The 288358-nt window shown below is 39.9% G+C and overlaps 1 protein-coding gene across 1 annotated transcript; it reads right to left on the reverse strand.

Annotated features, from left to right (window-relative positions):
• Positions 1–5388: 5388 nt before the first annotated feature.
• On the reverse strand, positions 5389–220884 carry HERC1 (HECT and RLD domain containing E3 ubiquitin protein ligase family member 1). Its single transcript, XM_082852538.1, has 78 exons — positions 220773–220884; positions 178051–179006; positions 171764–171859; positions 159756–159950; positions 158627–158938; positions 156077–156173; positions 155353–155496; positions 154140–154267; positions 152771–152915; positions 150805–150976; positions 149161–149295; positions 148676–148841; positions 143113–143238; positions 141901–142122; positions 138599–138751; positions 138341–138473; positions 136796–136987; positions 134183–134404; positions 131521–131694; positions 119759–119873; positions 119551–119671; positions 117580–117751; positions 114732–115044; positions 114164–114284; positions 108826–108877; positions 101329–101597; positions 99429–99644; positions 98663–98783; positions 98189–98426; positions 97840–98024; positions 95511–95666; positions 93524–93630; positions 92874–92984; positions 89960–90136; positions 85085–85324; positions 84618–84701; positions 82295–82815; positions 79466–80241; positions 77452–77650; positions 75164–75324; positions 68231–68347; positions 65667–65898; positions 64306–64430; positions 63016–63236; positions 61782–62050; positions 60965–61017; positions 60074–60274; positions 59187–59361; positions 57126–57396; positions 56773–56986; positions 55392–55597; positions 54491–54618; positions 53430–53557; positions 52395–52595; positions 50082–50212; positions 49050–49249; positions 48540–48645; positions 46797–46943; positions 39021–39122; positions 37852–38025; positions 36117–36410; positions 27594–27659; positions 27300–27425; positions 26296–26434; positions 25071–25252; positions 24111–24266; positions 23287–23409; positions 22097–22199; positions 20361–20530; positions 18852–18990; positions 16692–16861; positions 15439–15608; positions 14990–15155; positions 13738–13814; positions 12708–12960; positions 12106–12258; positions 9203–9508; positions 5389–6017 (listed from the first exon to the last, which is right to left on the reverse strand). The coding sequence occupies exons 2-78, from the start codon at positions 178978–178980 to the stop codon at positions 5832–5834; spliced, it is 14577 nt and encodes a 4858-aa protein (XP_082708664.1). The 5' UTR covers positions 178981–179006; positions 220773–220884; the 3' UTR covers positions 5389–5831.
• Positions 220885–288358: the final 67474 nt, after the last annotated feature.

Below are 288358 nucleotides of genomic sequence, written 5' to 3' on the forward strand. Positions count from 1 at the left end.
CCTGGAGTTCAACTTCAGGGCTTTAGTCACTGGTGCCCCACCTTTAGCCACCAAAGGAAGGGCTCTCAGCCATCCTGCAGCCTCCCGGTTCTAGGTGCACGGGGAAAACTTTGGGTAAGTGGGGAAAGGAGGGAGAATGGTGGAGTAATGGGTGATACTCACACCCTGGCTCCTCCCATCACCAGCTGAGTGAGATCAAGGCCCTTTAACCACCTGAGGCCAGGTGTTTCTTCTTTGTGAAAGGGGCTCCTGATGCCTACTCACTGGGCTGCACGCCACAGGCCTGCAAGGCCTGCACTTGTCCAGCTTTAAGACTGAAGAAAGAGCCCAGAGTCAGCAGCAGAGACATCAATGGTTTAATGGATGGAGGAATCTTACATGTCTGAAGCAAGGCCTTGGAGTGACGCCCCACTGTGCGCAGCTGATGGTGGGCAGGACGTGGTGGCAGTCTTCGCTTGGTGGGGGGGGAGGGGAGATTACCGGTTATAGGGGAATTGATGTCAGGTGAGCTCATTAGTTACGAGGGAAACCAATGGAATGGCACGCCCCTCACCACCCCTTTGATAAGAACAGCCTCAGCTGGGGCCTGGGACAAGAACAAAGGAAGATCAGTCACGTCACGTGTGTAAGGTTTAGGTGAAACAGGCACTGGTCAGGCAGGGGATGTAAAGAGAGCAAGAGAACAGCCATCTTGAGAGGCCTGACCACACACATGGGTTCCTTAATTCGTTGCTCCAATATTGGGGAAACAGCAAGGAAAAAAAGACATTCTCATGGAGCTTATGTTTTACTGGGGGAAGAGACAGTAAGTAATTGGTGTATAAGGAGATAAGTACTGGGGAAGAGGGAAAATACAGGGTGAGAGGATATTTGGGAATTGCTGGAAAGGAAAAAGCAACTTAAAAGAGGTCGACCAATGTAAGCCCCATTGAGAAGGAGGCATTTGAGAAAGGAAGTGGGGGAGAGAACGGTGCAGAGTCTGGAGGAAAATATTCCAGACAAGAGGCAACAGCCTCCAGCGCAAAGGCCCCAGACAAGGAGCATGGCTGGTGTGTTATGGCTGGAACAGAGTGAGTGAGGAGGAAAGGTAAGCAGGAGAGGTGATGAGAAAAATAAGGGAGAAGAGGGGCCTCACCCAGGCCTCAGAGGTTATTATGAGGATGAAACGAGAGCTGGAGATCCCCCACTCAGGCCACCTCCAGCAGGTGCCAGGGCCCCAAGAAGATGACGGTGAAGGCCCAGAGGGGCTGAAATTTCTCTAGGCAGAGCCTGTGGGCAGGCAAACAACACCCTACCTCGCCCAAACCCCTCCAGGGACTGCCGAAGGCCTCAGTTGCTGCCCCTGGGCCCCTGGTTAGACCATCCCTTAGCCCAGAAACCGGTAACCGCAGTGACCCTGGACCGGCATAATCCTTCCTCATCCTTGTGTGGGGAAAGCCAGCCCTGCCAGGCCACCAGCTGCAGTGGAACGCGAGGGCCTACTACTAGCCTGTGAGACCCAGGTGTCCTCTGGGTGATTTTCTAGTTTACCCACCCTTGCTCTGAACTCTGGAGAGAGGCTTTGCAGGAAATTAATTTTTCAGCCACTACTGCAAACAATGTTGAAAGAAAGCTCAGGCTTCCAGGGACTTAAATGTTTGTTTAAAACAGAGCCACTTAAACCCCATGGCTTTGCTTTCATCATCTCTGATAAGCCCCAATTCCCAGAGGTCTTGTTTGCCCTAAGTTGGTGGTTTAGTCTGGGGGAAAAACAGGACCTGGTTTCTAGCTCTCCTCTGACCAAGGGCAGGTCAGCCCTCTTCAAACCTCGGCTTTCTTACCTGTATATTGGGATAGCTAGAGAATCTTGTTTGCAAAGTTCTCTTAAGGGTTATGAGACTGTGTTTGTAAAGCAAACAAAGGTTACTGTATATTCAGCTGGAAAGCAGGTAACCTACATTCCCCTGAGGTTCCTTTCCCCCCAGAAGCTCTTTTATAAATGAGGGTTAAGTTCCCCTTGATGCCTAGTAAACCCTCACGTACCAAGACTAGTGATCACAGAACGAAAGCTGTGCTGACAGTTGTGTCCAGCATGGTTTCTAGGGCTCCGGTTAGGCCCTGCCCCCTGCACAGGACCTTTGGGTCCCTGAGCCCAGGCCCATCTGAGGTACTCCTGGAAGGCAGACACTACTCTCCACGCTGCCTTCTAACAGTCCCTGTGCATTCACATCACCAGGCACTGAGCAAAGGCACTGGACAGAACACAGTGCCCTGGCTTAGTCTAAAAACTGCTTTCAAGGTCTTCTCTCAGATTTGCATAGAACAAGGGGCACTGCATGCTTAATTAATCCACCAATTCATTCATCTCACAAACATTTACTGGGTATTGGGCATGGGCTGGGCCAGGCCCTACCTCAAGGGAGTCACTCTAGTCAGAAGACATGCAGCTGGGGTTGAGGGGGGTTTTGAGCGCTCTCCCAGCTCTGCCAGCCATAACTCCTGACAAGTTATGACTTCTCGGAGCCTCCATTTCTCTGTTTGTAAAATAGGACCAGTACACTCTCTGTGACACTGTGCTGAGATTCTGTCTAATTGTGTACTGCCTGGAAGGCAGAGGGTAGGGAAAGGCGTCCTCACGTCCACAGGGGGCTAGAAAAGCCAAGTGCCCAGCAGAACCCACAAGAAGCAACACGTGATGGAGGACACGGCCTTTGAGCCGAGACTGGAAGACTGACCCCAGCTCCCATGAGGTTGGTACCAGCAGCAGGCACAGCTCAGGAAGACAGTCAGGAAGCCCAATGCATGTCCAGAGAAGGGCGAGCTGGGGGAGATGGGAGCCTGACCCATAGCCACTGGGAAATGGCTTGGGGATTATCTGTGCCCTCACAGCCTCCATTAGAACACACCAGAGTTTGCCCCGCTCCTGAACGCTAACTCTTTTCACTCTCAGTCGTGGCCAAGGCAGCCAAAGTGAAAGCTAGTGGGAGGCTGCAGAACCTCAGCACTGGGGCAGGACAGTGCCCCCTAGTGGGGGGCTGGCCCCAGTCACCACATCATACTGGCTAGTCGGCTGACCCTCAACGCCAGCAGAGGCTGGGGCCGCGTGCTCTGAGGTCAGGGGCTCCAGATTGCTCCCTAGGAAGCAGAGCCTGCTGGGGGGTACATTGTGCCCTGAGGCTTGTCTTACAGGGACACACTGGCCTGTTTTGGCACAGGCTGAATGTTTGCAGGGGGCTGACTGAGCCCCCTCAACTCCACCACTGGCGTGCTGACAGGAAGCCAGGACTCGCAGCTCTCGTCTGTAAGTACCTGGGATCCAGCACTTTCCCTCTCCTGACCTCAAATTCTTGGTCTGTAAAGGGAGAGATCATCTGATGCCTTAGTTCTACTATTCCTCCAGCTCTGGGATTCAATGCCCAAGACTTGCTTTTTGCTAAAAACCGAGCTTACCACATACAGGTTTCATCTCACTGGCAGTGCTGGGCAAAGGCCCAGAAAAAAGCTGCACCTTGAAAGGGCCTTTAAGGAAATCTAAAGGCTAGGGGGCCAAAGTTCTCTTGAGACTTTTTAAGGGTGATAAAAACTGCAAGGATTTGTTAACTGAATGAGTCTAGCAAAAAAAAAAAAAAGGCCTAAGCCTCTATGGGGGTTGAAAGTGAACTATGGGGGAAAAAAATAGGGGCACTAGGCTCATTTCAGCTCCTCACATCAGGGACTCACACCTCCTCCTCTCTCCCAGAGCTTCCAAAGTTCAGAGGACGAAGAAAAATGACAGGTTTCCAGCAAAGAAATGGCATCTGTTATAAAAGCAAGGTGTCTGTGCAGGTCTTCCTCGCAGAGTTAGGCCTCCTGAGGAGCCGCCCCTTAGGCCTGACAGGTGGGGCCTGAGCATCAGCCTGCTGCGGGTGCCCTTTCCCCTGAGTCCAGAGGGAACTGCGGCAGCAGAGCCCAGAGCCTCATGAAGGTCAAGGCCTTCTTGTGATTTAAAACAGTCTGAGACTGCAGACGTAGCCTTCAGCTCGGCACACCCTCAGCCCAGCCCACCAAGGAAGAGGGAAGAGGTACTTGTCACCGGGAGCCAGCCCAGAAGGCCCGAAGAGACCCCTTTTGGCGTTGTCCAGGATCTCAGCAGCACGCAGAGGCCGTTCTTCGCTGAGAGAAGTTCCCTCCTGGCCCAGAGGCCCGGACAGTGCCTTCCCACCCCCCAAGTGAGTGCTTCAAGCACAAAGACCTTCACCGCTGCTTCTGACTGAGCTCTCAGATCAAGTATTAAAGGCTCAGAACCCCCTGGGGGTCCCCAGAAGCTGTGGTCTCCTTCTGAGACACAATGCCAATTGAAGCCTCTTTTCCATAAAAATGAAATGTCTTCATTCTAAATATTATTAGATACACTCACTGGGAAATATCCATGCACCACATCATTTTAGCCAACAAAACCACATCTTCCTTCCAATTTCTCTTCACAAACACACACCTTTTACCTTCCTGGTGGAAAACAAGCGCCTATAAGGCTCTCTGGCACCTCATTTGAGCAGGCTGTCAGCCCTGACCTTGTCCATGAAGTACACTGGAAGTAGCGTGCGGCATGAACTTGTAGTGGATGAAAGAGAGGAGCCACCCAAAGGCTGTGCCCTCTCCCTGTTCCCACTCGCAGAGCCTTCACAGCTGCTCTCCAGATAGCCCTTTCTCCCAGGACCACATGCTCATTCTGACATGCCTGAGCAAATGAACACATCGCCCAGGGCCTTCAAAAGGCCTGGGTTTAAGCACCAAGGATGTAACCCCTTCCCCAGTCCCCTGCACAATTCCCCACCATCATTCAAGGACATAAAAGCCACGCATTAGTTCTCAAATTCATTCACACATTCACATGGTCACTCATTCATGTACGCTAAGTGCCCACTTGGCTGCCCTTCCAGGGTAGATGACACGTTATTGCCAACTGCCCCGCTCTTTAATTCCATCACTGGATCCGCTGGCTCCTCAAAGGGCGGTGGCGGTGGGCAGTCACAACTATATCACTTTAGTTAGTTTCCTCCTGGCCTAGTAGAGCTGCATCCCGTACCAGGCATCCTGGGGCTGTTCAAGAAAGGCTCCTATTAGCGCGTTACACGTTAAGCCAGCTACGGAGAAGGAGGAAGCATAGTGCTAAAGGATGGACACAGGGACCCTGTAGTGAGGGAACACAGTGAGAGACCAAGGATGACAGAACCAATAAACACAGGAGCTTTCACCTCAGGGGGCTGCTATACCCACGTGGCCCTCTGCTCTGTCATTTCCAAGCAAAGCCCAGTGTGAAGGAATGTTTCTGATGAGTCAAAAAGCTGTCGGAGTGCAACTAGTCTGAAAGCTCATTCTCTCTTCATCAAAGCTCCAATAACAAAAGCAGCCCATGCACTGATTCCTGAATTGGCTTTATTTCTCTGCATAAGGAACCCTGCACAGGCAATTCAAATTAAAACAAAATAAATATATGAATATTCATGTAAAACTGTCCTTTCTAATGAACAATTATACACAATGTACAATTTCATGTTCACTGGGTGGGTTTACAAAAATGTACCATTCCCAACTAAAAATGCACCGAAATGGTTCCATGCAAACTTATCAAAAGTGACCACAAATATGGAGGGAAAAACCTGACTTAGAGCACTTTGTCTTTTTTTTGTACAATCACAGAAAAATAAAAACATCTAATTTCTTTGTTACATTTAGAGTAACTAAATGTGGCCACTGTTTATAATGTTGGTTTATGTTCCTAAAACATCTATTAGTTACCATAAAAGTGTATCAGCATTAAGTTGGAAGTGAGCATTATCGAGAAGAAGGAGGGGCGACGGCACCCTGGGTGGTCAGTAGTCAGTGTCGGAGCCCTCAGCGTTGTCCACGTTTCGCGAGAGCATGTAGTTGTCCATGTCGATTGAGCGGCAGTTGTTGATGGCGTAGCGCAGGCGCTCAGCCATGACCAGCTGGCTGGAGTAGGGCGGCAGTCTCAGCTGGAAGAAGCAGGTCTGTGAGGTAGGCAGACTGTCGTAAGGCTGTGGAGAGAGAGACCCAGAGCCATGACTGCAGCACTGGGGTATCATGGGGGGAGCAGGGCTGCTCATCACCACCACCCCCAAAGTCAGGAAAGCACTTCTCCCTGCCTTCAGGGGGGCTCCACGGACATGACTGACTGCACGGCCACCTGGAGAGCAAGCAGAGACTTGGCAGTGGTAGGAAGAGTGCAGGCTCTGGTGTCCTGTGGCCATCTAGCTTTTGGCGAAGATGCTTCTTTCCTCTCCTCACTCCTCCAAAGCCCTCATGTGTGAAATGAGAATGAGCCCTGACTGGCAGGGTTACCTGGTAGAACACACTTCGCACAGCGCCTGCCACAGCGTAGGAGTGCAACAGAGGTTGTTCCCTTTCACCAAGAGGGTGCAAACTTGAAGCTGCTACAGGGATTCCCCCAACAGAGCCAGTGAAATGGAAGGAACAACTGTAAGGGAGTCACCACACTCCTCCTCCCCTCACCGTCCTCCTAGTGAGCATTCTGCCATCCTTCACCTGCCATGGCCACCAGCACACCGCTCAGATGAGGAAGGAGCAGTTAATGAAATCCCAGCCCAGCCCTTTAACCGATGGTGATGCAGTCGTTTAAAATGATAATTATGAAGATTAGCAGCAAAACAGAAAAGTGCTGGAGATAGACTGTTAGGTGGAAAAAGCAGAATACAAAATTCTAAATGCGTCATGCAAAAATGTATATGCCTGATGAATTACACAAAGGTGAAAGTGAAAATGGCTACCGGTAGGAGGGACAGGATTCCTGTCCCTCCCCGCAAACACTGTCCTGCCTTGCAAACACAACTATTTCCCAAACTATCTGTAATGATAATGATTTACATTGTTTTTATAATTTTTTAAAAAATGAGTTTTTAAAAAAGAACCTGCCCTCTCTTTCTCGTTGAACTCCTTGAAACCAGCCCTCCTCCTCCTCGGAACTCGCCATCAGGTGAGTGCATTTCCGAGAGGTGGGAGATGGAGGGCCCAGAAGCTTAGCTGTGCCAGAGCCAGTGATGAATGCAGAAGACCCTCAACCCACAAAGACATTAAAGGGGAATGTCAACAGGTGGCTCTGATTTGGAAACGAGAAATGGTTGAAAAGTCACAAAGCAGAGACCCATAGTGGTCAGTTTTCTGAGGCTAAAACCCCTGAGGCAGGGGATTAATAGTGGATTAACTCCTGGGATGGCAGCGTAGCCCAGGACAGATACGAGGCAAGGCTTTTTGCCAGAGCTGAAGAGAAGCAAACCATTTCCTCCTCCCCATCTTTCTCTGAAGCAACAAAACAGATTTACAACTTATGGTTTCTGGCAAGTCCCATCGAAAATTTACAGAAAGGCTCTTTTCATAGCCTTTCCTGTGCATGGCCTCTCCAGCAAGCCCAGGAGTGGAGCCCAGGCAGGCAGCCTCGGGAGGCAGCAGGGGAGGGATGGCTTTGACTACGGCAACTTTGAAGGGGTAGTTACAGGAAAAACACCAGAAGGGCAGAGACTGAAACCTGATGAAACTGGTAGGATGGGCCCTTGAGTGAGGAGGTCCTACCTTCCTTACTGTTTCCGGAATAAACACCATGGGCCCTGCTCAGGGGACTGCCCAGCTCACGGCGGGTGGAGGAGGAGAAAGAGGGAACACAGACACGTCTAACTTAACGTTAGGTTCGAGGAGTGTACCAAGTGTCCAGGAGATGGATATAAGAAGATCTAAGTCTGCCTGGAGGAATAGTCAGGAGGCATAGGAAAGCATCCAGGAGGGCTTTCTGGAGGAGATGACATTGGTATTGGGCTTAAACGGTGCTTGCCAGGCATAGATGGAAAGGGATGGGAGGAGAACTTACTAAAGCAGTGGGAATAGCCTGCACAAAGGCAGAGACATTTAAAAACAGTGTGACCTTGGGAGTTCCCTGGTGTCTTAGTGATTAAGATCCCAGGCTTTCACTGCCGTGGCCTGGGTTCAATCCCTGGTTGGGGAACTCAGATCCTGCAAGCCATGTGGTGTGGCCAAAAAAAACTCCCAAAACAAACAAACAAAAAACCCCCAAATAAAAAACAGTGTGGTCTGTCAGGAGAAAGGCAAGCAGCCCACGATGGCCAGAACATAATAAGCATCAAGAGGTGATATCAGAAAGCGGGGCAGAGGCCGGACTGTGGAGGTGTTGAAGACTGCTAAGGTGGCTGGCGTTTATCCTGGAGTCAACACAAGGGGCCGCTGAACGGTGTGAAAGGAAAAGAGTGACGTGGTTAGAGAGGTGCTTGAGAAAGATGACTCTGGCAGCAGTGTGCATTTAAGCCTCTAAGCCCTTTTATTCCTAAGCCATCTGTCAAAACAGCAGCTGGGCTGGAGCTCTGCAGCAGGGACCTTTCATCAGGCTGCAGGGAAGCTGCACTGCCTGCTCCGTGATGCACGCCACGCACGAAGCCACAGAGCACGTTACTGCTGCTCCCTGTGTCTTCACGTTCCTTCTGGAGCATGTGCACCAGTTAATGGTTAGTATCTTCATGAAAACAAATAAACAAGACCGTGTCCCAGTGCAGAAGTCACACAACGAAAAGGCATAGGAAATATGAGGCAGAGGCAACATGATGACACTTCTGCCAAGCTTAGCTTGCATTCAGGAAGTTACTGGAAGATTCAGTGAAGGTTGTTGGTTGTAGTGTGCTTTCTACATCCATTTAGGACTTTTTAAAAAAAAATTAATTTATTTATCTTTAATTTTATTTATTTATTTATGGCTGTGTTGGGTCTTCGTTTCTGTGCAAGGCCTCTCTCTAGTTGTGGCAAGCGGGGGCCACTCTTCATCACGGTGCACGGGCCTCTCACTATCGCGGCCTCTCTTGTTGCGGAGCACAGGCTCCAGACGCGCAGGCTCAGTAATTGTGGCTCACGGGCCTAGTTGCTCCGCGGCATGTGGGATCTTCCCAGACCAGGGCTCGAACCCGTGTCCCCTGCATTGGCAGGCAGATTCTCAACCACTGCGCCACCAGGGAAGCCCCATTTAGGACTTTTTAAAATTGAAGTTATGTGATGTTTCTAAACAAGTTTTTGTGCTTGATTTTTTAAAAAAGTCTGGAAATTCCAAGCATTAATCCTGAATTGGCAGGCCTACTTGAAGCCGAACATGCAAGCATCAAGGAAGCAATAAAGGCACACATTACCAAGGAAGAAAAAACATCTTACTTACTCTATCAACCTTCATGATCTGAAATCTCTGAGAAATATCAGCAGTGTTGGCTGGTAGTCGAGATCTTCCAGACACAAACCTCATGAAAAGCACCCGCTCCTCGTTGGAGAACTCCTCCAGCGTGTGCCAGAACCACTGCACCAGCTGATGTTGCTCATCCACCTCCCGGTACCGCACCACTTTCTTCAAGACTTCTACAGAGATCTCGGGCATCCCGCACACCATCTGCTCCAGCTGCTTTGCTGTGAGGAGGGACAGCAGCGGCACAGGGACGATCCAGGACATCCCTTCTCGGACCGCGGCCACCTGCTCCCAGGAGAGGTTGTTCATTCAATGTGTGCGCATAGACTGGGCACCCACAGTGGACCCAACTGGGCCGGGCACCTCGTGCGTGCTCATCTTCTCCCAGGCCCTCTACTTGTCCCTCAGAACTGGCATGACTGCACACGGCCCAACCTCCTTGCCTCTGACCCTATGTTAGAACTTCTCCCTGCCTGTAGGACTCATACACTCCTTCCTGTCCCAGTTCAAGTCAATCCAGGAGCCCACCTTCCCTGCCCCACAAAATCCCAGCCCACTGGGGCCTTCCCTAATGCCAACCACACTCCTAATCACACACGGCCATGGGCTGTTAAACTGTGCTATGTGGGATACTCTGTCTTCTCGTCAGGGTAAGAAGCTCTTGGAGGATGGGTCTAGAGCTTCTACTGTTTTTGTAATTTATATTTTCTTTTGAAAACAGTTATATCCTTTTTGTAAAAATCATTTGTGCTGATTGTAAAAGAAAAAAAAAAAGTACAAAGAAGAAAGTAAAACTGAGACATCCTTTTGTAGGAAGGCCGCAAAAAGGACAGAAAAATTGATCAGGAGATGGGTTCTGTACCCCAGCTCCACCACTTCTTTTACTTTAATTTTCTGATCTGAAAAATAAGGTAAGTAATTGCTGCTCCCATGATTATGACAGGTATTTTAAATGAGTCTGTGTGACTGGGCAGTTAGCCCCTGTTAGCACAGTGCAGAGAACAGGTCAGTCAAGGGAATGCCGCAGGGGTGCTGCCAGAGGCTGCCACACAGTCTGTTTGGCAAAACCCCTCCAAGGCTGTGCAGTAGTGCGTACTCTACACACAGACCCATCACTGTTCCAGGTTTCTTTCATAAATAACTTCTCCACTCTTGGCCAATTCAAAACCATCTACCACAAACAAGACCAAACCAGAGAACCTGAACAGGAGCCACACCTCGAGGAAGGCCCTGGAGTTATGATTGTACCAGGTTGTCATGCCCAGGGCTAAGGAACGGAGTGGCAGTGAGGGCAGTCTCTACTGATAGTAAAGGGAACACCCCAGCCAAAGTCTGCCAAAAAACAAGCTGTTTGCCTGGAAGGATAAAAACCAAAAGCTGTCTGGAAAAAAAAAGGCTGAGGTACAGGGATGGCTGCTTGGGTCGGGGACAACTGGGGACAGCTGGGGGAAGAATACAGGGTTCTAAGAGACAAGGAGGAAGTGAAAAGAGGAAGATGGCCTTGTTACCCAGAAAGCAACAAAGCCAGGGCAGAGCACAGCTGATGGACAGCAGGTCAATCTGACCTTCATAGGAAAGGCCAGCACAAGAGCCTGGACACCACAGTTAAACCTGGTTTGCGATCCTGGCTTTGCCTTGGGCACATCACTTCACTTCTCTGGACTCCATGCATTCATTTGTGAAATGGTGATAGTAATTTCTCTCTCTCAGAGTAACTATGTGAAAAGCCACACATGCGGGTGCCTGGTACCACATCTGGCATGCAGAAAGTGATCAGGAAATTTTGGGTCAGTTATTCAGTCTGTAAGGAGTAAACATATTCAAGAACTAGAGACAAACCCTAAGCCCTGGCTGTGTAAACAACATTGCTGACAGGATCCACCCTTACTAAGCTAAAGGGTATAGTTTTCTGACTGGACTTGGCCCAAAGTCAGAGTCAAAGAAGGAACCAGGAGTGAAGGGTGTAGAATATATACACTTCAAACTACTACACAGCCTCAGAGCCTGCATCTAGCTCCTGAGAAGAACCCAACATATTCTGCAAATAAGGTATTACTGAAGTGGCTATGAAGGATTGTATAACCAAAACCACCACTTCTGGACACAATATTCATTTCTGTGGTCACTCACCATACTCCCATCATTTATTAAATGCTTACTACATATCAGCATAGAACAAGACTATATAAGTTATATATATGAAATACATTTTTCATTCAATGTCTCACACACTAATTGAAGAAAAAAGACCCAAACTCTGCAGCCTAATTCTTAGACCACAACACAGAAGTATGTGATATCTTGAGGAATTTCTAGGTAACAAGAAAGATATGTACAGACCTGGAGGCAAGTCTGTCCAGAGAGGAGATGCATTCTCAGCTGGGGCTTGAAGGACTGCAGCAGGAGGGGGAAAGAGGCACTCACGTGGGATTGCAAGGCCAGTGTTTATGGGTTCATTCACATGGACCCCGACTGACCAAGCTGGAGTGGGACACTGGGTTGGGGGGCAGTAAGAAATGAAGACAAACAGGACAGAGGAAGAGTGAGAGTGAGAAGGCAGGCTCTGAAGGCCTGGGGGAGGGCTTGGCCTCAATCTACCAGTGACCAATTCAGGGCTCACCTAAGGCCTTGAGTGAGGAGACAGCAGGCCCTGAGATTACGCCTGAAAAGTCTCTGAAAAGGGACTGAAATACATTGGGTTGGCCAAAAAGTCTTCCATAACATCTTATGGAAAAACCCGAACGAACTTTTTGGCCAACCCAATAGATGCTGATTAATCAACACAGTGAATTCATATGCCAAAATTCAGTAAAAACCAGACAGCTCCTGCTTGGAGACAAATGCAAACATTCATATGCACCTCCCAAAATGTTTCATCTCACCTGTCGGTCCATTTCATGAAGTCGATATTCAATGGCCCTCTCCACATACTCCTTCCTATTAGAAAACGTGAGTGGGATACTATTTCCACCAGGGATTATAGGAACCATTTTGCCATCAGCGCTCTGGCCAACAAAAGAATCAAGAGGAATCATCTGAGAATAGAAGAAAAAAGAATTTTTACTCCATGGTAGAAATGACCACAAAAAGTATGTTACACACAAATACAGAAAAACATTAACAATATCAAAAATTTTAAGGATGAAAACAAGGCAACTGAGATAACTGATCAGGCTACTTGATCAGCAGAGAGTGCTGACTCATCTGGTTGTAATTAAAAATGAGGTTGAATCTCTCTGCCTCCAAATCAGGTTTGATGAACTCTGGTCAACCCAGGCCTCCCTCTCCACCTGGGTTCTCTCTGTCTGGGTGCGGGAGCTGACTCTCTCAGCAGTTATTTAAACTGCTGGGTTGAGCTGCTAAGCGCAGCAATGGCATATGGCATGGGTAAGCCAGACAGCAAATGGAAGACCATACCTGAGCTTTACACAGAAAAATTCTAGTCAACACCAACAGAAACATGAACCAGCCAGGACTTATTTACCTCATGGAAACTCTCCTCGGTAATCCCACTGTCTTCAATGTGAAGAATGCTGTTGAGAGTCTGCACGTAGAGCAGATCCACCTCCTCCAGGTCTTCCAGGGTGAGTGGGACGCAGCACAGCTGCTTCCACACCAGAGGGGCTAAGTGGAGGTCCAGAGGCTTCTTTGTGCGAATGGCAACCCCCATTAAAATTCCCAAGAACTTAAACTGCATTAAGTGTTCATCGAGGCAGGCAGAAGGGTTAAAAAGGAACCTGCAGAATTAAAGGAACTATTTCAAACAAGGCTGTCCTCATTTTTATTAGAAATAAGTTATCAAACGGCTATAGCATTAGTCTAGACCTGTGCTGTCTGATATGGCAGTCATTAGCCGCATGTGGCTATTTAAATTAATTCAATAAAATCTAAAATTCAGCTCCTATAACCACATTTCAGGCGCTCAGTAGCCACATATGGCCTATCGCTATTGTTCTGGACAGCACAGGGACCATATTTTGAATTATTTTTAGAAGAACCATAAGAAGATAAGTGAATGATCTATTAGTCCTTAAGCTACCTGCTCAAGGGTGCCCTATTTCCTAAAATCATTTCATTTATCATTTACAAGTCCATGAAGCAGGATCCAAAATTCAAACTTCGACAAATAAAGGAATAATACATAATTGCAAATACTAACTGCTGTGATTGGACAGCATATCAAAGGTTTTCAATGAATTTTAATTCGTTGAGGGAAGGCCATGTAGGCCTTCAGAAACACAAAAGAAGTCTGGTTTCAATATCAAGTCTGCACTTCCTCTAACCCTCTATATTATCATTGAGTTGATCTCATAATAAATCACAAGTCATGATGTAAGTGTCTTTCCTATGTGTGAAAAGAGAACAGTAGCAGTTCCTACTCCTTAGATCTATCATGAGGATTCAATGGGATAATCCATGTAAAACACTTAGTACAGTGCCTGGCATACAGTAAGCACTCAATAAATTTGAGTTATTATTATAGACATTCAATAACACTTGCTGACTGCCCTTACCTGTCTCTATTGTAACCCACTTCTGCGGTAGCATTGGGAGAGGGTATAAGAAGGTCAACAATACCAGTTTCAAGTTCCTGTAGAAGAAAGAAGAACAATTTCTTAGAAATGACAATCAAATGCATCAAGAAAATGAAACAATTAACATTAAAAATCATACTGAAAAGAGAATATTGAGGAATTTACAATGCTATATGACAACCAGCCATCTCTATAATTATTTTTTGGTTGTAATTTAAAATGAATTTAGGAGACTCCCCCATGTGCAGAACTAAGATGAAAAAGTCAATCCAGGGCACGGGTTGGGGTATCTGTGAGCAGAGTACAGTGATATTCAAATAAACTTAGTAAATGATAGCCAAGTATTATTTTAGTTACAGGATTTATCAGAAAAATCCTGATACTAGGCAAAGCTGGAAGGGTCAGAGCTGATCTGGAAGCAAAGCTGCCACTGTAGATCTTAAAATATTAACTGGTTCAAACTCTTTTTAATTAATTAATTAATTTTTGGCCACCATGGGCCTTCGTTGCTGTGCACGGGCTTCTTATTGTGTGGCTTCTCTTGTTGCGGAGCACGGGCTCTAGGCGTGCAGGCTTCAGTAGTTGCAGCACGTGGGCTCAGTAGTTGCGGCACGCAGGCCCTAGAGAACACAGGCTTCAGCAGCTGCGGCACGTGGGCTCAGTAGTTGTGGCTCGCGGGCCCTAGAGTGCAGGCCGAGTAGTTGTGGTGCACGGGCTTAGCTGCTCCGTGGCATGTGGGATCTTCCCAGACCAGGGCTCGAACCCATGTCCCCTGCATTGGCAGGCAGATTCTTAACCAGTGTGCCACCAGGGAAGCCCTGGTTCAAAATCTTAAGCCTTGTTTTTCTAATTTCTGCCAGTAGCCTGGCAGTTCTACTTTGTTCTAAAAGCACCAAAATAAATGGGAGCACATGGGTGGTCCTGGATTTGTCTGTTACATAAGTGTAAATATGTGTCATTGTTTCCTCTGCCAGTGTTACACAGCACAACAGATGGTGAGTCATTGGTAGATGGCGAAGCACTGGCACTTACTCAGTAAGGTATCTTCACAAAGCATTTCACAAACCTTTGCGGTAATTCGCCTATACATCATTAACAGCATAACTTTGCGTAAGGATTACAAAGGCATCCTTGCTTACATTTATAAAAACATGCCAGAGTAATCACTGGAAACAGTAAAACAGCCACCACCTGAGTGGACAACTCAGCAGGGGACACTGCATGAATATACCTGGCACATCTCTGTGATCGTGTCATCGAACACTCCTCCAGCATCATCAGCCCCTTCTCCAACCAGCTTAACTTTCCAGGCTCGGGATGGCAGACGGAGGTCTGATGCATTCAGTTTAACTACTTGTCTTGCTATTTGAACAAAGATGGGCTTACACTTCCTTCCTCTTTAAAATAAAGGGAAAACATAATGAAATACAATGCTCTCAAATCACCACAAAAGTCACTTGAAGATATTTTCCCACCAGTGAATGAACAGGCCAGCTTAACAACAGCCAAACACTGTGCTAGGCCCACTGTAACCACACTGGGTACTGATGTAAAATACTATTACTATCCTACTTTACAAATGAGGAAGCTAAGGCTTCCTCACAGAGATCAGTTAGTAGTAAGTCCATCTCACAAAATGCTAGTTAATGAAACATATACACATATACGTAATATGCTAACCTGGTTGATATCCTCTTTACAGTAATTTGAGGTCCATAGTTTTTGCCCTGAACCATGGTTTTTCCTATAGAGCGCACCATTGGGAGGGTGTAGACTCTTGGGGCTAACAAAGGTCGGAGCTGTCCCTGCACGATGCCCCATGTTCCAGCATTATAATGAGACGTACTATTCTGTAACAGAAAGTAAGCTTAGCAGAAATGGTACAATCTAAGGCTTAAAAGAAATAACACATCTCACTTTTACAAATGCACTTCAAAAGCATAAATCTGGGTATCAGCCATTATTAGCAACTTTTTCAAAATATTTTTTTCTGGTAAAGTATGATTATTATTTTTAAAAACTTAGAAGATACAGAAAAGGACACACACACAAGCACACAAATAAAATCATCCATAATCCTATCACATGGAGATGGCCCCATTAACGCTTTCATCTATTTCCTTCCAGTTTCCTTCCTTTTCACATTTTCGAGATCATACTATTTATTCAATTTTCCACTGCTTTTCTCACCTCACTTTACACCATAAACATTTCTCTCACTAATTACAACAGGTTGCTAACACTCTTGTTTAGTGCTGCACAGTATTCTGTTGCCTGATTGATTATCTATTTCTAACAACGATTTCTCAAACCTCTCATATGCCATGACTGGTTACCCAAAGGATTTTTGACTAACAGTTTTACAAACTAACACACATTTTGGCAGGCATGCCTACACATTAAACAAACAAACAAACATAGCCAGCTTGCTTTCTTCCTAAATTATCAGACTGTTCTACAAAGACAATCAAATCGGCCAAATTTACTTTCTCTCCCCCACCTATCCCTCCACAGGGTATGCTCATTTGTAAGCTCACCTGTAAGGAGAGCAAGAAGTCTCCAAAATTTCTCAGACTCACTTACATAAGCACCTTGACTGTGGTGCTAACACCTTTGTGTGCTTAAGTTTTAAAATCATATTCTGGAGTTCGTAGAAAATACATGCTTAGCCTTTAGCCATTCATACTTCCTTGAACTTTGGACACACCGAAACACAGAAGGAAGACCACTGTGTGTTCAACAGCATGATAACCTATATCTGGACTGTCCTTAATCCAGCAATAAAAGGGGAACAGAACTGGTGCCTTTTCTACATCCCTTGGGTGCTGAGAGTAAAAAGCATTAGCTACGCAAGAATTTTCTGAAGGCTGAGAAAGAGGCCCTGGGACCTGGTAAGCACATCACAGGCACTGCTTTCCAAGCCACCGTTTTACCTGATTGTTGGGGCTGAGGTTCAGCAGCCTCCAGGATGAGTACATGAGGTCAGAGAAGTGGTAAAGCAGCCGGAGCCTGGCCCTCGCGGTGTGAATGCTCACCTCCCTCAGCGCCCCATACTGGGGGGGCACTGCATCGGGCAGGCCCAGCTGCAGAGGCACCGACACACCTGCCCAGAACACAAATGCACACTTGTAAAGGAAAATGTATTGTTTTCATCATGTTTAGTGTTTTGAAAAATTTCAAACACACATGGAAATTGCAAGTATATAATGAACACCCATTCCCACCACTTAAATACTAAAATTAATATTTTGCTATATATGCTTTATCACTTATTTATCAACTCCTCTATTCACCATCCGTTCATCTTAATCTTTTGATGCACCAGTGTTGGTTGGTAAAACACCTTTTTAATTTATCATTATGGAAACTTGCTTTTTTTTTTCTCCTTTAATTTAGTTACCCATTTAACTATGGGACTTAAAACAGTTCCTGCACAAAAAAACTCCAAACAATAAAACCCAAATTCATTCTTTCATATTCAACAACTGTCATCTTCATAATAACACAAGGTGTGGGCCAGGACCAGGTAGGCAGTTCTGGAAAATGGAAATGGGCAACTCAGCAGAGCCACCTCCCACACTTACTAGGGATCTGACAGAAAGTGACCATGACAGAATGAAAGATAGGAGTAGATGATTCAGGAAGGCTTTATACTGCAAGGATAAGAGCTCTGCAGAGCAAAAACTACAAGGACTGTATCCATGGTTATCATCTTATAGAAACACACAAAAGACTAAGAATAAGATACTCAGCTTATTTGAGTTTCCTGCAAATAAAGATTTGTACAGCTCAATTCTCAGAGGTATTTTCCTACTATTAGTTAAAGTTAACATTCATTGAGTACTTTTATGTGCCTGGCACTGTTCTAAGAGCTTCACAGAATTGATTCATTTACTCCTACAGTTCTTTACAATAGGTGCTATTATTACCCTTGCTTTGCAGACAAGGAAACTGAGCCTCAGGGTCACTCAGCTCCTAAGTGGAGGAGCCAGGATTGAACCTGAGCAATGTGGTTCCTCAGTCTGAACCTTTAGCCACCATGCTGTATGGTCTCTGTCCTGAAGTGGAAGGGAAATCCCACTGGAAGCTAAAGAGGCCCCTGAGTACCTGAAATTGTCAGTGGGCCGGCAGCACTGCTCATTCTGGGCTCTGTTAACCAGAAACCATCTCTTGCTTGTTTGGAATCTACTTGGCAGTCCTACCTTGCTCTCTCAGGGTATGTAAGAGAAAACAATCTCTATGGGGAGTCTTTCCCAAGGACCTGTGGCTAAAAGTAGAGGGCTTCACAAAAAGGGATGAGAATACGGAGCTCTCAGGCACAAGGTCACTTCAGGGAAGTTCTAGTGCCTCAGATACCAGAGGATGGTTTTAGAAAGGACTTGAGGGCCTGGGAAAGAAATAGACCAAATATGAAGAAATGCATAAGGGTAAGTATCATACTTAAGGCAATGGTTACATTTGTGGGGAACAAAAGATGGATCCGATCAGGGAGAGTACACAGTAGGGTGTTAGGTACACAAATATGCATTTTATTTCCTTTATATCTTTTTGTAGACCTATGAGGATTCCATAATAAATTAAAAGCAAAACATGCAAAAGGTAGAAACAGCCCATCAGTCCTGCTATATACACTGGAGTAAAATGGCAACAATTTTTTTTTGTTTTTCTGCTGTGCCAATGTATACACAACATCATGTTTCAAAAGGCTGACTAGGGTGAAGAATTTGACAAGTGGTCTCCGGGCTTTTCATCTTTATTCCTTAACAGCATGGCTTAGAAAGCTACAGTTCATCACTACTATATATAAAAAATACTTTATTGCTATTCCAAAATTATAAATTTTGCTTGCCTAAGTGATACATTTTCTTCTTTTGGGGAGCAGAGAGGGACTGCTATGTAATGAAGTCTGCAGGAGAATCGCCTGCTCTGAAAGTATTTGCAGTACTGTAGTACAAAGAGTGCTTTGGTTGTGTGGGGGAAGGTTTGATGGTTTCAGAATGGTGCCTGGATGCAGTGTGAAGCTGGCAAGCAAACAGTGCAGCTGGGGACTGCTGAAAGAGAGGCTGCAGGAGCATGGATATTTCATCCCTCACCTGGTGCTCTTGGTGGGACAGGTGGCGCTGTCCACGCAGCACTGTGGCAGCGACCGGCCGAGATCTGCCGAACGTTCTTCCCTTGCAGAACTGTTACCAGGGTTGGTTCTCGAACGTGGTTGGTGTGGCCTAAGCCAAGCTGGAAATAAATTACAAATACACAGAGATTCAATTAGAAAGAGGAAGAGAGGAAGTCAAGATGATAAAATTTGTCTTGGATGGCAGCAGATACAAATAAGTTACTATCTGTACCAAGCAATGGCATCAAAATAATGAAATTAATTCTGATTTTCTCTATCAGGGTGATCCTCATAGCTTATACTGTCTCCTAAAAACTAAGCTGTAACAAGGCCAGACGAGTAGCAGACGAGTCTTAATGACTGAAAACATCTTTGAACTCCACTTCTAGAGAGGAAATAAATTCTTGGCAAGTTAAAAAAAAAAAACAACAGAATGATCTATAGAGCTTTTACTTAGAACACACTGATTTCTTGACTTTTAACATGGACTGCCTGTGTAACAGTAAATAAACAATTATAAAAACATACATAGAAGCAGATTCTCAACTCCGGATCTCTGTTCTTGGGGTCCGACTGGGACACCCAGTGTTTCAGTGGCTGAGCACCTCAACATCATCAGGCAGGATCATGTCAAGGCCCTGCCAGGGACCTTCCAAAGGTGTCTCAACATCAACTCTCTTCTCATTAAGATAATGTGCAACCACACTGTTGAGCAGCTTCCCCATCTGTTAATATAGCGATGAGGACACCACAGAGCTACTGTGAATAATACTGGACCTTCAACTTGAGGGTCGTTGGCTCTAGGGGCAGCTAGACGTAGAGAGGATTTACAGAGGAAGGAGATGTCGTTCGCATGTGGAGCTGAAAGCCACTGTAGTAGCAGGTATCTCAGACCTGCCCCACCAAAGTGTGTCCCTTCTCCACATACAGGATAGGCTGAACACATCAACCTCTTGAGTCTTTTCTCAACCTCTTACAGGCTCAGTTTACTACTCTACGTAATGGGAGTGACAAGACTTCCTGAACAAACACAAACATACTTTGTATACTGTCATATTATAAAATATAGAAGTATTGTTTCATCCTTTCCATTTTCCAGATAACTGATGCTCCTAGTACCTAACCTCTTTTATTACTGTAGTGAAAATGATGATTAATCGTGATAGTAGCAAATACTGAATACTTATAAAGTACTGTTTACTAGTGCTAGGCACTTCTCAGTGTGTGTAGACACATATATATTCAGCTAATCCCCTTAACCACTTTACTGTACTGCCAGATTTTTTTTAAACCATGATATAACACTTACTAGACCATCATCAAGAGACAGAGAGGCACAACTGGACTCCAGATAATCAGCCCCATAGCAAAGTGACATGCTTGAGGTCTTGCGTAGATATTCCGAGTTTCTAGCTTATCCCTTTGCCAAATGAAGAATGTTGTCAGATTTCTAGAACATGACAGAGCAGCAAGCGAGATAAATATGTACCTGCCCCTCTGAATTGCTCCCCCAGGCATACACATCTCCAGTTGATGCCAAAGCAAGTGTGTGTTCAGCTCCAACGGCCACATCTTCGATGACCACTCCAGCCAGGACAGGGATTTGCTGTGGTCGATTGTGATTGCGAGCACGCCCTTCTGGCAAGCCTATCAAGCGATCTGAAAAAACAGCAAGAGGACATTTATGGACGGCACACCACAGTCCTTTTACATTTCCTGATGAGTCATTTAATGTCTATGGTGGTATGGCAATGACATACGTAACTCACTGGGGCAAAAGCTGCTTTGCCAGTAAGGTATACCGGATTCTGAGCGAATAAAGTTTAAAACTGTTGCTTTGAAAAATGTCACAATCTCCTTTTTCATAAAAATAAATAAAATTTAATTTAAAATGTGTAGCTTATTTCAAACCAAGAGGCACCTCTAGCATCCTCATACTTGAGAGGACTGGCACGTAATTCACAGAGGCCCTAAAGTTCTTGCATTCTAAGAAAAGACATCATGCAACCTGTCCTGTCCTCAAATTTCCAGCCAACTTCTCCCCTTCTCTTTGCTGCCAAACTTCTACGAAGTGCAGGCCAGTCCCTGTTGCTTCACATGCTGTAGGCCTGTTTGGCTTGGCCACCTTCTGCAGCCTAACTTGCATTCTCACCACTGCACTGAAACTGTACTCTCAAAAGCCATGAATAGCTCCTAACTGCCTACACTGCAGCAGCCTCTTCTCCAGCTCTAGCCCATGGAGCTCCACTTTACCTTCTGATAATGTGGCCACAGCTCCTTCTGCCCCTCAGAGACTCTGCACTGTCCTGGCTCCCCAACTACCTCTCTCTCCACTCCCTTCAAAGCCAGCTCTCCCATGTTCACCTGCCCTTTACTCACATTCCCTAGAGTTTTACCCTCCACTTTTTTCATGCCATATTCTCTCCCTGGGTTTCTTAGAGCTTATTAATATGGCTTTAACTACACCATTAGGAATTATGCAAACCTACATCTCCATAAACAATCTCCCTGGAGTTCCAGATCCAAATCCCCAGTAACTTGCTAGACTTCTCCATACATGTAGTCTAGAGTATATGGCCCCAGTTCAATATGACTAAAACTAAGCTCCTTATCTCTTTCACCAGAACCAACTTCCCTGGCCTCAGCAGCGTCCACGTTCTTCCAAGACTAGAAACTTCAATCACAGCTCACTTCTTCCCCCCCTTCCTCACACATTCTTCGGTCACTACAACTTGAAAAGAAGTTCCGTTTACAAAGCTGAATATATTGTCAGGGAATCCCACTGTGGATGCTTAGATTTTGAACTTACTCAAGATTTGAATCCCAAATGCCTGTGAATTCCTAAGACCTGGATCCCCAGTCCCTGCAAGGGCTGGGAAGTGAGGCAGGATCCAGAGGAGCTCTGGTGGTCAAGGCAGTGTTTGTGGTAGCATGGCAGAGGCAGCAGAGAGGAGGAAGGGAAGGGCTTTGCCAGGAACTCTTCTGGCTAGAATGAGGGCTCTGGCACGAGGGGCCATCAATGGGGAGGAGAGTTTGTCCTTACAACAAATAGCATGAAAGTGGAGCAGAAAAGTAGCTAGTGAATGAAGGTTGTGTGGCCAATCATCACCCAGAATGAAAAATGACTCAGTTTAAGCACTTTCTATACAGCTGGAAGGCAAATGTTTCTGTAATACATGTGTGCACAAAATAAGCAATATAATTAATGCCTGGAAAATGCCCTACCTTGACCAAAGGTATACACATGACCATCTTTGGTCAATGCAACAGAAAACTGAGTTCCACATGCAACCTTTTTTATTCCAATTCCACAAAGGACATCAACTTTCTGCAAAATAAAAGCGTAAGGCACATAATTTAAAAAGGAAAATAAAAACACTCAAATTTGCCTACTGGCATGTATAAACTCAAGGATTATCTTCCAATAAAAATACTAATAGTCACTTACTTGTTTTCAGCCATATCCACACTCCTAAATGTTATTTTCTCATACTGTTCTGCAAACTACCTGAATCTGGGTGAATATTATAGGGGGTAGAGGACGTTTAACTAAAATCCCCAGGACCCCATGTGAAGTGGAAACATTCCTCTGGGCAACAGAAACCAAAGAGAATCCTATGGCTGTTTAAAGAACACCGTAAGACCATGTAAAGCCGTGGGCTGCTCCCAGTTAGATTTTTTCTGCTTTCAGAGGTGACAATAACTGCTTTATATGTTCTCCAGAGAGGATTTCCTTCCTTTTTGTATCCCTAGCTGAATATTCACCAGTCTAGCTATCAAGATGTCACAGACTATATACGATAGTGAATCTGGAGTTGAATATAGATTGAATACTTGTAAATCATGCTGCTTGTTAAACGTGTTAGAAAAATCCGCATAAAAAGGATTGCACAGGAGATCTTCTGAAGAGCCAAGAAACCTTCTATAATGTGAATAAAGCCTCTAAATCATTTGTTTATGGACTTGGATTTCCTATTACTTTTTAAATGCACATATATAATTCAGTGGTAATAATAAGCTGAAATGGCAGTCACAAGCAGAGAGTTACAAAACATTGTTCATGGTTCCCTCCATAAGACACCCTGGAGATACGTTTATACTTATTTCTTCTCTACATGGGAGGTAGTCCTACACTACTCAGCCCATGACAAAGACAGATGCTTGTCCTTGCAGCATTTTTATATCCAGTTTAGTAATTAATGCTTATGAATTACTTATTTTAATTAATTTATTTTAAATTACTTATTTAAAATAAGATCTGGAATGCTGGAAATTTAAGAATAAGCAAAAGAAGCTTCTAAATTTCATTATGAATTACCAAAAATGTTAAAGGTAAATTACTTCCAGCTAAAAAGAGGTACTGACATAGAAGAAAACCATGTTGTCTGAATCTCTAGATTAAAGCCAATACTGACCTGAGGTGAAGATTTTGCAGTGGAATTTCCTAAGCCTAGTTTTCCGTAGTCCCCATCTCCAAAAGCCCACACCATGGAGCCATCTGCTGACACTGCCAAAGTATGGTTTAAGCCACAAGCCACCTGGAGAAATAACAGGGTGGTAAGGCAAATCACAATACCTAAAACACCCATTTCTGGGACACTCTGTCTTGACTTCAGTGAAAAACCTGGCTGTGTTTCCAAAAATTTTTATTGGTTTCAGGGCCTTACATATGTTAACCAAAATGTGTCATGAAGAAAAAAATTCCTAATGTCCACAAACAAAAAACAACCTTTTTCAAAGTAAAATCCTTCAAATATCTGTGGCTAACTCTGAATCAGAGCGCACAAAAGATAGGAAAAAGTACATATGATTAAAAAATACTCATTCACACCAGAGACAGTCTAACGAATGATAAAAGATAAAAATAGTAAAAGATAAAATATTTTATCTCATCTTCTTGTTAAGAGAGAGTCTCAAAATGTACAGGTCAGGAACAATTATTACTTAAGAGCAGCAGCCACCAATGATGCTGCAGTTCAGCCATCTACTTCCAGGATACTGAAGAGGAGTTACTATATTGCTTAAAGCTTTCATATCAAGTGGTATTATGAAGAGGATTTTAAAATATTCACATCCTGAATTAAGACTTCCATTTGTTTATCAATTAGGCCAAACAAAATGTACATCAGGTTAAGTACGAGTGGTGATTCTAGTTTTCCTGAAAGGACAATGTCTAAGTGCACATAGGGGAAACAAGAAACTATGATCATATAGAACGTATTATTGATTTATTCCATGCCTGTCCAATCTGATACCCCTCCAGTGCAGTTACTCTCTCTGGAAGTTTTTTGTTCGAAGTGTTTCCAAGACCCAGACGACCGTAGTCACCATTCCCAAAGGTAAACAGTTTGCCATCTGATGTTACCACTGCTGAATGTTTGAAGCCACAAGACATCTACGAATAGAACAAACAAGAACAAAAATTTTAACAAGAGGGCATACTAAGAAAGAAATCAGTCCTTTTTGGTTATTAATACAGTAATAATCTTTAAGTAAACTTCACTGAAAACTTAGGATCTTCAAGACCAGTATGTCCTATCCACCCAAGTGGCCCTCCTGCTCCCAAGTCTGATCTACCTCAAAATCCTCAGGAAGACCAAGCTAAACAGCATACCTTGGCAGTGTTGCTACTCTTCAGCTTCGCAGGGATGACCTAGACTATATGAGTTAATGAATAGGGAAATTCTTTGTAAACTTTAAGGTGCTATGTAACTTTACAATATTATTTTAGATCACAAACTGATTTTCCAGAAAATGTATATGAACTCAACCTTTGTAACGATAATGATAGGTTGAAAGCAAAGCTTTCCATTTAACACTATATCAAGAACTGTGGGGCAGGAGTTAAACCCCACTTCTTCCAAGGACCTGAAGCACCCTGGCCTGGGTCAACCAGCTGGCTCAGGAAAAAGGAGTCCATTCTAACACCAAAGTCCATTCAAACTCCTGAGACACTCAAGAATGACTCTGAACCACCAAAAACACTGGATCTTTTATGATGGGGTAATAAATTTTTACTACTGTTTTTCATTACCTAAACTTGAGAACTCAACACCTGGTATGTTTACATTCAAAGATAAACTTATCCAGGCGCAACTATGTCCTGCATGCCACAACTAAGACCCAGCGCAGCCAAATAAATAAATAAATAAACATTAAAAAAAAAAAAAAAGATAAACTTATCCATATTCTGTCTGACCTGCACCACTTCTTCTCCCTGTAAGGCCTCAATCTGCCTGGGCCGCCGCTGCCTGTCGCTGTTCCCATGGCCGAGTTTGCCATAATCACCATCTCCCCAGCTAAAGACCTCACCACTTTCAGTCAGGGCCATTGAGTGTCCATCAGAACCACAGGAAGTCACCAGCTGGGTCACCACAAAGCCTGGAACAGAGCAGAAACCCAACAAGAGTTGCTGAATGTTAGAAGTCCCCTCTTTACTTGAAGCTGCTACAGAGTAATCTCACAGAATCAAAAAATACCACAACAGCACTTCAGAAATATAAACAATGTCTTTAATTTTAAATCAGATTTGCAGCCATAACCTAGAAAATTGGGAGCAGTCACATAAAATGATGATGACAACGAAGAGGAGAAGGGTGATAGGAGCAGTTATAGTCACTAAAGATTATGTTCTAGCCACTCCTATAAATGCTTTACATGGATCGCTCATTTTCTATTTTCACACAGATCCTATGAGGCAGATATTATCATCACCACTTTTACAACTGGGGAAACTGAGTCACAAAGAGGTTTAGTAGCTTGTGGAAAGTACCCGAGGCAGGATCTAACAGAACCGAACAGGAACCAAGCCCTCCCATCCCTAGTGTTGTGCACTTCACACACAGATCTGAAGGAAGAGAACTTAGAGCTACTCAAGAATTTGTTCTGAACTCATGTTACTTGTATGCTTTTACTTAAAAAACTCAATTTGCTCTCTTTGTAGGCTTCAGAGTCAGTAAAAGTTAACTTTAGGAACAAACCAGGGGTCCGTGCAGTGGTTTTTCCGGAGGTTTTCTTTCTCCAAGTCACAGAGCACTCTGATGGGGATGCCCTTTAAAGTCTTTAGTGCATACACACATTTCCGTATAAATTGATTTTTAACGTTAATGAAGTACATGCATGATTACTACTGCTATTAATAGTTGCCTAATTACAGTTTTGCAATTTTAAAGAATTTGTTTACAATCTTCAGTGTGTATTAACACAGCAATTCTAGCATGGCTATGATAAGTAACTTGCAAAATAATACAGCTCAAAATATGGAAAATTAAGGTTGTACATGCCTAAACAAGAATCTAAATATAAGTGAAAACCCTACATGACTTTGTCTAGCAAAGGTCTGAGATAAGTTCTAACATAATAAGCAAACATTCCTACAGATAGGCCATAGTTTCCGATCAGCTTTTAACTGAGGATAATTTTACCTTGTAAGGCTGAAATAACTGTCAGCACATGAAGGTCATCTGAATTTCCTTGTCCTAATCTGCCATAACTTCCTTCCCCACAAGCCAACACTGTGCCATTGGCCTGTATGACAAAGGTACAATTCTGACCACATATAACCTAGTATAAAAACACATAATTAAATATATTATCTTTTATTATATAGCTTTATCATGCAAACATTTAAAATGATTCCATGTATACTTAGGATACCTTTATCGGTTCTTTTATCCTTTCATTAAAGGGGAAGGGTTGACATAACAATGGGTTTCCTATAAGCCCTTGATTATTATAAAACCTCTTACTTAACCAAGAGATGTATGAGGCTCATCTGATGATTTAAGATACTTTAGAAACATGTTATCTACAGGGCTTTCAGCCAACTGTGCAGAGTTTAAATAATAACATTAACAACAAAATAGATAAAAGAAGTAAAAGGAGAGGCTGATGGGAAAATAGTAAAGACTGGCTGGAGGCCACAAGAAGCAGAAATTGCAGGGGATATACACATGAAAGAATAGTGTATCCTGGGGCTTACCGAGGTAGAGAAGAATGGAAGAGAAAGCAGTGGCCTCAAGAAGGGTTTAGAAATATAGTAATTATTAGACGAGGGGAGGAGTGTCAATGAAATGTGGTTAAAGATCCCAGTAAGTTTATGGCCCCCAAAGAGAGAATTAATAATTACCAATATCTTAACTTCTATAAATATATGCTGGGCAGGCATAATGCATCATGATGTTAATTCATGATACGTGAAAACAAGAAAAATTTAGAAACTTATTAACAAAACCTAAGTCTGATAAAAACTCTAAAAAACTTTTATTTAGAAGCTATATACAAGCTATATATCATGACTTTCTGTGGTGATTCCTCACAAAAGACTATGCAATGGACAAACTTTATCCTACAGTAAGTTACTGACAGCAAGGGAATCAGAATTGTCAGTTCCCAAGTTTCTTCTACATTTCTTTACCCTGTTAGTTACCTGTTGGGCCTGTGAGAATGAGGGAGCTGCTGCAGGTACCATTACATTTCTTCCAGCTTCTGCCAGCTGTCCATGCCTGCCAGCACCCCACAGGTAGACATCACATTTACCTCCCAGGTGCCAGTCCTAGAAAACCACAATCAAGTCAAAATTTGATTCATTAATTCATTCAAACAAGCATGTACTAGGTACTAAGTGTGTACCAGCCTCTATGGGGGACACCAGGACACGAACACACAAGCATTTGGAACCAGAAGATTTACTAAGAACCACCATACAGTTATCTTTACTGACCTCAGGTCTGGAAGTTGCCCAAGACATAATTTGTTCATCCATGCCATTAATCCATTTACTGTTATCCTGAAAGACAGCAAACACCAGGATCAATTTTGCTTAATCAATATTTATGTTTTATTGGTTTTTTTTAGGAGGCCTTAAAAATGATCACTTATTTTTAAATAGAAAAGGAGAAGCCCAAGATCACATGGTCAGTTACAAGCAGCGTGAAGACCAGAATGCAGCCCTCCCTTCTCCCAGGCCATGTTTTGAGAAAATCTTTTTGAGAATGATTTATCTGTTCTTAACTAACAACTGAGTCTTAAAGAATTTGGTAATATTATGAGAATTGAAGAGCAGTTTCACAATCATGCCAAACTTGATTTTTAATATTTCCCTTTACTATAAACACTTGCATTATCAACTATCACGAACACATTGGAGATTCAAAGCTAACCACTTCTGAGCACCCATAGGTACAAGGTCATCTGCAGGAGCCACCACCCCCGTGAACTCGTTGTATGGCTGTGGGCAGGTCACCTTTCTAGGTTGCAGCTTCCTCATCTACAAATGACATATTTGAGGCAAATGGGCTCAGAAGGATACTTCCTAATTAAAATATTCTATATTTAGATAATTTCCTTCAATTCATATGTCTCTTTTATACTGTATCTTTATTTATATATTCAAATGTTTGTTTATATAAATCTTAACTAGGTAAAGTGCTGGCCTGCACTATCTACCCCGGCATTTTATCTCCATCACAGTTTCTGTATCTAGACGCTTTCAAATACAATCAGAAAGAAATGACAACTAAAATGTTCTCTTAAACATTACTGAAGTGCCAAATAATTTAGAATCTATAATTGGAATAAATCTAAAAAGATGACCAGGAAAAGATGCTAAAAAATATTTATAAATATATATATACTGGGGGACCTTCAAGATGGCAGAGGAGTAAGATGTGGAGATCACCTTCCTCCCCACAAATACATCAAAAATACATCTACATGTGGAACAACTCCTACAGAACACCTACTGAATGCTGGCAGAAGACCTCAAACTTCCCAAAAGGCAAGAAACTCCCCACATACCTGGGTAGGGCAAAAGAAAAAAGAAAAAACAGAGACAGAAGAATAGGGATGGGAGCTGCAGCTTGGGGAGCTGTGAAGGAGGAAAAGTTTCCACACACTAGGAAGCCCCTTCACTAGCGGAGATGGGGGTGGGCGACGGGGTGGGGTGGGCGAGGGGGAAACTTCAGAGTCACGGAGGACAGAGCAGCAACAGGGGTGCAGAGGTCAAAGCGGAGAGATTCCCGCACAGAGGATCGGTGCTGACCAGCACTTACCAGCCCGAGAGGCTTCTCTGCTCACCCGCTGGGGCGAGCGGGGACTGGGAGCTGAGGCTCGGGCTTCAGGCTTCGGAGGTCAGAACCCAGGGAGAGGACTGGGGTTGGCTGCGTGAACACAGCTTGAAGGGGGCTAGTGTGCCACAGCTACCCGGGAGGGAGTCCGGGAAAAAGTCTGGAGCCGCTGAAGAGGCAAGAGACCATTGTTGCGGGGTGTGCGAGGAGAGGGGATTCCTTCCCTGTCTGCCCACAGAAGCACCACCTAAACGAGCTCCAGATGATTGGTGCGAGCCGTGGCTATCAGCTCAGACCCCAGAGACGGGCATGAAATGCTAACGCTGCTGCTGCAGCCACCAAGAAACCTGTGTGCAAGCACAGGTCACACCTCCCATGCCGGGAACCTGGGCAGCCCGCCACTGCCAGGGTCCTGTGATCCAGGGACAACTTCCCTGGGAGAACACACGGCGTACCTCAGGCTGTTGCAATATTATGCTGGCCTCTGCTGCCGCAGGCTCGCCCCACATTCCAATTATAACTGTACCCCTCCCTCCCCCCAGCCTGCATGAGGAAGAGCGGGCTAATCAGCTGCTGCTTTAAGCCCCTCCTGTCTGGGTGGGAACAGATGCCCTCAGGCAACCTACATGCAGAGGCCGGGCCAAAATCAAAGCTGAACCCCGGGAGCTGTGCGAACAAAGAGGAGAAAGGGAAATTTCTCCCAGCAGCCTCAGGAGCAGCGGATTAAATCTCCACAGTCAACTTGATGTACCCTGCATCTGGGGAATACCTGAATAGACAACGAATCATCCCAAAATTTAGGTGGTGCACTTTGGGAGCAACTGTAGACTTGGGGTTTGCTGTCTGCGACTGACTGGATTCTGATTTTTATGTTTATCTTAGTACAGTTTTCAGTGGTGGATTTGTTTATTGGTTTGGTTGCTCTCTTCTTTTTTAAATTATTTTTATTTTAATAATTAAAAAAAATTAGTATTACTATTATTTTTTCTTTTTCTCCCTTTGCTTTTGAGCCGTGTGGCTGACAGGGTCTTAGTGCTCTGGCCTGGTGTCAGGCCTGAGTCTCTCTGGTGGGAAAGCTGAGTTCAGGACACTGGACCACCAGAGACCTCCCGGCCCTGTGTAATATCAATCAGTGAGAGCTCTCCCAGAGATCTCCAGCTCAACGCTAAGACCCAGCTCCACCTAACAGCCAGGAAGTACCAGTGCTGGACTCCCCATGCCAAACAACTAGCAAGACAGGAACACAAGCCCACCCATTAGCAGAGACACTGCCTAAAATCATACTGAGTTCACAGACACACCAAAACACACTACTGGACGTGGCTCTGCCCAACAGAAAGACAAGATCCAGCCCCACCCACCAGAACACAGGCACCAGGTCCATCCACCAGGAAGCCTACACAAGCCACTGAACCAACCTCACCCACTGGGGGCAGACACCAAAAACAACGGGAAATACGACCCTGCAGCCTGCAAAAACGAGACTCCAAACACAGTAAGTTACACAAAAAGAGAAGACAGAGAAATATGCAGCAGATGAAGGAGCAAGGTAAAAACCCACCAGACCTAACAAATGAGGAGGAAATAGGCAGTCTACCAGAAAAAGAATTCAGAGTAATGATAGTAAAATGATCCAAAATCTTGGAAACAGAATGGAGAAAATACAAGAAACGTTTAACAAGGAAGCCTAGAAGAACTAAACAGCAAACAAACAATGATGAACAACACAGAAAATGAAATTAAAAATTCTCTAGAAGGAATCAATAGCAGAATAACTGAGGCAGAAGAACGGATAAGTGACCTGGAAGATAAAAGAGTGGAAATAACTACCGCAGAGCAGAGTAAAGAAAAAAGAATGAAAAGAATTGAGGACAGCCTCAGAGACCTCTGGGACAACATTAAACACACCAACATTTGAATTATAGGGGTCCCAAAAGAAGAAGAGAAAAAGAAAGGGTCTGAGAAAATATTTGAACAGATTATAGTTGAAAATTTCCCCAGCATGAGAAAGGAAATAGTCAATCAAATCCAGGAAGTGCAGTGAGTCCCATATAGGATAAATCCAAGGAGAAACATGCCAAGACACAAATTAATCAAACCAACAAAAATGAAATTCAAAGAAAAAATAAAAATAGTAAAAGCCGCAAGGGAAAACCAACAATTAACATACAAGGGAATCCCCATAAGGTTAACAGCTGATCTTTCAGCAGAAACTCTGCAAGCCAGAAAGGAGTGGCAAGACATATTTAAAGTGATGAAAGGGAAAAACCTACAACCAAGATTCCTCTACCCAGCAAGGAGCTCATTCAGATTCAACAGAAAAATTAAAACCGTTACAGACAAGCAAAGGCTAAGAGAATTCAGCACCACCAAACCAGCTCTACAGCAAATGCTAAAGGAATGTCACTAGGCAGGAAACACAAGAGAAGGAGAAGACTTACAATAACAAACCCAAAACAATTAAGAAAATGGTAATAGGAACATACATATTGATAACTACCTTAAATGTAAATGGATTAAATGCTCCAAGCAAAAGACATACACTGACTGAATGGATACAAAACAAGACCCATATAAATACTGTCTACAAGAGACCCACTTCAGACCTAGGGACACATACAGACTGAAAGGGAGGGGATGGAAAAAGAGATTCCATGCAAATGGAAATCAAATGAAAGCTGGAGTAGCAATTCTCATATCAGACAAAATAGACTTCAAAATAAAAACTAGTACAAGAGACAAAGAAGGACACTACATAAGGATCAAAGGATCAATCCAAGAAGAAGGTATAACAATTGTAAATATTTATGCACCCAATATAGGAGCAGCTCAATACACAAGGCGAAAGGTAACAGCCATAAAAGGGGAAATCGAGTGTAACACAATAATAGTAGAGGACTTTAACATCCCATTTCACCAATGGACAGATCATCCAAAATGAATATAAATAAGGAAACAGAAGCTTTAAATGACACATTAAACAAGATGGACTTAATTGATACTTATAGGGCATTCCATCCAAAAACAACAGAATACTGTTCTTCTAAAGTGCTCATGGAACATTCTCCAGGGTAGATCATATCTGGGGTCACAAATCAAGCCTTGGTAAATTGAAGGAAAAATGAAATCATATCAAATGTCTTTTCCAGCCACAACACTACAAGACTAGATATCAATTACAGGAAAAAAACTGTAAAAAAATACAAACACATGGAGGCTAAACAATACGCTGCTAAATAACCAAGAGATAACTGAAGCAATCAAAGAGGAAATCAAAAAATACCTAGAAACAAATGACAATGAAAACACGATGGCCCAACACCTATGGGATGCAGCAAAAGCAGTTCTAAGAGGAAATTTATAGCACTACAATCCTACCTCAAGAAACAAGAAAAATCTCAAATAAAGAACCTAACCTACGTACAGCTGATTCACTTTGTTATGAAGCAGAAACTAACACACCATTGTAAAGCAATTATACTCCAATAAAGATGTTAAAAACAAAAAACACCCAAAAAACCCTAATCTTACACCTAAAGCAATTAGAGAAAGAGGGACAAAAAACCCGCCAAAGTTAGCAGAAGGAAAGAAATCATAAAGATCAGATCAGAAATGAAGGAAACGATAGCAAAGATCAATAAAACTAAAAGCTGGTTCTTTGAGAAGATAAGCAAAATTGACAAAACATTAGCCAGACTCATCAAGAAAAAAGGGAGAAGACTCAAATCAATAGAATTAGAAATGAAAAAGGAGAAGTAACAACTTCTGCAAAAATACAAAGGACCATGAGAGATTACTACAAGCAACTACATGCCAATAAAATGGACAACCTGGAAGAAATGGACAAATTCCTGGAAAAGCACAACCTTCCAAGACTGAACCAGGAAGAAACAGAAAATACAAACAGACCAATCACAAGCACTGAAATTGAAACTGTGATTAAAAATCTTCCAACAAACTAAAGTCCAGGACCAGATGGCTTCACAGGCAAATTCTATCAAACACTTAGAGAAGAGCTAACACCTATCCTTCTCAAACTCTTCCAAAATACAGCAGAGGGAGGAACACTCCCAAACTCATTCTACAAGGTCACCATCACCCTGATATCAAAAAAAGTCAAAGATGCCACAAAAAAAATAAAACTACAGGCCAATATCACTGATGAACATACATGCAAAAATCCTCAACAAACTACTAGAAAACAGAATCCAACAGCACATTAATCATACACCATGATCAAGTGGGGTGTATCCAGGAATGCACGGATTCTTCAATATTTGCAAATCAATCAATGTGATACACCATACTAACAAACTGAAGGATAAAAACCATATGATAATCTCAACAGATGCTGAAACATCTTTTGACAAAATTCAACACCCATTTATGATAAAAACTCTCCAGAAAGTAGGCACAGAGGGAACCTACCTCAACATAATAAAGGCCATATATGACAAACCCACAGCCAACATTGTTCTCAATAGTGAAAAACTGAAACCTTTCCTCTAAGACCAGGAACAAGACAAGGTTGCCCACTCTCACCACTATTATTCAACATAGTTTTGGAAGTTTTAGCCACAGCAATCAAAGAAGAAAAAGAAATAAAAGGAATTCAAATTGGAAAAGAAGTAAAACTGTCACTGTTTGAAGATGACATGATACTATACACAGAGGATCCTAAAGATGAGATCAGGAAACTACTAGAGCTAGTCAATGAATTTGGTAAGGTAGCAGGATACAGAAGTACTGCAAAGATATCTCTTGCATTCCTATACACTAATGATGAAAAATCTGAAAGAGAAATTAAGGAAACACTCCCATTTTACCACTGCAACAAAAAGAAAAAAATACCTAGGAATAAACCTACCTAAGGAGAAAAAAAGACCTGTAGGCAGAAAACTATAAGACACTGATGAAAGAAATTAAAGATGATACAAACAGATGGAGAGATATACCATGTTCCTGGATTGGAAGAATCAACATTGTGAAAATGACTCTACTACCCAAAGCAATCTACAGATTCACTGCAATCCCTATCAAACTACCACTGGCATTTTTCACAGAACTAGGACAAAAAATTTCACAATTTGTATGGAAACACAAAAGACCCCAAATAGCCATAGCAATCTTGAGAAAGAAAAAGGGAGCTAAAGGAATCAGGCTCCCTGACTTCAGACTATACTACAAAGCTACAGTAATCAAGACAGTATGGTACTGGCACAAAAACAGACATATAGATCAATGGAACAGGATAGAAAGCCGAGAGACAAACCCAGGCACATATGGTCACCTTGTCTTTGATAAAGGAGGCATGAATATACAACAGAGAAAAGACAGCCTCTTCAAATAAGTGGTGCTGGGAAAACTGGATAGCTACAGGTAAAAGAATGAAATTAGAACACTCCCTAACACCATACACAAAAATAAACCCAAAATGGATTAAAGACCTAAATGTAAGGCCAGACACTATAAAACTCTTAAGAGGAAAACACAGGCAGAACACTCCATGACATAAATCACAGCAAGATCCTTTCTGGCCCACCTCCTAGAGAAATGGAAATAAAAACAAAAATAAACAAATGGGGCCTAATGAAACTTAAAAGCTTTTGCACAGCCAAGGAAACCATAAACTAACCAAAAGACAACCCTCAGAATGGGAGAAAATATTTGCAAATGAAGCAACTGACAAAGGATTAATCCCCAAAATACACAAGCAGCTCATGCAACTCAATATCAAAAAAATCAATCAACACAATCCAAAAATGGGTAGAAGACCTAAATAGACATTTCTCCAAAGAAGATATACAGATTGCCAACAAACACCTGAAAGGATGCTCAACATCACTAATCATTAGAGAAATGCATATCAAAACTACAATGAGGTATCACCTCACACTGGTCAGAATGGCCATCATCAAAAATCTACATACAATAAATGCTGGAGAGGGTGTGGAGAAAAGGGAACACTCTTGTACTGTTGATGGGAATGTAAATTAATACAGCCACTGTGGAGAACAGTATGGAGGTTCCTTAAAAACTAAAAATAGAACTACCATATGACCCAGCAATCCCACTACTGCACATATACCCTGAGAAAACCATAATCCAAAAGGAGTCATGTACCACAATGTTCATTGCAGCTCTATTTACAACAGCCAGGACATGGAAGCAACCTAAGTGTCCACTGACAGATGAATGGATAAAGAAGATGTGGCACATATATACAATGGAATATTACTCAGTCATAAAAAGAAACGAAACTGAGTTATTTGTAGTGAGGTGGATAGACCTAGAGTCTGTCATACAGAGTGAAATAAGTCAGCAAGAGAAAAACAAATACCGCATGCTAACACATATATATGGAATCTAAAAAAAAAAGTTCTGACAAACCTAGGGGCAGGATAGGAATAAAGATGCAGACGTAGAGAATGGACTTCAGGACGTGGGGAGCGGGAAGGGTAAGCTGGGACGAAGTAAGAGAGTAGCACTGAGATATATACACTACCAAATGTAAAATAGATAGCTAGTGGGAAGCAGGTGCATTGCACAGGGAAATAAGCTCGGTGCTTTGTGACCACCTAGGGGGATGGGATAATGAGGGTGGGAGGGATATGCAAGAGGCAGTTGATATGGGGATATATGTATACATACAGCTGATTTACTTTGTTATACAGCAGAAACTAACACAACATTGTAAAGCAATTATACTCCAATAAAGATGTTTAAAAAATAAAATAAAACAAAATGAAGGTACCTTTTACAATGTTATTGTAAATAGAAGAAATACAGATAAGCTCTAACAGGGGAAAAATAATAAATATATATATATATATACACATATATATATACACACACACATATATATATATATGTGTATATATATATATGCACACACACTAACAAGGTACCTATGGACAAGAAAATGAGAAAATGTGACTATGTCATTGAAAACCAGCACATTTATAAGAGCTCCACAATTCTCATAATCAATCCCTGTCACCAAAGAAGACTTCCATCAGATTGAAAGTGAGTATCTGAACGCAAAATATTTTAAGTTTATATAAGGGTGTGCTTCTTGCTCTATTCAAGCTAGCAAGTACTTATTGAGGGTCTGCTACTTATGAAACATCCATAATACAATCTCAGTTACACATAACAGTAGCTCATACTACACTTACCATTAGGAGTACAAGTTCATCCTCTGGAACAGGCTCTAGATCGGGAACAGTAAAAGATTCTGGAAACTGTGCTCCATTGGTCAGGGCTTCAGCAGCTTTTATGGTGGTTGAGAAACATTCTAACCAGGCCCACTCATTTGGATTCCACGATGCAGGGTCAGGGAGGCAGTTCTGGTGGTGTGGTGGCACTGGAGGATTACACAGCAGCTGATCCAGATGAAGTCCCACAGCAAGGGAAGCCAGACATTGCATATAGGGGCTGTGAACAAGCTGGTCACCACAAACCACATGAGGCTAAGAGAAAATGCAAGGATATTATGCTGAAGAGCCTCTGCCAAATAATATAAATTAGCCTCCTGCATTCTGAAAGCCTGTAGTCATATTTTAACTTTACTGTTTTTTTTAAGCTTTTTACTTTGAAATAATTTTAGATACATAGAGAGTTGCAGAGATAGTACAGAGAATTCCTATAAACCCTTCACCCAACCTTCTGTAATGTTCACATCTTATATAACCATGGTGCGATAATCAAAGCTAAGAAAGTAACACTGGTTACAATAATAACTAAACCACAGAACTTTATAGGGTTTCCCACTAATGCTCCTTTTCTTTTATTTTCTTTTTAAAAGATATTTATTTATTTATTGGCTGTGTTGGGACTTAGTTGCAGCGCGTGGGCTCTAGAGGGCCCAGCTTAGTTGCCCCTCAGCATGTGGGATCTTAGTTCCCCAAACGGGGATCGAACACGCGTCCCCTGCACTGGAAGGTGAATTCTTAACCACTGGACCACCAGGGAAGTCCCTAATGCTCCTCTTCTGCTCCAAGATTCAACGCAGGACACCACACTGCATTTAGCATATTTTCATTACAGTTTTTCTTGAATTAAAAAAAAAAAGGCAGATAACTGAACCATGGAGACCTGCTCCCTCTCACATTTCCTCCTTTACCAAAAGAACCCTGGTAGCCATCAAAGACAACCTTCTTCCCTGGCCCTCCCTAGATGTACTAGAGCGACTCTGTGAGAGACTGAGCGATTCAGAAAAGAAAACCTGGGCAAACCTCAGTGAAATTAACTGGGTGTGGTTAACAGCTGATAAGATTAACGTAGCATGGCAAAAAAAAAAAAGGAAAAAGGAAAAACCCCAGATGAGCTCTGCCTAGGAGCAGCATACTGTGACTACTGAGGGCTGGAGGACAAGCTATACAGGATCATGGCCTGGGCAACAAGTCCAAATTCCATAATTTCCCATTCTAGTATTTAATGACCTCACTTAATTCAACCTTACCTCTTCTACTAAACTTTCCACAAGGATTCGCCTGATAAAGTGGACAGGATGTTCACTCTGACACCCATATCCATTCCCCCTCCCAACTGCGGGATGGCAAAGCCACACAAAAATAGATATATGGGTCAGAAAAGGGAAGATGATATACTCTGAGGTACAGGGATTTAAAGAAGTTTTAGAATGAATAAATAATCTGACATGAATAACAGAAACACTATACAAATTTGAGGGTTATTTAAAAATTTTACTCCCACTAAAATAAAGTAAAAGCAGGCTTAGGATTACTAAACAACTGTTTTAGACATGAATTATCTTCATCTGATTCTGCCCAAACAGCCCCACTTATTTTACTCAGACCTCATACTCTTAAGGGATAAATTCAAAGCTATAATTCCAATTCCAAAGCACCAGTCATCTGTAGATCTGCAAGAATGAGTGTAATCAGTTACCTTTTCATAGGCATACTGCTCCTGAAGCATCACGGGGAGCCGCTCCAGAAATGCTCTCATGCAGGGAGCCATGTTTAATCCCAGAACACCCTGCTGTTTCAGTGCTGTCCTACAGGTTGCTAAAACATGATTGGCAGCAGCCCATTCTGCTGTACAATTCACGACCAAAACATCCTGATGAAAAATAAACCATGCCACATGATATTTGTTTAAATAAAAGAGAGACATTCCATCACCATTCATATATGAGAAATTCCTTCTAGTAATACATTAAACACTTTTGCTTTTTGGACATTTTATGCTATACTTTTAATGCCTATGAACTTCAAAACATCTTAAATTTTGTCTAAGGTAAAAACAAGTGAGTAACTGTAAAATGTGTGAACTACCATGGATTAGCTGATTCTTCTTAAAGAGAATTATTTGCTATCTCATAGGACTTGTAGGACAAGGTATCTAGTGTATTTTAAGAGTCTGACATGACCACAAGGATACTAGAGGAAGTAGTACTCTGCTGAGGGACACACATCTACAAGAGAAGCAGCACTGCTCTGTGGCTCTATGGTTTATTCTATGCAGGCTACTACTGCCTATGGTCTGATTCTATATTTTACTTCTAGTAGGACTGTTCAAGCAGGTTTTCAGCTCTATTTTAATATTACCACATATTAACCACATAAATGTAAACCAAAGCAGCACATTGACACTATTCATTAAGGGTATGAAAAGCAATACTGTAAGAGATACTGTCATATCATAGAATTATTTCACAGTAGAGGGCTAGTATTTTTTAGTAGAACATTAAATTTGAAAGCCAAGATATATTCTGTATAGTTGAGTTAAAGGTCTTTGAGGTAGTCCTTCTTTTCAGGGAAAATTCTTTAGATAATTTAGTGCTGTCTCAAAAATCATGGCAGAAAGTAATAAATTCTCTTTATAATTTCCAGTGGAAAGTCATTCAATAATTAAGCATTTTTCCCAAAGTATAGGGTACAGGAGAGTACCAGGTTCTAGTTTTCCTTCTGCCACTAAACAGCTGCATTATCTTGGGCAAGTAATAATCCCTCTGGATATCATTTTTTGCCTCGATAAAGTGGGATGCTTGGACTACGATTTTTAAGATACCTTACAGGCTAACAACTTACAACTTGATATGATTGTAAAATTACCTTTGATCTATTTGAGCAAGCAGCTACCCCAACATCTGGAATCCATACTGTGGTCTGAATAGCTCCAGAGCCAATCACAACAGTTTGCAAGACAGAGCCATCCTAAAATGAGATGTATTTATCAATATACACTACTTATCTAGTTAGCCATTATTTACATTTTAAATTTATACTTCATGTTCACAAAAACTTATTGTAAAACCTACACTTTAGGTACATTTGGCAATGCCCAACTGCATACTACTATCCAATTTTCTAGAGCCTTTTCTAAATGATTTTAAAAATACATCATTAAGAAAAAATAAGGGCAGGGGAGCCTTCAAGATGTCAGAGGAGTAAGACGTGGAGATCACCTTCCTCCCCATAAATACATCTACATGTGGAACAACTCCTACAGAACACCTACTGAACACTGGCAGAAGACCTCAGACTTCCCCAAAGGCAAGAAACTCCCCGCGTACCTGGGTAGGGCAAAAGAAAAAAGGAAAAACAGAGACAAAAGAAGGAAAAACAGAGACAAAAGAATACGGACAGGACCTGCACCTCTGGGAGGGAGCTGTGAAGGAGGAAAAGTTTCCACACACTAGGAAGGCCCTTCACTGGCAGAGATGGGGTGGGTGAGGGGGAAGCTTTGGAGCTGCGGAGGAGAGCGCAGCAACAGGGGTGCAGAGGTCAAAGCGGAGAGATTCCGGCACAGAGGATCGGGGCCGACCAGCACTCACCAGCCTGAAAGGCTCATCTGCTCACCTGCCAGAGCAGGTGGGGGGCTGGGAGCTGAGGCTCGGGCTTCGGAGGTCAGACCCCAGGGAGAGGACTGGGGTTGGCTGCATGAACACAGCCTGAAGGGGGCTAGTGCGTCACAGCTACCCGGGAGAGAGTCCAGGGAAAAGTCTGGATCTGTCTAAGAGGCAAGAGGCCATTGTTTCGGGTGCGCAAGGAGAGGGGATTCAGAGCACTGCCTAGACGAGGAGATGGGCATGAGCTGCAGCTATCAGCGCGGACACCAGGCACAGGCGTGAGATGCTAAGGCTGCTGCTGCAGCCACCAAGAAGCCTGTGTGCAAGCACAGGTCACTATCCACACCTCCCCTCCCAGGAGCCTGTGCAGCCTCCCACTGCCAGGGTCCCGTGATACAGGAACAACTTCCCCAGGAGAACACACGTTGTGCCTCAGGCTGTTGCAATGTCATGCTGGCCTCTGCCGCCGCAGGCTCGCCCCACATCCGTACCCCTCCATTCCCCCGGCCTGAGTGAGCCAGAGCCCCCTAATCAGCTGCTCCTTTAACCCCATTCTGTCTGGGTGGGGAACAGATGCCCTCAGGCAACCTACATGCAGAGGCCCGGCCAAATCCAAAGCTGAACCCCAGGAGCTGTGAGAACAAAGAAGAGAAAAGGAAATCTCTCCCAGCAGCCTCAGGAGCAGTGGATTAAATCTCCATAATCAACTTGATGTACCCTGCATCTGTGGAATACCTGAATAGACAAGAAATCATCCCAAAATTGAGGCGGTGCACTTTGGGAGCAACTGTAGACTTGGGATTTGCTTTCTGCATCTAATTTGTTTCTGGCTTTATGTTTATCTTAGTTTAGTATTTAGAACTTATTATCATTGGTAGATTTGTTTACTGATTTCGTTGCTCTCTTCCTTATATATATATATAATTTTTTTTTCTTTTTCTTTTTGTGAGTGTGTATGTGTATGCTTCTTAGGGTACTTTTGTCTGTATAGCTTTGCTTTTGCCATTTGTCCTAGGGTTCTGACTGTCCGTTTTTGTTTTTTTTTTTTAGTATAGTTTTTAGCAATTGTTATCATTGGTAGATTTGTTTTTTGGTTTGCTACCTCTCTTCTTTCTATTTCTTTATTACTTTTTAATAATTTTTTTCTATTTTAATAACTTTACTTTATTTAATTCATTTATTTTTTCTTTCTTTCTTTCTTTCTTTTTTTCTCCCTTTTCTTCTCAGCCATGTGGCTGACAGGGTCTTGGTGCTCCGGCCTGGTGTCAAGCCTGAGCCTCTCAGGTGGGACAGCCGAGTTCAGGACATTGGACCACCGGAGACGTCCCAGCCCCATGTAATATCAAATGGTGAAACCTCTCCCAGAGATCTCCATCTCAACGCTAAGACCCAGCTCCACTCAAGGACCAGCACGCTCCAGTGCTGGACACCCCATGTCAAACAACTAGCAAGACAGGAACACCAGCTCACCCATTAGCAGAGACGCTGCCTAAAATCATACTAACTTCACAGACACCTGAAAACACACCACTGGACATGGTCCTGCCAACCAGAAAGACAAGATCCAGCCCCACCCACCAGGCACCAGTCCCTTCCACCAGGAAGCCTACACAACCCACTGAACCAACGTTAGCCACTGGGGGCAGACACCAAAAAACAACGGGAAATACGAACCTGCAGCCTGCAAAAAGGAGACCCCAAACACAGTAAGTTAAGCAAAATGAGAAGACAGCAAATAGACAGCAGATGAAGGAGCAAGGTAAAACCCCATCAGACCAAACACATGCAGAGAAAATAGGCAGTCTATCTGAAAAAGAATTCAGAGTAATGATAGTAAAGATGATGCAAAATCTTGGAAACAGAATGAAGAAAATACAAGAAATGTTTAACAAGAAACTAGAAGAACTAAAGAGCAAACAAACAATGATGAACAACACAAAAAATGAAATTAAAAATTCTCTAGAAGTAATCAACAGCAGAAAAACTGAGGCAGAAGAACGGATAAGTGACCTGGAAGATAAAGAGTGGAAATAACTACGGCAGAGCAGAATACAGAAAAAAGAAAGAAAAGAATTGAGGACAGCCTCAAAGACCTCTGGGACAACATTAAACGCACCAACATTCGAATTCTAGGGGTCCCAGAAGAAGAGGAAAAAAAAGGAACTGAAAAAATATTTGAAGAGATTATAGTTGAAAACTTCCCTAATATGGGAAAGGAAATAATCAAGACCAGGAAGTGCAGAGAGTCCCATACAGGAAAAATCCAAGGAGAAACACGCCAAGACACATATTAATCAAACTGTCAAAAATTAAATACAAAGAAAACATATTAAAAGCAGCAAGGGAAAAGCAACAACGAACATACAAGGGAATCCCCATAAGGTTAACAGCTGATCTTTCAGCAGAAACTCTGCAAGCCAGAAGGGAGTGGCAGGACAAATTTAAAGTGAGGAAAGGGAAACACCGACAGCCAAGATTACTCTACCCAGCAAGGATCTCATTCAGATTTGATGGAGAAATTAAAACCTTTACAGACAAGCAAAAGCTGAGAGGGTTCAGCACCACCAAACCAGCTTTACAACAACTACTAAAGGAACTTCTCTAGGCAGGAAACACAAGAGAAGGAAAACATCTACAATAACAAACCCAAAACAATTAAGAAATTGGTAATAGGAACGTACATATCAATAATGACCTTAAATGTAAATGGATTAAATGCTCCAACCAAAAGACGTAGACTGGCTGAATGGATACAAAAACAAGACCGTATATATGCTGTCTACAAGAGACCCACTTCAGACCTAGGGACACATACAGACTGAAAGGGAGGGGATGGAAAAAGATATTCCATGCAAATGGAAATCAAATGAAAGCTGGAGTAGCAATTCTCATATCAGACAAAATAGACTTTATAAGACTATTACAAGAGACAAAGAAGAGACAAGAGACAAGAGACAAGAGACTATATAATGATCAAGGGATCAATCCAAGAGACAAGAGACTACATAATGATCAAGGGATCAATCCAAGAAGAAGATATAACAATTGTAAATATTTATGCACTCAACATAGGAGCACCTCAATACATAAGGCAAATGCTAACAGCCATAAAAGGGAAAATCGACAGTAACACAATAACAGTAGGGGACTTTAATACCCCACTTTCACCAATGGACAGATCAACCAAAATGAAAATAAATGAGGAAACACAAGCTTTAAATGATAGATTAAACAAGAAGGACTTAATTGATATTTATAGGACATTCCATCCAAAAACAGCAGTTTACACTTTCTTCTCAATTGCTCATGGAACACTCTCCAGGAGAGATCATATCGTGGGTCACAAATCAAGCCTTGGGAAATTTAAGAAAATTGAAACCGTATCAAGTATCATTTCCGACCACAATGCTATGAGACTAGATATCAATCACAGGAAAAAATCTGTAAAAAATACAAACACATGGAGGATAAACAATACACTACTAAATAACCAAGAGATCACTCAAGAAATCAAAGAGGAAATCAAAAAATACCTAGAAACAAATGACAATGGAGACATGATGACCCAAAACCTATGGGATGCAGCAAAAGCAGTTCTAAGAGGGAAGTTTATAGCAATACAATTCTACCTCACGAAACAAGAAAAATCTCAAATAAACAACCTAACCTTACACCTAAAGCAATTAGAGATAGAAGAACAAAAATACCCCGTAGTTAGTGGAAGGAAAGAAATCATAAAGATCAGATCAGAAATAAGTGAAAAAGAAATGAAGGAAATGATAGCAAAGATCAATAAAACTAAAAGCTGGTTCTTTGAGAAGATAAACAAAATTGACAAAACATTAGTCAGACTCATCAAGAAAAAAAGGGAGAAGACTCAAATCAATAGAATTAGAAATGAAAAAGGAGAAGTAACAACTTCTGCAAAAATACAAAGGACCATGAGAGATTATTACAAGCAACTACATGCCAATAAAATGGGCAATCTGGAAGAAATGGACAAATTCTTGGAAAAGCACAACCTTCCAAGACTGAACCAGCAACAGAAAATATAAACAGACCAATCACAAGCACTGAAATTGAAACTGTGATTAAAAATCTTCCAACAAACGAAAGTCCAGGATCAGATGGCTTCACAGGCGAATTCTACCCAACACTTAGAGAAGAGCTAACACCTATCCTTCTCAAACTCTTCCAAAATACAGCAGAGAGAGGAACACTCCCAAACTCATTCTACAAGGCCACCATCACCCTGATACCAAAAAAAGACAAAGATACCACAAAAAAAGAAAACTACAGGCCAATATCACTGATGAACAAACATGCAAAAATCCTCAACAAACTACTAGCAAACAGAATCCAACAGCACATTAAAAGGATCATACACCATGGTCAAGGGGGGTTCATCCCAGGAATGCAAGGATTCTTCAATATACACAAATCAATCAATGTGATACACCATACTAACAAACTGAAGGATGAAAACCATATGATCATCTCAATAGATGCAGAAAAAGCTTTTGACAAAATTCAACACCCATTTATGATAAAAGCTCTCCAGAAAGTAGGCACAGAGGAAACTTACCTCAACATAATAAAGGCTATATGTGACAAACGCACAGCCAACATCATTCTCAATGGTGAAAACTGAAACTATTTCCACTAAGATCAGGAACAAGAAAAGTTGCCCACCCTCACCACTATTATTCAACATAGTTTTGGAAGTTTTAGCCACAGCAATCGGAGAAGAAAAAGAAATAAAAGGAATGCAAATCAGAAAAGAAGAAGTAAAATTGTCACTGTTTGAAGATGACATGATACTATACATAGAGAATCCTAAAGATGCTACCAGAAAACTACTAAAACTAATCAGTGAATTTCGTAAAGTTAGCAGGATACAGAAGTAATGCACAGAAATCTCTTGCATTCCTATAGACTGATGATGAAAAATCTGAAAGAGAAATTAAGGAAACACTCCCATTTTACCACTGCAACAAAAAGAAAAAAATACCTAGGAATAAACCTACCTAAGGAGAAAAAAGCCCTGTATGCAGAAAACTATAAGACACTGATGAAAGAAATTAAAGATGATACAAACAGATGGAGAGATATACCATGTTCTTGGACTGGAAGAATCAACATTGTGAAAATGACTCTACTACCCAAAGCAATCTACAGATTCACTGCAATCCCTATCAAACCATCAATGGCATTTCTCACAGAACTAAAACAAAAAATTTCACAATTTGTATGGAAACACAAAAGACCCCAAATAGCCAAAACAATCTTGAGAAAGAAAAACAGAGCTGGAGGAATTAGGCTCCCTGATTTCAGACTATACTACAAAGCTACAGTAATCAAGACAGTATGGTACTGGCACAAAAACAGAAATATAGATCAATGGAACAGGATAGAAAGCCCAGAGATAAACCCAGGCACATATGGTCACCTTATTTTTCATAAAGGAGGCAAGAATATACAACGGAGAAAAGACAGCCTCTTCAATAAGTGGTGCTGGGAAAACTGGACAGCTACAGGTAAAAGAATGAAATTAGAACACTCTCTAACACCATACACAAAAATAAACCCAAAATGGATTAAAGACCTGAATGTAAGGCCAGACACTATAAAACTCTTAAGAGGAAAACACAGGCAGAACACTCCATGACATAAATCACAGCAAGATCCTTTTTGACCCAAAAACAAAAACAAACAAATGGGACCTAATGAAACTTAAAAGCTTTTGCACAGCCAAGGAAACCATAAACAAGACCAAAAGACAACCTTAGAATGGGAGAAAATATTTGCAAATGAAGCAACTGACAAAGGATTAATCTCCAAAATATACAAGCAGCTCATGCAGCTCAATATCAAAAAAATCAATCAACCCAATCCAAAAGTGGGCAGAAGACCTAAATAGACATTTCTCCAAAGAAGATATACAGATTGCCAACAAACACCTGAAAGGATGCTCAACATCACTAATCATTAGAGAAATGCAAATCAAAACTACAGCTAGGTACCACCTCACACCAGTCAGAATGGTCATCATCAAAAAATCTAGAAACAATAAATGCTGGAGAGAGTGTGGAGAAAAGGGAACACTCTTGCACTGTTGGTGGGAATGTAAATTGATAGAGCCACTATGGAGAACAGTATGGAGGTTCCTTAAAAAACTAAAAATAGAACTACCATCCGACCCAGCAATCTCACTAATGGCATATACCCTGAGAAAACCATAATGCAAAAAGAGTCATGTACCACTATGTTCATTGAAGCACTATTTACAATAGGCAGGATGTGGAAGCAACCTAAGTGTCCATCAACAGATGAATGGATAAAGAAGATGTGGCACATATATACAATGGAATATTACTCATTATTAAAAAGAAATGAAATTGAGTTATTTGTAGTGAGTTGGATGGGCCTAGAGACTGTCATAGAGAATGAAGTAAGTCAGAGAGAGAAAAAAAATACCATATGCTAACATATATATATATGGAACCAAAAAAAAAAAGGTCATGAAGAACCTAGGGGCAAGATGGGAATAAAGACGCAGACCTACTAGAGAATGGACTTCAGGATACGGGGTGGGGGAAGGGTAAGCTGGGACAAAGTGAGAAAGTGGTAGTGTATATATGGGCATATATACACCACCAAATGTAAGACAGCTAGCTAGTGGGAATCAGTCGCATAGCACAGGGAGCTCAGCTCGGTGCTTTGTGACCAGCTAGAAGGGTGGGATAGGGAGGGTGGGAGGGAGATGCAAGAGGGAGGAGATACGGGGATACATTTATATGTATAGCTGATTCACTTTGTTATAGAGCAGAAACTAACACACCATTGTAAAGCAATTATACTCCAATAAAGATATTAAAAAAAGAAAAAAATTAAAGGGCAGAGAACTCTGAAAGGGGTTTCTTCAATATTCAAGATATTATTACACAAAATATTCCTAGGATTGGTTGGGTTAACTTTTATCACATATAAGTTAATATAAAAACATTTCTTAAGATAAAAATAACATCTATACTCTTACCCTTAAAGACCAAATGTTCATGAGGCCACCTAAACCACCAGACACCAGGGCCAACCCATCAGAACTAAAGGCAACGGTCCGGACAGGGGTGATGTGTCCTCGCAATTGATAAACACACTTGGCTCCGACTGATTTCCTATATCCATCCTGCAATTCATTTTTATTTTTAACAAATATTGAAAAATAAAACAATTTATAGATTCAAGATTTACAATTCATTCTTGGAAATTTTATATTTCAGTATAAAATTGGGGAGGAGGGAAGGACAACTCTCTCATAAGGACTAGCCTGACAAAGAAAATAATAAGATATCAATCTGGTTCTCCTTTGCTGATGCTGTTTCATCTTTTTTGATACACTTCTAAGCTAGTTCTCTACTCTTCAAACTGGAAGAAATGACTACATTTAAGTTCCAATTATCCCTCAGAGACAGGAAAATTCTACCTTTTAATGAGTGTTTTAATTTTTAAATTTCACTTCATGTAATTTTCACTTTTAGCCTCTAACATTTGTGAATTGCACATGCTGGTGCTATACAAACAAGCTCCTCTTTCTGTTGGCTTATGGGTCTGTCTGTCCCATGGTATCTAATCTCATGTTTGCTCTGCAGGTTTTAGGAATGAAACAGGTAGGCCTGTCCAAAGGGCTACTCTTTAGCACAGAGAGCAAATCAGATTTATCTCTAGTGCTCCTACCTCTGCTTCTGTGATATTTTCCTTCCATTAGTGAGCTATCTACTCCTCCCTCCTCACCCCTTTCTCCCTGCCTTTAAGCTCCCTCTTCCTTTTAGTTATGAGACAGCATAATACCAGATATACTCATTTACCCAAAAATGACATAATGTATTTGTATAATGAACAAAAGAGAAAGCAACAGAGGTTGCAAACTGGCAACTCAGGGATACAATTCAACCGGCCAACCAGGGTTTTAAAGAATTTCAAGTCAGATGCCAATGTTTAATATTGGGAGATTTTACTTAAAACACTGAATTTTTGGTTTCCAACAAAAAAAATATTTGACAATCTGGTAGCAATAGGCTCTCATTTCTGGAGGGTGGCAATCTCCTCTGTGGCAACTATGCCCTTTATATGAAGCATGTGCACTCCTGTGTGTGTGTGTGTGTTTGTGTGTGTGTTTGTGTGTGTGTGTGTGTTTTACCTTCTCCACAGCTTTGTGAATGAATTTATGTTCCTTACCAAATGGCTCTGTGAGCATCTACCATAATTTTTTTTTTGGCCATGCCACGCGTCTTGTGGGATCTTAGTTCCTCAACCAGGGATTGAAGCCAGGGCCACAGCAGTGAAAGCACTGAGTCCTAACCACTGGACTGCCAGGGAATTCCCTGTCTACTGTAAATTTTTAACCTCTGTTTAAGGTAAAGGAATGGTTCTTCATAGGTGGAATTCTGGTATCAGTAGGAGATACTTTGAATAGGAGTGCTCCCGTGGTGTTCCTGCTTCACTGTACCAAAAACTTTAGCTTAGGACTCACCTATTGGTAGTGTTGATTATATACCATAAACGATCACCGCTCCATATTTATTGAACATCTCACCTTAACAAGCAATTATGGTATCTCTGACTTATAAAAAATTAGGCTAATTCAGAGAGCACACAAAGTATGACAATTATTCACATTTCCCTAATGGCTCTTGACATTTGAGATACCGAGTAGGAGTATTACTTGATAACATATACTATCTGTGGTTTCAAATAAAGTCTTGAAAAACACCAGAATATTTACCTGGCAATTTGATTCCTGGTCCCACCATCCTTCTGAACTAGTCACACTGGTCTGTGTGGTATCTTGTGGAATACGCCAAACACATACTAAGCCACTCTGACAGCCACTTAAAAAATTTGATCACATAAAACCAAAACATGTCAATATGCAGAAGTAAAAATATTCTCAAAGAGCAATCAATTAAGACATGATAGAACTACTACAGTATATTTTAAAAATTTATTTGTAGTAGTTATGCTATAATCTTTCACAAGAAATACAAGTAGGGTCTATATTCTAACAATATCACACACGGTTAAGGAGATGGCATATCTTTGGATTACATATCCCAAGCTTCACATTGGAAAACTTCTTTATTTCCCTAAGGTGATCTTATGGTATTACACATTATAAGAACAGTAACTGGCAGTAAACTGTTTAAGATTATTGAGAAGACACACTTAATGCAAGTAACAGTCTATACTAATATAAAAATTAAGACACACACAGACACACAAATTTACAACATACCTGGCCATTAGTAAATGCAACTTGGATCCTTTCCCTGGAAGGCCGCACCAAGCAATGCCATTTACAATAGATGGATGGCAGAGTGAATGTAGACAGCGCCAGCATCCTGCAACAGGCCCCCAGAGTTTCACATTTTCTTCTTTGGCACATGTCATAAGAATATGACCTGTTGGGTCCCACTTCATACTAATAAGAGTATCCTTAAAATGGTAGAGGTAGAAAAAAAATCATAGTAATGCTTCCTTCACAAATACTTTAAACTTAATAATTTATGACCTATACTTCTAACACTCAATTATTTTGAAATCAACATTTTATGCAAATTAGATACTGGCATATTATTTCCAATCACTAGACCAACTCACCCTTTAATATAGTCTGCACTATATATATTTGCTGCAGTCAAAGCACAATAAATGTTAGCTGGATGAATGAATTATGAAATTCTGATTCAGAAGGGATATGTTATCTTTCATCACCATTTTTAAAGTTATTTTTATGGACTACTGATCATTAAAATATGAAAAACAAGAGACTTTTAAGAAAAAGCATCTCTTACACCAAAAACAGCTAATACTATGAGAATCTGGGACATGTCTTGTGTTTATATGGTTGTCTTCATTGGGTTCTTCTGACTTCGTTTTTTTTGTCCTCCTTCACACCTTCCAGCTCCTGGCTTCATGCATTTATGTTACTTGCCTAGATGGCCCCATAAGCATCTGAACTGACAACCTCTGTTTAAGGCAAAGGAATCATTCTTCATAGATGGAATTTCTAGCATTAGTGGGAGGTACTCTGACAGGGGGTGTTCCAAGGGTAATCCTATTTCACTGTTTTGGTTTTACCCCTTTCTTAGTTCAATGGCTTTCTTACACAGACTTTTCCATTTATATACGTGGTCCAAAGACTTTGTATAACAATAGAATATTAAATCATAAGTGACTGATATAAAAAAGTTCTTTGAGAAACTAGTATCAAGCAATACTACAGTATAAAACAAGAAAAAGCAACCATCAGGTAAACATGCTTTACCTTATGTGCGTCAATTAGAACAATGCCTCCTTTCTCAAGCGGTTCCTTTGTTCCCAATAACAATTTTCCATCAAAATATCCCACTGCAAATGGTCTGTCTTCACTGAACCAAGCAATGCAAGTTACAGACACTAACATGATAGAACAAAATAAAAATTTTAAAAAGAAAATAAGAGAGACTTATTTGTCATTGTCTCCCTTAAAAGACAGAGACTTTGCAACAAATATATACCTCTACAACCACTGCAAGTAAGTTTACAAACATCTCTTTAACACATTTAGACAAAATGTAAGCTTACAGCTGGGATTCCATGTAACCCACTTTAAAAGTGTTATTTGTAAATGACGAGGAGTACCTCATTTTTTAATCTTTCATTCTTTTTTTTTTTTTTTTGCGGTACGCGGGCCTCTCTCACTGTTGTGGCCTCTCCCGTTGCGGAGCACAGGCTCCGGACGCGCAGGCTCAGCAGCCATGGCTCACGGGCCCAGCCGCTCCGCGGCATGTGGGATCTTCCCGGACCGGGGCACGAACCCCTGTCCCCTGCATCGGCAGGCGGACTCTCAACCACTGCGCCACCAGGGAAGCCCAAATCTTTCATTCTTTTGAAGTGGTTACTGAAAAACAGAGATAGGGCTTCCCTGGTGGCGCAGTGGTTGAGAGTCCGCCTGCCGATGCAGGGGACAGGGGTTCGTGCCCCGGTCCGGGAAGATCCCACATGCCGCGGAGCGGCTGGGCCCGTGAGCCATGGCTGCTGAGCCTGCGCGTCCGGAGCCTGTGCTCCGCAACGGGAGAGGCCACAACAGTGAGAGAGGCCCGCGTACCGCAAAAAAAAAAAAAAAAGGAAAACAGAGACAAAAACTGAATTCCCTTGCTGATTTTAAGTCACTGTATAAGGTTCTTTCCTTTTGGACCAGAATCTACCATGAAACTGAGAAGTGAAATAATCCAACTCTTAGAAAAAAAAATTTCCTGTCCCTTCTTTTGCTTAATATTGCCTATTCAGTGTGTTTCAATATTCTAACAAACATGTTATATTCTAACAAGCTATATTCATACTTGTTTAAGTATATGTAACACTGGAAGGCTACAAAAGAAGTAAAAAACAGTATCTGTGGAGTAGAATGGGGACATGGGAGCTGAGCAGATGTGAGAAAGACTTTTTACTGTATGCCTTTTTATTTATTTATTTTTTTGCTGCACCATGCGGCGTGTGGGATCTTAGTTCCCTGACCAGGGATCAAACCCGTGCCCCCTGCAGTGGAAGCGTGGAGTCCTAACCACTGAACCGCCAGGGAATTCCCTACTGTATACCTTTTTAAACTTAAAATTTTTTAAGTTGAACCCTATGATGGTATTATCTATTTAAAAAAGAACTGGGTAAGAAAATGGCAGCCACCAGGAGGGCTCAGGTCAGTGCGTACTCCCCAGAACTGCTGCTGCCCGTGTCTTTGTCCCCACAATGAGCCACAGCCACCCCCCGCCTCTGCAGGAGACCCTACAATACTATCAGACCAGGGCTATGGATCTTGAAGAAAGCAAATGAATATTGACTTGTAGTGATGGAGATGACATGTTTCTGGAGGATCCCCAGTATTCGCAGAAGACAGAAACTGAGAGTAATGACATTAGCATTACTCTGTGAATAAAAAGGAGCCGTGGGCTATCAGGGGAGGAAAGGGATTGCTAACTGGGCAGTGCACCCTTCACGCTGAGAGAGAAGAGAAGAGAGGGCGAGCTTTCCTCTCAGACATCTGAGAAGCAAGCGTGCTGTCCTCCAGGCCTCGAAACTGCATGGCTGTGGCTGGGATCTTCGAGATATCCTACTCCCCGAAAACATATAATAAAAACTATCTAGTAAGATGACTAGCCATCCAAAAGGAAGATAGTGAGAAAATAAGTAAAAGTAGGCTTCCTGCTATGACTTCTTAAATCAGGAACTTCCCTCCCCTTCTCCTCTTCCCCCCATTTCCTTAATTTTACTCATTTGTTAACAATTTCACCTCCATCAATGATTATTATCTTTTTTCCTCTTGGACATTCTTAACTTTCTAGAGAGACCTAGAGCCCACTAGAAGTGTTCAGACACTTGCACAAAGGATAAATGACTAATTTAGATCTTATTTTGGCAGTGATGTGTGGTAGGGGTTGACAAAGAAATATCTTTCAACTTAGTAACTAACTAAAATGAAATACCAACTGAACGATTTAGAAAACAAAACCAAAAGTAATATTTACTCAGCATATGCCAAAAAAGTAAATCTATTTGACTGGGGGGAATACTTTCTCAACCAGACACAATTCCAGTCACTTACCATCCTTTCGATAGCAATGCTCCAATTCTCGACGGTGCATGGTGGATACATCAACAACTTCAATCAGTCCTAGAGATCCATCCATCCGTCCCACCAACAATAATTCTGGAGATTCTCCTGACCAGGCTAAGGATGGACCCTCTTCTGGCCAAGCCAGGGCAGATACCCAGTGAGGCTGAATATCTACTAACCCTTTTCCTCCTAAAGAGGGAGAAAATGTTAACTAGTTGTCACTTAATGCTTAAAAACAATAACAAGAACAAAAATACGTACTATTTAATTTAATACACTCAAAGCAGTCCCCAATTTCATAATAGCCTACTAATGAATAAGACTGCAAGGCAAGATCCTTCATTTATATACTACATATGATTATCAAATTCATAGCTTTTCTGTAACTATTAATATGACAAAAATGATCGCTTTATAGGAGAAAGAATAAAGGAAAATAATCAACATACAAATGTCAAATACTTAAGTCCTTTCCTAATAATTACTGAAAACCAAATTAATATACAAAATCTACCTATAGTTAAGGCTAGCTGTTCCTTCAAATGTACGAAATAGAACAGCTATTACCCAAACATGCAAAAGCAAACAAAAGTGCTGGTAAGCCCAAGATTACAATAATAATTTTTACTTTCCAGAGAGGTTATTAAAAATTAACAAGAGTTTATCCCTGTGAAACAGATAAAATTAATAGAAATATTTCAGGTGATTCAAAAGAATACATAGCTAAAAATGCAGTGATTGCTACTTCTCCTCAAATCCCACCCTGAATGCTGAGTGGTACATAGAAAGAATTTTTAGTTTACAACTACCAGGTTAATTGAAACTCCTAGAAGGAAAAGTCAGGAAATGAACACTTTCTCTTTAATTTAAACCATACTATACATAGATTTTCACAGTTGATGAACAGATTGTGAGATTCAAGGTGAAGGGAAGCCAATATTTGGACTTAGAAGGCTAAGAGAAAGGCTTTTTTTAAAAAAAAAAGTAGCTTCAGTAGTTTATTAGTATTTATGTGACTCTTACCATTAACTTGCCAGATATTCACCATCTTTTCCAAAGCCCCAGCTAGATATTTGCCACTGATACTCCAGGAAACAGGTGAGAAACTTGGATCACTAGGTGATCCCAGGCTTTCCTCAGCATCACCTTCCCTAGAATATAACAGATTATGTATGGAATTCTAATCCCCATCATCACAAAGTAAACTAAATCCTAAACCTTAAAATAAGCGTTTTATATAGACTATAGTACATAAAGACAGATCAAAAGCTTTTACATTTCAAAAGTCTGGCTAGCAGTATTTGACAATCACATAATTGCTAGTGTTTGTCATAATGTGAAAAATGTAGAATTACAAAAGAGTAATACTTAGACAACTGATCATTTAATGTAGTACATAATTTGTCAACAAAAGTATTCTGATTCCATATGGGTTATACATATGGTTATTACTCAGAGCACACTGACTCTTGTTTGCCTAATAGCTAGGGAAGTTTTATAGCTAGCTATAAAAATATAAAAGATGCTACACTGTGCTACAGAAAAAATATCATTACCCTAATTCCTAAATAATCCTTGAAGAATGATGGAAAATTAGCCTACTGTTTTATAGAATTGAACATTTATAATGCTGGCATAGTAGACCTTGATTTAATTTTGAGTAAGCTGACAGATATTGACAGTATTTTTATTTTCTAAATTCCTATCTTGCAAATTAAAAAAAAAAACACTGGAGACTGTTCTAAGAGAAAAAGTTGTAAAAAATTTTAGTGACAATTTGAGTACACTAACACAACCAAGATGAAGCGTGTTTAGGATTGTCTTTTTTTTTTTTTTTTTTGCGGTACGCGGGCCTCTCACTGTTGTGGCCTCTCCCGTTGCGGAGCACAGGCTCCGGACGCGCAGGCTCAGCGGCCATGGCTCACGGGCCCAGCCGCTCTGCGGCATGTGGGATCTTCCCGGACCGAGGCACGAACCCCTGTCCCCTGCATCGGCAGGCGGACTCTCAACCACTGCACCACCAGGGAAGCCCAGGATTGTCTTATTTTTAAATGTTACCCAAGAGAGCTAATGTCAGTACTCACAATCTGTTGAACACACAGGTCTGTTGCAGTGAATACTGCTTCTTGGTGACATTCCACACCCGGATGGTGCCATCATTGCCACTTGTAGCCAAGAGTCCTTTTTTATTACACCAAACACAAGTCATTACCTAGAAAAGATTAAAAGTCCAGCAATATTTGAGCAAGTTTTAATTTAAATGATTCTATAATTTGAAAGAGTTCTATCAAATTAAAAAAAAAATCTACCATGAAATTGTAAAAGAAAAGTATCCATGTTATAAAACAACATGCATAGTCTTCATTCTTTTCTAACCGGCTTGTAAATATACACCTATTTGAAGTATAGCTTTAAAGTACTGTGCCCAAACTCATTCGAGTTACCTTAGACCTGTTCACAATCTTTACTAAACATGATTATTTAATTAAAAAACATATATTTAATTCAATATAATGGAAATATTCAGCATGTTCTATAAAACTAATTACACAGACTAAGAAATGATTAAATTGGTAAAATAGGGGTCAGTCTTCATTTCCTAAACTGCCCTTGTCACTGCTCAGGAGCCCAGTGGGCTCCTAAAAACTAAACTAAAACAGGGAGACCAATTGCTTCTTTTCCTGCATGTATAAACCCTCATCTTTTGTGAGGCTATACCTTTGGTTTTCTTCTCATCTCCCATCTGATTTTCCCATTTGTATAATATCATATCATATAGTATACAACACACACATGTAGAGAAAGGAGAGTTGGTAACTACCAGACAAATAACTGATAATTTAGCTTGTGTGTGTGTGAGTATGTAAGAGAGACAGAAAGAGAGAGACACACACCCATGATCTGAACTTTAAGCTCTTGGAGAAGAGGAGAAACTATTTTATCTTACATAAGGTGATCGACACACTTGGGGGTCAAAATACATACTCTGTTTTGATGAGCCTCCAACTTGATAAAGGAGCATTTTCTGAGATCTCCTCCCATATCAGCGAGTGTCTGTGGAGTAGTTTGGTTGTCGCGGTCATGTGCAGCAAGAGTGCGCACAAGCTGTTGAGCAGCCCATTGCCTATGCTGTGAGGATAGCCTGGAGGAGAGGCAGCAGGCTGCCAAGGCGTTAGCCAGCTCCAGAGGGCCTACAGCAGAAGGATCATAGGAAGGATGGGCATACAATTGGGCAGTTAAACCTGCTTAAACAAAACAATGAAATGATGCCCAGGTGAGAGCTGGTGGTGGTGAACAAACAAAAATGGGTTAAACTATCTTTTAAGAATTAGCACTTTTTCAAGCAATCATTTCACTAAGATATGCATACAAGGTATAAAGCATTTATCTCACATCAAATTCTATATTAAATCTGATTCACTGCAAATGTACATTTATATACACTAATCAATAGTCTTTGCTCTAAGGATACACCGACTGAGAATGCAGCAGAAATCATTTTAAAGCCAGGGCAGAGGAAGCATGCCCTGAAGAATAAGACTTTGGCTTTTGCTTTTCAAAAGTGATCTTAGGGACTTCCCTGGTGGCGCAGTGGTTAAGAATCTGCCTGCCAATGCAGGGGATATGGGTTCGAGCCCTGGTCCGGGAAGATCCCACATGCCATGGAGCAACTAAGTCCATGCGCCACAACTACTGAGCTTGCACTCTAGAGCCCGTGAGCCACAACTACTGAGCCCGCGAGCCACAACTACTGAAGGCCGTGCACCTAGAGCCCGTGCTCTGCAACAAGAGAAGCCACCACAATGAGAAGCCCGTGCACCGCAACGAAGAGTAGCCCCCGCGTGCAGCAACTAGAGAAAGTCTGCACAGCAACAAAGACCCGGTCCAGCCAAAAATAAATAAATGAAAAATAAATAAATTTTAAAAAAAAGTGATCTTAATAGCCAGTCAAGGGAATGCACTGATAGATCCAAAAGCCCATCTCTCTTGGCCAAATGGTCCTGATGAAGAGAAGGGTAAGTATTGTGTTTAAGTAGTCCCTTCAAATTGTATCATCTTAAGAAAAAGAAAAAAATAGCACTACTTTATATAAATTATATTCAGGAAGCCTACCAGGATTATTATCTATGGTGACCCAAACCATAATCTAATAAAATAATCTAATCAAACCAAGACTTATTTGGTACATTTTCTAATATTTGTTTCCAGGCACAATGAAAAAGTATCCATGCACTTTTCTTATGATCTAACTTAATAAGTATACATGATGTTATGTAATTCATCACATACAACAATGCAAAAACATATTTTTAAAAACATATCAAATTGATTAAAAGACTGTATATTTAAATCGTATGAAACTTACCTTTCTTTTCAACTTCAGATTTATCATAATTAGGTCTCAGTTTGGCCCCTTTGTCTGCTAGTAATGCCACAAGGGCCTGAGTTACAACAAAATTTGGGGAGGTTACAAGCTTATTCTCTTCAGCAATTCCTCGGAGAAAGCTAGGTAGAAACTTTCGCTGAATTGGATCATCGACCGTGGTAAGATTTACCCCTGTTGCAGCAGAAATCAAGTTCTGAAGAGGCAATCAGAACAAACAGGTTTAATTTTTACATATAATTTTGGAACAAAAAGAAGATTTTATCTCAAAAGGTTCTTTAAGAATTGGCTGGAAATAAGCAATGCAATAAGAAAAGCACTGAAAACTATCCTACCTGTGTACACAACTGCACCAGGAGTTTTGCAGCACTAGGAGTGTTTGATGCTAGACATCCCACTGCTGTGCTCAGATAGGCCAGGCAAGAAATGGGCTTGTTGGCCTTGCTGTGCCCACCTCGTGAGCGTTCTGAAGTGCTTGCCATGGCGGAAGGGCTGGTGGAGAGGCCAGCTCTCCCTGCTGCAGCCAAGCACATTAATCGAACCAACGTTCGGATATCTGTAAGTCCCAGAGATTCAAGACCAGCAGCCAGGCTACAACTGGAACCACTGCCAGGAAAGGAAAACACTTTAGATGCATAAAGAAAATAAATTTAAGGGACCATCTGGAGCCCCACATATCATCCACAGCACCAACAACCAAAATAAAAGGCAAGCTGCACTATCACTAGTCATACAAGTCCTTAGAGATGTCCAAAACTATTATGTAAGCTGGAAACAGCTCTGAAACTTTTTTATTTTAATAAATATTGACATACTTAAGTATACCTGAATTACCAAAGTATAACTTACAGAAATGTTTACAAATCATGAATTTTCACAAACTGAACAAACCTATGTAACCACCTTCCAGATCAAGAAACAGAACATTACCAATACCCCAGAAGGTATGGGTTGTCTGTCTTTCTCTTACTGGTTTATAAGAATTCTTTACATATTTTGTTGGTTATATGCATTGCTAAGATCATCTCCCATTCAGTGTTTTTTTTTTTTCCTTTAACTTTTTTGCTTTTTTACTTCCTAAATGACTTGCTAAACAGAAGTTCTTTTTTAATGTAGTCCAATTTATCAATTGTTTTCCTTAAAGTGAATGTCTTTTGTGACTTGCTTAAGAAATCTCTGGTTGTTCCAATATCAAGAATAAAATCTTCCTCTGTCATCTTATAGAAACTTTATTGATTTACGTTTCACATTTAGACCTAAGAGCCACTTGGAAATACTTGCTTTATATAGTTTGAGGTTGGGGCCAAGACTCATTTTTTTTCCTTAAGTGAATAAACCATCTGACCTAGCCCAAGTTACGGAAAAGACCATCCTTTCCTCACTGCTCTGTAATGTAAGCACTGTCATAAAACAAATGTTTATCTACACGTGTGAGTCAGTTTCTGAACTTCATTTTCCACAGTCCGAACTGTCTAGTCTTAAGCCAACCCCATACAGTCTCATCTAAGTATTTTTTTAAATATCCATTTTTTTAAATTTGTTTATTTATTTTTGGCTGTGTTGGGTCTTTGTTGTGGCGCTCAGGCTTTCTCTAGTTGCGGCGAGCGGGGGCTACTCTTCGTTGTGGTGCACGGGCTTCTCATTGCGGTGGTTTCTTGTGTTGCGGAGCATGGGCTCTAGGTGCGCAGGCTTCAGTAGCTGTGGCTCGCGGGCTCTAGAGCGCAGGCTCAGTAGTTGTGGCGCACGGGCTTAGTTGCTCCGCGGCATGTGGGATCTTCCCGGACCAGGGCTCGAACCCATGTCCCCTGCATTGGCAGGCGGATTCTTAACCACTGTGCCACCAGGGAAATCCTCATCTAAACTTTGAGTTCTTCTTTCAGGGTCCTTCTTTCTTCATGATTTACCGTTAAATACCCCTACTTAATCATTTCCTAAATGGATGTCTTTTAGGTATTCTTGGCACTCTTCCCTTTTTTAACATTATGCTCCACAGTATGAGCATAACAAGAGTCTCCATGATGGAATATACAGGCTGACTTAGCTACACAGTTGGTAAACTCTGCAAAAAACTCACTCGACCTTTTAGTTTTACCCTACACCAAATGGATCAACAGCCTTGGTTTCCCATTTCAGATAATAAAATAAAATTTTCAGTTTACTCAGTTACTATAACGGCAATATTTTCTACCTAAAAAGAGCTACGCATTAACTGACTGACTGACTGACTGACTGAATTAATGAATGAATGAATAATAATGATGACTATGTCTAATTTCTTTCATTCAACAGTAGCTATTCAAGTTTCTAAAACTTCTATCCTCCCAAACAATACCAGACTCCTGTCTAATACATACTAGAAGCTAACTTAACATCTTTTGACACAAAATAACACTTACCTGACTGAGAGAAGAGACAGAGCTCTCATGACCATGGTTCTGGCCAGAAGAACCTGAGCAGCAGCAGTCACTCTCCTTAAAGCCACCACCCGGTCATGAGGGTTTGCTAAGGCAGCTGCCTGTTCACCTAATGTTATTCTCCCGGAGGAACTCTTTTCTACAGAGCCATGGCAACCTGAAAAAAATACCATTTTGCTTAGTTTATAAGAAGGTAAGAAAAAAAATAGCCGGACTACTGAAAAAATTTTCCATTCTACCTAGGTTCTAGGCTACCAGGAAATAAAGCAAATCAATGTGTTTTGCTCATCTGGAACTTTGTTATACAGAAAATTGCTTGGGAGAAGTGGACACTTCTAAGTCAATAATCTATTATAGGAAAAATATGATTCTTAAATTTTTTTGGTTTTATTTATTTTTGCTCATGTATCACTTCTACTGATATTAACAAATACAGTAAAGATATAGTTTTTAAAATATGCTTTGAGTACACATAAAGGGCTGAGTCACCAGTACTGCGCCAATTCTTTATTTAGTATTCCATACAGCAAAATGTTACCATACCCTCGCACCGAAATTAAAAAATACTGCAAAATGGTTTTTATTCATTCCCAGGTTTCTCTTAACACAAAGTTTAAAACAAACAAAAAACCCCCTACATTTTATAAATTTTCATCACTTCAATATTTTATAAAAAGAAAATATCAGAAACTTAATATTATACTAGACCTTCAAAACATTAGAATAACTGGCCAAAGATACTTGATGGGATAGGAAATGTTGAACCCTTATTATTATTAACCTTTACCTTATTATTATTATTTACTTTTCTAAGAAGCAAATTAATACAGACTCTATAAAATCCATGCCAATCAGCATTTCAAGTTTACCTATTTGCATCAGAGTCTCTTCCATACTGTTGGTCGCTGTTACCATTGCTACTGATGCTCCCAACGGATCACTGTCAGGGAACTGGACTGGTTCTGGTACAATGCGGCGGTCGTTTAAACCAAGTGGTCCAGCGAGTAATTCAAACTCTTCTTCACCCGTTAGCTTTTCCTCTTCATCAACATCCAACATGTCCCAGTCTTCTGGAATTTAAATAAAGAAGTGTATGGTATGTGAATATAAACATGAAATAACTCTGCTGGCAATGGTTATTGTGAGATATGTCTAAAATGCAGATGGACTGAAAGCCGAGCGCCTACAAAATGAACCACAGCACCATCTCCTGGTGACCCAACCAAACTGCACTCCTGGGTTAGAGTGAGACTAAGGGAAAGGGAGGCAGAGCAGTCAAATCCATTTAAACCAAAAGCACATGTTACAATTGGTAATGGAGGTTTCAACTAATAAAAAATATCATTATGGGGCCAACAAAATGTTCTTGACCCTGTCCGTAATCATTAGGAAATGAGTTACTTCAAACAAGTGAATGCTCCAGATAAACTGATGCTCACTTCAACTTTTTATCTTTTACTTTCCTCAATTAGGATGGAAATTCAAAATGTACTACATACTTTCCCTACTTTGAAAAAATATGTATGCCACCCGAAATTAACATTCTGTGGCAAAGCTAGTATTAGGACCCAGGTCTTTTTCCTTTGACTTTTAAAGCTAGGGCTGTTGCTACCAAACTATCTTGAACTTTTGGGGGGAAGTTTAAGTTAACATGTACATAAATACAAACAAACACATGAAGGTAAGTTTTAGTAACAGATGTTAAGCAGAAGGTACATACAAAAATACATGTGAAATAAAGAAGCTCTCACAACAACTACCTTCATACACACTGTCCTGCTTGCCAATTAGATCTGGAGCTTGTCCCTTGTACCTGCACCAAACACGAAGAACATTGTGTTTTTATATAAAACAGTTAGTGCCCCAAAGTGCAAATTATGTCATTAGGACATTTTAAAAAGTCATTAATAAAGCAACACAAAATTTAAAAAGTGTGTTTCATGTTATGGGCTAATGTAATAAAAACTATTGGTATTAAGTGTTTACAAAATCAATGACTATTTTACCAAAATACTGGGGAGGTTTCTAGGTTACCTACATAAGGCTTTTAATCAAAACCTATTCCAGAACGTCTTAAAGACTTTAATAGTTGACAATAAGGGCAAAAACCCTACTCAATAGCAAACAGTTGCTATTCAAGGGTATAAAGAAGTAATATTTTCATGGAAGCTCATTTAATCTAAACAGTCTATATTTTTCAGCAAGAAAAAAGACCTTAAGATGTCAAAACTATGGTGAGAAACACCAAAGAAAAAAATTGAACATAAGCCTCCTGAAGGTTAAAGCAAGGGTCCCACTCACAACTTGACAACAAATTAAAGGTTAACACAGTCAAGCTCTGGTGAAGAACCTGAGGCCATACCACTGTTCCCAGACTACAGGCTCCCACCTCTGGCAGGAACTTGAATTCTTCCACCTCCCTCATCCTTGTCCCCAATTCAGCAATCACAGGTCTTTATAAAGGAAAGGTTAAAGGTTACTCCTCACATAAAAAAAGCTACAATTCCCATGTCTTAATGAGAGATACTTTATATACTTCGATCAGAGGGTATGGTTATCTATCCAATTTCAAGGTACCTTTCAGAACTTGTTGCCTTGGATTTGGTCTTCAGGGCTAAGTACTTTTCCCTGCAGCTGCCACATAGCAGGTAGTATGGATTTCCACTCCCACATTCACCACCGAACCAGCCATCCACATAGGAGCCGTTGCTGCGATAGCCCTGGCGGTTTGCACTGCGCCCACAGCCTGGGTGATTTCTCTTCATGTGCTGATTGAAGCTGACAACACTGCACTCACACAGTTCACATACCACCACTTCTTCCCTGTCTTCAGACTCACAAACATGCTGCACAAAATAATTTCATATCAAATTATTAGTCAAGTTAACATAAAATTAAGAAGAGGTAAAAAACATCATTTATTATATTAAATTAACAACTTTGTTTACATATGCTGGAATATTTGCAAGATGTTCATCAAGGCTATATAACGAAGCTCTTTCAAATTAAAATCCAGATCACACAGTCTGAAGGTGTTCTTTGCCCCTTCCTCACACTAGTAAGTGACAATAAAAGTAACTGACTATCCTACTGAGAAAAAAGTTATTAATAAAAATGACAATCTGCCCCATCTCAAATGATTTAAAATCCCTCCAATGAAAACTACTTTCATCTGACCATAACATGCATATCTATTTTCTGAATTTCTAAGAAGTCATTTGGATTCATTTATCTTATTAACATAATATGGTATATGCTCTTTCCTATAGAACTTATACCTGTGAACTTCTCAGTTTCCCTGCTACAAAAAGTGTAATGCTAAACAATGTAAACATACAAACCCATCATGTACCCTGCCCTTGGATGGAGGCATTTACAAGATCTAGGTGGCACTGGTTCCTAGAATGAGGCATTACAGTGATTAAATAGAACCTATAAAGAAGAAGAGCATGCATTCAGATAGCAAGGTAAGCACAGTAGCCATGTTAAACACCCAGCAGAGCTGACTGGGACCTGATGCCTATTTTGTAATCTATCTTTGATATCAGAAATCAAATTATCACAGCACGGCTCTATTCATCTAGTCTGGGGAGAGAAGCAATAAAATCGCACAGAGAAAGCAACAAGAGAGACTTTTTCTTACTAGTTTGTAGGTATCAAAGTAACCTCAAGTGTTAAAGCCCCAAACTTTAGGATGAGATGTCAGACTTTTCCGAGTGTTACAACTCTAGGAAATGCTGTTATTAGTAAGCTGTATGAACAGGAGGGCAGGAAAATAAGTCAGAGCAGCCCCCGCTGCAGTCACACACACCCAGGTAGGCCAATCCAGTACCTCTGGGATCCACATTCCCAGAATATCGTTGTCACTGGTCAGGTCTTGTCCAAACATAGCTTCCATCGCTTCATCATCAAGATCAATTTCCAATTCCTCATCTAAATTAAAGTCATACAATGCCCCTGGGTCTTGCTGCAAAGATATTCCTTCTCTCCGACTTTGATTCCTATGGGCCTGCACAGAGCGGTATAACCCCGCTCAGAACAAAACAAGAAAGGCATTTTATTTGCATGTATAAAATAATTCTGAATATTTTGCCAGTTCTTAACTGCCATACAATGCAGGTGAGAGCCTACCTCAGCTGACTTACTGGATTCCAAACCACAGACATAAAACTTTACCTAACATATATATATATACATATATTCCTCTTCTGTGAAATGGGGATAATAGTATTCATCCCTTGCAGAGCTGCTGACAGGTTTAAATAAGATAATCTATGTAAAATATTTCATAATGTTTGTTATATAGAAGAACACTCAATAAATATGGGCTGTTATTATCCTTTTAGTTTTTTTTTTTTTGTCAGTCGCTTTCATTAAATATTAAATACACATCCTATATGTTCTAAGACAGTCTCAGTTTTTGTTTCCATAAATTACTGAATCATTATTTACGTTTTAATAGTTCAAAGATTAAACTCTGTTTTGACAAATGACATATTCTAGATTTTAGTTTGGAAAATATATTCCCTATAATTTAAATTTCACATGCCCAGAACATAATCTTAAAAATATTTACTAAGAAAAAAAAAATATTTACTAAGGTAATGAAAAAAATATATCTTTGCTTATCTGGGCCTTACCTAGTAGTGAAGCCCTAAAATTCACAAAGTACATCAGAAAAGCCAGTGCCTACTTTGGCACAGTGCTCTTTCTAGCTCCTTCTCATCAGTGATGCCTTAAACATGCATCTTCACTTCTTAAATTATAAGTATTTTGAGGGCAGAGAGAGCATTTATGAAATTTCTCAATATTTACAAGTGACCAGTATAGCCTTCTTCACCCAGAGGGAACTTAAAAATAAATCTATGATTTAAATTATGTAATCTGTGATTAAATTATGTAAATCTGTGATTTAAATTATGTAAAATTATATAAATGCATAGAAAGTAATATGCAAATAGTTGCTCTTTTAATGTGGAGGTACTGAATACTTAGTATCATTAGTTTACATCTTCTTTAATGTTGCTTTTACATTTACTTTAAAATATAAACAAACTATGTAATACTTTCACCAAGAGAAGGATGTGAAACATACACTTACCTGCTCTTGCTAGCAATGTTCGAGCAGCTAAATCAAACTTGTGCCTTCTTGTAACTGCTGAGCGACCCCTAGCGGGTGGTCCACTTCCAGAAGCTGCATTCTCTACATGATCCAGATTATCAGGGCTAAAAGAGCAAGTTTGAAAGCAACACACATTTTTAAAAATCATCATGAACAGAAAACACAGGTGCAAGCTTGCTTGTAGTACTTTTTCCTCCAAATACTATCGAGAACAAAATATGTTTGTTTGTTTGTTTGTTTTGCGGTACGCGGGCCTCTCACTGCTGTGGCTTCTCCCGTTGCAGAGAACAGGCTCCGGACGCGCAGGCCCAGCGACCATGGCTCACGGGCCCAGCCGCTCCGCGGCATGTGGGATCTTCCCGGACCGGGGCACAATCCCATGTCCCCTGCATCAGCAGGCGGACTCTCAACCACTGCGCCACCAGGGAGGCCCCAAAATATGTTTTGAAACATATCTTTTGTGTCTGGCTTATAAATATGTCATATTGCCCTGAGCAATAATTTTATCTGGTTTTGAAATATACCAACAATGAAATTACGCTTAATGCAAGTTTAAATTCAAATGAGGTCAATGGCCTTAACTAAATCCTAAATGATTAAATACTTAAAAATTGAAACGATTGGGAATCCTTGCCTTGGAAAAACATATTTCAAAATAAGTTATGAAAATATTCATTAAGCTTGTCAGAAAAAGTCTGCATATTAATATAAGACAAGAGCCCCCCATATAACTTCATGAGCTAAAATGAAACGAAGATTTAAAGTCATAAGAAGTGCTGAAGGGGGAGGATTTTAGAAAGAATTACAGAATATTTTATTACATTTCTTTTTAGGCTAGGCATTATCAGAGAATTCATTTCACAACTTTAAAAGGGGGGGGTATTGTACTGGATATTAAAAACTAAAGAAGAAATGAAAATATAACCCGTATTAAGAGACAGAAAAGATTTAAAAGTCCATTTCTATTGAATGTACTACTTTAAGTCAATTTATATTAAAATGAACATTCTAGTTTATATCTCTTAGTAAGATAAAATTATTTTAACAGCATGTTTACTTTATTTCAGAATAAACTTATTTTAGTTTCTTCTTTTCAGCAATTTTATATTAAAATTATTTCCTTATTTTCATAAAAACATCATTCAAGTCAAAACCTGTCATGTCATTCTGTTAAGGGTGCTTCACAGAAACATAAGCTTGTAACTGAAATGTCCACCTTTTCATCTCTCTCTAGTTATCAACCTTATATACCATTAGAAGCATCTATGAAGGGACATAATGGGGTTCTTGAGGTACCATTTATAACACATGGAATAGAAATATGGAAATTGGAATTTCACCTTTCACTAAAGCCTTCCTCCATTTCAGCAGCATCAGCTGATGGTATGTCTCCTGGTGACTGCAAATAGCAGGGATCATTTGACTTCCCACCACTGCCTACAACTGTGGCTCCATGCCTTGAGTCGGCTGTGCTGCCTGACTGGGGCTCCTCCTCATCCTCATGCCCAGGGTGCTCTATCATCCACATGGCAAGGACAGTGATGTTCTGGGCATCAGCCTCTCCTCGAGCACCTGAACAGGGGGGAAAAAAGGTCTAATACTGACTTTGGGCAAAATAATTAGTTATCAGTTTAAGACTGTCTGCTATGTTGCCACTGTAACTGAATCTTGCGTTAAAAATCTTACAAACCTTTATAGCCTCTTAAAAAACATACTGCCTTTAATAAAGATGGTGCTTCTCATAACTGCATATAATGATACATAAAAAGTTACAGTAAGAAAAATAAAAGGAATACAAATTGGAAAAGAAGAAGTAAAACGGTCACTGTTTGCAGATGACATCATACTATACATAGAAAATCCTAAAGATGCCACCAGAAAACTACTAGAACTAATCAATGAATTTGGTAAGGTTGCAAGATACAAAATTAATGGACAGAAATCTCTTGCATTCCTATACACTAACAATGAAAGATCAGAAAGAGAAATGAAGGAAACACTCCCATTTACCATTGCAACAAAAAGAATAAAATACCTAGGAATAAACCTACATAAGGAGGCAAAAGACCTGGACTCAGAAAACTATAAAACACTGATGAAAGAAATCAAAGATGACACAAACAGATGGAGAGATATACCGTGTTCCTGGATTGGAAGAATCAATATTGTGAAAATGACTATTCTACCCAAAGCAATCTACAGGTTCAATGCAATCCCTATCAAATTACCAAATGGCATTTTTCACAGAACTAGAACAAAAAATTTCACAATTTGTATGGAAACACAAAAGACCCCGAACAGCCAAAGCAATCTTGAGAAAGAAAACAGAGCTGGAGGAATCAGGCTCCCCAACTACAAAGCTACAGTAATCAAGACAGCAAGGTACTTGCACAAAAACAGAAATATAGATCGAAGGTACAGGATAGAAAGCCCAGAGATAAACCCATGCACCTGTGGTCACCTAATCTATGATAAAGGAGGCAAGAATAAACAATGGAGAAAAGACAGCCTCTTCAGTAAATGGTGCTGGGAAAACTGGACAACTACCTGTGAAAGAATGATATTACAACACTCCCTAACATCACATACAAAAATAAATTCAAAATGGATTAAAGACCTAAATGTAGGACTGGACATGATAAAACTCTTAGAGGAAAACATAGGAAAAACACTCTTTGACATAAATCATATCAAGATCTTTTATGACTCACCTCCTAGAGTAATGAAAATGAAAACAAAAATAAGCAAATGGGACCTAATGAACCTTAAAAGCTTTTGCACAGCAAAGGAAACCATAAACAAGACGAAAAGACAACCCACACATTGGGAGAAAATATTTGCAAATAAAGCAACGGACAAAGGATTCATCTCCAAAGTATACAAACAGCTCATGCAGCTCAGTATCAAAAAAACAAACAACCCAATCAAAAAGTGGGCGGAAGACCTAAGTAGACATTTCACCAGAGAAGACATACAGATGGCCAAGAGGCACATGAAAAGATGCTCAACATCACTAATCATTAGAGAAATGCAAATCAAAACTTCAGTGAGGTATCACCTCACACCAGTCAGAATGGTCATCATCAAAAAGTCTACAAACAATAAATGCTGGATAGGGTGTGGAGAAAAGGGAACCCTCCTGCACTGTTGGTGGGAATGTAAATTGATACAGCCACTATGGAGAACAGTACGGAGGTTCCTTAAAAAACTAAAAATAGAATTACCATATGACCCAGCAATCTCACTACTGGGCATATACCCTGAGAAAACTGTAATTCAAAAAGACACATGTATCCCAATATTCACTGCAGCACTATTTACAATAGCCAGGACATGGAAGCAACCTAAATGTCCATTGACAGAGAAATGGATAAGAAGATGTGGTGCATATATATAAAGAAATATTACTCAGCCATAAAAAGAAATGAAACTGGGTCATTTGTAGAGATGTGGATGGACCTAGAGTCTGTCATACAGAGTGAAGTGAAGTAAGTCAGAAAGAGAAAAACAAATATCAAATATTAATGCATATACGTGGAATCTAGAAAAATGGTACAGATGAACCTGTTTGCAGGGCAGGAATAGAAACACAGACGTAGAGAATGGACATGTGGACACAGGGGGGAAGAGGAGGGTGAGATGAGTTGGGAGATTAGGTTTGACATAAATACACTACCATGTATAAAACAGATAGCTAGTGGGAACCTGCTGTAGAGCACAGGGAGCTCAGCTCGGTGCTCCGTGATGACCTAGATGGGTGGGATGGGGAGAGCGGGGAGGTCCAGCAGGGAGGGGACATATGTATACATATAGCTGATTCACTTCACTCTACAGCAGAAACTAACACAACATTGTAAAGCAATTATACTCCAATTAAAAAAACATTAAAAAAAAATTATACTACCTGTGGCTTCCATGGCTTTTGCAATCTGCCGGAGAGAGAACCCCATTTCCAACAAGGGTACTGCAATTGCTGGAGGAGGAGGAGAAGTTGAAAGTCTACTGCTTGGGTCTGACAAGGCTGAGACAAAAGAAAGAGAAGTCCTAAATATCACTATATGCCATGAATAAAAAGTATTCTTATAGTAACCATAATTCCCAATTTTCTTAATAGTGTCCAAATATAATGAAATGTTACTCTACTAAGAATTCTCTAGTAACTAAATATGATTAAATCTGATATAGCTTTTAAAGGTTTTTCTTAAAGATAAACTAGCTATTATGAAACAAACCTGCTGAAAAAAATGTTTAATGTTTTCTTTTTTAAAAATAGTTTCCTACTGACAAAAAATTTCAAGCTTTACAAAAATTTGTAAGAATAGTACAAAGAATTCTTTTACCCTTGAACCACTGGAGAGTAAGTAGCAGACATAATGCTCCATCTTCCCTGAATACATTAATATATTACTCTTACAAATAACAACATTCTCCTGTATAACCACAAGGCAACTATCAAAGTCAGGAAATTAACAATTATCATCTAATCCAGATTCCATTCTAGTTGCAAGGAAAGTCCTGATAATGTTCTTTACAGCAAAGGATCCAATCCAGGATCATCTTTACATTTAATTTTCATGTCTCTTCAGTCTCCTTCACTTTGATACTTTGAAGATTCCAGGCCAGTTATAGGGTAGAAAGTCCCTCAATCTGATGTCTGCTGTTTCCTCATGATTAGACTCAGGTTGTGCATTTTGGCAGGAGAAGCACAAAACTGATGTTGCCCTCTTCTTACTGCATTCTATTAGATGGTTCATGATTTCATGTTGTCCCATTATGATGGGTCTGACAAGGTTAACTTGATGATGTTAACTTTGATCACTTGGGTGAAGCTGGTATCTGCCAGGTTTCTCCACTGTAAAGGTACTCTTTTTTTAATTTTCTTTGTAATTAATAAGTATTTGTGGGAAAACACTATGAGAATAAGTAAATATCTCATTCTTCATCAGTTTCACTCTGCATCCATTTATGCTTACTGGCTGAATTAATTATCATTACAATGGTTGACAAAATGATGGGGTTTTTTAAGTCCATCATTGCTTTCAGATTCATCAGTTGGTATTCCGCTCTAAAGCAAAGCTTCTCCTTTCTCCATCAGTATAGGGTTATGGATTCTCATTGCATTCATGAGTTATTATCTGTTATTGTAATTATTATTTATTTTTATGCCCCAAATCTCCCAGATTTGGCCAGTGGATGCCCCTTCACTCTGATTTCTATATCCTTCCAGCCTGTGCCCATCATTCTCTGAGTACTTTGTCACCTTATGGCACAAGCTATTCTAGGCTCATCTCACACTGAGACCTGAAATCAGCCATTTCTCTCTCAGAAGATCAAGGTTCCTTCTAGTAGAGAGTGGTATTTAAAAGATAGGATCTTGGCACTAGGTGTGTGTACTGCTACTGAAGCATCACTGTCCCAAGGCCCTCTCAGTGGACAGCTGCCAGTGGAGGCCCTCTTCACTCTATATGGTTCTGACACCTAGTGCCAGGCCATGTGGACACTTCTTTGCCCCACTTGGACTCCAAAACCTTATACCAGGCCACTCCCCACACACATGAGGTGTTTATTTTCACCCCAATCTGGCTCTGACAACCCATACTGGACTACCATGCCACGCACCTCCCATACTCTGCTGGCATGAATGCCTCCCTAGCTTGGCCCCACTTAATGGCTTTCAAATTGAATTAGTAAGGAAGAAGGGGAGGAGGGAAAGAGGGAAGGATGGAGGGAGGGAAGACTATACCTCTCATTTTTGCTTAAAAAAATGTCATTACTGCTACAGTGGTGATAGCCCTGATATATCTGATGGACTTCTTGCCACGGTAGAGTAACAGAGACTAGATTTACCCTCACCTTAAACAACTAAAAAAACAGACAAAAATTATCACAGAACAGTCTGCAGATATTGGACAATAGGTAGTGTAGGACGGTGATCCCTGAGAGAAGAGAATCAAATGAGGCAAGGTGTACAACTGCCTTAGCTTACTGCCTGGAAAGAATTTCCCAAACTGCAGGTCAAGGAGGGTAAATTCAAGCCAAACTCAATGGTCTCTCTGAATGGCGGAGACAGAGTAGAGAGTTCAAAAGTGGCTAGAATTCACAGGGCAGAATCCAGAAAGGGGAGATCTGTATGGAAAGAGGACAGCTACATAGATAGAGAACTCCAGAAATGCGCAGAGGGTCCTCTGCCCCTCAAGTCCTCAGCTGATGCTAATACAGCAACTATCCAAAGCTAGGGAAAGAATCACCAAGAAGTAGCAGGCAGAACAATCCTTAGAGCTCACATAGGGCTGGGAAGTTTGTGTTACAACAAGCCAGAATGAAAAAACTTTGTAATGCATAAGGTATTAGATAGAATACTAAACAAACTAAAGGCTGTCCTGGTCCCACCTAACAAAGCTTAAAAGGAAGCCTTGAAAGAATCAAATTGTTTTCAAGTTACTTAACTGAATTCTAGAACAAAGTTTAAGTATAATACAATTAACGAAATACAAAATATCCAGCACCCAACTAGGTAAAATTCACAATGTCTGGTACCCAATGAAAAATTACCAAACGTGCAAAGAAACAAGAAAACACAATTCAAGATGAGGACAAAAATTAATAGAAACAGATCTAGAAATAATTGATAAATTAAGTACCACAGACATTAAAACAGATACTATAAATACACTTGGTTCTCGTTAATTGTGGATTCCCTATCTGCCAATTAATCTACTCCTTTAAGTTAATTTGTAACTCCAAAATCAATACTCATGGCACTTTCACAGTCATTCACATGCACAGGGTGACCAAAAAATTCAGTCTTCTGATGCATTTGTTCCCAGCTGAGGTCAAACAAGGTGATGCTCTGTATTCTTGTTTCAGCTCTCAGACTATAACAAGTGTCCTTTCATGCTATTTAGTGTTACTTCTTTTGCATTTTTTGCGCTTTTTGTTGGTGATTTCATTGTTTAAAATGGCCCCCAAGTATAGTGCTGAAATGCTGTCTAGTGTTCCTAAGTGCAAGAAGGCTAAAATGTGCCTTACGGAGAAAATATGAGTGTTAAGCTTCACGCAGGCATGAGTTAATAGTGTTGCTGGCCATGAGTTCAATGCTAATGAATCAACAACACATATTAAATATGATGTCTTTAAATTGAAACACACATAAAATAAGGTTATATATTGATCAGTTGACAAAGTGTGACCAGAAGCTCACAGAAACCTAGCCCTGTATTTTCCCTAGGGAACAATGGTTCAGTTTTCACTAATTCTGTGTTCACAGAATATAACTGTTTTAATAATGAGAACTGTTATTCCATGTATTCTTTAAGGCAGAGGAAAGACTGAGTATGTTAAAAAAGACATGGGAGATTTAAAAAAAAAAGACATATACGGAACTTTTAGAAAACTACAATATCTGAAGGGAAACATACACTGGATGGGATTAAGAGCAGATTAGACACTGCAGAAGAAAATATTAGTGACCAGAAGGCACAACAATAAAAATTATCCAAAATCAAACACAGGAAAAAGAATTTAAAACAAAAACAGAGCAGAGCATCAGTGATTGTGATCTGTGGGATAACTGCAAGTGGCTTAACATACATGTAACTGGAGACACTGAAATGGAGGAGTAGTGGAACAGAAAAAAATCTGAAAAAAATAATGAATGAAAAATTTCCAAATTTAATGGACAACTTTAAACCCACATATCCAAAAAGCTCAATAAACCCCAAGCACAAGAAACATGAAAAAAACTACACCAGGGCAGATCACAATCAAATTGCTTAAGCCCAGTGATAAAAAGAAAAATCTTAAAAGCAGCCAGAGAAAAAGGCATATTACATCAACATTAGAAAGGCAGAAGACTTATCACTGGAAACAATGCAAATCAGAAGACAGTAGAGCAACACCTTAAAGTACTGAAGAAAAAGAAACAACAACTGTCAATGTAGAATTCTATTCCCAGTGAAAATATTTTTTCAAAAAATTAAGGTGAAATAGACTCCTTCGGACATATAAGAGCCAAAAGAATTCATCACTAGCAGATCACTACAAGAAATGTTAAAGGAAGTCTTTAAAGCAGAAGGAAATGATACCAGATGCAAATATTGATATACATAAAAGAATAAAGAATCTCAGAACTAGAAAATATGTGAGTAAATAAAAAATACATACTTTAGTTTTTTAAAATATCTTTAAAAGATAATTGGCTATATACAGCAAAAATAATAATGTATTATGGGGCTTTATAAGATTCATAGAAGTTAAATTTATAATAACAAAAGTACAAAGGCTGCGAAAGGGGAAATGAAAGCATACTATTGTTAGATTCTTTTATTATACATGAAGTGGTATAACATTACTTGAAAGTAGACTGTGATAATTAAGAATGCATACTATAAACCTGAAAGTAATCTCTAAAAACACAACAGCAAGTATAGCTAATAAGCCAACAAAGGAGATAAAATGGAATTTTAAAAATACTCATTTAATTCAAAGGAGATAGAAAAAGAGAAAAAAGGAAACAAAGAACTGATGAGATGAAAAAAAAGATGGTAGATTTAAACCCAGCTAATAACAATAATCACAGTAAAGGTAAATGGTCTAAACATCCCAATTAAAAGGTAGAGAACGTAAGGCTGAATTTTGAAAGCTGGACCCAACTATAGGCTACCTTTAAGAAATCTACTTTAAATACAAAGACCCAAATAAGTTAAAGGTAAAATGATGGGAGAAGATAGATGATTATAAAACAAATAAAAAATTCAGAAGTGGCTACATTTATACCAGATAAAGCAGATTTAAGGGCAAACAGTATTAACACAGATAAAGAGAGTCATTTCATAACAATAAAGAGGTCAATTCATTAAGAAGATATAAGAATTCTAAATGTTTATGGACCTAAAAACAGAGCTTTAAAGTACATGAAACAAAAACTAATAAATGAAAGGGGAAATAGACAAATCCACAATTATAGTTAGAGATTTCAACACCACTCCCACAGTAATTGATAGAATAGGTAAATGAAAAATAAGTAAGGATAAAGAAGACTTGGACAACACAATCAATCAACTTGACCTAATCAACAATTTCTAGAACATACCACTCAACAGTAGCACATACACATTTTTTCCAAGTGTAAATGGAATAGTTATAAAAACAGACCATAGGGCTTCCCTGGTGGCGCAGTGGTTGAGTCCGCCTGCCGATGCAGGGGACACAGGTTCGTGCCCCGGTCCGGGAGGATCCCACAGGCCGCGGAGCGGCTAGGCCCGTGAGCCATGGCCGCTGAGCCTGCGTGTCCGGAGCCTGTGCTCCGCAACAGGAGAGGCCACAAGAATGAGAGGCCCGCGTACCGCAAAAAAAAAAAAAAAAAAAAACAGACCATATTCTGCGCCATAAAACAAGTTTCAGAAATAGAGTCACAGATGTAGAAAACAAACTTATGGTTACTGGGGGGGAAAAGGGGAAAAGGGATAAAGTGAGAGATTGGGATTGACATATAAACACTACTATATGTAAAACAGATAACTAATAAGAAGCTACTGTATAGCACAGGGAACTCTACTCAATACTCTTGAATGACCTATATGGGAAAAGAATCTAACGAAGAGTGGATATATGTATATGTATAACTGGTTCGCTTTGCTGTACATGTGAAACAAACACAACGTTGTAAATCAACTATACTCCAATAAACATTTTTTTTAAATGAATAAGCTTAAAATAGTGAATTGAACATAAGCATTTAGTTCTACTAATTCCTGAAAACCCATTAAAATGGCAGTAAAGGAAATATTTTAAATGCAGAAATCCATAAGGACTGAGAGAACAGGAAAACTGCAATAAAATTTTAGAAGTTAGAAAGCCAATGGGCAAACATAAATTGCCTCAGTGGTCCTGAGAAAACTGAATCCTCCAAGAGCAATGAGGAAAGTCAAACAACAGAACTTATTCCTCAGAATCTCAAAATGTTCAGAAATGGGGGGTAGCAGATTCTGGAAACAAAAGTGAGGCAAAAAAACAGGACTGATTGAGAGTCTAAGAAGCAATTAGAAAACGGTACAACCACTATGCGAAACTATAGGCAGTTTCTAATAAAGTTAAATATCTACCACCAAAAAATAAATAAATAAAAATAAAATAATTCAAATTATACAAGATATGTTCTTTGATGAAAATGAAATTAAATTAGAAATCAACAATAGAAAGATACCTGGAAAATCCCCTAGTATTAGGAAGCGAAATAACATACTTCCAAATAACCCATATGTCAAAGAAGTTATCAGGGGCTTCCCTGGTGGCGCAGTGGTTGAGAGTCCGCCTGCTGATGCAGGGGACACGGGTTCGTGCCCCGGTCCGGGAAGATCCCACATGCCGCGGAGCGGCTGGGCCCGTGAGCCATGGCCACCGAGCCTGCGCTCCGCAACGGGAGAGGCCACAACAGTGAGAGGCCCACATACCGCCAAAAAAAAAAAAAGAAGATATCAATGGTAAACTAGAAAGTACTTTAAACTGAATGAAAATGAAAACATAGCATTTCAAAATGTTTGGATTGCAGCAACATCAGTGCTTAGAGGGAAATTAACAGCATTAAAAATGCCTATATTCGAAAAGAAGAAAGGTCTAATATGACTGATGTACAGTACATTATTTCTCTCTTAAATAGCCATAATTCAATCTACAGCTTCAAAAGAGAGAAGACAGCTCAGTTTGATGGGGCAGATCCCCCTTAATTAAAATCACTCTTCTACCTTCAGTGAAGACAAAACACAATGCCCACATAATAAAGTCTCACACATATGGAATGTCAAGGTCTGGGTGTCATAGCGCATGATAGCACACGCACCTGTGCGGTTAGCTGGCCTTGCTGACTGGGAATCAGGAGAAGTTAAGCTTTGCCTCCTTCCTACTTCATCAGAAGGAGAGGTTGGTAACGATGATATTGGAGGAGTCTGTGCACGACGTGTGGGAAGTACAGTGGTAGTTGGGTAACTAGAGAACATTTGCCTTTAAGAAAACAACAATGGTTAGCACAGAAATCCAATTAGAAAATAATGTATACATCACAATCTTCTTACAGAAGAATATGAGACCTGGAAAACTATACAAGTTAGCTATAGTTTAATTGGGGAGAGGGAAGAGAGACTCCACAGTTTTAAAAATCATTACCTCATAGGATGCTTTTACTATAAAAGTAATACCTTTTCATGTGTTCAGCAAAATGAAAGCAACATAGCAGGTGGGGGGAATACAGCAATCAACAAAATAGATTTTTAAAAGATCTCTGCCTTCATGCAGCTTTCCTTCTACTATAATACCAAGGTGACAGGGGTATTTTGGTAGGCATATAGTAGTTAGAGAATAAAGAAGACTTTTAAAGATAGATAAATTATAAGTTACTTCAGATACATACATTCGCTATAGCCATGAAATTATTCACATGGATTCAAAGTGAGAGTCTATAGGTAAGTTACGGAAAGAAAAGATAAGTGCCCAGCCACCCAACACAAATGAAAAACAGCGTATGAATGATATGTCAGCTGTGTAGAGGGGTAAAGGTACAGGAGAAGCAGCCCCTCTCACGCTGACAAGGCAGACACTGGCTAAAAAATAAGTCCAGGAAGATCCTCACTGAGCGACTGCTCTTTAGATTTGTCCAACAGAACTAGTAACTTTTTAAGCATCAAAAGAGCACTGTCAACCCAGTCAAGCAACTGTGATATGATGGTATCCACATAGGGGGCCGTTGTTCCCTGATTTTTCTTGTATTAAATGATGTTGAGCCAGGCAGAGACAACTGCAGCTCTACTACAGTCCTAGCCAATAGCAGGGAAATGCAGACTAAGAGGAAAGAAGGAGTCACAGGCCTGGTGAATGTCTCTGGGAGCAAGGGAGCATTATTTTACCATTGAATTCCATGCCTATGGAGTGTGAAAGGCAACAAAGAGTCACAGTGTTACTGATTCTCTGTGGATGCCTTGAATTCTGTAATTGCCAGAAGGATTAAAAACCATATTAGAATATCCTATCACTCTTCTCTTCCTCCTTTCTTGAACAGAAGCACTTCCTGGAACTGTGTTACTTAAGTGAGAGAGCTAAGAGGCAGATGTGTGGGGACCGGCCACTGGTAGCTACTTGGATTAGCGCTCCTTCTGTCTAAGACCAGAGCAATAATTCTTAATGTGTGAGCTGAAACTCACTGCATCAGAATCTCTGGAGAAACTTAATTCAAATGCAAACTAGGTGCCACACCAGACCTACTGAATGCGACTTGCTAGGGAATACAGCCCCAGACATGTGAAAAGCTTCCCAGGTGGCTCTTGTGCACACCAAAATTTTAGACTCATTACAATAATAGCCACTCTCTCTCCTATCCTCTAAGATGTGTTTACACACTGGAAACAATAATGACCTATCAATTAAGGGAAGGGGGGAAAGAAATAAGAAAAAGGGAGACTATTCTGCTTCCCTTCATTTCACTTAAGCCCTCGTTAAGAGAGCTCACAAAAGTCTCTCCCTAAAGATTTTCACTCAAAGGTTTTTATTTTATGTATACATCTGGTAAACTGAAGCAAAAAGAAACTTAAGCATTCTTTGGAATTTATGAGTCTACTAAAATAGGGCTGGATGAAGAAGATCATAAGACATGCTCTTTCATTTGAAAAGTAGACTTGTTTGACCTTATAGAAAGAATAAAAGTATAGTTAAAGAATTATGCTTAAAAGGAAAACACCAAGAAGAGAAAATCGTTTTTCTGGAGGTAAGCTCTTTCTTGAGGCTCTAATATTCAAAATATAAGTATTTACCTTTGGAGGAAAAAAAATATTCAAAAGCCTAGCCAAAAAAAAAAAAAAGATCATTATAAGAAGGTAGAGTACTACAGTACCTGATTGTCAGTGGTACTGCTGATTAGATCTGGGACCACCACTAACTGGCTGAGAGACTTTGGGCAAGTCATCAAACTTCTGAGGGACACTTGCAACTTCAGTAAAATGAGTTTGACTATATGATCTCTTGGGTTCCCTCTAGCTCTAGAATGCCTTGACTTAGTTGGACACATTCTTCACAAGAGAACAACTGTGTGTTTAGAACCATAGGCATCAATATGGCAGACATTAAAGTCAACTTCCCTACCTGAGAAGACTAAGTGGCATCACTCCTGGGGACTCAGATGCAGGCACCGTTTCTGTGTCAGTGACTGGAGTGGTGGCAGTTGTGGTGTCCTCCAGTGAGCTGCTCATAAAGGATGTTGTACTCGAGGCTGATGGGCTAGTGGTAACTGGCGTCTGTGCCTGTTGGGCTTGGTCACTTTCTTCAGCTTGTTGATCAATCTCTATAAACCAAGATTAAGGTTAAGAAAGTAGTAAGGATTTGTTTTTTCAAAAGTGACGAGGGAATGGGAAACTTTTAATTTGGAAAGCTTCTAAATATATTTCATAAGTATCAATTTCTGCAAAAGATTTACAGAAAAAAATGTTCTTATATATATACATCCTGTATTCACTATTGTACTCGTTATAGACTCTGCAGACAATAATGTAACAAGCCCTTGTAATTACTCATTTCTTATTTTAGAGAAGTGCTCTTAAAAACAAACAAGTTTCACTTTTGTTTGTTAAGATTTAACCAGAGGTTCTCTAAAGATCATTAAAACTGTGTTTCCTTAGCACTTTGATTTTGATGCCTATCTTTAGTCTTTAAACAAGCAAAGATGAAGATATGTAAATACAAGAATAATAAAAACCTAAACAGAAACTCCATGTTCTAAAAATGACAGTTCTTCACAAAATAAACTACTCCCAAGAGTTTAAAAAAAAAAAAAAAAGTTAAAATGTCTAAGGGCTTACAAATATTTGTAATTTTTCTTATCTGGTAAGGGAGCCTACAAATAAACATAATCAAGATGGCAGTTGTTACAAATAGAGAGCTAATTCTATTTGGCTTGCTAAATGACGAAGTACTTTTCATAATCATGATCTTAGCACTCCTATTTATATGCACCACACACCTCTCTCTTCCTACTTACTATCTAAGCTAAAAAAGCAAGAAGGGGAGTAAGGGAAAAGGGAAAAGAAGAGGAAGAGGAAGGGAAGGAAGAAAAAAAGAATGGAAGCACCATGAAGGCAGGTGACTTTGTTTTGTTCACTGTTGACTCCCCAAAATCTAGAATAGTACCTGGCACACTGTAAGCACTCAGTAAACGTTTACTGAATGAACCTCATTTTTATCTCAGAATTCATATTATCCCCAAAGGTGAGGATAAAAGATAAAACAAGGTTTTTTACACACAATATATAGTCTATGAAAGTAGTACTTTAAAAAGTCCTTTAAAATGTCTCTGAGAAGTTATCAGAATAATATATATATTGAATCAGATCAGTAAATACATGAGTACCTTCTGTGGCATGAGTTAAATTTCAGTTTTATGAAATGTAATAATTATTAAGTTCTAATACTTGCATAGGTTTAAAATAGAAAATTATAGGTACAGGCACACCTCGGAGATATTGCGGGTTTGGTTCCAGATCACTGCAATAAAGCAAATACGGCAATAAAGTGACTTTTTGGTTTCCCAGTACATCTAAAAGTTATGTTTACACTATACTGTAGTCTGTTAAGTATGCAACAGCATTATGTCTTAAAAAAACCCCAAAAAACCAATGTACATATCTTAATTGAAAAATACTTCATTGCTAAAGAACGCTAACCATCATCTAAGCCTTCAGCAAGTCACAGTAGCAACATCAAAGATCACTGATCACAGATCACCATAAGAAACATAATAATGATGAAAAAGTTTGAAATATTGTGGAATTACCAAAATGTGACAGAGACACAAAGCAAGCAAATGCTGTTGGAAAAATGGCACTGAAAGACGTGCCTAACCCAGGGTTGCCACAAACCTTCAATTTGTAAAAAATGCAGTATCTGCGAAGCGCAATAAAATGAGGTATGCCTGTAGACAGATGATTATTAATATAAAGAAACAGAAAGGAACTGTTTTCCTTGCAAAGGAAATGTGAAAATTGCTTTGGCCAAAAAAAAACCAAAACAAAACTTATAAGTTTTTAATAGAATATATCACTTCTGACAATTATGAATAATTTCAATAGCACGGAGCACAAGTTTAAAAAATCAGATAACTTACCTTGTTTAATTTTGCCCCCAAACTGGTCTTCCAAAAGGCCATGGACCACTAACTTATAGATCATGGCTTGAGCTCGTTCCAGATCTGCTAATCCCAGGGCTCTCTTTATGGGTGACCGCATAACTGCTCGTTTCACCATGTGGCGCATCAAGAACTGAAGGGCTGCACGCATCTCCACATCTTCATGAACAACTGGAGAGCTCGCACAGTCTGAGTTGTGGCCATTTTCAGCCAGAACTTTTGGTATCAGCAACAGTTCCGCATATTTACTACAGCCAAGAAGAGCACTAAGTGATTTCATAGCACCGAGGTAGAGATAGGACAGCTGGACTGCTCTGATTTCTGACTGGGCTATGTCATGGTTTTTGGATATGTGTTCGTGATTTTTTCTTTTTCCTTCTGTTATTTGATGTTGGGATTCCACACCTGGCACTGTTGAATCTAAAGAAAATGAAGCTATTTCGTTTTCTGATTTGGAGCTTGTGGTACCCTGACTTTTAACATCATCAGATGTTAAGCCTGTTCGTGTATCTAAAGCAGATTCACTCTCAATTTTCTGCTCAACATCCCCTTTCTCCTCAGACTCATGTCGGTGTTTCTTTTCATGTCGCTTGGTGCTCTGTTTGCCCATGTCTTCGTGAATGCCAGTCAGATATGTGAGGTCCAGCAACACAGAAGCCGTCAGGCCTCGAAATCGTGCCACGTCAAAAGGAAGCGGTTCACAGGGTTCCAGATTATACAATGGAGTATCACTAGGCGACCAAAAAGTTGGGAAGCTTTAATAAAGATCAGAATGACACAGGAAGAAGCAAGTGAGGGATAGACAAGAGGAAGGTACAGAAAATAATGTAGACAAAATACGATGTATCATGTACACAGTACAGAGAATAATCTGCACAAACTAGAGAACTCATTACAAACAGAAAAATGAATCTATTATGAGAAAATGGGGAGATGTGATGTTAAACGCAAAAGCAATGAGATGTTCATGTGCTTTCAAACAAGAATATTCATTATTATATAATATAAGCCAGGAACTGGCAAAATTTCTGTAAAGAGCCGAACAGTAAATATTTTAGGACTTGGAAGCCACATAATCTCTGTTGCAACCTTTCAACCCTGCCATCATAGTGTGAGCACAGCCACTGATAAACCTGAATGAATGTGTGTGGCTATGTAACTTTATTTACAAAAAAAGGAGCCGGGCCAGGTGTAGTATGCCGCTCCCTGATGTAAGCTATTTGGAAAGTTTGCATAATAAATCTACTTTATTATATGGGCAACGGCCATTTATAACCTGTTCCAGATAAGACTTTGTTTCATTCAAAAAAATTACTTTGTAGTCTTCAATAAATGCTTCTAATTTAATTTACGCAAAAACATGATCACGTATTTCCTGATATTCATCAAGAATTTCCATAAGTTTAAACATGTTATAATTAAACAAATTGGAACAGAAAGCTTTAGCAAGTATACAAAGTTTGGTGGCATACATTTGTTCTATTAACCGAAATCTTGGTTCTAGCTTAACTTTTCAAATCTTGTTTTCCCTTTGTGTCATTTTTCTTGTTGGTTTTAATTTAATTACTTTGCTATATCGTATTAGGCATCATAAATCCTTTCCGAAACAAGGCAAAGAATAAAAGAAAAGGCAGATACTTTCACAAGTAAAATTTTCATTGCTTTCTTAGCTTGAAGTCCATGAACTCCTGAAATTGTGTGTAAACTTCATGTATGGTTATTTTTCAGCTGAGAGGGTCCATAGCTATCATTAGATTCTAAGACAGTACCACCTCCAAAAAATACTGAAGAACCACTGTTTTGTTTTTTTGGTGTGTTTTTTTTTGCAGTACGCGGGCCTCTCACTGTTGTGGCCTATCCGGTTGCGGAGCACAGGCTCCGGACGCGCAGGCTCAGCGGCCATGGCTCACGGGCCTAGCCGCTCTGCAGCATGTGGGATCTTCCCGGACCGGGGCATGAACCCGTGTCCCCTGCATCGGCAGGCGGACTCTCAACCACTGCGCCACCAGGGAAGCCCGAACCACTGTTTTTGATACTGTCCCATGTCATATTAACAATGGAATCACTTTAAGCAGTATAATGAACAGTTACATAGTATCATCAATAAATCCATGTTTTCAAATGATATAATTCTGTACAGTCATTAGATGAGTGAGTCCCCTTATCGACTGAGATACTTGACATACTTCCTTTTAAACATACGAAGTTTCTATTTCACACAAATCCTATCTGATTGCAAACACATCTAAATGCTTTTAAGCACACAGTTTGTGCCAAATAAATGTAATTTTCATACCCATCCAACATGTTGCACACTAAGGGTATAGAAATATATGCTTAAAAAAAGGCAAGAATACTTAAAAATCACAGATAATCCAAAACCTAATTTTAGTCACTCAAAGGTTCCCATTGTACATTCAAAGCCCTCCTACATAAAATGTAACTGACAGATTTGCTGACTGGCTTTTTTCTGTCCCAATGTGTAATGGAAATGATTAAAAAGGAGGAAGCCAAATGAAAAATAGAAAGAAGGATCCCAGTTACACCTAAACTAGTGAGCTTACCATTTCTTCACAAAACAAAATAAAAACTATATATTTTACAAGCCACTAGTATTCCAAGGAACACAAGTCTGGGAAATATTCCTTTATGAAATCACAGTACTCATACCCAGATGTATGAAAAAAATTATTTTAAAAAGTTAATTGGCAGCTCACCTAAAATACATAATTACTCACTGTCCATAGGCAATGGCCCATTTCACCAATAAATACTCATTTGCTGAAAGTGTAACTCAACAAATCATACCTGATGGTAATTTCTGCTTCATCCCATTGGACTTTGGCAGACGTGCTGCCCTCCTTGACCACTCCCAGCAGTGTGGCATGGCGCCCAGTTTGCTTGTGAACACACCGACCTCCAACTCTAAGACCAGCATCAACTCCTCCTATCACTGCCAGCACGGGCCACACCTCTATGCAAAGGGTCCTCAGCTGCAGCTCTGACAGGTCAGCAAGGCCATGTCTATTGTGTTTACCTTTCTCTTCCTCTTTGCTCTCCTTCTCCTCTCTCATTTCATTTTCCTCTCGGCTTTGAACCGAGCGGCTTTTCTTTAGCTTCTGACCTGAATCTTTAATACATATCTTAATTTTGTGTAGCCTTTCCATCATTTTTTTGTTAATGCAGTAAGTCCAACGGTCTGTTCGATGAAGGATACGAATAAGCTGAATAGTGGCCTCTGCCAGCACTGCTGCTACTGGACTACAAATGGGGTCTCCTGGAAGTAAGTCTCGTGGTGTGCCACGCATCTGCATATCACAAATTTTCACCTATAAAAGAGGGTAGCAAATGTGTGATTATTAATAGTTCTCCTAAACTATTAATTCTGTAAATTATAATACTATAAATTCTAGCACATGAATCCCATGTGGAACTAGTATTTGGTCTCCTGATACATGTGTATTATACTATTGGCCCCCAATAAGGAGTGAACAAATATTACAGTTCTACTGAAGTTAGTAGCAGTATGGTCTTGTGAAATAAGCTACCCTGTCATTTAAACTGCGTGCAGTCTGTGAGCAGGAGTGCTGTTGTGGCCACCCAAAAGATAGATATAGACCAAGGTGTATGTGACTGACTCCATTTAGCACCAACCCCCACCCCCCGGAAAAGTCTTGAGGATCTATCCACTCTAGTCCTCAAGACACCAGAATAATAACGAGTCCTGGGACCATCTCATATTGTTCCAGGGGCACAAAGATAAAATCACAAGGCTAGAAAATTGGTATATTCCCAATCTGGACACGCATTTCAAATAAGACATAGAGGCTGAAAGAAGAGCAAGACTTGGGTTAAAATCTTAATTCTGTGTGTAATTTTTGGAAATCATTTAATTTCACTAACCTCAGCTTTTTCAACTGAAAAAAAAATCGGCACTAATAACAGTATCTATCTCTTACTATATTAAAGATTAAATTAGACTATGCACATAAAGTGCTTATCAGTACAGTGCCAGACACCCAGTAAATGTTCAAAAAATGTCAACTATTATTAGTATTGTTTTTTATCAGATTCTGAAGTCAGAAAAGGCTTCTGGGTAGAATAAAGTGATTGATACAAAGCCTATGGTTAAATTAATTCCTTCAAGGTTCACAAATGTTAGGGAGCAATAGGCCATCATTCTAACCAGAACGTACCAGTACCTATTCTGGGCTGCAAGAATATCATCAGGGAAAGGGATAAAAGCAGGTAGTGGGTTGCCTCTTTATTTCATTTCCAGTTCAGTTTTGTTGACGACCTGGTTCAAGAAGCAGTTCCCCTCTCTCATGAATGGCTAGCTTGAAATTATACCTCCTTGAAAATTTTAAAAATATATTAAAAGCCCAGAATAAATGGTAACTTTCATGGTTAGAGTTTACCAAATCTAGCACTTCCATTACAGACACATTATATATGAGATGGTTTGAAAACTTTCTACTAAAAATTAACTAGAAATTCCGGAGACCAGACCTAGGCTACTTTTACTTGACGTTATATCCTCAAGTAAAAGGATGGGGTAGAAAACAAATCAACCCACAGGGAGACCACAAAGAAGTTTCTCTCTAACTGGGTTTTACACGAGGAGAAAAAAAAGTTTTTAATGAGAGGGTTATCTCTTTAATATTGTCCTCCTGAAGGTTTAAGGTTCAAATTTACACCATCTACAAGGTCTGAGAACCCTCTCAGCTGAATGAATGAAAGGCAGCTTCCCCATCATAACTGAAACCTCCATTATTCACCTAATGGTATCTGATTACAATGAAGATTATTTTTAGATTTCTCTCTCATATGCACAACTGCCAATAAACCAGATTATCCCTAAACTATTTCCTATAATTCCTATAATTGCACATATGTTTGAAAGTTGACTCACTATATTCAAATTACCAGAATATCAAATAGTGCCTTAATAAAGAGCAAAGGCAACTTCTAAAAGTAATCTAACCTTCATCTGAAAGAGTAAATTATCTGAGCAAGTACTTTTAATGGCAGAAATAGCTTATTATTTCTGTGAACTCTGATGTTAACAAATATTAATAAAAAATAACAAATATCCTTTATGCTTAATTATAAAGGTTTGAGGTTTCATTACCTTTTCCCCTGGGTTGCTACTATAGAACATTACGCATGGGTACAACTCTGCTGCATCCACATCTTCAAAAGCTAATTTGGGTTCCTATAGTGTGGCAGAGGTGATGGGAAAAAAAGGAAACAAAATTTTTTTTAATTGATAATATCCAATACACATTAAGATTCAAAGCTCTTATGAGACAGAGTAAGTTACTAGAGCCAAATCTCAATTAACCTTGCTAACCTTGCTAAGGAAATTCCACATATAATAAATGACCTTAATTTGTTCCTCTGTTCCAACAATCTTCCTGGGATTTTATATTCTTTTTTTTTTTTGGTGCTGATAAATATTATAAGAACAGAAAGGTATTAGAGAAAAAGCAGAGAAGAGAAAATAATCTATAAACTGAATAGTCAGTACCTGAATAACCGAGCTGAGGATAAATAAAAACAGGAAAACATGCAATACTTCTGAATGAGTTTCAGTACCTCTCCATTTTTCCCAAAGGAAATGGTCCTGGCTTCCATGTCTAACACACAGGTAATGAAATCTCCTTGAGTAAAGCTGGACAATGTCAGAGTCTGTTCTCCATTGTGATAGAGGTTACCACTGTAGGCCCGATAGAGCCACATATCCGAGGTAGTACGGTGGTTAAAGTCATGTACTGGCCAGCGAGAAACTCCAACACAGGTGCCTTCATTACCTCTGTTTTCCTTCACAATGTAAAACTAAAATGAAAGTGGTAATGTTCACTAATATTCAAAAAACTTGTTTATATACTATTAACTGTATAAAGCCATACTGGGGAATATGTTTGTAAATAATATTTATGCATTTATGAAAATATAAATAAACATATTTTCAGCTTAAGTGAAAATAACATACAAATGAAATTATTTCATGATTTTGTAAAGATTTTAAGACATTTCATGATTTTGTAAAGATTTTAAGACAGATTTAATCTTTATCTTGTAGAACATTTAGAATAACCTTTGAGTATTTATTTAAAATAAACAATTTTAACTTACATCTCAATTATGAAGCTGAGGAAGTACATCCAGTCCAGAAAATTATTAATGGAAAGCTTCAATTCTTTATACAAATTTTCTAACTACTCTCTTGTGTATACTTCTGTGCGGAAAAGAGTTAATACAGCAGGCCTGAGACTGCTGCCTTTAAAAAGGCATGCTTGTAACACTGGCCCTTGGCTAGTATCTGGGAATTCGACTTGTATACAGTTTCCTACACCGTTAGAAAACTTTCCCAAAATGATTCGGGTGGCTCACCACGACAAGAATGTTTGAACAAACAATGTGGTTTACACTGAACACGAACTTTCCTTTTGGGAGCTGGGGTTTTGGTACATGCCAGGCAGAGGATACCGTCATGATCAGTCTCCAGTAAAAATCTTGGGAACTAAGTCTCTAAGGGGGTTCCCTAAAACATCACACACATGTTGCTGCATTTTCTTGCTGGGACAAGACTGCAGTCCATGTGACCCTTCATGGGAGGGAGAGAACATAGGGAAGCCTCCACGTGGATTCCTCCAGATGTCACCTGTGTCTTTTCTCCTTATTATCCAGTTATGTATCCTTACTACCTTGTTATAATAAACCCCAGTCATCATGAGTACAATGATAATACTGAGTCCTATGAGTCCTTCTATCAAATCTTTGAACATGGGGGTCACCTTCAGGACCTCTGACAAAATGGTAGCAACGTGAGCTCCACTAGAACAACTCTAAGTCATTAAAATATAATTATATATTTGGGAAAAAGAGAGAGAGATAGAACTGGGGAAAGACAAAACTCTAGTGGCTATGGGGTTACACGTGTTATGAAGCAGCAGGTGAGTGGCTATCTGTTGTGAGAGGTAAAAGTTACCTATGGAATTCAAAACTAATAGATCCAACCCCAGGAGTGTTGGCTCACTGGGTCCCCTGGCTGCTTTTGGTCCTGTAAGCTAAAGTGAGGGGGAAAGAGCAGCCAGAAGAAAATTTGTGCTGTTCTCTCCTCTAGGTGGGAGGAGAAAGAGAGCCCAAGCATTCTCACACATGGGCTTTGGACGGGCCAAAGCATAAGCATTAGCTTGCAGCTGCTCTCTTGTCCAGGTGGGAGGGGGAAAAGTTCAAAAATTCCTGAAGATGAGTTTTGGGTAGACCAAAAGTATTAGAAGTATGTGTTGCTCTTTCCTCCAAGTGAGAGGAGAAAAGGTTATTTAAATCAGTTCCCAGGGCTGGAATAAAACTTTAAATAGATGAAAGAGAGGGAAAAATGGAGAAATGGAGAAAGGGACAGAGAGAAAAGAAGAAAAGAAAAGACAAGACTCCAGCGATTTTCTTTAGCCTAGATGCTGTCACTGCTGTACCAGTGCCCTGGCCCAACCAATTAACCCTAAAAATGCTAAATTTACTGCTAGGGGTCTGAATAAACTTGAGATCTGAGGGAAAAGGGAAAAGTAAATTTTATACAACAGCTTCACTTTGTGGCTACTGCATCTAGATGTATGATAAAAAATGATGTAAAACGTTATATGCTTGTAACTTCATAAATACTAAGAGATCATCCTGATAAGTAAAAGCTGCGAAGGAAAAGTCAGTGGGATACAACGTCCTCGCTTTTTGCCCCAGGTGAGTAGATCGGAACTTAAATTCTTTGAGTACTGGAAACAAAACAAGCCTCCATAACTGATGATTTTTTGTTATGATTTTTGCCTATTAGAACTGCTAGAAAAAAAGGGAGACAAAATAAAGGAGTGGCACTCTCCACATAGAAATATACTTTGAGAGTTTTAAAAAGCAGTTGTTAGTTGCCAATTAGTTCTTATAAAATCAGATGTCTGACCCTTACAGGCTGATGATTTTCTAGCCTGAAATGCATATTTTTGAGTGGGTAAATTTGTACTCTAAGATTGAGAAGGCAAAAAGAGCTTAGGAAAGCCTTGCTCGTCACTTAGACTTAAAATGCAGCTGTCTGATCCTACAGCATTTAGGCTTTATTGCTGCCCCCAAAAGTTGCCAATTTTATAGAATCCTCAATTCACAACTTCCAACTGACTGGACCTGCCTCTAAGTTAAAACCTCATACTGTCTGCTATGGGCTGTTTCAACCCAACATGAGCTGTGTTCAACTAAAATCAGGCACCAGCCTAATGAACAAAACCAGACGGGGGGCTGGTGAAGATTTAGTTGGTACAGCCATAAACTGAAAACTACATGGATTCTAGCTGTACTGTCCAGGTCTCTTATACACGCCCCTGGGAAAGGGCCTGTTCTTTTGATAGCCATCTAATTTGAGCTGCTGATTGGCTTTTTATTTCTGACTTAGAAACTGATTACATTCCTAACTTTGATTCTTACCGAAAGCTGAAAGTTGGAGGAGGGCATACCCAAGGGTGCATGACCTCTATGTCCACTCTTATAACAGACTGGACTCTTGACCTCTTCTTGGGGAGGTCTCACTGCTGCTGACTTATTATGTTCAACTTTTTGGACTAGTCGTAGTTTGCAACAACAGACTGATAGCTTGATTCAATATCTGATACACACGCCTAGTAAGACAGTTTATTAAATGAAGCTCTCCCCAGAAAAAGACTCATCTTTCCTAGGCTGCTCAATGGATAAATGATTAGGATAAAAGGCGTAGAAGGTTTTGTAAACCTATTCTGGAAAACAATTTTTTTAATTGGGATTTTGTCCTGACCAATTGCTAACCTTTCTGGTTAAGTTGTATCAATATAAAAACATTTTTGTTAAAAAAAAAAAAAAGTTTTCGTGTGGAAATTCTTTTGTCCCTTCTGGACAAAAGGTCTAGATGGAGATAAAAAATGACTGAGAAGACCTGAAGTTATAATAAGTAAATGGGAAACACTGATTTTAGAATAACGGTGGGGGCGGGGAGGGGGAAAAAAAAAAAAAAAAAACAACCCAGGCCGTGGGAAAGTGTGGAAGACGACGGAGGGCATAAATGATCATTGTTTTTTCGGAACTGCTCCTCCTCCCGGGGTGGAAAAAAGCCATGCTGTCAAGAAAGCTGTTTTTTGTGTTTTTTTTTTTTAATAGATCTTTATTGGAGTATAATTACTTCACAATACTGTGTTAGTTTCTGTTGCACAACAAAGTGAAATCAGCCACATGCATAGAGCACTTTAAATTCAAACTAACTTCTGAGCCTTATACCTGACAGGCTATAAGAAGTAGGGGGTGACCCCAGGTCATGGAATTTCCACAGAACACCTCCAGATGTCATCCAAACTCTTAAGGCAGATAAAATGTCACAGACAAACAAAACCATTTAACAAACTGTCCTTCAGAGGCAGTCCCTCTGAAACCAAGCACTCAATTAAATTACTTAGACTGCAGTGGGAACAGAAGGTGGGAGGCCCCCTGATGGGAGATCACATTGGGGTCCTGTTAACTTGTTCTGCCTGACTACTGTATATCCTGATTAGGGATATCTTAACAATTATAAACTCATTTCCAGGGATACCACGTATGACCTCTGGAATTGTACTTTTTGTGTATGCACTCTATTCTGATCCCTGGACTGCCCAGAGTTGTGCTGTGCTAAATTTAAAGACAAAGTCACTTGACTTTTTAAGATAGACCTTTACAATTAATGAGATTTGTTTTAACTGGCTAAGTCTAAGACCCCTGAAGTCAGTACTGGAGGTCAGTCTCACCCTGCTGTCTGGGGTCCTACCAGATAATAATATTACTTTTATTGTAAAAACACTGTGGCCAGGAGCCAGCCAAGGAGGTGGACTGTGCAAAAAAGAACACAGTAGAGATTGCTATCCTTAGAAATGTCTGCTTGCAATGTTGGTCCTTGGCTGGCACCTGGGAACTTGTCTGGTAAATAGTTCCCTACACTGATAAAAAATCTCCCTGATATTGGTGGCTTATTGTGCTTAGACTGTATGACAATATGGTTTAGGCTAAAAACCCGCTTTCTTTCTGGGAATCTGAAAAAGGCCAGGCAGAGAGTATGTGACCAGCACTCAATAAAAATGTTGGGCACTCAGTCTCTAATACGCTCTCCCAGGAAGAAACATCACACATATGTTACTGCATTTTCATTGCTGGGTGTGCACTGTGTGACCCCTCATGGAAGGGATGATTATGATTTTTCAACCTTACACTTAAAAAAATTTTTGAGGTAATTTTACAAATACAGGAGAGTTACAAAAATAATACAGGGATATCCTTCACTGAGTTTCCATTTATGTTAAAATCTTACATAGTAATAGAACATTTACATAAGATGATTTTTTTAATAGTTTTTCCATACTTTTTTATAATAACCTAGGAGGAAAGTACTAAAAAAATAAAATTCTTTTAAAAACTACTTGGAATTCTACGTACCTTCCACTGATAGCACCCAGAAGTTACTCCAGTTGACGCCAATCCATATCCTTTTCCTCCACTGCCATGAGTTAAGATCTGTCCATTCTCCACTATGCAACACTGAGCTTTCTCTGGGTCAAAGGATACTTCTTGTATAGGAAGATTCTCATCTTCTTCCTCCAACTCTCCCTGCTTCTACCAGAAAGGAAACTGGGTCAGTATTTTGAACTAACTCAGATTCAGTTCCTGAGATCTCCTTGGGTTGATTCCACAAATATTTATTATCTACTATGTACTAGTTACTGTGCAGACAATGGAACACAATCATACATACAGCATGGTCCCTGCCCATGAAGAGCTTACAGCTCAGTCAGGGGACAGAGAGACAAATAAATAACACCGGTATTGTAGAGAGAGAATAAAAGAAGTTACATGACAGGTATAGCAGAAACATATAAGTGTAAGTTTCTAAGCAGGCTTGAGAAGGATAAGGTAAGCATTCAAAAGAGGATGACTTCTGAGCTGAATCCTGAACGGTGAGAAGGCATTAAGCAGCCGATCAAAGTAGAGAAAGAAATTTAAGACAGTATGTACAGCATGTGCCAAGTCATGGAGGTGAAACAGAGTTCACTGATTTAAAGAATTGCAAGCAGTATGGAATATCGGGAGGATGAGACTGAAAGAGAACAAGGAACTAGAAAGAGAAGAAGGAACAAAATCATGGAAGGCCTTCAATGCCATTCTAAGTTTAATCTTTACTCTAGACAATAGGGAGTGCCTACAAAGAATGATTTATATAGAGGAACTACTATCAGATCTATGTTTTATAAACATTGTTTTACCAGGAGCATACAGGATGAAAGCAGAGAGAACAATCAGGAGTTTACTGCAAGAGTTCAGGTAAAAAATACTGACAACTTAAATTCATTCATTTGCTCAATGGGTATTTAATAAGCATCTACTATGTAACAGGCACTATACCAGGTCCTATACACTCGGCAGTATACTAAACAGATAACGTCTCTGCTCTCATAGAACTTATATTTTACAAGGTGGAGATAGAAAATAAACAAGGAAATAGCAGGTAATAAGTGCTATGCTGAAATCAAAAAAGGTGATGTGATAAAGACTGTGTGGCAACTGACTCTAGAATGAGGATCAGGAAAGTACAATGAAGAAGTGATAATTAAGTTGAGACATGAATAATAAGTTGACTTCTGAGAAACATATCTGAGGGAAGTATTCTAGGCAAAGAGAATAGCTGGCACAAAGCCCAAAGGAAGGAACAAGCTTAGTGTGTTCAAGAAACAGGAAGAAGGCAAGTTGTTCACAGTGTAGTGAGCAAAGAGGAGAGAACAAGGAGTTCTAGAATTTATCCCAAGAATGATTAAAAACCACTGGTGGGTTTTTTAAGCAGAGGACGAACATGCTCTGATTTACAATGTTAAAAGATCACACTGGCTCCTGTGTAGAGAATGGACTATAGGGAGTTAACAATGGAAGCAGAAAGACCAGTTAGGAGAATATTGCATAATCCAGGCCAGAGATGGTAGTGGCTTCGAGTAGGGTGATGGCAGAGGAATGAGGAGGTGTAAAATTCAAGTTAAGTCTTAACAGAGAAGTCAACAGGACTTGGAGATTGTACAAAGAAAATGTGGGTGTGTGTGATAGAAAGAGAGGAATCAAGGATGACTCTTTGGTTTTTTGGTTGAGTCGCTTACTAGGAAAGATGGGAAAGCCTGGGGAAGGAACAAGATGTAACAGAACTAAGGATGCTACTAAGTATGAGAGACCTATTACACTATTATTCAAGTTGTAAGGCAAGTAGAAGACGGGTATATGTCTGGAATTCAGGAAAAATGTCAAAAAAGGAATTAAAAATCAATGGCATACGGATCTGAATAAGGTTTTGCTGGCTATAGGAAATGGAATGGAGGTGACAGTTGAAGGAAAAAAGGGGTCTTGGGACCAAGCCTTGGGATACTCCAGCAGTCAGATTAAATAGAAGAGGAAGTATAAATAGAAGAGGATGAGAAGAGGCCATTGTACTGGGACAGAAGGAAAGCCAGAAAAAGTGTGGAATCATGAAAACTGATAGAAAGATTAAGGTAGCTAGATGGATGGATTCAAGAACTATTTAGGAGGTAAAAATCAATGAGTTCTAGGGACCACATGGGTGGGGACATTAGGAGAATTCCCAGGAATTCAGGTTTGAAAAGCTAGTTGAATGTTAGTGCCACCAATAAAAGTGGGATAGGAAGAAAAGGAGAAAGGTTTGAAGGAGAGATACGTGGGCTATCATTCAAGTTTGGAAGGCAGTGCATGTAGTGAAAATGGTCGTGGGTATGACTGAGACTGCTGGAAAAGCTAAAGACAGAACTCTGAGGAACAATGGAATTTGGGATGGAGGCAAGGAGAAAGTCACACCAAAGAAGAGATGCCTCCAGAGGGAATCAAGGATTGGCAGAGGGGATCTAGGAGAAAGTAGTGTTTTGAAAACAACAGAAGGCTAGAGTTTCCAGAGGTCAAGTAAGCTGTGGATAAAAAGCCATACACTGTATTACCAATAACACCTACCTCTGTCATTTAATTTCAGTGCTTTGATGGAAGATAAACAATTGGGCTGAAGAGATAATGAAGTAAGGAAGTAAGTAAGGAAGTGACTTAAACATACACAAGATTACTCTTCCCAGAAGCTTAGCAATGAAGGATGAGAGAATATAGGGAAGGCTTCATGGATAAAAAAGAAATTTAGAAGGGTGGGAATAAGAGATGTTTATAAACTGAGGGGAAAGAACCAGTGGAAAAGGAGACACAGTACAAAGAAGAGACTGAATAACTGATAGAACAAAGTCAAAGGAGAAAGGATCCAGAGACAGGTGACAAGATATTCACGTCTGTCTAAAAATACCTTTTTGGAAGAATCAAGTACCTGTAATTTTATTTCTTCTTCTTTTTCCTTTATCTGAATAGCATGTTTGGCCTGAGCAATGGGTGTCTCCCACATACAATCCGACAGGAGGGAAAACAGATGTTCAACAACCTATTTATTGAAGGAAAAAGAATGATAAAATTTGTAAAGGATCATTTTAACTATTTTTAGAAAAGATAAATCATGTAACTATAATATTAAGTCACATGTGAGATTTAATTATACCAATGTCTGACAGCTACTTTGGGTGGATCCAAGTTAAATATCATTTTTTAGAAAGACCATTACCCACTACAAAGTGGGTTCGACTGTCCTCATGTTGCCCCACTATATGGACCTCTGATGAGGCCATGCAGCCTCACATCTTTCTCTCTCTAGATGCCCACACCTAGGAAGAAATTCCACAAATTTTCCTTTCTTTCTGATCTTGAAAGTATTCACTATACCACTACTCCTCACATCCCACAACTCACTTAATTTCTCTTTCTCCTTGCTTAGAGATGAAAAAATTAAAAAAGCAATCTCAGAAGTGGAAGTCATGCTATTGAATAAATGACACATTTACAACTGAAGAGACCATGAGTTTAGATTTTCGGTGCATCACGTTGCACATGTAAAGAACATCTTCTAATAACTTTAAAAATAGAAACCTGGGCCATTTGATCATCTTCTACACCAGATTCACAAGCTGGTAGCACAGCCTCAAGGACATGAAGTGCAAGGAGCCTCGTTCTTAAGTTACCAACTAGAGGAATTCCTGGAGGGGGAAAAAGACATTTTCTTATTATAAATGTGACTTAAATTCAAAGTTTAAATAAACCTCTTGAAAAAAATCTCTGAGGCTGCTAAGTATTTAGGATGGAACAGACTTCACTTCAGCATATTATCACAAGAATTCTGGATTCATCCCATATCCATTAATGTATATGAATATCCACGTTTGTGTTTCAGTTTTTATGTATGTAAGGGAACAGCACTATAATAACTACCTGTGCCAAGTACTGTGCTATGCATTTCATACACAATAATAACTCTGTTGATCCTCACAAATCCTACATTATATCCCTATTTTACTGATGAGGAAACTGAGGCTCAGAGAAGTTAAGTAACTTGACCAAAGCCACACAGCTCAGTAGAGACAGAAGTAGGATTGTAAATGACAGGTCTGTTAATCTCTAAAGCTCAGGCTTATCATGGCCTTTAATTGCTTCTGACTCCATCTATGCCCTGACGGACTCACAGGATTAATGGGGAGTAAGCAGTTTGTACTTTTCTAAAGTAAGCAAAGGTAGAGACAGGATACTGATGCTCTTTTTTCTATCCATTACTACAACACAACCAGTAGAAATAAATGAATATCTGATTTTTCTTCATGCTCTAAGAACTTAATCAATATTATAGAAGGCTTACCTTATTAAAGGAGAAAAAAAGCTATTGTAAGTTATACTAGTTAAGAAAAACTATTGGGAAAATGAGTATAAACTTACTATATATAAAGCTAAGATGTGTATTTACAGAAGAACCCTGGTTTGAACAACTGATCTGAAAACAGTAGTTACCTGTAAATGGCAGATCTTTTAAGAAAATAAGAGAAAGGTAAGAGCTCTTTTGAATAAACTGCTGTTTTATTTGCAGCACAGCTGATCAGTTTTGGAAATTCTTTAAATACTTTTAACAACAAATGAATTTCTTGCCAGAATTTGCTACCACAAAATGACTGGGATAATTCTGCTGTAAGAACACTAACATTTAGTATGACTCCATTTTACTGTATTTTTGCAGTTAATAACTGCAGCTGTTATGTTAATAATAAGTTGTCTGTATTCTTTTTTTGTTTATGCCAATCTTAAAACAAAGATACAGGATCTGAATTTTTAAAAAATTGAATACACATTAAAAAAAGTAAAAAGAAACACCAATAAACTATATTGAGAGTGTACACATATAAAACAGCATGTACCATAGAAGACTATATTATGTTTCAGCACATTTAAGAAAGACTAGGGATGATGAGAAAGTTCTGGAAATGGAGAGTAGCAATGGTTGAGCAACACTGTGAATGTACTTACTGTCACTGAATTGTACACTTAAGTGGTTAAAATGGTAAATTTTATTTTATGTATATTTATCACAATAAAAAAAAACAGATTAGGAAAGGACTGATAGTAATCTATGCAAGCAGACCAGACTTTTAGGCTAAGAACCAGGAATTAAGCTTATTATAAAGAACTCTCAGAGATAGCATACAATCAGAAGTTACAAATCAAGGCAACAGAAATCATATCATGATAAGAAAGAACAGACAAACTCCAATCTGCATTTTGATAATCCAAGAAGTAAACTCAAAATCTGTGTCAAATTATCTTATTAAACAGGATGTTCTCTGCTTATCTTTATTACTGTAATCTGAACTAGAGCCAAGTTCTCTGCATTAAATCCACGATCTTCTCCAGTGCTACCTTCTATTATTAACTCCTCCCAATTTTTACTCCTGAGATTACTTTTCTTTCAATCAAATAAGTACTCATAAAACAAGAAAAAAAAGGCTTAAAATCAAGGTCAAGTATCCAATGTTGTTATCTGAATAAAACACACGTGATGTACAAAATACTGTAAAATAAGACAAAGGTCACATACCTGAAGAACATTTCTGAGATGCTATATTTAAAAGCACCTCTGTCCACTTTGGGGAAGCCATTTTTGACTGAATTGCTTTTGAAGATACAACTCTGCGGAGAAAAACTAGAAAATCCCCCAGATGCAGTTCGGCTGCGCGTTGTTTCCTAAGAGCAACTAAAGAGTGAACAGACAAGTTTACATTACAACCAAAAGCCAACAGGAAACAGTCTTATATCAAATAACTTACATTTAGAATGCAGTAAGCACACACCTAATTCAAAACCTAGGTTGTCAGTTAGCCTGGCTAACTGACAGGTTGTCCCTAGCCTGGCTAAGACCCACTCAAAGCCAGTACTCTACCTCTTCTTTACTTCTTTAGTCTTTGCTAATATACAAACATTTATTATATTAGTTTGAAGAATATAAAATTATTAGCCTGCCCTAGGTAACTATCTCTCACTCCAACCTGTTCCTACACATTCCTTCAAAATCCAGTTCAAAGCTACCTCTTCCATGAAACTTTCTCTCTTCGTAGAGATCCCTGGGAAAATCTCTTTTAGGAGGCCTCCATCCTACCCCACTCTCACTCCCAGCAAGTATTTCTGTAACAAGACACTAAATTAATTAAATTAATTAAAGCCTGGAGACCTTAAATATAAAGCTGGTTAATACAACTTGATGATACAGTTTGTGTTTCAGTCAGTACTACGTTTGAAATGAAGAGTATACCTTACTTTCAGTTAAGTATTTTAAAGAGTATGTGGAGTTATTAATACCTGGTCCACCTGCCTCTGAATGACTGGCCACTGCTTACTAGAATCAGTCTCACTCCCAGCCATCCCCATAAATAGAATGGGTGCAACCTGAGGGGAATGGATGTGGACTCAGTCTGCTGTTACACCTACTGAGATTCATCACAGTTTCTTTTTTTTACTGGATATGGAAGGATCCAGTTTTCTTGGGGAGCTATAGGCTGAGAAGTAACTCTACTGGGTCTTCCCTGCCATCCATATGTGCAGTACTCAACAGAGTGGTAAGAAACTATTACCCGAACAACCCTGTATCCCCAAACTGGATCTCAGGAAAAAGGGAGGTGGCATTAAAAGCCTGTTTTTATTTTATCATACCCTGTGAGTCTGCCCATGCTCTTTGTATAAGCTACATACTTGCTATATAAAGAAGAAGTAACTTGCCAGAGGTTCAGCCTCTGAAACCAAAAGCTAGACCTAAATCAGACTCATACATCCTCCTAGATTCTGCCCTAAGAGATTTAGCTATTTCTTCTGAGCTTATTGTATTACACTGTAATTATCTGTTTAAACATCTACCTTCCTCATTTCCCTAGAAGGTCCTTGAAGGCAGAGATAATGTTTTGTCATTTTTGTATCCCTAGCATATTCCTTTATCCACCCACCTAGCTATACAGTATTAATATTATTTAAATACTACTTTATTTATTTAAATATTTATTATAATATTCCAATATTAACATTTAACATTTATTGAGCTCTTACTATGTGCTAGACACTGCTCTAAGTCCTTTACAGAGCTTATTATGGTAATAAGACACTGAATAACTGACCAGTTTCAGACCTTTATTCGCTTAATATATAACAGACATGTATAGTAGTTCTTCTGTTCAGGGTTTACGTTCTACTGAAATACAATGTTCACTATAGTTTTTTTTTTTGGCTGCGCCATGCAGCTTGCAAGATCTTAGTTTCCCAACCAGGGCTTGAACCCGCACCCTCAGCAGCAAAAGCACAGAGTCCTACCCACTGGACCACGAGGGAATTCCCACAATGTTCATTATAGTTTTTAAAAGCTGTAAGGAGATGACCATATTACAGCAAGCAAAAATTATTACGGCTAAGTATAATGAAGAATTTTTTAGTGACTAGAGACCAGAACAGCCTAGCAAGAAGTTCAGCTTCCCTAATTCTAACCCAATTCCCATATATTAAAAAACCCTTGGTCCTAGGGGAACACTTAAAACAAGAATGCAACCCAAGAGATGGGCTTTCATGATCAAATGCTACAAGAACATAATCTGGGGAAATCAGTCACCTAGAACCTCTAAGTTCTAGAGCCACAACAGCCAAGGAGAGGCTGAACTTAGACACTGAGTGGTACAGTTGCTTCATCAGGGTTAACCAACTCTAAGGAGAGGAAGTTCAGTCAGAGGTACCTCTAAACCATACATATTTGGAGAAAAAAGGGGTTTCTAAATGAATAAAAATCCTCTCATGCCTCACAACAGAAAGAACTCTACATTCTAATGATATTCACACAATGTGGATTCAATAAATGCTTGTAAATAATGACAGAGAAAAAAGATTTATGATACCTCTGAAGTCTCTCTTCTCAGTTTCTCCACTGGCGTCAATTTTCTTCTCTTCTTCATCCTCTTCTCCTTCTCCAAAAGAGGCCATAAGTAGTACACCAGCCTGGGACAACAAATTCTTCAACTGACTACAGAGTAGATCCAACAAAGACTGAACTACCTTGGGGCTCAGTTTATCAGCATAGGTCCTGGAAAAACATATACGTGAAATAACATGAAATAACAGGAAAAAAATAAATGGTAATTACACAGAAGGGCAAATGTGCTTAAACACATAAAGGAGATAACGGTGAAATGGAAATGTGAAAGACCAGGCCCCACACAGTTCTACCAAGACATCTACAATGCTCACCCTGTAGTGATGGCTAGAATCTGGAGCAATCTTGTACTAGCCACTTTTAAAGCTGTGCTTAGCTGGGAAACACCCGTTTTTGGCAACAACTGAAGAGGCTGTCCTAGCATGGTGTCTGTGCCACATAACTGTGACAATACATTTAGCAGACCAGTGGAAATCGCCAAAGAAACATCTACTGGTTGATAGTGGACACTCAGGGCGAAAACTGTAACCAAAAGGAGACGCTGCTGGGCTTCTAAAAAGAAGAAAGAAAGAAAGGCAGTTGAGAATCTTCTTTGAAGTTAACAAAGCATTTACTAAAATAAATCATATTCTAAAATATAAATAGTAGTATGGAACACTATTACACTTTCAAGTATTTATTCTTTACCTATAGGCTGACCTAATGTTAAACACAGAACATTAGCCACCTAGCATAACCTCAGGCCAAAATGTTACCTGCACCTTATATTTGCATGTGCAGTTACTCACCAATGTGATGCTTGTTGGCTTGCAGGGCTCTCTCCAGAGTAGCAGACAATTGTTGATAAATCTTATGCACAGCCATCTGGATTTCAATCTGAATATTTCTCTTAGCTGCTCTGATCCCATCCTAAATTACACACAAAGATTTACCTTTTCCATTAACAACAACAATACTTCCTACCCAAATGAAAGTAAAAGCATTTTATTCCTAGCCCATGCTAGAGCCCTATGGTGGTTTTTAATTATTTACTATATTACAGTATATAAAAGTTTTATAACCAATTTATTTTTCAATGCTTGAAAATTCTTGATTCTATATAATCTCTCTCCTTTCCCACAAAGCATTTTTCCTCTCTAAACATGGAAGACATAAAGACAACACTTCAAAAAAAACAGTTCAAGCAATCAGAGAAACTTGGTAAAATGATCAAGTCTAAAATGTAAATTCTTGAAACCCATCCTCCCAAACACTAATCCTTATCCCAACTTAGATCTACCTCTATGCAATTTGGCTAAGGGTTAATAAAACTGAGCCAGCAAAGAATCTAAAAGTACAATAGTACCATGGCTTACCTAATGGCTTATCTAACCCCAGCTATACTCAGGAAACTAAACCAATGAGTTATCTTTAAGTCACTTAGGTCTTTATATTTTTAAACCTCAATTCTAAACACCAAAAAGTTTAGCATTATTAAACTGGTGTTGTAAAAATACAGTTAAAATCTGAATATACTAAAAGGTGTCATCCTCCCATGACAGTTCTGTCATCTACCTGATAGTGATGCAATCGGCCACTCTCTCCTTTGGCTCCTGCGTGTCCAACAGTGCCTAAACCGAAACACCCTGCTAGAAACTGCAGCCTCACGGATGTGAGCAGAGTGGATGACTGGAAACCTGAGCTTGATCTGCTTCCTGTCAGAGAGATGTTACCTTTTTCTTCCATTCCAGACAATAGTACAAGGATCTGATGAAGTGCCTCTAAACGAAGCTTGAGAAAAAATAAACATATTTTAGAATTCTTCACTGAACCGAGACACAAATAACTCTGTACGTCACAGACAATATATTTCTTAGCACACAGAAAATTCTGATATTTCTTAGGAATCTATTCTAGTAAGATAAACATTTCTTTTACTGTTATGACTTTAAAAATTAAAATATCTCTAAGATCTCTATAAGCATACTTCAGTATAAAAGAGGCTACACAGTACAAGGGGAAAAGTAGTAAATTTGGATGTAGGAGATCTAGTTTCAAGGCCAGAGTATTCCAACGACTATGTAGCCTTGGTAAACTCAATTTCCTGAGTCTCAGTTTCTTCATGTACAAAATGAGGCTAATAGTACTTTAATCTACTCACAGAGCTGTTGTGATGCTCATGAGGAGATATACATGATTTCAAAAGCATCAAGTAGTATGGATACTGCTTCCTTTACTTATAACATTATATGGAATGAATACTCTTTAGTTCAAGAAGTAGAAGTATTTCCAAAAGGTTTCTCTGTGGTTCTCTTGAACTTCTGGCTCTATCTTCCCTAGGAGGACACATATCCACCACAGCAGTCCGTTGGCCTACCCTCCTTTTTCTTAAAACAAATAAACTTTTTATTTTGAAATAATTTTATATCTATAGAAGAATTGTAAAGATGGTACAGATAGTTCCTGTATACCTTTCCCCAAGCTTCTCCTAATGTTAGTATCTTACAAAACTATGGTACATTTATGAAAACAGATTAACATTGGTACAACACTACTGACTAAACCACAGAATTTATTCGGATTTCACCAGAGTTCCCATAATGTCCCTTTTACGGTCCAGGATCCAAATCAGGGTATCACGTTGCATTTAGTTGTCTTGTCTCCTTTAGTCTGTGACAGTTTCTGTCTTTGTTTTTCATGACCTTGACATCTATGAAGGGCTGTTTGTGTATTTTATAGAATGTCCCTCAATTTGGGTTTGCCTCATGTTTTCTCATGTTTGGCCTACAGGTATGGATTTAGGGATGAATACTACAAAGTCCCCCTCTCATCACATTATTATCAGGGTACATGATATCACCAGAACTTACTATTGGTGATATTAATCTTGATCACTTGGTTAAGGTGATGTCTGCCGGGTTTCTGCAATGTAAAATTACTGTATTTTTTTCCCCTTTTCGTACTCTGTGAGCTCTAAGTCACTAAGTCCAGCTTACTCTCAAGAGGAGGAAAATTAAGCTCCACCTCTTGGAGGGAAGAGTATCAAAGAATTTGAGGACATGTTAAAACCACAATCATTAATAAATATTTTGAGGGGGATATTTGGAGGCAATGCTCACTAATTTTAGCATTTATCATTATTAGCATGGTGTTCTAATCTAGCCCTTTTTAAACGGAGACAAATGGGTCAAAAATGGGGACTCTAAGAGCAGATCTGTATAGTCACCAACCAATCTCACTCTAGTTTCTAGGAGACAAGGAAAGACTTAGTGATAGAGTATCTTGTGCACTACTGTTCACTTCAAACAAACTATCAGGCTGCTTTGGTTAAGATAGCAACATCAAAAAGCTCAAGTGAAGGAAAAGGGGAGGCAAGGAAGAGAAGAAAAGGAAAAGTTTTTCCTACAATTGTACCTTCAGTGGTTCAGTTTAAGTTTCCACAGTCCCTCACAAGGAGTAAATATCAAAGACTTACTTCTGCCCTTAACTGTTGCTGTTCCATTGCAATGATGGAGGCTTGGGGACTTGTAGACATACTTTCCTCTGGCTCTTTAAAACCTGGGGCATTCCCCACATCTCCACTCACAAAGCTTACAACATTTTCAATCAAAGTATGAACTCCCAAAGACTTGGTAAGATCAAAATCAGACTCAAAGGAGTTAGAGGAGTTGCACAACCAGTCTCTGTTATGTTTCAGGCGCGCCCAAGAGTCGCTCAGGGTTTCCAATTGACTATGCATAGGACCTACATACAAACAGAACAAAAACGCATCAGTGATGACCAAGATGAGCATACATTCTGAAACTAGATGAGGGCTGAGTGTTGCTATCATACCAACTGGTGAGAAATGGATACTAGTGTTTGAATACATGCATGCATTAAGTGAATCTGAGCAAAATGCTTTGGTAAAAAACAACAAACAAACAAAAACTACAGCAATGTAAGAAAACAAAGGGAAAGCCCTGTTTAATGTACCAGTGTCTCTGTAAGCGCTTTAGTAACACGTTGCCACAAGAAAAAGAAAGGCAGAAGCTGCTCTCAAAATGCTTAGCTTAAAATGCTCTGCAGTATTAAACCAGACCATCATTTATGACCAAAATGGAACTCGGCACTTAGGACACTGCTGGTAAGACCTACTAGTAATAGGACTTCATCTGATTTAACATTATCATTGCAAAGATTGAGTCAAGACTGTGCAAAATGTGTACATATCTGCAATGAAATATTACCAAAAAATGAATATAGAAGGGCAAGTAAACTTACACAAAAAAGGAGACATAAATATCACCCTTGGTTTCATTAATAAAAGGAACATTTTCACTGTGTGATATGCACATTTATTTCAGGTTGTGAAACTCCTATATAAAGGAAGCAAAGTTTCACAGACAAGAATATATAAGATTTACTATAAAATGATATCTACATAAAATTACCAAGTGGTGTTAACAATAGTGACTAAATATAATACCATTAGTTTTGCCAGTGGGCATTTTCTAGGCTAAAATCTTTACATTAGACAGCAAAAATGTTAATATGTTTGATCACAAGAACTGTCCAAGGTATGTGCCAATAATGGCTTTAAATAAATATATAAATGTCTAATTCTTACACGTTTTGTATTTTTTGATTTAATTGATCTCAGGTACATGAGTTAGATTAATCATACTCCTTGGCTCATGATATACTCTCATCACTGGTCCATGCATGGCCTGCTTTTGTATTTATATTTACTTATAATAAATGTGAACACAAGAACTAGAGAACTGGCAGAATACTATCTATCTGTTCTTCCCCCCAACGCATCTCTCCCCTGTGTCCTCCAACCTAAGGATTTCATTATCACTCCTTTGCTTTTATTGTTGTTAAATATTGTTTTATCTTATATGTATTCCCAAGACAAATAATGTTTAGTGTTAGTTGTTTGTGACTTTATAAAAAAGTATCATTTTATGTAGTCTTTTTGGACATTACTTTGCATTCAGTATAATATTGCTAATACTCATTCACATGATTCCATGTAACCATGGTTCATTTGTTTGAGTGCTGTATAATATCTCATTCTGTGAGTATACCAAATTTTTCTATTAGGAGTGAATCTTGAGGTACCTAATAAAATATGCATTACAAAGATTATATTTGTTACATACTAGATGGAAAAGATTTGGGAAGAGGACTACTTAAACACTAATGCCCAAAGAGAAAATGAACTAATACAATATTGACTGTATAACTTATTTTTGAATTATTACACTGTCAGGAAAACCCCAGGACTTCAAAATGTGACACAGAAATCCACAATAGGCAGTTAATATTATAAAGTAGCTATGAAATAATTTATATGCATTCTACTAAAATAATTTAGAATGGCTAATATATGGTTTATCTGCATTCTATATTTTAGCAAGAATTCTTAAGATTAAAAAATGTTGGGTTTTCAGTTCTACTGAACATAAAAAATAACCAATCTGAAAATTTCCCCAAACTGTATAGCTGAATATTTTCCCATGTAAAACAGAAAAGGTAAAAATCCAAAGAAAAATGTCATGGATGCATAATGTATTAAATTAAAATGATATTTAAAGAATACAGGAGGGGCTAATGTGGAAAAAAAGAAAAAAAAAGAAATAATCATTTTCCACTTCCTTAAGCATCCCAAATGCAGACTCTGGATTTAACCTTACCTTACAAATGATATTTTTTGGTCTCTTAGCATTGAGCTTGTTGGTTCAATAATAAAATTTAAGAATAAAAATTTCTTCCATCTTCCAATACTTATAAACTACTTTTCAAAATGAAAATACAATGTGCAGAGAGTTAATGCTAGAACCACAGAAGTAAAAGTGACCTTAAAGATTACCTAGTCCCATTCCTCACTTGAGGAAACAGAGGCTTAAAGAAAATGATCTTTTCTAAATTAATAACACTAATCCCTTAAGTTTATGGGAGGTGGTCTTACATATTCCTGTTCTTAATCAACTCACAAATCACTGATCCATGGGAATTTCAACTGCCTGCCTACGCAAAGGCTCAATATGTGAAGAAACTGCAAGTAGCGAATTGCCTTAATATACTTCAAAATATTCTATGGAATAGGTGGTCAATCCCCAAATTAAATCCTCTCTGCAATTTAAAGCAGGGGTCAGCAAACTTTATCTATAAAGAGCCAGACAGTAAATAATTTCAGGTTTTGTGGGTCATTCACTATTCATTTAACTACTCAACTCTGCTGTTGTAGTGTGAAAGCAGCCATAGGTAATACATGAGTGTGGCTGGGTTCCAACAAAACTTTACTTTCAACCAAAGGTGGTAATCCAGATTTGGCCCTCTAGTCAGTTTGTTGACCCCTAATTTAAAACATGTAATTTATGGGCTTCCCTGGTGGCGCAGTGGTTGAGAGTCCGCCTGCCGATGCAGGGGACGCGGGTTCGTGCCCCGGTCCGGGAAGATCCCACATGCCGCAGAGCGGCTGGGCCCGTGAGCCATGGCCGCTGAGCCTGCGCGTCTGGAGCCTGTGCTCTGCAACGGGAGAGGCCACAACAGTGAGAGGCCCGCGTACCACAAAATAAACAAATAAATAAATAAAACATGTAATTTATTAAGTATATAAGCCAAACAAAACTCTGTATGAATAAAATATAAGGAAGAATAAGACACTATCTGAAAGCAATAGGATAAATAAATAAATTAAATAATTATAACCAAAATGTTTAGGTTGGTATCAAAAATACTTTGAAACACAAAATCTCACAATATGGAAATGAGAGATGAAAAACCTCTAATTCTTAAAAAAAAAATTATAACAACATAATAACTGATTTGTTCTGTGTTTTTTATCTGAATATAGGAAATATTGTGTCTGAAAAGCATATCAAAAGCCTCTACAGAGTAATTGTGACTGAGCCCAATTCTTACTTAATATTAATTCAGAGTCTCCTACTATAAAAAGAAAATATAAAGTCCAACAAGAAATTTGAGATTGTTTACTTGTCCTTACAACTTTGGTTCTTAAATGGAATTTTCAAAATGAACATGGCAGAGCTGCAATACATACTTTATAAACCATAAAATATGTAGGCAAGCTAAAAGGGGAAAAAAATTAAACATGCCATCATGTACTTGCTTGAAGCTCTTCTTTTTTCTGGGGCTCAACTGGCCAAAAAGGAGTAAATACACTACCACAACAAGAATCAGAAGACAAAAGGAGAAATTTGATACAGGAGACAACATTCACATTTGTTCTTCTTTATATAATCTAATTCGAAATGCACAGATAAAACAGCATTTCACCCATACAAGTTATACCATGAAACACACATGTTGATAAATGTTTCCAATATTATTTAGCAATAAAACCCTAACACTATATTTAAAGACCTGGGGCAGGGTAGTGAAATCAAACCATGATGCTCCTTCTTAAAATTTTGCTTTGGTATCCCCACCATTTTTCACTATATCAGTTTCAGCTTAAATACAAAAACTAAAGTTAAGTATCTGCGAAAACATATTGTCTTTCAGTGAAGAACGAGCTCAGTTCTGCACAACTACAGCAAATCTTTTAAGTATTTATCAAAGTACCCAAATACTAACATGTTTAACAGCTTTTGTCAAGAATTTTGACAGGCTATTATGAGAATTAAATAAGTTAATATGTTTGAAGTGATTAGACCAATACCTGGCATATAGTAAGCAGTTTTTAAGTGTTTAATGAATATAAATTTCATATTACTTCTGAGGTGCTAAGCAGAAATATGTACCACCTGTCACCTCTTTTTAAAGTAACTGATGACATTTTTGGATTTACAATTTAGCTCTGATTCTCTAAAGAGCCGAACAAGTTGGCTGAGCTCAATTTATTTGCTCACTTTGCTCTACTCCTTCCTACCATACTCACTTTCTTGGACCAAGAGCTCGGACCAACTGTGACACATTAACTGGAGTGAGGGGAAAAGAAGCAATCATGGTTCAACAGCATGAATTCCAGTATCCCCAATGTCAAATACTGAAATTATAGGCACTAGATCCTCTCAAGGAGGAGTCTTTGGAGGCATATTAAGAGCAGCTGAAATGTGTATACAACCATTAATTGTCACTGATACATCCATTTAGTTTCAGTAAGCGAGATGTAATTAAACATTGTTATCTCTAATTTCTCTTACTAAACTTTTAATAACTCAGGACCACTAGACTAATAAATGATAAAGAAAAGTGAGCGGAAAAAAGTTTACATTTCCTCTTCAAAATATTGGAAAGGGGTAAATAAGCACATAGAAGAATTCTCACTTGGCTGGACATCTGCTTGTCCTGCATAGCTCAAGTCAGAATCAGAACACCTGAATGGCTCCAAAAAGTTCTCAGACTTGGTAGGTTCATCTGACCAACTGAAGATAGGCATGTTATGGCTTATGACATCTGGTCCATATTGACAATAAATAGGGAAAAAATAGGGTGGTTTATTTTAATCATCATTTAAGGGCAAAACAAAACAAAAAATTCCACTGTGGTCAGACGGTAGTCTCTAAATATACATGATTTTTAAAAATTTCTTTCAAAATATAATGTTCCAAATGTATTTTCAATGTTAATTTCTTTTAAAGAAAGAAATTCATTATAATTAAATGCATGATATTAAGTATACATTTTCATTGTTTAATCCACAAACACTAGGATTCATGAGATTGAAAATTATTTTTGCTGCTCTTCCTAGAACAGTACTACTTTCTAGTCACCTATTCCTAGGAACAAAGCTATCAGCAAAATTTTTGCCTGAGAACATTAAGATACAATGATTACTAGAATAAACTGGTACCACATTAGGTGATACCATGATAATTTGCATAACTAGTTTGCCTCCCTATTATAACTTCCTAAATGGGTAATTTAAACAAACAAACTTTTCCCATGAGGTCCTGTTTGTTTGCCTTTCTGTTTCCAACAAAATAAAGTTAGATTCCAAGAAGTTAATAGGTCTTGATACTATGACCTTTTGAAGAAGTTGGTTTACCCATAAACAAATTTGGATTAATGGCTTAATTCAGTTGTATCTACTTAGCTCTAAAACTACAGGAAAATGACACGTACTTATAGGGCAATTGTTTAAAATTGTGAACAGGTAGCAACTCTAGAATAGTTATTTTAAAGTGTCATATTAATTCCTCCTAAGTAATTTACACTTGACTTCTAGGTTATTCTTAATTCAAAGCTAAAAATACCACTTTTTGTTTTATTCCGAAGATTACTTTGTCACATGCTGACACAGTTATCATAGACTGAATCTCAAATTTATATTTCCATAAGCATGATAAAGATCTTAGAGAAAAGAGTAATTTTAGTCAACAGACTATCACTTATAAACATAATTAGTATAGTAGGAAGCTCTTAAAACGACAGGCTGGATCCCTTATGCTACTCAGTAAGTTTGGAGCCATCTTTTTATTAATATAACATAGAAATTATAGCAACAATCTTTGCCTGAGCTAACCAACATTAGGAAGGGAAAAGCGTTCCAAAAATTTAATTCCTAACTCAAGTGGTTAAGGAAAAGGATACTCTGGCTAATTATGGCACATGAATTGCCAATTTTCAAAGAATTAGAAAATGATAAAATACATATTGCATGTTATACTAAACATCGTTTAATTTCTTTGATATCACAAATACCCTGTATTTTTTGGAACCTTGATATGTTATAATACTAAAAGACTTTTCAATAAACAAAGCACCAGCTCTAGTCCCTATAATTCCTAATAGTTCCAAAAAAAAATCATTCTTAGTATTCTAAGTACCAACATTTCTTCTAAGTTATAAATACCAACATTTCTTCTAAGTTATAAACACAAAAATGAAAAAACTGTGGGTGCATTTCTTCCTCTCATTCCTCAACCTTCCCTTACTTCTCACTTTTTTTCCTGTAGAGAACCTAACATCCTGCCAAGGAAGTTATCAAGAGAAGGGTTCAATTCTGAAATATAAAAGACAATATAATGGGAAAAAACAGTTCTCCTACAGGCTTTTAGAAAACTTCCACTAGTGGCAACTTTTAACATTTCAAGTTTTCACAATCACAGAAAAAATGGGTTAATAAAAGTGCCAATTTGGGGGCTCCCCTGGTGGTGCAGTGGTTGAGAGTCCACCTGCCGATGCAGGGGACATGGGTTCGTGCCCCGGTCCGGGAGGATCCCACATGCCGCGGAGTGGCTGGGCCCGTGAGCCATGGCCGCTGGGCCTGAGTGTCCAGAGCCTGTGCTCCGCAACGGGAGAGGCCACAACAGTGAGTGAGCCGCGTACCGCAAAAAAAAAAAAAAAAAAAAAAAAAAGTGCCAATTAATCAAGAATAATACTTGGAGAGTTTTTAGTTACCTTGGATTTGTATTATCTAAAACTGCTGTTCTTTCCATCTATTTGTACATATAAACAAGAGTTAACTATATTATTCATTAAGATACAGCTTTTAGCAAATGAGCTTAACTCTTGATGAACTCTAAAATCGCTCCTCATGGGAAAATTTTATTTTTAGAAATCATCTGTTCATCTCTTATATGCTTTGCATCTTGAGAGGCGAAGAGGAAAAAAACTAGAAACTTTCAGTTTGAAAGTGTGTATGTGTGTATTAAAGGTGAATGGGGTAAAGAGTTCTCCTTGTAACACCATTTAAACTATAGCAACTATACCATTGAGCTAAAGCATGGCAAATTATGTCCATAACCCCCCACAATGTAAAGCACTGCTTCCAGAGTTCCATGGGACTTTTAAAAAGTCAAAACATAACAAATGAGAAAGAGAACTGATTATTAACTCCTAGACATTCCCAGATCTTTTTTTAAGGGTGTATATTTTCAAGAAAATGATCTTCCTTTTAACTTTTCTGAGAAAATGTTTCTAACTTTTTTGCAATAATGTTTCAATGACAATCAGATCTAAACATATCAGATATAAAAAGAGCTACTTCACCAGATATTTAATATTTAATACTTACCTCTCTTTCTATGAGATGATGCCAAGTCCAAATCAACATTTCGTCTTCCACTCTGTTAAGTTAAAAATAAATAATAAAATTTAATTGTGAAAATTATTTAAGATTAAGATTTAATAGAGTACTAAATAAAATAAAAAGTAATCTGCATAATTATAGCAATGTGCTACTTATTCACCAGTCAAGTCAGGCTAAGAACAAAAAGTCTCTAAAAACCCACTGAAAACAGTTCAGGCACATGACTCTGAGATACTAAAACACAAAGTCAATATGCACATTAATTAACAGTGTAAAGTAGCAGAACTTTTTCTTTGTTGTCACCTTTTTCTTCTTTGAAATCTTTGTCTTTTATCTTTCTAACACAGTATGATCTCTTATTAATACCCTCTAGATGCCTAAAGCCCCTGTAGCAAAGTCCCATTTTCCAAAATCACTAGTTGTTCTATCCTCACTTTCCATTCTTTTCAAAACTATTAGCCTTGGCTAGGTGTATAGAAGAAGAGAATCTGATGAACCCACACTAACAGGAGAATAACACAGTCCTAAGCTTTCTGGTAGTATTTTAAAAGACTTCAAAATGTTTTTAAAACCTCTTAAAATAAAGAAATCTCAAATGGTTAAACTGCAGTCAGCTTAATAAACAGTGAAGGCTTTCAGGAAGAAAGGAAGTATATTTGTGTGTGTGTGTGTGTGTGTGTGTGTGTGTGTGTGGTGGGGAGGCACTGGTGACAACTATCTACTCTATGTACAGATAGCCATATACAAACCCATGACTTAGATTTATGCACAGATTTGACATTATGGTCTCAGCAATTTCAATTGCACTTTATCACACAATAAAAAAGTTGGTGGCAAAGTAGAAAGGCTGCAGAAGTGACTGTTACAGACCCATTTAGGAAATGTCATTTAGAAAATTTTTTCCTGGTAATACATATAGACATATGTACCCACATTGTGGATAAATACATTCTGTTTTACATATACACACACACACACACCAGAAATAAGTATGTTCCCAGGCCATTTGATGCTGGAGAAAACACCAAACAGTTGTCACAACAGTTCCTGAAGACAATGCCATCTCATGCAATATAACATTTTTATTACACAGTACCTTTGCCATGAGGGCTCAAGGAAGAAATTTATCTCAGGTCTCAGAACCAGAAATATCTGAGTTTTTCTTGAAAACCTGGTTTTTATCTTTTACACATTGTGAATCATGCAACTCGTGTTTTTCCTATTTGCTGGCCGATCTCTGGCAGAACATCACAGGATAGGTGTAGAGGTGTACAAATCTTACTCAGGGCTTTATTTTCCTCTCTCAGTTCCTTTTAGCCCTAATTCATTCTTTTATACTTTTATAAATAGTATTTATTTTTGTATGCTAAATCAAATCCTTTGTGAAAGAGGGCGGTAGGGAAATGAGGGAGGTAGATTAGGAGAGCATAGTAAGAAATGCTGGTAAGTATGACATGTGTCAATCAAACAGTTAACTGTGTAACTGTTGACTTAGGTTTCTGTGGTCACTAAGACAGAGTAGATAATATATCACATAATACGCTTTACGAAAGAAGGTTAAAACTCAGATTTAGCATCAAGCTGGTTAACTTCAGTTATTTTAAGAAAGCATTTCATTCACTGACAATTCAGGATAAACAAGTACTACCAGATATCAAAGACATCAATGATAATCCTAAATAACCTCAGACAGAAGGGTAACATAATTCAGCTGGAAAACCCCCCACTGCCCCCACGGCTTGCTCCTCTTCGTCTACAGGAGGCTCAGCCTGAAGGCTCAGCCCAAGTCTCCTCACCCACAACAGAATCTGCTCTCTCTAGTTCTTGACTTTTCCACCTTTTATGACACAATCTTTCTAAATATTCCATAAGAAAAGTTGATTAAGGGTCCATCTTTCCCAAAAATGTGTTTCTTAATCTTTTTAAAATTCTGTAGAACCTAGACGTGGCAATTATATCTAGGTTCAACTCACCTCCATTTACCTGTCTTCCCATTATGTTTTGAAAACATAACTTTCAACATGTTTTAAATTGTATTACTAAACTTGTTGTTCACAACAACCCCGATGAGGCAAGCATAACAGGTAGTGGTATTCCCCATTTCAAAGATAAAAATGCTGGAGCTCAGAAAGGTTAAGTGTCTTGCCCCAGGTCAAAATCAATAGAGTCTATTGTGACTAAGTCAGATTTCATTGTTTGCTTCCAAAAAGTACGCCACTTTAACTACATTTATCCTCATCTTTTAACTTTCATTTCAGTTGAAATGAATTATCAATCATTTACAATATGCAAAGCACAATGTAGGAGACATGAGGGACATTAAAAAAAACTCTAGACCTTCTAAGAGGTCTACTGGAAAGAAATACTAATAATACATAAGTAAGTCCAAAATGAGACAAACCATTAGTGGTTTATTATAGATACTAACAAACTGCCATGTAAATAACAGACAGAGTCACTGTGAGTAATCTTAGGAAAGTTTTCTGGAAGAGATGACATTTTAACCAGGCCTTAAGAGAGAGGCAGGACTTCATCAACAAAACCCAGGAGAAGGACATTTAAGGCAAACGATGCTTGAGCAGAGGCTCAAAAGGTATGTTTGGAGTCTGGCAGATGGACTACTATGCTATGGCAAAAATGCAGATTACCGCAGGGGAAAACTGGCTTCAAAAGCAGGCAAGCAACATTTTCCAGAATCTTTGATTTCTGGGTAGGCAGTGCAGAGTCACTGAGTTTTTTTTTAATAGGAAGGTAGCATGACCAGCAGGTGTTCTGTTGTTGTTCTTGTTGTGTTTGTGTGTGTGTGTTTTTTTTTTTAAATTTATTTATTTGTTTTTATTTTTGGCTGTGTTGGGTCTTCGTTGCTGCGCGCAGGCTTTCACTAGTTGCAGCGAGCAGGGACTACTCTTCATTGCGGTGCGCAGGCTTCTCACTGCGGTGGCTTCTCTTGTTGCACAGCATGGGCTCTAGGCTCACCGGCTTCAGTAGTTATGACACACAGGCTCAGTAGTTGTGGCTCACGGGCTTAGTTGCTCCGTGGCATGTGGGATCTTCCTGGACCAGGGCTCAAACCCATGTCCCCTGCATTGGCAGGCGGATTCTTAACCAGTGCACCACCAGGGAAGTCCGTTGTGTACGTTTTTAAGAGCTCTACCTCTGGGAGCAGTATCAAAGGAGAAGAACTGGAAAAAGTAGGGAGATCAGTTTGAAAACTACCAGTTCACGCAAAAGTAACAAGGGCCTATATTGAAGAGTGGAAAGAACAAATAGGCACAGAAATTTTACCAAAATAGATTAGACAGACATTCATTCGCTCAAAAAATATTTAATGACTGCCTACTGTGTGCCAGGCACTATAGGTACTTGGGATACAGCAGTGAATAAAACAGCAAAAACTTCTATCCTCAGGGAGCTTATATTCTAGTGTAGACTAAGAGAAACTGATAAATATAGCAAATAATGTTAGGTGCCAGGGGGTGAGGGGGACAGAGCAAGGCAAAGCAGACAGAGAGTGAATATCTGGAAAGGCGAGCAAACTGCAATTTCAAATAGAGTGGTGAGGGTAGGTGTCACTGAAAAAGTAACATCAGAACGAAGACTTGAAGCAAGGGGATTTGCCTACAGACAACAGTATTCCAGTCAGAAGAAACAGCCATGTAAAGGCCCTATGGGGAAGTTGTGTGGTATGTTCATGGAAAAGCCAAGAGGTGTCAGTGTGGCAGAAGGAGAGTCATCAAGAAAGAGAGTAGCAGCAGAGGAGATCAGAGAGGAGTGAGGCCAGGATATGTAGAGTCTTATAGGCCCCTGCAGGGACCTAGGCTTCTACTCTAAGAAATAGTAAAGTCATTGGAGGTTTTGAGGAGAGAAGTGACATGATCTGTTATAAAACTGTCACAGGGCTAGGAGACTAGATAATGAGACTGATCAACTTGGAAACATAAATGGACAGAGAGGAATCTCAGTAGACGGCAAGACTGGGAACGTGAACTGGGAGCACAGAAATAATAACGGGAATGAAGAATAAATGGAGGAAGAACAAACAAAAACATACAATGAAACTTGCTTGAAGACACTGTTCAACTTTCCTCAGAGGAGGAATCCTTCACGCTTAGAAGTTTCTTTTAAACAATAGCTTCATGTTTATGTAGCACTCTATACTTCTCAAAAATATTTTCACACCCAGTTTCTCAATTCATAAGAGAAGAATTTCAGAGCTAAAAATGAATCTCAATCCAAAAACCCAGAGTTTCCGTTTGAGCTATCATGTGACATGACCAAGGTCTCAAAGCTATTCATCAGCAGGATCGGGTTCAGAAGCCAAGTCTAACACATTACCACCTACACAACAGGCACTACTATCCTCATATCATACAATGGGACACTAAGGCCCAGAGAAGTCAAGTAGTACATACAGATTCTCATATAAGGCAGAGGATCAGCCAAAATGAAAATCCAGCTATCAACTCTAAGTCCAAAACTATTCAAATAGAAGCTATCTATTAGACAGCTTTCATTCTATAATTTATTTTACCCGTCACACTATAGCACATATTACTTTCTACTCCTTATATAAATCAGCATTGCACTTCTTTGATTTTTACCTTAAATGCCTGCAGTTCAGGTCCTGAGGCTTTTTTGATAGAGAACTGAGAGCTACTGAAAGATTTTAAGTAGAGGAGATATAAACAGATTCGTATTTCAGGTATATTATTCTAGTGAAATGTTGAAGATGGGCATAAGACAAGAGATGGGGCAACCAGTTTGGAGAGTTTTGTACCAGGCCAGGCAAAAGAGAAGGAAAGTTTGAGACAGAGCAGTGGCAAGAGGGATGGGCAGGACATAGTACAAAGATATTAACAGTAAAATTTTCAAGGTTTGACTAATTGGACTGTGGGGAGTGAGGAGGTTGCAGGGACCAGGAATTAAGAAAAAGTAGAGTCAAGGATGAACCCAGGTTTCCAGCCTGGGTAGTTAATAGTAACACTTACTAAGATAGGGAATGTGAGAGAAGAGGCTTAGGAGAAAAATGAGTTTATTTTTGAATAGGTTAAGATTGTGGTCACCTGAGATGTTCAGGTAGAACGTCCATCAAGGAGTCAAATACGTGAATTTGGAGTTTAGGAACAAGTCAGAGCTAAAGAGAGATATCTGAGTCACTAACATAGAGATGATAAATACCTATGCAATATAGTTATCTCATTTCTCTTAAAAGTTCTTTTAAAAAGGTTTTGGTATGTCTAAAACAAACGTATATTACTTACTCTAACCAAAGTCTTACGTTGCTATACAAAATTCCTTCTTTACTAAATCTAGGTATACCTACCAGTGCGTAACCCTCTTCATCTGATTCAGGCTGAGACAAATCAGATTCACTCCTCGATTTGATCAGTCTATAATTTGGACTTGCGTGGATTAGCCGGCTCTCTGCAGTAAGACTTTCACTCCTGTCTCACATGCACAAAGAAAAGTTTTTCGATTTGGGACTGTTAGTGAACATAAAATTGAATGGAACTAGCAGCACAGAGATAAAACACACACACAGTGAGGAGTAATTATGTCTGTCAATGGAAAACCCTGGCTCTCAGTCAGGTCTAAGCACAAAGTCCTTCTCAATTACATCAGAATAACTTCCATGCCACTAAATTACAGAATTATGCCAATCAACTACTGTTGTTTATATGTGTGAAAAATTGTGCCTCCTCATTTCATCAGAAATTTATACGCCAGGCTGAATTAGTATCACTCTTTACATTAAATTCATCCTTGTCAATTTGTATTTCCTCCTCCATGTCTGTGTTAATTTCAGAATACAATAAGTGAGAATAAACCATTTCAATGCATAAAGAAACAAGGAGAGGAGAGAAATGTTTTAAGTTTCTAGTCAGTCCCACCTGGTCATAAGTCCACCCCCTTCAGAGGCACTTGTGGAAGGCTGCTGCAACTGTCCTTCTTCCCTTCGCTTCTGAAGCTCATCAATCACAGGACTTACTCCTAATATTAACAGGGCACATCGATGGATCACGGAGTTGCAGGCAGCAGTGTACACATCCTGACCCTCAGGAAGGTCTGTGCTGACCCTTCGCTCTTGCTGAGACTGAGGAGGTGGATCATCAGCTCGAGCCCCAGACCCTGCCCCACTGTTCATTCTATCTCGATCTCGGCTACGAGCTACTTCACGGGCTGAGAGGAAACACTGAAAGATTTCTGTAACATGTAACACAAAAACAAGGTCTTAACACATGGGGAGAGAAGAGCAAAGAAAATAACAATAAAAACAGTCAAAAAGTTTGGACCAAAAACTTATTGAAAGAGGGAAAATCATTTTTTAGACATTAAATACTAAGTAACTAAGTTAAATTTTATCAAAAATACACGTATAACATTAAACTTTTTATAAAAATTACAATAGGAAATACTTATGCCTTTACAGAATTTAGATTTGGTTGATTCTATTTCTACTCTTATGAGTTTGATCAGTGGTTTGCAAAGTGTGGTTCTAGAAGAGCAGCATCAACATCATCTGGCACTTGTTAGAAATGAAAAATACTGGGCCCATCCCAGGCTTTCTAATCAGAAGCTCTGGGCATGGAGCCAGCAATGTACAGTTTAGCAAGCCCTCCAGCTGATTTTGAAGGTCATTAAAGTCTGAGAATCACTGGGTTAGATAAAAATAACTGCCTATTTCTGAAATGTTCACAACCTTGGTTTGAAATTGTCAGGTTACAAAAGAAACAGACAAAAGTTAAGTTGCATTAGTTATAATGAAGAGCCCCCTTTCCCCTTCCGAAGTCCATATAATTCCTAATACCTACACTTTGTTGTATTTTAAACATATTACATAAGCACAACCATTAAAGGTCTTTGCTGAAACAGAATCTGGTTATAATAATATGGCCAAGACGGCCCCCAGAGTCAAATAGTATCACCAGGAATGTCCATCTTATGCCAGCTCTTCCCAATTCACAAGTGTAAAAAGTGGGTTTAACAAGGTTCTGATGCAGTGATAGGTATTTCACAATAGGAAAAGAATGTTTTACTCAAATTTAAGTGAAGATGGTATTTTTAATGGGGAACCCAGGCAAGAAAGTTAGTAAAATACTAGATTTGTCTGTTAATATGGAAGTACAAACTTTAAAAATGCATTTGTATATTTCAAAGTATTATTATGACAACATATTCATTATGCTGTTGAAAGTCCCTTATTTCTAAGAAAATCAAAGCAACGAACTAACAGTCTAGAGCTAGAAATCAGTTAAAGTAACTAAGAGAATGGTTACTGGAATTTGAGGCAGACCTGGTTCTAATTCTAGCTGCTACGAACAGTGGCCCTAGGCACATAATTTTGCCTCCTTAAACCTCAGTTTGTCCATCTTTAGAACAGGGTAATACTAGAAATCATCTAAGACGGAGAGGATTATGAGTTAATCTATGTGAAGCATTTGACCCAGTGCCCAGCATATAACTGATGCTCAAAAACGGCAGCTAGTTTAAAAATTATTACTCCCTGGGTAACTATTACGCTTTCTTTTAATATAATTGAGGGTTATCTTTTGTTACTGTGCTTTCCCCTTTGGTCTTTGCTTTTAGGAATTTCTAAACTAAGTCTTAAGTTCATCTGTAAATGTTCCCTCAGCCTAGGTTTTAAAATATAATTATTCTCTGGGAATTTCCTGGCGGTCCCGTGGTTAGGACTCAGTGCTCTCACTTCCAGGGCCCAGGTTCAATCAATCCCTGGTTGGGGAGCTAAGATCCTGCAAGCCATGCAGCACAGCAAAAAAAAAAAAAAAAAAAAAAAAAAAAATATATATATATATATACACACACACACACGTTTTATATATATATATATATATTTTAATATATATATAAAATTATTCTCCACCTCCTCATCTCCAATCCCCTCTTCTCCATCTGAACCTTATATTTCTCCTCTTGTTTTAATGGGTTTTGGCCTTGTTTTGAGTCACCTCAGAATCATTTTTAGAAGTATGCACAACACAGATAAATTGATAATAAAGTAAGTGTCAAATTGACTGAAATATATATACAATCTCAATACCAAATGCATAGATGGCCAAAACGTTTTAGGCTACAAAAGTAAATATACACTTTAACTTGAAACAGCCAGATCACTCAAAAGATAACAAAGCTTCCATATTTCTCTTTAAACATCTAAATGATTACATTGTAAAACTATCTGTAGCCTTGTAATAAAAAAGTATGAAAAATGTCATTCACCAGCCAATAATATTCTCATGTATATTCTTGCTCTCTACTGAAATCAGCAGTGCAGTCAGTGGGGGAAGTTTATAATTTAAAAAGTTCTACATATGGAAAATAATTGGGCTCTCCTAATAGGCTTAGAAAGGGGCTCTCTTCCTCACCACCCAGAGGCCAGCCAGGTGAATGGACAAGTTGGTACCCTCCAGAGAACATGCTTTGAATGTCCCTATCCAACGACTCATGGGCATCACTTCATAAATGAGACTCAGTGGAACAGGTACTGTTTCCAAAAGCCTGCTTCCAGAGCTTTTCAGCCCAAAACATGCAATCCAACAGCTTCAGAACAGAACTAGCAGTTGTAAGAACTGAAATGTAGCTAATCAGATCATCAGGAGAATATCACACCTCTTTAGAAAAACTGTAAGGAAATGTTTTTGCCTCTCTCTTCTACAGTCAGTTTCCCTACCAAAAAGAATGCCACAGTGTGTATCTGTAAAGCAAGACGGATATACTCACTGCCAGCTGTCATCACTTCGTGTTCCCGTTCTTCCTCCTCATCCCCCGGCTCTGGATGCCCCTCTTCCCTATCTCGCTCAGCCTGTTCTTCCATTTCAGCTTCTTCATCAATGGTCCGGGTAAATGAATGCTCCTGAGGATCAACATCTGCAGAGTCTTGGTTTTCCGAGATCTTAAAGAAATGATCAGAGCTACACTGAATATATATATTTTTTAATTTTGAAAAATATCATTAAAACCTTGACTTTTTTATCATGGAAAATAATGCTAATAGCAGTAATAACACATGAATTTTACCACAAAAACAAAAGATATACTGGATAAATCTGAAAAGATTAGAAAGAATGTATGTACACATAATATACAGAAACATCTAACTATGCTCTCTTCCTCAATATTTTGATTAAAATGTCATGCTGTAAATTGACTCATACATATTGCTGTTCTGCTGTAAACTGCTAAGTTAAAATGAGTTGAGTACGACACCAAGCATAAAAGGTAAAGAACATGAAATGTGATTCCATTGAGTCTCCCTCAAGCTGTGTATGTTATTGTTACTCTGTATAAATGTTTAATAATGCTAATTTAAAACAAAACAGCATTTTTTAACCTTTTTTTGGTGAAAAACTTTAAGTTCTACTCTCTTAGCAAATCTCGATTATACAAACAGTATTGTTTTTAATTATTTTCTTTACTTTGTCCCTGAGGAAACCAAAAATTAGAAATCTGGTAAGGACAATGTTAATTTTATTTCCCATGGTGGTTATGCTACCTCGCAGTCATCTAAAGAAAAGAGTCCTTACAACAGTGGTGAAGAGAGTCACAAACATCCCACATATTCCAGTATAAAGCACAAGTGAAATTTTTTAATGATATCCTCAGATGTACAATAAAAGTTATTTTGTGATTCATGATTGGATGGGGATACTGAGCAGTCAGTCAGACTCACAAAATACATAAGTCATGTATCTCCACAATATTTAAGTTTCAAATATGAGACTCAACAAAATGGCTAATTAGTATATTTCATGGGCTTTCAAGGTCACTAACAAATAGTTGGATCACAAATATTAAATCAGTGCATGCCAAAAGAATACTATAATACAAATGTAGAGATAAAGTTTGGTTTTTAAAATCTAAGATCTAAATAATGGAGTGCAAAGCATCTAACATATGACATTTCAAAGTAAGCACTATTGAAGGTGAGGTATCAGGCTATACTCATAATTATAGGATCGTGCTATCAGGATTACCAAGCACTTTAGAAATCATCTCATTTTTGTTGCAAGAACTACTTCTGGAACATCCTTAATTAAAGTTTTCAATCTTTACCTCCAGCGGTGGGCAACTCTAATCATTAGAAGGCTTTTTTCCTTACATTCAGCTAACAATGATTCTCCATTCAGTTGTTACCCTTTGGTCCTACCTGTGCCCTCTGGAACAACAGGGAACACATTTATTTCCTCTCCTACATGGAAGTCCTTTAAATATCTTTAAGGCACCTATCATACGACTCCCCTTTGCTTTCATTCTCTAAGATAAACATTTCTGACACTTTACAGTGCTTGTATAAGATGATTTTCAGACCTTTAACCAATCTAAGTTTGCTAATATCCCTCATAAGTTATGGCACCCCAAATCAAACAGGATAATTCAAACATGATCTGATGAGCGTAAAACAAAGGAATAATATTTCATATGATTTGGACAATTCAATTTGTTGTTATTACCTATATGGCCTAAGAATATATAAACTTCCTTAGCAGCCATATCACACTTGATAAGTGGGTGGTTAAATAAACCCCCAATCTTCTACTCATCCAATTATTTTCCCTAGAAAAAGAACTACTCAATATTTATTGAACATCTGCAATAATTAAGCCACATTTTTTTCCCCTCACATACACAAATATGGAGCTATCGCTCACAGCTTGCAGAAAAACATAGAAATTAACTGATTTCCAACTTTACCCATCTGTCTCTTGATGATGACCTGGTCTGAATAAGTTCAAGGTTCTTGCAAGCAAGTAAACGACTTCGAACTTTGTACACACAACGGTACACTTCTGATAAGCTTTTACCAGGTTGATATCTAAATAAAGAACCAAAATAGAAAAGTTACTTAACTTCCGACATCATGAGAGCAAATATTTGTCTGAGGATAGTTTAAGTTACTTGCCGGCTTTCTCCACATGCTTGACTGAGTAAATTTGTGTGTTTCAGAAGAGCTGCAAGAACAAATCTAGACACAGTGTCCAAGAGTGACTCATTACTTAAAGTTGCACTGTCCCAATCTGAAAATAAAAATGATACACTGACATTTCACAGAAAACAGTTCAGAGGTAATTTTAATAGCTTTAGTAATCTAACACCTGAATTTTATCGTTTTCCTAAGCAGTTATTTAACACACGCACCTACTAGATCCCACATACTGCGCTAGGAACACAGCAGTGAACAAAACTAAGTCCCAGATCTCACAGAGCTTATATTCTAGTTGTCGTGGGGGAGGGGCATGAGGTAACAATAAATAAAAACATTAATATGACAGATAAATGCTATGGAGAAAAATAAAGCAGGGTGAGGAGAACAGGGAATACTGTACTGTGTGGGTTTACTATTTTTTTATAAGCTGGTTTGGGAAGGTCCCCAATAAGGCTACAATCAAGCAGAGAGATCTAGATGAGGTAGGGGAAGAAGCCACACAAACAGTGTCCTTTCAAAAAAACTATGTAGAGGCCCTGCCTGAGTTCAAGGAGGACAGAGCAGCTAGAGCAAAATGTGCATGCACGAGAGTGGTAGGAGACATTAGAAAGCTGTCTGGGGTCCAGATCACATAGGGCCTTGCAGGCCATTGCAAGTCCTCTAGGTTTAACACTGAGGGAAATGGGAAGGACCATTAGAAACTGTGAACAGAGGTACGGGATGATGTGATCTGTGTTTTAAAAGGCTCACTCTAACTGCTGAGTGCAGAATTTACTATAGGAACAGCAACAGCAGAAGTAATTATTACATAGTAGTAGCAGTGGGGTTAGTAAGAAGTGGTTAGACTCCAGATGTATTCTGAAGGTAGAGTTGAAGAAATTTGTTGATGGATCAGATGTGCACATGAGAGCAGACAAGGATGACTATAATGTATTTAGAATGCAGTTGGCTTTTACTGAGAGAAGATCACAAGGACAGCCCTTTGGGAGGATAGGTATCTGTAATCAGGAGTCTGGTTCTGAATACTATGTATTAGACACCCTAGTGGAGATACTGAGTAAACTAGTCAAGTATGTATATATGTGGTATTTGAAGCCATCAGATACTGTGAATACATGTATATTTAGGTAGGTAAGAGATGAAACAACATTTGGACAGAGATGAGTATGTGAAATTGAAAACCCAAATCACAGCATTAGATGATGGAAACTAGTCAGCTGCTTTCTTTAATTCCATGTTAGCACACCAGTTCTATAATTTAAAAATGAAATACATTCAGTAGATTCCAAATGGGGATGGGAGGTTTACTGTCTACTCCCAGAATGTCTGCTAGACTCTGTTAATTTGACAGATTTACCATGCTACTTAAAAACAAAACCAAGAACGGAGCCCGCGTTTCCGCAGAGCTGGAACTCCCGCAACTCGGGGTCTCTTCCCTCCGCCATCACGGAACGGCCCCAGAGCCCGAGGGGAGGGCGGCCTCACTGAGGCTGCCGGCTCTGGAGGGGCCCCGGCGGCCGAAGCCGTGACAGTCGTGGGGATGGCAGGCCGGGAAGATGGCGGAAGAGTAAGCCGCGGAGATCACCTTCCTCCCCACAGATACACCAGAAATACATCTACACGTGGAACAACTCCTACAGAACACCTACTGAACGCTGGCAGAAGACCTCAGACCTCCCAAAAGGCAAGAAACCCCCCACGTACCTGGGTAGGGCAAAAGAAAAAAGAATAAACAGAGACAAAAGGATAGGGACGGGACCTGCACCAGCGGGAGGGAGCTGTGAAGGAGGAAAGGTTTCCACACACTAGGAAGCCCCTTCGCGGGCAGAGACTGCGGGTGGCGGAGGCGGAAGCTTCGGAGCCGTGGAGGAGAGCACAGCAACAGGGGTGTGGGGGGCAAAGTGGAGAGATTCCCACAGAGAGGATCGCTGCCGACCGGCACTCACCAGCCCGACAGGCTTGTCTGCCCACCCGCCGGGGCGGGCAGCGCTGGGAGCTGAGGCTTGGGCTTCGGTCGGAGCGCAGGGAGAGGACTGGGGTTGGCGGCGTGAACGCAGCCTGCAGGGGGTTAGTGCGGCACGGCTGGCCGGGAGGGAGTCTGGGGAAAAGTCTGGACCTCCCGAAGAGGCAAGAGACTTTTTCTTCCCTCTTTGTTTCCTGGTGCGCGAGGAGAAGGGATTAAGAACGCTGCTTAAAGGAGCTCCAGAGACGGGCGCAAGCCGCGGCTAAAAGCGCGGACCACAGAGACAGGCATGAGACGCTAAGGCTGCTGCTGCCGCCACCAAGAAGCCTGTGTGCGAGCACAGGTCACTATCCACAGCCCCCTTCCGGGAAGCGTTTGCAACCCGCCACTGCCAGGGTCCCGGGATCCAGGGACAACTCCCCTGGGAGAACACACGGCGCGCCTCAGGCTGGTGCAACGTCACGCTGGCCTCTGCCGCCGCAGGCTCGCCCCGCACTCCGTGCCCCTCCCTCCCCCCGGCCTGAGTGGGCCAGAGCCCCCGAATCAGCTGCTCCTTTAACCCCGTCCTGTCTGAGCGAAGAACAGACGCCCTCCGGTGACGTACACACAGAGGCGGGGCCAAATCCAAAGCCGAACCCTCGGAGCTGTGAGAACAAAGAAGAGAAAGGGAAATCTCTCCCAGCAGCCTCAGAAGCAGCGGATTAAAGCTCCACAATCAATTTGATGTACCCTACATCTGTGAAATACATGAATAGACAACGAATCATCCCAAATTAAGGAGGCGGACTTTGAGAGCAAGATTTAGGATTTTTCCCCCTTTTCCTTTTTTTGTGAGTGTGTATGTGTGTGCTTCTGTGTGAGATTTTGTCTGTATAGCTTTGCTTCCACCATTTGTCTGAGGGTTCTGTCCGTCCGTTTTTCTAATATTTTTTCTTAATAATTACTTTTTATTTTAATAACTTTATTTTATTTTACTTTATCTTCAAACTTTCTTTCCTTCCTTCCCTTCTTTAGACAACGAATCGTCACAAATTGAGGAGGTGGACTTTGAGAGCAAGATTTAGGATTTTTTCCCCCTTTTCCTCTTTTTGTGAGTGTGTATGTATGTGTATGCTTCTATGTGAGATTTTGTCTGTATAGCTTTGCTTCCACCATTTGTCCAAGGGCGCTATCTGTCCATTTATTTTTCTCTTAATAATTTTTTTTTATTTTAATAACTTTACTATATTTTATCTTATTTTAACTTTATCTTCTTTCTTCCTTTTTTCCTTCCTTCTCTCCTTCCTTCCTTCCTTCCTCCCTCCCTTCTTTCTTTTTCTTTCTTTCTTTCTACTTCTACTAATTCTTTCTACTTTTTCTCCCTTTTATTCTGAGCCATGTGGATGAAAGGCTCTTGGTGCTGCAGCCAGGAGTCAGTGCTGTGCCTCTGAGGTGGGAGAGCCAATTTCAAGACACTGGTCAACAAGAGACCTCCCAGGTCCACATAATATCAAATGGCGAAAATCTCCCAGAGATCTCCATCTCAAAACCAGCACCCAGCTTCACTCAACAACCAGCAAGCTACAGTGCTGAACATCCTATGCCAAACAACTAGCAAGACAGGAACACAACCCCACCCATTAGCAGAGAGGCTGCCTAAAATCATAATAAGTCCAGAGACAACCCAAAACACACCACCAGAGGTGGACCTGCCCACCAGAAAGACAAGATCCAGCTTCATCCACCAGAACACAGGCACTAGTCCCCTCCACCAGGAAGCCTACACAACCCACTGAACCAACCTTAGCCACTGGGGACAGACACAAAAAACAACGGGAACTACAAACCTGCAGCCTGCAAAAAGGAGACCCCAAACACAGTAAGATAAGCAAAATGAGAGGACAGAAAAACATACAGCAGATGAAAGAGCAAGATAAAAACCCACCAGACCTAACAAATGAAGAGGAAATAGGCAGTCTACCTGAAAAAGAATTCAGAATAATAACAGTAAAGATGATCCAAAATCTTGGAAACAGAATAGACAAAATGCAAGAAACATTTAACAAGGACCTAGAAGAACTAAAGATGAAACAAACAACAATGAACAACACAATAAATGAAATGAAAAATACTCTAGATGGGATCAATAGCAGAATAACTGAGGCAGAAGAACGGATAAGTGACCTGGAAGATAAAATAGTGGAAATAACTACTGCAGAGCAGAATAAAGAAAAAAGAATGAAAAGAACTGAGGACAGTCTCAGAGACCTCTGAGACAACATTAAATGCACCAACATTCGAATTATAGGGGTTCCAGAAGAAGAAGAGAAAAAGAAAGGGACAGAAAATATTTGAAGACATTATAGTTGAAAACTTCCCTAATATGGGAAAGGAAATAGTTAATCAAGTCCAGGAAGCACAGAGAGTCCCATACAGGATAAATCCAAGGAGAAATACACCAAGACACATATGAATCAAACTGTCAAAAATTAAACACAAAGAAAACATATTAAAAGCAGCAAGGGAAAAATAACACACAAAGGAATCCCCATCAGGTTAACAGCTGATCTTTCAGCAGAAACTCTGCAAGCCAGAAGGGAGTGGCATGACATATTTAAACTGATGAAGGAGAAAAACCCGCAACCAAGATTACTCTACCCAGCAAGGATCTCATTCAGATTTGATGGAAAAATTAAAACCTTTACAGACAAGCAAAAGCTGAGAGGGTTCAGCACCACCAAACCAGCTCTACAACAACTGCTAAAGGAACTTCTCTAGACAAGAAACACAAGAGAAGGAAAAGACCTACAATAACGAACCCAAAACAATTAAGAAAATGGGAATAGGAACATACATATCGATAATTACCTTAAATGTAAATGGACTAAATGCTCCCACCAAAAGACACGGATTGGCGGAATGGATACAAAAACAAGACCCATATATTTGCTGTCTACAAGAGACCCACTTCAGACCTAGAGACACATACAGACTGAAAGTAAGGGGATGGAAAAAGATATTTCATGCAAATGGAAACCAAAAGAAAGCTGGAGTAGCAATTCTCATATCAGACAACATAGACTTTAAAATAAAGACTATTAGAAGAGACAAAGAAGGACACTACATAATGATCAAGGGATCGATCCAAAAAGAAGATATAACAATTGTAAATATTTATGCACCCAACATAGGAGCACCTCAATACATAAGGAAAATACTAACAGCCATAAAAGGGGAAATCGACAGTAACACATTCATAGTAGGAGACTTTAACACCCCACTTTCACCAATGGACAGATCATCCAAAATGAAAATAAATAAGGAAACACAAGCTTTAAATGATACATTAAACGAGATGGACTTAATTGATATTTATAGGACATTCCATCCAAAAACAACAGAATACACATTTTTCTCTAGTGCTCATGGAACATTCTCCAGGATAGATCATATCTTGGGTCACAAATCAAGTCTTGGTAAATTTAAGAAAATTGAAACCATACCAAGTATCTTTTCTGACCACAACGCTATGAGACTAGATATCAATTACAGGAAAAGATATGTAAAAAATACAAACACATGGAGGCTAAACAATACACTACTTATTAACGAAGTGATCACTGAAGAAAACAAAGAGGAAATAAAAAAATACCTAGAAACAAATGACAATGGAGACACGACAACCCAAAATCTATGGGATACAGCAAAAGCAGTTCTAAGAGGGAAGTTTATAGCAATACAATCCTACCTTAAGAAACAGGAAACATCTCGAATAAACAACCTAACATTGCACCTAAAGCAATTAGAGAAAGAACAAACCCCCCCCCAAAGTTAGCAGGAGGAAAGAAATCATAAAAATCAGATCAGAAATAAATGAAAAAGAAATGAAGGAAACGATAGCAAAGATCAATAAAACTAAAAGCTGGTTCTTTGAGAAGATAAGCAAAATGGATAAACCATTAGCCAGACTCATCAAGAAAAAAAGGGAGAAGACTCAAATCAATAGAATTAGAAATGAAAAAGGAGAAGTAACAACTGACACTGCAGAAATACAAAAGATCATGAGAGATTACTACAAGCAACACTATGCCAATAAAATGGACAACCTGGAAGAAATGGACAAATTCTTAGAAATGCACAACCTGCCAAGACTGAATCAGGAAGAAATAGAAGATATGAACAGACCAATCACAAGCACTGAAATTGAAACTGTGATTAAAAATCTTCCAACAAACAAAAGCCCAGGACCAGATGGCTTCACAGGTGAATTCTATCAAACATTTAGAGAAGAGCTAACAGCTATCCTTCTGAAACTCTTCCAAAATATAGCAGAGAGAGGAACACTCCCAAACTCATTCTACGAGGCCACCATCACTCTGATACCAAAACCAGACAAGGATGTCACAAAGAAAGAAAACTACAGGCCAATATCACTGATGAACATAGTTGCAAAGATCCTCAACAAAATACTAGCAAACAGAATCCAACAGCACATTAAAAGGATCATACACCATGATCAAGTGGGGTTTATTCCAGGAATGCAAGAATTCTTCAATATATGCAAATCAATCAATGTGATACACCATATTAACAAACTGAAGGAGAAAAACCATATGATCTCAATAGATGCAGAGAAAGCTTTCAAAAAAATTCAACACCATTTATGATAAAAACCCTGCAGAAAGTAGGCATAGAGGGAACTTTCCTCAACATAATAAAGGCCATATATGACAAACCCACAGCCAACATCGTCCTCAATGGTGGAAAACTGAATTTCCACTAAGATCAGGAACAAGACAAGGTTGCCCACTCTCACCACTCTTATTCAACATAGTTTTGGAAGTTTTAGCCACAGCAATCAGAGAAGAAAAGGAAATAAAAGGAATCCAAATCAGAAAAGAAGAAGTAAAGATGTCACTGTTTGCAGATGACATGATACTATACATAGAGAATCCTAAAGATGCTACCAGAAAACTACTAGAGCTAATCAATGAATTGGTAAAGTAGCAGGATACAAAATTAATGTACAGAAATCTCTGGCATTCCTATACACTAATGATGAAAAATCTGAAAGTGAAATCAAGAAAACACTCCCATTTACCATTGTAACAAAAAGAATAAAATATCTAGGAATAAACCTACCTAAGGAGACAAAAGACCCGTATGCAGAAAAGTATAAGACACTGATGAAAGAAATTAAAGATGATACAAACAGATGGAGAGATATACCATGTTCTTGGATTGGAAGAATCAACATTGTGAAAATGACTCTACTACCCAAAGCAATCTACAGATTCAGTGCAATCCCTATCAAACTACCACTGGCATTCTTCACAGAACTAGAACAAAAAAATTCACTATTTGTATGGAAACACAAAAGACCCCGAATAGCCAAAGCAATCTTGAGAACGAAAAACGGAGCTGGAGGAATCAGGCTCCCTGACTTCAGACTATACTACAAAGCTACAGTAATCAAGACAATATGGTACTGGCATAAAAACAGAAAGATAGATCAATGGAAAAGGATAGAAAGCCCAGAGATAAACCCACGCACATATGGTCACCTTATCTTTGATAAAGGAGGCAGGAATGTACAGTGGAGAAAGGACAGCCTCTTCAATAAGTGGTGCTGGGAAAACTGGACAAGTACCTGTAAAAGTATGAGATTAGATCACTCCCTAACACTATACACAAAAATAAGCTCAAAATGGATTAAAGACCTAAATGTAAGGCCAGAAACTCTCATACTCTTAGAGGAAAACATAGGCAGGACACTCTATGACATAAATCACAGCAAGATCCTTTTTGACCCACCTCCTAGAGAAATGGAAATAAAAACAAAAATAAACAAATGGGACCTAATGAAACTTCAAAGCTTTTGCACAGCAAAGGAAACCATAAACAAGTCCAAAAGACAACCCTCAGAATGGGAGAAAATTTTTGCAAATGAAGCAACTGACAAAGGATTAATCTCCAGAATTTATAAGCAGCTCATGCATCTTAATAACAAAAAAACAAACAACCCAATCCAAAAATGGGCAGAAGACCTAAACAGACATTTCTCCAAAGAAGATATACAGACTGCCAACAAACACATGAAAGAATGCTCAACATCACTAATCATTAGAGAAATGCAAATCAAAACTACAATGAGATATCATCTCACACCAGTCAAAATGGCCATCATCAAAAAATCTAGAAACAACAAATGCTGGAGAGGGTGTGGAGAAAAGGGAACACTCTTGCACTGTTGGTGGGAATGTAAATTGATACAGCCACTGTGGAGAACAGTATGGAGGTTCCTTTAAAAACTACCAATAGAACTACCATATGACCCAGCAATCCCACTACTGGGCACATACCCTGAGAAAACCATAATTCAGAAAGAGTCATGTACCAAAATGTCCATTGCAGCTCTATTTACAATAGCCCGGAGATGGAAACAACCTAAGTGTCTATCATCAGATGAATGGATAAAGATGTGGCACATATATACAATGGAATATTACTCAGCCATAAAAAGAAACGAAATTGAGCTATTTGTAATGAGGTGGACAGACCTAGAGTTTGTCATAGAGAGTGAAGTAAGTCTGAAAGAGAGGGACAAATACCGTATGCTAACACATATATATGGAATTTAAGAAAAAAAATGTCATAAAGAACCTAGGGGTAAGACAGGAATAAAGACACAGACCTACTAGAGAATGGACTTGAGGATATGGGGAGGCGGAAGGGTAAGCTGTGACAAAGCGAGAGAGAGGCATGGACATATATACACTACCAAACGTAAGGTAGATAGCTAGTGGGAAGCAGCCGCACAGCACCAGGAGATCAGCTAGGTGCTTTGTGATCGCCTGGAGTGATGGGATAGGGAGGGTGGGAGGGAGGGAGACGCAAGAGGGAAGAGATATGGGAACATATGTATATATGTAACTGATTCATTTTGTTGTAAAGCAGAAACTAACAGACCATTGTAAAGCAATTATACTCCAATAAAGATGTTAAAACAACAACAACAAACCCAAACAAACAAAAAACATTCTTGGAAAATATTAAGCACCAAGTTAACTTTATCTGTTCTTAATTCCTTTTTAAAACTCCTATCTTAAGACAAAAATTTTACAGCTTGGTTTTCCAGTCATTTCTGGATGCTTAGGTAAAAATTAAGTTCAGACTTAACTATTTTACAGGTGAAAAAGTGAATATAAGCATGTAAGATTTTAAGAAAATCTTACAGCCAACAGAGAATCTTAAAATGATAGTCTGTATTACACACAAAATTTTCCACACTAGGTTCTTGAGAGATTATCTGTTCCAAGGGATTGCTTGCTATTCTGAAAACTGCTATGACTTAAAATCAAATGACCCCATTTCAAGAAGGCTAATATTCAATTTAAAAGCAAACTGAAGTAACATCCTTTGCAGTATGTCAAATTTATCGGGGATTATCCTCCTGTGCAATGTTTATAATAATAGGTTCTTTTAAAACACCTTTGCTAAAGTTATAGTCATTGCATACCAAGCACTACAAAATGTTTCCACTACTCAGGTATAAAGTCTAGGCTATAGTGTACAAGCAATTGAACAAATGGAGCCAAAAGAGTTTTTATTCACTTTATGTTTATATCCAGTTTTTTCAAGTGCTCACTGAAAAGTAACAAGTGATAATGGTGCCGCAGTGGTTAAGAATTCACCTGCCAGTACAGGGGACACAGGTTCGTGCTCTGGTCCAGAAGATCCCACATGCCACGGAGCAACTAGGCCCGTGCGCCACAACTACTGAGCCTGCACTCTAGAGCCCGCGAGCCACAACTACTGAGCCCACGTGCCACAACTACTGAAGCCCGCGTGCCTAGAGCCCGTGCTCTGCAACCAGAGAAGCCACAGCAATGAGAAGCCCGCACAATGAAAAGTAGCCCCCGCTCACCGCAACTAGAGAAAGCCCACGCGCAGCAACAAAGACCCAAGGCAGCCAAAAGTAAATAATAATAAATTTATTTAAAAAAAAAACCTAACCGCACATTCCAAGAAAATGATGCAAATAAGAGGATATCAGAAAATACAACTTAGAAAGTAAGCTTTTTTTCTCCTCCACTATCATACTTTTCTACCACTGGTGAAGTCAACACGATAGAATGAATAAATGAATGACAAATTGGATGAGATTAAACTTTCAAAGGTATCATCTCACTGGTGTTTTAAAGATCTGAATGACATGTATCTCATTTTTATTATATGAAGTAAAGGTGAAAATGTATTTACTTTTATCACAGAAGGAAGAAAATCCAAAGACACAGGGGAGCAGGGACTAAAGAAAGAGCAATGTGGGAAAGCTTTCAGGGGTATGTGATTCTGAACAATCCAAGTCATTGTTAAAAGTGGATGAGAGCTAAAAAGAAATCAGGTACAACCTTTGAAAACTTGTACATAAAATTAATTTTATTGATCAAGTAATACTAGAAACTGAAATACCACTACACACTTGCATAGCACTTTACTGCTGTACTTAATAATATACCTCATTTCAAACTGGTATCTTCACTAGCACTCTAAAATGGGCAAGTGTTTTATACAGGAGGAAAATGACCCAAGCCCAGAACTCAGACTTCCACATACACATAATTTCAGTTCTTCACCAGGGCTCACAAAGGGAAGAGATTCATTAAACAGACTCTTATACTAGATCCATTTATGCTGCATGGAATCCTTCAGTAAAATGCTGCCTCTGGATTTATTTTTCACACTAATCTCAATTTTCCCACAGTGGATTTTCTTCAAGTGGGACATATGTATATAAAAGAATACACGAGGTTTCATACCAAGCACTTCAAAATGTTCCACTAACAGGAATAAGAAACTGTTTTTAAAATGTTAATTGTAGGGCTTCCCTGGTGGCGCAGTGGTTGAGAGTCCGCCTGCCGATGCAGGGGATGCGGGTTCGTGCCCCGGTCTGGGAAGATCCCACGTGCCGCGGAGCGGCTGGGTCCGTAAGCCATGGCCGCTGAGCCTGCGCGTCCGGAGCCTGTGCTCCGCAACGGGAGAGGCCACAGCAGTGAGAGGCCCGCGTACCGCAAAAAAGAAAAAAAAAAAAAAATGTTAATTGTAGAGACTTCCCTTGTGGTGCAGTGGTTGAGAATCCACCTGACAATGAAGGCGACACGGGTTCGAACCCTGGTCCGGGAAGATCCCACATGCTCTGGAGCAACTGGGCCCGTGTGACACCACTGCTGAGCCTGTGCTCTAGAGCCTGTGAGCCACAGCTACTGAGCCAGCATGCCACAACTGCTGAAGCCCACGCTCCGTGACAAGAGAAGCCACCGTGGTGAGAGGCCCCCGCTCACCGCACTAGAGAAAGCCCGCACTCAGCAGCAAAGACACAACACAGCCAAAAATAAAAATAAATAAAACAAATAAATTTATTTTTTTTAAATGTTAGAGTTTTTTTTTTTTTTTGTGGTACGCGGGCCTCTAACTGCTGTGGCCTCTCCCGTTGCGGAGCACAGGCTCCAGACGCACAGGCTCAGCGGCCATGGCTCACGGGCCCAGCCGCTCCGCGGGATGTGGGATCCTCCCGGACCGGGGCACGAACCTGTGTCCCCTGCATCGGCAGGCGGACTCCCAACCACTGCGCCACCAGGGAAGCCCTAAAAAAATGTTAATTGTAAAATCCCTTTTTCTATAAAAAAATAATAGGGTAATCCCTGTGATTTTCTATTTACATATATTATACTATACTTATATTAGTCGGTATTATGAGCTATCTACATATTTAGCCCCTTTATCCTCTTCATCTTACCTTTACTAATAGCATAATCCTGCATGCTGATCCAAAGGCTTCGAGCCGGCTCTTTTGAACAACCCAATGCCAAGTCTACGTAGATAGCAATTTCAGGCCGCAATTTGTAATCAAAAGGCTTCTGTTCTTCATTTCCGGAAAGAGCTACTTCTAATAGGCAACTCATACATTTATCTAAAAAAAAAAAAAATTACACAAGTTATCGATTTCAAGCTTTGTAAATTTTGGTGCTACAAATAAAAGCTTACCATATTTACTTAATGCATATGAAATGATACATTTCAAACCATTTTAAGTAGATGCTACAAAGGTAAAGTCCTTTAATGCTTCTCAATTGGGCATAGTATCACCCCTTTCTTTATGTGACTAAATGTAACATTCCAGGGAGGAGTTCTGGCATTTTGGTAGGCAGGGCCCTACATGTGCAGCACAGTCTTGTGTAAAAAGAACTTTCTTGCTCAAAGCGGATTGATATCCTTGTTGAGAAACATGGGACCACTGGGAAAGAGACTAGCCAAGATTTTTCTTTTCTTTTTGTAGACTTAAGGGAAAATAATCACTTCAGTATGATTTAAGGGAGATCAAAGATATTGATACTTGAACAATTTCTCAACTGATATTTACATTTGTTCAGGTGGTTCCTAACTTTCCAATGGGACATCTGGCATTAAGAATTCATTTTCCATTTAAAAAACAAAACACTTCTCTAAATGACAGGTTCCTGGGCTAATACCCAAAGTCAATTTAACCCACAATATAACTAAATTATCATTTATTTACAATTTTACAGACAAGAGCCTCTTCCTAATATATGCAAGTATTTTTTTTAGAAGCTACTGCTTATCTTTGTTTTTTATTATTATCATTTATTTTTGGCTGTGTTGGGTCTTCATTGCTGCACACGGGCTTTCTCTAGTTGCGGTGAGTGGGGGCTACTCTTCGTTGCGGTGCACCGGCTTCTCGTTGTGGTGGCTTGTTGCAGAGCATGGGCTCTAGGCGCATGGGCTTCAGGAGTTGTAGCATGCAGGCTCAGTAGTTGTGGCTTATGGGCTCTAGAACACAGGCTCAGTAGTTGTAGCACACGGGCTTAGTTGCTCCGTGGCATGTGGGATCTTCCTGGACCAGGGCTCAAACCCGTGTCCCCTGCATTGGCAGGCAGATTCTTAACCACTGTGGGAAGTCCAATATACGCAAGTATTTAAACATAAAATGTAACATTTTAATAGTTTCATAATTTTATAATTTAAAAAGTGAAAACTAACATTAAAACTGAAATTGATTATATTCACACCAAAGGCCAGTTGAGTGAAGTACACATAACAGAAATATGAGGAAGGTAGAGATAAAGATACTTTTGTCCTCAGGAGGACATTTGGGACTATCACAGAGCTAAACACTGATAGCACTGGAACTACCTTTATGATGTTAAATACCCCTTGAAAAAAAACATGATTTTACTTTTTTTGATACAAACATTCCTAAGTACCAGTCTAGCATTCATCAGCCATGGCCGGAATCACTTTCTGGTTCATAAATGAAACAATGAATATACACTCCTATTTGGAAAAGGAAGAAAATCTTCAACATCTCTCACTCCCACCCTCCAACCCTCCAACCCCAAAGCAGAAATCTCCATGATTTTTGTCATGGTTTCTACTTTTGTTTCTCCTCTGGAGATTCTCTTAGATCGAGATTTCTCTTAGATTTTGCTTCTTGGACACTCTCTGAGTCTCTTTCTCTTATCAGAGAAATAATAAATTTAAAATCTAGGGACTTCCCTGGTGGTCCAGTGGGTAAGACTCTGAGCTCCCAATGCCAGGGGCCCGGGTTTGATCCCTGGTCAGGGAACTAGATCCCACATGCCGCAACTAAGAAGTCCGCATGCTACAACGAAGATCCCATGTGCTGCAACTAAGACCTGGCACAGCCAAAATAAATAAATATTTCTTAAAAATAAATAAATAAAATCTAATAAGACCATATGGGCTATCTAATCTAACTCATTATTTTAAGGATTGAAATTAGAGGTTCAGAGAGATTAAAGGACCAATCCTAGATAAAACAACTACATCATCTATTCAGGAACTGGAGAAATCCTCATGTTCAGACAGTCTGAGAGCGAGCCTACCATCAAAGTAGACAAATGGAAGATGAGGCAGGAAAGGAAACCCCAAAGGTACCATAAATGGGGAGGAAAAAAATAAGGAATCACACAAGGTAACATCAGCTTGAAAGGAGGACAGGCTGGGAGGAGAAGGGATTGGCCCTCACAACTGAGAGGTGTTTATGACCTGAGCCCTCATAAGTCATGGTCAGTAACCTTCTATGAAGCAGTTTCATAACCTCCAAGCCTCAGAACACAAGTAATTAAGCATTTTCCCATTTTTATGAGTTAGATGACTTGCTCAAAATGAGTGATAAATAAAAACAGAGTAGAACCAGACCTACATTTCCCTAGTTCAGGGGCTCTTTTCACTATACGATGCTGCAGGACTTAACTGTTTTTCTGAGGGCTCCAAGTTACAGTCTTGGATCCCCTACCCTGCACATGTTGCATTTGTTTTCTATCAGTTCTCTATTCAGCAAACCCAGAATAAGAGAAATCTCCAAAGGAGGTACAAACAGAAGCACGTATTCTAAATGCTGCAGAGAAGCACATTACCTAACTGAGGGGTATCCATTTCTACACCATCACTAAAAAGTGGTGTTTTCATCCAATATGCAGTGTCCTGTTCCTCTGGAGACACAGGCGAACCCTGAAGCATGCCACCAAGACACTGCCCAATAAGAAGAGCAATTGTTCTTTCCAGATCAACAAGCCACACCCAGGACTGGGCTGGCTGAGGTAATGGCACACCAGCAGGATCAATCAGTTCTGGCCCTCCTGAAAACAAAATCATTAGTAATTTATCTGGTGTTGAAGATTCTCAAGCTTTTTCATTTATATTGCACTGCACCAAGACACTGAAGCAAAATAATTTTATAATGAAAACATAGATTATAACACTTTCTGTATATATTCTCTTTAGTAGGCTAATTTAAAATACATTCAGATAAGTTTGCCATCAAATAAAAATCTGCTTTGTAAAGTTACTGATTTTGAGATAAACAGTGAAACAGTACATGGCAGAATTATCTCCCGTTGATTCTATTCCTACTTTTCACTATCCAGATCAAATTTCAACCTTAAGAGTGAGTAACTGAGGTAGCTCATCCCTCCAAAATCAAAACATGAGTTGATCTAGTAAAATGACACTTAGTATTGTTCAATGCTTTTAAGGCCTGAATTCAGATCTGTCCTATACTAAGATCCAGATCCATGCTTTCTTATTGTACATTTGTTTTTAAAAGTTCTTCACTTAAAAAAAAAAAAAAACTACAGCTAGCCATGAAGATAAGAAGAGATATCAATGAAATCATAAAAGAAAAACACAAGAAATCATCCAATTCAAAAACTGGGTATTTGAAAACACTAATAAAATGGACAAACCTGTAATAAAATTAATCCAGAAAATAAAGATGGCATAAATTTTAAAATTAAAAATACAAAAAGAGGATATAACCACAGATACACTAGAGATTTTTAAAAACTATGTGTGAACATTATGATCTTTGTGTCAATAAATTTGAAAACCAACAAAATGACATTTTCTGAAAAAATATCAATTTCTGAAATGGATTTGAGAAGAAACAAAAAGCTGTAAGAGAACAATAACCACTAAAAAAAGAAAATTAATAGCCAAAAACCTTTCTATAAAAAAAACACTAGGGCCAGATAGTTTTTTTTTTTTTTGCGGTACGCGGGCCTCTCACTGTTGTGGCCTTTCCCGTTGCGGAGCACAGGCTCCGGACGCGCAGGCTCAGCGGCCATGGCTCACGGGCCCAGCCGCTCCGCGGCATGTGGGATCTTCCCGGACCGAGGCATGAACCCGTGTCCCCTGCATCGGCAGGCGGACTCTCAACCACTGCGCCACCAGGGAAGCCCAGGCCAGATAGTTTTTATAAACTCTTATAAACCTTCAAGAAGAGATAACTCCTAAATTACACACATTATTTCAGAGAAAAGGGAAAAAAAGGAAGATTCCAAACTGATGTTATGAGGTTAGTATAATTGTGGTCGTAAAAGTGACACAAGAATAGCATGATAAAGGAAAATCATGGGAAAAAATCAGTTATGAACACAGATGCAAAAATCCAAAATAAAATGACACCTTCCTCGCCTAATACAAATAGAGTAAGTCTTAGCAAATTCTGAGATGCTTTAGAAAAACAAGAGTAAACCTGGAATGGCTCCATATAAAGCCTAATCAATATCCTGATACAGCTGTAACCTTAACACTTGACTTCATCTAAATCCAGTTGTCACAGAACAATGGGATATAAGATGGGCCCTCAAAGTATTCTGTCCAATCCCAATCTCTCCAGGAGAAGGAACCAAGGCTTCAAATAAGTGATTTGCCCAAGATCATACAGCCAATAGAGCCAATACTAAAATCTAAATCTTTTTATGCCTTAGACCAGGATTCTTTCCATAAAACATGTGACCTCATTTAAACTTGAAAGGTTTTTAAGATTTCAGTAATGAAACTCCTTTGATAGCCTTAGGATAGACAGACTTCAATGGAAAAATACATTGATGCTTTCTAGACATGATATTTTAAGATATATTCAATGGAATAAAAATCATCAACATTTTATAAATTAAGAGTGAATTCACATATTACATCTAAAATCAAAATGCTATTTCCTATAAAGTACCTAAAAAGAAAAACACAGAAAGATAGGTTTCCAATTTCCATCTTTTACATTCAGTTATCTACATATCCAACCAAAATACAAAATATTTTACTGTCGAATAGAGATTTAAAACTAAAAACGTTTGCATTTAAGAAATAAAACAAATCAGTTCATTGATTGTAAAACGTGTCATTATGCTGTTGACTGATTTATGAAACAACGCCTCCTATCACCCACTGTAAGATGTATCCAAATTAAGCCATGTCAAAATTTGAAGAAAAGCATGTCTTGGAATCAATGAAATATATTTCAAGCCTGATGATCGGATAAAGACTTTATTCATGACACTTATATATAAGGAACTTTCTTAAATTTTCCCATCTCAGTTGCCCACTTCACACTATAAGCTCTTAGACAGTAACAACTTTATCTTCTGAGTACATTAAACAACCAAGTGTCAGATACGATTTACCTGATGCAAGCAAGAGAAACAACTTTTCTCAAGAGCATTATTTGCTCCTTTATTATCTTTACTTACCATGAAGAGGCCACTGTAACTCTTGGTCTTCTAAAAGAGTGGCCGCTGGCAGGAGTCTATTAAGGCAATCAAGAGGTGGCAACAAGTCGAGGAGGTAACTCAATAAAGGCCGAGCCACCGACACTGGGAGTAACAGTAGGGAGTTAACAATCTGGCAGAGCATACTGCCTGCAGCTGAGACGTATATCACATCTATGAAGGGTAAGAAATTTAACAGGCATCAATTGTTTCAAACAAACTTAAAAAGAAAAACCTAATAAATACTATTTTTGCCTAGAACTCTTTGTTGAATTATTATATAACTCTCTGGTAGCTAGGGTTGGGTTAGTATTTACTCACTTTCAGAAAGTGTCACCAACAGACACTTTATGGGAAAGCACAAATATCCTTGTGCCAACAAATTCAAAGGATTATAGCTGCTTCCCTTAAAATGCATTACGAATTTCTCATTCACAAATTTATTCTCATTTTCAGATTTACTCAAGAAATATTTATTGAACACATACAACATATCAGGCACTATTATAGGTGAAAGGTGTACAGCTGTGAACAAAGAACTAAAAATTCCTGCCCTCATGGTGCTTACATTCTACTGTAGGAAGTCTTTTATGTTTTTTAAACCAAATTTACTTTTTTTAAATTAAAATCACCTCAAAACATCTGGTTTTTTTAATTATCTGTATTGGTTTTTAATCAATTCTGTGTCAATATTTTATTGTATTTGGGGGCAAGAAGACTATTCAGAGATGAGCTCAATTTGAACAAATTAAATTTTAAACGCCTGTGGAACAACAAAATGCAACTGTCTAGTAAGCAATGGTTTTAGTTTCTCAGTTTATTTATTTCTTTGTTCAGTGAGGAAACTTCAAAAATAAGTTGCTTTTGGACAGACTTACCAAATTTTACCTATCTTTGGAATAATCAAGAAAAGGCACCTAGTAGGTAACTAGAGAAAAGCTCTTGTGTAAAAAAGGAGTTCTCAGCTAGATGCATATATGGCAGTCAACATACACATGGCGGTTAAAGACAACAGGACCAGATAAGATCATTCTCAGAGAAAAGAGGGTTGAGGGCAAAATTCAGAAGATCCTAAACATTAAAGGGCATGCCCCAAAAAGAGGAGCTTACAGGAACAGACTGAAAAAGAGTGGGCAAAGAGAGATGTGTAAATACAGGATTGTGGCTACACACAAGACCAGAGAAAAGAAAGCATTTCAAGACAGAGATGGTAAATGCTAAAGAAAAGTAAAGAAATAGATGAAAATCTCACTTTATGCCATTTAATATTAACCTTTTTGAGTATATATCATCTAATTCCTTTAAATTAGACCTCTGTCACACCAATTAGTGTCTTTTAAGATTAATTAGATCAATCACTGTTGCCATCACCCCAAAACCAAGATCAAAGGGATCTTCGATAACAAAGGAGATTCAACGTCATTCCTATTCCACTCAGAGGTTTCCGGCCCTCTTAAAGCTTTGGAAAGGCCAAGAACTCTTGCTTTACAACCACTGATTAAATATGAAACCCAGTACCAAACACACCTCTTAATTTTTCTCCAACGCTGCCATTCCAAGGACTTTCTTTGAGCAAATTTGCAGAACGTGAATAAATATCTGTGGCATGAGGCAACAAGAGCTGAAGATGTTTATGAAGCAATGCCACACTGCTTGAGTTCTGAGGAAAAAAGTTCCTAAATTACTACTTTGGAAGATTCAAGGTAGAAAAATATCAAGGCTTACCCAAATATCTGAGTTTCAAGGTCCCTGAGAAAAGACCATAAAAGGCAAAGAATCACATACCTCACTAATGTTATTGATATGGCAAAATGCCAGCAGCTGTTTCTGCAGTGAACATAGTAGTTCATGAAGATGAGCAGGCTGACTGTTCTCTGAAGACGATGTTCCAAGTAGAAATTTATCACTATTCTTTTCTAGCTCCCCAAATGCTTGATCCTAAAATGATACATAAATTAAGATTATATTTGAAGTGTTTAAAAGTGAAATTAATGTCCTACCATAAATGATTCTGATTTAAGAAGCCACTGTCTCCTTTCTCCCATTATTAATCTTTAAATCTTTGCTATGCTGTCATTAGCTATAAGGTGGTAAGACTTATCAAGCAATCTCAATTTGTTTTTCCATTAAAAAGTTTCACCACAAAAACTTTTGTGGTTTCACCACAAAAACTTTGAAAATGCGGAAAACAAGAAAAAGGAAAACAATACCCAAAGACAACACATTTCAACATTTTAATACTATTGCTTTCCTGACCTCCTATGTAAAGGTTTTGTTTTCACATATTTGAATTTCTAAGAACACAATTCTTAGAAATTAAATTTATTTCTGATTATAAAAGAAGTAAGTGGCCTAAAGAAACATGACAACTAAATACAATGTATGATCCTGGATTTGGGGGGCAGGGGGAGGGTGCCATAAAGGACATTACTGGGATAACTGTAGAAATTTGAGTATGGACTCTGTATTATACAATGGTTCTGTGTCAACGTTAAATTTCCTGAATTCAATAATTGTTCTGTTGTTATGTAAGAGAATGTCCTTATTCTTAAGAAATATAAGTGCTTAGGAACAGCCAGTATGACATCTGCAGTTTACTCTCAAATGATGGATGGAAGAAAGGAAACAAGGAAAGGCAAATTTGGCTGAAGCGTACAGGAGAGTTCTTTGAAAGTTTCCTGTAATTCTTGTGGGAGTTTTAAGTTATTTCAAGTTAAAAATATTTTTTTAAAACAGAAATAGTGTAACATATTTAGAAAATACCAAAACTGTATTTTAAAAAACTTTAGGGCTTCCCTGGTGGCGCAGTGGTTGAGAGTCCGCCTGCCAATGCAGGGGACACGGGTTCGTGCCCCAGTCCGGGAGGATCCCACATGCCACAGAGCGGCTGAGCCCGTGGGCCATGGCCGCTGGGCCTGTGCGTCCAAAGCCTGTGCTCCGCGGCAGGAGAGGCCACAACCGTGAGAGGCCCGCGTACCGTAAAAAAAAAAAAAACAAAAAACTTTAAATCACCATTTAGTCAACCACCGTATCTAATATTTTTTGTGTATTTCTTTCCTGATTTTTTTTGTGCCTTTTCCTTTTTTTCATAATACTGCATATTCTATTTTTAGTCTTCTCTTTTCTAACAGATCCACAGATATTTTACATGTTTTCATAAGCCATGTGTACATAAAATTTGAGACATAATATTCCACTGAGTATATATATCATAATGTACTTAAACCATTCCCCAACTTTTAGATATTTCAGTTGTTTCCAACTTTTCTTTTTTATAATAATGATGTGATGAACATCTTTATGCATAAAATATGGTCTTTGTTTATAAATATGCAAGAGAGAGTCACAGAACATTTTAAGGCCTTTCCTATATAAGCACCTTTATAAGCAGCCAAATTAGCACTGCTAGAGACTGAATGAATGTTTGTGTCCCTTCAAAATTCTTATGTTGAACCCAATGTGGTTGTATTTGAAGGTGGGGCCTCTGGGAGGTGATGAGGTCATGAGGGCAGAACTCTCGTGAATGGGATTAGTGACCTTACAAAAGAGACAACAGAGAGTTCCCTTGTGTGAGGACACAGCAAGACGACGGCTGTCTATGAATCAAGAAGCAGGCACCACCAAATCTGCTGCCTCCTTGATCTTGGACTTTCCGTCTCCATAACTGTGAGAAATAAATCTGTGTTGTAGATAAGCCGGCCCACTCTGTGGTATTCTATTACAGCAACCCAAACAGACTAAGACCAGCACCATTATTTTAAAATCTTAGAACATGACAAATTTGGTTAAATTACGTCAGAAAGAAACAAAAATTTATGATTTTCAGCCTAAAAGCAGTTAGTATTTTATTTCCATTTCCATATAATATACACATCTACCTCAGCCCTACTGGCATAAAAAAGGCACTACTTTAATACAACTTAGGGAAAAAATTTCAGTTAATACCAAATGGATACACTGTAACATTGTTCCCATTCCATTTGCAGCCAAACATCAGCTCAAATTTACATCCGTAAATCTGAAAGAAAATAATTCTATAGGAACAACTGTCACTGACTTAGTCAACAACCTTTTAAGTTGGGCAGAACAGAACACTAAGACTTGTACAGAAGAAAAAGAATATACAGACCTGACCCTGAAGAGCAGGAGAGACAATATGAAATGATACACAAACTATTCAAAGTTAAGTCACATAATACACTTTGACTCTAAAAACTGATGAGAGGTATGCAGTTATAATTACATGGTTAGAAAAGGTTATTTGAGCAAGGCTTCCAAGAACAGTCAAGTGTTAAAGAAGTCATAGATTGGTAGACAAGAAGAGAGAGGAGGAAACAGGTGTGCCACGCATGAGTTCAGATGAGTGTGGTGTGTAAGCCAAATGATGAAGGGTCTCAAAAAGCTCTGATTTAATAAAATGAGGTTATTTAATACAACAAGGTTATTCTAGCAGTAGGATGCTGAGAGGAGACCAGCAACAGTGACAACAGCTATAACACTGCTATTACCATTAGGTCATGATGGCATGGATTAGAACCCATAAAAATGGAAAGAAAAAAAGTGACGGATCTAAGAAACACCAGGAAGGAAGAACTAAGGGCATCCTAATACAGAGAAGGCTATACTGTCCATTGTCTTCTCTCCTATTGACCAGCTATTTTTAATAATTTAATAAAATAATAATTTTAATTAATTGACCAGCATATTTTTAAATAATTTAAACCACATTGTTTAATTATAAGATTACATTTCCTCATTCTTCTTCTCTTGCAAAATGTTGTTGAATATTTTTACCTGTTTATTCTTGTACATTAATATCAGAAAAAAATTGGTAAAATTCCAAAACAAATCTCTTTGGAACTCTCAACTACAAGTCATTTGGCACCCACAATATTTCAGAAGATCTTACATATCTCTCCCCTTTCAGGGAGTGGAGTTTAGTTTTACTTATTTCATAAGCGTTTAAATGTCAAAATACCTTGACCTGAAGTGATCCCTACCCCCTCCAAAAACAAAACAAAACAAAACAAAACCAACCCAAGTTTTATTTATTTATTCTTTTTAACGACAAAAAAAGAGCAACTTACCGTATAAAATCCTAAATTTCTTAAGAGAGTCTTCATCAAAATTTCAGCCAGATGGGTGTCTGGATGGCAGCTCTGAGTGCCATAAGGTTGATCCGACAGGTTTCCATAGCCAGTACATACAGAAGAGAGGTCAGCAGCATCGGAGGGTGAGCTATAGCCAAGTAAGGAGGCTACATGGGTATGATCTTGCAAACTTGTTAGAATAATATCCAGTTGCATTCTCTAAAGAAAAATATTTCCATCGATGAAATAGGAACAAATAATAATTAGCTTAAAATGCACTAGAAAAGTAAAAAAAGGATCCCGTGGTGGGGCGGGCGGAATATATACTAATGATGCTAACTAATTCACTTAATATCCTAATGAACAATAATCTTTTAGGAAGTCTATAATTTTTTAAAAAGCTATCCCACTAATACCTTTTGAGAAATTGCAACTTACAGTGTTTTATTACATCCTTTACTACCTGAAACTCTTAAGCTAAAATGGCACACTCTACATAATGATTTTAGCACTATAAGTAAGAGGAGTAGGCAATGTCAACAGATAAATTACACTATACATTCTTCTACAGAACTACCAATGAAACTATTTATTCTAATGTTTAAAATAAATCACTTGAAATCTAAACTAATACCAAATACTCATTGGAAAGCATCTGTGGCTATTATACTGCCAGATTTTTCCCTCAAATCTGTAACTCGACACTTGATTGTTCTACTTGGTTGAACAAAATGTACTTATTTTAACGTACATAAGATGATAAAAATGGAAAGAAGCAGCATACTCATATCATCAAGTACTTTTTCACAACAGTCATCTTCTTTTACTTTTTATGTAAGCTATTTCAAAGTTCTGGGCATGGAACCAACAGCAGCACATGCCCTTGATTTCAACTCAGAATACTACAAATAAACTAAAAGATCTCTGGTTTGATAGTGTGAGCAACACTTGAAAAATTAGACATAATTTTAATAATTAGCCCCAAATCATTTAATAAGTTATCACTTGCTTCACTTTCATTAAAAATCTGGGAACTCTTCCAGCAAAAAACATTAAATACTAGGATTTACCAGACTCATCAAGTTAAGTATTATTCCCTGAACACATGGCAATCGATTAGCTTTATTTCCCTCTCAGTCTATCTTTTTTTTTTTTTTTTTTTTTTGGTAATATAGTACTGGTTTACTTAGATACCATGCAAAGGCTCACCTGTCCTTTAGATAAGCTTTCCCATCTATCAGGTCCTTGGGGTAAAAGAGAATGAAGTAATTCCATACGTTCTCGTAATGGAGGTAACAGCATGGTTGCTCCCACTGACAGAGTTTCAATTACCACCTAATATAAAAAAGAAAAGCAGATTTATTTGGCCTGGTTCTTATCTTTTTAATAGAAAAACATAAAAATAAATCCACTGACTATTAAGAGCAAAGAAGTCTAAAGAAGGTGGATCATGGAAGTCTAAAGAAGGAGGTATATGAATAAAAGAAAGCATGCCAAGTCCTTCTTTAGATGTCTTTAAGAAGACTCAGAAGGACTTCCCTGGTGATCCGGTTGTAAAGAATCTGCCTTACAATGCAGGGGACGTGGTTCGATCCCTGGTCAGGGAACTAAGATCCCCCATGCTGCAGGGCAACTAAGCCCACGTGCCACAACTACTGAGCTCATGTGCCTCAACTAGAGAGCCTGTGTGCTGCAAACTACAGAGCCTACATGTTCTGGAACCTGCACGCCACAACTACAGAGCCCATGTGCCCTGAAGCCTGCACACCACAACTAGAGAGAAGCCTGTGTGCTGCAACGAGGAGCCCATGTGCCGCAGTGAAAGATCCCGCATACCTCAACGAAGATTCTGTGTGCTGCAACTAAGACCTGACACAGACAAAAATAAAATAAATAAATAATAAATCCTTTAAAAAAATTCATGCATAAAATTTTTTTTTAAAAAAGAAGACTTAGAATATATATCTTGGGGATTTCCCTGGCAGTCCAGTGGTTAAGACTTTGCCTTCCAATGCAGGGGGTGCGGGTTTGATCCCTGGTCGGGGATCTAAGATCCTACATGCCTCACGGCCAAAAAACCAAAACATAAAACAGAAGCAATACTGTAACAAATTCAATAAAGACTTAAAAAAAAAAAAGAATACATATTTTGGATTTGCCACTAAGTAACTAGTCATTATGCAATAAATATTTAGTGTTGAGTCTATAGTGCTGAGCCTGGTAAAGCTGTTTACAAAGTGCTGGGGATGTAGAAATGAACAAGACAGATAAAAGCCCTGCTTTCATAAGCATACAGTCTAGTAGGAAAAAGAGATTCTGAGTAAGTAATTCTACGTGTGAAAGGAGTCACGCGGACAAAGTAAAAAGAAATGCAAACTTGAGTGAGCAGCCATACATAAAGGCAATTAACATGGTCTATGGGTTCATCATGGAGGTCTCCCTGAGGATTGGGCCTTTAGGTTAAAAACTGAAAAATGAGCAGGCCTTGGCCAAACAAAGGTCCAGGTATCAGAAACAGCATAAAAAGTAGCTGTATTATCGTAGGCCCCGTAACTTCTCTGGGTCATAGCTTCCTTACCACTAAAATAAGGATGCTGAATTAGAAAAAAAGAAACACTCAATGATTAAGAAAAGAGCTCTTATAAGTTAAAAATATGACATAAAAACCTCAACAGGGGGGTTAGAATATAAAAATTAAATTTCATAAGGTAGAGGGGAGAAAAGATGGAAAACAGGAAAGAAAACATAAGAAAATTAAGAGGACTGGGGACTTTCATGATGGCGCAGTGCTTAAGAATCCGCCTGCCAATGCAGGGGACATGGGTTCAAGCCCTGGTCCGGGAAGATCCCACATGCCGCGGAGCAACTAAGCCCATGCGCCACAACTACTGAAGTCCACACTCTAGAGCCTGAGAGCCACAGCTACTGAAGCCTGCGTGCCTAGAGCCCAGTGCTTCGCAACAAGAGAACCCACCGTAATGTGAAGCCCACGCACCGCAAAGAAGAGCAGCCCCCGCTCACCGCAACTAGAGAAAGCCCACACGCAGCAACGAAGACCCAACGCAGCCAAAAATAAATAAATTAATTTTTTAAAAATTAGACATTAAAAAAAATCAGACACAGAGGACTGGTCCAGGAGATCTATTATCCCAATAATGAGTTCCAGAGACAGAGAGAAAACACAGAAAATAAGGAGAAAATAACAATACACTTCAAGCTAATTTCTTAACACTGAAGGCTATGAGTTTCCAAATTAAGAGTCTACCCCAATATACACGAAAATGGATAAAATCAGACCCACATCAGTTCATATCGTTTTAAAATATGAAAACAGAGAGGACAAGTAGAACTTGCTACAGAATCCAGAGAGAAAAAGATTTCCATAAAAGGATCAAAAATTTGAATAGTGTTGATTTTCTGAGTAACAACCTGAAAGCTAGAAGATGACTTCACAATTCTTATGAGAAAATATTTACAATTTAGAATACTATGCCTCAACTATTCATGAAGATATTCAATTCTCAAACTATTTAAGTGTGAGTATATTTTCAAAGAGTATATTTTCTACCTACCCTCTCTCAGAAGTTACTGATGTATGCAGAAATCCAGCAGACACCACCTTAACCAAGTGATCAAGGTCAAAATCTCCAGTAATAAGACACATCAGTATCATGAACCACATGATATGATGTACTGAGGGTACATCATTTCTGTGGTATTCTTGCCAAAGACACATAACCTCAGTCCAATCATGAAAAATAACAGAGATATTCAATAAAATAACTGACCAGTATCCATAAAGTGTCCAATTAAATGTAATATGGGATCCTGAATAGGATCCTGCAAAAGAACAAGGACATTAGCAAAAAACTGATAAAATTTCTAATAAGGTGTTTAGTTTAATTAATAGTATTAAACCAATGTTGATTTCTTGGTTTTGATAATTGTACTGTAATTATACAAGACATCAGCATTAGGGGAAGCTGGTTGAGACATATGTGAAAACTCTATTACTTATGCAACTTTTCCTTAAGTCTACAACTGCTTCAAAATAAAGTGTCAAAAAAGGAAGAAACACACAAAAAAAACAGCAGCAGCACTGATTGCTGCAAACAGATACATTACCGGAAGTTTCAGGGATAAAGAAAGAGGAACAGAAAGAGCCCTGTACACATCCTGAGAGAATCCACCTCCAAAGGATTCTCCTAAGGAGTAGCTACAAAGAACACTCAAGGAATGAATAAACAATTATAAAAATAGTTTTTTTTAAAGTTTACTTCCGTTATTTTAGTCCAATACTTTTCAACCTTTCAAAAATATTATACTACCGGGGCTTCCCTTGTGGCGCAGTGGTTGAGAGTCTGCCTGCCAATGCAGGGGATCTGGGAGGATCTCACATGCCGTGGAGCGGCTGGGCCCGTGAGTCGTGGCCGCTGAGCCTGCGTGTCCGGAGCCTGTGCTCCGCAACGGGAGAGGCCACAACAGTGAGAGGCCCGCGTACCACAAAAAAAAAAAAAAAAAAAATATTGTACTACCTTGTTCCTGGTAAAATGTAATCCTCAAAGTTCCCATTCACCACCAGGTTAATATTCCTTCTACCTACATCCCAGGGATATGTCCCTCTAGTTGGAAAATCACTGTATCTTTTTTGCTTTTTTTTTTAATTGACACATCATAAAATTTACCTTTTGAAAGCAGAAAATTCAGTGGGTTTTAGCATATTCACAGAGTTGTGCAACCATCACCACTAACTAATTTTAGGACATTTTCATCACCCCGAAAAGAAACCTGTGCCCATTAGCAGTCATTTCCCATCTCTCCCTCCCCCAAAACCCCTGACAGCCAATTAATCTACTTTGTGTCTCTATGGATTTACCTACTCTGCACATTTCATATATATGGAATCATACAGTATGTGACCTTTTGTGTCTGGCTTCTTTCACTTAGCATAATGTTTACAAGGTTCATTCATGTTGTAGCTTGTACAGCAGTACTTCATCCCTCTTATGGCTGAATAATATTACATTGTATGGACATACCACATTTTGTTCATCCCTTCACCAGCTGACAGACATTTGTTTGTTTCCACTTTTTGGCTACAATGAATAATACTGTTATGAACATTCATGTATAAGTTTTTGTGTGGACATATGTTTTATATTCTCTTGGATATAGACCTAGGTGTGGAACTGCTGCAGTATGTGGTAACTCTATGTTTAACTATGTACAGAACTACCTGTTTTCCAAAGTGGCTGTACCATTTTACATTCCCATTAGCAATGCATGAGGGTTCCAATTTCTCTACATCTTCACCAATGCTTGCTATTACCAGTCTTTTTGATTATAGCCATTTAGTGGGCGTGAAGCAGTATCTCACTGTGATTTTAATTTGCATTTCCTTTATGCCCAATGATGAACATTTTTTCATGTGCTTAGTGGCCTTATGTCTATCTTCTTTGGAGATATGTCTACTCAGATTCTTCACTCATTTTCTGATTGGGTTATTTGTCTTTTTTATTGTTGAACTGTAAGGATCCTTTATACATTCCATAAACTAGAATCTTATGAGACATATGATTTACAAATATTTCTCCCATTCTGTGAGTTGTATTTTCATTTTCTTGATAATGTCCTTTGAAGCAAAAATGTTTTTAATTTTTTTTTTTTTTAAACAAAGACTACTAGCAGCATTGGGAAGTGCTCTTTCAAAGCTGCTAAGTAGGCACAAACTTCTTATTTCGGATCAATGTCATGTCTTCAACTTAAGTGTACTCTTCTTTGGTCTTGTTGGTTGTTTCAAGGTTTGTTCCTTGCCTGATCTGAACTTGAGCAGCAGTTTCAAGTGCAAATACAGTCTGTTCTGTTACTCTTCATACCCAACAGCTCAGCGCCCCCTCTCCAGCACCACCATAAAAATGTTTTTAATTTTGATGGAGTCTAATTTATCTTTTTTCTTTGGTTGCTTGTGCTTTGGGTATCATATCTAAGAAACCACTGCTTAATCCAAAGTCATAAAAATGACAGACGAGCAAAAATTTAATATATACAAATAACAAAAGATTATTCAGCCTTAAAAAGGAAGGAAATTCTGACATATGCTACTTACCATGGATAAACGTTGACAACATTATGCTAAGTGAAATAAGCCAGTGACAAAAAGACAGTGTATGATTCCACTTGTACGACATACTTAGAGTATCAAAATCATAGAGAAAGAAAGAATGGTTGTTGCTAGAGGCTGAAGGGAGGAGAGAATAGGGAGTTATTATTTAATGGGTACAGAATTTCAATTTTGTATGATGAAAAGAGTTATGGAGATAAATGGTGGTAATGGTTGTACAATAGTATAAATGTATTTAATACCACTGAACTACACATTTAAAAATGGTTAAGATGGCAACTTTTATGTTATGTGAATTTTACCACAATAAAAATAAAATAAAATTGGGTCTTTGTGCTCAGAAATTCATCTTCTGGTAGAAAAGACAGACACAGTTGTAAGTAGACAATTACAAAACAATGTGATGTGATGAGAACATACATGAGAGAAACCAAACCTGGCAGGAGAGCAGGGAATGAAAGGTTTCTCAGAGGCGACATCTGACCTTTGTCTTAAAGGACAAGTTCACCAAAAAATTTACTCCCACCAAGAAAACAGGAGTAACGGAAAGAACATCCAATTGAAGTTTTCCAATACATAGCTGAATTTGTGAGCTACAACCTCAGGGAGAGATGTGGCTGAGCTACAGATTTACAAGTCCTATACTCTTACCTCTTGGATTTCATCTGGGACAGTTGAGTCCATCAGTCTGAAGAGTAAATTTCGAAGCGGACCTCCCTGTCTCCCAAGAATGCTGGTAGCTACCCCTCCCGCAAGCGCAAGAGCAAGGTGATTTGAAAGCAGCTTCAGGCACAGCTTGAGGAAATTGTGGTGTTCCCTGAAACCAAATAAACTGCTATGAACTTCTGGAATATAAAAGAGCACATGCTATCTAGTTTGGATAACATTTTTTTCTCTTTAAAATTTTTCTCAAATTATGACTAACAGTAAGTTTAAAAACACGATTCATGACATTATGGATAAATTTTTCTAAAGGTTATTATCAGTAAGTACCTAGGTTTAGCTCTCTTTTTAGATTATAAAGAAGTTTCATATAATTGAGGGATAAAGTGAATAACTCAAAATTCAAAATGAGTAATTAACAGATGTGTGTGCACATGTGCGCACACACACAAATACACATATATATAACATACCTTGATGAAGGGAAAGGTAGCGGGGGAATCTCACTGTTTATTTTATCACAGTATCTCTCAAGAAATGAACGAAGGTGCGAGAAGGTACTCTCTTCAAGATCTACACAATAAGGTCGGTGCCAGGCGACAACTTGTCTAGAAGGAAGCACATGAAAATCATGAAAAATCCTTAACATGAAATTTTCACACATGATCAAAAGCAAAAATTAAACCATTATTAAAGTTGAAAGATGTTAACAAGATATACAGAAGACCTTTCTGATTATAAAGGTGATAAAACCCTTCATTTAAAAAATGCAACTGAGGAAAACCAAGAATTTGCTATCTCTAGAATTCTTCAAGAAGAAAATACATAACCACTACTTATTTTGCAAGGTCTGGCTATTCATTCACCTGAAGTCAGAGGGCTGAGCCACATGATCTACTATAGACCCTTCTGGTTCTTAGGGCCTATAAGATGTATAGTTCATATTAAGAAAAATAGCCTGACTCTGTAAAGTGATATACTGAAATCTACTAAAAGAAAACCTCTTGAAAACTCTTGTGAAAAGTTTCAAGATCTTGGGAACCAATTTTCTACATATAAGGTGAGAAGTTGCAGATTTAATACTAACAGCAAATTATTTATATTCAATTTATTATATTTTCGGTTTTGTTTTGGAGGGTAATTACCTATAAATGTTTTAAATTGGTTAGAATGATATAATAAACCCCATCTGAATCAAAGGTCTAGAATACAAATATAATACCTTCTAAGTTATTAATTAGCCCATATACATCTGAAAATAGCTGAAATAACCTCAAATTTCTTAAAATTCAATCTTCAAATATTGGCTAAAAATTACCTACCTGATTATCTAAATAAGATATGGTTATCACATTAGGAAAAAGCTAACTTTCTGCAAAAAGTAACTTCATTTAAAAGTATGGCCACTGCTTCTTTTCAAAAAAACAACCAGATAAAGGGCATGGAAGCTAATTAACTGTTAAAAAGCAATAAAGCCTAGCTCTGATTTTGATTATTTTAATTTAACTTCCTCTTGATACGTGGCCACAATATTTAAGACCAGTATCTGGAGACAGAGTAGGAATTCAAAATGTTTAAAAGACACTTAAATTAAGACAGTGTCTTAATATACGGTATAACTTCTTGCTTATGAAACATATCTAACCTCAACATTCAAATTGAAAGAAATCTAGATGGCATGTCTATGACACTAAAAAAATCAATACTAGGAATAGTCAGAGGGTATTTTATGAACAAAGTACAATTATTTCTGCTTTTATTAGTGTTTCTGCTGTTAATAAAACACAAGAAAATTTTTTAAATAAATTTATTTGTTTTATTTTTGGCTGCTTTGGGTCTTCGTTGCTGCACGCAGGCTTTCTCTAGTTGCAGCGCACGGGCTTCTCTTGTTGCGGAGCACGGGCTCTAGGCACGCGGGCTTCAGTAGCTGTGGCACGTGGGCTCTAGAGCTCAGGCTCAGTAGTTGTGGCGCACGGGCTTAGTTGCTCCGCGGCATGTGGGATCTTCCCAGACCAGGGCTCGAACCCGTGTCCCCTGCATTGGCAGGCGGATTCTTAACCACTGCGCCACCAGGGAAGCCCTAAAACACAAGAAATTTTAAACATGAGCACATTTACCTGTCCCTAGGAAGAGCAGTCCATGCCAGACTATGTGATGTTCCAGCGGAGATCTGTTGAATAGCTATGCCATCTAAGCCACTCACTTTCTTTGGTTTAGTAATAGGACCTGTGGAATTTCCTTGCCCACACTGCCCCATTGAGTTATTGCCCCAGGCATAAACTTCATTATCTAAAAACAAAACATAAAGAACAAAAGAAAAGCCAAATTTCAATGTAAAATATTTATGGAAGGTAATATTTAATACTATTTCTTTATTTTTTTTTTGTAGGTGATACCTGTTTCATTTATTTAAAACCTACAATATGCATTTCAAACACACCATGTTTTCAGATCCATTAATTTAAAACAGAATTATCAAATTGTCACAATGTGCCAGGCCTTTAGTTAGAGTCAGAGATATGAAGTGGAACAGGGCATGGTCCATATTCACCAGGAGCTCACAGCTTAGTGTGGAGACAGCCAAGTGCACTAATAATCAGAGTACAGTATGTCCCAGGCTGTTCCAATCAGGCTGGATCCAGGAAAGCTTTCTGTAGGCCATGAGCCCTGAACTGAACTAGTTTTCTTATTCATTCATTTATTCATCCATCCATCTGCTCATCCATCCAACCAATCATTCATTCACTTATTTTTAACTGCAGTAAAATACGCATAACATAAAACACATTTTAATCATTTTTAAGTGCACAATTCAGAGACATTAAATCCATTCACAGTGCTGTGCAAGCATCACTACTATCCATCTCCAGAAACTTCTCATCATCCCAAGCAGAAACCCTGTACCCATTAAGCAGTTATCTCCCCATCCCCGCTTCCTCCCAGTGCCTGTTAACCTCTACTCTGCTCTGTCTCTATGAACTTGCCTACTCTAGATACCTCATATAAGTGGAATCACATGATATTTGTTCTTTCATTTCACTCAGTGCAATGTCTTCAAGATTCATGCACGTTGTAGCACAGATCAGTATTTCATTCCTTTATAAGGCTGAATAATATTCCACTCTATGGATATACCCCCATTTTATTTATCCATTCGTCTTTTGGTGGAAACTTGAGTTGTTTCCACCCTCTGGTGAATAACACTGCTATGAACATTGGTGTACAATTATCTGTTTGAGCCTCTGTTTTCGGTTCTTTTCGGTATATACCCAGAGTGGAATTGCCAGATCATATGGTAATTCTATTTGAACTGAACTTGGAAGGCTGAGAATGACTGAGCAGGAGGAAGCAAACAAACTCTGTGGATGAATGACAAGGGAGGTCATGCTTCTGTGAGGTGACCCACCCATCACATAATCTCTCACTCCCCCTCCTCTCAAGGACCGTGCTGTGTGTCCTACCATGACGACAACCACCAAATTTGATTCCTGGTTTACCCAGAAGAGCAACACTATGGTATCCTTTATGATATGCACTCCTTTCCCATCGCCTTCCCCAGTTCCACCCAGCCCAGAACAACCTAGGTCTTTCCATGGGTTGGTAAGTACTCCTCTGCCTACCTCACTGTGTTGTTTTGAAAGAACTTGAAAAGGAATAGATACATGTATATGTATAACTGAATCACTTTGCTGTATACCTGAAACTAACACAACATTGCAAATCAACCACAGTCCAATATAAATTAAAAATTTTAAAAATCATAGCCAACTTGGTATGTTAAAAATAGGGAGAGGGCTTCCCTGGTGAGGCAGTGGTTGAGAGTCCGCCTGCCGATGCAGGGGACATGGGTCTGTGCCCCGGCCCGGGAAGATCCCACATGCCACGGAGCGGCTAGGCCCGTGAGCCATGGCCGCTGAGCCTGCACGTCCAGAGCCTGTGCTCCACAATGGGAGAGGCCACAACAGTGAGAGGCCCGCATAAGGCAAAAAAAAGCAAAGAAAAATGGGGAGAAAAAAAGGATGGTATGAACTTGAAAGTGCCTTTAAAACCTAATACTATTTCTTTAAAAACAAATGATCTTACCATGAGAAAGAGCCAAACAATGACTGTCTCCAATAGAAATATCAACTACTCTTGTGGCAGCCAGTTCTTCAATAAGCTTGGGTCTCAGTGCAGTAGCTTCTGAAGAACCACAACCTAGACAAGCACCACAGCCCCAAGCATAGACCTGAAACAAAGAGAAATACACTACACATAATATTCTGAGATGGTAGGTTAACAACTTACGTTGTTTAGAAAATAAATATAATCTATTAAATAAGAGTGTGGTTTGATACTAAATAATAACTTTTTGTTGTTACAGAAACTTTCAGTTCAAAGTTGAAATCTTTGAATCTATCTTATATAATCATTCAAAGTTGAATCTATCTTATATAATCATTCAAAGCAGAAGTTATTACCCCTCTCATAAAAAAGCAGCATGTGATTTTCAAGGAAGGTTTGTGATTTGCCAGTGGCTATACATCAAATAAGTGAGCATCTTTTGGCTTCAATTCATGGATTCCTACCACAAAACTCACAGTGAGAAAGATGTAAAAGAGAAGTTTTAAATTTTAAGACAGCAACCAGCATTGTAACAAATGACTAACGTAATTAAATACAAAATGATAAATAGTTTTGCGTTAGATCTTTTACGTCAAGGCATTCCGGTCTTTCAAAAATAATTAAATAATATGGTAATTTCAGCTTTGCTACTCATCTGCCATGTGAATGTCAGAAACATTTTTATACCACTGCCTGGCACATAATAGATTCCTACATGTGAAACAATGAGTGATCAGCTCACTTTTTCACTGTCATCGCTGATGGATTTAAGGAGCAAAATTATAGTCTATCACCATACCTGGACCCTCTCCATCACCAACAAACAAACAGAGGGAAGTCAAAATATGCATGTAGAAAATCACAAGTTTATAAAGGGATTATACAATTCTAAGTATCCTAAGACTGAGTAACCCTCTTTCAGAAACACCTAACTACCTAACCCTCTCAGATTATTTTCCATCTGGAAATGTTCTCCTTGCCCTCTCTTTTGATCACCTTCTTGCCTTCTTAGTTCATATCACTGGTTCCAGCAAGATCTATTCTCACTTTCCCCCACTATTCATGATTTTTAAAGGTTTAAACAGTGTTTAGTGCTAAAAGTTTTTTTAAAACCATCTTAATACAAAGAACATGGGGTTAACAGTAAGTTTATCTGGCTCACACACAGTCAGAAAACCTGGCTCCTTCTCAGATACTCAACTTCTTCAAACAGGAGAAAATATTTCATTTCAGTAGATTAACTTTAAAATGTATTTTTTAACTTCAAAATTTAAATACAATTATCACTTTTTAGTCATCTGGTCCTCTGAAATACTCTAAACCTTTTATGCTCATCCCTTAGTCCTACCTGCCCTGTTGATGTCAAAGCAAGTGAAGACTGACTTCCAGCACAAACTTTCCTAATGAACATTCCTTGTAAAGCTTCAATAACTTTAGGCTTATACACTCTGTTGGTATCACCATGGCCAAGTTTGCCTATAAAAACAAACATATTCAAGTTAAACGATATACTTGTTTCAAAGAAATGCTATTCTTTTCTTAGTAACTATGTTGATAAATATCATTAATATTTCCATCACTAACCTGACAGATTGTCCACATTTTAGAAAGCTCTAAGTTTCTAATAGCAGAGGATGTTAACAAATGAATCGTTTTATTACAAGAAACCAATAAACAATAGTTTTCTGAATTTTTATTTCAAGCAATTAAAACCACTTTAAGAGAGATATGGAAAATTAATTTGCTGTCTTTCTCCCCTTTAATGGTCATACTTCTAACTTCAAATTTGCTGATATAATAAACACGTCCTTATACAAGAATGTGTATGCATATAATGACTTTAAATTTTTTTTTAAAGACTCAATAATTCACCAAATAGAGAACTTGGCAAATCACCAAAGAAGAAAAACAAATGGCCAACAACCTCACTAAGGACGAAATACAGATTAAACCATTTTCACTAGTGAAACTATTTTTTTAATTATCTTAATTTTAATAGCCAGTATTGTTGAGGGATATGGGGAAATGAGCATTCTCGCATCACTGGTAGGAGTGACTGAAGTAGAAAAAGATTTAGTCATTCACTGTATTGTTTTAAATACTGAAAAAAATTGGAAACCATCTAGATATTCAACAATAATAAATTTCTTTGTAAGTTTTGCTACAATCATATGAAAGAATACTTTGTGCCACTGAAAAGAAAAATGTAGAGCCATGTTTCTTGACATAGAAAGATATTCATAAGATACTGTTAGATAAAAACAAGTTGTAAGACAGTAACTATGGTATATATAGGTCTGTTTGGTTTTTTAAAACATCTATGTAGAAATATATGTACATATTTATATAAATGCATATATATTTACCTCCCAAAATTTTAACAATGCTTAGAGCAAATTTTTCTTAAATTTTTTAAGAAAAATTTATTTAAATTTTTAAAATTTCTGCTCACCTATATACATTTGAGTTTTTCTACAACAGCCTTGTATAAGTGAAAAATAAATTTTTTTAAAAGTCAAGGAAAAAAGGCCAAAGCTATCAATAAATAATTTTTTACATACCATTGTCTCCTCCTCCAAAAGACCATACAGTTCTCCCATCTTTAGATAAAGCAATAGTATGTGAACTGCCACAAGAAACCTCTCCTACATTGCTAATGTCTTTTACTAACGTTGGAATGTTACGGCTATTACTGTCACCGTGACCTTGGATAAAACACACAAAACAACAAAGAAATAATGTTAGCTCTTTTCTTTAGGCCATTACTTCACAGGTAGAATAAACATTACAAGTTATTAACAGAATTGAGGAATTTTTTAAGTGCAATTAAATATGAAAAACAGAATCATTTCTAGTATCTTCTCATCTAATCTTCTAGGCTGCTCCCAACATGAGATACCCAGTCCCTTCACTGAATCAGTAGAACATTCTATTATGCTCCTCTCACAGCACTTATCTAATGCTGTCTAGTATCGTTAACGCTGACTTGTTTTCACTACCTCCTAGATAACATACTTCAGGATCACTTTAGGATGATATCTTTCTTATCCCTGAAATCCTATAGTGCCTGCTCAAAGTAGTAAATACTTGCTAGATTTAATTACATCTTAAATTTTAGCACCAGAATCTAGGTACTCTCTATATAAAATTATCTTCCTCTGAGCTTAAAACTAACAAAAATAAATGACAGTCTTTGGTCTATTAAATGTAGTCTCACCACTTCTCAGTAACCATCATCATTTCTATTTTTCTGTGATACTAACTTCAATTTTTAAAAAATCTTACCTAATCTTCCAAAGTCTCCTTCACCCCAAGTGTATAATTCACCATCCTCTGTGACAGCAGCACTATGTCTGTATCCAGCTGACACACAAACAACTACCTGTATTGCACACAAAGTGAATTTGATGAACACAAGATACTAAAACATAGAGTTCACATTTGATCCTATACAGAGAGACTTCAGAGATACTGATATTCACAACTCATCCAGAAGTGCCATATACAGTTATGGAGGTTTTGCCCAGGACAAGGCTGCCTGCATAAAGGATCAAGAAAGTGCTGAAATACAGCCTAAGCTCTGTTGGCCAAGCCACAAACTCTGACTTCTACCCAGAGAGGACAACTTTTCTTAATTCACACAGAGACTGTAAAGGCTAGCAGCACTCTCTCGCCCACTCCTCCCTGCCCCAAATACATCAATCTAATCACCTGCAACGATACTATATCACCAATCAACTCTTTACTCAAAGAGCTGGATGGGGCTGAACACTCATGGAACAATGAAAAATTTTTAAATATAACATTAACACAAAACCTCCAGTCCTGGCTAATCAAGAAAAATTCATTACATAATAGGGTTAACTCTCAAAAACACACTGACTACTACCAATGAAGAAAGATCTAAGATATAAGCTTATATCAATTAAACTCCTAATAGTATCTCTTTACCCTCAAATAGCTACACAGTTTATGGGCAGAATCAGGGAAATAAGGGTATATGGCAGCGTAATTTGGAAATCATTTATACCTTTTAACACTGATCAAAATCACTAACTGCTGAAAAAAGATAACAGAAAAAATATCCATACTAATAACTCCACATTTTTTAATCTCCAAAAATTAGAACTCACTTTAGAAAATTCAAACTTTAGATTCAATTAAAAATACTGAATAGGGCTTCCCTGGTGGCGTGGTGGTTGAGAGTCCGCCTGCCAATGCAGGGGACACGGGTTCATGCCCCTGTCCGGGAAGATCCCACATGCCGCGGAGCGGCTGGGCCCGTGAGCCATGGCCGCTGAGCCTGCGCATCCGGAGCCTGTGGTCCGCAACGGGAGAGGCCACAACAGTGAGGCCCACGTACAGAAAAATAAATAAGTAAATAAAATAATAAATAAAAAATACTGAGCACCTACTACATTTTAAATAATATGCTAAGAACCTCTGAAATTTTTATCTGTAAATTATTAATTTACTTTTTGGGAATTTTTCCTTCATGATATTCATACTAAGTTATTTTTAACTGGCAATGTTTCCATTATAAAATGAAACACTAAAAGAATATAAATAAGGAATTCACTGGAGGTTCAGTGGTTAGGAATCAGCGCTTTCATAGCAGTGGCTGAAGTTCACTGGGCCACCGCTATGGTCGTGCAAGCTGTGCGGTGCGGCCAAAAACAACAACAAAAATATACACACACACACACACACACACACACACGTATGTGTGTATATATATATATACACACACACACACACGTATGTGTGTGTGTATATATATTTATATATATATGTAAAGAAAATTTTAAACAATGGGAATTAAGAAAAAAGGTGCTAGAAAAACTAAAAAAATACAACTTTAAAGAGTATTTATCTGAAGTTCCTTAGAGTCCCATATTCAACATCTTATCAAGGACCCCCTGATGTTAAGTGGAATGTTCCAAGGCTCACTGCTTTGAGGCTGATGTCTAAGTTAAACATTGAAAGTTATAATAAAGTAAAATTCATTTGAGAGTCAACTTTGTCAGACAAACTCCCATGAAAGAAGTGTCCCACTTTGAATTCTAGTATAAAATAAAATTTTAAATTTAAAGACTTTTATATAAGAAAACATTCATAGAAAGAAAGGAATCTTAAAATGGAGGAACCCACAAAACTGCACATAATTTTAAGTTAGGAAAATGGCTTCATTTCTTTAAGAAAAGGTAAAATAGAAATAAAAAGAGGAGATCTAGCTTCAGTTTCTAATGGTACCATTTATTTGTGTGTGACCTTGGCCAAGTTACTTAACCACTTTAAATGTCTTATTTAAGTTTTTGTTAAAATGCCACCTACTCCAAGAGAACCCTCTGACCTCATTATCTAATATCACACCCAGCCAAAGTTAGTATCTATTACATTACTCAATTTTTTTACTATTATTTGAAATTATTTTATGTGTTTGCTTACTTATCATCTCTAGCCCACAGATTAAAGCTCCATGAGAGTAAGAATCTTGTCTGTTTTGTTCACTGCCATATGTCTAATGCCTAAAACACTGCCTGGCATTTGGAAGGTACTAAATAAATATTTGTTAAATGCATGATTCTCAGTTTCCTATCTGTGAAATGAAAATAATAACTACTTTAACAAGGCTGTTATAATAATTAAAATTAAATAATGAATGTGAAAGTGTGTTGTAAACCATCAAGCAGATATACAAAAGATAAGCCAAAAGGGTTGGGAGGGTGGGCTACTTCAGAAAGAATAAATCAAAATCTGAAAGATATTGTCAATTATAGCAATCATAGTACCAGTGCATCTAATTATTTTTAAATCCAAAAAGAAGGCACATACCTTTCCCTGCAGAGGGCCCTGAATAAGCTTGGGATATTTCTGTGTTGAACTATTTCCATGTCCCAGTTTCCCATAATCACCATCTCCCCAGCTGAAGACTTCTCCTTCTGTAGTGAAAGCTAAAGTATGACCATCAGATCCTTTAGAAGATGAGACCTTTTTAATGGACCTGTGAGGCTCAAATGTTAACTTTTTTAAAGTAGACTGATTATTAGAATCTCCAAGGCCCAGTCTCCCATAGCTGCCTTTACCACAAGCTCTGACAGAGCCATCCATAGAAATGACAAAAGTGCAGTATTGTCCAGCTTCAATCTATAAGCAAACAAACAGAATCACAGATATAAAATGCTTCTGTGAAAATCAAAGTATAATATTTAAGTTGATTTTACCAAAGAGGCTCAAAGGATATCTTTTAAAACAGAATATGAATATCCATAGAGATTAAGAAGTAAACAGAAAACTAAGAAAACTGTTCATGGCCTATTCATGTTGACTTTACTGTTGAACTCAAATTAATGTATATTTTATCTTTTCAGGTTATCTATCCAGTCATGGTTCAATGAAATAACAAAGAAAAATGTTTAGCCTACTCTTATATAATTGGTGAAGGGCAGGAAGGAAAATTTTCCTGTAATTCCTTAGGGTCCATTATAACAAGAACCATGTAATATATATTCTAAATTCATTTGAGAAAAACATGTTTTAATGAAAATAATAAAACAGAAAGTTCCATTTTGCCTAAAAGTTAGCTACAAATGTAAAAAAAGTGATCATAATAAGAAAATGAAATGCAAATATGGCAAAGGGAAAATTTTAATTTTTACTTAGTCTTATTTACCATTTGTGTTGAATATAAGGGTAAGTCTGCTGCCATTCATAATTCTTTTTAAAACTCCAGATGCAAATTTAACTTTTTAAAACTTGGAAACACTATTAGGGAAATGAGGGACTTAAAATATTTTTTTCTATGAAAATGAAAAAACTGATGCAGTATAGTATAGAAACAATATAGATAAGAAACAAGCAAGAACATTCACTCATTAAAACAAAAAACAAAAAAACCCACTCTTAACATTATTTAAAGCAAACCCTGTCATGTACCAATTTGTAAGGTATGCAGAGAACTCACAGTCTGCGCATCAGAGAAACTAGGAGCCAGTTTGGGTTGTAATATTTTCTCCTGTGTGCCTTCTACCAACTGATGGCTGCTATTGCTCCCCCAAACATAAACCTCACAGGTTTCTGAAACAATAGGAGCATCACCAGTCTGAATGCTATCTGGGCTAGCACACGTTCTTGAGTAATCAGAAGCCATTCTGCAAACCTATTAAAATAAGAAACATGCAATAAATAGTCAAGACATTCTTAGTACAGATATTTTTATAAATATTATCTGAAATTATTGTTGACTTTCCTTCTTTGAAAACTATCTCAACTGCTCAAATAACCTAAGAGCAACACATCCAATCTTAAACACAGATGGCTAGACTATTTACTCCTGCAGAATAAATCACTAAAAGATACCAACAAAGGTGGCAAAAATGGGGAGGGGGAGACACACAATCAAGCCTTTATTAACTAAATATTTTATTAACGCATATAATACCATTATAGAAGAACTAAGTAGGAAAAAACCTACCTTTGATAATCCCATCACCTTAATACAATATATGCTATCTTTTTTTATATATGCCTTCCAGAGTTTTGCATATACACGCTCTTTAACATAGTTATCACAGTGGATACATAAGTGACGATACAGAAGGGCCATGAAGAATTTTCTCTATGTCTACTTAATCTTCGTAATTGAACCAATAATATTCCATCTAATGTAAAAATCACAATTTGCTTAAGCATTTTCCTTTAAGAGGACACTGAGATTCTTTCTACTTATTTGTTATATGAGCCATTTTTAAGAATATAGTTGTGGCTACTTCATTGTTTTGTTTTGTTTTTGAAGGAAAATAATCAATGCTATTTGGCTGCAATGAAGTGTGTTCCCGGCTGGCTTCGTCGGGGGGGGGGGTTCCATTGATTCGCCCTGGGCACTGGTTCACTCCCTGCCGCCTAGGCGGCCTCCTCCTCCTCCTCCTCCTGTTGCTAGATTTTTAATTACTTCACTTGTTAGAGAACCTCGGACATGGGACTACTATATGCAAAAAGTGACAACAATCTTCTGATTCCTGAAACATACTATACCAAATTGCTTTCAAAACTGGTGTTACAATATTATTTCATCACCAGCAATGTATAAAATGAGGGCGGTCTTAAAAAACGATAAAGGTCCAGAGCAATTCAACACTCACACACATATCTATACGTATCTGTATATGTATATAGATATAGATATATAAAAAATCATGGCTTATTTACCATTTGTGTTGAATATGATGGTAAAGTCTATTGCCATTCATAATGCTTTATAAAAATCCAGGTTTCTCCTCTCCTCCTCCCCTCTCCTCAAAACCCTGCCAAAAGCACAGGACCCAGGGTTGCCATCACAGTTGCCCTAACCAATGAATAGGGCTATGTGAGAGTACCAGTCCCACTGCACCCATACCAATAAATATTATGCTCTAAATTTTTTTTGAAAAGTAAAGTGGGAAAAAAGAGGATGTATTCTTTTAACTTCACACTTCCTTATTATCAACAGAACTGAAGTTTTTCCATCTATTTGCTTGTAACTAACTTCTGCCCATTTATTTATTAGGGTTTAATGGATTTTTTTACTGACTTTGTATGAATCCCATACAATAAAGATATTATCTCTGACTACAGCTGTTGTCAATTTGTTGTCTGCCTTTTAGGGGTTGGTTTTGTTTTTGTTTTTCTCTGAATCAAGTAAAACAATAAAAGAAGAATCTTCAAAAGTCAATATATTATATTGCCAGACCATGAAATGGGAAGGGATAGAGTAATTTCAGTCAGAATCTTTAAATAGTACCCAAAACCATAGAATATATGTGTCAGACGAATAATTTTCAGTGAACATGATGAGAGTTTTGAGGACATACAAAATATGCATAAGTAAAGGCTGCCAGTCCCTAATAAGAGATCTGAAATTCTGCTGCTGACAAAAGGAGGATGATGGGCCCAAGTAGGTTAGAATTTTTTATCTAAAGATCTATTACAGTAGTCCCCCTTTATTCGTGGTTTCACTTTCTGTGGTTTCAGTTACTGGCAGTGAATCATCATCTGAAAATATTAAATGGAAAATTCCAGAAATAAACAATTCATAAGTTTTAAACTGCATACTGTTCTGAGTATCATCCCTTTGTCCAGCATAGCCACACTATATAAGCTAGCCACCCGGCAGTCACTTAGTAGCCATCTGGTTATCAGCTCATCTGCCACAGTATCTCAGTGCTTGTGTTCAAGTAACCCTTATGTTACTTAAAAACGGCCCCTAAGTGCAAGAGTTGTGATGCTGGCAATCTGGATATTCTCCTACTGTACATAATTTATAAATTAAGCTTTATCATAGGTATGTATGTATAGAAATAACATGGTTTATATAGGGTTTGGTACTATTCATGGTTTCAGGCATCTACTGGGGGTCTTGGAATATATTCCCCATATTTAAGAAGGGACTACTGCTCTATAATAAGACTTAAAAAAATAATAGCCCTCCTTCCCTGACCCCCACAAAAAAGAGAGAAGAGAGGAGAAGGGGAGGGGAAGGGAAGGGAAGGGGAGAGGAGGGGAGGAGAGGAGAGGGGGAAGCAAAGGTGGGGGAGGAGAGGGGGTAAAAAAAATCTGTTCACAAGACTTAGAAATGTGTTTTTTTAAAAACAACTGGAGGAGGGGCTTCCCTGATGGCGCAGTGGTTAAGAATCCGCCTGCCAATGCAGGGGACACGGGTTCAAGCCCTGGTCCAGGAAGATCCCACATGCTGCGGAGCAACTAAGCCCACATGCCACAACTACTGAGCCTGTGCTCTAGAGCCCACATGCCACAACTACTGAAGGCCGCGCACCTATAGCCTGTGCTCAGCAACAAGAGAAGCCATCATAATGAGAAGCACGCGCACCACAATGAAGAGTAGCCCACGCTTGCCACAACTAAAGAAAACCTATGCGCAGCAACAGAGACCCAATGCGGCCAAAAAAACCAAACAAAAAAACAAACAAACAACAAAAAAAAGCAACTGGGGGGGGCACGTAGAATTCTGGAAAAGATGACAATAGCAGCAGCAATGTAGTTTTCTAAACATGGAATCATTACACAAAACAAATAGAAAGCTAAACTCCAAATTTGTACTTAATATTCACAATAAAACTAGACAAACATAGCTCCGGTAACTCCAAAATATAAGCAGGTGCAGACAAACCACTACCAAATACAGAATCTGCATGGGAATAATATCTGTGCAGGAGGAAGCCAAAGACTGTCTGACAGACCTCAGAATAAGAAAACCCCAAAACAACCAATCAGGTACTCACCAGAAAGAACAGTGAGCCAATCTAAGAACAGCAGCTGCAACTGGGAAGAGTTTGCCCTCTCTGATAGCACGTAAGTACAAAGGTCCCATGATGAGAAGTTTGAAAAAAGCTAGAGCAGTCTAGCTCTTGTGAATTCTTGAAACTGAAAAGCCAGTACTCCCTTCCAGGACAGAGCCCTCATACTGAGCAGAAACTACTGGGAGTGGAATAAAAGTTGAGCAGATCTTCTGCCCATTTTTGGATTGGGTTGTTTGTTTTTTTGTTATTAAGCTGCATGAGCTGCTTATAAATTTTGGAGATTAATCCTTTGTCAGTTACTTCATTTGCAAATATTTTCTCCCATTCTGAGGGTTGTCTTTTGGTCTTCTTTATGGTTTCCTTTGCTGCGCAAAAGCTTTTAAGTTTCATTAGGTCCCATTTGTTTACTTTTGTTTTTATTTCCATTTCTCTAGGAGGTGGGTCAAAAAGGACCTTGCTGTGATTTATGTCATAGAGTGTTCTGCCTATGTTTTCCTCTAAGAGTTGGATAGAAGACCTAAATAGACATTTCTCCAAAGAAGATATACAGACTGCCAACAAACACATGAAAGAATGCTCAACATCACTAATCATTAGAGAGATGCAAATCAAAACTACAATGAGATATCATCTCACACCAGTCAGAATGGCCATCATCAAAAAATCTAGAAACAATAAATGCTGGAGAGGGTGTGGAGAAAAGGGAACCCTCTTACACTGTTGGTGGGAATGTAAATTGATACAGCCACTGTGGAGAACAGTATGGAGGTTCCTTAAAAAGCTACAAATAGAACTACCATATGACCCAGCAATCCCACTACTGGGCATATACCCTGAGAAAACCAAAATTCAAAAAGACTCATGTACCAAAATGTTCGTTGCAGCTCTATTTACAATAGCCCAGAGATGGAAACAACCTAAGTGTCCATCATCGGATGAATGGATAAAGAAGATGTGGCACATATATACAATGGAATATTACTCAGCCATAAAAAGAGACGAAATTGAGCTATTTGTAATGAGGTGGATAGACCTAGAGTCTGTCATACAGAGTGAAGTAAGTCAGAAGGAGAGAGACAAATACCGTATGCTGACACATATATATGGAATTTAAGAAAAATAATGTCATGAAAAACCTAGGGGTGAAACAGGAATAAAGACACAGACTTACTAGAGAGTGGACTTGGGACTATGGGGAGGGGGAAGGGTAAACGGTGACAAAGCGATAAAGAGGCATGGACATATATACACTACCAAACGTGGGGTAGATGGCTGGTGGGAAGCAGCCGCATAGCACAGGGAGATCAGCTTGGTGCTTTGTGACCGCCTGGAGGGGTGGGATAGGGAGGGTGGGAGGGAGGGAGACGCAAGCGGGAAGAGATATGGGAATATATGTATATGTATAACTGATTCATTTTGTTGTGAAGCTGAAACTAACATACCATTGTGAAGCAATTATACTCCAATAAAGATGTTAAAAAAAAAAAAAAAAGTTGAGCAGAATGAGGACAACGGAAAGGAAAGACAAAAAGTTAAGATAAAAGGTGGGGAGGGGAATACACTTGAAACCACCATGTTTTGTCTAACGTTACACAAAAACAATAGAGAAAGGGAGTCTATGGATTTAGAAAAGCCATCTAGAATGCCATCCCGTTCTAAAAATTCAGGAAAACAAATTTTTCATAAAAATAAGCAACAGAAAAGTATGAAGGTCAAATTCCATATGAAGTTGTTATAAGGGGAAAAAAAGGAAAAGAGACAGAATAACATCCGTACAATAAAAAAATAACAGATGAGAAATGCCCACAAAACAGATCAAACTGTAACCTATTTCAAAGCAAGGTAAAGGGATTAAGAAAATGAAACATGACTTGAAAGAAAAACACAAAACTGAAAGAGAAGCATTCAAAAATGAGGTGACAGACTCAAAAAAAGAATTAGAAATAAGAGAAAAAATCATTTCAGAAATGAGGGGTAAACTATAAGAAACCCAAGGGTAAATAAATACAGAAGATAATACCTTATGAGCAACAAAAGGGAAAAAGCTGTTCAGAAATAAAAAAAGAAATGAAAATTATATAAAAAGTATTCAAAAAAAAAGAAGTATTCAAAAAAAGTGACAATTACTAAGTTAATTGCTAAAACTCCAACATACATCCGAGACTGAACCAGGAAGAAACAGAAAATATAGAGACAAATCACAAGCACTGAAATTGAGACTGTGATTAAAAATCTTCCAACAAATAAAAGCCCAGGACCAGATGGCTTCACAGGTGAATGCTATCAAACATTTAGAGAAGAGCTAACACTTACCCTTCCCAAACTCTTCCAAAATACAGCAGAGGGAGGACCACTCCCAAACTCATTCTATGAGGCCACCATCACCCTGATACCAAAACCAGACAAAGATGTCACAAAGAAAGAAAACTACAGGCCAACATCACTGATGAACATAGATGCAAAAATCCTCAACAAAATACTAGCAAACAGAATCCAACAGCACATTAAAAGGATCATACACCATGATCAAGTGGGGTTTATTCCAGGAATGCAAGGATTCTTCAATATACCCAAATCAATCAATGTGATAAACCATATTAACAAATTGAAGGAGAAAAACCATATGATCATCTCAATAGATGCAGAGAAAGCTTTTGACAAAATTCAACACCGATTTATGATAAAAACTCTCCAGAAAGTGGGCATAGCGGGAACCTACCTCAACATAATAAAGGCCATATATGACAAACCCACAGCAAACATCATTCTCAATGGTGAAAAACTGAAAGCATTTCCTCTAAGATCAGGAACGAGACAAGGATGTCCACTCTCACCACTATTATTCAACACAGTTTTGCAAGTCCTAGCCACAGCAATCAGAGAAGAAAAAGAAATAAAAGGAATACAAATTGGAAAAGAAGAAGGAAAACTGTGACTGTTTGCAGACGACATGAAACTATACATAGAGAATCCTAAAGATGCTACCTGAAAAATATTAGAGGTAATCAATGAATTTGGTAAAGTAGCAGGATACAAAAGTAATGCAGAGAAATCTCTTGTATTCCTATACACTAATGATGAAAACTCTGAAAGTGAAATTAAGGAAACACTCCCATTTACCACTGCAACAAAAAGAATAAAATACCTAGGAATAAACCTACCTAAGGAGACAAAAAACCTGTATGCAGACAGAAGACCTATAAGACACTGATGAAAGAAATTAAAGATGATAGATGGAGAGATATACCATGTTCTTGGATTGGAAGAATCAACATTGTGAAAATGACTATACTACCCAAAGCAATCTACAGATTCAATGCAATGCCTATCAAGCTACCAATGACATTTTTCACAGAATTAGAACAAAAAATTTCACAATTTGTATGGAAACACAAAAGACCCCAAATAGCCAAAGCAATCTTGAGAAAGAAAAACGGAGCTGGAGGAATCAGGCTCCCGGACTTCAGACTATACTAGAAAGCTACAGTAATCAAGACAGTATGGTACTAGCACAAAAACAGAAAGATAGATCAATGGAACAGGATAGAAAGCCCAGAGATAAATCCATGCACATATGGGCACCTTATCTTTGATAAGGAAGGCAAGAATATACAATGGAGAAAAGACAGCCTCTTCAGTAAGTGGTGCTGGGAAAACTGGAAAGCTACATGTAAAAGAATGAAATTAGAAAATAAAAATAAACTCAAAATGGATTAAAGACCTAAATGTAAGGTCAGACACTACAAAACTCTTAGAGGAAAACATAGGCAGAACACTCTATGACATATATCACAGCAAGATCTTTTTTGACCCACCTCCTACAGAAATGGAAATAAAAACAAAACTAAACAAATGGGACCTAATGAAACTTAATAGCTTTTGCACAGCAAAGGAAACCACAAACAAGATGAAAAGACAACCCTCAGAATGGGAGAAAATATTTGCAAATGAAGCAACTGACAAAGGATTAATCTCCAAAACTTACAAGCAGCTCATGCAGCTCAATATCAAAAAAACAAACAACCCAATCCAAAAATGGGCAGAAGACCTAAATAGACATTTCTCCAAAGAAGATATACAGATTGCCAACAAACACATGAAAGGATGCTCAACATCACTAATCATTAGAGAAATGCAAATCAAAACTACAGTGAGGTATCACCTCGCACCACTCAGAATGGCCATCCTGAAAAAGTCTACAAACAATAAATGCTAGAGAGGGTGTGGAGAAAAGGGAACCCTCTTGCACTGTTGGTGGGAATGTAAATTGATACAGCCACTATGGAGAACAGTATGGAGATTCCTTAAAAAACTAAAAATAGGGCTTCCCTGGTGGCGCAGTGGTTGAGAGTCCGCCTGCCGATGTAGGGGACATGGGTTCGTGCCCCGGTCTGGCAAGATTCCACATGCCGCGGAGCGGCTGGACCCGTGAGCCATGGCCGCTGAGCCTGTGCGTCCGGAGCCTGTGCTCCACAACAGGAGAGGCCACAACAGTGAGAGGCCCGTGTACAGCCAAAAAAAAAAAAAAAAAAAAAAAACTAAAAATAGAACTACCATACGACCCAGCAATCCCACTACTGGGCATATACCGTGAGAAAACCATAATTCAAAACGAGTCATGTACCACAATGTTCATTGCAGCACTCTTCACAATAGCCGGGACATGGAAGCAACCTAAGTGTCCATTGACAGATGAATGAATGAAGAAGATGTGGCACATATATACAATGGAATATTACTCAGCCATAAAAAGAAATGAAATTGAGTTATCTGTAGTAGGGTGGATGGACCTAGAGTCTGTCATACAGAGTGAAGTAAGTCAGAAAGAGAAAAATAAATCCCATATGCTTACATATATGGAATCTAAAAATAAAAAATGGTTCTGAAGAACAGAGGGGCAGGACAGGAATAAAGATGCAGACGTAGAGAATGGACTTGAGGACACAGGGAGGGGGAAGGGTACGCTGGGACGAAGTGAGAGAGTAGCATGGACTTATATACACTACCAAATGTAAAATAGATAGCTAATGGGAAGCAGCCGCATAGCACAGGGAGATCAGCTCAGTGCTTTGTGACCACCTAGAGAGGTGGGATAGGGAAGGTGGGAGGGAGATGAAAGAGGGAGGAGATATGGGGATATGTGTATACGTATAGCTGATTCACTTTGTTATAAAGCAGAAACTAACACACCATTGTAAAGCAATTATACTCCATAAAGATGTTAAAAAAAAAATCCAACATAAAAACAATAGTGGTCCTAGATGAGAACCAAATAAAAAGAGTAAAAATGATACTAAAAACAATAATTTAGGGAAACTTCCCTGAAATAAAAAAAGATTTGAAACTACATATTAAAATCCTCACATCTCTGAGAACATCGACCCAGAATACACAACATCAAGATGTATTCTAGTAAAATTACTGCCAGAAGAAAATGAATGAATATACTTAAGAAGTAAAGAAAATGTGAGCCAAAGATTTTATCTTCTCAAAACTGACTTTCAAGTATAAAGTGCACAGCAATTAAAATGTAAGAACTAAGAGAATCTTTTTCGTGAGTATTTATTGAAGATTCTACTAGAGAATAAGCTTCAGACAAACAAAAAGAATAGAGAGCCACTGACAGAAACTGGCAGTGAGCATTAAATATGTAGTTACTTGTACAACTCATACTTAACGAGGGTTAAAAGGCAGAGAGTAAATTATGTTCTGAGTATGCAGATATAATACAACTACAAAAAATGGGGAAAGCATATGTAAAAAGTTAATATTTTTAGTAATCATACAGTGGTAGTGTTTGTCTTATTTTAGGATTGCTGTGTGTGTGTGTGTGTGCGTGCGTGTATGTACTGTGTGATTAAAATGAATAATTACGGGATATTCTAATTCTATATCCCTGTATCCTTCAGAATCAGCATTCTTAGTTGGAAGAAAGGATATATAAATGTAATATAGAAAAGCAGAAATTCTATAGCCCTGATTTTGAAAGTATCAGAATCAACTCATGAGGTATATTAGCTTTAAATACGCATGCATGTGTGAACACACACACATTTCCTAGCTCTGGCTACTGTAAGACCCCAGAAAAATAATACCGACTTAGTAGTGATGAGCACCCTGATTGTGGTCCTGAAATAATATTTTCCACTTTAAAAAAAACAGTGTTTATGGAGAAAGAGCTAGCTGGTTGCAGATCCAGATCAAGAAATGTATGAGTCCAGAAACAATTTGATGGGTCAGATAGCAAGGAAGCGATCAAAGATTATTAGGCCTATGTCAAAAGAACTTGGGAACCACACTGAAAGAGACTACTACCCTGAAAGACTGTTGGCCAAAGATAAAACAATATGAGCTTCACTACAGATAATAATTCAACAAAGTAAAATTTGAATCGGTTTAAATCTACAAGTTCATAACAATACTTTTCAAGTGAAACCAATTGGTCAAGTTTGGAGCATGACAGGAGATCAGTCCATTAAACTGGAAACTAGTAAATAAAAATCGGTGTTAAAAATTTTTTTAAAAATCAAGTGGAGAGAATCAAACACTCATTCTGCTTTTCCTGTCTGAACTGTGGCAGGGTAACCAAACTGTCAATAAGGGAATCATCTCTTTATGAAAACATTCCAATTAATAAATGAAAGAGGAATGATATAATTAGAATATCACCATTTTGCAACCAAGCACCAATGAATTAATAGATCTGATCATTAAGAATCAAGGGCTGCTAATACTACAAAAAGACAGACAACCAGATAGAAGATCACAACACCATGTTTAGCCTTGCCAAAGGGATCAAACCTGAAACTGATCAAGCCTCTAGATTCACCTGTCAGTATGCAGGAAATACATAGGAACTGCATTATGAGTAATCAATCAGCAAACTCCAGATGGTAGGGAATTATACAGCCTTAAAAGTCCAAGTTCCTGAACAAATACACTAAAGGAAAAGAAAAACAATGGAGGGGGAACCTATAGATTAAGAGATTTAAAAGATATATATAGGACTTCCCTGGTGGCGCAGTGGTTAAGAATCTGCCAGTCAATGCAGGGGACGTGGGTTCAAGGCCTGGTCCGGGCAGATCCCACATACTGCAGAGTAACTAAGCCCGTGATCCGCAACTACTGAGCCTGCGCTCTAGAGCCCGCAAGCCACAACTACTGAGCCCATGTGCCACAACTACTGAAGCCCGTGTGCCTAGAGCCTGTGCTCCACAACAAGAGAAGCCACCACAATGAGAGCCCGTGCACCACAACGAAGAGTAGCCCCCGCTTGCCGCAACTAGAGAAAGCCTGTGCGCCACAACGAAGACCCAACGCAGCCAAAAAAAAAAAAGTTTTAATTAAAAATATATAAATACTAAAAAGATATATATAGATATATAGATTGTTTTAATAGGGAAGACTGAACTATAGTGTCTAGGGATGCACACAACTATAAAGAAATGCAACAAAGTGACTACTCTTGAAGTCAGGATAGTGGCTACTTACAGAAGGAGGAAAGGGATAATGACCAGGACATGAAAGGGTTTCTCGGGTTGCTAGTAAAGTTTTATTTCTTTCCTGGGCACAGATTAAAAGGACATTTGTTTTAAAATAATTCATTAAGGCACACATTTGTGTCTTTCTGTATCTGTTTTAATAATACATTTTTAAATTAAAAAATGCACATATGGGAGGGGGAAGGGTAAGCGGGGACGAGGTCAGAGAGTGGCATGGACATATATACACTACCAAATGTAAAATAGATAGCTAGTGGGAAGCAGCCACATAGCACAGGGAGATCAGCTCGGTGCTTTGTGACCACCTAGAGGGGTGGGATAGGGAGGGTGGGTGGGTGGAAGGGAGACGCAAGAGGGAGGGGATATGGGGATATATGTACACGTATAGCTGATTCACTTTGTTTTACAGCAGAAACTAACACAACAATGTAAAGCAATTATACTCCAATAATGATGTTTAAAAAAAATAATGCACATGATACAAAGTCCAAAATGAATAAAAGGGTATGCATTGAAAACTATGCCTCCTTCCCACACCTGATACGAGACACCCCGGCTCCACTTTCTAGAGGCAACCAATCACGGATGCCACTTTCTTTTGCATCGTTTCCAGAGACTGAATGGATTTTTTTTTTTTGCGGTACGCGGGCCTCTCAATGCTGCGGCCTCTCCCGTTGCGGAGCACAGGCTCCAGACGCACAGGCTCAGCGGCCATGGCCCACGGGCCCAGCCGCTCCGCGGCACGTGGGATCTTCCCGGACCGGGGCACGAACCCGCATCCCCTGCATCGGCAGGCAGACTCTCAACCACTGCGCCACCAGGGAAGCCCTGAATGGATTATTTTTAAGGGATAAATACATGCTGTAGCATTTTAAGACAAAGTAATTTTTATCGATTGATTGATTTTTATTGGAATATCGTTGATTTACAATGTTGTGTTACTTTCAGGTGTACAGCAAAGTGAATCTGTTATACATATACATATATCCACTCATTTTGAGATTCTTTTCCCATATAGGCCATTACAGAGTACTGAGTAGAGTTCCTTGTGCTATACAGTACGTCCTTATTAGTTATCTATTTTATATCTAGTAGTATGTATATGTCAATCACAATCTTCCAGTTTATCCCTTGACAAAGTAATTTTTCACATAGAAGCCATGATTATTACGTACCTCTTCAAAAAGACATAAAGCTGCCTCATAGAGTGAGCACAAGCCATCGGATGTTCTGGGTGGTTCCCTCCACTGACTCCGATCAGCAGATGAACCCTACAATTAAGACATTGTGGGATACAGTTAGGGAAGGAGAGAGACATGTATTAAAATCACTTAAATAGTCTACAAAAACATCTGAGAAACTGTTTACATAATTATGTGCATTAAAATCAAATCCTAACATTAGGTCATGAAACCAATTTTATGTGTAAGTGTTATAAAAGACATGGCTATAGAGTGAAGCAGTAAATTAAGTACCAATCCCTCACTTATTAGTGATTTGTTCTAAGTGTCACAAGGTTTGACCTAAAAACACTCAAGGAGGCAGAATTTTGCCAACTACACACTCTTTGGGTGGCCAATATCCAATAAATGGGGTCCCAGCAAATATTCTACTCCCCTGGGGCTGTCTTGTCCATTTGCTCCAAGAATACAGTAGAATGCAGCCAGCTTAAGTGATGATCCTTACCAGAGCAGCAGTAAGTCTGTTCCTCCCTTCTTAGTTTCAGCACAACACAAAGGTCCCACAAGTCAGTTCATGTAGCTACCTGACTATATTAGCAACAAAATATCTTTTTCCTAGCACAGCTGAGGAATCATAGCTCCTCTCTGTGACTAACTGCCTACTCTCCACAATAGGGCCCAATGGCTATGACCAGAAATCATTCTTTCATTGAAAACTGATAAATCAGAGAGTGAACTTGACCTCCACTGTTCCCTCAAATTCCCATATCCTTAAATCTTTACATCACAAATGTCAAGTTCTTTCTCTGATTTATCCATCCTCTAGTTGTAAAATTTTCATCTGTGGCTTTATTTCAAAGACTATTATATTGTAAAAATATTTAGATTCTAGATGATCACCGGGCAAACATACCACAGAAAAGTTATCCTCTACCGTGGAACAGAGGTTGGCCTAGATGCTCTGTACGATCCCATCCAACTCTAAGATTATATGATTTTATCAATTCAGACTATTTTAATTAACGTGGTTCCTAAGTAATGAACGAAATGAATATGTTGGCTATTTAATTTATTGCTGGGTCATCAGGTGCTAAGCTACTGCTACCAAATCAATTTTTCTTTTTTATTGCTTAGGTGGTGCTTCTCGAATTTTAATGTGGACATAAGTTATCTGGAAATTTTGTTAAAATGCAGATTCCAATTCAGTAAATATAGGTGGGGGCCTGAGATTCTGTATTTCTAACAAGTTCTCAGGTGATGCCAATGCTGCTGTCTGAGGCTCACACTTCAGGTAGTAAGGCTTTCGAGAGCCACTTGCAGGTCTTGGAGTCATATGAGAAGCTGAGTGTTCAAAATTATCTAGTTCCTAGACACACAAGGTGTGGCTATACCAGCAAATACTTTGAGGCACAGCCTCTCCAAATTCCATAATTAGCTGCGTAGTACTTCTGGGAGAAACACAATTGTAATCTGTGGCTCCGTTATTTAAAGGCCACCTCTACTGATCACCAAACCAAAAGCAGATAAGAAACAACAGCAGCTTGCCATACCTTTCTAGGAGCTGGCACCAGGCCGGTAATAATTCCTTTTTATGCCTTTCTACAGTATGAAGGAAAATGCTGAAAATAACATAAGGTTTTCAGTGAGAGATCTGAGTTTAAATCCATGTTCCATCACTTACTGGCAACGTGACTTAAGGGTAAGTTTGCTTATCCTTAGACAGGAATAATTCCTCTATTATTTAGGGCTGTTGGGAAGAATAACTGAAATTATGCATAAAACATGCTTAGCATAGTTCTTAATACATAGTACGAACTCAAAACTGGCATCAGTAATTATTATTTTGTATGATGTACATGGAGAAAGTAGAGAAAACACAGGGAGTCTTTAATAAACTCCTGCTAACTTTAAAAATACCAAACCAATTTTTTTAAAAATCCTTCAAACACTGTCTGCAGTGACTGTCACTGACTTCTGTTCTCCCCAAAAAGTCAGTAGTTAAGGGTAAGACTAATCCAGCCCCAGTAAATTAGGATTAAAGATATCTTAAAAACCCACTCTGTATAGAATTCTTAATGTGTTTTGTAAATATACTGCACAATAGAAAAAGAGGCCTATACCTAGGCATTTTTACAGAAATTACATTTTGGAAATGTGTAACTTCATACACTGCTAATATACCACAGGAAGTTCAAAGGTCCAAAGATAAATGGGAAATTAAAATAACATAAATGTGTGGTTTCACAGGTCTTCATTGAATTACCTTTCTCTTATTTACCTTCCATCAAAAATAATGTAATACCTTTTCGTTTGTTTCACATCTGTCTTTTTAAGAAAATCAGACAAGAACATTAAGACTTGATGGAGTACATTTCCTTACATTCTTGCTATCTGATTTTACTCTGCTTAAAATTGCTTCAGTGACTCCCCGCTGCCTACAGAATCAAGCTCAAAACCCCATAGCATGGGATATCTGGCCCTGCCCACGTTGGCCACCTCAGCTCATCCCATTCCAGCCCCAGCACCCAGGAGCCTACTCTCCCACACCTCAGTCACTTTGAGAATACTAATCCTCTCACCTGAAAACTTCTTCAGCTCCCTCACTCACACACCTCATGTCTGCAAGCAAACTCTTCTTACTTTTCAACTAAGCTTAGGCATCCTTCATTTTCTGCCCTTTCCCTTCTAGCCCTCCTCCTCCTGTATCTCATCACCACCTCCCTGTGCAGACCTCTACTACAGCCCAGCATCATTAATATGAAATGTCTGTGCATCTCTCTCTCCTTACACTGTGAGCTGGCTAACGGCATGGACGCTACAAAGCTTATTCATCATTTTAACCCATAGCCTAACAGTATCTGGCACACAGTAAACACCTAGTGGCATCAAAGGCCAAAGGTGTTTTTCTTGGTGTTTATTTTTTTAGAATTCAGGGATGTACAGTGACATTATTTCCCTACTCTTTATTTAAATGTTAAGATAATGAGTATCTTGCATGCTTGCACTCAAACAGAATTACTATGTGCATGGGTAGAGGAGGTTAAGAATCACACATGTAAATACAATTTAAGGATTGAACTCATTTTTGTTAGGCCTTCTACCAGGTACTCCATTGATGGTTATGTGTCTCTCCCTCTAACTTCTAGCTACATTCTGTCCCAGCTGTTCTTGAGCAGAGAATCTTAAGACAGGGAAGATAAGATCAGGACGGGATTCTTCCCCAGAATATATCCAGAATTCTGAGGAAAGCTATCCGGGGTACCCTCATCCCAAGAGAAAGCTACAATGTAGGGTATAGCCTAGGAGGGTAAGGAGGGAGGCGGAGGCCCCTTCTGCCTAGGTGTATTTGACATTTTGTCCAGAAATGAAAGAGGCCAAGTGGAGAGAAAATTGGAAATCCAGCAATAAAATAAGGTTATTATATTTTATATCTACTTTAAGGTAGGCCTTCATGGGAAAAACAAATAACTCAATTTAACATAAACAGGGTAAAAGCTGCATACAGCTGTCAGAAAAAATGTGGGCTTTGCAGACAGACTATGGGTTGTAAGAATTAGTTAACACAGTGCCTGGCCCATCAGTGCTTAATCAGGAGTATACATAATACTTTCAGTTCTTTTGCCAAATAGATGTGTAAATTTAGGATAATTGCCACAGTTTCTTCATCCTTAAGATAAGGATAAATAATATCTACCTTACAGATTAACATGATAATTGAATAAGACACTGCTTATAAAAAGCACCTGAGGGGCTTCCCTGGTGGCGCAGTGGTTGAGAGTCCGCCTGCCGATGCAGGGGACACGGGTTCGTGACCCGGTCCAGGAAGATCCCACATGCCACAGAGCGGCTGGGCCCGTGAGCCATGGCCGCTGAGCCTGCGCGTCCGGAGCCTGTGCTCCGCAACGGGAGAGGCCACAACAGTGAGAGGCCCGCGTACCGCAAAAAAAATAAAAATAAAAAGCACCTGGTAGGTAGTAGGCACTCAACGAAGGTTAGAGCTCTTCCTCCCTTATTCCAGGTACTGGGAAGCAGTAAGTAGAATCCAAAAAATGAATGGGATGGTTTACTATAGGTTAATTAAGTGAATATTAAAACACATTATATAGGTAGTAAATATATTTACTGTAAAGATTTCTTAAGGTTATAGAGCCAATTTAAACTTACAGCCAAATATGCATACAAACCAATTTACAACATGCTAAAAGACAATGGGCTAAACAGATACTGAGAAAAGCAATTTAGTTTCTTGGGGCACCCTCTTCCCACTAAGGAGCAACACTGCAGGATAAGGCCTTTGAGGGTAAGGTGGGGAAGAGGCTTCTGACTCAGGGTATTTAGCATTTTGATTAAAAAGGAAACATACCATAGGCAAGCGTACGATCATATAAGTAGACTGCACAATAATTAACATGTTTTCTTTGTAACAAAGGCAATGCAAAATAAACAGACTGTAAAATGAAGAATTAAGTAACTCCTCACAGAAATATTAACATGTGACCATGAATAGATACATTATTTTAGGTCATCAAATGGCATCACATATTTGAAAACGGTATAAATTTAGAGAATGTTACCAGAAAGTATTAAGAATTGGAAAATAAAATGAGAAAAACAGATATGCAAGTGAATAAGTTTAAATATTGAATAAGAAACCACAAGAGGCCTAACTGCCTTTCATAGCTGTTACTTCAAACCTTTCTTACTTAGATCATTGCTTAGATCTCTGGCTCTAGATTCTTACTTCAGGTAAAGATCATATGGCCCTTGTCAACATTCCAGATTCTGAACAAAGCACCACATGCTTTTCTAGTCTAAATTTTATTTAACATTAAGGAATTCAAATTTTCATAGATCTCATGATCTAAAATCTCCAAGTACTTGCTTACAATAAAATTATTTGTAATAAAATGACCCAATATTTACCATTCAGTTCACAAGTACAAAATGTAAGCCAGGTGAAAATTTAAATGCCCTGGTTTGAAAATAAATTCAACATAATTGTTTTTTATGAAACATTCCTGTCAATCCAACAGCTTTCCACATTTTTGGGGGGGAAGGGGAGTCGTGAAACACACATACATAACTTACAAGTGGCATTTTTAATTATTTAAACTAATTTGTTAATTGATATTTGGTAATAAAGAATATCAAAAACGCTGATCAATGTAACTCAATTGAAATTAAATCAACTTATAAGTGTTTCAATCTTTATATTCCAAATTTGTATTCTTTTTTTAAATTTTTTTTTTTTTAAACAGTAGGTTCTTATAAGTTATCCATTTTATACATATGTCAATCCCAATCTCCCAGTTCATTGCACCACCACCACCCCTCTACTTTCCCCGCTTGGTGTCCATACGTTTGTTCTCTACATCTGTGTCTCTATTTCTGCCCTGCAAACCGGTTCATCTGTTATTTCAAACTTTTATTCTTGGTTTTCACAAAAGCATTAAATTTCAATCTCAGAAATTCTTGAAATTGATCATATTGCACTATATTTTACTGTTTATTCTTTAATATGGTATCTAAAGTTAGTTCCTTTATGATAGTCAAGCAATTAAGTTCCTTCATGAACAAGACATTTATTACAGATCTAGTATATCAGTTCATTACTCCCCTCCATTCAGGTCTCTGCTCAAATGTCCCAATTCAGAGACTCCCCTGATCACATTAACTAAAATACCACACCTTTCCCCTCCCCAATCTCTGCTTGAACCCATCATTTTGTATTCCTTTCCCTCCCTTATTTTAATTCTTAGAACTTAACACTACCTAAAATTTATATTTATTGTCTGATTCCCCTACTAGGCTGTTAGCTCCAAGAAACTCTGTTTTTCTCTGCTGTATCCTTAGGGCCTAGAATAATACTTAGTACATAGTAAATGTTTAATAAAAATGAAGGATGAAATTAGAGATTTTTTTCAAAAGGTCTCCACACTTACTAGCCAAGGCCCCTCATTTTACTTTTGAGTTTACTAAAACACAGAGAAGTTAGATGAATTTCCCAAGTTCACACAGGAAGCCATAAAACTTAAACTACAATCCTAACTCCTGATCCAGTGGTCTTAACACTATACAACTAGCCTGTCCTTGAATTACATATTCACATCAACACATATAAAAGTTTCTTTACTCAAAGTATCTAAATTATTTAACTAACCTAACAATCACCAGTAGAATTCTCAAATCATTTGCTATTACCATCAATTCATTAAAAGTTGGGTTGACATTTCCCAAAATTGTTAGATAAGAATTTTAAAGTTCAGATTTATCATACGTACCAAAGAACGTCTCATCTGCATTAATATAGTCATAAAGCAGTCAAAGCTGATCATCCCCTCCTGGCTTGATAGTAGTTTGCTTTTCTCCATGGAATTTACAACTGCTGAAGCCCCTAAGGCCATTTCTATCCATTCAAGGAGATACCGCAAAGAACCTCGCTGAGCAGCTAAACCAAGCAGCAACTCAGAAGCTAATCTACGACCTAAAGTGTCTGCTCCAGAATTGGGAATAGTTACTCCTTTAAGAAATGTTGTTACTTGTGATAAGCAATCCAAGCCCATAGGTGGAATCTTGCTTTCATTTGCTAAAGATAATGGTGGCAAAGAGCTCACAACTTCAATTGCAGTATGAATAACGTCATTGCAAAGACTGAGACCAGGTCCCGACACAGGCATCATCCAACTTTGTCTCAGAAGTGCAAATAATAAACTTAGACCAGTTCGAACACCCATTTCTATAAGTGCATCAGTGCTTGACCGGGGACGTTCACTAACAGAATGGACATCTGCCGAACCAGAGCTGCTCTCCGGAGAATGCTGCTGCTGTTTCACTTTGCCTTTATCATGGTATTTATTTGAAAGTGCATAGAAGACACGCTGGAGTACAAGCAATCGTTTTCGAAGTGCCCCAGCAAATGGGGAATCTGAACATACCATCTTCGCTAGTGCTAGCTGACTGCTAAGAAGGGCATCCAAATAGTGGTCCTGTTCATCACTTGAAAGAGACTCACGTTCAAAGTCTGGCAACTGTGGTCCTTTGAGGCACAAAACTTGTTGGGGCAAAGGTACTACTTCCTTATTGCTGACCAGTTTAGAATATAGAACAGCAACCCCCTCTCTTGTAGCAATAGATTCACTGTCCTCTGTAATCCAGGAGCTGTTGAGGTGTTCAAGCCATTTCAGTTTCACTGGTGGAACCATAGTTGCCATTTTGATTTACTCTTCAGCCATTAGTTCTATAAAGGGAGAAGAAAAAGGAATCAAGTTTCTGAACTTCCATCATATATTACAATTAGTGGTTTCAAACTGGTGAAACACAAAGTCTGGACTTCAGTTAACAGTAACATACCAATGTTAGTATTTTAGCTTCAATAAATGTACCATGGTTATTTAAGACATTAATATTAGGGAGCAATGGGTTGCAGGGCATACGGGAACTCTGTACTATCTTTGCAACTTTTACGTAAGTCTAAAATTATCCCAAAATAAAAAGTTTATTTTAAAAATTAGTGATTTATGTAACTTTTCTCTTCAGGTTCTGGTCCCACTGTCAGTATTAATAGTGGGTTCTACATGATGATGGACCCCAAATTTGTATCTCCAGGCTTCTCCTCTGAATTCCAAACTCATATATGTAATTGCCCACTTGACCTCTCCACACCTCATAGGCATCTCAAACTTTATATTCAAAACTGAATTCCTAATCCAACATTTCCACCACACCCACCCAAACCTGTTCCTCCTGCAGAACTCCTCACTTCAATAAATGGCAACTGTATCCTTCTATTTCCTTTGGCTAAAAACCTTGGGAGTCATCATTGACTCCTCCCTCTCTTACACTCCAAATTCAATTAGTCAACTCTACTCTCAAAATATAGCCAGAATCCAAACAGTTCTCACACCCCTCCATTGCTGAAACCCTGGTCTAAGCCATCATCTCTTGGATCACTGAAGAAGCTTTCTTACTGGTCTCCCTGACTGTACTGAGGAGCTGCAGTGACTCCAAAAGGGCAGGAATGTTTCTGTATATTTTGTTTACTGCTGTATTCTGGCGCACAGTAAGTGCTCAGTAAGTATTTGCTGACAAAAAGTACTTAAAAACTAAGTTTGCTGGGATAAAATATTCACAAGACATATATCGTGCAAAGGACTATCATCCAAGATACATTAAGAACTCTTACAACTCAATAATAAAAAGACAACCTAATTTTTTAAATGGTCAGAAAAGTTGTGAACAAAACTTCACCAAAGATATGGCAATGGCTAATAAGCACAAAAAACAAGTACTCAACATCATTATTCATCAGAAAAATGCCAATTAAAAACACAAAGAGATACTAATACACACCCAGAAGGATTAAAATTAGTAAGGCTGACAATACCAAATGTTAAGCAAGGATGCAGGGCAACCAGAACTCTCACAAACCATTTGTGGAAATGTAAAATTGAACAGCCACCTTAGAAAGACATCTGGTAGCTTCTTATAAAACTAAATATAGGGCTTCCCTGGTGGCGCAGTGGTTGGGAGTCCACCTGCCGATGCAGGGGACGCGGGTTCGTGCCCCGGTCCGGGAGGATCCTACGTGCCGAGGAGGGGCTGGGCCCGTGAGCCGTGGCCGCTGGGCCTGCGTGTCTGGAGCCTGTGCTCCGCAATGGGAGGGGCCGCAGCGGTGAGAGGCCCAGGTACCGGAAAAAAAAAAAAAAACTAAATATATACCTACCCAATGACTCAACAATTCCTCTCCTACAGATTCGCCCAGAAGAAAACATATCTCCACAGAAAGACTTAACGCTAAATAGTAGTTGCCCCTAGAAGGTGAGGGCATGAATAGACTGGGCAGGGCATGAGGGAACTTCCTGAAGTGATGGTAATGCTGGATTACCAAGCCTTATACATTTGTCAAAACTCAGTGAATATACATTTAAGATGTCACTGCATGTAAATTTTACCTAAATAAATACTGAATTCCAGTTGATACATATACTGAAGTATATTTAGGGGGAAGTATACTGATATGTGTAATTTACTTTGAAATGCATCAAATAATAAGATGCACTGATGTGTGTGTGTATAAAGATATGTATATACATACACACATACATATGGATTGATATGTGATAAAACAAGTATAATAAAATATTAATGGCAGAATCTCAGTGGTAAAGTATATATATGCCTGTTCATTTTTAAATCTTTCAACTTTGCTGTATGTTTGACATTTTTCATCATAAAATATTGCTGGGGAGTTGGGACTAACTCCTGCTTTTCAAGCAAGTCCCCAGAATGGTAGTCATAACAGTTGGTGGTAGAGAAAGATCCTCACACAATGAAGGGCATTTTATTTTCATGATATAGGTAGCTCTTAAAAAAAGAGCTCCAATGATAGAGACTGCAGGCTAATTAAAAGGAGTTTCCTATACTTCCAAACATGCCCTGTTAAATTCCAAATATAAAATCTAATGGTACTTCTTCCTTTTTCAAGCTTATGAATACTATGCTTAATTTAACTTCAATAGATACTTGGAAAGTATGTACTTGGGAGAGGGAAAATAAAACCATAAGCCTCCTCCCACTTCATTCGGCTAAGTATTTACTAAACATTGTGCAGAGTATATAAAAGTACCTTACTTACCTCCATCCCTGCAAGCCAGAGGTAATTCTGCTCTTTTTATTTTTGCTACTTTGACTGCTATAAAGGAATATGTTGTTATTCTAATTTCAATCTCCCTGATTACTAACACCTGAACAGCACATGGATATTGGTCATTTGGACACACTCTTCTGGGAAATGCTTATTCATGTCCTTCTAGTCACATATTTTTCTACTGGGTTACTTTTCTTGTCAATTTGTAAAAAGTTTTTGTATTTTATCATTGTCCTCAGCACTGCAAATATTTCTTCTAAATCCATCTTTCGCATACATACACATCCTTTCTTTATGGCTCCTGCTTTCCATTCTTGGTTAAAAGAGCACCCCAACATCCCCATGCCCTTACACATGAACTCTAGATTATACAGGTATTCACCTAGATTTTCTTGAAGTATTTTTGATTTTTTTACACGAGTCTTTAAATGAATTTTATATTCATCTGAAATTTTAATTAAGTTCTGCATGGTATAAAACTGGATTCCAATTTTATTGTTTCCAGGTGGATGGCTAATTATGCCACCACCATTTAAGTCATCTAAGACTTCCAAGACAGCTGAGGACAATGGAAGCTGCATAATTATCTCCCCAAATTTCTTCCCAAACAATAAGGAAAAATAAATTCTACATAAAACCACACCCACAGCATAATCTGAAGATATAGAATGACAAAACTGCAAATTAACTGTAAAAAAATATCATCAATCCCAGTGCACACACTCTCAGCTCCAAGAGCCACAAGGTTTTGTGCAAGCAGAAGCAGACTAAGAAAATCTGTAGAAAAGAGAGAAGAGGAAGGATAGTGAAGGAGCCTAAAGGTGATTTGGAATGACTGCCAGAAAGATTAAATCCACACTAAATCTGAAAATACTGAACAAATGTCCAGGCAGATCAGAGCACAGACTACAAGGAAGAGATTTCAAAGTACATTTAATTTAAAGAGTCAGGCATGATTTAAAGAAGCAGGTACAATTTAAAAAGACAGGTATGATTTATATGAGCATTCCTTGAAATGCAGAGAGGAGAAAAAAGACAAAAAAGAAAAGAGAAGCATTCTTTGGCAACTGGGTGGTAAAGGGTAAAAGAAAAAAAGGAGGGGGGGAATGTTTAGGGTTCTGCAAGACAAAAGAGAACTATAAAATTGGAGAGATAACAAAGCTTCTCTCAAGCAAAAGAAACAAAGCACCAAAAAAAAAAAATCCTTTGAAGTACTTGGACTTTGCTATATAGACAGAAGAGGGTGCCATTAAATTAGGAATATTATTAAAAAAACCCAATACCATAAAAATGAACAAGAAAAAAGTCCACAGAGAACTACTGCAGAAAATCAGTAAAGTTCACATACATCAACTGATGGAAATCTTCCTGATAACAAGAAAGCATAAGAAAATAAAAGTTAACAATCCAAGCAAAATTAAACACACAAACATTTGAGGATATTAAAAAAACTTGAATCAGAAATTCAAAAACTAAAAGCAGAAAAAGACCACATAAATAATTAAATAAAGTTTTTAAAGTTTTTGAAAAGGGAAGGAACAGGGAAGGAAGAAAGGGGAAAAAAAGGAAAAGAGCTGACTGAACTCAAGAAAGAAACGGAAGAAAAAGACAAAATTCTCAGAAATGAAGAATGAATTATAAACTGTCCAAGGAAGGGTAGACTCTAATAAAAAGTTAGCAAAGGGCAATTAAAGGCTGGAGCAGGGAAACAACTATGAGAAGTAAAATCACACACACACACACATACACACACACACACACACACACACACACGAATCAGTGAAAGTAGTGGAAAGAGAAGACAAGCAAAGAAGGGCAAGTATTTGTACTACTGGATTACCTGAAAAAGTAAAACAAAATAGCAACAAAGAGCTGATTTTAAAGCTACTAGCCAAGAAAACTTGCCAGAAATAGAAAAAAATTTTTTTGAATCAATACAATAAGGGTTCACAAGGTACCTGGGAAATTGAGCAAGAACAACCAACTCTAAGACATTGGCCTTGTAAATTCAAGGATTTAGATAAAACCCTCAAGACCTCCAGGCAAAAAGATCAAATAACTTAAAAAGGTAAAAGAATTAGATTGGCATTGACATTTTAAAACCAGTCAAATAAACAGCACAGCAACAGCTTTTATAAAGCAAAAACTACAGGGGGTGCAAGAAAACATAGACAGACACACAAATAATGGGAGACTTTAATATACCATCCCCAGTACAAGACAGATCAAGTGGACAAAAATATGTAAGGAAACAGAAGACCTAAACAACAGAATAATTTACTCTTTTTCCATTACCAGGATCTATTTCTGAATTCTCTATTTTGGTCCACTTGTCCATTCTTATGCCAACAGTGACTTGATTACAGTGGCTTTTATAAATATTCTGATGGCTGGTAAGGCAAGTCCCTAACCTTTAAGATTATTTCATTCAATTACATGCTACCTTTCCCAAGGTAGCATGTTCTAATTTGAACTTCATTAAATATATATATTAATTTTCAGAAAATAGATATTTTTATGATAATTTGTCCACCTAAGAATATAGTATGTCTTTCTATTTTGATCCAATCTTATTTTAGATTTTCTTCATATAAGTCCTATGCCTTTCTTGATAAATTGTTTCTTGAGTATTTTTGATTTTGTGGCTACTATGAATGGAATTCCCCAATTTCCTTTCCTGGATAATTATTGCTATCCAGACATCTGGGTACATTCGTACACTTTTCCAAATTATGCAAGGATAGAGATGAATCAAAGAACATAAACCATATAACAGGGTCAGAAAATGAAGAAAGCAAAGAAGTATTAAAGATAAAACAGAAAAAAAGGTCAGCAATAAGACTAAGCATATCTACTCATCACTATCAGCAAAACTCATCTATTAAAACCAAAGACAGGGCTTCCCTCATGGCACAGTGGTTGGAAATCCACCTGCCAATGCAGGGGACACAAGTTCGAGTCCTGGTCCGGGAAGATCCCATGTGCCACGGAGCAACTTAGCCCGTGCGCCGCAACTACTGAGCCTGCACTCTAGAGCCCACGAGCCACAACTACTGAAACCCACGCGCCTAGAGCCTGTGCTCCACAACAAAAGAAGCCACTGAAGTGAGAAGCCCGCGCACCACAACAAAGAGTAGCCCCCACTCACTGCAACTAGAGAAAGCCCGCATGCAGCAATGAAGACCCAACACAGCCAAAAATAAATAAATAAAATTTTTTTAAAAACCTGCTACAAAACTACAATAATCAAAACAGTGTGGTACTGGCATATAGAACAATGGAATAGAACAGAGAGCCCAGAAATAAACCCTCACATATATGGTCAAATGATTTTTGACAAGGGCTCCAAGACATTCAATGGGAAAAGAACAGTCTTTTCAACAAATAGTGCTCAGAAAACTGAATATCCACATGCAAAAGAATGAAACTGAACCCTTTCCTCACACCATGTATAAAAATTAACTCAAAATGGATCAAAGACCTAATGTAAGACTGAAAACTCTTAGAAGAAAACATAGGGCAAAGCTTCAGGACATTGGATTTAGCACTGATTTCTTAGATATGACACCAGAGGCACAGGCAACAACAACAAAAAAATACACAAAGTTGACTTCATGAAAATTTTTAAATTTTGTGCATCAGAAGACAGTAGTAATGGAGTAAAAAGGCAACCCACAGAATGGAAGAAAATATCTGCAAATCATACATCTCTGATAAAGGATTAACAGCCAAGATATACAGAGAACTTCTTAAAAGCAAAAAACAAAACAAAACAAAAAAACCAACCCAATTCAAAATGGGCAAAGGACTTGAATAGACATTCCTCCAAATAAGATATACAAACGGACAATAAGCAAATGAAAAGAAGGTCAACATCACTAATCATTAGAGAAAGGCAAATCAAAACTACAATGAGATACCACCTCACATCCATTAGGATAGCTTACCAGAAAAAAAATGTTGGCAAAAATGTGGAGAAACTGGCACCCTTTACACTGCAGGAGTGTAAAATGGTACAGGGGCTGTGGAAAACAGTATGGCATTCCTCAAAAAATTACAAACAAAATTACCATATGATTCAGCAATTCCATTTCTGGGTTTATACCCAAAAGAATTCAAAGCAGGGTCTTAAGAGATACTTGTAAACACATGTTCATAGCATCATTATTCACAAAAGCTAAAAGACAAAAGCAACCCAAGTATCCATCAACAGATGAATGGACAAATAAAACATGGTATTAACCATACAATGGGATATTATTCAGCCTTAAAAAGGAAGGAAATTCTGACACATACTACAACATGAATGAACCTTGAGGATGTTATGCTAAGTGAAATAATCCAGTCACAAAATGACAAATACTACATGATTCCACTCATACGATGTACTTAAGAGTATATAGTCAAAACCATAGAGACAGAAAATAGAATGGTGGTTGCCAGGGGCTTGGAGGAAGGGGGATAAGTAGTTATTGCTTAATGGGAATAGTTTCAGTTTTTACAAGATAAAAATAGTTACGGAGATGGACAACAATGGTAGTTGTACATCATGAATGTATTTAATACCACTGAACTGTACACTTAAAAATGGTTAAGGGCTTCCCTGGTAGCGCAGTGGTTGAGAGTCCACCTGCTGATGCAGGGGACACGGGTTCGTGCCCTGGTCCGGGAAGATCCCACATGTCGCGGAGCGGCTAGGCCCGTGAACCATGGCCGCTGAGCCTGCGTGTCCGGAGCCTGTGCTCCGCAACGGGAGAGGCCGCAACAGTGAGGGGCCCGTGTACCGCAAAACAAAACAAAACAAAAACAAAAACAACAAAAAAATGGTTAAGATGGTAAATATGATGTTATATGTATCTTACCAAATACATATTTTTTTTTTTTTGAAAAAAGTAAAAGGCACATTGCATGGGGGGTGGGTGGGGGGAAGGATGCTGTGAAACCAAGGCCCAGACCAACAGCTCAGAAAGACAAAAAGTCTGCTTCACCGTTATTAAGAGAACAAAGAAATTGGTCATCCTTGGTCTGGGAGTAGACCTTCAGAGTAAAGCTATGCAAGTAATACAAAGAAGCAGGAGGTTCCAGGAGGAATTGGCCATCCATAGTTTAGGAAACCAGAATGTATCAAGGATAACTAGTAATGCAGTACTACAGTCAATAAAGTGTGTGTTGGGTTGTACAAAACTCATCAAAGAAAAACATTAAGAATGCCCTACCTTTTCCCACAACACCAGCTAATTCATGCTATTTCGTGGTTGGTTTGTTTCTCCTATTGTAGGCAAGATTTACCCTTTTTTATCTTGGAATTTTCACATATCCTAGCATGCATACTTTTGCACTTGTGTATCACCCCCTAAAAAGCTCTCAAATCTATCCAGATATCTCCATTTTCACTGCCACAACCCTCACCTAAGTTACAATCATCTCTCATCTGGACCACCAAAATAATCTCTTAATCCTCCTTTGCCTCCCTAGCCAGAGTAGTGCTTTAAAAAACAAACCTGATTGTGTCCCTCCCCTGCTTTAAAATCCTTTGGAATATGTCATCTGAGATTTGCTTTGAAATAATACAAGAGGCAAGGAAAGCGGATCGAAGCATGTGGTATGATAGGAGACAGATATTTGATCTTTGTCCAGTACAGGCACATAGCTCCTAAAACCCTTGGAATCACTGGAGTGATAAGTATCTTTTGCATGCTTACTAGATGACTGGTGACTGGGGGCCCCTAGATAGTTTCAGGATCGGGGAAGGTCCTCAGAAATTGAAGCCATCATTAGAGTTGGAACTTTCAGCCCCCAAACCCCACCTCCCAGGAGGGGAGAGGGGGTGGAGATTGAGTTAAATCACCAATGGGCCAATGCTTTAATCAATGATGCTGAATTAATGAAACCTCCATAAAAACCCTTGAATGACAGAGTTTGGAGAGCTTCCAACATGCTCAAGGAAGGCATGGAAGCTCTTCACACCACCCTCCAGCCACCTCCACCCCCTGCCCCCTACAAATACCTTGCCCTAATCATCTCTTCCATTTGGTTGCTCCTGAGTTGTATCCTTTATAAGTCAGTAAACGCAAGTAAAGTGTTTTCTTGAGTTTTGTGAGCCATTCTAGCAAATTATCAAACCTGGCGAGGAGGTATTGGGAACACCCAATTTACAGCGAGTTGATCATAAGTATAGCTGGCAACCTGGGACTTGCAACAGGCATCTGAAGTGGGGACAGATCTATGGGACTGAGCCCTTAATCTATGGAGTCTTTGCTAATTCCAGATAGTTAGTATCAGAATTGAGTTAAATTGGAGGACATACAGTGTCTAGAGAGTTAGAGGATTGGTTAGTGTGAGGAAAAAATCCACACATCTGGTGTCAGAAGTGTTAATGAGTGAAAACAGTCAGAGGGTCGAAATGAAATAAAGTGGCCACGAACTGATAACTGCTGAAATGCATGTTGGGAAATACTCTCTGTTTATGTATATGTTTAATATTTTTCTATAATAAAAAGTTAATAAAGTCTTCTTTTTTATTTTTTTTAAATTTTTTGGCCACGCCGTGTGGCATGTGGGAATTTAGTTCCACGACTAGGGATTGTACTCACGCCCCCTTGAGTGGAAGTGTGGAGTCTTAACCACTGGACCACCCGGGAAGTCCCAATAAAGTCTATTTTTAAAGTTAAAATTTTTTCAGAAGCAATCTGAATTGACCTCTCACCCTTGCTCTCCCTTCTCTAGCCACACCATATGTACTCAATAATTGCTAATTGAATTAAATGTCACTTCCAAGGGAAACTATCCCTGAATGTACCCATATGAGATCAGGTCCCTCTTTTAAAATGCTCACACAACACCCAGTACTTTACCTTCACAGCATTCTGCACAGTTTGCAATTATGTACTATTTATGTGATAATTTGCTTAGTGTCCTCTCATATTAGTCTATAAGGTCCATGAGGGCAAAGACAGTGTTGATTTTGCTTATAGTCCTAATGTTTAGCACATAAAGGTAACGCACATAAAGGGACCTCAAGAAATATTTGCCGAATTGAGCTAAGCAATCTGGGTCTGTGGTTCATTATTTACAAAGAATCTAATTTAAACCCAGATATTATCTTACTCTGAACTGATATAATGGAGCACTTTAAAAGAAATGATTCCAAGTGGGGTGGTACCACAGGGGACAGACACCATGGATTCTGTCTTCCATCCATTTCTGTCTCCTCCTCTCGCTGTACATACATTTCTGGAGTAGTTCCAGCTACTCCCAAGGCTTTCACCTACCTCTCATATACTAATGATTCAGTCCAAATGTCTCCCTCCTGAACTCCAGACCTGAACATCCACTGCTAAAATGATATAACCATTCCGATCTTAAATCTTAAATTGAAAGGAATTTCAAAGGAAGGAATCTTAAACTCAGTATGTTTAAAACTGAACTTGTCAGGAATTCCCTGGTGGTCCACTGTTTAGGACTCCACACTTTCACTGCTGAGGGCCTGGGTTCTATCCCTGGTCCAGGAACTAAGATCCCACAAGCCACGTGGCACAGCCTAAATAAATAAATAAATAAATAAAACTGAACTTGTTGTTCCCCACCACCCCTCTGCCACACGCACAGCTAAAAATAAATTTATGAAGCTCTAAATTTATGAATTTAGAGATTCATGTAAGAAAGACATCACTAAAGATACTTATCAAGAGCATTTCTGGAAGTGCAGGAAGGACAGCCCATTTGCAAAGTTCTGCAACTGAAAATGAAGTGCACACACTGTGATCCAGCTCTCCCCACCCCTGCCCCAAGTACTTCCTTTCTCCAGGGCTTCATTACGCTGACACTGATTTTGGCACTCTAACTCATTAAAGCACACAAATTATCAATGTTTAGCTGCACAAAAGTAAACAGCTGATTAAAAAGGAAAAAGCTTTTTTTGTTATTATCCCTATTTAGAAAGTACACTTAGAAAACGAAAGGACTTGCTGAGTTTGCTGACAAATTGTTTTGCTACATCAATAATCAGAACTAGTCAAATAAACCAGGAAGCAGACATGCTTATTAAGCAAGTAAAGAACTATAGACAAAACTGAATAAAACGAATGGGTTTTTACTTGTATTCAAGAACAACCAATTCACAATCCTGATGAACCAGCTAAACACTGGCACAGAAGAAAAACGAAAACTGCTGTCGTCTTGTTTTGTTTTGTTTTAATTTACAGTGATGATTTATACCACTAAAAGCCAATTGTTAATCACAACTAACTGCTGAACAATCATCAAAAGGAAGACACCGGAACTCACCAACAAGATACCCCACATTCAAAGACAAAGGAGAAGCTGCAATGGATGGTAGGAGGGGCGCAATCACGATAAAATCAAGTCCCATAACAGCTGGGTGGGTGACTCACAAGCGGAGAACAATTATACCACAGAAGCCCACCCACTGGAATGAAGGTTCTGAGCCCCACTTCAGGCTTCCCAACATGGGGGTCCAGCAACAGGAGGAGGAATCCCCAGGGAACCAGACTTTGAAGGCCAGCGGGATTTGATTGCAGGACTTCAACAGGACTGGAGGAACCAGAGACTGCACTCTTGGAGGGCACACACAAACTAGTGTGCACACCAGGACCCAGGAGGAAGCAGCAGTGACCCCATAGGAGAGTGAACCTGACCTACCTGCTAGTGTTGGAGGGTCTCCTGCAGAGGCAGGGGGGGCGGGGGGGGCGGCTGTGGCTCACTGCAGGCACAAGGAGACTGGCAGCAGAAGTTCTGAGAAGTAATCATTGGCATGAGCCCTCCCAGAGACCGCCATTAGCCCCACCAAAGAGCCCGCAGACTCCAGTGCTGGGTTGCCTCAGGCCAAACAACTAACAGGCAGGGAACTCACCCCACCCCTCAGCAGACAAGCAGATTAAAGTTTTACTGAGCTCTGCCAACCAGAGCAACACCCAGCTCTACCCAACACCACTCCCTCCCATCAGGAACCTTGCACAAGCCTCTTACATAGCCTCATCCACCAGAGGGCAGACAGCAGAAGCAAGAACTACAATCTTGCAGCCTGCGGAATGAAAACCACAATCACAGAAAGATAGACAAAATGAAAAGGCTATGTCGCAGATGAAGGAACAAGATAAAACCCCAGAAAAACAACTAAATGAAGTAGAGATAGGCAACCATCCAGAAAAATAATTCAGAATAATGATAGTGAAGACGATCCAGGACCTCAGAAAAAGAATGAAGGCAAAGATGGAGAAGATGCAAGAAATGTTTATCAAAGACCTAGAAGAATTAAAGAACAAACAAACAGAGATGAACAATACAATCACTGAAATGAAAAATACACTAGAAGGAATCAGTAGCAGAATAACTGAGGCAGAAGAACAGATAAGTGACCTGGAAGATAGAATGGTGGAAATCACTGCCATGGAACAGAATAAAAAGAAAAGAATGAAAAGAAATGAAGACAGCCTAAGAGACCTCTGGGACACGCTTAAACACACCACATTTGCATTATAGGGTTCCTAGAAGGAGAAAAGACAGAGAAAGGACCCAAGAAAATATCTGAAGAGATTATAGTCGAAAACTTCCCTAACATGGGAAAGGAGATAGCCACCCAATTCCAGGAAGCACAGAGAGTCCCATGCAGGATAAACCCAAGGAGAAACACGCCAAGACACACAGTAATCAAACTGACAAAAATTAAAGACAAAGAAAAATTATTAAAAGCAACAAGAGAAAAAGGGCAGCATACAAGGGAACTCCCACAAGGTTAACAGCTGATTTCTCAACAGAAACTCTGCAAGTCATAAGGGAGTGGCACAATATATTTAAACTGATGAAAGGGAAGAACCTACAACCAAGAATACTCTTCCCAGCAAGGATCTCATTCAGATATGATGGAGAAATCAAAGACTTTACAAACAAGCAAAAGCTAAGAGAATTCAGCACCACCAAACCAGCTCTACAACACATGCTGAAGGAACTTCTCTAAGTGGGAAACACAAGAGAAGAAAAGGACCTACAAAAACAAATCCAAAATAATTAAGAAAATAGCAATAGGAACATACATATCAGTAATTACCTTAAATGTGAATGGATTAAACACTCCAACCAAAAGACACAGACTGGCTGAATGGATACAAAAACAAGACCCATATATATGCTGTCTGCAAGAGACCCACTTCAGACCTAGGGACACATACAGACTGAAAGTGAGGGGATGGAAAAAGATATTCCATGCAAATGGAAATCACAAGAAAGCTGGAGTAGCAATACTCATATCAGATAAAATAGACTTTAAAATAAAGAATGTTACAAGAGACAAGGAAGGACACTACATAAGGGTCAAGGGATCAATCCAAGAAGAAGATATAACAATCATAAATATATATGCACCCAACACAGGAGCACATCTAAACATAAGGCAACTGCTAACAGCTATAAAAGAGGAAATCGACAGTAACACAATAAGAGTGGGGGATTTTAACACCTCACTTACACCAATAGACAGATCATCCAAACAGAAAATTAATAAGGAAACACAAGCTTTAAATGACACAACAGACCAGATAGGTTTAATTGATATTTATAGGACATTCCATTAGAAAACAACAGATTACACTTTCTTCTGAAGTGCACATGGAACATTCTCCAGGATAGATCACATCTTGGGTCACAAATCAAGCCTCAGTAAATAAAAGAAAACTGAAATCGTATCAAGCAGCTTTTCCGACCACAACGTTATGAGATTAGAAATAAATTACAGGGAAAAAAACGTATAAAACACAAACACATGGAGGCTAAACAATACGCTATTAAATAACCAAGAGATCACTGAAGAAATCAAAAAGGAAATCAAAAACTACCTAGAAAAAAATGACAAGAAAAACATGACAATCCAAAACCTATGGGATGTAGCAAAAGTAGTTCTAAGAGGGAAGTTTATAGCAATACAATCCTACCTCAATAAACAGGAAAAACCTCAAATAAACAATCTAACGTTACACCTAAAGGAACCAGAGAAAGAAGAACAAACAAAACCCAAAGTTAGTAGAAGGAAAGAGATCATAAAGATCAGAGCAGAAATAAATGAAATAGAACCAAAGAAAACAACAGCAAAGATCAATAAAACTAAAATCTGGTTCTTTGAGAAGATAAACAAAAGTGACAAACCTTTAGCCAGACTCATCAAGAAAAAAGGAGGAAGAGGACTCAAATCAATATAATCAGAAATGTAAAAGGAGAATTTACAATGGACACCACAGAAATACAAAGCATCATAAGAGACTACTATAAGCAACTATATGCCAATAAAATGGACAATCTGGGGCTTCCCTGGTGGCGCAGTGGTTGAGAGTCCGCCTGCCGATGCAGGGGACATGGGTTCGTGCCCCGGTCTGGGAAGATTCGAGTGGCTGGGCCCGTGAGCCATGACCGCTGAGCCTGTGTGTCCGGAGCCTGTGCTCTGCAACGGGAGAGGCCACAACAGTGAGCGGCCCACGTACCGCAAAAAAAAAAAAGAAGGACAACCTGGTAGAATGGACAAATTCTTAGAAACGTATAAACTTCCAAGACTGAACCAGGAAGAAATAGAAAATATGAACAGACCAATCACAAATAATGAAATTGAAACTGTGATTTAAAATCTTCCAACAAACAAAAGTCTAGGACCAGATGGCTTCACAGGTGAATTCTATCAAACATTTACAGAAGAGTTAACACCCATCCTTCTCAAACTCTTCCAAAAAATTGCGGAGGAAGGAACACTCCCAAATTCATTCTACAAGGCCAACATCACAAAATTGGGTTATTCGTAGAGTCGCGGATGGACCTAGAGACTGTCATACAGAGTGAAGTAAGTCAGAAAGAGAAAAACAAATATTGTATATTAACACATATATGTGGAATCCAGAAAAATGGTACAGATGAACTGGTTTGCAAGGCAGAAATAGAGACACAGATGTAGAGAACAAACGTAGGTACACCAAGGGGGGAAAGCGGGGGTAGCGGGTGTGGGATGAATTGGGAGAGTGGGATTGACATATATACACTAATATGTATAAAATAGGTAACTAATAAAAAAATTTTTAAATAAAACAATACTTTGTTCAAAAGAAAAAAAGGCCAATTGTTCTTTTTTCCACTCATGGTCCAATGAACAAATCCAAATTTAATTATATACACAAACTACTGAAGTCACCAATGAAAAGTGGGGTTCGAAAAACTACCAAAGGACTGAAAAGAAACCGAATAGCACTACCTATCTTTCTAAAACATAAATGAGGGAAGCTGACGGTTTTGAGCACAGAGGTAGACTTAATGGTGCCTACAAGTGAATTTATCAAATTTTGAAGCTTTCTAACATTCTCTAGGTGAACAGAACAATAATAGCCCCTAACATTCATTGAGCATGTTCTATGTGGCAGGCACTGTGCTAAACCCTTTCGATGTATTATCTTATATAATCTCAGAACAACTCTAAGAAATAGGTACTATCATTATTCCCATTTGCAAGGAAAGGAAATGGAGGCACAGTGAGGCTAAGTAGTTACCCAAAGGTCACACTGCCAGTATTGATAGAGTAAGGATTCAAACCAGAGCAGTCTGACATTCAACCTCAACCACTAAATCGTGCTGCTTATCACTATCATGATGGTTTCACATGTTCTGTGTCACTAAATTTCTAAAAATAAAAATCTCAGAAGGTTTCAATGTGTCAACTGCCAATTCAGTTATTTCTTTATTGCTAAGATAAAATCTGTTTCTCCTAGCCACTCTGTCCAGATCCTTAAATGATCCCAAACAGGTTACAACAACAACAAAATACTTTTCATAGTCCTCATCATAAATGTGCAGGACAGAAATGCAAAGGACTGAGAAGAGCATCTTCTTTTTTTAAGAAGATGTTGGGGGTAGGAATTTATTAACTTATTTATTTTTGCTGTGTTGGGTCTTTGTTTCTGTGTGAGGGCTTTCTCTAGTTGTGGCAAGCAGGAGCCACTCTTCATCGCGGTGCGGGGGCCACTCTTCATCGCGGTGCGCGGGCCTCTCACTATCACGGCCTCTCTTGTTGCGGAGCACAGGCTCCAAGACACACAGGCTCCAAGACACACAGGCTCCAAGACACACAGGCTCAGTAGTTGTGACTCACGGGCCTAGTTGCTCCGCGGCATGTGGGATCCTTCCAAGCCAGGGCTCGAACCCGTGCCCCCTGCATTAGCAGGCAGATTCTCAACCACTGCGCCACCAGGGAAGCCCAAGAGCAAAATAATTTTGATAGAGAACAAAGTCATAAAATTTCCATTATCTGACTTTTAGGATTATTATAAGGCTACAGTAATCAAGACATCTACTATCATAAAGATAAACAGAACAGAACTGAAAGTCCAGAAATAGGCCCACAGATACATGGGCAATTGATTTTTAACTAAGGTGCCAAGATAGTTTAATGGGGAAAGGATAATCTTCAACAAAGGGTGCTGGATCAACTGGATATGCACATGGTAAAAAATGAACCTCAACCCTAATTTCATACCATGTACAAAAATCAACTCAAATTGGCTCACAGACCTAAATGTAAGAGCTAAAACTACAAAAATCTCTAGAAGAAAACATAGGAAAAAATCTTAGCAACCCTGGATTAAGCAAAGACTTCTTAAATAGGACTCAAAAAATTGACACATTAGACTTCATCAAAATTAAAAACGTCTGCTGTTCAAAAAGCACTGCTAAGAAAATGAAAAGGCAAGCCTCAAATTTAAACTATTTGCAAAATACATATCCAACAAAGGACTAGTATCAAAAATATGTAAGAAGAGCCCTTTCAACTCAGTAGTAAGAAAACACAATTTTTTTAAATGGACAAAATATTTGAACAGACATTTCACCAAAGATATATAAATGGCCAAACAAGCATATAAAAAGATGCCCAACAACATTAGTCATTAGAGAAATGCAAATTAAAACTACAAATGAAATACTATTACAAACCCACTAAAATGGCTAAATTCAAAGAAACAGTACAAGGTATTTGTGAGGATGTGAAGCAACTAAAACTCTAATAAACTGGTCGTGGGAATGTAAAGTGGAAAATGGCAGTTTATTATAAAACTAAACATATACTGTATTTACTATATATGCAGCAATTCCACTCCTTAGGTATTTTTCCAGAAAAAGGAAAACACATGACCACATAAAAACCTGTACGTGAATGTTCATAGCAGCTTTATTCATAATAGCTTAAAACTGGAATTTCAAATGTCCATCAACTGATGAATGGATTGACCAATTATAGTATATTAATACAATGGCATACCACTCAGTAATAAAAAGGAATGAACTACTGGTACAAGCAACAACGCAAATGAATCTCAAAAGAATTACACTAAATTAAAGAAGCCAGTCCCAAAAAAGTATATAACTATGCTTCCGTATCTATACACTTCTAGACGAAGCAACACTATAATGATAGAAAGCAGATCAGTGGTTGCCAGTGGCTAGGGAATAGGGAGAGTGGATTAACTGCTGCAAAGAGGTATAGCAGAACTTTCTGGGGATGATGAAAATGAAAATGAAAAATATCATGATTGTGGTGGCAGCTTCATGATCACACATTGGTCAAAATTTGTCAAAATTGTTCATTTGAAATGGTAAATTTTGTTGTATGTTAATTATACTCATTAAAGCTGAACAAAAACAAATAAAAAAACCAATAACTTGGAGACCTCTTGCCTCCTCTTGTCCACTTAATGCCCAAAGGTTCTGGGACCTCCTCTTCTTCTTCTCAATATTTTCCTTTCTTTTTACATCAACTGTATATCTTCATTGCTAAAGCTGAACCCATCACTACATTGATACCTCCCAAATCCACATCTCTGGACAGCATCCCTGCAGAATGCTGGTCTTGTTTCCAAAAGCCTCATGGATATCACCATGTCAGTGCTGCCTACTCTCAATTCACCATGTCCAGAATTAACTTCAATCTCTTCCAGCTTCCCTACCTCCTAATGTTCTCCTCCCCTCCCCTCCTACATTCTTACAAAACCAGCTCCTTCTCATACATCACTCAAGTACCCTTAATCAAAACCATAGAACGGTCTTTGACTCAGGCCTTTCCTTTACACCCCAGCCTCTTTTAACATTTTTCCACTGGCTCCACCCTGTTTCAACCATTATAACCTACCCTGGGAAACTGCAACGGGCTCCCAAAGAGTCTCCCCATTCCCCTGCATTCTACCTACTTCTGGATTAATCTTAAAGCTCAGTTCTAACCAATTATTTCATTACCCATTTATAAAGAAGTCAATGGCTCTCCACTTCCTATGAAATAGAAAACAAGACATTGTTGTGGGTTTAAATCCATTCAGAGGGAGCCAAGTTTGCCTTCCGATTTCATCTTCCACAACCCCCCTAAATACATCCTAATTTTAACAAACCAAACACTCTGACCTCGGTGCCTTTGTTCATGCTAGTCCCTATAACTGATGGCCCTCACCTATTTAATCTTTACCTGTCAAAATCCGTATTTCTTCTTCAAAGGCCTATCTCAAAGGTCACTTCCTCCATGAAGCCTTTCAGGTTTTAATCACTCTACACTCACCAATACAGATTTGATCACTTCCTCCTCTAAACTCTGAGAACACTTTTATTTACACATATTGTAACATCTGTCATACTCTGCCTGATTTATTATTTGTGTACTTGTCTTCATCACCACTGCCCCATGTACTCTACAACCAGGCAAGCTTTTCAAGGCTGGTGCTCTGTACTGCTCCCTCTTTTGCCCCTTTAAGTCACTGGCATCCTACCTTTTTTGCTGCAGGGGCTCAGGAACTCTCTGCAGTAGATGAATTAATTCTGGTCTTAAGAAGTTGACAAGAGAAATTTTAAAAATTATATTATCCATGGGGTCTATAAGGATAAATCAGATAATAGATTGCATTCTGCCTTTTTTGTTACAAGTTGGAACTCTGCCTGAAGAGAGATTCTTCTTAAAACGACCCTCAAAATCCACTAAACCAAATCTTCCTACAAGCGAATTTTCAGTATAATATTCCTCTGCTTACAACTTTACAATCATTTAAAATGGGTCCTGGGCTAGGCATTCTCTATTTGACCCCAGTCTCCCAAACAAACTTAATCTCTATCTCTCTATGCTCTGTTTTGTGCCCTTTAAGGCTGACCTTGAGGACTATACTGTCCATACTCCCCTAGTTTCCATTTGGGTCACGCCAATGAGAGGCACTAGCAGGAAATTAGAGGATGAGAAGAAAAAGAAATCAGTGTCCTTATTCCCTTGGCTCTTTCCCCACCTGGAACCCTTTCCCCTATGGCCACAGGTCCTTGGCTTCCACTGCTCCCACTCTCATCAGGCTTCAGTAATCCTCTTCTTGTCCCCTCTGGCTTAAAAGTACCAATGGCTTCCAGACACTGCTAGGCCTTGGGAACTTCACAACCCCTTGTTGCTTTCCTTAACCCTACCCAAATCTCTATAACTAGTTCACTTATTTCCTGCCAGGACCCTCAGTAATACAGCTCCCTAGGCTTAGAATTCCTCACTCTGCTTCCCAAGGCTCACAACCACCTGTTCCCTCTAACCCATCAAATCTTAACCACTCCATGCTCCTCAGCAGCCCTCTGCTGTGGTCAGGCAGGCATCCCTACCAATCCTTAGTATCACTCAGTTGTGATGTGTTCACTCCTACTCTGCACCTTTACTCACGCTGCTGCCCCCCCAGGATGCCCACCCCTTCCTCTCTACCTAACAAACCCTATACTTCCTTCAGTACAAATTCAGATCCTACGTCCTCCCCGCCCACCCCCCACTCCATTAAACCTGTTCTAATAACCTTAACCCACAATTACCTTTCTTATCTTGGAACTTCCATTTCTCTTACACAGAAGTACTTTGAAAACTATGAAAACTAAATGTTAGGTATTGCATTGTATGGTCTCTAATTGTTCACCACATATCTCCTAAAGGGAAGTAATTTGAACTATTTTAAATTCCTTCTTTTATATTCTGTTAAGAATATACACTAACATTAGAAATACAGTCATTCTTGTTGACAAAGAGTGATAAATAAAGATACATCAAGGGCTTCCCTGGTGGCGCAGCGGTTGAGAATCCGCCTGCCGATGCAGGGGACACGGGTTCGTGCCCCAGTCCAGGAAGATCCCACATGCCGCAGAGCGGCTGGGCCCGTGAGCCATGGCCCCTGAGCCTGCGCGTCCGGAGCCTGTGCTCCGCAACGGGAGAGGCCACAACAGTGAGAGGCCCGCGTACCGCAAAAAAAAAAAAAAATCAATACAATGTTCTAGTACAAAAAGTTTATGATAACTAGCTATGAGCAAGTTTACTACACTTTTAATTACTGTTTTCAGTGTAATAGTTATAACAATGGCTGCTATCAACCTTGGGGTTTTTAGAACATAAACGCACTTTTTAATGAAACGACCCTTGGGAACAAAAGAGTAAAACAAATTATCAATTTGTCGAGTTCACCAACCTGTTATGCAAATAGATGCAATTATTCTAGAAATGCAAACAGTAATGTCAGCACATGCAGGATACCTTAATTTGTAGCTGACCAGTGGCGAACCAGACAACAGACTTCAACAAAAGTAGATTTTCTAGAGGCATGAAGAGGCCAGTGGTCCTCATCATATATTGTTTGTAGAGAAAATATCCTCCCCCTTCTTTAGAACCACCTATTTACTAGCCTCTAAAGCCTAAGTCATGGCAATCAACATTTTTGGTAAAATTATCCTCACTGAACTGCCAATGATACATCCAATTTACACTTCAAGAACTCATTCTTACGAGGCTCCCTAAAGTAAAGAATAGAGAAATAGCAAAAATGTAGGAAGCAGGTACTATGGCTAGCTCCTCACACAATCTCAGAATATCAGTATGTGAATATGATTTTGAGGAGAAAAAAATAAAACTTAAGCAACTATTAGAAAGGTCTAATGGTGTCAAACGCAACAGGGGGCAGGCAGGGAGAGACATAACAGCACCAAATACTAACTGGCTTCAAAGTAACCTTTTTATCTTTTCATTTAAAAAACAAAACAAAAATCCCAAAACACAAACAAAACTAAAAAACAAAGGGCTGTACCCCTAGCACATTTACTAATGAACTAAGGTCAGTCCTATTTGTACATTTAAAAAAATTTTTCGGGCTTCCCTGGTGGCACAGTGGTTGAGAATCTGCCTGCTAATGCAGGGGACACTGGTTCGCGCCCTGGTCTGGGAGGATCCCACATGCCGCGGATCAACTAGGCCCGTGAGCCACAACTACTTGAGCCTGCGCGTCTGGAGCCTGTGCTCCGCAACAAGATAGGCCGCGCTGGCCCGCACACCGCGATGAAGAGGGGCCCCCGCTTGCCACAACTAGAGAAAGCCCTCGCACAGAAACTTAGACCCAACACAGCAAAAATTAATTAATTAATTAATTAACTCCTACCCCCAACATCTTAAAAAAAAAAATTAAACAAGGCATTTTTTTTTTTGCAGTACGCGGGCCTCTCACTGTTGTGGCCTCTCCCGTTGCGGAGCACAGGCTCCGGACGCACAGGCTCAGCGGCCATGGCTCACGGGCCCAGCCGCTCCGCGGCATATGGGATCTTCCCGGACCGGGGCACGAACCCGTGTCCCCTGCATCGGCAGGTGGACGCTCAACCACTGCGCCACCAGGGAAGCCCAAACAAGGCATTTTAATGGTAAAAAAAAAAAAAAGTTTTTTCTTCTGTAACTATATGTTAATTTTGACAAAGGTATTCTAATTTATTACTACTAGAAACTTGACAAGAATGTGCAAAATGTATCCATAGTAGGAAAGTCTATCTCACACAAAGCACAGTGTGCCTAAAGGACTCAGAACCCAGATGAGGAGAAGGATATGTAAGCAACTGCAATACAGTATGATAACACTGCATAACAAAGTTACCCAGCAGGAGCCATGGATAATACTAAGGGAATGAAGAGAAGAAAAGAATGCCCAGGACACAAGAAATATCCCAAAAGTTAAGATATGAGGGCTTAAAATAAAAGAGCTATAATGTACTGGGTTTGTGAGGAGATGAATTTTAAGGATATTCAGAAGGTATGCTCAGTGAGACTAGGCTCAATCAACATTTTCACATTGCAATTTTAATCAAGAATAAGGTACTGCTTAAACTAAGAAATATCTTATTCATCGCAGCCTTTTTTAGAATAGCAAAGAGGAAAAAACAAAAAGGGGAAACAATCTGAAATTCACCAACAAGAAACTGGTTAAATAAATAATACACACACACTGAGATTCAAGGCAATCATTAAAATGAACAAGTAAGATCTATAACTATCTGGAATGTGTTGAACTGAAATGATAACCAAGACTTACTAAGTTAATAATACATTAAGATATAGACCAAATAATTCTACTCCTGGTTATATATCCAAAGGAACTGAAAGCAGGGACTCGAGCAGATACTTGTACATCGATGTTCATAGCATCATTATTCACAATAGCCCAAAGGCAGAAACAACTCGTGTCTATCAAGAGATGAATAGGTAAACAAAATGTGGTACATACATACAGTCGAATATTACTAAGCCATAAAAAGGAATGAAATTTTGATATATGTTCCAACTTGGATGGACCTTGAAAGTATTAAATTTAGCAAAATAAGCGAGACAAGGAAGGACAAATATTGTACAATTCCCCTTACATGAGGAACCAAAAATAGGCAAATTCATAGAGAAAGTAGACTAGAGATTACCAGGAGCTGGGGGAAGAGGGGAAGAGGGAATTATTGTTTAATGGGTACAGAGTTTTTGTTGGGGATGCTGGAAAAGCTTTGGATATAGACAGTAATGATGGTTATACGACATTGTGAATGCATTCAATGTCACTGAATTGTACACTTTACAAATGATTTAAATGTTAAAAATGCTATCTGTATTTTACCACAATAAAAAAAATAAGATGTAGAAGTCTGCAGTATGCTAACATTTGTATAAAAGGAAAAAGAGACAGAATATACATAAATGCATGATTAGAGAGGTTTAGAATCTTGGAAAGAATACACAAGAAACTGTTAACTCTGGGAAAAAATAGGAAAGTGGAGAGAACAGAATGAAAGGGAGATATACATTTTGCTGTAACCCCTTTTATACCATGTGGGTTTCTATCCATGTGCATATATTGCTTAAGAATATTTTTTTATTAAAGAAAGGAAAAGAATTATCCCGGCAAGGATAATCTTCCCATGGATGCTACAACCATTGTGAAAAGGTTGTAGGAGAGAGTATTTTCACACAATCTCAAAATACCACACTCCCTAGATTAATTACTAGTTACAAAGGGGAAAAAATGTGCATTTATAAAGTGATCTGTTAACAGCCACCACTTTAAATCAGTGATCAAACTTAGCATTACCTATAATGGAAAAAAATGGCATTAGGGGCCTCATGAGGTGATGCAAAAAGCACACACCACCTAAACAGTGTTCATTCCAATTCATGTTTAACTTGAAAATGTAATCTTAAAGAAACAATCAGCAAATTCAGATTATAGTACATTATGTAAGACAAACAGCCTAGATTCTTCAGTAAAATTAGTATCATTGAAAAAGAGGGGAGGTAGGCAGGGGATTGTTCTAGATTAAGAGACTAAAGTGATTTAAAAACCAAAAGCAGTATGTGAATATGACTGGATTGTGGATCAGAAAAAAACAAAAAAGTTATAAAAGATATGTGGGAGACAAAGAGAACAATTTAAATACAGACACCGCATACTAAATAATGAATTCAAGTTATCTTCCTTAGCTCTGATACAGGTATTGTGGTTACAATGGAGAATGTCATTTATAGGAGATGCGCACCTGAAATATTTTTTTTTTGAGGGGTGAGGGAGTACCTTGGTGACTACAATTTACTCTCACTTAAAACAAAACGTGTATGTGTGTGTGTTTAGAGAAAAGACAAAAAAGCAACGGCAGCAAAATGTTACAATCTGTGAAACTAAGTGAAAAGGACATGGGTGCTTATTGTACTGTTGTTCTTCAACTTTTCTATAGATTTGAGAAACTTTCAAAATAAAAGTTTGGAGCAGTGTGCAGAAACAGCTGAATCAGGCACAGCTGAGCTCCAGTGGTAAAAATGAGGAAAGAAAAAAAGATTATCTTTTACAATAAAAATATACAGAGGAGTTAAATAAGTATGGTTTTTCTATTATTAACCATGTCCTTCCTGATGAAGCATACATAATAGGGTCATTTATTCCTAGGAGTATCTGTGATAATCAAATATCACTTTTAATTTCCCTGCAACATAATTAAGTAATTATAGTGATATCATCTCTAAAAACTCAGAGTTAGAATTATGAATCTTACTCAAAAAGGACCAGGGCAGGGGATGGATTATTGCTCCCGTAAACAGAGACCCTAAGTTGCCTACCCTTCTTAGAAGGAAGATAAAACCCAGACAGCAAGATGATAAGTTTACTTAAGCTTGTGCTCTGTACAAACTACACAGAAGGAAGCTAATGGGCAGGGAATAGCTGAGTTCAACAAAAATGAGAAGGCAGACCTCTTCATCTCTTAAATCTTCAACCCACATTCTTCATTGTTTCAAAATAGTTATGAATTCTTGTATCAGAAAATATCTAAGCTAATCTCTATTATAACATGACTGAAGGTAAATTATAGCAGAAAAAACCTAAATGGCAAAACTGATTTGGAAATGAGCTTAACTATCTTTGACTATGTTCTTTGAGAATTCACCTTTAAACAAAATAGCGAAGTCACACTATGAAGACCTAACAAAGGAGGAAATGGAAAGCTTTTCTTATTCCCTCATCTTGAATCCTACCTCCCTCTGAATATCTCTTAACAGAAAATAGCAGAATCTGAAAATAATTTCATCTCTGTGAAACTAATCAAGCTATACATTTACTGTATGTACACTTTCATGAAGATATATGATACTTTGATTAAAAGGTTTTTAAACATTTTTAAAAATAAAATACATAGATGCAAGACTAACAAAACATGTACAGGATCTATATGCTAAAAATTGCAAATCACAGATGAAAGAAATCAAAGGAGCTCTAAATATGGATATGCCATGTTCCTAGATTGGAGGACTAAATATAAAATTGTCATTTCTCCCCCAAAATGATCTACAGGTTTAATACAATAACTATCAAAATCACAGCAAGATTTTTTGCAGCTACAAATGAACTTACTTTAAAATTTATATGGAAAAGCAAACAAACTAGCATAGCTAAAATCATAAGCCTTACCATCAATTTAAAACCAACAGAGACATAAATAAAATATAATCCAATCCTCAAAAAGAAAAACATTTTGAAATAAGATCACGCCAAAAATCTGCTTGGGCAAAGATAATGATTAACAAAGCAAATTACTAGATGTAGTCAAGAAAAGAGAAAGCAAGATTAGCTAAAGAACCAACTTCAAGTACAAAAAGCCCTTCCACAACCCAACACAACAGGCTCCTTTCCCCTCCCACCACTGCAACAGTATTGATAATCAGAGATGGTTACATACAGACGCACACACACACATAAACTCACTAAAAAAGCCCATATAAGAATGTTCAAAAGAACCATACTTTGTTCTTTTATTTTTTTTTAATTTATTTTATTTATTTATTTTTGGCTGTGTGGCTGCGCGGGCTTCTCTAGTTGCAGCGATTGGAGGCTATTCTTCCTTGCGGTGCACGGGCTTCTCATCGCAGTGGCTTCTCTTGTTGTGGAGCACGGGCTCTAGGTGCGCGGGCTTCAGTGGCTGTGGCACACGGGCTCAGTAGTTGTGCCTCGCGGGCTCTAGACCACAGGCTCAGTAGTTGTGGCGCATGGGCTTAGTTGCTCCGCGGCATATGGGATCCTCCCGGACCAGGGCTCCAACCCGTGTCCCCTGCACTGGCAGGTGGATTCTTAACCTCTGTGCCACCAGGGAAGTCCCATACTTTATTCCTTTTAATGTTTACTTAAAGAGATCTGAGTTACTTGTCTTTTAATCCAGTATAGTGTGAAAAGAGTTTTTTCCCCTACCAAACTACAAAACAATCAATAATCCCAAATTCTACAGAAAAAAACAATAAAATAAAGCTTTACACTACAGTAGTCCCCCCTTATCCACAGGGAATATGTTCCAAGACCCCCAGTGGATACCTGAAACTGAGGATAGTACCAAATACAAATATATTATGTTTTTCCTATACATACATACCTATTATAAAGTTTAATGTATAAATTAGGCACAGTAAAAGATTAACAATAATAATAAGATAGAACAATGTAACAATATACTGTAATAAAAGAGTATACATAACAATATACTATAATAAAAATTATGTGAATATGGTCCTTCGCTCTCTCAAAATATCTTACAGTACAAGTTTAATGCCTTTCCCATCTTAACTAAGCACTTCTGCACTATGGCCATAACTTTTGCAGTCTGAAGTGCATCAGCAAAACTAGTACAAAATCCTATTTCCTTCTTCACAATTTCACAGATAGAAGATTCATTCTTATCATAGAGTTTAGGAACCTCAGCATAGATTTTTGTCTTTCCTTATGAAGTTGAGAACTTTAACTTTTTCACTTAAAGGAAGCACTTAACTGCTTCTTTGGCATATCCAAATTGCCAGCATCACTACTCTTGCACTTTGGGGCCATTATTGAGTAAAACAAGGGTTACTAGAACACAAGCACCGTACAAAGGGATGATTCACATCCCAGACGGGATGGAGCAGGACCACAGGAAATTTAGTCAGGTTATTCAGAATGGCGAGCAATTTAAAAATTATGAATTGTTTATTGCTGGAATGTTCCATTTAATATTTTCGGACCATGGTTGACAGTGGGTAGATTTGGATGGACCTAGAGACTGTCATACAGAGTGAAGTAAGTCAGAAAGAGAAAAATAAATATCGTATTTTAATGCATATACGTGGAATCTAGAAAAATGGTACAGATGAACCTGTTTGAAAGGCAGAAATAGAGACACAGACGTACAGAACAAACATATGGACACCAAGGGGGAAAGGGGAGTGGGATGAATTGGGAGATTGGGATTGACATATATACACTAATATGTATAAAATAGATAACTAATGAGAACCTGCTGTATAGCACAGGAAACTCTACTTAGTGCTCTGTGGTGACCTGAATGGGAAGGAAATCAAAAAAAGAGGGGATATATGTATACATATGGCTGATTCACTTCGCTGTACGGTAGAAACTAACACAACATTGTAAAACAACTATACCCCATTTAAAAAAAAAAAAGCGAAACCATGGATAAGAGGCGACTGCTGTACTCACTGCCTCCTTAAATTAACCTAACCCCAAACACGTTTTTTATCTATTCACCCTGTTACTAACAGGTCAGCTATTAAAGTGTGTGTACTGGGGAGGGGACTATACATCTCAGTTGGCCCAGGATGTTACCATTTTATGCCTGCTGTCCCCACAGGTACCTTTTTACTACAGTAGAGGCAAAAGACCAAATGCCTATGAATATTCTAAGAATACAGTATTTTAGGTTATAAAACAATACATATATAATTTTGAAACAATTCTCTGAATATATAAAAGATCTAGAAAAAATGTGGAGAACTACACATGAGAATTAACGGCAGTTACTCTGTGTGGTGTGAGTTTTCACTTTTTTCTTTGTACTTCCCTATACCATCTAAATGTTACTTTTTACAACAGCATATATTACTTTTTTTTTTTTTTTAAAGAAGATGTTGGGGGTAGGAGTTTATTTATTTATTTTTGGCTGTGTTGGGTCTTCGTTTCTGTGCGAGGGCTTTCTCTAGTTGTGGTGAGCGGGGGCCACTCTTCATCGCGGTGCGCGGGTCTCTCACTGTGGCGGCCTCTCTTGTTGCGGAGCACAAGCTCCAGACGCGCAGGCTCAGTAGTTGTGGCTCACAGGCCTAGCTGCTCCGCGGCATGTGGGATCCTCCCAGACCAGGGCTCAAACCCATATCCCCTGCATTAGCAGGCAGATTCTCAACCACTGCGCCACCAGGGAAGCCCCAGCATACATTACTTTTTACACTTAGGAGGGAGTCATTTCCATTTGTTAAAATGCAGCTTTTCTTTCTGACCCAAGTCCTCATCTCATTTCAAAAGCATGCAGTAGTCTTCTTTAATATATGTTATTAAGAACTGAGGCAATGTGAAATAGTATAGGAAATTTTAGCCTTTAGGATGCAGAATATCTAAATTCAAGAACCAGCTTTGTTGTGGAAAATACAGAACCTACCTACCTTCCAGGATTGTTTAGAGGATCAAACAAGAATCTACGTGAAAGTGTTTTAATGAAATATACTCATGTGAGCTATGATTACTACTACAAGCACATGAACAAACTATGTAAACTCAGATCTCATATATAAAATGAGGCGGTCTTATAAAGTAAGCTCCAATTCCCTTCTACTTCTGAAATTCTGGTATTAACAGTGTCCTCTTAACTCAGCCTTCTACTCACAACTAATTTATGTCTTCAAGAGGTGTACCTTTTTTACTGATAACACTTCCCAGGTCTCCATGTTTTCTATCTTCACTGGGATACAGTCAGCTCTCCACATTCTTCTCGTAGGCCCTGACTGCCTGAAAGTTAAAGAAAATATGTATGGTCCTTCCAAACAGACTTTATATCCCCTCTTAATCTAATTTATATTTCATGATCTTCATCTGCCACATCTTGCAGTGTAGAGTAGTAGCTATGCACAGGACTCTGGAGCCAGGTGCCTAGGTCCAGATTCTGGCTCTGCTGTATCACCAACACTGCAGTGTAACCTTGAACTATTTACTTAATCTCTCTGTGCCTCAATTTCCTTATCTGCAAAATTGGGATAACAACAGTGCACCTACTGGATAAGTTTGTTGTAAAGATTAAACAAATTACAAATTATATATAAAGGACTGAAAACAGTGCCTGGCATATAGTTAATGTTATATGTGACTGAAGTCTTTTTCTAACATTGCTTCTCTAAAAGTATAATGCTTACAGGCTAAGATAAAACAAACAAACAACATTTGCCTCTTACTTTTTTTCTCATTGAAAAAAAATGTCTTATTATTTGCTTATCAAAAATTTCTCCACATCATTGTAGTGAAGTCATACACACTCATCATCATTGGACATTTTTCTTTATTCTCTGTTCAAACCCTCTAATCCAACATTTCCCAAAATGTGTTTCCCTAGAAAATTTGTTCCACTAGTTCTTCTAGATGTTATGGGGGAAGAGGGCGAAGGTTCAGTGATCAAATAAATTTGGAAAATGCTGAGTTAATGTTAAACAGGTTCCTTTACTGTAGGTCTTTTACATGCTAGTATGTACTATATTACGTTCCAAGAGAGGAAAAAGTGCACATTGTTTACCAAGTTTATTTGACCCTAAAACGCTTTTGTCAAGGTGCTACATTGGGAAATGCTGCTGCTCTAGTTCTTTGACAACTTTTAATACAAAATATGCTATGTTACATAAACTTAATATTTCTTAAATCTGATTCACACACAAAGCCTGTTCTCAAATTCATGCTGAGAAATCCAACTCAAAAAACTAACAATTGCTGCCTTGTACAAATTACTTTTTGAAATTTCTGAATATGAACACTGACGGTAAAAGAACAAACACCAATGACCAGCTACATATGGTAGGTGACAAGCTATTATCTCATGATGAGATGTTCAGCTATTTATTGGCCAAATGTCCTTTAAACAACTCTAGTTATTCAATACTCCCAAGTTTTTTCTGAATTTTCAATAATAAAAACTTGTGCTCTTCCCTTTTTAAAGGAATTCACTACAGAACACTGTCAAATCATCCCAGAACCAGTTCTGATATAAATACAAGGCCCTAAATATACAATTTACACTGTTGAAGAACTATCTAATACATGAACAATAGGATTTCACTATTTTGCAATCCCTGATGAATTAGTAAATCAAAGCAATGATCATCAATAGCTGCAAACGTCACAAAGAGAGATGACAAGACCTTACATACTTCCTGATGGAAACACAAATTCCTCCTATGAAGTACTCTTACCAAAAGAAAAAAAAAAATCTGATGAATTCTATCAATTTACTACAGGAAATTCAGGAGACAGAACATGTTAAATGACATTACAGTACAGAGATGCAATCATCAAAATGAAACTCTTGGAAACTTCTCAAAAACCTGTTTTCTTTTAGCAAAAAATTTTAAGAAAAAAAGAAAGATGGAAGGAGAGTCTCAAGATTAAAAGTGATTTAATATACAAGACAAACAATTGTAAAGTATGGACCTTATATGGATCCCACTTCAAGCAAACTGTGTGTGTATAAAACAATCAGAAAAATATGAACCTGATTACATATTTGATATTAAGAACTTGCTATAAATTTTTTTGGTAAGATAATGGTATTATGCTTATTTTATAAAAAAGAGAGAGTGACTTTTAAAGATCCATACTGAAATACCTGAAATTTACAAATTAAATATCTGAAATTTACAAATTAAACATGTCTGGGATATGGTTCAAAGAAGTCAAGAGTTGGGAGTGGGGTAGTGGTGGATAGAAATATAGAGAAAATAATACTGTCTATAATAATTCTGGAGGCTCAATGATGGGTACATAGGAGCTGTTTAAACTATCCTTTCTACTTTTATATTAATATATGTTTAAAATACTTTGTAATAAAAAAGATTTTAAAAAAAACACTGTCTGGGAATTGAATTACCTACCTAGGACTGCAAATAGCCTCTACATAGTCCCATAACAGATTAATGCACAGTCAAGCATAAGTGAGTTTAAGTTTACTATGAACAAATCATGTTTATAAAGTACTAAAAGAAATCATTTGACAAGAATTTCACTAACACTCAACATGCTAAACTCTCCTATGTAATTAACTCTTATTTACAAGTCTGTTAACAATATCTAGCTAATTTATGGCTTTCCATGAAAAAAAAATAGTTTAATTATGATTTTTTTTAATTTCTATTTAAGTTGCAGACAATATTGCAGAGTCATCGCTATCTTTCTACTCCTGTGGGCTTATGGTACTTCTGGAGTTTATCGTCAGCAGACATATTGCATAAGTGCTCCAGCTCACTGAGCTCCAAACAGGACTAGTTTTATCTTGTGTACAAGAACTCTTTCCTGCCTACCTACTCTGAAATAAAGAGCCAAACCAACAGAAGGCAGACCAAGAGGGAGGGGTTGGTTATAAGGAGGCAGTTACAAGAGAGCACCATGGAAAGGGAGAATATCACTGAGAACTGAAAGCTACAACTTAAAAATACAAAACATTCAGCAATTCTTTAGATTTTTGCAAAACAATGTCACATTTTGTCAATCATGAATTACTTTAAAGTGAAATGATTCTGTGAATTTGCATCTGACTTTATTCCCTTATACAGCATATCTTTAAAGAGTTTTGAAAAATTCCTTTTCATATCTCAGACTAATTTAAATTAACCGAAGCAATTCAGAATAGTTTCAAAATGAACAGGGGAAACAGGTGACATACTAAACTTTTATCAGCATTTCCCTACTGCCACACATTACATGATTCTTTTCAAAAGCTACCAAACTCTTTCTGACTTTAAAAAAGCAAAGTGCCCCACCCCTATGCTAATCTACAGTGCAATCAAAACAGCATCAATATTACTACAGCCTAACTGTAAAAGGTCTTAGTGAAAAATACTGGTTTAAAAAAGATCAAAACAGTATTGTAATTATATTTTTAATTTATATTTTAATCTTAAATTTTATATTTTTAATCTAAATTATATTTCTCAAAAATGCCTAGGCTTTAAGAATAACACTAAGAACATGCCAATTACAACAGGCCATCTTTGCCCTTTCATCATGCCAAGTGTCTTCTGCCTCCAGATTAAGCAACTTTCCAATCACTAATTTAAGAGATCAAGCCCATAACACCATACAATGCAGAAGTCCACCACTTACACTCTGGCAGTTTTGCAAAGGAATAGCAACTTCCTTTATGAATAGAACCTTCATAAAAGAGGGTCTAGCAACTAGAGGTTATTCAAGGGCTTGTTTATTAGGCAGCTACCTCTCTCCTCTGTGGAAGTTTATCAAATGGCAGAATATCTACCCTGCCTATCCCACAGAGGTATTATGAAGATAAATTGGGAAAATGTTTACCAAACTACTTTCAAAACTGAAAGGCTATATACAAATATAAGGCATTATTATTTCATTACTTGTTTGCACTCTAGACAGTTTGCAGACTAAACTTGCTACTTAATGTCATTGTTTCAAGGTCTACCAAGAAAAACTTACTTCAGGGTATAAAGATTCACTAATATTCACCTTTCTATAGCAACGTTCAATCCTTATTCCAATTGTTGTTCTCTTCTAACATCTATTACCCTTCTTTGGCAGAAGAAAACTAGAAACATTCTTTAAGAAGTCAAAGCAACATGCGACACCTAAAAGTCTGTCTCACTGTCAACATGAGTTTCTGAACACCTATGTAGAATGGCCCTGCCCAAACGACATTATTTGGATGGGATTTTAGATCAGACAAAACCATCACACTGAGGCTGGCGGTTTCCATGCTCTGCCTCCCACAGTTTCCACGGACAACTGCCTTTCTTTCTGAATTCTAATCCAGGCTCCACCACTTACTAGCTATGTGATCCTGGGCAAGTTACTTAACCTTTCTGTGCTTCAATTTCCTATCTACAAAATAAACGTGGCTTAAATAATAAACAATTCAACCAGATTTAATATTATTTATACAATAAAGTTCTCAGAATAGTGCCTGGTGCACAATAAATGCTCAGTAAGTGTTACCGAATATTATTACTTTATTTGTGCATCTGGCCACTCCACCACACCACCTTCACTAAATTACATAAATCTCTCCATCATTCGTCGTCATTCCTTCCTTTCAAAAGAATGAGCAATTTTAAGAAGTCAAACTATGACCATATTACTGATAAAATTTCAATGTATCAATATATCACTGGATGTTTAGTTGTATAAGAAAGTTCAATGATACTTTATATAAAAGATACTGGGCCCCACATGCTTTTAAATTATATTAACACATAGATAATATAATATTCCTAGGTTATCCTAGCTTTCTACTACTATCAGTTAGCAAAGCTGTTTATTTGAATTGTATCACATAAAACTTCCCATGAACAGTTTTGTATAGTGACTAACAGGAAAGGTCTTCTCAAATGGCAAAATTTAAAAGGGCTTCTATAAATCCTACTATATTAGGTTTAAAAAAAAAAAAACTTGGATAATAACATATTCCCCCCCAAAAAAATCAAGATCAACGGAGACTTTAAATCAAGAGTTTACAGTGAGGAAAAATAGCTTGCCAGAGCAAGAGGAAATATTATTATTACATTAACATATAATTAGAGGACAACCAAAGTATGTTAAACACTGCAACAAACACAAGAGCTACACTCCAAGCTTTTTTTTTTTTTCAAGCTCATTTTTTAAATATTACTTAGCACATATTTGAACAATTATTTGCTCCTGATAATGTTATAAATTCTAAATCTTAACACTTCACATATGAGTGTCTAATGCAAAAAATTCACAGCATTGCTTAACTGATTTAATAGTTCTTCTGTGGCTTAAAATCTTAAAAAGGCAGAATCACTTAATCTAATTTAGAGATAACTTCACTCCACAGACAACTACCTAGAGCTGCATCTCTGGCTTACTATGTGTCAGGGACTTTTCTAGGCACTGGAATGAACAGGTTATGGAGTTCCTGCTCTCACAGAGTTTACATTCCAGTGAGGAAGACAAGTAATAAACAAGTAGACAAATAAATCATTAAATTTCAGAAAGTGTACTATAAAAAAATAAAGCAAGAGAGACAAGGAGAAATTAGGGGCAAGGTGATCACTAGTTTGTATAGTGTGCTCATTGGAGATCTCTAAAGAGGTAGACTCTCTGAACCCCTTTTTAAGCAGACACTTGAATGACGTGAGGGAGCAAGCAGTACAAAGACCTGAGGGAAGAACAGAGCAAGAACAAGTATTAAGCCCTGGGAATGCACCTGGCATGATCAAAGAACATAGCAAAGTTCAGTGTAGCAGAAGTGGAGTGAACAGAGAGAAGGAGACAGGGACTACATCATGGAGGACTTTACAGGCCATGGCCAGGAATCTGCCTGTTATTTTAATTATAAAAGGAAGTCATTATAAAGTATTAAATAGAGGAGTGGCTTATCTGATGAACAGTTAAAAAGATCATTCTAGCTGTGAAACGGCAGAATAGACTGTAGGAGGTCAAGTGAGAAAACAAGGAAAACAGTTAAGAGACTCTTGTAATTATCTAACCAGGACATGATGGTGGTTTAGACCAGAGTAATAAGGTAGAGATGATGATATCTGATCACATTAGAAATATATTCAAAAGACAGAACCAAGAGGATTTGCTGATGGGCTGATTATAGGGTATAAAGAAAAGAAAAGAATCACATGTGACACCTAGGCTTTTGGCCTGAGTGACTAGGTAAATGGTCCTGCCATTTACTAAGGGCACATTGGGAGGAAATGGTGAGGACAGGAATCACAACTTCTGTGTTGTGCAAATTTAGTTTGAGAAGCCTTTTAGACAGCCAAATGAGATATGGAATAAGCAGATGAACTATGACACTGTACCTCAGGAAAGGGGTCAGGGCTGAAGATATAAATGTGGAAGTCAATCAACATTTAGATAGTTCTTAAAGCCACAGAAATGGATAAATGTAGATGGGAAAAACTTTTTTGTTTAATCTCCACATGAGCCCTATGAGGTAGCAACTATCATCATTCCCATTTTATAGATCAGAAAATAGGCTAAGAGATAAAAACTTATCCAACATCACTCTACTAATAAGTGGTAATAAGTTAGAAAAACAAACAAACAAAATATCTAATTAACTATAATGACTATGACCTTTCTCAACCGGGTTCATCATCTGAACCATAGAACTTGAAATGAATATTGGAATGAATCTTTTTCAACTCTCCCAAGGACAGTAGATAACTAGTGCCATTCTAGGTGCACTGGAGAGAAGTTTATTCTTCACATACAATTAATGCTCAAATGTCCTAGAACATTAGGGTTTAGTTCTCTCATGGAACCCCAGATGAGAAAAAAACTATACTATATATATTATTATTCTATTGTTATTATTATTATTCTACTACTACTACTACTACTACTACTAGTGGTTGGAATCACTTAAAATGAGAGAAAAAAAGATTGGTGAACAACATAAGTTACCATCTTGTGGAAACCTTTTCATGGCTTTGCTTTGTAACCAGTAAAATAAAGTGTTATTTGAGGGTTTTATACCACTAAAGGTGATTGTAAGAATACACCAGACCTCTGCTGATTCTACTCACAATCAGCACTCATCATCTGTTTTCCTGAGAACATCAATTCATCAGAAAAACACTAGAATATAAGCTCCTCCAGTGCAAGAATATTTGTTTTTTCATTAATGTGTTCCAAGCACCTGGAACAATGTCCTTTTTGGTGAAAGAACCTAAATTTCCAGCCTCCCTGAGCAGAAGAACCTGTTACCTTGTAAGATGGAGATGTTTTTCATGTTGTCTTAGTTTCTTGGCACCACTAAAATCTGATAGGATTATCCTAATCCAGAACTTTAAACTCTCGATTTCTTCTTCCTTAAGATTGGCCTTCTTTCTTATGGAAATAAAACAGATTCCAGATAAAGCCATTACTGTTCAAATAACTACCATACCATAGTGTCAATATGTACTGTATGTCCTGTTCAAAATAACTAACATACAATGTGAACCAATAATTACTATCTCATACATACTCTAGAGGAAAAAATATTCTCCTTACAATTTCAGTTATCCTTTGTTAAACTCCACAAGTATTTCAGAGCACAGGTATTATGAATCAATGCAGCAACTCCATTAAATGCAAAAAGTTTCAAATGAGCAATCCTGGCTAGATCGGAAATTGCCTTCTAGTCAATTTCCCCTGCACAAAATAACCTACAGGTCATCAGTACAGTATTAGTGGACAATATATTTCATTTTCAAGCTGTAAGAACCTGCCAACGGGACTTCCCTGGTGGCGCAGTGGTTAAGAATCCGCCTGCCAATGCGGAGGACACAGGTTCAAGCCCTGGTCCAGGAAGATCCCACATGTCACAAAGCAACTAAGCCCACTCGCCACAACTACTAAGCCTGCGCTCTAGAGCCCTAGAGCCACAACTACTGAAGCCCGCACGCCTAGAGCCCGTGCTCCACAATGAAGAGTAGCCCCCGCTCGCCACAACTAGAGAAAGCTCGCACGCAGCAATGGAGACCCAATGCGACCAAAAAAAAAAAAAGGAACCTGCCAACAGCAGGCATTAAGTGCCCTTCCACGATGGGTTCCGGTCACTGAAATGACTGCAGGGCATTTTTTAAAATCACTCGTCTCTGGCAAAAAAAAAAATATTAAAAAGCACAACAACACATTCTGTTGGTAAGGCTGTGGTGAAAACAGGTGCTCTCATACATTACTGGTGGGAACGCAAATTATTACAACACTCCTGGAGGAAAATTTGGCAATACCTAACAAAACTACATATGCACAGAACTTTTGACCCAGCAATCCCACTTACAGGAATCTACCCTGAAGATACATCTCTTACACTACAAAAATATATATTCACAGGTCACTTACTGCAAATTTGTTTATAACTGCAAAATATAGGAAACAACCTAAGTGCTCACATATAAAAGAATGACTGAATAACTTAGGATACATCTACACAGTAGAGTACTATACAGCTGTAAAAAAGAATGGAGAATATCTGGGAATTCCCTGGTGATCCACTGGTTAGGACTCAGCGCTCTAACTACTGGGACCCTGCATTAGATCCCTGGCCAGGGAACTAAAATCCCATAAGCCACATGGTGCTGCCAAAAAATAAATAAATCAAAAATTTTTAATTTTTTTAAAAAAAGAATGGAGAATATCAAAAGACTATCTCTTCAAAAGAATGAACTGTTGGGGTGATTTCCAGGACATACTAGTAAGTTGAAAAAAAGGTGCAGAAAGTATCTATAACATGCCACTCTTCATATAAGAAAGAAGGGAATGGGAAAAAGAGTTTGGCAGTTCCTCAAAAAGTTATCATACGACCCAGTAATTCCACTCCTAGGTATATACCCAAGGGAATTGAAAACATACGTCCACATAAAAACTTGTACCTGAATGTTCATAATAGCCAAAAAAGAAAAAAGAAAAGAAAAGAAAACCCAAATGTCCAGCAACTGATGCATGGATGAACAAAGTGTGGTATATTCATACAATGGAATATTATTCAGCCATAAAAAGAATGAAGTATTGACACATGCTATAACATAGATGAACATAGAAAAGATTACGTTAAGTGAAAGAAGTCAGGCACAAAAGTCCACATATCATATGATTCCATTTACAAGAAATGTCCAGAATAGACAAATTCATACAAACAAAGTATGGTTACTAGTGGCTGGAGAAGGGGGAATAGGAAGTGACTACTAATGAATACAGGGTTTCATTTCCGGATAATGAAAATGTTCTAAAATTAGGTAGTGGTGATGGTTGCACAACCTTATGAATAGACTAAAAAACAATGATTTGTACACTTCAAAAGGGTGAGCTTTGTGTTTTGTGAATTGTACCTCAATTTAAAAAACTGCATGCAAGAAAAAAAGGAATACCAAAAAAACACAATCTGTTCATCTGTGTAAAAGATAATGGAAGGATAAACGAGAAACTAAAGAAGCTGGTTACCTAAGGGCATGGAAAACAGGTGGGGAAAAGGGGGAGGGGAGGGAATGGGAATAGGGTAGTAGGAATAAGGAGTGACAATTATGAGTATATGTTTTTTAATGTAATGTTTAGTAGCAGTAATGTTTCATATACCAAAAGAAATAAAATCAACCAGAATTGGAGGAACCCAAGATAGGATACAAAGAATGAGAACTGCATTACAGATGAATAATATAACCACACTAAAGGAAGTGAGGAACAAAAGAATTAACCTAAGTAACTTTGAAAAACAGTATGTTGACTACATACTGCAAGGCTAAAGACAAGAAAAAAAACATGTATACAAATACTGCACTCATTGGTAAATATGTTTCTCATAAGGGTTAGCAATCGGTCACTACTTGATGTGCATTCTAAAATTGAACAAATAAATTAGTATACAGTATTATAGATAATGAGAGGCGGGTTTCTCACTGTCAGGAAAAAAAGTTACAAATAAGAAACGGTTGGTACAGCAGAAACTAACACAACATTGTAAAGCAGCCATACGCCAATAAAAATTAATTAAATAAATAAATAAAAAGAAAAGGTTGGAATGAACCTTGTGCTGTTGGACTGGAATACAAGATATTAATATGAACTCAAATATGGTTTTTAAAATATAGAGAAAGACAAGTACAGAAATAAGTGTGTGTGTGTGTGTGTGTGTGTCTGCTAGCATGTGTGAGCAGGTTAGTATATATACATATATCTCCTAGCTCTGTCCTCTGAGGGCCTAGGAGCAATGACACCCCAGTGAGCATACCTAGCATTCAGATCTTGATTTAAATTCTGTTCTCCAATAAAAGGAACAAGATCTCCTTAGAGAAGTAGTTGATTTCAGGACAGGTACAAGGAAAAATACAAGATCAGCATGGAATATAGCCTGTGGTGCCAGAATATAAGGAAGTGCTCAAAAAAGGGTGGAGGACAACCCGAAAAAGCTCCTAATGGCCAAAACTGGAAGAATCTGAGCAATAAGATAATGATACTATTGAAGTGGGATCTGTAGAATAAAATAAATATCCATGAAGTCATACTTATAAAAATAAATAATTTAACAAATAAATGAGGAAGGGACATCTCTTTCTTACAGAAGAATTCCAATAATAAATGTAAAAGGAACGAGGGAAATAACAAAATCACCAGTAGGCAAATACCACAGTAATAACTGTTGCAGACAACATCCACCAATGGTTGCTAAAATCAGGGGGAGAAAGTTTGAGGAGAAACTATCTGCATAGTCTCAAAGTATCTCCCTTAAGATATGTATCAATTACAGAAAGAAAAACAGTAACTTTATAGTGGAGAATACAGCAGAGTTCACCTTAATAAAGCAATCAAGGTTAAAATATCACTAGCAATAAGACATATCAGCACCATGTACCCTCTAGTATGATGCAGTGAGGACACATCCCTTTTGTAGTTTTCTTGCAAACATACAGAACCTCAATCTAATCATGAGAAAAACATCAGACAAACCCAAAATGAGAAATATTATACAAAATAACCGACTAGTACTCATCAAAAGTGTCAAGGTCATGAAAGACAAGGAAAAACAGAGGAACTGTCACAGATTGTAGACAAGACGAGGAAGATATTAACAACTAAATGCAATGTGGGATCCTGGATTAGATCCCGGAAGAGAAAAAAATATATATATATTGGGGAAAAACTGGTGACATTCATATAAAGTCTGTAGTTTAGTTAATAATATTTCACCAATGCGAATTTCCTGGGTTTGATCATTGTTATGTAAGTCTTCAACAATAGAGGATGCTATGTGAATGGTATATAGGAACTCTCTGTACTATCTTTGCAACGTTTCTGTAAGTCTAACATTATTTCAAAATAAAGTTAAAAATAAATAAAATCCATCAATCGATCATCTTATGCGAATGTCTTATTCCCTTGCTCAGGGATCTCATCTGGAATTTAATATTCCCATTAATTTAGAGGGTCTAGTAAGTGACAGCAGAACAAACTAAAATCATAAAAACCAGATGGGGCATCTAAAAAGTAAATTACCTACGTTATGTTTTTTATACCTTCTGCCTTTTTAGTCAAAAAAAATTTGCTGCTGTTGCAACTTTACTGGCTTTGCAAACTTCTTTTAAAACAACCAATTTTTTTTTATGTTTTCAATATCGTGATAATCTGTAGTATGTGCCCAAAATAACATATTTCATTTGTCTGTTAAGCCAAAGTTTTATTTACATAAAAAACTGTCAATAGATTACAGTAAGTTTGTTACTTATTATCACATAGTCGTCCAACCATAAAATTCAAGGTTTTTCTCAAGTCAATTTGCTTTTATCCTAATACAAACTTCTCTCCACACCCTAAACTACAAAGTCATCATCATTGTTATTTTAAGTTCTGAAAATCTGAATTTTAAAAAATCAGCTGTTCAATGTATGCAGTCTTTTTTTTAAAATTTCAAATATTGAGTAATTTCATCTTTTTTGGGAAAAAATGCTTGGGACATTAGAATTGTACTGTATTTATTATTTGCATCCTCTACTAACCAACCCAGCCTAATCAACAAGTCTTCTGAAATTCCTTTTATCAAATAAGATTTTCAGATGTTTATATTAATAAACAGATTAAGTGACATGTTTACATTTGCTTTCTCCTCCACGCACCACCACGATGCCTGCATTGGGAGTGGAATACATGACGAGCAAATGAATGGGTAAGTGTCACGAGCAAACAGCATGACTAGAAATTTAAGAAGCAAAGTGATAAGAACCTTAGGGAAAGCAAAATTCATAAAAGTTTAGAATTACAAGAGGCCTTAATAGGCCATTCCAATGACAACCCCAGATAGATGACAATCTATCCTATTTTTAAAAGCCTCCAGATTTTCAACCTCCCTAGATGTCTCATTCTGCCATATAAAACTGTCATGTGATTTGGGGGAAATATTGCAAGACTATTCTTTGCCCAACCTAATGCTTTCTTTCTTCAAATAATATAACAATACATTTTAACTCACTTCCAAGATTTATGAATGCGTACAGGTGCTTAATACACATGTGTGTACATATATATGCACATATATGCACACAGGTACCAAGGACACTCAATTTTGCTTGTATAAACACACACTATAGAAATCTACATAATCAATGTCCATCCCACCCCATCCCATCCCATCCCAATCACAAAAGCACTATGAAACAAACAATGCCACACAATGATTTGGGTCTAAAAATAACCAATGGGAGCCAATTTTATAAAGCCTTGAAGTAAACAGGTTTCTTCCCACCATAATAATCAAAGTTTATTTGCTTTCCACAAATACTACTCCTTTACAGCACCCACCACAGGCAGAACTGTAAAGACACATATGTCCTAGATCCAAGTAAATAATAATTTTTAATGTTTTCTTTTTTTAAAAGCATTTAGCTAATAATCATTTTGGAAGAGGGCCCAATGAAAGAGATAGTGATGACAGAGTACAGCCCGTGCTAATGAACAAGTAACCAGTTTTAATCAAGCAGGTCAAAGAAGTGACTCAAATAAAACAAATCATTTTTCCAACATGTATAGAATGGGGAAGTCCCAGTCAAGGATGAGCCAAAAACTGTTAAGTGTCTGTTAGGAAATACACCAAAATGTTAACCATGAAATGCTACCTCTGGAAATGGAATTACGAGGATGGGTCAATGTGTTCAGATTTGGTATTCCTATTATTCTGAGTATCCATATTTTCTACTGCATTATAGAAACCATTGTTAAATTAAAGCAAAATTCTGTCCCTATGTTTCACAGCTCTCTAGGATGCACAGCATGTCTTTTACATAACCTCCTGGGAGAGATCGTACCAGCTCCGGTCCTCCTGTGTCTCCCAAGAACCTGCCACCCATCACAGGAAAGGTTTCACTATGTTCCCTGAGACAGCTCCACTCTTCATCCTCCTCATCTCACCCCAGAGACTTAACAATGTATCTCGTCTCCCCTCCCAGTAGCAAAAGCTTTATAAATTGTTATTTTATAAAGGCAGATTTGAAAAAAGGTTTACCAGATGATGAGCTGCCCCCACCCAAAAAGCAGAGCAAAAGGGAAAGACACGTCGTCCCAACCTCCACCCCTCCAAAGGTGGAGGGTGACGGGGGGCACCCGGGTCGCGGCTCTCCTCGGATTCCGAAATAGAGTCGGGCCGCCACCCCACCCCGCGGTCCGAGCCCCGGTGGGGGGCGGGACTCTCCTTAGCAGATAAAGGAGTGGGGGAGGTCAGAGACGCGACCCCCGAGGCCCGTGGACTGATACAGCAAGCCGCCAGAGGGGCGGGTTCCTCCGCCCTCTCGGGCCAGCCGCTCGGCTTCTAACGCGGCTCTGTAGCCGCCCGGGCAGCGAGAGGCCTCAGGGGCCGAGGAGCCGCACCGCGCCGGGAGGGCTTCCTCAGGCCTCTGCCTGCCTCCCACCCAGGACCCCAGTGGCCCCCTTCGGCGGCGGCCCCCGAACGGCTCCGGCTGGCCTTGCCGGGCCAGCTGGGCGCACGCACAGGCGGCCTGCAGGACAGAAGAGAAGGCGTTACCATACGCGGCTCCAGAGCTGGCGGGGGTGGGGCGCGGCTCCGGCGACCCGAGCCAGGCTCGGCAGCGGCTGCGGTGGCCGCGTCCTTTATTTTTGCTGCAGCAGCGGCGACTTGTCAAAGGGAAAGACGTAGGAGGCGGCGGCGGCAACAGCGGCAGCAGCAACAGCAGCAGCGGCGGCGGCCGGGGAGTCTCGCGGGACTTGGGCGGAACTCTCGCGCAGCCTGGAGCCCGCGCCCCGCCCCCCAGGCCTAGCGCGGGAGGCAAGAGTAGGTGGGGGAGGAGTGCTCGGTGGAGGAGTGTTCGGGCCAGGGTGCAGGAGAACGGGAAAAGAGACTGGGATTTAATAATGGATGGGGGTGGGAAGCCTAGATTCTAAGAACACCCAGTTACCGCGCAGCCCTCACCTTTCAGCGCAGAGGCCAGGCAGCTCGGTGCGTCCGCGAGGATCGGACTCCGCATGAGGCACATTTGGGGGGCGTTTCATAAACGGCGGTGAGCAGTACGGGGGCCAGCCAACGCGCCCCCTTTTCCTCGTGGTGGGCCTGGAAGACCCTACTGCCCCGCGTCCTGTTGCTGCCAGATGGAGCGACGCGTGGAAAAACTGGCTGCAGAGGCTAGGCGGCCACACCCCTTTATCTCGGACTCGCGCCACGCGCTCTGCGCTCTTTATCTCCCACACCAGCCAGCCCAAGACTTCTGGCCGGTCAAGTTCAATCACATGAAAGCGGTTCACTTGAGTTACTTCTAGCTTTTTATTCATGAATTTGTGCTGCAGGACTGCCAAAACCCTGCAGATGCTGGGGCCTGCGACCCCTCTTTTTTCCACTGAGGAACACAGAGGTAAATTATGACTTTGATCTTGACCTTGACCTCGACCTCTACAGTGAAGTCTCATGAGTGGAGGGACCCTGACTGGCCTAGTCATCACTGTGTCTCCAGCACCTAACACCGGCCCAGGTGCTCATTAAGTTGTGGAATGAATACACCGGTCCCCGTCTTCCTTCTGTACCTGTTCTTACTCCAAGACTCCGCATTTATAGCCACCATCCTGGTATCCTTCGTTGAAAATTTTCTAACGAGCAGCAGTTATGTGTAACTGCCTGAGGTCATGGAGCCGATGGCTGCCCTCCAGAAGTTCACAATCTAACTGGGGACATATGAGGAATATGCAGCATACAGGCCATGTATGTGTCACTAATGTAAAAAATTGTGATATAGGCAGAAGAGGGAGTGCTTGCCCCATGGATATATGCGGAGATAAGTTGGATATATGCGAGGCAGTTTAGCCTAAGAGTTTTTTGACTCACTGTCAAATAATTTGTTTCACTGTCACATAGGTGAGAATTCTGGAATCCCACTTACCAGGTGTGTGACTCTGGAGAAGTTGCTTGACCTCTCCGAACCTCAGGTCCTTATATGTCAACTCACAATGTTAGTTCTTATTATCACAGGGCTCCTGTGAGGAGTAAAATATATGTAAAGGGGCTTCCCTGGTGGTGCAGTGGTTGAGAGTCCGCCTGCCGATGCAGGGGACACGGGTTCGTGCCCTGGTCCGGGAAGATCCCACATGCCGCGGAGCGGCTAGGCCCGTGAGCCATGGCCGCTGAGCCTGTGCGTCCAGAGCCTGTGCTCTGCAACGGGAGAGGCCACAACAGTGAGAGGCCCGCGTACAGCAAAAAAAAAAAAAAAAAATATATATATATATATATATATGTAAAGCTCCTGGCACATATTAATTACTTATTAAATGCTAGGCCTTATTATGTGTGTAACTTTTTTTTTTTTACAGCCTTTCTAACCTGTAAATACGGCTAATAATGGGTATCTTGCCTGCCTCGGAGTATCATGGGAGTCAAATAACATAGGAAAGTACTTGCAAGCCTAAAACTCTCTATAAATGTGACACATTATTTTCATTCATCCATTCATTTAACAGATCTTTGTTGAATGCCTATCATAAACCAGGCACTTGTGCAAGATACTGAATATACTAAGTTGAGCAAGCTTTAATACCTGTCTTCAAGGAGCTTATGGTGTAATGGGAGGAGGAAGGGAAGAAAATAGGTAAGTATAATGCCATGTGAGGAGACTGCAAGTGATAAGTGTATGGGGGAAGGATTGAGTGAGAGGAAGCACAGCTGAAACACTTCTTGGAGAAGGTTTAGAAAGATAGCACACATAATGAGGATCCAGTCCATTTCCTAAAGAGTGATCCGTAAATCAACTCTAAAATAACTTCAACAAATTGCTCTGTTGTGGGTTGTGAGTTCTGCTTTGTTCTAATAAAACGCACATCTCCTAAACCATTAGAAAAGAGTCTTTGATGTGAAGTCATTGTATATACCCATTAGCTTTGAAGAAAGATGGAATTAATGGAGGGAAAGATCAGTGGTATCTTAATTAGAAACATTTTGTTCTTACAGCTTCTTTTTAAACACCAGAAAAAGAGAATGCATTCCCCCTCACATACTTGGTCTCCAGGAGTTCCCTTCAGCCAGTCCTTCTGATCCAGGTAATACTGCCTATCAGAGGCCAAGAAGCTTTTCCAAAATGTGAAAACAATACCTTATTATTAATTTATTTATTTATTTATTTATTTGCGGTACACGGGCCTCTCACTGTTGTGGCCTCTCCCCTTGCAGAGCACAGGCTCTGGACGCGCAGGCCCAGTGGCCATGGCTCACGGGCCCAGCCGCTCCGCGGCATGTGGGATCTTGCCGGACCGGGGCACGAACCCGTGTCCCCTGCATCGGCAGGCGGACTCTCAACCACTGTGCCACCAGGGAAGCCCCCTTATTTTTACGTGTTTCTTTATACTCCACTTTTTTACGAAAAGACTTTGAGATAGATATTAGCACTTTATTCTTAATCATGTTCCCCACAAAGAAACTCCAAGAGAGTGTATATATTATTCAATTATTTCTCACATTTATTTGTGCCTACTCTGTGTAAGACATCATGCTGGAACTGTAGGCTGTACAAAGTAGGTCCGTGCCCTCTCGGGTCCTGAAGACTGAAGGTGGAGATAAATCTCCATGAAAAGATAGCTAAATAACCAACAATGTGGATTCCATTGCCCTGTATTTTTTTGTTGGTTGAATGAGCAAAATTGTAAAGTTAGGCACCCAACTTCTGAAACGTGTTTACCCTACTGCTCCACCAGAGAAGGAGGATACAAAGGAAGGGCAAGATGTTTATTGTAACTTGATATTTATAGATGTATGATAGGTATTTTAGTAGGTCCTCTGGAATATATCATCCTTTGAACAGAGTGTAACTATTGCAGTTTTCTCTGAGTACCTGTAAAATTTGAAACTGACCAAACCCAAGGACCAATTAAAATTATTCTGGAAGACAAAGACTTGCACAAAACAAACAAAACCAGCCATCAATAAAAAGCAGTATGATATGAGCTAAAAGATGGTGCAGAAAATAAATATTCTCAGAACTCAGAAAAGAGAAAAGATTTCTAGACAGAGAGAACTTCACCCAGGTGGTAGAATTTGAAAAGGGAGCTGACAGCTAAATAGAAAAAGTTACATATTCTGATAATGATGTAGTCTCAAAACACCAACCTCCAGGCCACAAAAGTTGCCTAGAATTTTTAAGGGTATCTACATATGAGAACACACTTGGTACCCCTTTTCTCCCTAAAAAATAATTGATCTGCCAAAGAGGTTTGAAAGGAAGCAGGGATACTAAAAATAGGACCACAAGATTGACAGGTAGTTCTTTTGGAAATGCAGTCCATTCTTGCTGAATGCAAACCTTATAGAGTTCCCACTTGAAATCCATATTCTAAATGAAATATCACACATACCAGGACAGCCCACTATCTCACCAGTATTCATTTCCCTCGTAGCTCCTTAAGGCTGCAATGCAGTTACCATTTTTAGGTAAATTAGCTTATTTTTACAACAGTTTGTGAGTGTTGTTTCATCAAAACACAACTGCCTGAGGCACACACGGATGAACATTTTCTCACTCAGCAGCAAGGAATGAAACATTGATGCTGAGGAAAGAAAACGAAACTGTAGGGGAAAAAGTGTGCCTCCAGAGAGGAGGAGGGAACAAGAAGGAAACTAACATGTATGTAGTGCTATCCGTGCCAGATACTGTGGTAGCACAGTGGGAACAAGATGAACAAGGCAAATCTTTGTTCTGGAAAGAAACTAGTAGAGGAGGTGTATATACAAGAAACTAGTAGAGGAGGTGTATATACAAATAATTGTAACGCAAGTTAGAAAGTTCTAAGTTCCATAAAAGAACTTTTTTTTTTTTTTAAAGGAATGTTAGAATTTATTTAATTGGCTCTGGGCCTAAAGGACGTAGACACATTATAATTCTCTTGAGACAGATTTGAAAAATATGGAACGCTTCACAAATGTGCATGTCATCCTTCCACAGGGGCCATGCTAATCTTCTCTGTATCGAAAAGAACTTTTTTCCCCTTTTTAAAGGACTGGGGAGCTTAAAAGAGGGATAGTTGAATTGCAACATGTTGGACCAGGGAAAGTTCATGAGAAATGGGGCCTTGAAGACTGAGTGGTTAGTTTTGGACATGTGGGAATGGGGAACATTCTAGGCACAAAGAACAACATAAGCACAAGTGTGCTCAGAATGAGCAGGCAGTCCAGTTTAGCTGTGGCCATGTGGCATTTATGTTATCCAGAACTCCTGGTTGCAAGTGACAGAAACTTCCCACCTGAATTTGCCTGGCAAAGTAAAGGAGAAGAATTAGCTTAAGGAATCCAAAAAATTGTTGAACAGTCAACATAAAGTGGTGGGGGCAGTAAACAGAGGCTTCAGGAACTTGAGCACCATCAGAATTCTCTTGCTTCATCTTTGCTTCCCTTGTTGCATTGGCTTCAGTTTCTTTCAAGACTGGCTTTCTTTATATATTAGGAAATACAGCACCCCCAAGTTTTACATCTTACTATTGCCACCATTAGAAAGGGACTACCACTCTTAATTCAAGCTTGAAATTAAGGGGAAAAGAAGTGCTAATTGGCCAGGCTGGGATCAGTGCTCATCCCTAGAACAATCCCAGGGGCCCAAGAGGAAGGGCAGGGCACACCATAAATGTACACCATTGTATTCTCTGATGGTTTGAGAAGAAGTGGGAGATGGGTCTGGAAAAGCAGTTGAGTCTTATAAGGCTGTGCTCTGGGAGTTGGAAGGACTGAAGTTGGCATTGTGTACAAGGGGCAGATCGGGTGATCAGGAAGGGGAGGAGATGTTTTGGCCCAAAATTATGGTGAACATTCACTGGATTATCAGGTTAAATCAGGGTTGAAACTTTTGTCATTGTTCAAAGTGATTAGTGTTTTGTCATTTCAATCAAGATGTAAAACATAGAGGGTCTCTTACACTGACATTTACACAGCAAGACCTGGAATCCTTCTTCAGCCTTCTAGCTGGGTGACTTTAGGTGGATATCTTAACCCAACTGAGCCTGAATTTCTTCACTGAAAAATAATAGTATAATGACAGCTAACATCTATTGAATCTAGATGTTCTAAGCACATTTCAAACCTATTTCATTTAATCCTCAAGTCAACCCTACAGGGCTCTATAAATCTGCAATAGTAATCCCCACTCACAGGATTATTGTAAAGATTAAAGAAACTGGTAAGATGCAGAGCCCATTTGCCTGGCGCACAGCCAGCACTCAATACATCGTTATTTTTAATTATCTGTTTCCCAGAAAGGGAAACTCCCCTCATTTCCTGATTGCCTTGGGCACCAAAAGCTAATACTTTGAGAAAACAAAAACAAATGGAAGGGAAGAACTCTAAGACCCCTTGTCTCTGACATAGAGCCAGTCAGTTAGGCTTGACTTAATAGGGGCTAAAATAGGCCAGGAAAGAGAAATACTACAAAATACTAGAAAGTAGGATATTGAGAAATGTGGTTGCGGAATGCCAACTGAATGAGATTGGGGTAAGTTTCCCTTTCTTTCTTTTTAAAAGGATAAAACTACCCCCAAAAGTTTCATCTGTATAGCTGATCTAAAGAGCCATTTGAAGTTGCTCTTCTCTTTGACCTGAATGCTATCAAACGACTGGGATTATTCAACCAAGGGAAGGAAATAGCATTCACTGAGAAAAACCAATGTGCTTGGGCCCTCTGCTGAGCTCTTTAGATACATTAATATCTTTTACTTCCACTGCCACCCAGTAAGGTGAATATCTTCTCTGCATTATACAGATAAGAAAACTGAGGCTGAGAGTTTCGAAGTGACCTGGTACAGGTCACCAGCTAGTAAGTAGCAAGGCTGGAATTCAAACACAGTTCTGTCTGACTTCAGAGTCAAGAATACAAAATAGTAAGTCCCACTTCCTTACCAGGGAGAGATACTCAAGGCATGGGTACTACCGAAACTTGAGAAAACTGGTGAACTAATAGGCAGTTCTCAACTTCTCTTTCCTCTACCCTTTCTCCCACGGCCATCCCTCTCGCTTACCTTTGACAGCACCTGGGCTCCAGACTGCAGGCTGCAAGCTCTTCCCAAAGACTCTCTTCTCAAAATGTATTGTCTGTCTTCTCCTACTCTTTACCATATCGATATTGTGTCCTCAAGCGTGCTCATCCCTCTAGTTAACACATTTGCATTCTAAACTGGACTTCCTGGGAGTATCGCACCAATATCAAGATATAAATCGAATGACAGAAATTTCAGAACCATGAAGAGGGGGATGGGTCAGAGCAGAGACAAGTAGGCCTCTGAGAGCTCCCCAGGTTGTACCACATAGCCCTTCATCCCACTCCACACCCCAGCTGTGAGTTCCCTGAAAGCTGAGCCTGGGCCTGTCATGTGCAGTGCCTGGAAATCAATAAATACATAATGAATGAATAAATGAAAGGTCCCTGAAACACATGACTGCCCCTTACTTCGGACCACCCCATCAAATGTGCCAGCTGTTCCAGGTGACAGGATCTTTCTGTTTGTTTGTTTTGTTTTGTTTTGTTTGTTTTTGCGGTACGCGGGCCTCTCACTGTTGTGGCCCCTCCCGTTGCGGAGCACAGGCTCCGGACGCGCAGGCTCAGCGGCCATAGCTCACGGGCCCAGCCACTCCGCGGCATGTGGGATCTTCCCGGACCGGGGCACAAACCCGTGTCCCCTGCATCGGCAGGCGGACTCTCAACCACTGCGCCACCAGGGAAGCCCCCCAGGTGACAGGATCTTTATCCTCCCTTGGCAGAACATTCCTTCCCATACCCTCCCTCAGTGAGCTCTGCCAACCCTCAAACAAGGTCACAATGGACCGTGTCTTAGTGGATGACGATGGACCGCACTATTATGAAATATGGAATAAAGCTTTCTAGAGCACGGAGAGAATGAAGAACAGGTTTTGCCTGTGTGTGGCAGTGAATGTGAGTTACTGCAGACAGTCGAAGCAATCACCAAAAATCCAACAAAACCATCATTTTTTTTTGAGAAATATTCAACAAAGAGTAGTCAAGATCCTTTTGAGGATCTACACATATGTGGATGGACTCCTGGTTACAAACCAAAGTAGTAGAAATAAAAAGGTACTTTATTGGTTCATATAACTGAAAATTTCATGGATATACCAATCTTCAGAAATGGCTAGATTCAGGTAGTCAAACAAGATCATCTTGGACTTTATGTCTCACATTCTGTCTCTAGACCCTGCATTCTTCTGGGATGGCTTCATTCCCAAAGTAGCTCTCTGTACATAGAAAGAATCATGGCACCTAGCAGGCCAGACTTATATGTTGTCCTTAGAACTGTTTAAAACAAAACAAACAAAAACTGCAAAATAAAACACCAAATTAAAAAACAAAAAACAAATGAAACCCAAAAATGCATAGCACAAACTAAGGTGAACATTCATGTCACCACCATCAGATCAAGAAATAGAATCTTGCCATCTACTCCAGAAGCCCCATCCATGGGCCCCTTCCCAATCACAACCCTCCCCAGATCCTGATTTTTATAATAATCACCCTAATGTACATCCCTAACCTGGACTTTAGTCTTGCCCATTCTCCAAGTTAATACATTCCCAATCTCTTTCAACCCATATCTCTCCCTCTATCCCTTTACTGTACCCAATCTGTTGAAGAATGCTTTTGACTTGTACAGCTTCCCAGTCTAGATTTTATTGATTGCATATTCTTGGTGCAGTTCGACATGTTTCTCTGTCCCTTAAATTTCCTGCAAATATGTAGCTGCATCCAGAGACTGGATTAGACTCAAGTTTGGTCCCTTTGGCAAGACCACAGGAAGCACACAATGCCTTTTTAAGATCTTAACATCTACAGATTCCTAATGTCCATATCTACTAATTCACTGAGGGCTGCTAAATGATGATGTTCTAATCCAAGAATTACCAAACTATGGCCTATAGGCCAAATCTGTCAAACTTCCCATGTTTTTATAAATAAAGTTTTATTGTCAGGAAGTGACAGGCCTGGAAAGCCAAATTCCATCTCTTTGTATGCAGCAGGCTTCCAGTCCCCTCTGAGGTCCTGGAATCTCCCTGGGACCAGATTAGGGTACAGGTTGCCAAAAGTCACAGAATATACAGAATTTCATCCTTCTCCTTGAGATATCAAGGACTCTCCCTTCACTCTCTCTGCTTCCAGCTATCCCACACTAGAATAATTAGCCTCTCTCCCTTCTTCTAGAATCCCCTCCAAGGAACTCAAACTTTTGGAAACCGAACCTAGGACAGGGACTTCCCTGGCGGTGCAGTGGATAAGACTCTGTGCTCCCAATGCAGGGGGCCCGGGTTCAATCCCTGGTCAGGGAACTAGATCCCACATGCATGCTGCAACTAAGAGTTCACAAGCCACAACTAAGGAGCCTGCAAACCACAACTAAGGAGCCTACCTGCTACAACTAAGACCCAGCGCAACCAAATAAGTAAATAAATAAATACTGAAAACAAAACAAAACAAAAAATAGATGTCTTTAAACCTAAGACAGCAGGCTGCCTTAGGTAACTTCTTCTTGCAGCCCCATAGCTCAAACTTCCTCTGAGGCAGGAAACCCAAAGCCTGTCTACCTGCTTAGAAGAGGGGGGGAAAGTCCCAAGAATAAACAAACAAATGGCTGTTATTCTTTCTAATTTTTCCGCAACAGCCAAAGCAAAATACAACAACTCAATAAATTTTCCTGCCATAACTTCTTTGCTACTATATACAAAAGAAAGGGTTATCTGTTTATTCCATATCTTTATGAATCCCCTTTTCTTGCAAATAATGGAAAAATCATTCAAATTTGCTGAAGGAAAATGGGGACTCTATTAAAAGGACCCAAGGGCAGGAGTAGCATGGCCCGCTCATGAGGAATGAGAGCCACGACCGGGACAGCTGCTCTGAGCACCTGTCAGACCTCACAGTATCCCCACCCTGCCTCTTGTTTTGCATTTGCTCCATTCTCCATTCTTTGCAAACCACCTCTTCTTGTTTATTGTCCCCATGGCAGAAAGCAGCATCCTGTGGCTCCCAATTCTATCTCTTCTCAGTTCAAGAGGCCAGCAGATATTCATTTGTATCTCTCAAAGGCCAAAATTTCTAGATGAACAAATCCGCTGGCTTCACCTCTGGAGTTTGCAGACTTTCCTTCCACTTTTCTCTTATTGGCCAAAACTTATTCACATGACCACACCTAGCTGTAAGGGAGACTGGGTTATGTGGTCTCTAACTGAGTGGTCATAGGCTCTGTGGGATCTATTACTAAAAGGAAGAAAGGGAAAATAGCTACTAGAGATAGTTAGCTGCCTCTGCCACATAGTCCATATCAAATGCTTAGTTGTTTAAGTCAAAGATGGGTGTGGCACCTCCTGGAGATAAGACCAAAGAAAATGATAGATCTCGCTCATGCAGGGAGCTATAACCTGTAAAGAAAGAGAAACTGATGCCAACAGGAAACAGACCTGATACCTCCTTTTTGTAGAACAGATTCACAAAAATGGGATTCTCACATCAATTTTTTAAACAGCTTTATTGAGATATAATTGACATATAACATTGTGGAAGTTTAAGGTGTACAATGTATTGATGTGATACACTCATACACTACAATATTATTCAGCCATAAGAAAGAAGGAAATCCTGCCATTTGCAACACATGGATGGACCTTGAGGATGTTATACTAAGTGAAATTAATCAGACAAAGAGAGACTAATACCGTGTGATCTCATATGTGGAACTGTGGACAAAGAATGTCACCTGCTGTTTCAGTAAACAAAGGATGTTGCAAACATAAAGCCATCAGCCACTGCATTCGCCCCTGTTGGTGCACTCTGAGGGGAATTCAGGATGGAGAAAAACAGGATACTGGCTCTAGATAGTTAAGGTGCATATCAAAGGAATAATTTCAATAAGTCCAGACTCTTTCATCTTCCCATACAAAGAAAAGCACTAAAATCTTAACTTGAGATGTCAGTTTTTGTTACTAGCAGTAATCTTTTAATGTTCAACTACATGTTTTATTTTTGGGGTTTTTTTGACTTTTTTGTTTTTTCCAGTGAAAACTCCTATATATCCTGGCTTCTCCCTTACCTCTTTAGAATAGTTCCTCAGAGCTATCTGAGAGGCTGTTTCCTGGGCTATAGTCCTCAGTAAAGCCCCAAATAAAACATAATTCTCAACTATTAGGATGTGCTTTTTTTTCACATTGGATTTTAGATTAGAAAGAATCTAAAAAAGCCTAACTTACAGAAACAGAGCATAGAATGTTGTCTACCAGGGAATGGGGGTGGAAGGGTGAGAGGAAAGTGGTGATGTCTGTCAAAGGGTACAAACTTCCAGTTAGAAGATGAATAAATTCTGGGGACGCAGAATTGCCAAAGTAATCCTGAGGAAAAAGAACAAAGCAGAGGCATAACACTTCCAGGCTTCAGGAAATACTGTAAAGCTACAGTAATTAAAACAGCATGGTATTTTAATGGATCAATGGAACAGAATAGACAGCCCAGAAATAAACCCACACACCTACTGTCAATTAATCTTCAACAAAGGAGGCAAGAATGTAAAATGGAGAAAAGACAGCCTCTTCAGCAAGTGGTGTTGGGAAAGCTGTACAGCCACATGTATATCAATGAAGTTAGAACACACCCTCACACCATACACAAAAATAAACTCAAAATGGCTTAAAGACTTAAATATAAGACATGATACCATAAAACTCCTAGAAGAGAACATAGGCAAAATATTCTCTGACATAAATTGTACCAGTGTTTTCTTATGTCAGTCTCCCAAGGCAATAGAAATTAAAAAAAAATAAACAAATGGGACCTAATCAAACTTAAGCTTTTGTACAGCAAAGGAAACCATAAACAAAACTAAAAGATTAGAAGATATTTGCAAATGATGTGACCAACAAGGGCTTAATTTCTAAAATATACAAACAGCTCATATACCTGATAACAACAACAACAACAAAAATCAAAAAATGGGCAGAAGACCTAAATAGACATTTCTCCAAAGAAGACATACAGATGGCCAACAGGCAGATGAAAACATGCTCAACATCGCTAATTATTAGAGAAATGTAAATCAAAACTACAATAAAGTACCACCTCACATTGGTCAGAAGGGCCATCATTAAAAAGCCTGCAAATAACAAATGCAGGAGAGAATGTGGAGAAAAAGGAACCTTCCTACACTGTTGGTGGGAATGTAAATTGGTGGAGCCTCTATGGAGAAGAGTATGAAGGTTCCTTAGAAAAGTAAAACTAGAGTTACCATATGATCCAGCAATCCCACTCCTGGGCATATATCCAGCCAAAACTATAATTCAAAAAGATACATGCACCCCTATATTCATAGCTGCACTATTCACAATAGCCAAGATACCGAAACAACCTAAATGTCCATTGACAGATGAACGGATAAAGAACATGTGGTACATATATAAAATGGAATAGTACTCAGCCATAAAAAAGAATGAAATAATGCCATTTGCAGCAACATGGATGGACCTAGAGATTATCCTACTAAGTGAAGTAAGTCAGAAAGGGAAAGACAAATACCATATGATATCACTTCTATATGGAATCTAAAACATGACACAAATGAACTTATTTATGAAACAGAAACAGACTTACAGACAGAAAACAAACTTACAGTTACCAAAGGGGAAATTGTGTAGGGGAGTGATAAATTAGGAGTTTGGGATTAGCAGATACAAACTACTTTTTATAAAACAGATAAACAACAAAGTCCTACTGTATAGCACAGGGAACTATATTCAATATCCTGTGATAAACCATATGAAAAAGAATATTGGGGCTTCTTTGGTGGTGCAGCAGTTAAGAATCTGCCTGCCAATGCAGGGGACATGGGTTCGAGCCCTGGTCCAGGAAGATCCCACATGCCACGGAGCAACTAAGCCCGTGCACCACAACTACTGAGCCTGTGCTCTAGAGCCCACGAGCCACAGCTACTGAGCCCAAGTGCCATAACTACTGAAGCCCATGCACCTAGAGCCCGTGCTCCACAATAAGAGAAGCCACCGCAATGAGAAGCCCACACACCGCAACGAAGAGTAGCCCCCGCTCGCTGCAACTAGAGAAAAGCCCAAGCACAGCAACAAAGACCCAGCGCAGCCAAAAAAAGAAAGAAAAAGAATATATATATATATATATATATATATACATGTATACATAATATACATATATAACTGAATCACTTTGCTGCACACTAGAAACGAACACATTGTAAATCAACTATATTTCAATTTTTAAAAACGTTCCCCCCACAAAAGAAATGGTAATTATGTGATGCAATGAAGGTGTTCTCAGATCAATTTTAATCCATATTGCTAGATTATTTTCCCAAAATGTCATAATAATTCCCATTTCTATCAGCTGATTATGAGGGTGCCTCTTTCCCCAAGTTTTACCAATCAAATGGATGAAAGACGGTGTCTCACTGTTCTGATACACATCTCCCTAACTAGAAGTAAGTTTGCATTTCATCTCAGTTTGAAGCAGGGTAAGTATATTTCCTGTTTGTTGCTTTGGCCATGACCTCAACGCACAGTGGTTTGTGGAGTCCTTTTAACCCACCTCCGTTTGCAAGGCCTGAGACTGAGCACAATTTTACCTCTCAGGCTCAGCAGCTGCACTGCTCCCTGTACATTTGTGCAGCCCTCCTGGAAAACAATTTGCCAAAATGAGTTGTTCTCACCTTTAACCCAGCAACCCCTCTTCTGGGAATCTGTCTTATAGAAATAAACTAACCTATAGAGAAAACTATTTGCACAAAAAAATGTTCATTTCAGCATTATTTATAATGAGGAATTTTAATAGCAATCTAAGTAGCTAACAGTATTTGACAAGGGTTAGGCAAACCATAGTGTGCTGAAATCCTAAATCTATTAAAATGATCATTATGAAGACCATGAAATGATGTACAAATTACTCATGATATAAAATATAGATAGAGGATGGCTCCTGATTTTGCATGCCCAACACCTCATGTTTGTTAAAGGAACTGCCCCTCCCCCTGGTTGTATAGTAATCACACTGTTTCCTCCAATCCCTTCCGGTAGGAGTGGGCAAGTGACACCAACCCAGACAATCATGATACCCTTTTCCCCTACCCACAACTGTTTGTCCAGGGAAAATGCATGTGGCCCATGGAAGGCCAATCAGGGTCTCAGCATGACATTTGGTACATGGATACTTTGTCTTCCTCTCCGATCAAGAGCTGTTAAGGACCACAGAAGCGTCACCATGCTGTTGGCCATTCTTCCCACAACATGAAGAGAACTCCCTGGATACTGAAGCCACACAGAAGAAAGCAGAGCCAGGGCATGGAGATACACAGGACCCTAACAACATCACTTGAACACATGAATCTAGCTATTCCAATAGCCAGTACCCTTCCCAGTTACTGAACCAACAAATTTCCTTTTTTTTTAACCTAAGCTATTTTGAGTTGGGTTTTGGTTACTTCCAACCAAGAATCTTGACTAACAAAATGGGTATATGAAAAAAAGACTGGAAGGGAATGCACCAAAGAATTATTGTGTTAGGGTGAAGGAATTACGGGAGTTTTCCTCTACACTTTCTATACTGTTTGTAATGTTACATTATTTTTAAAATTTCAAAAAAATTATTTAAGAAAAAAAAAGCAGTCAACTTCTTGGGGCCCACTGCAGCTGAAAATGATCATATTCATGGTCCACATATATGTAGATTAGGAGATCAGAGAAGTTTTTTATAAACTTGCCCAAGGGCACACAGCTGAGGGGCTGAGATGCAAACTCAGATCTGCCTCCTTCAAAGCCAATGCTAAAATCAAACCTCTTCCTTATTCAAAGGGGAAATGTCATGGGCATAAGTGTAAAGAAAATATATAATTATTCCACTGTATTTGGTAACACTCTTGTAATAGTTGACACTTTAGAAAATTAATTTTTATTATATAGTATTCATTTCAGTTTTATCATATATATTATATTCATTTCCTATTGCTGCTATAACAAATTACCACAAATTCAGTGGCTTGAAACAACTTACATTTTTTTTCACATCTTTATTAGAGTATAAATGCTTTACAAGGTTGTGCTAGTTTCTGTTGTACAACAAAGTGAATCAGCTATATGTATACATATATACCCGTATGCCCTCCCTCTTGCACCTCCCTCCCACCCACCCTATCCCATCCCTCTAGGACATCACAAAGCATCGAGCTGGTCTCCTTGTGCTATGCAGTAGCTTCCCACTAGCCATCCATTTTACATTTGGTAGTGTATATACGTCAATGTTGCTCTCTCACTTCAGCCCAGCTTCCCCTTCCCGCCCTGTGCCCTCAAGTCCGTTCTCCACGTCTGCGTCTTTACTCCTGTCCTGCCACTAGATTCATCAGTACCGCTTTTTTATGTTTATTTTTTATTATTGTTTATGTAATTCCATATATATGAGTTAGCATATGGTATTTGTTTTTCTCTTTCTGACTTACTTCACTCTGTATAACAGATTTCAGGTCCATCCAACTCACTACAAATAACTCAATTTTGTTCCTTTAAATGGCTGAGTAATATCCTATTGTATATATGTGCCACATCTTCTTTATCCATTCATCTGTCGATGGACACTTAGGTTGCTTCCATGTCCTGGCTATTGTAAATAGCGCTGCAATGAACACTGTGGAGCATGTATCTTTTTGAATTATGGTTTTCTCAGGGTATATGCCCAGTAGTGGGATTGCTGGGTCATATGATAGTTCATTTTTAGATTTTTAAGGAACCTCGGTACTGTTCTCCATAGAGGCTGTATTAATTTACATTCCCACCAAAAGTGCAGGAGAGTTCCCTTTTCTCCACACCATCTCCAGCATTTATTGTTTCTAGATTTTTTTTTAAACAGCTTTATTGGAGTATAAATGCTTTACAATGGTGTGTAAGTTTCTGCTTTATAACAAAGTGGATCAGCTATACATACACATATATCTCCATATATCCTCCCTCTTGCGTCTCCCTCCCACCCTCCCTAGCCCACCCCTTTATGTGGTCACAAAGCACCGAGCTAACCTCCCTGTGCTATGTGACTGCTTCCCACCAGCTATCTATTTTACATTTGGTAGTGTATGTATGTCCATGCCACTCTCTCACTTCGTCCCAGCTTACCATTCCCCCTCCTCGTGTCCTCAAGTCCATTCTCTACATCTGCATCTTTATTCCTGTCCTGCCCCTAGGTTCTTCAGAACCTTATTATTTTTTTTTGAGATTCCATATATATGGGTAGTACAGTCATTTTCACAATATTGATTCTTCCAATCCAGGAGCATGGTATATCACTCCATCTGTTTATGTTATCTTTGATTTCTTTCATTAGTGTTTTATAGTTTTCTGAGTAGAGGTCTTTTGCCTCCTTAGGTAGGTTTGTTCCTAGGTATTTTCTTCTTTTTGTTGCGATGGTAAATGGGATTGTTTACTTAATTTCTCTTTCTGATCTTTCGTTGTTAGTGTATAGGAAAGCAAGGGATTTCTGTGCATTAATCTTGTATCCTGCAAACTTACCAAATTCATTGATTAGTTCTAGTAGTTTTCTGGTGGCATCTTTAGGATTTTCTCTGTATAGTATCATGTCATCGGCAAACAGTGACAACTTTACTTCTTCTTTTCCAGTTTGTATTCCTTTTATTTCTTTTTCTTCTCTGATTGCTATGGCTAGGACTGACAATACTATGTTGAATGATAGTGGCGAGAGTGGACATCCTTTACTTGTTCCTGATCTTAGAGGAAATGCTTTCAGTTTTTCACCATTGAGGATGATGTTTCCTGTGGGTTTGTCATATATGGCTTTTGTTATGTTGAGGTTTGTTCTCACTAAGCCCACTTTCTGGAGACTTTTTATCATAAATGGGTGTTGAATTTTGTCAAAAGCTTATTCTGCATCTATTAAGATGATCATATGGTTCTTCTTCTTCAATTTGTTAATATGGTGTATCACATTGATTGATTTGTGTATATTGAAGAATCATTGCATCCCTGGGATAAATCCCACTTGATCATGTTGTATGGTCCTTTTAACGTGTTGTTGGATTCTGTTTGGTAGAGTTTTGTTGAGGATTTTTGCATCTATATTCATCAGTGATATTGATCTGTAATTTTCTTTTTTTGTAGTATCTTTGTCTGTTTTTGGTATCAGGGTGATGGTGGCTTCGTAGAACAAGTTTGAGAATATTTCTCCCTCTGCAATTTTTTGGAAGAGTTTGAGAAGGATAGGTGTTAACTCTTCTCTAAATGTTTGATAGAATTCGCCTGTGAAGCCATCTGGTCCTGGACGTTTGTTTGTTGGAAGGTTTTTAATTATAGTTTCAATTTCATTACCTGTGATTGGTCTGTTTATATTTTCTAATTCTTCCTGGTTCAATCTTGTACTTTTCCAAGAATTTGTCCATTTCTTCCACGTTGTCCATTTATTGGCATACCGTTGCTTGTAGTAGTCTCCTATGATTTTTCTGTATTTCTGTGGTGTCCACTGTAACTTCTTGTTTTTCATTTCTAATTTTATTGATTTGTGTCCTCTCTCTTTTTTTCTTGATGAGTCTGGCTAAAGGATATTCAATTTTGTTTATCTTCTCAAAGAACCAACATTTAGTTTTATTGATCTTTGCTATTGTTTTCTTCATTTCTATTTCATTTATCTCTGTCCTCATCTTTATGATTTCTTTCCTTCTACTAACTTTAGGTTTTCTTTTGTTCTTCTTTTTCTAGTTGCTTTAGGTGTAAGTTTGGATTGCTTATTTGAGATTTTTCTTGTTTCTTGAGGTGAGCTTGAATTGCTATGAACTTCCTTCTTAGAACTGCTTTTGCTGCATCCCATAGGTTTTGGATCATTGCGTTTTCGTTGTCATTTGTTTCTAGTAACTTTTTCATTTCTTCTTTGATTTCTTTAGTAATCTCTTGGTTATTTAGCAGTGCACTGGCTAGCATCCAAGTGTTTGTATTTTTTACAGTTTTTTTCCTGTAACTGATATCTAGTCTTATAGCATTGTGGTTGGAAAAGATGCCTGATACAATTTCAATTTTCTTAAATTGACCAAGGCTTGATTTGTGACCCAAGATGTGATCTATCCTGGAGAATGTTCTGTGTGCACTTGAGAAGAAAGTGTATTCTTCCACTTTTGGGTGGAATGTCCTAAAAATATCAATTAAATCTATCTAGTCTATCGTGTCACTTAAAGCTTGTGTTTCCTTATTTATTTTCTGTCTGGATGATCTATTGGTGTAAGTGGGGTGTTAAAGTCCCCCACTATTATTGTGTTACTGTCGATTTCTCCTTTTATGGCTGTTCGCATTTCATGTATTGAGGTGCTCCTATGTTGGGTGCATAAATATTTACAATTGTTATATCTTCTTCTTGGATTGATCCCTTGATCATTATGTAGTGTCCTTCCTTATCTCTTGTAACAGTCTTTATTTTAAAGTCTATTTTATCTGATATGAGTATTGCTACTCCAGCTTTCTTGTGATTTCTATTTGCATGGAATATCTTTTTCCATCCCCTCACTTTCAGTCTGTATGTGTCCCTAGGCCTGAAGTGGGTTTCTTGTAGACAGTGTATATAAGGGTCTTGTTTTTGTATCCATTCAGCCAGTCTGTGTCTTTTGGTTGTAGCGTTTAACCCATTTACATTCAAGGTGATTATCGATATGTATGTTCTTATTGCCATTTTCTTAATTGATTTGGGTTTGTTTTTGTGGGTCTTTTTCTTCTCTTGTGTTTCCTGCTTAGAGAAGTTCCTTTAGCATTTGTTGTAAAGCTGGTTTGGTGGTGCTGAATTCTCTTAGCTTTTGGTTGTCTGTAAACCTTTTGATTTCTCCATCAAATCTGAATGACATCCTTGCTGGGTAGAGTAATCTTGGTTGTAGGTTTTCCCCTTTCCTCACTTTAAATATGTCCTGCCACTCCCTTCTGGCTTGCAGAGTTTCTGCTGAAGGATCAGCTTTTAACCTTATGGGGATTCCCTTGTATGTTATTTGTTGCTTTTCCCTTGCTGCTTTTAATATTTTTCCTTTTTATTTAATTTTTGATAGTTTGATTAATATGTGTCTCGGTGTGTTTCTCTTTGGGTTTACCCTGTATGGGACTCTCTGCGCTTCCTGGACTTGATTGACTATTTCCCTTCCCAAGTTAGGGAAATTTTCGACTATAATCTCTTCAAATATTTTCCCAGACCCTTTTTTTTTCTCTTCTTCATCTGGGACCCCTATAATTTGAATGTTGGTGCATTTAATGTTGTCCCAGCGGTCTCTGAGACTGTCCTCAATTCTTCTCATTCTTTTTTTTTTTTTTTTGCAGTACGCGGGCCTCTCACTGTTGTGGCCTCTTCCGTTGCAGAGCACAGGCTCCAGACGTGCAGGCTCAGCGGCCATGGCTCACGGGCCCAACCGCTCCGCGGCACGTGGGATCCTCCCAGACCGGGACACAAACCTGTGTCCCCTGCATCAGCAGGCGGACTCTCAACCACTGCACCACCAGGGAAGCCCCCATTCTTTTTTTCTTTATTCTGCTCCCTGGCAGTTATTTCCACCATTTTATCTTCCAGCTCACTTATCCGTTCTTCTGCCTCAGTTATTCTGCTATTGATTCCTTCTAGAGTATTTTTAATTTCAGTTATTGTGTGTTCATCACGTTTGTTTGCTCTTTCATTCTTCTAGATCCTTGTTAAACATTTCTTATATTTTCTCCATTCTGCTTCCAAGATTTTCGATCAACTTTACTATCATTACTCTGAATTCTTTTTCAGGTACGTTGCCTATTTCGTCTTCATTTATTTGGTCTTGTAGGTTTTTACCTTGCTCCTTCAACTGTAACATCTTTTTTTTTTTTTTTTTTTTTTTGATGGGTGGAGCTGTATTCCTGTCTTACTGGTTGTTTGGCCTGAGGAGTCCAGCACTGGAGTTTGCAGGCAGTTAGGTAGAGCCAGGTCTTGGTGCTGAGATGAGGACCACCGGGAGGCCTCACTCCGATTAATATTCCCTGGAGTCTGAGGTTCTCTGTTAGTCCAGCGGTTTGGACTTGGCACTCCCACCACAGGAGCTCGGGCCTGACCTCCGGCCTGGGAACCTGCCAGATCCCACAAGCCACATGGCATGACAAAAAAAAAACAAAAAGAAAAGGAAAAAAGGAGCAGTATTGGTCGCTGGGGCTTCCTCCCATCCCTTTAGGTGTCCGTGGTCCCCCACCAGTGAATGGTAGGTGCCCTAGTTCTGCAGAGACATGAATTCCACACCCTCCTAGTCTGCCACCTTAAAACAACACACTTATTGACAGAGAAAGACAAATCCTGTATGTTATCACTTATATGTGGAATCTAAAAAATAATAGACTAGTGAATAGAACAAAAAAGAAACAGACTCACAGACATAGAAAACAAACTAGTGGTTACCAGTGGGGAGAGGAAAGAGGGGAGGGGCAAGATTGAGGTAGGGGATTAAGAGTTACAAACTACTATATATAAAATAAATAAGCTACAAGGATGTATTATACAGCACAGGGAATATAGCCAATATTTTATAATAACTATAAATGGAGTATGATCTTTAAAAATTGTGAATCACTATATTGTACCCCTAAAACCTATATAACATTATAAATCAACTATACCTCAATAAAAAAAATAAACAAAAAAACCCCACACTTATTATTTCATAATTCCTGGAGGTCAGAAGTCTGAAATGGGCCTCTCTGGGCTAAAATCAAGGTGTTGGCAGGGCTGTGCTCCTTCTGGAGGCTCTGGGAAACAATCTGTTCCTTTGCCTTTTCCTGTTTCCAGAGGTCACATGAATTTCTTAGCTCATGGCGCCTTCCTCCCTCTTCAAAGCCAGCAGTGTAGCATGTTCTAATATTTCTCTGACCCTGATATTCCTGCCTCCCTTTTTTTAGGGACCTCTGTGGTTACATTGGGCCCATTTGGATAATTCAGGATACCCTCCCCATTTCAAAATCCTTCATTTTACATTCACATTTGCAAAGTCCCTTTTGCCGTGTAAGATAACATATGCCCAGGTCCCAGGGGTTAGGACGTGGAGATCTTTGAAGGGGTCGTTATTCTGCCCACCACAAACTTATATAACTACAAAATTAAAAACTTGGACCATGTACCAAAAAAGTTACCCAGAATTCCTCCATTATCCTGACACAATCCCTAATAATATATTTCTGTAACTCTTTCCAATATATTATTCTATCTGATCTTTCACAGAGTTATAATTATACCATGTTGTGTTTGACTTTTTCACTTGATATATACCGCAAGCCTTTTCCTGGGCTGCTGTGTGGTCTTTGTGATACCCATTAACAATGGCTACATAACATTCTACCAAATGGACATGCTGCTGTTTACTTAACCAACCCCCTATTGTTAGACCCTTTGTTTGATATTTAGAATGTTTCTGTCTTTTCACTCTTATACACAATGAGGCAATGAAGAAACATATGCATACAGCTCTTTCTAAATTTGTGAATTACTTCTTTAGGATAGATTCTCAGAGACGGAATTACCAAGCTTAAGGAAATACACACTTTTACGCCAACAGCCAAATTGAAACCAAGTCTCTGTAAAACTGAGTTCCTCTCCTGAGTTTATGATTAATATGTCTATCCAAAACTTTATTTCCTTTCTTGTGCTGAACCTGTTCCTCTCAATATTGAGGAGTATCAGAGAAAAGGGGGGACTGAAACTGAATAGGACCCTGCACAGCCCTCCTGGGTACAAAAGCCCGTCCGTGTCCCCTGATTTTTGTTTGTAGGAAAAAAAAGAAAAAGAAAAGGCTTTAATCTCCTAGGCCTTCCCCAAATTCCAAAGAGCAGGTTCAAGCAGCTAATAGGACAGTAGAGTCACTGGCCTCCTAGTTCCTCTTGAAAGGATATAGATAACAATCTGATACGTATCCCTTAGTTCTTCTACAGAAACTAAGATCTCCACCCAGGTGGAGGATGGTGACTACAACCTGATCAGAAGCACGTAGACCCCAGACTGGTTGGAACCAGAAGGTTGAGATTCCCAAGATATCACCTCATCCCCAACCAATCAGAAAAAAGTCACACTCTGCAGCCCTCACCCCAAATTTTGCATTTAAAAACTCTTACCCCAGGGGACTTCCCTGGTGGTCCAGTGGTTAAGACTTTGCCTTCCAATGCAGGGGGTGTGTGTCCAACCTCTGATCAGGGAGCTAAGATCCCATATGCCTCGCAGCAAATAAACCAAAACATAAAACAGAAGCAGTATTGTAGCAAATTCAATAAAATTTTTTAAAATGGTCCAGATCGGGCTTCCCTGGTGGTGCAGTGGTTGAGAGTCTGCCTGCCGATGCAGGGGACACGGGTTCGTGCCCTGGTCCGGGAGGATCCCACATGCTGCGGAGCAGCTGGGCCTGTGAGCCATGGCTGCTGAGCCTGCGGGTCTGGAGCCTGTGCTCCGCAACGGGAGAGGCCACAACAGTGAGAGGCCCGCGTACAGCAAAGAAAAAAAAAAAAAAAAAATGGTCCACATAAAAAAAATCAAAACAAACAAAAAAACTCTTTCCCCAAAACCATTGAGGAGTTTGGGTCTTTTGAGCATGAGCTGCCTGTTCTCCTTGCTTGGTGCCCTGCAATAAACCTTTCTGTGTTCCAAACTCCAACATTATGGATTGTTTGGCCTCACTGTGCATCAGGTACATGAACCTGGGTTTGACAACAAAATTACATTCCCAAAGGTTACAGTGATTTCACTGCCACCAGCAGTGAAGGTGAATGCTTGTTCCACAGCAACCCATCAATTGCTATTGCTCCAGGGGCTTGAATTCCAAGCCGCTGACACATGTCATTTGACTCGATCCTTTATATCCTTTTGCCCTCTGGGGAAATTTGCTCCAAGTCACCAGGTTTGAGATAAACCTGAAGTGTCATGATTTCTCAGGTATGTTTTCATCAGTTATAACCAAATCAGCCTGTCAACTAATTCACCCCTTGTGTGTGAAGACACATGAAGTTAGAAACCAGCTTCTCAGTAACAAATTTTTTTAAAAGTTTTGATAGGAGAGACAGCACCAATCCCCAACACAACAGCTGTGGAGCACATCTGGAACACGTCAACATCTCTTCCTTGTCTCTTATAGCTGTGCCTGGCTGAACCCACCTGGGAGAGCCTCAGGCTGCCTACCCTCCTGAACCCTGCAGGACAAAGGGGCCTGACCTCCCAGACCCTGCCAAGCATGCAGTCTCAGGCGGCTGCAACAATACAGAGAGGGAAAGCCAAGTTGGTACCTGGGCTTGTGGCTGCCTCTGGTCCCAAGTTAAAGCTTTTTCTGAAAATGATATTAACATGGCAATGATACTAACAACAGTAATCAGTATCTCCTCAGTAATTGCTAAAGTCCAGGCAGTGTGCTGAGTACAGTGTATGGATCATCTCATTTCTCCTTACAAGAACCCTAAAAGGTATCTGCTATTACAGCCATTTTATTTTATTTGGCCAAGCCGCGCAGCTTGCAGGATCTTAGTTCCCTGACCAGGGATCGAACATGCTCCCTCGGCAGTGAAACCTCGGACTCCTAACCGCTGGACCACCAGGGAATTCCCTACAACCTCAATTGAGGCTCAGAGAAGTTAAGGAGCTTGTCCCAGGCCACACAGCTAAAAAGTGACAAAGCCAGGGTGTGAGGCCAGATTTTATCAGACTCCAGAGGAAGATTCTTAACCACCCTATTAAGTGGTGTTACGTCCTAAAAATATCCACAATACATTGTCTTAGTGTGTTACTCATCAAAACCCAGTGTCTTAGGGAAAAGCCATCTGGTGCCTTTCTGTAATCAAAGAAAAGAAGCAGGGAGAGCCCCTGAACAATAGCAGGGCCTTGGGAGACAATCACAGAGATAATGAGGAGGTATTTGTACCTTGTTCACACATTCATTTGCTGTCTGACTTTTCTCAACTGGAAAATAACAAGAAGAAATGGATGTGTACTTGGGTTCGGGGTCCTGGTTTGTCTCCCAGAGCAGAGGACCAGTGCCTGAAATTCCGGAATCTGTCATGTCTTGGCATTTCTCCAGCATTTCCCTAGCTCAAGGTCTGGGCTGGGGGCACTGTGCCAGACAGAAGCTCAGAGGGAAGGCCTTGCCTGATGATTCTGAGTCCAGGTCTCTGAGCCCAGGCACAGATAATCCAGCACAGTTTTGGGATGGGCAGAGACAGATGTTAACCTCTTCCGCCTCCAGAGCCCTCAGGCCAGGCTTCAGATTCCGAAGTCAATCTCAAACAGCCATGTGAAGTTGTGACTTCCACTCTCTGACCCTTTCTAATCCCATCCTCCCTCCTTGCAGCTGCTGTCTCTATTAATTCTTCTGCAGCACCTGCTCTGCCCTTCAGCCATACAGAATGCTCTTGTTGTTGTTGGCAGTATTAGTAGCAGTGGCAGCAGTAGCAGTAACGACAGTGGTAGTAGTAGTAATAGAAGTGATGGTGGATAGAATAAGAATAACTACTGCTACTATTTATTGAGCCCTTGCTATGTTCCAGGCATTCTGCTGAGCTCCCACATTATTTTATTTCATCTTCACAATCACCTTGGGCAAGGTGGGTATTAATACTCCCATTTTATGGGTAAGGAAATGAGCCTCTGAGATATTGTGAAACGTAGCAGAGCTGGACTTTGAATCCAGGTCTGTTTGTCTCCAAGGTCCATGCTCTTAACTGCCTCGTTCACTCCCTCCTTATGGGATATGTTTTTTCTCCTGACTACCAGGCTGTGTGCTAGTTGTCTTTGGACTTGGTCCTAAGTCCTCAGTATTAGTTTCCTACTTTGATAACTAATTACCACAAGTTGGTGGCTTAAAACAGCAATTTATTATCTTAAAGTTCTATAGGTCAGGAGCCTGAAACGGGTCTTATGGAGCTAAAATTAAGGGTGTCAGCAGGGCTGCATTCTTTCCGCAGGCTTTGGGGAGAATCCATTTCCTTGCCTTTCCAGCTTCTATAGGCCCCTAGAAGCTGCATTCTTGTTTTGTTTGTTTGTTTGTTTGTTTGTTTGCGGTACGCGGGCCTCTCACTGTTGTGGCCTCTCCCGTTGCGGAGCACAGGCTCCGGACGCGCAGGCTCAGTGGCCATGGCTCTCGGGCCCAGCCGCTCCGCGGCATGTGGGATCTTCCCGGACCGGGTCACGAACCCGTGTCCCCTGCATCAGCAGGCGGACTCTCAACCACTGCGCCACCAGGAAAGCCCGAGAAGCTGCATTCTTTGGCTCATGGCACCCTCCTCCATATTCAAAGCACATCACTCTAATCTCTGCTTTTGCTGTCACATCTCCTTTTTCTCTGACCCTTGATTACTTTGTGCTCACCTGGATAATCCAGGATTATTTTCCCAATTCAGGATCCTTAACTTTATACCTATAAGGTGCCTCTTGCCATGTAAGGTAACAAATTCACAGGTTTAGAGATTAGGACATGAACGTCTTTAGGGCACCATTATTCTGTCTACCACACCCACCAAGAGCCAACTTCCTCAACTCAAATCCAGGCAGGAAGAGAACAGCCCATTGAGTGGGTGGCACATGCCTAACCTCCCCTCAGATGCTCCCTTGCCAGCGTCAGGGAACTTGGCTGTGGGTTTTGTCTGCAAAAGGATGTATCCAGAACAGAGGTCAGAATAAAGAAGCTAATCGGTCACCCTCAGAATAATACAGAGTTGGGCAGAGTTAGAGGCAATAGAGAAGGCATTCAGCCCATTTTGCCATTGCAGGCTTCCGCTCCACAACACTTACGACGGACTCTTGCTAGAATACCTCCTGGAACAGAAACCTCACAGCTTTACAAGACAGCCAGTTCCACTGCTGGCAGCTCTAGTTATTAAAACTTCTTCCTTAACTTAAGCTTTCCTCCTCAGAAATGTCCCCATTTGTCCTGGCTCTACTGAGGCTGAACAAGCCCTCTCCCTCTTCTAGAGGTGAGGACTTCAAGTGCAATGAAGACTTTGAAAGGTGCTTCTGCTAAATCAAAGGCACCAGTTGCACCTGTGGCATCTTTACAATCTCAGTGGCTACTCCGGGTGCCGTCAGAGTCCCATGTGCCCACGGATAATACCAGTGTGGTGCCTGCCACATAATACAGGGCTCTAAAGGCAGTGCCCTGTACTGGTGTCAAACAGCAGAGCTGGTTCCACCTTGAAAGAGAAGAGCAGAAGCAGCTTTGGAAGCCCAGCCAGGAGCCCTAGGCTCCTCTCTTTAAAGTAGCTGCCAGAATTGAGAGACTGGAAACAAGCAGTAACAATCATATAGGGGGTGGGAGGCTCACCCTCCAGCTTTAGCCCAAACTGAAAGTACAATTTGGGTCTGATTTTTTCTTCCTGCTCAGATTCACGGGCTCCACTGCTGCCTCTGCCTCTCCCCTAGGTGTCTCCTCATCTTCTATCTGTGGAAGCCACTGAGGGCTTCAGTGCCTGTCCTGGCCCTGTGCTGTTTGCCCTCCATACCATTCCTTCTTTTTCCCCTGCTCTGGTCTGTATTATAGGAGGTGACCCCTGGAGGCTGCTTTTCCCAGGCTCCTGGATCAGCTGGCTTCCGGCATATTCAGCCAATGGGAGGCACTGGAGGGAGATGGGAAAAATCAGGCTACTTCTCCCCAACATGCACACAAACACCTCTGACTGCATCTCTGCTTTCTCTCTATGGCTCCAGCTTCTGTGTCCCTGTGTCCTGTGCCCTGGCAAGCTCCTCCCACTGACCTTCTGACCTAGAGGTAGAAATGGCTTCTGCTGTTGCTAATTTCTGAGTTGTATCACATTCCCCAGTGGTTTCTTGGTTCTTCCTTTACTTTTGTAGCCAGTTCTCCTTTTGTTTGTTTCTGTTTTAACTACTCAAATGTATTTGTTTCCAGACCAGACATAAACAATTAAAGTCCTGTTACCCCTTCAGCTGTCATGTTTCAAGCATCCTATACTGTTCTAGAAGTCCTAAACTCTCTCCCTCAGACTACTGATATTCCCATCTAAAAGCCTTGAAAACTGATTTAGAAAATTCCTTTTTGTTTCCTAAAATCTCTGAAAAGGAAGATATAGGTCCGTGAGGCCCACAGTGGGCAAGGGTGGGATCCAGTGTCACTCAATTCAACAAATTTTTCCTCGGTTCCCAACATTCATTCATTCATTCACCAAATAGTCATTAAGCACCCATTATTTTCCAGGAACTGTTGTAGGACCTGGGGATGTTGCAGTGAACAAGACAAAGTCTTTGCCCTTGTGGAATCTGCATTCTAGTGGTGGGGAAACAATGAACAAATAAGCAAATAAATCTATAGTATGCAGATGGTGAGAAGAGCTACAGGGAAAATACAAACCTGGGTAAAGTAGTGGGGGGTGCCTAGGAGGACATTGCCCTTTTATATCGGGGAATAGGAGGGTCCCTGCGGTGGGGTAACATTTGAGCAGAGATCTGGCTGCATTGAGGGGGTGAGGCTGGTGGATATCTGACAGAGGAATATCGCAGGTAGAGGAAAGAGCAAATACAAAAGTAGATCCCAAGATGGAGTGGCCATAACATGTTCAAGTAACAGCAAGGAGACAAGGATGGTTGGAGTGGAGTGAACATGGGAGAGAGCGACAGGAAGTGAAGAAAGAGGGAAAGGAGTAGAGAGAAAGAATCACCTGGAGCATTAGAAGTCAAGGTAAGAACTTTGCTTTTATGCCGGTGGGTTTTGAACAAATGAGTGCCCTGATCTGACTTACATTTTTTGAAAAACCACTCTGGCTGCAGCATTGTGACTAGACTAGGGGTGGGCAAGAACTGAAGCAAGGTGACTATTTAGTTAACCAAGAGCCTAGAACAATAACCAAGGGAGAGTTGATGATGGCTTGGCCCAGGGTGGAAGTGGTGGACATGGTCATATAAAGTTAGATTCTGTATATATCTTACAGGTAGAGTCAACAGGACTTGCTGATATACAATGTAAAAGAAGGGATCACAGATGACTATTTTTTGACATAGGAAACAGAGAATGCAGTTGTCATTTGTTAAGATAGGGAAGAAAGTGGAAGGAAGGAGTTTGGGAGGGAAGATCAGAAGTCTGGTTTTGGACATGAGATACCTGTCAGCCAACCAGGTAGATGTGTCAAGTAGGCGATTGGATATGAGTGAGTCTGGAATTGATGGGAAAAGTCTGAGTTGAAGATGTGAAGTTGAGAGTTGTCAGAGAACAGATGGTATTTAATGTCATCAGACTGGATAGGATCACCTAGCAAGTCAATGCAAACAAGAGGAGGAGAGATCTGAGGACTGAGCCCTATGCAGTCCCTAGTTTAGAGGTCAGGAAAGTGTGGAACAGCCAGGAGAGGGGGCTGAGAAGGCTGTGTGTGTGTGTGTGTGTGTGTGTGTGTGTGTGTGTGTGAGAGAGAGAGAGAGAGAGAGAGAGAGACAGACAGACAGACAGACAGACAGACAGACAGAGAGACAGAGACAGAGACAGAGACAGAGACAGAGAGACAGAGAGAGAGAGAGAGAAAGAATGAGAGAGAGAGAATAACCGTGACCTTGTGGGCAACTGCAGTCTGTGCCCATGCCTGTCTGAAGATCTTATAACTGTGGGTTTGTGTGGCAGAGGGAAGCCACATGGACTTGGAATCTGCAGGCAGAATTCCAGGCTTGCAGCGTGAGTTCAGTGAACTCCACAAGAAGCAAGAACTCCTCCAAGAAGGCCCCATAACTTGAGTTCAAGAACGTCCTCTTAGACCTGAGTCTAGTAGACTCCCCTGGACATCCTCACGGTCAGAATCAGTACATCTCCTAAGAAGTCCCCGGCCTGAATTTGTGAGTCCCTGAGGAGACTTTGCAGCCTGAATTTAGTGCATTTTTCCAAAAGTCTCACAGCTTCAGTTCAGTTACTTCACTAGGATGTCCTCAGAGCCTGGGTTCTGAGCATTTCTCAAGGGTTCCTGCAGCCTGAGTTCAAAGCATTCCAGAAGAAGTCCCTTGCAGCGTGGATCCCTCTGTGTCCTACTCCCAGGATGTGGTCGCACATCAGTGGAAGAGGGCTTGGGACTGACCTCAGAGGAAAGCCAGCATTTATGGGAAGGGCAGACTGAGGGAGGTAGAGGAGTGGTCAGAGTTGAGAGAACCACGAGAGTGGGATGCCATGGGAGTCACAGTGGAAGCCAGCACAGACACAAGAGAGGGAGCCAATGGATTTGGTTACAGAGACCACTTAGTGACACCGATGGGGGAAGGGGTAGTATCAGAGGAGTGACAGGGCTGCCTCTCTGAGGAAGCAGAGAGAGAATTGTGGGTCCTTTCACAAAGTTGGGCTAGGACAGTGGCCTATTTGTCCTCAAAAGAAAGCAATGACAGGGCACCCAGGAGAGCACAAGCAACCAACCATGTTCCAAAGTCGAGTAGGGAGGACAAGCGAGGAGCCACAAGGGGTCGTTTCTGTAGCTTCCCCTGTCTTGTTTAGATACAGACAAGCCCACCCTACAGCTGCTCTGGGCTGTTTATACCTTCGAGGAACCTCTCTGCCTAAGTAGAAGGTGACACGACAAGCTGGGAAACCCTCAGCTTTTAGAGGTGGCAGCTTTAGGTTTGAAGCTCTACCTGGCCACTTCCTCACTGAGCAACTGGGTAAACGTTAACCTTGCTCAGCCTCAGTTTTCTCACCTATAAAATGGTATCCTTGCAGGGATTAAATGAAATAATACTGTGAATGTAATTAATACACTGAACTGTACATTTAAAAATGGTTAAAGTCGGGACTATCCTGGTGGTCCAGTGGTAAAGAATACGCCTTCCAATGCAGGGGACGTGGGTTCGATCCCTGGTCGGGGAACTAAGATCCCACATGCTGTGGGGCAACTAAGCCCGCGTGCCACAACTACTGAGCCCATGCACCCTGGAGCCTGCATGCCACAACTAGAGAAGAGAAAACCCGCACGCCACAACTAGAGAGAAGCACATGCCACAACCAAGAGCCCACACCACAATGAAAGATCCCGCATGCCTCAACCAAGATACCACATGCCACAACTAAGATCTGATGCAGCAAAAAAATAAAAACGGTTAAATTGGCAAATTGTGTGTTATATACATTTTACCACAATCTTTAAAGATTAATAATGGAATATACCAAAAAACATGAAATCGTACTTTATTTATTTATTTAACATCTTTATTGGAGTGTAATTGTTTTACATTGTTGTGTTAGTTACTGCTGTATAACAAAGTGAATCAGCTATATGTATACATATATCCTCATATCCCCTCCTGCTTGTGTCTCCCTCCTACCCTCCCTATCCCACCGCTCTAGGTGGTCACAGAGCACAAGCTGATCTCTCTGTGCTATGCAGCTGCTTCCCACTAGCTATCTATTTTACATTTGGTAGTGTATATATGTCCATGCCACTCTCTTACTTCGTCTCAGCTTACCCTTCCCCCTTCGCATGTCGTCAAGTCCATTCTTTACATCTGCATCTTTATTCCTGTCCTGCCCCTAGATTCTTCATAACCTTTCTGGGTTTTTTTAGATTCCATATATATGTGTTAGCATACGGTATTCATTTTTCTCTTTCTGACTTACTTCACTCTGTATGACAGACTCTAGGTCCATCCACCTCACTACAAATAACTCAGTTTCATTTCTTTTTATGGCTGAGTAATATTCCATTGTATATATGTGCCACATCTTCTTCATCCATTCATCTGTCGATGGACACTTAGGTTGCTTCCATGTCCCAGCTATTGTAAATAGTGCTGCAATGAACATTGTGGTACATGACTCTTTTTGAATTATGGTTTTCTCACAGTATATGCCCAGTAGTGGGATTGCTGGGTCATATGGAAGTTCTATTTTTAGTTTTTTCAGGAAACTCCATTGTGGTTGTATCAATTTACATTCCCACCAACAGTGCAAGAGGGTTCCCTTTTCTCCACACCCTCTCCAACATTTGTTGTTTGTAGATTTTTCGATGATGGCCATTCTGACCGGTGTGAGGTGATACCTCATTGTAGTTTTGATTTGCATTTCTCTAATGATTAGTGATGTTGAGCATCCTTTCCTGTGTTTGTTGGCAATCTGTATAGCTTCATTGGAGAAATGTCTACTTAGGTCTTCTGCCCACTTTTGGATTGGGTTGTTTGTTTTTTTGATATTGAGCTGCATGAGCTGCTTGTACATTTGTGAGATTAATCCTTTGTCCGTTGCTTTGTTGGCAAATATTTTCTCCCATTCTGAGGGTTGTCTTTTTGTCTTGTTTGTGGTTTCCTTTGCTGGGCAAATGCTTTTAAGTTTCATTAGGTCCCATTTGTTTATTTTGTTTTTATTTCCATTTCTCTAGGGGGTGGGTCAAAAAGGATCTTGCTGTGATTTATGTCATAGAGTGTTCTGCCTATGTTTTCCTCTAAGAGTTTGATAGTGTCTGGCCTTACATTTAGGTCTTTAATCCATTTTGACTTTATGTTTATATATGGTGTTAGGGAGTGTTCTAACTTCATTCTCTTACATGTCCAGTTTTCCCAGCACCACTTATTGAAGAGGTTGTCTTGTCTCCACTGTATATTCTTGCCTCCTTTATCAAAGGTGACCATATGTGCATGGATTTATCTCTGGGTTTTCTATCCTGTTCCACTGATCTATATTTCTGTTTTTGTGCCAGTACCATACTGTCTTGATTACTATAGCTTTGTAGTATAGTCTGAAGTCACAGAGCATGATTCCTCCAGTTCGTTTTTCTTTCTCAAGAGTGCTTTGGCTGTCTGGGGTCTTTTGTGGTCCCATACAAATTGTGAAAGTTTTTGTTCTAGTTTTGCGAAAAACGCCATTGGTAGTTTGATAGGGATTGCATTCAATCTGTAGATTGCTTTGGGTAATATAGTCATTTTCACAATGTTGATGCTTCCAATCCAAGAACATGGTATATCCCTCCATCTGTTTGTATCATCTTTAATTTCTTTCATCAGTATCTTATAGTTTTCTGCATACAGGTCTTCTGTCTCCTCAGGTAGGTTTATTCCTAGATATTTTATTCTTTTTGTTGCACTGGTAAATGGGAGTGTTTTCTTGATTTCACTTTCAGATTTTTCATCATTAGTGTATAGGAATTCAAGAGATTTCTGTGCATTAATTATGTATCCTGCTACCTTACCAAATTCATTGATTAGCTCTAGTAGTTTTCTGGTAGCATCTTTAGGATTCTCTATGTATAGTATCATGTCATCGGCAAACAGTCACAGTTTTACTTCTTTTCCGATTTGGATTCCTTTTATTTCTTTTTTGTCTCTGATTGCTGCGGCTAAAACTTCCAAAACTATGTAGAATAATAGTGGTGAGAGTGGGCAACCTTGTCTTGTTCCTGATCTTAGTGGAAATGGTTTCAGTTTTTCACCATTGAGAACGATGTTGGCTATGGATTTGTCATATATGGCCTTTATTATGTTGAGGTAACTTCCCTCTATGCCTACTTTCTGGAGAGATTTTATTATAAATGGGTGCTAAATTTTGTCAGAAACTTTTTCTGCATCTATTGAGATTATCATATGGTTTTTATCCTCAATTTGTTAATATGGTGTAACACATTGATTGATTTGCATATATTAAAGAATTCTTGCATTTTTAGGAAAAACCCCACTTGATCATGGTGTATGATCCTTTTAATGTGCTATTGGATTCTGTCTGCTAGCATTCTGTTGAGGATTTTTGCATCTATGTTCATCAGTGATATTGGACTGTAGTTTTCTTTTTCTGTAACATCTTTGTCTGGTTTTGTTATCAAGGTGATAGTGGCCTCACAGCAGAGTTTGGGAGTGTTCCTCCCTCTGCTATATTTTGGAAGAGTTTGAGAAGTATAGGTGTTAGCTCTTCTCTAAATGTTTGATAGATTTCACCTGTGAAGCCATCTGGTCCTGGGCTTTTGTTTATTGGAAGATTTTAAATCACAGTTTCAATTTCAGTGCTTGTGATTGGTCTGTTTATATTTTCTATTTCTTCCTGGTTCAGTCTCAGAAGGTTGTGCTTTTCTAAGAAATTGTTCATTTCTTCCAGGTTGTCCATTTTATTGGCATAGAGTTGCTTGTAGTAATCTCTCATGATCCTTTGTATTTCTGCTGTGTCAGTTGTTACGTCTCCTTTTTCATTTCTAATTCTGTTGATTTGGGTCTTCTTTTTTTCTTGATGAGTCTGGCTAAAGGTTTATCAATTTTGTTTATCTTCTCAAAGAACCAGCTTTTAGTTTTATTGATCTTTGCTATCATTCCCTTCATTTCCTTTTCATTTATTTCTGATCTGATCTTTATGATTTCTTTCTTTCTGCTAACTTTGGGGTTTTTTTGTTCTTCTTTCTCTAATTGCTTTAGGTGTAAGGTTAAGTTGTTTATTTGAGATTTTTCTTGTTTCTTGAGGTAGGATTGTATTGCTATAAACTTACCTCTTAGAACTGCTTTTGCTGCATCCCATAGGTTTTGGGTCATCATGTTTTCATTGTCATTCGTTTCTAGGTATTTTTTTATTTCCTCTTTGATTTCTTCAGTGATCTCTTGGTTATTTAGTAGTGTATTGTTTAGCCTCCATGTGTTTGTATTTTTTACAGTTTTTTTCCTGTAATTGATATCTAGTCTCATATTGTGGTCAGAAAAGATACTTGATACGGTTTCAATTTTCTTAAATTTACCAAGGCTTGATTTGTGACCCAAGATATGATCTATCCTGGAGAATGTTCCGTGAGCACTTGAGAAGAAAGTGTATTCTATTTTTTTTGGATGGAATGTCCTATAAATATCAATTAAGTCCATCTCGTTTAATGTATCATTTAAAGCTGTGTTTCCTTATTTATTTTCATTTTGATCTGTCCATTGTTAAAATTGGGGTGTTAAAGTCCCCTATTATTGTGTTATCATCGATTTCTCCTTTTATGGCTGTTAGCATATGCCTTATGTATTGAGGTGCTCCTATGTTGGGTGCATAAATATTTACAATTGTTATATCTTCTTCTTGGATTGATCCCTTGATCATTATGTAGTGTCCTTCTTTATCTCTTGAAATAGCCTTTATTTTAGAATCTATTTTGTCTGATATAAGAATTCTTACTCCAGCCCTCTTTTGATTTCCATTTGCATGGAATATCTTTTTCCATCCCCTCACTTTTAGTCTGTATGTGTCCCTAGGCCTGAAGTGGGTCTCTTGTAGACAGCATATATACGGGTCTTGTTTTTGTATCCATGCAGCTAGTCTATGTCTTTTGGTTGGAGCATTTAATCCAGTTACATTTAAGGTAATTATTGATATGTATGTTCCTATTACCATTTTCTTAATTGTTTGGGGTTTGTTATTGTAGGTCTTTTCCTTCTCTTGTGTTTCCTGCCTAGAGAAGTTCTTGTAGCCTTTGTTGTAAAGCTGGTTTGGTGGTGCTGAATTCTCTTAGCTTTTGCTTGTCTATAATGGTTTTAATTTCTCCATCAAATCTGAATGAGATCCTTGCTGGGTAGAGTAATCTTGGTTGTAGGCTTTCCCCTTTCCTCACTTTAAATACGTCCTGCCACTCCCTTCTGGCTTGCAGAGTTTCTGCTGAAAGTTCAGCTGTTAACCTTATGGGGATTCCCTTGTATGTTATTTGTTGCTTTTCCTTTGCTGCTTTTAATATTTTTCCTTTTTATTTAATTTTTGATAGTTTGATTAATATGTGTCTCGGCATGTTTCTCCTTGGATTTATCCTGTATGGAACTCTCTGAGCTTCCTGGACTTGAATGACAATTTCCTTTCCCATATTAGGGAAGTTTTCAACTATAATCTCTTCAAATTTTTTCTCAGACCCTTTCTTTTTCTCTTCTTCTTCTGGGACCCCTATAATTTGCATGTTGGTGCGTTTAATGTTGTCCCAGAGGTCTCTGAGACCGTCCTCAATTCTTTCCATTCTTTTTTATTTATTCTGCTCTGCAGTAGTTATTTCCACTATTTTATCTTCCAGGTCACTTATCCCTTCTGCCTCAGTTATTCTGCTACTGATTCCTTCCAGAGAATTTTTAATTTCATTTATTGTGTTGTTCATAATTGTTTGCTGTTTAATTCTTCTAGGTCCTTGTTAAACATTTCTTGTATTTTCTCCATTCTATTTCTAAGATTTTGGATCATCTTTACTACCATTACTCTGAATTCCTTTTCAGGTAGACTGCCTATTTCCTCTGCGTTTGTTTGGGCTGCTGAGTTTTTACCTTACTCCTTCATCTGCTGTGTGTTTCTCTGTCTTCTCATTTTGCTTAACTTACTGTGTTTGGGGTCTCCTTTTCACAGGCTGCAAGTTCGTAGTTCCCGTAGTTTTCGGTGTCTGCCCCCAGTGGGTAAGGTTGGTTCAGTGGATTGTCTGTGCTTCCTGATGGAGGGGACTGGTGCCTGTGTTCTGGTGGATGAGGCTGGATCTTGTCTTTCTGGTGGGCAGGTCCACGTCTGGCGGTATGTTTTGGGGTGTCTGTGGACTTATTATGATTTTAGGCAGCCTCTCTGCCAATGGGTGGGGTTGTGTTCCTATCTTGCTAGTTGTTTGGTATGAGGTGTCCAGCACTGGAGCTTGCTGGTCGTTGAGTGAGCTGGGTCTTAGCACTGAGACGGAGATCTTTGGGAGAGCTCTTGCTGATTGATATTACGTGGGGCCAGGAGGTCTCTGGTGGTCCAGTGTCCCGAACTCAGCTCTCCCATCTCAGAGGCTTAGGCCCGACACCTGGCCGGAGCACCAAGACCCTGCCAGCTACACAGCAAGTGCCCAGGGAGCTGGCTTAGACTGCAGTGCACTCTTGGGATGCTGAGAAGGATGTAGTCACATACCTCCTTGCCACTCAGAGATCCTTTCCTTGCTGTCTTCCTTTGGCTAGTAAACAGACCTGTATGGCAATTTCAAAGGTGGATGATGAGACTTTGCAGCTGGGGCAGTCGTAGTTCCGACTGGTGGGAAGATGGTCCTCTGCCAAGGGTTGTTGCTGGGGCAGGAGCTTACTTATTTATTTTAATTTATTTATTAATTTATTTATTATTGGCTGTGTTGGGTCTTTGTTGCTGCACGCGGGCTTTCTCTAGTTGCAGCGAGCAGGCGCTACTCTTCGTTGCGGTGCACGGGCTTCTCATTGTGGTGGCTTCTCTTGTTGCAGAGCACAGGCTCTAGGCATGCAGGCTTCAGTAGTTGTGGCATGCAGGCTCAGTAGTTGTGGCGCACAGGCTTAGCAGCTCTGTGGCATGTGGGATCTGGACCAGGGCTCAAACCCATGTCCCCTGCATTGGCAGGCAGATTCTTAACCACTGTGCCACCAGGGAAGTCCCTGTACACTTTAAATGGCTGTATTGTGTCATATGTGAATTACATCTCAATAAGGTTGTTTAAAAAATTAATGGCATATTGAGTTATTGCCTGTGAAATGTGGTTTAGAAATTGTGCCAGCTTGGTGCTAAAGTGAAATTTTACTTGCTGATGTATATGAACCTCTGTGCACACAGTTTATCATTTAATTTTCACACTAAGCGTTGTAATGAAAGGGGCCGATACCTCCGGGCTGCTTTAGGAAGAGCTTCAAAGAACACCTCTTTGGGACCCTTGGATCCTGGGTCTGGTCCTAGTTTTAGAGGTTGTCAAACTCCATCTGCAAAGCTCACTTGTGGGAACCAAGCTCTGGAGAATCCAGGCCCTGGCTCCAGACTCTTGAGAGACTGATTAATAAACAGGAAGGCCAATTGATTCATTTACCAATGGGGACCCACCAAGAATTCTGGGGCAGGGCCCTCCCTCGCTGGGGGCCTGGCCAGCAGAGAGGAAGATCACAGGGGGCTCAGTGTTCTGCAGCTCCCTCCTCCTGACAATAACACCCGCCTCCTTCCTTGGCCTGGTTCATTTTATTATGGAGTGAGAGTCAATGGCTCAGCACAGACAGTAAATGAGGAACATTAAAATAATGAATTGGAAACCCTTGATAGTTTTTCTTTTCCCTAATTTGACCTGATAAGGCCAAAGTTATGTTTATTTTTGTGAAACACGTATATGCGCATCATTTAAAGAGTTCCATTGTTCTACGAAGTGTGTCAGGAAATACAGCCGTCCCCACCTTTCCTGTTTTTCACTCGCCAGAGGTACCACTTTCAACTCTTTTAGTGGATGCCATTTCTTCTTTGTATCTCCCTCTTCCTGATAGTTTACAGTTTAGAAAACAGATGGAGAAGTCCTAGGTGGAGGACCCAGTTTTGATGCTCACTCTAACCCAAATGAAAATACTGCAACCTAACCACCTCAGCACAGCTGACTGGTTCATATGGCTTACAGACGGCATAGCACTTTCCTCGACATTATACTGTCTCTTTCTTTTAAAAAAAATTAAAAAGTCCTTTTTTAAAATTGTGGTAAAGTCTATATAACATAAAATTTATCATCTTAGCCACTTCTGAGTGTACAGGTAAGTGGCATTAAGGACATTCATGTGTTGTACAACCATCATCGCCATCCTTCTCCAAAACGTTTTCCTCATCCTATACTGAAATTCTGTACCCATTAAACAATACTTCCCAATTCCCCTCCCCCCAGCCTCTGGTAACCACTATTCTACTTTTTTTCTTTATGAATTTGACTCTTCTAGGTACCTCATATAAGTGGAATCATACAATATTTGTCCTTTTCTGTCTGGCTTATTTCACTTAGCATACAGTTTTCAAGGCTCATCAATGTTATAGCATGTACCAGAATTCCATTCATCTTTTAGGCTGAATAATATTCCATTGTATATACAAAATTTGCTTAACCATTCATCTGTCGATGGACATTTGAGTTGTTTCTACCTTTGGGATATTGTGAATAATAATGCTGTGAACATGGGTGTACAAATGTCTGTTCAAGTCCCTGCTTTCAGTTCTTTGGGGTATATACCTAGAAGTGGAATCGCTGGATCATATGGTAATTCTCTGTTTAATTTTCTGAAGAGCCTACCTCTTTGTTCTGATAACAATTCTGTGAAAAGAGCAGGTACTGAGACAACTGTCCCCATAAACAAGACAGGACACTTGGTGACTTGCCCAGGTCTCAAAGCTTGTTGGAGGGTAGAACTGGGATTTGAACCTGGGTCCTCTTGCTCTAAGTCTAGGCTTCTCTCCACCATACTGTCTCCCATATGGTATTGGCCTTCCTCAGCCTAAAACACCCAACCAGGAGTCTCATATAAATGTTTGTTTTCCTCCAGAACATGTAGAAGACCCTTCATTTATGCAGGCTGACACTCTCTTTTTGCAATCATCATTAGCATTTGACATTGGCACATGAACGGTCTATTACCGTTCTCAAATTAGAGCTCACCTCACTTCCATTTACACCAACTTTATGATGGGATGTGGACTTCTCATCAGCACATTAGAAAAAAGAGTGTGTCTTTGCAAAGATTCATGTCTATGCTATATTAACCCTCAAGTCCCAGGGGGCCCTCTGTTGATCCAAATTTTGGGCCCCCTCTACTCCGGACCAACTGCTGCAACATAACTCATGGAATTGAAATAACAATTTTCAAGCAGCTGCCGTATGCCAGGAACTGCCCTGAGGGCTTTGCACATACTATCTCATGTCCTCTACTTATAATATCCTGAGAGATGGGAAACATTTCCCTTTTCCAGATAAGGAAACAAAGGCCAGAAGACATCAAGCTATTTGCCTGAGAGAATGCCCAGGATTTGACGGGTGCCAACACTAGTGCCTCTGTTTCCCCACCCACCCACCTCCTTCCCAAGGATGTAGTTTTATACCCTATCTTGCCATTATATAAAACATCTTAATCTAAAGTTCATGAGATTAGTGGAAACAGAGGGTCTTTTAAATTAATGACTTTTTTTCCTCTTTTCCTGCTTCAAGTTCAAACTTGATTTCTAACTGGTAGAATTTTCTCCTTCTCATTCCCTTAGGCCCTCTTCTACAGGACCAGCCACCCCTGTCTGAATTCTGGTTATTTGTACCCATGTTTATTCCCCCTGCTTATTCAGGGTAGGAGTGGGGTGCTATTGAACCCCTGCTATTGAACACGTCCTGGCATGTAATAGGTGACCAAGAACTTTAGGATTCTGGGCTAAGATCAAGTGTCCCTTTTTAGCTAGTCCTCACTGATCTGTGTTGAAAGAATGAATAGATGCATGGAAAATAATGTTGACACTGGACAATATCCTTCTGTGTCTCCTCCACCAAACCATAATTCTCCTCATTGTTCTCTACTTCAAAATAGTGGGGGGCAGGGAATGGGGACTCTTGGCAGGGAAGGAGCTAAGGAATAAGAGGAGGCCAATGAGATATAATTAGAAGTTCAAGGTCTAAGTTGAAATCCTCGTTCAGTCACTTACTCTGTGGCCTTGGGCAAATCACTTAACTTCTCTGAGTTGCATTTTCCTCCTTTGTGGAAAAAGAATAGCAATCCCTGCCTCATGGAGCGATCGTGAGGATTAAATGAACCCATGGGTGTGAAAGAGAGAGTACCAGCCAGCATGCAGGAGACACTAGATGAACATTTGAAAAACAAATGGATGAAAGACCTGGGGGGAAGCATACACCATAGAATCTGTTTAAAGGAGTGCAGTTTTTAAAAGTTTCATGCAATGCCTTTTATCTTTTGGGTCTATAAGTGACATTAAGCAATAAATGAGGTATGTCAGTGAACAATTATGACTCACAATGGACATGGCAAACCTTTAAAACCTAACAGCCAATTATTGGATCTAGCATCAAAGACACACCAAAGGACTTAAAAAAAATTCCCATCATTTAGGATATGCCAGAGTTGCTGTGTGTGGTATAGAGCTCTTGACTGCTAATTAGATTCTGAACAATCAGAGTGGAAAAATGTTCTTTTCCATAGCAGCAAATGAGATTCTTATATATTATATCTGGATTAGGGCCAATCAAGACATGACACCCTGATTTTGGTGATCTTGGGCCTTAGAGATTGTAGGCAAATCCCCCAAATCTTCAGTCTCTTAGTTCCTGCACCAAGGGGCTACAGTCTGTGCAGACCCCTCCCGCCTGTCCTCTAAGGCCTTGGAGCTCCTCCCTTCTGCTGGTGCCTCCCCTCCCCTCCTGGAAGGGGCCTCCCGTTCTCCCACACCGCACCCCTTGGGCCAGGGCCTGAGGTCCGCCAGGGCCTTCATCTTCCCAGCCTGAGGTGCTGTCCAGATGCTGAGAGTTGGGAGCCTCTGCTGCCTCCCAAAAATACCATGGGAGCTGTCCAGCCTGCGAGCCGGACAGCATCTCAGAGCTCAGGCAACACCTGAAGAGCACAGGAGATTCTGAGCCAAGCTAGGGTAGCCAGGAGGGCACCCTTGGAGGCCACACCCATGTACAAAGGAGGAAATTGAGGCTCAGAGGGGACAAGGGTTGGCTCAGGGACATGTAGCCCAGCGGCAAAGACAGAAGCAGGTCTTTTGCCCCTGAGTCCAGTGCTCCCTCCACGTTGCTGCACTGTGGGCTCTCACCCCACCCCCACTCTCCCATATTATAGGTTCACAGACCAGTGTCTGTTGGACACGCACCTACCGTTAGCAATGAGGCTCATTGATACAGCCCTTTATAAGGTGTGTTTATCATTACCTCATTTAATTTTTACTGCCACACTGTAATTCGCTATAGTGTTGCCATCATCAACCCCGTTTTCCAGATACAGAAACCGAGGCACAGAGACATGCCAAACAGACTAGTGTCGGTAGCAAGAGGAGTGGGTCAGGAAAGGCTGCCCAAGAGAGGAGACAGCTGAGCTGAACTGGGAGAAGGCTCTCGCTAGGAGGGTGAGGCAAGGGGAAGGACCCCGTAGGTAGAGGGACCAGCAGGCACAAAGGCCTAGCTTTTTTCACGGCGGGGTGTTGGGGAGGCAGACAGAGACAGAAACAGAGACTAACACGGCAGGATCATGAGGGTGACGTCGCAGCTGTGGGCAAGGCGGGGGCCAGGGACTGCCTTACAGCCATCCCCAAAGTCTCCCTCTGAGGGAAGATACCCAGTAGTCCTGGGGCAGCAGATGGTGTGGACCTCAGCGCAGCGTTCTTGGTAGCAGAGCTTGCCTGGGAGTCTCCCCTGAGGACGTTCCTGAGGCGCTGTGGCTCATGGCTCCAACTCTGATGTGAGTTCCCCTAAGTAAGAATGTCATCTGTACTTCGGGGTCTCCCTCCTCCCCACTCCAGGGCCTAATCAGGGCTGTAGCCCCATGTCAGCTATGATAAAGGCTCGAGGGCCTGGCTGCTCAAACACAAGCCCTCAGGCCCCGGCCTCGGGGCACACACACCTGTCTTCTTGTGTGTATGGCTGGGGGGAGGTGGAGGAAGCATGGTTGATGCAGGGAGAGAGGTCTTGTTGCTGTGCTGAACTTGCCTCTGGGTGGGGTAAGACAAGGGAATGGAGGGAGTTGGTCTCCATTGAACATTTACTGGGCACCTGATTCCATCCCAAACACTTATTTTATTTTATTTTTTATTAAGTTTTTTTATTTTGGGGGCCGCTGCGTTGGGTCTCCGTTGCTGCGCGGGCTTTCTCTAGTTGCGGTGAGCGGGGGCTACTCTTCATTGCGGTGCGCGGGCTTCTCACTGCAGTGGCTTCTATTGTTGCGGAGCACGGGCTCTAGGCGCGCGGGCTTCAGTAGTTGTGACATGCGTGCTCAGTTGTTGTGGCTCGCAGGCTCTAGAGCGCAGGCTCAGTAGTTGTGGCGCGTGGGCTTAGTTGCTCCACGGCATGTGGGATCTTCCCGGACCAGGGCTTGAACCTGTGTCCCCTGCATTGGCAGGCGGATTCTTAACTACTGCGCCACCAGGGAAGTCCCCCAAACACTTTAAATATGCTGCTTTATTTAAATCTCTCAGCAATGTTTTTTTTGCAGTTGAGGAATCTGAGGCTCTGAGAGGTAAGGCAACTGCTCAAGGTGTTTGCTCTGAGGCCATGCTTCCCACAAGCCACTCCCTGTGGGGATACCAAGGCAGACCTGGAAATCAGGGGACTCCTCTGAAGGGGGGCTTTGACTCGAGGACCCCCATCAGCCTTGCTGACCTTCTTTAGCCCTGCACTGCAGTCTCAACTCTCCCACCCGGCCTGCCTTCCTTCCCTCAGGGGTCAGATCCGCCTTGAGGTCTGATGGCTCCCCCAGCCTCCCTAGCTGCTCCCCATTTTGCACACAGCCTTTTGCTTAATAAACCTCTACACATATAAATAAGCCTCAAAGGATCTGGGCTGACATAGCCACACGGCCCCACAGCTGTGAGTGGCTGGATGGATTTAGGTCAACTCATACTCATTCCTCTGCCACCTGCTATGACACACTTACAAGTGTCCGGGATGAATCTGGAGCCAGCTGCCTGGTGTTCTTTAAATATATATGTGAGAGGGCTCCTTAGCCCTGCTCCCTTTGCAGCTCACTTCCTTCCAGAGTGGATGCCTCTGCGATTGCAGGGAACTCTGAGAGCCTGCCTGCTGCTTCTCAGTTTTCCCAGGGACTCCAGTGGGGAAGAAAGCCTGTGTGAGTTTATTTCCTCCTCAGAATGAATCTTCCAGCCTGTTTTACACCTGCCTCTCAGTTTCAGTTTTTATTTTGCCCAAGGTCTAAACATTTCCCTCTACAATTACAATGTTCAAAGGCTCTTTAGCTTTCCACAGTCATTGTAACCTGCAAATAAATGAAATATAAAGTAATTCTACAGATGGAGTAATCACCACTACGTACGAAAAAGAGCAAGTCTCCTGAGAAGTTGTATAAACGGACTCTATAAATTGAGCGAAGTCTTATATTCAAGGGGTGGAGGGGCTCCTTATCCACAGGGATCCTGAACCTGTGGCTTATTCTCCCTTTTTACCCAGTCCCAGTCTATTCGGAGTGGGTGCCAAGAAAATATTTTTAGGGTGAAAAAAATGATTATCCTTAATGGAGTCGTTTTATAACTTCAGATTTTCTCCTGATTGGTTTCTGGAAAGTAGACTACATTATTAGCCATTAGAGTAATAAAAAGATAGTAGGTCATTCTTCCTGCTTCCAGAAATCTGGTAAAAGGCCGTTGAGCCCATTCCTCCAATCTAATCAATTCTAGATAGCCCTGGCTGCTGTCTCAAGGCTCCTGGTCGAGGAGAGAAACATGATCATTTTTAAAGATGTCTGTGTTAGGAGGTGGGAGGACGTCTGGACTAGAAATAGACTGTACTTGGACGTCCTGAGCCCAAACTTTATGGGCTTATGCTTCTTTTTTTGTTTGTTTTTTGTTTTGTTTGTTTGTTTTGTTTGTTTGCGGTAGCAGGCCTCTCACTGCTGCGGCCTCTCCCGTTGCGGAGCACAGGCTCCAGACGCGCAGGCTCAGCGGCCACGGCTCACGGGCCCAGCCGCTCCGCGGCACGTGGGATCCTCCCGGACCAGGGCTTGAACCTGCATCCCCTGCATTCGCAGGCAGACTCCCAACCACTGTGCCACCAGGGAAGCCCGGGCTTATGCTCTTATCTACTGAAAATATCACAAACACTTTTTTGCAGGGCTGCCTATTCTGACATTAGCCAGATGACATCAGCCTTTGATCACCCAGACAAATTATTATAGATGCCAAGGAATCCAGCTGTGGCCCAGAAGAAACAGAGGTCATGGGGGAGTTGGCTGTTATGAGAATGCTGACAAACCAGAAAGGACAGGGCACCAGGCCCACAAAACAAATGCCCAGAATCATATCCCAGGGTTCCCAAGCACGTACTCCCTAGGACCAGCCATGCTTCTCCCGCCCCTGTCTTTCTTTTCTATCTCAGTCCTATCTGTTCTTCAAAGCCCACCTCCTCCATGAAGCCTTCGGTGACTAACCCATTCCATGATGATCTCTAGGCTCACCTCTAGAATCTCAAAGTACTTAGAGCATGTTCTGTGCAACATAGTACTTATTCTATTAAGCCCTGCCTGTTATAGCTACATTCGTGTAACATTTGCCTCTACAAATCAATTGCAAGTTCTTAGAAATAGCTAGAACTTTTGTGTTCTCCTCAGTTCCAGGCACACAGTAAATAGATACTTGTTGGCTTGGGTATGCAATAAGCACTCAGTAAATGACTGTCGATTTGGCATACAACAGGTGCTCCATAAATGCCTATTGGTTTGGTTTACAGAAGATGCCAATAAATGCATTACTAGTTTGGTATACAATAGGAGTTTAACAGTGGTTGGCTTGCTCTAATAGGATTTTGTGGGTCTCCTCTTTGTTGAGGACTAGTTAAGCTGACTGGGGCACCAGCCAGGCAGTGGGAAGCTGGGTTGAGTTTTGAAATTCAGCTATGACAAGAGAACTCCTCAAGGTAGGCCAAAGCGAGGAAGAAGCCAAGCCAGGTGAGACTTAGAGTCAAAGACTGAAGAGCCCAGATAAAAAGGTCAGGTCCCAAGAGGCACCTTCCAATAATTCCCAACAACACCTCCTCAAGGAAGCCTTCCGTGACCTCACCATCCAAAACAGCCATCCCCTGCCCTATCCATCTCTGGTGCACTATCCTATTTTATTTACTTCTTAGCATTCACACTACTTGGCATTATCAATGTCACTAGCATCTCCCTCCACACCTGGTACCCATCCCACCTCCCCACTAGAAAGTAAACCCTAGAGAGATTTCCTTGTTTATCGAAAGGAAACAATGTTGCCTTGTTCACCAACATAACCCCATGGCTAGAAGAATACCAACACCTAGTAGGTGCTTAATAAATATATTCTGAATGAATGGCTAAATGAACTGAGAGAAGCCAAAAGAAAGGAAGTCAATAGGAAGTGGATTCAGACAGATCTGGGTGGGAACTCTCAAAGGAAGATCTGGCCTTTGGCTATAATTGCCCATGAATCTGTGTTGGTACTTGCCACCTTCCTGTGGGGCACTGTAGGAGCCAGAAATGGTAGTGGCCGCTTATCTTAAAAGAACAGAGAGGATAAACATAGAGAAAGTCAGCCTTTTCCTCTAACATTTCTTCTATCCTCTAACAATAAGATTATAAAATGGCTCCCTTGTCTTATTCCTGAAGAGCCCCTTAGGATTTCCTCTAGTGGATAATGTGAATACACCTCACAAAGCACATCATTCTTGTTTTATTATATAAGTAGTAAGTAACACATCTGGGTTATTATTCAGCATATATTCACTCCCCTCCCACTTCTCCTGTGGTGGCATATACTTTCCTGCTCCACTGATGTTGGGCTTGGCCACATGACTTGCTTTAGCCAATATGTTGTTGAAATTATGTAAGCAGAGGCTTTATATATGTTTATGTGGTTTGGCTTGTGTCTTAGGCTCTGGTGATCCGGAAGGAGACGCAAGTCCTGGATAACTGCTGTTCCTTGAGCCAGAGTCCCAAAGTAAGGACAGGTGGAGCAGCCCCGAGCCCAGCCTGCAGTGAGAAGCAGGCCCAGGTGACCTGCAGCCTGAGACAGAGCAGCCCTGCCAAGCCCAACCTCCATCAATCAACTTGCAGTTGACCCGCAGACCTGTGAGCACGAGAATGAATCCTTGTGATATAAGCCACTGAGTTTGGGGGCTGGTCTGTTATGCAGCATTATTGTGGCAATAGCTGATAAATATATAACACATGCCCACTCTAGAAAAAGACTTAGAAAATATACATAAGGGAAAAACATAAGACGTCCATGATCCCATCACTCAGAACAAACACTAATAGCATTGCGGTATATGGCTCTTAGCTATTTTTCTGTATTTCACAGTAATGGGGGCCTATCGTACACATCTTTTTGTAACCTGCTTTTTCATACCGATATGTCATGAACATCTTTATAAGGCCATAAGTGCTGCAGTGTTGCCCCATCACTCCTTCCAAACAACCCTCTAAGGCAAGCTCAGAGAGGCAACCTGATTTGCCCTAAGTCACACCTCTGGGAATCAGCAGAGCCCTGTGTGACTCCAAGTTCAGTGCTCTTTCCACCAGGCAGGTTCTCTCTTGGGGCCTCGTTAGCATTTTTGGCACCTGGCAGGGTCGGCTCCTTCCCCAACAAGAACAAAAGGAAACCTTTATCTTATCTGGAAGGAGAACATGAGTGTTCGGTTCCCCTGATTCACATGATCCTAAGGGCTGCCACAGAGCCCTGCTGCCAACCTCCCATTGCACTAATCCTGGGGGGTTGTCGTTTCCGCTTTGGGGTGAAGGGAGACCAGGGCAGGTGGTCGGGAAGTAATTTCTGATGGAGCCCTCAGCAGGCCATCAGGTTTCCAATTTCTCCTGGGGGAGAAACAAAGCTCTCGGATGTTCTTGTCAGCAGGAATGGAGCAAAGGGTAGCTCAATTCCTGTAGAAGAGCCAGCCTGGAAGCTGCTGGCACAAACCTAGGAAACTCAGGGAGACAGGCTGCGTTCCAGACTCGGGGCAGCTTCAGCAAGAAAACTCCGTAGAGAGCAGAGAAAGGAATGCAGAATGACCAGGTCAGAAGCCACAGTCACTCAACTAAGGAAGAGCCAGGATTTGGAGATGGAAGGCCTACCTCCTACTCCTTGTATGGCCTCAGTTTTCTCATCTGTCAAATGGCCCTGGAACTATATGCCTACTGACCCCTTTCTCCTGCCCCCAACGAAGCAGGGCTGTGGGTGAAGTAACAAATGGGAAAGGGCTGTGGAACTGCAGATGGGAGTTAGTGCCCAGAATCCTAAGGGGCAGTGTCCTCCAGCCAAGCAGAGGTGACAGGGCACGCGGGTCTTCACTCTGCAAAGGGTGGCAGGGAGAGAAGGAGCCTGGATTTTTGGAGCTTCAGGTAGAGAAAGGTAGACCCTACAGAGTCCCTGAAAGTTTGCAGAAAGTAGGCCCCAGTCACAGCTTCTCCTGACTATTGGTATTTTCCTTCTTCAGTTGATTTTCTGGCCCCAGCTGGCCAAAGAGAAAGAAAGAAGGAAAGGAAACGAAAAGAAAAAAGAATAAAAACAGCCCTCACTGGGTGGACTGGGGCCACTGCGGGGGGGGGGGGGGGTGGGAGGGGGTGTCTGAGGTCACCTGATGGCGCTGGACCCAACCCCCAGGGATCAGAAGCCTTGGTGCAAACCCAACCATGGTGGGGAACCCTCGGGCCCAGTGGCTCTGAGGGCAATGACAGTAAGCCCTAGGTAGGTGGGGGGCACAGATAGGTTTGTTTAGTGAAGGGCTTCCTTCCTGCCCCTTCCTTTCATGAAGTCCAGCCTCTTTATAGGATGAGGAAGAGATGAGGGTGTCCAGAGACAGAGGCAGGGCAGGGAAAAGAGCACTAGCTTTGGAGCCAAAGAGAACTGGATCGAAATTCCAGCTGTGTGACTCTGCAATTTATGGAACCTCTCCAGGCCTCAGTTTTCTCACCAGTAAAAGAAAGAAAATACTTTTTTTTTTTAATGTGTAAAATATCTCACACCGTGTCTGGCATGTACTAGGTAACAAGTAGTACCAGGCTTGCCCAGAGAATCAGTGGCAGAGTCAGGACTAGAGCCCAGGTCTCTGAAACCACTCCACGCCTTGGCCTTGCTTCTCTGATCTTCTCGGCAGTAGCCGGGAGCAGCTGGTGCCCTCGGCCCTGGCAGTGAGGACAGCAGCAGCTTGAGTCCACAGGGGAACTGCCAGGCACACTCTCCCCCCCCTCGGGAGTCAGCTCACCAAGCCTGTCTCTCTCTGAGGCCTGAAGACAGTGGCTTCACTCTTCCGCTGGGCCAGTAGCCGCACTCTACAGTCAGGGGAGGGCTCCCAGGGGCAGCACTCCCACTAGGCCCCAGGAAAGCTGTGGGCAATAGGCCAACAGAAGCCTGGCCTAGTGGCTGCGCCTCACAGCACCCGCCCCAGGGACCCGGCTCTCCACAGCTCTGCCCTCAGAATCAGCAGGGAAGAGGGGCCCTTTTCCGAGCGCTCCGCAGAACACCTGGGGACCCCAAGCCTCAGCAAAGTTTGAGAGGACACTGGGGGGCCCAAGTTACAGCTGGGGTCACCCACTGCCCAGCTGGGAAGCTTCCTTCTACCTCTCCCTCCTGTATTTAATTCTTTCATCTCTAAATGCCAGCCACTGAAATGCGTTTATTTCCTTCCTTCATTTGCCCAACCTCGAGGATGGAGATCACCTGTCTTCAGCATAATCCCCCAGCTCCTGGCACAGAGCTGGGGTGCATGGAGTTCAGAAAATGGGTATTGAGTTGAGGGGAGAGTTACTGAGTTGGATTCTTTGGAGGTTCTCAAAGGCGCCCAAATGTGTAAGGACCAAAATGAGTAAGGAGGGTTTGGGAGACATTTGAGCTGTTCAATCTGTACTTTGATCCACCTGCCAATATAGATTTCAGTACTTCAAAGAAAAAGCAACCTCGATACAATTATTCAAGGGAAAATGTATTGTTCAACAGGATTTTGTTTCTCATTATAAATATAATACATGTTCAATGGAAAATAGATTAGTGTATAATAAGGAAATGAAGTTCTACGTATATATAGTATGTATATAACATATGTAGACAACTTTTATTTAGGCATAATATGCATACAATGCCACTGTTAATATTTCAGCATGTAGACTTGCAGTCATTTGCTAAGTAGAGAGTTTGGTGGGTTTTTTTTTTCCAAATCTATACATTTAGACTCATTCCCCAATCTGAAGCCAGTTCTCTGTCAGCCACCGGAATCTCTTAGCGATGTGCCCCCTGAGGCACAAACAGGAAGGAGGTTTCTGCAGTTAGGAAACCAGCCTCCTTTGGGATGTGAACCTCAGACTTACAGCGGCTCCATGGGTTTGTGGCTGGGGGCAGAGAAAGATGGGGGACATCCAGGCACTTATAGGTAAGGGAGCGACAAGTGGGGAAGGTGACCTCCCAGAAAGGGGAAAGGGACTTCCTAGTTATTTATTTAACACCGACCTCACCCCCAGCCATGGCCACCCCTCTCATCTCACCTTGTGCAGACGCGGCTGGTTGGTCCCAGCACTCTTTCTAACTGACGCTCTCAACACAGCGCTCTGATCAGACACTGCCAGCTATTGAAGTTGCTAGACTTTTTCAATGTATTGCTTCTTTCAGTGCTCACAACAGCCCATTATTAAAGTGGTGTTCCAGGGACTTCCCCGGTGGCGCAGTGATTAAGATTCTGCCTGCCAATGCAGGGGACACGGGTTCGAGCCCTGGTCCGGGAAGACCCCATATGCCGCGGAGCAACTAAGCCCGTGCACCACAACTACTGAGCCTGCGCTCTAGAGCCCCCGAGCCACAACTACTGAGCCCACGCGCCACAATTACTGAAGCCCACGCGCCTAGAGCCCATGCTCTGCAACAAGAAAAGCCACTGCAATGAGAAGCCCGCACACTGCAACTAGAGAAAGCCGGCGCGCAGCAACGAAGACCCAACGCAGCCAAAAATAAATAAATTTATTTTAAAAATCAATAAAGTGGTGTTCCCATTTTACCATGAGGAAATCAAGGCTCAGAGTGATTAAGTCACTTCCCCCGAAGCACTCAATGGTAAAAGTACAGAGCCAAGATTCAAATCCAGTCTGTCAGAATCCAAGCTGGAATCCCCCCATGTCTCCTTGAGCCTGGAGACCTCCAGAGGCACAATTTCCATTGCAGCGGCCCCTGGGATCTCCATGGTGCTTTGGCAAGACCCCCTTCTTTCCATTCCTATGTCCCTCAATTAACACCAGGCCTGACCCTGGGGAGTCAGGCACCTTTAAGTCATGCTCCTCACAGCGAGGCTGCCAAGGAGTCTCCCCAACGCCCACCCCCACTGTCCACCCTTCCCCTACCCTGAAGGATCAGGGAGCTGTGCAGGGACCACAGACAAGCTGGGGATGGGAGGGGCAGACCTAGCCCCAGAGCTGCCATATCTTTATCTTGTACCCTTGCCTGGCCTGGGGCCAGTTAGGCAGAGAGGGTAGGGAAGGAGGCTCTTGGGAACTTTCCAGTGATACCTAGAAGGAAATGCCTCAGCGTTAGGGGGAATTTCCCAAAGAAAGAGTTCAACTAACCCCAACCTTCTTTGGCCCAGGCCATCCCAGGCCATGACCAGCTATGTGTGAGACAAAGAGTGATCAGACTTAGACCCAGATCTTGGAGCCCACTGGGAAAGAGGATATTGCTAACCTGTATTAGTCCTTTACACTCTGGTATAAATGAGTCCCCCCTATTCATTTTCCCAGAAGCTAAGGAGAGAGCTTAAGCCTTAAGGTCTTAGGGTGAGTTGGTACCAATTTGGGAGACTGAAACAGAATGTAGGTTTAAATCCGGGTTCTTCAACTTGCTCAGCTGAATAAATTGGGGATAATAACCCACCTCTCAGAGTCTCAGTTTCCTCATCCCAAAACTGGGGGTGGGGGAGGGTTAATAAGTCCAAGGTTGTTGAGACCATGGGTAGAGACACCTGAGTGGAGATGCCTGGCATGCGGTAGATGCTCAGTCATTGTGTTTACCTGCCTGCTTTCCTCGCTCATAGGGCCTCAGGCAGGGGAAGGCTGCCCATAACATAGCTGCTCCAGGGCAAAGCCACTGCACTGAGAGCCTCAGGCAAAGTTCTGAGTGTCCTGGCTAATACTAAAGGCAGGGCCTGGAGCTGGGCTCCAAGTGGGTTATCTGGGACTGGCCTTGACCACACTTGCTGCAGAGTGACCTCTGGGTGGACATGCTCTGAATACCTGGGGCTCACTTGAACACTGACATCATCAGCAGAATTATCTTCACCCAGTGGGGTTTGAACTTGAGGTTGGTGAACCTGAGGTGGGGTTGGGAAAGAGTTCTTCATCTGGCTATGCACCAGGGTTGGACAGTCAGACTATACTCTGGGCCCTGCCCAGTAGCTCTGGGAACACCCCCTACTCAGGGGAGGCAGAGAGATCTCAATTGGTACTGGGAAAAAATACGAGAGGTTCATATTATACAAATGCAAACTTGTCAGGCACCGAGGCAAAGTGGGCAGGGCTACCCCTCCACCTTACAGATCAACACATCTGACTACTCAAACCTCAAGCTATTCATACTGGGGAAAAAATGCACCATAACCAAACTAAAAGGCAAATGAGATATTAGGGAAAGGTATTTGCAGTACATGTAACAGATGAGGAAGTAATATCCTTTTTAATGAGAAAGTTTTTTCAAACCAATTAGAAGGTAAATATTCAAGTAGATAAGAGACAAAGTTTGAACAGGCAATTCACACAAGAAGTCACAAATTACCAATAAACATATGCATATACACTCAATCTCACTAACAATCAAAACAGTTCAAACTAAGGTGAGATACTCTTTTTAAAATTCTCACATTGGGGCTTCCCTGGTGGCGCAGTGGTTGAGAGTCCGCTTGCCGATGCAAGGGACACGGGTTCGTGCCCCGGTCCAGGAAGATCCCACATGCTGCAGAGCGGCTGGGCCTGTAAGCCATGGCAGCTGAGCCTGCGCGTCCGGAGCCTGTGCTCCGCAACGGGAGAGGCCACAAAAGTGAGAGGCCCGCATACCGAAAAAAAAAAAAAAAAAAAAAAAATATATATATATATATATATATATATATATGTGATTTATACTCATCATCATTTCAAAATTCTGGCAGTTATTATGCTAGACTTTGTTATTGAAAATGTGAATAAGGAAACACATTGATTATATTATACACTCATTAAAAAATATTTTTATAACCAAATCTTGGTATAATTGATTTCCTTTATAATCCTCTGTTTTATCTATTTAAAAACATCATTCTGAGAAGGGACCATAATCTTCACTAGACTCCCAAAGGGGCCATGCCACAAAAAATCATGAAGAAGCCCTGCTGTAAGCCCAGGGCTTTGAGACAGAGGGAAGGGAGACTTTTTTAGATAGACTGATTCTTCCTGCCCCCCTGACTGTCTCACAAGGGCAGCCGGGCTTCTAATTGTTCCAAAAGAACACTGTGATCTGCTACTGATTCTCCTTGAACCCCTAATAAAATACTTTCCCAAATAGCCCAGACTGAAGGTGAGTATCCCTGCTTCCCAGATGACTGCATTCTCAACAGCAAGTAAAGTCAGCAATAAGGATGTAATTCAAGAGGCTACAAATGCAGGTCAGGTTCCAGGTTTCAGAGTCAGAGTTTTTTGTTTTTGTGTTTTTTAAACATATAATAAACCTTTACCACTACACCTATTGTGCTGGATACAGTTTCAAAAGCACACTTTACACACGTTTTCATTTAAGCCTCATCCCGGTGAGGATCAGTCCCATTTTACAGATGAAAAAAGTGAGGTCCAGAGAGGTAAACTGACCTGCCCAATCCTCATTTAGTAAGTAACAGAGCTAGGATTTGAACCTAAACTTCCTGACTCCACATTCAGCACCCCTCTAGTTGCTTTGCTCTCTCTCTACTCCACCCATGCCTTGGGATACACGACTATAGCAAATGTAAGCTGTGGCTTTCCCTTGGCCTTTCCAATGTTTAAGTCCTGCCTCTGCTTTAAATTCAAAGAACATTCTACAGTTGGTCTTCATCTGTGTCAGAAATTCCATCTATAGAGTGTTATGCCTGCTGTTTTTCCCAGCCAGCCTCTCTTCTCTCTGCTTTCCTTTGGGGAACTGCTTATTCCCCATTCCACGCGTCCAGGAGAAACTGTCTATCTCAGTGCCCCACGGTCAAGGATGGGTATCTGACCCAAGCTTGGCCAATCAGATGCTCTCTCCTGGGAATCTTGTGCAGAGGGGCCAACTAATGGGAAGCCGATGACCATTTCAATGGCAGCACCCCAAACCACTGAGCTTCAGACTCATCCCTGGGCTCTCTGGTTCCTATCCTTCTTGAGGCTGATTTCATCATTTTCTTTTCTTTTTTTTAAAATTTATTTATTTATTTTTTGGCTGCATTGGGTCTTCGTTGCTGCGTGCGGGCTTTCTCTAGTTGCAGCGAGTGGGGGCCACTCTTCGTTGCGTTGCACGGGCTTCTCGTTGTGGTGGCTTCTCTTGTTGTGGAGCACGGGCTCTAGGCACGTGGGCTTCTGTAGTTGTGGCTTGCAGGCTCTAGAACACAAGCTCAGTAGTAGTGGCACAAGGGCTTAGTTGCTCCGTGGCATGTGGGATCTTCCCAGACCAGGGCTCAAACCCATGTCCCCTGCATGGGCAGGCGGATTCTTAACCACTGCACCACCAGGGAAGTCCCTGATTTCACCATTTTCTTTTACTTTAGTTAATAACCCAATAAACTCCCAATGCATTTTCCCCTTTAAGTTATCCCCAGTCAGCTTCTGTTGTCAGCCAGAGAACCATCTGGTTTACCATCCAAACAGACTGGGGAACAGGGAAGAGGGAAGGAAGAATGGAAGCCTGCTTTTAGTGCAGCCCTACTATGTGCAGGCACTGGGCTCTGATACGTTCTTTCATTTTACTCTGATGACAGCCTTTGGAGGTGGGTGTTATCAGGTCCATTCTAACAGAGGGGGAAACTGAGGCTTAGAGGAAGTCACTTGCCCAGAGTCACATATCGAGTTGGTGACAGAACCAGGGTCAGACACAAGTCTGTCTCATCACAAAGTCCATGCTGAGGCATCTTCCTGTGGCACGCTGTTCACTCTTTCAATTGACAAAGGAGAAGTATTGAAGTGTAAGCTATCTTTCTCTCTCAAAGTCTGAAGAGCACACTCTGTGAGGCAGAAGGGGCCTGGGAAGCCCTTCCTGTGCCTTTTGTTCCCTCCAAGCCCCCTGCCCACCTGCTCTAGGCACTTCCCAGTACAGGCCCTTCTTCCCTTCCCCCACCCAGAAGCTTGCTCTTGGGAAAGGGCCTTCCTGAATTCATTCCCATCTTAGCCCCTGTGACTGAGAAAACAAAGTTTTTCTGTACAGGGAAGTATCAAAGAGAAGAATTTCTAAGTCTGGATGGTGGGTGTCCATAAGCAGCCAGGGGCTGGTTAGAGTACAGAGGTACCCCTGAAATCACCCTGCACAGACTTCCTCACAGCACTCAGCCCTGAGGGGTCAAGACAACAGTCTTGACCATGGAGTGAATCCTGAGGTGTGAGGCCTGACCCTGTGAGGCCTGTACTCTGGCCAAGGCGAGGAGAAGGCAGGGCAGGGTGGGATGAAGGGACAGCCAGAGATCTAGGGATCTGGGGATTTCGCTCCAGCTTTGCTCCCCTTGGATAAGTTACTCCCCTCTGGGGCTACTACATACCCTTCTGGGGTCCCTGGGAATGAGAAAAGGACAGTAGTGGCCAGAGCTGCCAGGCCTCCAGAAGGCAACCTGGCCTTCAGGGAATTTCCCACCAGGACCAGGAGGGTTGGTAGGGCTGTCACAATAACTCCTACCCTCTACTGAACCCTGTTGTGTGCCAGCCTTGTTCACCACTTCCCACTTCCCAGCATGTTCCGTGGGTCCCCAGAGGCAGATGCACCTCCGGTTTCAGAGTCATCAGGACCAGAACTGTGGGAGAAAATGTCAGGGTGGAAATCCCCAGCACCCAGAGCGGTCCCAGAGCCTGAGGGTGGAGAGAATAGGGTTTGTTGTCAGAGAGAGGTGGGGGTTGGGTTTTGTTTCCCTCCATTTGTTATTAAAGAAAACATCACAGAATAATCTGACTTTGAACAAACAAATGCAGTGTGCCAGCTGTAGGCCAGACCGACCAAATGGGAGATCAAAAATAAGCCCTTGAGGTTCTCATTCTAAAGATGGAGAAACTGAGGCCCGCAGAGGTGATAGGACTGACTCGACTTGCTGGACCAGGGCTTAACCACAGCTGTCTCCGCACGCCATGCACTGTACTTTCCACTCCAGGAAGGAAGGGGCTGTTATCCCAGATTTAGGCGACGGGGCCTAGACTTTCTCCTCCTCACAGCCGTGTGCCACCTCCTTTACGACAAGTCACCCCAGCATTGACACCAAATGTATCTATTGCCTCTGGGTGTTAAGATGGCCAGTTTTCTCTATTTTCAAAAGACTCTTTACTTCTAGGATCAAAACAAAAATCTTCATTTACAAGAAAGTACTCACTTCTGCTGTGAAGCACCCACAGAGCCTTGTTTGTAACTCGTGGTCGATTGCATGTGGTTTGGATAATGGTTTACATACTTGGATCCCTCTGGCTCACTAGAGAATCAGAAATGAGTCTTGTTTGGCATTGCGTTTTCCCAGTGCTTGCTCACAGCAGGTGCAATAAACAGCAGTAAATGTCTGTTGAATTAAAATGGAAACTGGGAATGAAGGGCTACTGTACTGCTGTTTTGCTCTTGATGTGATAGGGAGCAGTGCCAAGGTCCCCAGTGCATTGCTCAGAACTTTGGTCCCACAAAATGCTACAGGAGAAAAGTATTTGAGAGGCAAATAAAATTGCTCAGCTCCCAGTTGACTGACCAAAGGAAAGTGATTGGATGCACTAATTCACACTAGGATGTTAATGACGTGTTCAGGACTGCTTGCTACGAGCTTAAAGTGACAGAACTGGTTGGGAGAGCAATGTAGCAATGTCTAGGAAGTTGAAGATGTTCACATCCTTGGGCCTACAAATTCCATGTCTGAGAATACACACTAGAGACATATTCATACATGGGCAAAGGGAAACATGGCCCAGAACGTACAGTGTGGCAGTGTTTGTAATAATAAAAAACATCCATCGACAGGAGAAGGGCTGCATTGTGGTTAAGTTCAGGTAATGGAACACTATATAGCAATTAATATCAATGAACTAGAGCCACATGTATCCAAAAGAATTAACCCCAAATATAAGATTGAATTAAAAAAAATGCAAAAGGAAATGTACAATATGACAGGGACCGAAAAGTTTAGAAATCTGTAAAACAATATTATATAACCTTTATGGATACATAAATATATTGGCAAAAGCATACAACTATGTATGGGTTGATATACACTATATTCATGACAGTGGTTCCTAGTGGGAAGATGGGAGGGTGAGGAGGGGGTTGTGGTAGGGTCCACAGGAGGCCTTACTGTATCTGTAATTATTCATTCATTCATTCATTCATTCATTCATTTTTTGGCCGTGTCGCATGGCTTGTGGAATCTTAGTTCCCCGACCAGGGATCGAACCTGGGCCCTTGGCACTGAAAGCGTATAATCCGGATCACTGGACTGCCAGGGAATTCCCTGTAATTTTTTTTTTAATGGAGGAGGAAAGCAGTTGGAGCAAATGTGATAATATTAAGATGTGATTGTAGGAAAAGATCTGTAAAAAATACAAACACATGGAGGCTAAACAATACACTACTTAATAACGAAGTGATCACTGAATAAATCAAAGAGGAAATAAAAAAATACCTAGAAACAAATGACAATGGTGACACGACGACCCAAAACCTATGGGATGCAGCAAAAGCAGGTCTAAGAGGGAAGTTTATAGCAATACAATCCTACCTTAAGAAACAGGAAACATCTCAAATAAACAACCTAACCTTGCACCTAAAGCAATTAGAGAAAGAAGAACAAAAAAACCCCAAAGTTAGCAGAAGGAAAGAGATCATAAAAATCAGATCAGAAATAAATGAAAAAGAAATGAAGGAAACGATAGCAAAGATCAATAAAACTAAAAGCTGGCTCTTTGAGAAGATAAACAAAATTGATAAACCATTAGCCAAACTCATCAAGAAAAAAAGGGAGAAGACTCAAATCAATAGAATTAGAAATGAAAAAGGAGAAGTAACAACTGACACTGCAGAAATACAAAAGATCATGAGAGATTACTACAAGCAACTCTATGCCAATAAAATGGACAACCTGGAAGAAATGGACAAATTCTTAGAAATGCACAACCTGCCAAGACTGAATCAGGAAGAAATAGAAAATAAGAACAGACCAATCACAAGCATTGAAATTGAAACTGTGATTAAAAATCTTCCAACAAACAAAAGCCCAGGACCAGATGGCTTCACAGGCGAATTCTATCAAACATTTAGAGAAGAGCTAACACCTATGTTTCTCAAACTCTTCCAAACTGTACAGAGGGAGGAACACTCCCAAACGCATTCTATGAGGCCACCATCACCCTGATACCAAAATCAGACAAGGATGTCACAAAGAAAGAACACTACAGGCCAATATCATTGATGAACATAGATGCAAAAATCCTCAACAAACTACTAGCAAACAGAATCCAACAGCACATTAAAAGGATCATACACCATGATCAAGTGGGGTTTCTTCCAGGAATGCAAGGATTCTTCAATATATGCAAATCAATCAACATGATACACCATATTAACAAATTGAAGGAGAAAAACCATATGATCATCTCAATAGATGCAGAGAAAGCTTTCGACAAAATTCAACACCCATTTATGATAAAAACCCTGCAGAAAGTAGGCATAGAGGGAACTTTCCTCAACATAATAAAGGCCATATATGACAAACCCACAGCCAACATCGTCCTCAATGGTGAAAAACTGAAAGTATTTCCACTAAGATCAGGAACAAGACAAGGTTGCCCACTCTCACCACTCTTATTCAACATAGTTTTGGAAGTTTTAGCCACAGCAATCAGAGAAGAAAAGGAAATAAAAGGAATCCAAATCAGAAAAGAAGAAGTAAAGATGTCACTGTTTGCAGATGACATGATACTATACATAGAGAATCCTAAAGATGCTACCAGAAAACTACTAGAGCTAATCAATGAATTGGTAAAGTAGCAGGATACAAAATTAATGTACAGAAATCTCTGGCATTCCTATACACTAATGATGAAAAATCTGAAAGTGAAATCAAGAAAACACTCCCATTTACCATTGTAACAAAAAGAATAAAATATCTAGGAATAAACCTACCTAAGGAGACAAAAGACCCGTATGCAGAAAATTATAAGACACTGATGAAAGAAATTAAAGATGATACAAACAGATGGAGAGATATACCATGTTCTTGGATTGGAAGAATCAACATTGTGAAAATGACTATACTACCCAAAGCAATCTACCGATTCAATGCAATCCCTATCAAACTACCAATGGCATTTTTCACAGAACTAGAACAAAAAATTTCACAATTTGTATGGAAACACAAAAGACCCCGAATAGCCAAAGCAATCTTGAGAACGAAAAACGGAGCTGGAGGAATCAGGCTCCCGGACTTCAGACTATACTACAAAGCTACAATAATCAAGACAGTATGGTACTGGCACAAAAACAGAAAGATAGATCAATGGAACAGGATAGAAAGCTCAGAGATAAACCCATGCACATATGGTCACCTTATCTTTGATAAAGGAGGCAGGAATGTACAGTGGAGAAAGGACAGCCTCTTCAATAAGTGGTGCTTGGAAAACTGGACAGGTGCATGTAAAAATATGAGATTAGATCACTCCCTAACACCATACACAAAAATAAGCTCAAAATGGATTAAAGACCTAAATGTAAGGCCAGACACTATCAAACTCTTAGAGGAAAACATAGGCAGAACACTCTATGACATAAATCACAGCAAGATCCTTTTTGACCCACCTCCTAGAGAAATGGAAATAAAAATAAACAAATGGAACCTAATGAAACTTCAAAGCTTTTGCACAGCAAAGGAAACCATAAACAAGATGAAAAGGCAACCCTCAGAATGGGAGAAAATATTTGCAAATGAAGCAACTGACAAAGGATTAATCTCCAAAATTTATAATCAGCTCATGCAGCTCAATATTAAAAAAACAAACAACCCAATCCAAAAATGGGCAGAAGACCTAAATAGACATTTCTCCAAAGAAGATATACAGACTGCCAACAAACACATGAAAGAATGCTCAACATCATTAATCATTAGAGAAATGCAAATCAAAACTACAATGAGATATCATCTCACACCAGTCAGAATTGCCATCATCAAAAAATCTAGAAACAATAAATGCTAGAGAGGGTGTGGAGAAAGGAGAACCCTCTTGCACTGCTGGTGGGAATGTGAATTGGTACAGCCACTATGGAGAACAGTACAGAGTTTCCTTAGAAAACTACAAATAGAACTACCATATGACCCAGCAATCCCACTACTTGGCATATACCCTGAGAAAACCATAATGCAAAAAGAGTCATGTACCAAAATGTTCATTGCAGCTCTATTTACAATAGCCAGGAGATGGAAACAACCTAAGTGTCCATCATCGGATGAATGGATAAAGAAGATGTGGCACATATATACAATGGAATATTACTCAGACATAAAAAGAAACGAAACTGAGCTATTTGTAGTGAGGTAGATGGACCTAGAGTCTGTCATACAGAGTGAAGTAAGTCAGAAAGAGAAAGACAAATACCATATGGTAATACATATATATGGAATTTAAGAAAAAAAAATGTCATGAAGAACCTAGGGGTAAGATAGGAATAAAGACACAGACCTACTAGAGAATGGACTTTAGGATATGGGGAGGGGGAAGGGTAAGCTGTGACAAAGTGAGAGAGTGGCATGGACATATGTACACTACCAAACGTAAAATAGATAGCTAGTGGGAAGCAGCCGTATAGCACAGGGAGATCAGCTCAGTACTTTGTGACCACCTAGAGGGGTGGGATAGGGAGGATGGGACGGAGGGAGACGCTAGAGGAAACAGATATGGGAACATATGTATATGTATAACTGATTCACTTTGTTATAAAGTAGAAACTAACACACCATTGTAAAGCAATTATACTCCAATAAAGATGTAAAAATAAATAAATAAATAAAAATAAAAGGTTGGCGAATGCTCGTGTAGAGTCTGCACAGAAAAAAAAAAAGATGTGATTGGATTGTGTGCTGAGTATATAACTGTTCTATTTCCCTTCCTTATGTGACTGTTAAGCATATTTAATAATAAAAAAATTAATTTAATTTATAAAAGGGAAGAAACTGAGTCCTCATTGAGAGATGCAGAATTAACCCACCATGAACTGTGCCGCACAGCTTGCGGCATCTTAGTTCCCCGACCAGAGACTGAACCTGCGCCCTCGGCAGTGAAAGTGCCGAGTCCTAACCCCTGGACCACCAGGGAATTCCGTGCCCCATTTTAACTTAACTTCTTAAGACAGATAACAAGTCCTCTTATTGTCTCAGATCTTTTGAATTAAATCTTCTCTTACTTGCTGCCCAAAGCAAGGCCTAAAGGATACAGACATCTAAACTCACCAAGCCTCAGTTTGATCATTTGTAAAGTGGAAATAATAACGAAGCCCACTCTCTAGGTTTGTGGGGGACTAAATGAAATAACATAATGCAAAATGTGTAGCACACAGTAGGGATAAATCAACATTTGCTATTATTCCTCTGATCCCACCCAGGCACAGACTAGGATATATCATCCTAATGTCTTTGAGGTCTTAGCTCATTATCTTTTTAAAACTGTGGTAAAATATACATAAAATTTACCACCTTAACCATTTTTGAGTGTACAGTTCAGTGGCATTAAGTACATTCATATTGTTGTGCAACCGTCACCATTATCCATCTCCACGACTCTTCCTCACTGAAATGGAAAATGGAAACGAAGGGCTACTAGGCTGCTGTTTTGCCCCCCGTGGTCGGGGAAGGCGGGTGGAATGGTCAAGCAGTGCCAAGGTCCCCTGTCTGAAACTCTGTACCCGTTAAACAGTACTCCCATTCCCCCTGGTAACCACTATTTCACTTTGTTTCTATGAATTTGACTATTCTAGGAACTTCAAATAGGTGGACTCATATATTTGTCTTTTGGTGTCTGGCTTAGTTCACTTAGCATAACATCTTCAAGGTTCATTCATGCATCAGAATTCCATTCCATTTTTAGGCTGAATCCTATTCCATTGTATGTATATATCACATTTCGTTTATCCATTCATTCGTTGATGGACATTTGGGCTGTTCCACATTTTGGCTACTGTGAATAAGGCTGTGTAGTCTTTAGTTTTATAACCAATGTGTGCATAACACTTTCCAATTTACAAAGCATATTTACTTACATGAGATAATTTGCTGAAGGCAGAGTAGATTTCCTTATCACATTTTATTGAGGGTCAGACAGGTCACATGACTGGCTCAAGGTCAGCTGGTAGAACTTGAATTTAATTCTCGTATAAAAATAGAGGCTGGGGACTTCCCTGGTGGTGCAGTGGTTAAGAATCTGCCTGCCAATGCAGGGCACACGGGTTCGAGCCCTGGTCCAGGAAGATCCCACATGCCACGGAGCAACTAAGCCCGTGCACCACAACTACTGAGCCTGCGCTCTAGAGCCCACAAGCCACAACTACAGAAGTCCACGTGCCTAGAGCCTGTGCTCCGCAACAAGAAGAAGCCACCGCGATGAGAAGTCCGCGCACCACAACGAAGGGTAGCCCCCACTCACCGCAACTAGAGAAAGCCCGCGCGCAGCAACGAAGACCCAACGCAGCCAAAAATAAATAAATAAATTTATATATATAAAAAAAAGTAGAGATTGTACTCAACATGTAAGATTCTACGATTCTGTCAGCAGCCTTGACCTCTCCAAAAGAAGTGCTTTGCGGTAAATTTCAGGCCTCGCAACATTGAAGTTCCTTGCGGCTATGGCCTGTGTCTTCCTGTATCTCGTGTCTGACAGGCAGAGGATGGTGGCAAACTCCCAATACCTGCAGAAGTATTACATGTGAACACTGGATGAGAGTCTGTTGTCAACCACTTGGGCTCATGAGGACGTGCCTATGAGCCACCAGGTAGAGAGCTGCCAATCACATCCAGATTCCCTCCCTTGCCAGAGTCATCCTCTGACATGGGCTCCTGGACGCTTCTCTAAGATCTGAATTTATGGCTCTTCTGGCAGTGTACCCATTGCTTGGGGGGAGCAGGGGAAAGAAGGAGGCTTCTGCTTCCTCTTGGGAAGGCATTGGACATCCTGCCCATCCTCTAGACCCAATTCAAGTCTCCTTCCTTTCTTCAGCCTTCCCTGCCCCTGCTAGACTTTCCTACCTCTCCCCCATCCCCCCAGTAGGCCTTGGACCAGCTGCTCCTAATGACCCTTACTCTCCACAGAAATCTCCCTTTCTGTAACAGCTTTATGAAATGCAATTTACATACCCCACAATTCATTCATTTAACGTGCGCAATTCAATGGGTTTATTTTGTTTTTTTAAAAAATAAATTTATTTATTATTTATTTTTTGGCTGCATTGGGTCTTCGTTGCTGCACGCGGCTTGCTCTAGTTGCGGCGAGTGGGGGCCACTCCCCGCCGCAGTGCGCAGGCTTCTCACTGTGGTGGCCTCTTTCGTTGCAGGGCTCGGGCTCCAGTCGCGCGGGCCTCAGCAGCTGTGGCCCGCGGGCTGTGGAGCACAGGCTCAGTAGTTGTGGTGCACGGGCTCAGCCGCTCCGCGGCCTGTGGGATCTTCCTGGACCAGGGTTCAAACCCGTGTCCCCTGCATCGGCAGGCAGACTCCCAACCACTGTGCCACCAGGGAAGCCCTCAATGGGTTTTAGTATATTTAGTGATATAGGTAAGCATCACCACAGTCAATTTTACAACATTTTTGCCACCACAAAGAGAAACACTGCACACTTCAGCTATCACTCCCCACAGACCCTAAGCAATCACTTTTCTGTCTCTGTAGATTTATATATTCTGGACATTTCATGTAAATGGAATCACAGTATGTGGTCTTTTGTGTCTGGCTTTTTTCACTTAGCATCTTGTTTCCAAGTTCACCCCTGTTCTGAGAATCTCTTTCATGCACGTGAACGTGTCTTCTTTCTCCGGCTGCGCTATAAGCACCTCGAGGTCAGGACCACCTTTTGTGTTGCTTTTCTCCCACCCCCAACCTGGTGCCCAGGGCAGTGCTAAGCACTCAAACCCGCATCGTTCCTCCTCCGGGATTTGGGGGGAATTGCTATATAGATTTGCTTTTGTTGTCCTCTGTGGGCCATGACAGCGAATGGCCAGGGGGACAGTTCAAACCCACACAGGATTTGCCAGGAATAGGGTCTTCAATGTCCAAGATGCTAGTCACCTCCTGCCCCGCGACCTTTAATGGCTCACTGTTGACTGCAGGATTGACCTCCAATTCTTGGCCTGGCTTTAAAACTTTCCGGGAGGGAGGGAGTCCTCAGGCAGTCCTAGCTTCGTATCAGGGCTAACACCACCTTTCAGTCACGGGAGCTTTTCCCCTTTGCTCAAGGAGCCTTTGCTCAGACTGCTCCTCTGCCTAAAGTGCCCTTCCCTCTCTCTCCCTGTGGCTTACTGGAGACCTACCAGACAGGGAGGAAGCTTGGCCCAGCAGAAAGTGTGAAGGCCTAGGTTTGATTCCTGACTCGGTCGTTTAGTGCCTGAAACCTCAGACAAGGTTTCAAGTTTTCTCTGCATCTCAGCATCCTCATCTGTTAAGTGGAGCTACCAGTAGCTTCTTCACAGGGGTTGCACAAAGCATTGGAGCTGACATATGCAAAGTGCTCAAACTGGTAGGTATTCAGCGGTTTCAATTCTTCCCCTGTCAAATGTGAGCTTCTCTGAGCAAACATCTAAGCTGCCCTTATTTAAAAAAAAAAAAAAAAAAAAATCCTTTTATTGAAATTTACATGCATAAAGGTACCCAAATCATAAGTACATGGTTTGATTTCATTTTCAAAACCAGAACACACCTGTGTAACCAGCCCCAGGTCAAGCCCCCAAAGTCCCCTCGTGTCCTTTCCAGTCACCACCACCTCCTCCCTTTCCTCTGTCCTGACACCACAGATGAGGTCTGTCTGCTTTACATAAATGCACTCTTACACCACGTTACCCTCACTTTTCAGGAGCCTCCCCCATCTCCAGCTCCCAGGACACGTTTCTAAGCCTCTGTTTGATGTGTGACACAGTCTGTCCTGTGGGCTCCCAGAGGCAGGGGGGGAACCTTAATTCCCTTATGACTCTCAGTGCCACTCCTAAGATTAAGTGGACAGAGAAGGCAGGAGGTCCAAGATTGCCTGTGATTTTTTTCTGGGCCCCAACCCCATGCTGAGAAAAACAAGTCTTTATTCAATGGTATGGCAGCCCCCTATCCCACCTACCCCAGCCACTGTGGTTTCCCAAAGGATGCATTCCCCCTTTGCTCTCCCTTTTTGACCCCTGCTCCACTGCCTGCCTTTGGAGGACTTCCTCCCCTTCCGGCCAGGTCTTGCTGACCCTCTGTGAGCACCTCCTCTGAGGGCCAGGCCCTGGGCAGGGGGCCTGGGAAAGCTGCCCCCAGCTGTTTTCTATGACTCTGGGGCCAGCCTGTGCATTGTGCTTTGAGGTTGGTTTGAGCACAGGGTTGAGGGGATAAGGCCTCCGGGCAGATGCAGTGTCAGGTCCTGTTCTAGGCTCAGCTCTTGTCATCCAGAAATGAATCCGAATCGGGGGCAGGTCTCCGCAGGCCTTGCTCTGACCCTTCCCTGGTCCACAAGAGGCCCCAGGAGATAGAGCCCTCCCCCAGCACACATACACGACTGATGCCAACAGCAGAGACCTTCTAAGCCTGCTTAAAACTCTGGGATGTTATGTTGTATTTATAGACATCATCCGAATTTGTTATCATGTTTGTTTTAGATTTTCACTTCGAAAGTTCGGTAAGTCACTGCTGTTTTCCTTCTCTTCCTCTCTGTCTCCCTTTTCCTCCCTCCCCCACTCCTGCCTCCTCCCTCTCTTTCTCTCTCTCCTCCCCCACTTCCATAGTGCATCCCCACGCTTACTCCTACTCTCCTCCACCATCCCCACCACACACATAAGTCTGGAGCTAGCAAGGACCTTAAAAAATCCAGCCGTTTTATAGACAGGAAGACTAAGGTGGAGAGAAGAGAGACCTGCTCGAGGTCCCTCGGTATAGTGGCCAAGCCAAAGCAGAGCTCAGGTGTCCTTGTGGTCCAGGCAGCTGTGAGTGGTAGAGAAACAATACCTCATCTCCTCGCCAGCTGAGTGACCTTGGGCGGGTCACGTGACCTCTCTGAGCCTAGAGTCTTCATCTCTGAAATGATAATACCCGCTTCGGTGGGTTTGTTTTTTTGGTTTTTGATTTTTTTGAGGAGTCGTGGTATGAGAACTTCCTTCGAAAGCTATAAAGATGGTGAGGAGTGGTGGCCAGTTGGAACTCTGGCCTTTTCCTCTCCTTTGACATTTCCCCTGCAAGTTATATTGGGAATACATGTTGCAAATATTTTTTACCTCTTATATCTTTTAACTTTTTTATGATCTTGTTTATTATATAGAAGTTTGTAAGTTGAATGTAGTTAAATATGTCCATCTTTTCCTCTAAGGTTTTGTGATCTGGGGTCTTGCCTAAGGTTATAAGCGAGAAACATTTCATAAATGACAGATTCCCCAGACAAATCACAGAAAAGGAAATACAAATAGACCTTAAAATAGGAAAAAAATCCCACAAATTCTCTCAGAATAAAAGAAATGCTGAGATGCCATTTTTTACATTATCAGATTAGCAAAAATCCTAAAGCTAGATAACACATTGCTTTAGGGAAGCTGATGAGGAACAAGTACTCTTATACTTTCCTGGGAGAAGTATAACTTGGTACAATCCTTATCGAGGGCAATTTTGCAGTATTTGTGAAAATTTTAAATGTGCATACCATTTGATCTCACGATTCTACTTCTAGACTTTTATCCTCAGATAGTACATGTGTATGAAGTGACATAGGCACAAGATTATTCGTTATAGCCTTTGTCTGCAACAGCAAAGGAACAACCTAAATATCCATCATTAGGGAACTGATAAAAATATGTTTCATTGGGCTTCCCTGGTGGCGCAGTGGTTGGGAGTCCGCCTGCCAATGCAGGGGACACGGGTTCGTGCCCCGGTCCGGGAAGATCCCACATGCCGCGGAGCGGCTGGGCCCGTGAGCCATGGCCGCTAAGCCTGCGCATCTGGAGCCTGTGCTCCGCAACGGGAGAGGCCACAGCAGTGAGAGGCCCATGTACCGCAAAAAAAAAAAAAAAAAAAATGTTTCATTCATACAGTAGACCCCTATACACCCATAACAAAGAATACGAAAGCTTTTTATGAACTGCTACGGGAAAACATCTCTATACTGTTATGTGAGAAAAGCAAGGTGCAGGACAGCATATATAATAAGCAACACTCTCACTCCAAGAGGCAACCAAACCTCCACGTGACGAAAGCATATCCCACAGGTTGCTGTGGCTGGGCACCTGGGCACGGGCCACCCCACCCCAAGGGTACTTGCAAATGTACAGCCAGTGGTTGGCATCATCATATGGCGGGAAGTTAAGGACCCAACTCCCAAAACGGAGATTATGAGGCTCCCCAAAGCCAAGAGGCTGAAAAACAACTGGAAAGAATCCAACACAGCCGTCAGAAGCATCATGTTATTTTAGCTTCCGTTAAGTCAAATGAGCAAAATCACTTGAAAGTTGATTGAGACTGGCCATAATGACCCAAAGTTTTTCAACAGACTTGTGCAAACAAGAACTAAGGATGCCATGCATCATTCATTAACACTAAAGAAAGACAAAATAAGTAACGCTCACAGACCCGCTGACCCAGACTACGAAACAGTCATGAAAACACAATTGGAGATTGGCGATCAAAAACCAAGTGAATTTTTACAATAAGGTTCATGGTTGGAATACTCATATTCCGATCAAATCAACAGCTATTGCTTGTTAATATTGTTACTATGTGATTACTGTGTTTTGCTAGACAGCAAAAGAATATATGGTTTAGTTTGTTACTGTAATTAAAATCTATTCATTCTGCTTCTTTTGTTGAATGTATATATGGCATCTGTATACATTATCTGTAGGTGATCAAATAAAACATGGCTCAGATCAGTCATTTTATTGCTTTAAATGGCAACTAGTCTTATTTAAAGAAGACCACAATATCTTTTTTCTTCCAAAATTTATAATTACACATATAATTCTGAAGTTGAATATGACAAAATAAAAATCATTTAGTAAAAAGATATGCAACCTTTGTGTAAAAAGGGGAAAGAATGTATTTCCTTATTTCTTATGATCTGTGTGTATTCTCACATATAATCTTATATATAGATGATTACATACATAATATTATATACAAATGTATACTCTCTAGATGGATTCACAAGTAACTAATAATAGTTAAAACTTGCTGGGGAGTAGAGGAATTTTCTCTGTACATCTTTTTATACTTCACAATTTTTGAACCATGAGAATTCAAATTTACCAATTCAGAACATCAAAAAAACCACAACTTTAAAGTAATGGCAGATTCCAGAAACCCAATCCAGAATATCAAACCATACTCTCAGGGATTGGGCCTGTATTTTTAGAGTTCCCTAGGAACCTCTTAGGGGAACCCTGGTCTGTTAGAGAAGATCCCCAAGAACCGACTGAGCTTTACATCCATGAGTCAAGGTCCCATGGCCTACACTGCGCCACCTAGTGGTCTTAGTCAGACATGATTCCAAGCATCCCTCGGAAAAATTTGTGGGGAGGCCCAGCAGATAGCAGAGGCCCTGTGCCCACAGGCTGGGTGTGGGTGGCTCCAGTGGGCACACGGTCTGCCTCCAGGGATGCTTGTCTGGGTCCTGATTGGAACGAGGCACAGCTTCCAGAGCTCCACAGCCTCCGGTTCCCAGGGAGCCACCCAGAGGCAGCCTGCAGGAGCACAGAGCACATGGACTTTAAAGTTAGACCCAGGTTCAAACGCTGACTCCACCATCTACTAGCCTTGTTATCTCTCTCTCTCTCTCTCTCTCTTTTTTTTTTTTTTAGTCACGTAGTGTGGTATGCAGGATCTCAGTTTCCTGAACAGGGATGGAACCCATTCCCCCTGCAGTGGAAGCACAGAGTCACAACCACTGGACTGCCAGGGAGTTCCACTAGCCTTGTTATCTCATATGGCTTAACCTCTCAGGTCCTCAGTGTTCTCATCTACCAAATGGGTACAGGCAGAAGTCAGATAAAGTCTGCACACAAATCTAGAACAATGCCTGTGCATAGCAGGAACTTGATAAATGTTAATTCTCTTCCCTTCAGTTACTTTAAAAAAAAATAAATTTATTTATTTATTATTTATTTTTGGCTGTATTGGGTCTTTGTTGCTGCATGCGGGCTTTCTCTAGTTGCACCTAGCGGGGTTATCCTTCCTTGCCGTGCGTAGTCTTCTCATTGTGGTGGCTTCTCTTGTTGCGGACCACAGGCTCTAGGCGCACAGGCTTCAGTAGTTGTGGCTTGTGGGCTCAGTAGTTGTGGCTCATGGGCTCTAGAGCACAGGCTCAGTAGTTGTGGCTCACGGGCTTCGTTGCTCTGCGGCATGTGGGATCTTCCTGGACCAGGGCTCGAACCCGTGTC

Source organism: Leucopleurus acutus (assembly GCF_964270905.1).
Source record: "Leucopleurus acutus genome assembly, chromosome: 1".
Lineage (NCBI taxonomy): Eukaryota > Metazoa > Chordata > Mammalia > Artiodactyla > Delphinidae > Leucopleurus > Leucopleurus acutus.

Bases quoted from the DNA above. Each gene is read 5' to 3' on its own strand.
- HERC1 (XM_082852538.1), bottom strand. From the start codon at position 178,980: ATGGCAACTATGGTTCCACCAGTGAAACTGAAATGGCTTGAACACCTC. The intron at 55,598-56,772 runs GTAAGTTTCATA...CTTCTGCTGTAG, and splicing joins ATCTGAAGTTGAAAAGAAAG to GCCCTCTGGAGCTGGCTAAC. The intron at 6,018-9,202 runs GTAAGTAAGATG...CTCTCTCCACAG, and splicing joins AGATCATGAAGGTTGATAGA to CCTTACGACAGTCTGCCTAC.